General features: G+C 34.1%; 1 protein-coding gene and 4 non-coding genes across 5 annotated transcripts; all 5 read right to left on the minus strand.

Moving 5' to 3' along the window:
* Positions 1 to 24,484: 24,484 nt before the first annotated feature.
* Positions 24,485 to 24,684, minus strand: LOC133336843 (U2 spliceosomal RNA). The gene has a single exon (XR_009754561.1). It is a non-coding gene; the product is annotated as a U2 spliceosomal RNA (small nuclear RNA).
* A 16,819-nt stretch (positions 24,685 to 41,503) lies between these two features.
* LOC133336834 (GAS2-like protein pickled eggs) lies at positions 41,504 to 177,814 on the minus strand. The gene is made up of 8 exons (XM_061545112.1): positions 177,633 to 177,814; positions 91,643 to 91,839; positions 87,480 to 87,598; positions 83,476 to 83,750; positions 49,762 to 49,869; positions 45,346 to 45,533; positions 43,055 to 43,680; positions 41,504 to 42,818 (listed from the first exon to the last, which is right to left on the minus strand). Exons 1-8 carry the CDS (start codon positions 177,801 to 177,803, stop codon positions 41,590 to 41,592), a joined length of 2,913 nt encoding a protein of 970 aa, XP_061401096.1. The 5' UTR covers positions 177,804 to 177,814; the 3' UTR covers positions 41,504 to 41,589.
* LOC133336847 (small nucleolar RNA SNORA11) lies at positions 106,174 to 106,293 on the minus strand. The gene has a single exon (XR_009754565.1). It is a non-coding gene; the product is annotated as a small nucleolar RNA SNORA11 (small nucleolar RNA).
* On the minus strand, positions 106,321 to 106,441 carry LOC133336845 (small nucleolar RNA SNORA11). Its single transcript, XR_009754563.1, has one exon. It is a non-coding gene; the product is annotated as a small nucleolar RNA SNORA11 (small nucleolar RNA).
* On the minus strand, positions 106,470 to 106,589 carry LOC133336846 (small nucleolar RNA SNORA11). The gene has a single exon (XR_009754564.1). It is a non-coding gene; the product is annotated as a small nucleolar RNA SNORA11 (small nucleolar RNA).
* Positions 177,815 to 288,358: the final 110,544 nt, after the last annotated feature.

Below are 288,358 nucleotides of genomic sequence, written 5' to 3' on the forward strand. Positions count from 1 at the left end.
AAAAAAAAAAAAAAAATACTGACAGTTATATTTTCCAATCCCACGTGGATCTATACTACACGCTGAACACCACAAATACTAAAGTATTTGCACTTTTAAACGCAATGTTTCAGAAATTTCTAAAATAATAGTACTGATATATATTTCCAACGATGTGTCCAACCATACTGGAAACATATTATACTGCAGCGATTTCCAATGTAATGAATAACGGACTGTATCTTTACTAAAGATACCGACAATTTTTTCCATTGAAGATTTGTAACACGTAACACAACGGAAATTCTAAATTTCTGCAATTTTAATGAAAATCTTCCCTATAAACGCAGGTCTCTGTATAATAAATTATGAACTGTGCAAAATATTATGTTACAAATTCGTACTATAAGGGTACACAAGGACTAAAACGTACTACATATTTTACCATTAGTATAAAATTACCGAAAGTTTAAAAAACGTATTATGGTACTATTTGCATTGGTCCATCGGGAGGATCGAGAAAAAATATATAAAAATAAGTAAGTTGTACTCGATTTAGTAGGATAGAAGCATCAACGTTTCGGTTCGAAAGAAATGCGGAGTAAATTCTGAGAATTTTCTAAAAAAAATCGAAGATATAAAATCTATAATTAAAATGTTTCAAATTTATACTTAATCCAAAAGTATATTGTTTAGCTAAATTAATGTTTATTTATTTTTTAACTATAAAAATAATTGCTAACAAGGTAGCGGGCCTATGCTAGTTTCATATAAATTATGACAATTTAAATATGCACAGTTAAGAAAGTGCTCTACAATTGTATGAAAAATCTGTTGTTATCATCTTATGTAGCATGATCCATTTCGAGGTTCCTTACTTTTTTTAAAGAAATATAAAACAATGGAATGGCAAAATTAAAATAGAATTCGGTATGTTTATTACATTTGTTAGCATTTATTTTTTTGTCTATCAGATGTTAGTCGAAGATACGTCTCCGTAGAAAAAGTTCAACGGCGTGATATCAAACGATTTGTTAATTAAATTATTGAAAGATATGGTCATGAGGTTTCCATTAAGGTGTGGACGGTAGATTTTCGAAAATTAGCTGGGGCCAACACAAGACCCAATTTAAAAGATCGACAAAGAAGCACTGCCACAAATTGAATTTACGTTTTTTATACAACTAATTCATAATAGAGATCATTTTGACAGAACGGGCGAAGTCATCTGCTCTTATTGTTCGACTTCTTAAATAGGCCACGGATCAACAGTAGCCGTGAATAAATAGGCCATGGACCAACAGTAACCTTCAATGATTTTTATAGTCGTTTGGAAGGTATAGGTCATAGTTCAGTAAACAGGAAGCAGGGAACATCTGTTTTTTTTTCTCAAGTTAATTGTTACAAATCATCATATATCAATTTCAAACAAAATTAAAAATAAATTCCATAAAATTTTATGTATGCCGATTGACATATTTTCAAAAAATTAAACAAAATATCATGGCACAATTATGCAAGGTAGGTAGTCATATGTTTCCATTTTTTTCATAAATTTGCCTTTGACTGTATTCAGCTTTCAACATTTAAGGGAACCCCCCCATTCTCGATTTTAATTTTTCAAGATATTCAATGGGCTGGTAAATCAATACCAATGCTTGTTTAGGTTTGTAACTTTGCACATATATATTTGCAGATTTAAAAGAGAAGAAAATTAATTTACAAAAAAATTTTGTTATTGTTTTGTTGTTGTTTTTTGTAATTAAAGACCAATGAGCGGAGCAGTATAGTAGAACGGGGCCGGCCATATGATACCCTACACAACTTCCACGAAAATCTAACTTTCTATTCTGAGCTTGGCAATATTTCGCGATATTTGCACATTCTTGACCGATAAGAGGTCAACAAATATTACATATATTCGGTGCAGCCCTACTAATTACTTCTCCAGATTCTATTCACCATGGGATGTGTGGTGATGTTCGGCTTTCAATTGTGGCTTACAGATGAACTGGAAAAAAACACAAAAAAATTAAGTTTGCGGTCCACTTTATCCCAATATAATTATGAGATTATCGCTGAAAATTATAGGCGTTATCCTTGACCATACCTAGTCCCTCATGGAAAATTTCAAAGCGATCAGGGCTTTATTTCCGCTCTCTAGTGTGGTAATGGATTACAAAATAATATATGAATACATAAGCAGCTCTAAATATTTAAGTGTAACTCCCACACCTAAGTACATACGACAATATAATTGGTATCAATTTTAAGGTCAACCACTCCTCTTGAATATACTATCAACTTCTCGGGTCTATGTCCTTCGGGAGTTAATATATACGCCATAGAATACAAATTTTGTAATTTTTCACACAAAAGTCAGGGTCTATTTGAACCGCTAAATATTGTCCGATCTTTATCAAAACAGGCATGCTGATTCTTTGGCCCGATCCCCTACTCCATGTAAAATTTCACGATGTTCGGGCCATAATTGCGGCCTCTGGAGCGACCAGAAAAACTGACAAAAATTCAGTATTTGGTCCATTTCATCCCCTAAATATTAACCGATCTTTACCAATAGGGGTCTTCATTGGCCAGAACTCATCCTTCATGCAAAATTTCGTGAAGATTGGTCCATAACTGTGGCCTGTATCGTGTTTACAAATTATACATGTCTAGATCGACTCAGCTAGTCGAGATATGACGATCGGTATACTTAAATGTGGGTCTAGGACCAATATTTCGCGGCGTTACAAACTCTTGGGGCTGCACAAAGCTATAATACCCTGACAACATAGTTGTATAGGGTATAAAAAGTCCTTATTTTTGATGGCGGGCCTGATATTTCCTCACTGGAACATCGCAATCCGAAAATTCCAACGGTGTTAGAAAGAGTACATGTCTGGCTCTCGTATGAACTAGGATTTTTGACTTCGCTCTAAAATTAACAAAATGGCGGACCTTTGAAAAAATATTTTTGGAAAATCGCCGATTTTTGACCAAAAACCAAGTTAAAAAATAAGGAAGATCTTCACCGATTGGCTTTATCCTAGTTCATACGATAGCTATACACTCACAGAGAAACGTGTAAAAATTTAGAATCGATTGGGTTATTAGTTTTTGAGTTATCGTGTCCGCCATTCGCAAAAGAGAAAAACGCGTTTAAAGTTTGAGAAGCCCTTTAGCCGTCACTTGTTACTGATACAATAAATCGGCTATATCTTCAAGAGTTCATGAGATTTTCACATGAAATTTTGTAGGGACATTCTTGAATTAGTGTAGATTCGAATTAAATAAAAAAAATGACCCCGAGAATGGGGGGATCCCCTTAAATTAAAATATCTTCCTTCGAAATGTACGCATATACAATTTGATAGATGGTCGCATGATGCTATAATAAGGTGCATCATGGATTTGGACAACGTTATCTTTCAACGCCTATTAATAAGATCATGCAGGAAGACCAGCTGTATATCAGCTGCTTCTCAAGTTTGTTGTCAAATCCATTATTGTGAATTTTTTCACATTATGAATATGTAAACAACGTTCAAATTTTTGATATTTTAATATAGTACTCATGGCCTATAAATAAGGTCACCAAGGGAGACCAGCTGATTATCGATACCTCTCAAGTTTGCTGTCAAAATGCATTATTGTGAATTGACTTCCATTATGAAAGAAAAAACAGCTGTTTCGATTGCTATCTTGGTGACCCTATTAATAGATCTTGATAGTACTGACATCTATGATTATCTTTCAATCTTTAGAAAATTCCTAAAGTCATTCAGGACTTTTATTTGGGGGCTAGTCTATGTACCATGGTAAACCGGAAAACCAAACTAGACACTCCGATAGGTAAATTGGGATGGGACCTTGAATAAACTAAAATAAGGTGTGCCCTTTGTATGGGGGCTATGTATAAACATTGAATTATATTAAAAATGTGCCGAATTGGCTGTAATTGGGTGTTTAAGGTTCTCATTCGATAGCAAATCTTCTTACTAAAATGTTCATGGACCGAAATATCCCATTTTAAATTATTACGAGCTCAATCGTGATATAAACGTCGACTTTTATTCAATAATATTTTGAAATGTTGCAAACTGAATAACACATTTAATTTATACTCCACCATATGGTGGACGGTTTGCGGTGCTACTTCTAACAAAATCACCTAAACCATTGCATTTTTACGACAAAATTTTCCGGACCGTAAAGCTTTTCGTACTTAAAACTTATAAAATACCGTACTTAAAACTTATAAAATACCGTAGTGAGAGAGGAACCTTTATATGGGAGCTATACTAAAACATGAATCGATATATTATGCTTTCAGTACCAAACATCCTAGGATGTGTAATATTTTAAAGGCCTATCTTTAATATTGCGATCTTTAGCATGACTTCAAAAGAGAGACAATAGGATTAGACATTACCTTTAGTTTGGATGCTCTTTTAATTATGAAGCCATACATACGAGTAGTGTCTTTAATTATGTATTATCGTATGTGTGCACTGTCAGTTGTTCCAAGTCCACCGCGGGTGATGGCTTTAAATTGATTTTAATTTGGAAATATTTGCCCATAAAACCATTGGGACCATTTTTTTGTTATTTTTCCATCGTTTTTTGTGTGGACAGATCAACAAAGGTGGAGATGACGATTGTTGCAATCACCAAATAATGTTTTTGGTGACAGCTATTTGGCGTTTATTTATTTATGTTTGTGGTTGTTGTTGCTGTTGTTTTTATTGTTTTGTTGCAGTAGTGCCAGTTGGCTGTTCGTTTGTTTTATTTTTTTTGCACTGATCGTATCCGTGTTGAATTGTCGCTACAAATTGTCATGATTGTTGTTGTGGTCGACAACAGCGATGACTGTTGCCACAAACAACACCAAGAGCAGAAATTAGATATAGCCAGCAAAAAAAAAAAAAAAAACATTGTGAATACATGCTGCGACATGTAGAAGTATACTAATCCAAGTTATTGTTTGTTGTTGGGCAAGATCTCCCTCATATTGAGTTTGAGCGCTGGGGATGACGTTTTGGATAAAAAAAAACAACACAGATTGCTCCCGGCAGCCAACAAGTCTGACATCCATACAATAACCCAACATAAGTCGTTGAAGTCAAAGTTACCAAATATCCCCAAAAACTGTGAAAAAAAACCCAGTACAACAGTAACAAACGGCCGACCGACAGCGACCTCATCATCACGACTTTGTTTTAAAATTCTGTTGATTGTCCGTCTAACTGTCAGTTAGTCTTCTACATGTGGACAGTGGTATGACGTTGAATTAATGTAGTTTTTTGGCTAAGTTGAAAACAATAATCTATGGCGCCCAACGCTAAAAGATGGAATTGAGAATTCTACTTTACTTACTTAACTGCCTTGTAACAGAACGTCTGTTCCATAAGCCGATTTTAAAAAAGATTTCCAGGCGCGTCGGTCTTGTGCGCCACTCATCCAATTTGAAAGGTCATGTTCCGAGATGTTGTCGGTATCGAGGTATATAAAATCGTTCAATCCCTCTAAGCTGTAGTTTTCTAGTTTCACAGTTGGTCCGACTGGACGTCTTGTACGTTCATTTTCTCGTCCCACTTTGGCAGACTCCTTCTTAATTCGTTCGTTCGTGGCAGTTACCGCTCCCAATGTTCTACCCTTATATCGATGTCATCGGCATAGGCGAGTAACATGTGCTGTTTGGTGCACAGGGTGTCATCTTTTTTCAATTTGCATCTCGTATGTCCTTTTCCAGCTGGATGTTAAATAGGTCACACGACAAACTATCACCATTTATGAATACTCATTCGGTATTGAAGGGCTCCGAGAGGTCCTTTCCGACTTTAACTGTTGACCTTGTTATCCTGCATAGTCGTATAAATTTTGCAGGAATACCGAACGCTTTAAACACCTCTGGGCGGATTGGCTTGTCCAATGCGGCTTTGTAGCCGACGAATAGGTGGAATGTGTCGATGTATTTTTCGTGTGTCTTTTCTAGGATTGGCGCAGTGTGAAAATCTAGTCTATGGTGGAATTGCCAGGTCTGAAGCCGCATTGGTATGGACAAATAATGTCATTGACCCTTAACTTCAGTCGGTCACACAGCACGCTGGTTAGCACTTTAGATGCGATGGGAAGGATACTAAATCCACTTTAGGAGAAAAGATAATATTTGTAACGGCTATTTCCATGCTGGGCGCTTAACCTCAGCCTCAAGTCTACACTTTTATACGATAATGTGTCGATTTGGACCAAATCCGTTGAACCAAATTTGAACCAATAATCTGCGGCGCCCAACGCTAAAAGAAGGAACTGTGACATTGAGAATTGGACTTTAGGAAAGTAAAACTCCTGATAATGTCTACTTTCTCAAATTGAACTGCAATGGACTTCGATGAAAGATCAACGAGATCGCGGATTTTATGAGTCGCAGCGGAAACGAAGCTGAATAACACCAGCACCCTTCAGAGTTGTGATGGATACACCGCCAGGTCGCACGAGAGGTGGAGGTTTAGTATTCATATTGTATCATTCTGTCCAGTACAGATCTATCTCGCTTCAACTAGACTCTAGTGACCCAGACATGGAAGATGTGCTTAACGTCAACATTCCGCCATGAAGTCGCTGTGTCCCACGTTACTTGCGGACATTAGTCATCTTTTGGAAGACAAGTGGAAGTCGGGTGCTAGGATTTTGAATGGTCATCCTGAATTATGGCATTCGGTCTTAGGTAATGATCATAGGGGCATGGCGCTGGCCGTGCAAGTAGATAGAATAACGTTTTGCACGGTGAGCACTTACCCAGTAATGACATACCCACTGTCAGAGCTTATCGGACATATCCATCGTGTCTCCAGATCTGACGTAACTTGCAACCCTTCATTTCATCTCCTATTATCATATCCATCAGTAGACCACCCGACTTCATATCTTCTGAACGCCGTACTTTCCTAAACCATAAGAAAGCCAATTGGCATGAGTTCAGAAATTTCACTAATTGTCACTTCAGAGAACTGCCCAATCCTTCTGATGCTCGAGTAGAAGAAAGGAATTTCTGGGTCATCATCACTTCTACAGCCGCTTTATACCAGCGGATCATATATCCGAATTGAGACCTAACTTCCCAGCAGAGGCAGCGGGATTAGCAAATGAGCGTGATGAGTTTCGTCGTACTAACCCCAGAATCAGAGAACTGGCAACGGAAGTAAACAGGTTAAGGGGAAAACACATACGAGGATTGAGGCCTGGCAAGTTAAATTGGTTTCGTAGGAAATATCAATTTATAAAGGAATATCAGAGTCAAACTTGGATTTGGACGCCGATCTTTTTTATTATTTTAAAATGAAAGAATCCAACTGAACATGCCAATCCAGAAGTCCTATTACGTGTTTCCCCCTTTAGATGGCGAACACAAGCGGAAAAGTGGCTAGGACATTTGCAGTGTTGTAAATTGTGGGCAGATCCGAGTTTCAACCGGCAGTTTGTTGAGCATGCCGAAAGCGACATGGCGAAGAGAAGAGTATTGCACCGCACGCGATCTCTTCAACTGGTGGAGGAACCACCATAATTTACGTAGGAGGATGTTGCAAGTGCCAAGTGGTGAGGGCGAAGAAGGATACGCTCATGACTGAAATGTCGACTTCGACGTCGATTCCAACTCTAGGTACCAAATCTCCAACGCAATCGGTGGCTTGAAGAGTAAGCAAACAACATGGCAGACATCTTCATATGTCTCGGATGCGCCAACGAAGAGTGACAAGCAATGGCGTAGTTTCGACTTTTAAAATGACTTTTAATAAAAGCTTCAAAAGTGACAGCTATCGAAATAGCGGGTAATAACAGATATATTGAATTATTGTACCATCGTTGGGTGTTCGTATTTCTTCATGCTGACCACTGTGCCCCAGCGCGATGTCTGTTGCATTTTGACATACACACACAGTATGGCCGTGTTTACAGCCTATGTCACTTGAACTTTTATCACAACAAAAAGCTTTCTAGATGATCTTAGCCACAAACATGTAGTTAGTTAGCCACTGTGAATGGTAACAAACAACGGCAGCATCGAACATCCTATCTGTTGAAAGCACGTGACATGTAGTAGTTGTCGACCAATTGTTTGTTATTGTTGTTGTTGTTCATTCGAAGGACTTACTACTTTTTTGCATCACTTCACTCACCATTAGTTTGCTGGTTTATTTTGTCGATCAGTGGCGGCCAATCAATTGACAATTGCGAATTTTTGTTGTCGTTATTGCTTTACGTCCATTGATGCAATGGTTTCATTTTCATTTCCAGCTGTGTTGTTGTTATTGTTGCTGCTGCTGTCGTTGGGAGGAAATATACGAAAGCGAATTTGGAAAAAAGAAGCCATTTGTTGTTGTTGTTTTTTGTTTATTTTGGTATTGCCAATGATCTGACTAAATCGTGTGGTATCACGATCGTGGTTGTTGTTTGTTTTTATTGACAGTCTTGGGACTTAATCGACTAATTTGCATTTGTTTTTTTGTGTGGAGAGGCCAAAAAGAGCATGTTCGAGTCTTACCTTCGGCCTATCAGCCTGAACATTTGGGTGGAAGTGTGAAAATGTCTCAGCGGCATGTCACCATCCAAATCTGTCACAATGACAAAAGAAAAACAAAAGGTTGTGTAGTTCCAGGAAGAAGAAATAAATTATTTCACAAAGGGGAAGGATTTGTGCAATAATTAAGCTCAACTAATGGTATAAAACTTCTGTGCGAGAAAACTTGTGGAAAGTCTAGTCGATATTATGATATATATTTGAACATATGCCATATTTGTGGTACTTCGAAAGCTTCTAATGTACATATAAGATACTTTGGTCAGATGAGTCCAAAATCAACACATACCAGTTAGATGGAAAAGTTTGGACCAAACCATCAACAACACCAAATCCACATCATGTTACTCAAACTATAAAACATGGAGGAGGTTCTATTAAGGATGGGGCAGTGTCGGCACTCTTGTACGGATCAAAAGTATAATGAGGAAGGAAGACTCTCTTCGCATTTTACGGGAGAATTTGCCCATAGTCCTTGGCAATTGCCAGATAGGTCTGAAAATTTCATTCTCAAAAATGACAATCTCGACTTACCCATATGCTTGAAGATAGCTCTTGCTTGAAGATAGCTCTTCTTGCCCCGATAATAATATAGAAGCAAAATGGCAAATCATAAACTGCGGCAAGGCAAGACTTGGGTATTAAAGACCTAGATCAAAAAACCCGTAGTACGATCAGGAGAGTCGTAATACTACTGAGCTGAAAAACGCCGCGTATAGGGCTACCCGGAGCAAGAGAGAATTATCGGGAGACGATTAGATACGTATTTTCAAAAGAAAGAAGAAAGAACAATAAAAAAGAGAGCGTGAGCAAATCCAAATGTAAAGGAGTCGGAATGAAGTCCGGAAATTTTACCAACGAGTAAAACACCAAACCGAAGGCTTTGGCGTAGGCACATCTTCCTGTAGAGATGAAGAAGGAAACCTGGTGACAGATACAGACAGCGTGTTGAGGATCTAAAAGGAGCAATTTGAAAAGCTTCTGGTATCAAATAGTAACAGTGAAGAAGATATCCCAGAACCAATAAGAGATGACGGTATAGATTGTATACCACCTAGCCAAGATGAGGTCAGAATAGCAATTAGTCGGCTAAAGAATAACAAAGCAGCAGGTGCCGATGGATTATCAGGCGAACTATACAAGGCCGGTGGTCAGACGTTGTAAAGGAACATGCACCAAGGAATTAGCCTGCTTCCATCCAGCGTGCTGTGTGAACGATTGAAGCCAATGGCCAATGACATTATTGGACCATACCAATGCAGCTTCAGATCTGAGAAATCCACCATAGACCAGATTTTCACACTGCGCCAAATCCTGGAAAAGATCCACGAAAATACACCGAAACATTCCACCTATTCGTTGACTACAACGCCGTATTCGACAGCCCAATCCGCTCAGAGGTGTTTAAAGCCATGTCTGCGTTTGGCATTTCTGCAAAATTAATACGGCTATGCAGGATAACACAAGATCAGCAGTCAAAGTAGAAAAAAACCTCTCAGAGCACTTCAATACCGAACGAGGATTATGAAAATATGACAGTTTGTCGTGTAACCTGTTTAACGTCGTGCTGGAAATGGTCATATACCAAAGAACACATGTTACTTGCCTACGCCGACGACATTGACATAATGGGGCGAACATTGCGAACGGTAACAGCGACCTTTGAACGAATTGTAGAAGGAGTCTCCCAAAGTGGCACTGTCAGTAAATGGCGAGAAGACCAAGCTGATGGTATCAACGCGCAAGACGTCCAGTACACTCGCAACAACTATGGAACTTGAAAACTACAGCTTTGATGTAGTGAATGATTTTATATACCTCGGTACCGCCATAAGCAAAACTAATAGCATCAGCTTTGAAATCCGGAAAAGAATATTGTTGGCCAATAGATGCTGCTATGGTCTGAGTAAGCAATTCAAGAACAAGGCCACCCCTCGCCAGACCAAAATCACACTCTACAAGACGCCGATACTACCCTTGCTGTTTTATGGATCTGAAGCATGGGTACTTGCGCAAGCAGATGAGGCAGCTCTTGGAATGTTTGAGAGACAAATTCTCCAACCGATCTATGGGCCGATCTGAGTCGACGGTAAATATCGCCAAACAATGAACCAATGTACCAGCTATTCTCGGACATCGACATAGCCAGACGTATCGAGGTGCAGCGACTACGTTGCATAGGTTATGTTGTGAAAATGGATGAGGATGACTCAGCTCAAAAAACATATAAAAGCGAGCCAGCTGACGGTTCACGCAGAGGAAAACCATGAATCGGATGAAAAGATCAAGTGGGAGACAACATCTCGGAACATGGTCTTTCAAATTGGATGAGCTGCGTACAAGATTGACGCGCGCGGCTTGTGGAACAGGGGTTCTGTCACAAGCCAGCTAAGTAAGTACGTATTTTTAATTATGAATAATTTAAAGTTTGTGTAATAAACACCATAAGAAAAACACACGTGTATCATTTATATCAAATAATGGCTCGGCTTTGCACCAAACTGTAGAAATAAAACAAATGTTGCCAACCGATCTTTCGAACTTTTTTTTCAAGTATGTGGATACAGAGTCCAGGCTTCGAGGTCCAACAAGTTTTCTGTTTATATAAGCCCATTTTCATCAAATTGTATTTAATGCAACGTCTAATACAAATCGGAGAATATTTAAAAATTTATAGATCCCTTCATCGGATTTAATGAAGGTTTAATAAAAATATTACGATGTGAAATCGGTGGATCATATGAAATTCAAAATATTTTAAAGTGTACACTCTTTGTGGGAGAGGTTAAGTATGCCCATCTTCCGTCATTATATATGAGAAAGGTATCAACATCATATTTGGAGTCCTTTGAGCTGAGCGATTAAAATAATAAAAGGAGAGAAATCGTTGATTTAAAGCTGTTTTGAAAAGATTGGGTTATTCCTTGGGAGATGTATACGATAGTGATAGTTAGAAGTACCATTGGGGGTTTTGAGTGTCGGTGTTATCTCACAATACCAACTCGCTGAATATTGTAATTAGTTTTATGCCCAACATGACAGGTCTAGCTCAATGGCAAAACTGCGACCCTACAGACTAAACTAACGCCAGGGGGAAATTGTCATCAATTCATTGAATTTGACTCGTCTTTGAAGAGTCATCTTGATGATCACAAGCCTTTCTAAAGTGACCTCCAATTTAAGAGGAGTCCAAGGTACCTGCAAAAATATTTTTTAAAAAGTCCTCGATTTTCCACTGAAATTCTTTGAAAAATATTCTTTAAAAAATCCTCAAGAAGTCTTTGTAAAACATATTCTTCAAAAAGTCCACGATTTTTCCTCTGAAAGTCCTTGAAAATATTTCCTTGTCCTTGAAAAAATATTTGTTTAAAAAAAATCATCGCATATTCTTTTGAAAATCCTTGAAAAAAAATATTCAGGAAAAATTTTGTTTAAAAAAATGCCGCATATTTCTTAGAAAGTCATTGAAAAAAATTTAAAAAAAAAATCCCAAAAAAGTCCTTAAAAAAATTCCCTCATATTCCTCCGAAAGTTATTGAAAATAATATTCTGTAAAAAATTATCAGAAAGTCCTTAAAAAATATTCTTTAAAAAATCACCGTTTATACCTTTGAAAGTATTTGAAGAAATATTCTTTAACAAATCCCCGCTTATACCTTTGAAAGTCCTTGAAGAAATATTATTTAAAAAATCCACGCTTATTCCTCGGAAAGTCCTTGAAAAAATATTATTCCGCTTTTTCCGTTTTATTGATTAAAAATTAAAATATAGTATAGCAATTTTAGATTTAATGGCACTTTTATTATTGTAATAATTGATATAAAATTTAAAAAAAAAAAAACATGATCGATTATCTACATTTGTTACATAGCTAACGAAGCATCCATATCGACCAGTAAAAGTTTACGTTTTGGTCGATATTTAAACCAAATATAAATGTTGGCACATAAAATAATTGTCAACAAAATAATGACTATCATAAATGTTGAGGGGCCACCGGTGGTGTGTTGAAAATCCAAACCCTTGAGATCCATGTTTTCTTGTAGCGTTTTTAAATCGTTGACTTGTCGCTGTAGGTCATCTAATGCCGCTGTGTTATTGATCGCCAATGAATCCGTTAAAGGAGGAGCCATGTTGTAATATTTTAATTATTTATTTACTTGAATATTAAATAAATTAACGTAAAAAGTTTCTGCCAGACAACCAAGCACAAAGAGAGATGAAATGCAACTAATTTCATCAAAGTTCTTTTCCTTTTTACGTTGACACGCCCATAAGAAAATCTGCATTAATTGAAGTGTTCTTACCTAACACAAAGCAATAAAAAAATTTCAGCTAAAGTAAAGTGGTCTATTGCCACCTATGACTAGTTTATTATATTATTCGCAAATTAGTTTCACTTACCTGTAAACTAGGTAAAAAATAAGCGATAATAAAAATATGTTTAAAATCCATTAGGATGAATTTCTTATTAATATTGTTGTTGCAGAATTCATTGGGTAATTTAGGTAGTGGTGGGAAAACCAAGTGTAACTAGTCCCAGTTAAGGATGTTAGACTTGATTATATTAGATTTGTTAACAAACTTATAATAATAAATATTACAAAATGATTTGAATATGGGAATGTGGTATCCATCTTCGAACAGGTGTTTAGATCAATGACCATAAGCCCGAATTTTAAAAGGAAAAGTCTTAAGGACTGTCGTTGCCATAGCTGGAATTTAAAAATATCCTAAGGATAACGAAAAATGAATTTTTACAAGAATATTTGCTTAAGGACAACCTTATCCCGAAGCGTGAAGTTTTTAAATCCGGGGATTTTAAAAGAATATTTTCCCAAGTACGATCACAAACAAGGACTGTCGGAGCTAAAAGCGATGATTTTCAAAATAATATTTTCCTAAGGACTATCACAGCCATATGCGCGAATTTTTAAAACAATATTTTCTTAAGGACTATCAGTTTGGATTTTTTAAGGATATTTTTTTGCCATTTCAGAGAAATAAACGTGGATCATTCTATAAAAAAATCCTGAAAGGACCTTGAAAAATTTCATTAAAAATCCACTCTTATTCCTCGGAAAGTCCTTGAAAAAATATTCTTTAAAAATCCACGCAAGAAAAATCAAACGAGAAATCAAATGGATCATGTTGTGATAGACGGAAGGCATTCATCCAGTGTATTAGACGTTCGATCGATACGAGAAGCGAATATCGATTCGGACTTCTAACTTGTGGCAGCCAAGGTTCGCACCCGTCTTAATGTAGCAGCAAAGCGATCTAAAACAACACGGAAACTCGACGTCGAAAAACTGCAAACACAACAGGTAGCAGAGGCCTACTCCGCTCAACTTACCCACCTGCTTGACGAAAGCACTTCTTGTCCCGATAATAATATAAAAGCACAACGGCAAAGAATTGTCCACTCCCTACAAAATGCAGCAAATGCAACACTTGGGTACCAAAAACCACCATCAAGAATGATTCGATCAGGAGTGTCGTAATGCTACTGATGTGAAAAACGCAGCGTATAGGGCAACCCTGCAGAGAGTAACAACACTTAATGCGATGGAGACTTATTGGGAGAAAAGGAGATAGGAAAAACGTATTTTCAGAAAAAATAACAAGAAAAACGTGAGCGTCCGTGAAGTCCAGAAATTTTACCAACGAGTAAAACATAATACCGAAGGCTTTTGGTGCTGGCACATCTTCCTGTAGAGATGAAGAAGGAAACCTGGTGACAGATACAGACAACTTGTTGAGGACCTGAAAGAGGCATTTTGAAAAGCTTCTGTTATCAAATAGTGGCGGTGAAGAAGATACCCCAGAACCATTAAGATATGACGGTATAGCCAAGATGAGGTCAGAATAGCAATCAATCGGCTGAAGAGTAATAAAGCAGCAGGAGCCAATGGGTTACCAGTCGAACTATTCAAGACTGGTGGTCAGATGTTGGTAAGGAGCATGCACCAGCTTATTAGTACAATTTGGCTAGAGGAATGCATGTCCAATGATTGGAACCTCAGCATCCTGTGTCCCGTGCACAAAGAATGAGACAAGGCGATGTGTACCAACTATAAAGGAATTAGTCTTCTTCCCCTCGCATATAAAGTGCTATCCAGCGTGCTGTGTGAACGACTGAAGCCAATGGTGAATGACATTACTGGACCATACCAATGCGGCTTCAGACCTGGCCAATCAACCATTGACCAGATTTTCACTCAGAATCAAATCCTGGAAAAGACCCACGAAAAACACATCGACACATTCCACAAGGCCACATCTCGCCAGACCAAATTCCCACTCTACAAGACGCTGATACTACCCGTGCTGTTGTATGGATCTGAAACATGGGTACTTGCGCAAGCAGATGAGGTAGCTCTTGGGGTGTTTGGGAGAAAAATTCTCAGAAAGATCTACGGGCCGATCTGTGTCGACGGTGAATATCGGCGTCGAATGAACCACGAGCTTTACAATCTATATGCGGATATCAACATAGTCAGTCGTATAGAGCTGAAGCGACTACGGTGGCTAGGCCATGTTGTGCGATTGAATGAGAATGCCTCAAATTTATATGCTCAAAAGGCATATAAAAGCGAGCCTACTGATGGTTCACGTAGAAGGGGAGGGCCACGAATTAGATGGAAAGACTAAGTAGAAGACAATATCTCGGAACAATGTCTTTCAGATTGGGGGAGATGCGCACAAGACCGGCGCGCTTGGAAATCTTTTTTAAGATCGGCTTATTTAACAACCGGTCTGTAACAAGCCAGCTAAGTAAGTAAGTAAAAATCCACACTAATTTATCTGAAAGTACCTTGAAAAAATATTCCTTTAAAAATCCACACTCCATCCAAAATCCTCTGAAAGTCCTTGGAAAAATGTTCTTTGCCAAAGATTACGTCCATAAACTGTTTTATAATGGGAAAACCGAAATTGGACGAAAATAGGCGATTTTCCAAAATTCAATAATCCAGAGCCAGATATGTAGGTTTTATAATTGCGTTGGAATTTTCGAATTCAGATGTTTCAGTGATCGGCATTCGTCTTAACAAAATATTTAAAAAACATATACGTTTACACGACTCAAACTCCTTGCAAAAATTCCACGGTTATGCATTGGGAGATCAATGAGATACTATTCCTCAATGCACACCTGAAAGCCATTAAAACCTATTTAAAATATAAGGCCCCTGAAAAGAATGTTATTTAAATATCAATACATAGCAAAGACATCCCGCAAAAATTCATGAATTCTTTTAGTTCTTTAAAAAATGAAAAAGTTAATGAAAAACTATTCTTAAAAATGCAGGTCTTTATAATTTTTTTCTTTGAAAATACGGATTAAAAATTAATATTTTTCAAGGAGAAAAGTGTTATAATTGTCATTTATTCTATCAGTTTTTTGAGGAATAAAAATCCCATAAGATAAAAAAATCTAATTTTTTGGGGAAATGTTAAGGATTTTCATATCGAAACAAGGCCCACACACTCGTAATCGAAAATGTAAATTCCTTTAACGTCTATATATCACAAACGCTTCAGTCCCACACTCCTCCATTTGAGGATTAACCGACAGCTTACAAATTTGAAGAAACATTTCTTTTATCACGCTTTAATATGTCATAATAGCAAAATCAACATTATGTTAGTGTCGATTACGATGATCGCAGCTAACGTGGATCTGGTTGGTTACTTAGCACGGTTGTCTGATGACTTCATCAAGGAATTAAACACCGATCAAATGCCATCATCATCTTATCCTTAACATTTTGTGCTTCTTCTACGTCATCTTCTAGTGTGGTGCTTGTAATCTCTACACACAACGACCTCATGGCAATTTTCTGTGATAGACCCCCTCCCCCCTCTTAAACGATTGCTGACGGGCGATGAGCCGTCGATGAGAAATTTTAACAGATTATATTATTGCCTGTTGGACAGACAGACTGACTACATGAACAAGTTGAAGTTCTGTGTGGCAACGGAATATCATATCGAACCGAACATCAATACTAAAGGCAACAAATAGTTACAACAGTATTAACAACATAAAAAAGTAACAGCAACAACAACAAAAACCAGACAACATTAATTAAACCGACCAGCAATTGAGCGAAACGAATAGCAAAAAGATTGATTCGAATGAGCTGTAAAGGAGCGTAACAATTACAGTGGTTTCAGATTGAATAGGTCCAATATATATAGAGGGTTATTTGTAGATTAGATTTTTCATATTGTATATCCCAAGCATAGGGCTCTGACAATCCTAGAAAAATGACACTGAAAGCATTTGCAAACACATTTTGAAAGATTATATATTATCCAGACTTTTTCCTTAGAAAGACTTTGAACGAAATTTATGGTGTCTATGTTCTGAAGTCCTTAAAAATATTTCTTTAATATGTTCACGTTCGGTAAGTTCTACAAAATATTATGTAACAAGTGCATGTCCCTAAAATAGTCCATTTCCTCAAAGATTTTAAATAATATTCTTTAATCTGTTTAAGTTCCGTCCGTTCATCTGTCCATTATAATTTGTAAACACGATACAGACCATAGTTACGGACCAATCTTCACGAAATTTTGCATGTAGGAAGGGTTTGGCCAGTGAAGACCCCTATTGTTTTTGGTGTTTTGATATTTAGGGGATGACATGGACCAAATGTGTGAAAAATGACAAACTTTGTATTCTATGGCGTATAGTTGATAGTGTATCCAAGAGGAATGGTTGACCTTCAAAATGACTCCAATTACAGTGTCGTATGTACTCGGATGTGGGAGTTACACACAAATATTTACAGGTGCTTACGTATTCAGATATTATTTAGTTACCCATTACCTCATTAGAGGGCGGAAATATAGCGCTGATTCCTTTAAAATTTTCCATGAAGTTCCAAATATGGTCGACAACGCCTATAACTTTCGATGATGATCTGATTAAAATTTTGGGATGAAGTGTCGAATATAGGGAACATCACAACACAACCCACCGTGAAGGGAATCGGAATAAACATCCGAGTTCCGTGGTAGTTGGGTAGGGTATCGTATGGTCGGCCCCGTACGACTATACTGCTCCGCTCACTGGTTTAATTTATGGGCAATGTTTTTGAAAGACCTTGAAAAGTAATTCTTGAAACTAATTTTAATACACTCACTCGTACGCCCCTTGAAAAGAATATTCTTCAAAAAATCTATGCCCCTAAAAGTTCTTGAAAAATATTCTTTAAAAACGCAAGCCTCTGAAGGTCCATAAAAAATAAATTCGTTAAATGTACTCTTATGCCTATGAATATCCTTAAAAATTAAGGCTTTTGCCTCTAAAGGTTCTTAAAAATATTTAACAAAAATCCACCCTTATGCCTCTGATGTCTTTAAAAATATTTTTTACAAAATCCAGGCTTATGCCTCTAAAGGCCCTCGACGTTTATGACTCCGAAAGCCCGGGAAAATTTATTGTTTAGAAAATCAATGCCTATGACACCGAATGTCCTTGAAAATTATTTAAAAAAATCCACACCAATGAAATTGAATGTCCTTGAAACATTTTTCTTTTAAAAAAATACACGAATTTGACTCTGAAAGTCCTTGAAAGTGTTTTCTTTAAGAAATCTACACTTATGGTTCCGAAAGTCCTTGAAATTTTATTATGTAAAATTCCGAAAGGCCCTGAAAATTTTTTCTTTAAGAAATCTACGCCTATGGTTCCGAAAGTCCTTGAAATTTTATTATGTAAAATTCCGAAAGACCCTGAAAAATTTTTATTTAAAAAATCCACGCCTATGGCTCCGAGAGTCCTTGAAATTATATTATATAAAAAATCCGAAAGTCCTTGAAAATTGTTTCTTTAAAAAATTCACGGCTATGGCTCCGAAAGTCCTTGAAATTATCTCTATATATATAAAAATTACATGTATGTTCGTGATCGCTAAACTCAAAAACTACTGCACCGATTTGGACCAAACTGTATGTACATGCTCTATGGGGCGTTAGGAGTGTTTCTGTGTAGTTTGAAGTTTATCCGACAGATGGCGCAATATTTATTTTTGTCGGTTTTTCACCATAATCCAAAAACTACGCACCGATTTTGACCAAACATTACGTATATGCTATATGGGGCGTGAGTAGTGATTTGTGTTTAATTTTAAGTTCGTCCGACAGAGGGCGCGATAGATAGCTTCTTTGTGTTTTGCCCGATTAGAGATTGATCGGCGTGTGCCGATGTTAAGTATTCCGACACCGACTCATACATAACATTTTTTCGTGAAAAACGCGTAAGAGTCAAACGAAAAAAGAAAAACTTATCAAATTGAAGTAAAATTAATTCAAATCTATTTATAAAAATTATATAAAAATGTATAGTACCTCATCAATTCAGAATGGCGGCACCGATTTGACTCAAAATTTCTTTCAGTTGTCTGTAATTGAAGTGGGAAGGTTTTTATAAAATAACATTTTGAGAAAAATCCGCGAAAATCTTGAAAAACATATTTTGAAGGAACGGCTGGACCTATTTGCCTAGTATTATGTGGGGCATATACCATAAAGTGATACTATGCCGGCAATATACAGAGAAGTTCCTTATCCTACATGAAATACCTAATTAAAGGTAATGTATACGGTATTTTCTACTATTTTCAAAGTACATAAATTCGTACTAAATTCTATCGCAATCGGAGAAATATTTAATGAATTTAGTATAACATTTACATAAAATTAGTCGAAACAGTATATGGGAGCTATATCGAAATCTGAACCGATTTTCACGAAATTTAACATACATCACTCTAGACTCAATTCAGAACGCTCTGCAAAATTTCGTGCAAACTGAAAGAACTATAGGGGCTTTAATGCACCCTTTACACAAAATCGAACGAAAATATATGTGGGAGGTATGTGTAAATCTGAACCGATTTCAACAAATTTTAGTCTCAATCGGATAATTATTAGTCGCTTTGTTGTACTACAATTGTGTTGTAGTTACGTCCTTTTGTTTCAGAAAATAGCATGTCAAAAGGACGTAACTAACATAAAAACTTTAAAAACCAAAAAAGTTAATTTTTTTCAAGATATCGGTATAAGTGTACCAAAAGGTCCATTACAAATACCTCAACAATTTAGCTAGCTATGGAAGGTATTATTGAAAATTTTATTATATTCGGGATGTATATATAGTCGGAGATTGGTATAATTGAACACAACACACCTTTTACACGACTTATGAATCGTATGTGATAAAAAAGGAATAGTAATTATTTGAGATAAGAGTATTTAGATCAAAACTTGACCTTCTCTTGAAAAATGTTTGGTGGAATAAGTTTAATTGATAAACTGAAATACCACACATACTGATATAATTTACTATTTAACAATAACAATATTACTTAATATACATTTACGGATAAATGAAGGTTTACCGTCATGAGGAAAATATTAGCATATTTTTTGATTGTGGAAATTTGATGTAAATTTTTTGATAGTTTCTGAAATATATTTTCCATGAATTCGTTCATTTTTACTAACCCTATATTGATGCTATTCTGATAAGGCAAAACAACGTTTGCCCGGTCTGCTAGTATTATATAAATAATCCGAAAGTCCTTCAAAATTGTTTCTTCGTTGTTTCCACGGCTGTGGCCCCGAAAGTCCTTGAAATTATATTATATAAAAAATCTGAAAGTCCTTGAAATTATATTATATAAGAAATCCGAAAGTCCTTCAAATTATATTATATAAAAAATCCGAAAGTCCTCGAAAATTGTTTCTTTAAAAAATCCACGCATGTGGCTCCGAATGTCCTTGAAAATGTTTTCTTTAACCCTTTCAGTGTTTTTGTCGAATATATTCGACATTTAAAATTACTCTCTTTCTTTGCAAATTTTCCGTTATCCTATGTACCGTTACAATTGATGTCTTTGTTTTTGCTGAAAGACAGACAAAACTGTCCGAGGGTTAAAATAAGAATTGCTTTTTTTCTAAACTCTGTGCCTTCATACGATTTTAAGCACAAAATTTTAGATTTTTATTCCGACAAAAAATTTTTTTGACACTGAAAGGGTTAAAAAATCCACGCATGTGGCTCCGAATGTCCTTGAAAATGTTTTCTTTAAAAAATCCACGCCTATGGCTCCGAAAGTCCTTGGAAATGTATTATTTAAAAAATCCACGCCTATGATTCCGAAAGTCCTTGCAATACATTTGCAAGGACTTTCGGAATCATTTAAAAAATCCACGCCTATGATTTCGAAAGTCCTTGAAATGTATTATTTAAAAATCGGTTATACGTCCGAAAGTTCTTGAACAAAATATCATTTAAAAATAAATTCGAATATATCTCCTATTTCAAGGATAACTGGATATCTTCTTTCCCATGTATAAAAGTATCCCTGAAAACGAATTCAAAAATTTAAGGACGCTTATGATTTTTTGTAGCCACTGTGTGTGCACTATTATGCGGAACTTCATTATAATACATTCATAGGACAACTGATGAATCGTGCTAGGGCTATAAGCACTGGAGAAGAATTTCGGTTTTTTGCTTTGGTATGTCCTCCGCTCCGCTCCCCTCTACTCATCCCAAATTCAATCGTTTTGTCCATACATATGCCCATGAGGCGAAATTGAGACATGTTTTGTAAGGTTTGACTTCGGATTGTCTAGTTGATTATGGGAGAAGCTTTTCATTTTTTCTGGCCAGTGATGGTGGATTTTCCGCCTTAAAAATGCCAATGGTGGCAAGTTCGTTGTTGTTGCTGTTGTTGGTGTGATGGTATGCTTATACTAGGACATGTTGGCTGTTAATATTCGTCTGTTACTGCCGACATTTACAAATTAAGACATTTTCAACTTTTGGTCACACTCGCTAAAGGCACAGCGACCGACAAACACACACAGCTGAACAACCAACCAACTAAGTGAGCTGTAAATAACCAAGAAAACTGCCAAGCAGCAACCAACCAACCAGCCAAACAGCCATCCAATCCATGCTAAGTAATCATCCAAAGCAATCGGCCAACTGAACCCGCCACTGTTGTAAAGGTAATGATGTTAATTAAAATGTACAACTGTTGCTGCTGTTGTTGTTGTTGTCGCTGTACGGTTGGCTGTCTCGGCTGCTTGTTGCGCCTGTTGTTGCCTAAGATAGCCGCGTCGTTGTTGCCGTGAAACTTGATACTCCTCTTAGATCTTCATGGCAATAGCCTCCTGGATGGATGACGGGCTGGATTCATCGTCGTTGTAGTTGTTGCTGTTGGTGGTATTGCGCTGATTTTACAATGCGGATAACAAGACCACAAGCCCGATCACCCCGTTGCTTAATGCTAGCTGTCACACCAACAAAATACAAAATAATTCTTTCAATAATGACGCTACATATGGTTCAGGCCCAGGACTTCGTCATCATTGTGGGACAGTGCAGTGGCTGTGGCATGGGCATGGGCATGTAGATGTAGCATGCGGACCTATCGTAATTGTAATTTATTGTTATGCAAGTGTGTAATTAATTCGTTTATAATGTTGTAAATCACGATTGTTCAAGTACAACCAATCGGACAAAATGGACAGTCGAAGGATATGTATTGTATGTGCGATCAACGATTGCAACATATTATTCCAAGTACGTTAACATCTAGTTCTTATTAATAACAGTATTAAAGAAGTTTCATATACAAATAAAATTGTGTTCGGTTACACCGAACATGGTATACCCTTCAATAGGTGGGAGTTTTAGAACTTAGAAAGTGCATTCATCCAGTGTATTAGACGTTCGATTGATCCGAGGAGCGAATATCGATTCGGATCACTACTTTGTAGCAGCCAAGGTTCGCACTTGTCTTAATGTTGCAGCAAAGGTGCGATCTAACACAAAACGGAAACTCGACGATGAAAAGCTGCAAACACAACAGGTAGACGGGGCAAAAGGTTGTCCCGATAATAGTATAGAAGCACAATGACAAAGAATTGCCATTGGGTGCCAAAAACCACCAGCAACCCTGCAGACGGTAGAAATACGTAATGTGATGGATAATTATCGGGAGAAAAGGTGAGAGGAGAAACGTGTTTTCAGAAAAAAAGAAGAAAGAACAAGAAAGACGTGAGCGTGAGCAAGTCGAGATGGAGCCAGAATGAAGTCCGGAAATTTTATCAATGAGTAAAACACCAAACCGAAGGTTTTGGTGCAGGCACATCCTCCTGTAGGGATGAAGAAGGAAACCTGATGACAGATACAGACAGCGTGTTGAAGGTCTGGAAGGAGCATTTTGAAAAGCTTCTGGTATCAAATAGTGCTTCTGGTATCAATGACATTATTGGATCATACCAATGCGGCTTCAGACCTGGCAAATCCACCATTGACCAGATTTTCACTCTGCGCCAAATCCTGGAAAAGACCCACGAAAACACATCGACACATACCACATATTCGTCGACTATAAAGCCGCATTCGACAGCCCTATCCGTTCCCAGATGTTTAAAGCCATGTCTATGTTCAGCATTCCTACAAAATTACTACGGCTATACAGGATAACTTTAAGTGGCACAAGGTCAGCAGTTAAATCGGAAAGGACCTATCGGAGCCCTTCCATACCGGTGGCAGTTTGTCGTGTGATCTTTTTAACATCCTGCTGGAATAGGTCATACAAGACGCAAAGGTGAACAGAAATGGCACTCTGTACACCAAACATCAGATGTTACTCGCATACACCGATGACATCGATATAATGGGCAGTGTTACTCTTGGGAATTTTAAAAAAAGTTGCACAAAAGGTCGTTCCCTTGAAAAAATGTAAAAAGAAAAAATAAAATCGTCAATAAAACTGTTCCTAGAATATGTCAGATATACTTGGACCTCAAAAACGAAGTTGACGAATCAAAATAAGTTTGAATTTAGACATAAAAAGGAAAATATAACTTATTACTTAAAGTAAAGTCGCACAAAGCTTAAAAAGTTGCAAATAGAGTTACAAAGCATCAAAAAGGTTGCAAATTGCGACTTTAGTCGCACAACGGTAACCCTGATAATGGGTCGCACTTGCGAGCGGTAACAGACACCTTTCAACAAATTGAGAAGGAGTCTGCCAAAGTGGTCTGGCAGTAAACGGCGAGAAGACCAAGCTGATGGTATCAACGCGCCAGACGTCCAGTAGACTCGGACCAACCGTGGAACTTGAGAACTACAGCTTTGAGGTAGTTAAAGATTTTATATACCTTTGACACCGCCATAAATAAAACAAATGACATCCGTTTTGAAATTCGGAGATGGATTGTGATGGCCAAAAGATGCTACTATGGTCAGGGCCACCTCCCGCCAGACCAAACTCACCCGGTCTTTTCCCGTGCTGTTATATGGATCTGAAGCATGAGTACTGGCGCAAACAGATGAGACAGCTCTTGGGTTGTTTAGAAGAAAAATTATCCGAAAGATCAACGGGCCGATCTGCGTCGAAGGTGAATATCGACGTCGAATGAACCACGAGCTGTACAAATTATACGGGGACATGGACATAGCCAGTCGTATTGAGCTGCAGCGACTACGGTGTGTGAATGAATGAGATGGTTCCCGTAGAAGGGGAAGGCCACGAATTAGATGTAAATATCAAGTAGAAAACAACATCTTGGAACGTGGTATTTCAAATTGGTAGAGATGCGCACAAGACGTACGCGCTTGGAAATATTTTTTAAGCTCGGTTTATGGAACAACCGTTCTGTAACAAGCCAGCTAAGTAAGTAATTAAATTCTCAATTGTTCTACATTTATTTTAATTTTCTTGTTGATGGTTAATGTCTTTTGGAGCACCCTAGGTTGACTAGTCCTCTAAAGAATTTCCATCTTCCTTCCTCTGTTGCCTGTTAACACAACCTTGTCCTAACATTTGACGCAACACAAATCTATTATTTACTTGTCTTTAAAAACAATTAAAATTTATTAGTTTATGATAGGTCGAAAATCCCGGCGGTACTGCAATACCGGGCCAACCCGCGACAGAAGTGGAGCAAGCCCCTTAAGAACTTCCGTCAATTTCCAAAAATCAGTTTAACATTTGTTGTCCTCCGATGGAGGATCTATCAGATGTTAAGCTGATAAGAACAGATACTACACTTTGATCTTAGCCATAAGGCCGAGAAGCGATAACCAGACACTGGTTAATATGGACATTATACCTTGCAATGGATATCAAGTAAATGAGAATTATAAGATAAGGGAATGCAATAAAATAGAAATGGTTATAGTAATGTGTGTTGCATACACATTTTTAAAGGAATTAAAGGGATGATTGTTGCTGTTCGCAATCAGGTAGCCAATAGTGGTACCTACCCCTTATTTTGAGTGGTACCTACCCCTAATATTGGTACACATTGGCAAACGTTCCAAATAGACATATTAAGTCACCTGATAAATTTGTTGATCCACTTTTTTGGAATACATCTTCACTTTCTGTTAATGCAGTCGTCCACATAGATATCATTTCGATGGTTCTAGGCGCATTTGTGTCGCATTCGTCTGAAATAATATACTCGCCAAGCGCTTTCTTTCCCAAAAAATGTTCCTGCCCCAAAATCTTCTTACACAGTGTTAGCAGCTTCGCAATAAATATATTTTGATCGTTCCACCATCGACTTTCTGTGGAAGCGTCTCTTACCCGTTGGTGGAGATTTTTACGTCAATGCTTTTCTTGATGTCTAGAAAAAAATGCTACCACATGTAGCTCCGACCATAACCATTCTTACACAATACGACCTTGCCGACAACTTAATCAAAATCATAATGTACAAATATATCGTATTAATTTTAATAACTGCATCGAAATAACCACATATATTTTCCTGCGATATTTTCTCACATTTTATTCCTCTTATTATTTCAAATAATAATTACTTCCTGGTATAATATTTTACCCTTTTTCTGTTTATCGATTAACTAAATCGATAAAATCAATAGCCATCATTTAGATTTATTCAGATAACATTCTCATTCCATAACAATTAATGCAAATGTGTGTGTGTGATAGAGAGTCAACATCACATATCACCTGCTGAGTACGCATCCATACGAGAGCCCTTAAAAACTCGTTAACATAACCTTAATTGTTCACCAAAGGCTTTTTTATGTCCAAAATTTAAATGATTTTATTTTGGGTTGTTGATGAAATTTATGCCCCCTTCCTTTTGATATTGGACACCTAGTGATGAGGGTGATTAAGTTTTCGAAATGTGGTGGATTGAAGCAACAGATGACCAGCATATTTACATGGTTGTTGGGCACAGTGGCACAGAGTTTGGTTACAAATTTCTGTATTCAGAATTTAGAAGAGGTAGTGGGTATATTAAATTTGTCATTCCATTTGCAACATTTCGAAATAACCATCGGAGACCCTATATATATTTTATTTATTTTATTATATATTTTTATATTTTTTGTATTTTATTTATTTTATTATATATTATTTTTTTATTTATATACAGTGTAGTGGTACAGGTATTACAGTGTTATGTCTTTGTGCATATGTTTGTAACAGGCAAAAGAAAACGAGATAGACCCATGGTTCCTTTTGAGAATATGAATAGAATCACTTTCTGAGTCAATTTATGCATGTCCATCCGACTGTAGATGTTAAATTGTGAACAAAGTACAGGTCGCATTTTTGATTCTAATTGGATGAATTTGCACAGAAATTTAGCCCAAGGACGAACCCTATTGAAATTGGGAAAAATCGGTTCAAATTTAGATATAGTATAGAATAGTGCACCAAAGTCCCTTTATATCCATGGATTTGCACGAAATTTGGCATAGCGAACTAAATTAGGTGTAAAACGTTGTGGGTTAAATTTCGTGAAAATTGGTTCAGATTTAGATATAGCTCCCATATATATATTCCTCCGATTTTAGGTAAATAGTGCACCAAAGTCCCTGTATATCCATCGATTTGCACGAAATTTGGCATAGCGTACTAAATTAAGTCTCGAACGATGTGTGTTAAGTTTCCTAAAAAATCGGCTCAGATTTAGATATAGTTCCCATATATATTCGTCCGATTTTAGGTAAATGGTGCACCAAAGTCCCTATATATCCTTCGATTTCCACGAAATTCGGCATAGCCTACTGAATTAAGTCTAGAACGATGTGTGTTAAATTTCGTGAAAATCGGTTCAGATTTACATATAGTTCCCATATATTTTCGTCCGATTTTAGGTAAATAGTGCACCAGAGTCCGTATATATCCACCGATTCACACGAAATTTTGCATATCGTACTGAATTAAGTCTAGAGTGATGTGTGTTAAGTTTCGTAAAAATCGCTTCAGACTCAGATATAGCTCCGATATATTTTTCGTCCGATTTTATATAAATGGTGTTACAAAGTCCTTATATAACTTTCGATTTGCACGAAATTTTGCATAGCATACTGAATTATGTCTAGAACGATGATTCCTGAAAATCCGTTCAGATTTATATATAGCTCACATATATACATATATTTTCGACCTATTTTATGTAAATGGTACACCAAACTTCTAATGTTTGTCCGATTAACACGAAATTTTGCACAACATATCAATTTGAGACTTGCATGACTTTATTGTGTTTTGTTGAAATTGTGTATCCATTTTGCTATACATCGTTTTCCATAAATTTGCCCATGGTACGCAGACGACTCTAAATCTGACCTAATGTAATTAAATTTAGCATAGGTTGCAGAAAGGCATGATTATGTTCCTTCGAGGGAACATCGACATGCAATTGTTAGGGTACATATGTACAATATGCCCAAAGTGGTGAAGGGTATCATAAAGTCGGCCCAGTCCGACTTTACTACTTTCCTTACTGATTTTGTTTATAACAAATCCGTGCACTGTTGATAAAAAAGTATAGATAAAAAAATGAATAGCGTAAAATATTGAGAATATTCTAGATATGGATCCGAACAGACGTCCCTTTTCGAAGAACCATCGACATGAAATTGAAAGAACTTAAATATGTGATAAGTGAACCGACTACCATCAATCCATACTCATGCCTTTCTGCAATCTATTCTAAATTTAATTTCATTCGGGCATATTTAGAGTCGATTGCGTAACGTGGCACAAATTTATGTAAATCAATTTAAAGAAAACTCGATACATGGATGCTATGTCTGCATCTGCACCAATTTCAACAAAACGCAATAACGTCATTGTAGACTAAATACGTTGTACCAAATTTCGTGTCAATCGGATAAATATCAGTAGTTTGGTGCAAAATTTACCAAAAAATTGATAAAATAAAAGAGCCGTATCTAAATATATATCTAAATCTGAACCGATTTGCACGAATCTTAGCGCTCATTATTTCAGACTCAATTCAATAGGCTATGCCTAATTTTGTGAATCGAAAAAATATATTGTCTTTAGTGCTCCATTAACATAAAATCGGACAAAAATATATATAGCAGCCGAATCTAAATCTGAACTGATTTTCCCGAAACTTTACATAGACTATTCTATACTTAATTTTGTGTAAATCGAAAAATATATAGAGATTTTGGTGTACCATTTACATTAAATCGGAAAAAATATATATGAGAGCTATAGCTAAATCTGAACCAAATTTTCCCAATTTCAATAGGGTTCGTCCTGGGGTCAAATAAATGAGCTGTGCCAAATGTATTAGGATCATAAATGCTAACTGTACAATGTTTACATTTTAACATGGACAGACAAAAAAGCATCAATATTTAATAAAAATTAACAAAATTGGCCTCGTTGCCTCCTAAATTTCGGTATTATCGGACAATGTTTTTCAATCGAGTTCGCTGTTGTTTTGGATTCACTAGGACAGAAAAGTTCCCTATCAAAATGATTAATATTATCCCAGCTTATTATTCGGTATTTCGGATGCGTTTTTCAAAGGAGTTGGCTATAATTTGATATTTTGGGACCTTTTTCGGTGGCAAATCATCCATACAAATATTATAAATATTGACCAATCTTTGGATGTAGCATCTAAATAATCAACTTTAACAGCGATCACTGCATACTAAATAACCCGCAATTGAGGAAGAAGGAGGCACGGTATAAAATTAAAAAGTTCTATTTCTGTCTAAACAACACTTATGTTTGTGAAGGAGAACTTTTGTCAGGATGTAAAACGACTGTTTGAAAAGCAAATGATATTGCCTATATGGAGACCTCATAAAGTTACCAAATTCTCGATTTGAGTAATATTTTATGTTGATTTGGCATGTCTGTCTTCTTGTTTGGTATCTGTATTACGTGCTCTTGGATGGCAAAATACTTCTTCATAGAAAAGGTTCCAATAGGTACAATGTTTTGATATTGCCACCATATAAAGATCCGCAGATAACATAATACAGCCTGACTGACAATGTTCAGTATAGGTAAATGTATTGAAGTAGGGCCCGTCTCATTTGAGCGGAATGGGAAGCAATTTGACATTTCGGCTCATGTATTTATATATCTCCACATAAAGTTCCTGAATGCTTTGAAATGTGTTTTCCAGCAGAAAGGAAAATGTAATTTGGAATTTTGGATTCTAATTGGAATAAAGTATTAATTAAGAATATTTATTAATACAGGTCTACGTTTCAAATAGGGCTGTAACGGCCTCTCACAATTTAAAGTATTTTGAAGGTTCGCACCCAAATGGCTTCAATTTGGCATTTCGGTTTCATAAAAGAGAACATACCTGCTTGACTTTGGTGAATATATGAAAACCCTAGAAGGAAAAAATCGCCATACGTTAAAGTTCGGTGATATGGCGTGATCAATTTTTTTCTGGCGACCCTATTATACTTGAAGAGATAGCTTCATATTATATGTCTTCGGTAAAATCGAATTTTTTGTATAACATTTTGTCCTTCTAACTCGTCTTTCATTTATTGAACCGGAGTCCAAAAATCACAAGATGCGAGTATTCATCCTCGCAACATTCTACAAAAACGATATTCATACAATTTTAGGTGGGGTTCCCAAAGACGAGAAATCGATATGTTAACGTTTTATTGGTCTATTCTCAATTTTATCAGTTTCTTTTTACTAAAACCCTATATGGGCAATATTGCCAATTTTTTAATATTCCATTTTCAAAAAATCAGCTTTTTTGTTTTTGTGGCACATCAATGATTTTTGGTACACATATAGAGAAAAATGTTCTGACTCCGAAACCGTTCGCGATCAAATTTTTGGTTGATGCGCGCAAAAGTTATCGAGGTTTTAATTTTGGGTATAAGAAAAAAATCTTAAAATTACGCCGTTTATTATATTGACCAAAAACGCTGATATATATCTTCCTCCGTAAAATAAGAATATGAATATATTATAATAATCACGATAAAGTTGCACATCTTCGCGAAATATGAGAAAAATAATAAAAATATAGCAGATTACATCAATATTTTCATTATATTAATGACATACACACATCTACAAATCAATTTAAAAATATCTACATAATCTAAACACCATGATGAATCAAATGATATCAAAATCACACAAGTCCGTGTAGCGGTTTTTAAATCACAGCGACAACAAAACAAGATATTGAGGAAAAATATTTGTTTTTGGTTCGAAAGAATAATGTCATCGTATTTATTTTTTTCAATTGTATACATGAAATTTCAGAAAAAAATGTTGGGGTTATTCTGCTATTTTACCCGAATTTCGCCGAAAAATTTACATATATAATAATAATCACTTTTTGTGTATAAGTATACGCCTTTGCGGATTATATCAAGAGCCTTCCCATAAATCTTAGAATTCTATAAATAGGAATAAATCTTAAAATAAAATAATATTATGAAATATACATTTTAAATTGCGTGTAAATCGCGTAATTCTCAAAATCATTTGATGCGCATGCGGTTTCCAAGAAGTACTGAAGTTTATCTTCCAATCCATGTATATTTTGCGAAATTTCATTTGACGGCTAAGATGTGCCACACGTTACATTGAAGTACCCAAAAAATCGTAAAACGTGAATAATTTCCGAAAACTCCATATGCCATTAACGCGCATCCGATTTCGGTGTGCATCCTAAAAATATACATCGATCTATACCGATTTCAATGTGGTCCATTAAGAACCATGGATGTGCCAGCACAATCTATTTTTGAGATAAATGGCGTACATCTCTCTTTCGGCTGAAGTTTTTAAAGTTCTCTTTTCGAAAAAGATCAAAATCCGTATGAGGTCATTTATTGAAGCGGAAATGATACACAGAAAACGCAAAGAAATCCGCGATATTTTCAAAAACATTTTTTGCCAAATTTCGTGTTTTTGGAAGGCCAGTTCCCGCCGTTCTAGTAGATGGATTTTCACGAAAAAGATTTTATATCATCCTAAACATAAAAAAACGTATTGATCGCGGGTACCCATATCATTCAGTTGACAGATCTAAAAATTTGGCCCGAAAAATAGGTTTTTTAGACATTTGATTGCACAAAATTCGCACCTTCGGATGAGTATTACTCTGAAGCTGTGCATACTACATACACAAAATACATATCAAATTACGCAGAATCGCGACTACAATAATCTTGTAATCGATTTTTATAAATTCCTGTTTGCGTATTAAAGCTAGAAGTAAAATTAAAAAAAACACTCAAAATCGAGCTTCAAAATGTCAGCATCATTTAAAGGTAGATGCAGTTAAAATTTTTAAAAATGATACATAAGGGGCGTAGTCCCCATTTTGTTGGCTTCTAGTTTTCTTTTGACACGAAGACCGTGCAATTAGTGGCTTAGTCACAAATCGATAGAGAACATAAAAAAACTGGTTCACCTCAACCTGTTTTTACACATTTTTGTACATTAAAGTAGACACAGCTTCCACCTAAATAAAGTTTGGTGGTCAATATCATGAACAGTTTGCAACGACAGATCAATTAACCCAAAACTATTCACTTTGTTTCATATACTTAAGTAGTTCCCGAGTTATGATGGGGTGAACCTCCGCTTCAGCTATGTTAAAAAATTGGCAATATTGCCCATATATATGTACATATTTCAATAAATTCAGTATTCCTTATTATGTATTATGTAGAACTGTCGTATTCGTACAAATTATTTACTATAGCCAAAAATAAAATTCGATTAAAAAAGAACCGGTTTTCTATTTGTCGCACAGTGTAAATGATATAAATAACAGTAGCATCGAAATTTTAATTTATTTTTTTGTTTTTCATGGTGGATAATATAATGTTTTTTAATCGACAATTGTAATTTGATACTTTTATGTTCTACAAAATATTGGATCTAGACCCACCTTTTTGTATACCAATCGTCATATCTCGACTAGCTGCCCGTCTGACCATTAAAATTTATAAATACAATACAGGCTACAGTTATGAACCGATCGTTACGAAATGTTGCCTGTAAGACGGGTTCTGGCCAAAGAAGACCCCTATTTTTGGCAATGATTTAGAGGATAAAATGGACCAAAAACTTTATATTACTCTTTTTTTTTCTAGTACCTCCAGGGGCCACAGTTATTGCCCGAACATAACAAAATTTTACACAGAGAAAATAGTCTAACCAAGCAATAAGAATGGCTGCTTACATAAGAATCGGTGAATATTTAGCAGGTCAAATGGACACAAATTTGTGTCTGAAAAAATACAAAATTTTTATTTTATGGCGTATATATTTGCTTCCGAAGGACATATACTGGAGAAGTTGTATGTATATCAAAGACGAATGCTGGACCTTTAAATTGATACAAATATATTACTGTATGTACTCGGATTTGGGAGTTATACGTAAATATTTGCAGGTCTTTACATATTCCGATATTGTTCAGTATTACCATTACCACACTAGAGGCCGGAAATGTAGCACTGATGACAACACAAATAATTTTAGATGATGATCAGTAGGTATTTCGCTCTTTACGCCACAATTATAAGCCGAATATCAAAAAGAAGGGCTGTTTTGATACTGATCGGTTAATATTCCGCGGGTCAAATAAACCAATACCGTTCTGTAAAAATAATAAAACTAAATTCGAAAAAATGCCAGGGTGCAAATATCGCGAAATATTGCCAAGGCTCGGAATATAGATGCGCAGAAAGATAAGTTAAGAAAGAGTATCATATGGTCGGCCCCTGATCCACTCACTTGTTAGTTTTCAATATGTGGGAAATGTTCTTACAAAAATTTAAAATTATGGGTCAATCTTTGGGTATAGCCTTGGAATAAAGTCCAGTCTTCTTATACGTATTTTGATTATCTTAACCACAATGACGTGTATATCATTTCCTCTGACAATAGTTTACCATGACATAGTGATTGGGCATTTTGAATATCCATCTCATTGTGGAGAGTGTAAAAAGTTCAGCAGAACTTAACGAAGTTTTAGCTTGTTTTTCATCATCGACGCCGTACCTTCATCTTTTTATGAAGAAATTGTATTATTTATTAAAAAATAATATTAATTTGAATACTAACCAGCACGGAAAGTAGTAAAGTCGGACGGGGTCGAGTATATGATTCCCTAGACCGTTTTGGGCATATTCAACAGATGAATCCTAACAGACGTCGCATTTTTAAAGGTAAATGTAAAATGAAATTGGATCCATAAACATGTTATTCTGCAACCGATACAAAATTTTTTTATTTTTCAGATATAGAAGCTATATCGAAATCTGAACCGAAAACTTAACACACATCATTCTAGACCTAATCAATTACGCTGTGCCAAATTTCGTGCAAATCGAAAGATATATAGGGACTTTGGTGCACCATTCACATTTAATAGGACGAAAACATATATGGGAGCTATATATAAATCTGGACCGATTTGCTGGAAACTTAGCATATATCATTCTAGACCTAATTCAGTACGCTATGCCAAATTTCGTGCAAATCGAAAGATATATAGGGACTTTGGTGCCCCATTTACCTTAAATCGGACGAAAATATATAGGGGAGCTATATCTAAATCTGGACCGATTTTCACGAAACTTAGCATATATCATTCTAGACCTAATTCAGTACGCTATGCCAAATTTCGTGCAAATCAAAAGATATATAGGGACTTTGGTGCACCATTTATATTAAATCGGACCTAAATATATATGGGAGCTATATCTAAATCTGAACCGATTTTCAGGAAACTTAACACACATCATTCTAGACCTAGTTCAATACGCTGTGCCAAATTTCGTGCAAATCGAAAGATATATAGGGACTTTGGTGTCCAATTTACCTTTAATCGGACGAAACTGTATATGGGAGCTATATCTAAATCTGAACCGATTTTCTCGAAACACGGCACACATCATTCTGGACCTAATTCAGTACTCTGTGCCGAAAGATATAGAGGGACTTTTGTGCCTCTTTTACGTTAAATCGGACGAAAATATATGGGAGCTATATCTAAATCTGAACAGATTTTCCCCAATTTCAATAGGGTTCGTTCTTGGGCCAAATAAGTGACTTCTGCCAAATTTCATCTAAATCGGATCATAAATGCGACCTGTACTTTGTTTACAATTTAACATGTACAGACGGACGGACATGCATAAATCGACTCAGAAAGTGATTTTATGCATATTCTTAAAAGGAACCATGTGTCTATCTCGTTTCCTTTTGCCTGTTACAAACATATGCACAAAGACATAATAACCTGTACCACAGTGTGGTGAAGGGTATAAAAACCCTGTACCTAAACACCATAATTGAACATTTACATTGTACCGAATTTCTTTAACCCAGTGGGTTTAAATTTCCAATTCCATTGTATATATGTCAAATAAATCCTCATAGAGTTAAACCTGTAAAATGTTCAAACGCCTGTGCCTGTTTCCGAAATATATTATTTTCCACCTTTGTTTCAATTCAGATTAAAAAATACTGCGTCTCGAAACACTGTGTGCGTTGTAATGCTCTACAAAGTGTAAAAATGATTTATTACACGATGAGTGTAAATTACACCGAACAAAAATAGTAATTTGTCTAGAAATAAATAATTGAGGTTATTTTCAGCAGAAAGTAGATGATTATTGTTGAGATAGGTCTGACCATCATCTTCAATTTATTGTGCTATATAATCTTGCATTGAAAAAAAGAAGAAACCTTAAACTTGACCTTCAAAACAGTTTGGTATTATCGTGTTAGCATCTTCAGACATTAATTATTAAATTAGACAAGCTATGAACAGATATAGAAACTAATTCACAATGTGAGAAAAAAGAGCCCGTAGAGGACCACATTTCCAATTTGCCTGTCGTGACAATTGTTGTAAATATTAGGCCCAATTGAAATTGGCATATATGACCCATAAATTGAAAATTACTAAATGAGTTGGCTTACAATTTTAAAGGGTCTGTCATGTATGCTCTTGTGAATGTTGAAGTACACAGCACCATCCTTTGTTATTTTCTAAATATATTTCAATTTATAGCCCTCAAAAAATTGATCAATATTTTTGTTTCTAGTGTGTGTTCAAGTGTTATTAATAAATCACTCAATCACATCACAGAAGTATGATTCACATTTATCTCCTCTGAATCATCATCGGCATTCGCTTGTAAGTTAAACAACCTTGTCAACCATTATAAATTAATCAGATTTTGTTGTTGATTTCTTCGACACTATCTTTGAGCTTAATTATGATTAAGTTATTAAAACTGTTCGGATGTCAGATCTAAGATGATGCCATATCTCTATATAAGAGTATGTATACACATTTATAACAAACAGTCAAGTGTTGATGAGCAGTTGGTGTGATTTAATGACGGTCAATGTTCTTAATTGCTTCTCGGATTGCCCAATTTTGTTGTTGGTTTCGTTGTTTCTATTAGAAATTTTTGTTACCTTTGAATGTTGTTCGTATATAAATACCAAGGGCGATTTGATGTGAAAGACAAAACATGTCATTGTCTTAAAATAATATATATAGAATTAGAAATTGGATAATATTTTGCCAGGTTGAGGATGAATTGAAATCATTTGTTTTTATTATTCACAATTCCGTTCTGAGTTGTGAGCGAAGATGTTAATAAAATAATACGGTAGACTTAAAGCGCTTGTGACAAATGGTGGATTAGACAAAGCTCGAACTTTCAAATCTGTAACGACAAGTTTCCTCCGGTTACTGGGACATGCTCGAAAATTTATATTGACGTGATCCAAAGAACCGGAGACGTAGGATGATGAGACTGCTTCTTGAGAAGATCCGGATCAGACTTCCGCCCTCTACGGATCCTTTACTTCGCGGTCACACACACGGTTTTAGATATAGGCCTCGACGGCTTTTCACGGTTAAAACACTTTTATATAAAGGCCCGCGGCGGTTCTTTATTTCGGCTCCGTTAAAATAACTCTTCTTTAAATAAAGGACCACGACGGTTCATTTGTGTAGGTTTCATATTCGGTTGTGTAGGGTATCATATGGTCGATCCCGTCCGACTATACTGCTCCACTCACTGGTTAGTTTTCAATATGTGGAAATTGTTCTTACCAATATTTAAAATTATGGGGTCGATCTTTCACGGATCTTTATTTCAACTCGGTTGAAACCGCTATTCACAAAAGTAGTAGCAGGCCCACAACGGATCTATGTTAAAATCCCTTTGTTTGCCAATTACTACACTCACTGTTTGCTCCGCCGATGATTTCACTACGTAGCCTCAGAGACTTTCTGATCGGTTGACCGATCAGAAAACTTGAACCAATTAGTACTAGGAACCTATCAGTGCTAATCCTATCAGTGTGTCTAGATCATCTGAAAGAAGAATTCTTAAAAAGTTTTCTCGGTCAGAACACAAATTCCTTCCGGAAAACAATTCATCAACTGTTTCCCAATTAAACCAGAACCTCCAAAAATCCGCTAAAGTTACAAATATGTAGCATGGTGTTCTAGCGAAGGGTCGTCTTTAAAGGCTACGCCAATCGTGGGTACTAAACATCACTCACAACCTGTGGCTGTGGAGGGGATGAGGTCCTCAGATGAGGAGCAACCAGCCGAAAGGCCAATACAGTTGCTTGAGTCGAAGAAGGTGTCTCTTGCTGAAAGTCATGGAAATTGTCTACTAGTTACAGACACTCAGTTTAAATGTAGAGAAAATTAAGCATTGTTTGTATGGAAGCCATAAACTTATGTATATTGAAAACTTTCTAATACACCAGTAACCCCGAATATCAAATGACAGACACTTCAAGTCTTTTATTTTTATTTATCAATAATCAAATTAGAGACAAATGACAACTATACAATTCATGATATTCTACTTCCTATTACAGAATTGTAACTGCGGTATGGATTCTACCACTCTTCGGAGGGGGGAATGTGAGAGTTTGGACTTCATAACACTTTCTTGAAGAACAACGGTCGAAACAACTATGAAAATCACTTCAGCTAAACATGTACATGTTCAAAATTCCGATCCCAAATTACCCCCAGGTTCTTGGTGTCACATTCGATAGCCTGTATAAGTCGTCCGCGCATGCCACAGCTATTTGCGATAAGATCAGGAGCAAAAACAAGGTTTTCAAGTCGCTAACCGGCAGCACTTGGGGAGTTGACAAAGAAACCTTGTTAACTACATACACACCAATAGACCGTTCTGTGGTAAACTATGCGTCGCCAGTGTGGTCCGCTAACGTCAGTGCAACGCAGTGGAAAAGTCTTCAATCCTGCTAAAATGCCGCCTGAGGACTGTAACAGGGTGTCTCCTCATGACTCTAATAGACCATTTACATGAGGAGACGAAGATCTTTCCTGTGCGTCAACACAACAAGATGTTGTAGATGTTTGGGTGTAACCATCCGAATCGTTACTTAATGGATAGGCATGTCAGGAAGGATCTTCATAATCTGGAGAGAGAAGTCCAAAGGTACAAAAGGGAGCATCTACATCAACAGGCCTATCAAAATGGATTAAATTGTTTTCGCACGAATGTAGTTGAGAGGACCATTATATATATATATATAATAACCTTCAAATCTTGCCTCAATGAAGTAGATACATTATTTGTTTGGAAGATGCGATACTTATACTCCAACTTCTTCTCCAGAACTCTGGTGGTTTAACTCTTTTTTCACATACTCGACCTGAGCACAATGGATCATGAGTCTCCGAGGGAAGCGACAGCTAAAAATGTGGTGGCTGACCAACCTATATTTTGACCTAATGAGATTCATTATCAACAAATACAACGTGGCGCCCAACATTTAAATATACTAAACAATACCACAATTGGGTTTCCATGAAATTGAGGAGCATAGATGTGCGTTGTCAAACTTATATCCAATCTAAAGTGATGCTGGATATACATAAAATGTATTTTATGGTAAATTACAAAATTGTATGTAAATGTAAACAGATGTATTATATTTCTCCATATTCCAAAATATTACTACTTCGCAACTAACTCCAATAAAACAACATTTAAATATTTTTTTTTAGTTTTTTATTATTTTTTTTAAGATTTCATTTTAAAATTGTGTCACACAATAATATTGGTTTCGTCTGCTTATTTAAGACATAATAATAATTAACTGCAATTTAATTAGAATAGATTTTTATTTCGGCTGAATATTATAATTTGCTTCGTTCTTTGTTTATAAAAAATAATTGAATTGCGTTTTTATGTATTTTTAATACACATTTTGCAAATAAAAAATTAGATTAATATGTATATATACTTAATTAACAAATTACATAGATAAAAAAATAGAAATTATATATTACAAAGAAACTAAAAAAACTAGTAAACTAAAAAGAAGAAAGAGAAATGCAGAAAAAGAGAGAGAGAGAAGGTTTCTCTCTTTCTCTCTGCAACTCAACAAGGCCACGTTTATATCTTACAACATAGTATGTTCATTTGTTTGTACGATATAAACATGACCTTGAAATGTTTGCTAAAACTAATTTTAAGATATGTTACTTAAATTAAAAACAAATTGCTTTTAACATTTATTTTAATTATTTGTTTGGGGTTTGTTTTGATTTTCTGTTTTTGTTTTTTCTTTTTAATAACAATTATATTGTTGAACAAAACATGTGTTTTTTGTTTGGTTGTTTCAAATAAAGTTTAACTTTAATGCAAGAAGAAAAAGATTATGTGGTTGAAGTGTTGTTTTTTTCAAAGGGGTTAGGGAAGGTCTTCGTGGATCTTCCACCAATCCATAAAAAAATAATAATTTGCTTATAGTTTTGTTTTACATTTTCATATTTGGCTTATGTGTGTGTGTTTTTAAAAGCTTTTTTATAATAATTATTTTGTTTTTTATAAAGTTGTGCTCATTTAGAGTTGTTGGATTATATAGTTTAAAATTAATAATTGTGACAAGTATATAGTTGTTTAAAATATAACATACTTTTTCAAGTCCTTGAAAAGAGAAGCTTGTGATTTTATTTAAAGGGACGTTTTGTTATGTGTCACCCTGTTAATAATTGTCAATTAGTTAAAATACAACTCTGAGAGAGAGTTATGTTTTTTGTTGTTGTGAATTATTTATTTGCTTCTCTTTCAAAGCTCGTGTATGTGTTTGTTGTTTTCTTTGAGTATAGGAGTATTTAATAATAATAAAAAGTTGTTTTTATAAAATTGAGTATATAATTTTTTGTTATTAAAGAGAAGGATTATACATATATAATTTACTGTGTATATGTGTTGTTTGTTTTGATTATAGTTTTGAATACATTGTTTTTTATATATGTCATTAAATTAAGCACCAAAAATTAATTTTATTAATTAAGACCTAAAACCTAAGTGGGAGTAAAAAAGATAAAATAAAGAAAAAGATTATAAAAAAATATATATTTTTTTGTCTTGAGACATAGATACGTGCTTAAAAAATAAGTGTTGTTGTTGGGATATAATTGTGGGTTCTTGTCATTCTTAGTCAGTTGAAGCCTTAAAATTATAAAGTGTCTCTAGAGAAAAAAAAAACAACTTGAAATCATGCTATACTTAACTCAGCTCACAACCCTATGCTATGTTTACACTCACCAGCATAACTCATTTATGTGAAACATGTGATTTCGCGGAAAATGGTCCTTTGTAATGAGTGTTCTAACTGTAACTTATACTCAAATATAAACTATCATCATGACATTGCCGTTCATTTCGTAAAAAACCTAAATATTGTTTCTCTTATTTATTTTAATATTCTTAAAGCCTTGTGTTGTTGTAAATAATATGAAAAGACAAACTAAAAATTGCCATTTACAAAAGTTTTGCAGGATTTTTAATTCTTATCTAGCCCATTTATTGTTTACTAAATTCTACTATGTTTTTGTTTATAATTTCTATGCCATGTGAAAAAATAAATTTCTCATTTCTCTATTCTTTAGATTTAATACTACAATAGTGTTGTTGATTTTTTCTGATTTTTAAACTATAGACTTTTAATTATCTCTACATAGTAATGTATAAAAAATGCCTACATTTTATGGTGGAAGGTCAAAGGTGATGCAAATGTCCTGAGGCAGGCACAGAAAGAGAACTAAACTGAGGCAACGTTTACATTGGTGTTATTTAAAATGATATGATCTGTCAAAATGAACCATGATTTAGATGCTGATATTTATATCAACATTTAAAATATTTCGTTTACATTGCCAACTCCTTTGAATAAGTCTAGTGAGATTACTTCTTTCTATGATTCTTCTTTTTGAATTGACTATCGTTTCAACAGATGAATTTCCGTCTATTTTGACAACTTGCCTATGACACCTGCGTAGCCATCCGACACGATCACTTCCATTTGCCTTCCGTCATCATACAAGTATGCTTGCTTTTGTGGTACCTCGCTTTATAAAAAATTACTAGAAAACTATGCTTTTGTTTGTCTTTCTTTCCTTTTAAATACTATATCATCATCCGATTAAAATTCATTTTGTTTTCTGTATAAAAGTAGTAGTAATATGAATGCATGTATATATGATTATTCTTTTTCTTATATAAAAATGTTTAAATTGGTGTTTTTAAAATTGTTGTCTTTTTTTTGGAAATAAAATAAGAGGCATTATCATTTCTATGATTACAATCTTTATGACCTGATTGGGAGTTTTGTTTTCCTTTATAGAGGCTTTAATGGTAAAGTTTTCTTATAAGATTTGTTTTGTTTTTATAAAATGCTGAGGGTTTTCGTATATTTTTCCATTAAATGCAGGATAGAAAAGTTCAGATAAATATGATTAGGTTTTTTTTAATAAGGAAATGTAGTTATGGCAGTCTCTAGGTAAAACTGTGTTTATATCAGATGTGTTTTAATAAAAAATCGTAATTTTCTCGAAAAAAATTGCCAATTTTCATAAAACTATTTTTTTATAAACATAGCCTAATTTTGTTAAAATAAGTTTACATCATCACGATGAATACTGTTTTTGCTCCGCTTGTAGAGACATATTAACTTACTGATGACAATGTAAACCTAGATTAAGCTTCTAAAAAATCAAAGATCTACGTTTTTTTGATAAATTCGTTTAAAAATGTCTAAAATCCAGGATTTTTCAAAGTTGAAAAAGAAACTTAAAAACCAATTTTTTAGAGTATAAAAATTCTCTTGTCTTCTGCTAAGGTTGTGGAATTGCTATTTACATAAAAAATCGTAATCATAAACTTTTCACAACGTTTAGCTTATTTACCTCTATTTCCATTTCATTCGTGAACACAATCATTTTATTATATTTTAATATATATGCTAGATTTCTGGAGAGAGGGGAGGAAATGAATAACATTTTTCTCATCCCTCAATCGAACATTGCATTCAGTGTCTAGTAGGAGATATTTAGTTTGTTAGTTCTGTTCACACGTGGCAATATCTATCAAGCAATTTATGCAGTCTGGCCACACATTGAATTTAATGCATATATATCTGGGCATTATTTCAATATGGCCTGAGAACATTACCTTGCACACTTTATTTCCTCCTCTGCGATCACTACTATTCCCTATTGTTGTTGTTATTACTATTATTATTCAGATGATTTTGCAGATGTTGTTGATGCTGTTGTCTTAAATGCTAAGGTTTTCTAGGCAATTTCGGAATACCCACAATTCGACGAATTTGTGGTGACATTAGTTTATGTTAGTAAAGTTCAGTATGTTGGCGTACTGGCGCTGGAATCTTGGACATGCCACGTTCACGTCTTGGCGATACAATTACCGACATATCACGCGATGCATTACTTTCACATGATGAGGCAGCGGAGCTACGTTTTGATGGTGCCTTTGTGGGTGGTGAACAACTTGCCGAACGTTCCAAATTACCATTACTATGAACCCAGGCACTTGTAAAATCATCATATACTGGTTGTTTCTTTGCCGTTTGTGGTCGGGCTGCACCTGCCTGCAATTTGGTATTACTGGTCGAATATTGTAGCAACAGAGTTTTCATTTTTTCGAGAATTTGTGCATCATTTTTCGCCGAACTGGCAGCTTCCAGCAATTGTTGGGCCAATGGAGAATTGGCATGATTTTTAGTTGGTGATGTTGTCAAGGACGCTGTACAGCCTTTAACACGACGACCATTGCTATCATAAATGATGTGTGATGATCGAGTTTTTGAATTACGTTCAAAAGGTGATGCTCCTGCTGCTGCGGTGGAGCTACCAGTATTGGGTGTAAATGTATCACTTGAAAGAGTGGGACGTTTGCGACCACCTCCAGTAAGGGCATTTCTACCACTCCATGTGTTGTTAATGTTCTTGGGAGTGCTTGGGGCCGCAGGTGCTGGCGATTTACTCTTCCTAGCTTCACTAATAGCACTCACTGCAGTTGGTGGTTTTCTCATTGATCTATAGACCGGTTTGGCCCTACTCATAACTGGCAAACCTGTACGTGAATGTAAATCCTGTAGGCTACCCGTAGTATTACAGGTACTGTTATCAATGCTACGACGACGTTGTGGTGTTGCCATGGGTGAATATGGAATTTTACTTTTATTGCTAGCCAAATTCTTATTGGAAGCTGTTTTGGTCGAATCGGTAGCGTCTTCACCACCGAAAATCTTATTGGAAAAACCGGTCTTCTTGAGGCCAGTATTACTGGAGATGTCGACGGTAATCTCTTCGTCGGTAATGTAGATGCCAGATTGTTCAAATTTATTAGAGGCCACCTGAATGTTTTCGGCATTTAAAATTGCTGGCAATGATTGTGGGCCATTGTCGAGGTCATGATGATGGTGATGTTGCTGTAAATCATCATCATTTTGTGTTGTATAGCTATTGTCCATAGTTTCTGGTGTTTTTTGTGATGTATTGGTATTATCTTCACTGGGCGAAAATTGAGAATCACTTGATGTTTGATCGTGACGCACTGAAAAGAGAGTAAAGAAAAAAATATATTAAAATTATGAAAAACTGACGTAGCGGGCATGGTAAAGAGCTAAAGTAAGATAGTCTGTCAGCAACATATCATGCTTTAAATAATGTTGGGTGCCACAATTGTAGCGTTATAAAAACGACATGAAAAATTCTCAACATTCTTACGTCATTATGTACGTTCAGATGTCATTAAATTAGAAATAACTGATTTTGTTTTACAAAACTCACCATTATTTTCTGCGTCATCAATTGATGCTTGGCTATGTATGGATTCGCGCTTTTGGGCATTCGATTGGATGACACCCAAACTGCGATATCCTTCATCACTGATTTCACTTCCATTATCGCTAATATTTTCAAATTTATTACTATTTGCACTTGCGTCCGAGGCATTTGGATTACCGCCATGACCATGACCCGTCGACGAAGACGTCTGATCAAAAGAGTCGTATTGAACATGACCACTACTGCCATCATGTTCGACAGTAATGGGTAAAGATTTCGGTCCATTAGTATATGAATCCAATGAAGTTTGTTTTTTACGCATATCAATTAGGCGCCTAGGACTGGGTGACATAGAACGGCGTACAACACTGGGTGATGTCAACGATGAGGCGGAGTTATTACTGGCTGCAGCAGCAATCTCTTGATGTTGTGGTGATGTATAGAATTTACGTTGTTGTATAGTTGGACTAGGGCTACGATTTTTATTGAGACCTCCATAAACGGGTGCAAGCAAAGACGACGAAGAAGTTGAGTGATTGTTGTTGCTGCTGGCTAATGAGGTATTAACGTTGTTTACTGTGGCCGTATTGTTGTGATTGGAAATACTTTTGCGTGCTGTTGGTGGTGATCTGAAAGTTGATATGGAAAAAGGATTACAAGGGATTAGTTTAAGCGGAGTTAAATGAAAAAGGTGTAATGTGGATTTGTGCAATAAAAAGTAAGTGGAATAATGAGGTTGCTTTATGGAAAAGTCGCCATATAGTTAACATGGTTGGACAATAGCATTCGGTTCAGCAGGAAAATATAATGCTTGAAAGTAATTTAAAATAATAAATAAATATTGTAGCTCTCCGCACATTATTCTCTACTCAAGCCCATTAATTTACATTTAACACCCATTTGCAAATTAATACCAAATTATTTCCAGTTTTAGCTCAAATTCCCTTCACCACCCATCCTCTAATTTACATAAAATTCCCATTTGCTTATAAATCTATCAGATGGGGAAAATATGTCAACTAAATTAAATTCAACGCCATTTTCTCGTCACTCAGATATTTATTACCATTCTAGATTAGAATAGAAAATACCAAAGGCTTGATGAAAACCAAAAATCCGAACAAAACGTTACCACATATTATTACACGTTGATGGCTTGTCACTTTGCGACTAATTACAGGTTGTCAAATTCAAATTAAAACCCATTTGGACTATGTGAATAATATCAGATTACGGCGACACACGTTGACATGTTCCTCCAGCTAGGCGGGTTATTGTTCGAAACGCTAGCTGTTCCAGATCACAGCTATTTCAAATGTTAATTTGTCAACAGGTAAATTTCATTTTCATTCTGTCGATTTTTTCGCTTTTCTTTTCTACAATATCTGTCTTATGTGAATGGACAGGTTGTGAGAGAGCTAGACATTTATGGGTATTAGCCTTTAGCTAACTGGTTGACTGCTTGCTTGGTTTCTTAGTTAGCTCTTATTGGCAATATTTCCCTACTCAATTAGACACTCCCCAATTAATGTTCACAATCAATCGATTTATCAATCGTTTTATTGTTTTTTGTTGGTGTTGCTTTTTGCTGCACTTTATTTCAATTGATCAAGGAAGACAAATTATATTGATCACTTATTAAGATCATGATGTGTCTACCGCTTATAGCTGTCGATGTTGTTGTTGGCGTTGCTAATGATGCCTATGAAGATAAAGCCTAATGTGGTAGTGCTGACTAGAAACTAAACCATTTGTCATACTCAATTGCATTTTATTTGCAAAGAAGGCGAACGGGACGATGTCGTCCAACCTATTGTACAACGAGATGGAAATTGTAACATTCGATAACAAAACGATTATTAGAAAAAATGTGGAGGTTGGAAGAGAAGCGAGATTAGTATTATTCGTCTTTAAATGTACTTTATTTCGATGTACCGTTATTATAATTTTCGGTATTTTCAATTGAAGGAAGTTCTACTAAACTATTCACCATAGAAAGTAAATTTCTAGTTCAGGTAAAACGAGGTTAATATACAAGGGATGCACAAAATTCCTATAGTTTTATTATAAGATTAAATAGTTGGCATGCATTTTATTTTCCAATATCTTTACGCACTCAAGATTTCCCAACTCTGCAAGTTATATGCGCATAAATAAAATCTATTAATATTTTATTCGACAAATTTGCTTCATCATACTCTGTGGCATCATACTAGGAGCCTGCATACACCATCCAGATGGTTGGTTGGTATTGGAAATCATTCACGAAAAAACAAACACACGTTATAGCTTACCTTTCGAATATCACCTGAGCTTTATGCAGCTCAATGCCATTTGTTTGCTGATTGGCTCGCGGTATTAAACGTGCGGCCACCGATGAACGATGTTGTGCCTTACAACGGCAAGGATCATGTTTATCCAAATAGTGTGAGAGTGTATCCCAACCGCCGCCAACACGCACCATAACGTGTGAACGTAAGATCTGGAAAAAAAGAAGAAGGAAAGAAAATGTACAAAAACGGAAATTAAGAAAAATTACAATTTAATAAATTTGTAATAGAAATTATTATTATTTTTTTTTCATTTTCTCATCTAAACGAAATTGAATGATCATCTGTTGTAGATAGGAGTCATGCGCCACATGGTGGTGTGTTGTGGTTTCACATTACCCGGAGTTATAATAGTGAAAAACTGAGAAGTAATGGTGTATGTATGTTGTGATGCCATGTGCTGCAAGATTATTGCGTCCAGATAATTTGACAAGTAATTATACTTTAATAAATCACCATCATTGGAACGATAATGTGCAACACAGGGGGAGGCGAAAATATTTGCTGTGTATTCTTGCCAGATATTCAATTTAACTGGCGCTGGCTGTCAATTTGCCATTATATAGGGACGTGCACATCTCTGTTATCTAAGATGCTTCACAAAATGCCGATTTTCATTTCTTTTTGATTGATTGGCATTTTGTGGTGGCTGACAGTCTAGGAAAACCGGTAGTCATGAATTATTAAATTGCACACTTTGTAGGAAAAGATGTGCATTTCTGAGAATACAATATTCGCTGAGGCGAAACTAGGGAGGTTGGCATTTAATCCAAATCATTTGCCATGGAAGTGAAAGCAATAATAATATTTACTATCTATGTATTGATGTGTTTTACACGATAAGCCGCTTAATCCGCACAACAATATCAAATTTATTCAATAAATAAAAAAATTGTTTTCGTTTGGGAATTTTTGATCCCAATCAAATTGTTTGACGTTTTTTAACACCACAGATATAATCATGGCGACAATTGTAAATAAAAAATGTATATCGGTTTGAAATAATATTTATCGATAGTAAATTATCAACAAGATCATGTTATACATTTTTACGAATGTAACTGGTATGCGAAGTGTGAAAACATATGTTAGGGACTAGAAGTAGAAAAATGTTTTAATTAAAAAAAAATGGGAATACTACGAAATGAAATTCGTCAGAAAATGCAGTAAAGGTAAATCCAAGGTTGTGATTCGATTATTTGATATTTTATAACAAATTTTATATTTAGTGGATACTTGGCAAAATGGCAGAAGAAATGAGAACGGATATTGGAATGCACTCAACTGGAACTTGTCGCGCATAATGGTGAAAACAGAGCTCGAACCTGTGAAAGTTCACAATATTAATTGAGAATTCATACCCAACAAACTTTTATAGAAAAAATAAATTTATAAAAACATATATTTATAAATTTTAAAAAACATATAAAAAAAAAAATCATCAGGCGAATCTATAGATGGAGAATCCTATATGTGTCAAAAGAAATTATTCGGACTATTGTGCACACTAAAGAAGAGAGAATAATATCTACGAATTGAAAACAGATTAACGGTCATCGGCACAACGAAAGGCTACACAAACATCAGTACCGAGAAAATAACACTTGGAAATGCAACAAACTATTTTTATTGGCATGGTGTAATTTATTTACAGATATCCCAAACGGACGGCATATTCCGTTTAAGTAAAATATCAGGGAACACAAATGTCCCTAGGAGGAGGTACCACGTTTATAAGTTGTATAGCAAAGCATGCGATGGTAGTGGAAAGAACGGATTGGCTAAATAAAAATATACTCTTCAACTCTGTTTTTATTTAAATTTTATTTGTTATAGTATAAACACATAAATTTTTATTAATCATTTGAAAGCAAATCTTATTTAAAAATTTGAAATTAGGGGTTAACTATGTAAATATTTTGTAAATGGTACCAAAAACTACATCTCTGAATCTACTACATTATTACACAACCAATACTAGACGAGGATCTTGCTTCTCATAAGTAGTATCTAAGCTCAATATAAATTCAATAAAACCAGGAAAATACTATCCTCTTGTCTGCGGTTACACCCTTTTCGGTTAGAGGACGGTTCCTTTAGGAGACACTCTTGTAGGTCGATCGATGAAAAGGCACAGATTGATAGGATTGATGTTTTCATGGTTAGGTGTGGTCTCGCATTCTTAGACAGATGTCAGTTTGTTGAGAATAGCATCATTGAGGATTTAATTTGTAGTGCGGAGGGATCGGATCGGCTGTGTGCTCGGATGCACCTGCCACCCGCATCCCTCGCTAGACTGGCTTGCTCTACGGAGAGGAGGGTTTTCTGTTTTACCACAGAAGAGCCTTCTCTTCGGACTGGAGCAATTTGGTATACAATACCGCCCAGCGCACCTTAGTTAGTTTATGTTATTGTAAATATATTTAGTTTTAAGATTTCAAATTAGTTATAAGTTTTTCATAGCCCTTTTTAATTATTCTATTTTTCGGGGCATAGTTTTTAGGTGGTGTCATATGGCATAGTCTTAGTGGTTGTGTCCTCTGCTAAGCCGAGACACTTATTGTTAAGGGTAAAGTAGGTGCTGAATAAGTGCATGATAAGTTATGACGTAAGATAGGTTTAAGCCGTTTAATCTGTTGTAGATGTAAGATTTGAATTAATAAAATGGCCGTAGGCTAAAATCGTAAATCAATAAAACCAGGTACACTCGGAGTCCGGACCCCCCGACTGTAATTCGTTTAGCGAACACTAGAGGCTTAAGATCATTACCCACGCTTTCCCATGTTAATGGACTCAGATCATAAGCTGAAAGCAATTCCTAATCACGTAGTAAAATGCTAATCTTGTAAATCTTGTTGTTTCGAGTTTCTTCACTCTCCAATAAATAGCAAACGGGCTTCCGGAAAGGATATTCGACAGTTGAAAACGTTTTTTTCATTTTGGAGTCAATAGTTAACATAATGTTAGAAGAAAATAGGAATGAAAACATAAGCCATTCCGTATACATAAAGGACAGCAATGATTCAGGCATAAAATGTCACATCCTTGTTAATAATATAAGGGACATTTTTGAATATGTGGTGTCCGAACATTTTTGTTTTCACAAATGCCTATCTCTAAACAACATCTGATAACTTCATATAAAAAAAAAAACTCCCATTACATTAAATACAAGGATGTGTCACTTTCATGTCTGAATCATTGTCTGTCAATGGTCCTCTGAATTACAAAAACAAATAAAAACAAACTCCATAAAAATTACAATTCCTTGGCATTTACGATCAGGCAAACATACATTTTCAGTTGTTTATATTCATGCCGAACATTTAAGAAATTTGTTATCGTTTTCGTGCCCAAACAATCAAAAGTGCCAACATTGTCGTCGAACTAAACGACGAAAAAATTTCCATATTGGGCATGGATTTTGTATCTGGTTTTTTGTTTTTCGTCAAGCTCGCCTCTATATATGAAGAGAGTACGTTCGTTGTCAGTCGTTGTATTGTGTTAATAAAATCACTGAACCCGAGTGATCGTTGTATTGACTGCTGCTGTATTTTAATGGACACCATGTTAAGTTACGACTAGTACTCAATTACCCCCATTGGACTATGGAATTGAGTAAGTAGTAAGCAAGTCACCAGTTTTATGAGGCTATGCAAAATGTATCCTCTGCTCCTCTTGTCCAGAGGACAGTCTGTATTAAACGAATATTTTACAATAAATTAATACGGCGAACCAATGAATAGGATCTGTTTATTTTTGTTTTTTTGTTTGGGAAATTATGTCGAGTACGAATTGTTGTGCCAGCTTTATTTTACACCGAATGGTGTATGATAAAAACAGGAGAAACACTGGGGGGATATTGTCACCATTGCAACAATGCTGCAGTGGCCGATCATGATAACAATTTCGTGAGGTGTTTACGCAAAAGTAGTAATTCAGTATGCCAAAATAAATTTATATTTTTATTTGCTTATATTGAGTGTGAGTTGAGAGGAGTTTAATGTTTATTGGGACATTTGAAAACAAATGTTCATATACTCGCATATATATATATATATATATTTCTTAACACCGTGCTGTCCAATTAGGTGACAGCACAGCAACACAAAAAAAGACAAAACACTGAAATTCAAGATATTGACATCATTGACTTTACGATGGAACGCCGCCATCCAATGCTGGCTGACACGTCAATAAAACAATTGATGAATTGCAGTTGCCGAGAAGAGAAATCATCGATGGCGTTAATTTTTTTCTTTAAACAGCCGCTGACCGTTTTGCATATTTCAGGTGGGTTATTTTTAAATACATATATACATATGTCGATGTGTTTGTGTGTAGGCGAAAATTTATTATTTTTATTATTGTCATACTTACCCGTACAAATATTAAAACCTTTGTATCGCCAATGCGATATTTACCCTCGGATACACGAACCATGGGGAACTGTGATGGACAGGTACATTTTTCGACCAAATCACGAACCTGGAAAATGATGCAAAAATAAAAATTATTCAAAATTATGAATTTTATTCAAATTGTTACAAATTATTTCTTTTGAAAAAAATACATTTCAATATCTTAGCCTAGAAAACCTCTTAGACGGTATATAAAATAATTTGCTTTTCAAATTAAACTTTAAATGCTTGAACAAATATTTCTTATCTTTTACAAAAAAGTGTTTTTTAAGTATCGATTACTAGAAAACAATAATATTGAAACTGTTTTCAATTGAATCACATTTCGGGCCAACAACAAACAACATGGATTACAATGACTTCCTAGTGTGGAATATGAGGATGTTGCTAGCTGGGTGTAATACTGTGACTGGGTTATGATTGTGGTTATATCTTTAAGTGGCTATGAAGAAACATAATATTCCACAGTGGTCCAAAATGGAAACATGTACCGGGCAATTAAAAACGAATGGAAATAAAAAGGCTATGATAAACATTATTGCAAACGATATGCTGAATATAATATATTGGGTTTGGAAAGTTCGGTTAGAAACTTTGACTTTCATTGCACAATGTGGCCAGCGTATGTATATGTAAATATTTTATATAGAAGTTAATGTAATACCGAACAAGGATTCAGACAAGGTGACAGTTTGTCGTGTGATCTTTTTAACATCCTGCTGGTAAAGGTCATACGAGACGCAAAGGTGAACAGAAATGACACTCTGTACATCAAACAACACATGTTACTCGCCTACGCCGATGACATCGATATAATGGGTCGAACATTGCAAGCCACCTTTGATTGAAAAGGAGTCTGACAAAGTGGTTCTGGCAGTAAACGGCGAGAAGGCCAAGCTGATGGTATCAACGCGCAAGACGTCCAGTAGACTCGGACCAACTGTGGAACTTGAGAACTACAGCTTCGAGATAGTTAAAGACTTTATATACCTTGGTACCGCCATAAATAAAACGAATGACATCAGTTTTGAGAGGGATTGTGATGGTCAACAGATGCTACTATGGTCTAAGTAGGCAGTTTAGAAAAAAGGCCACCTCCCGCCAGACCAAACTCACACTTTTCCAGACGCTGATACTACCCGTGTTATTATATGGATCAGAAGCATGGGTACTTGCGCAAGCAAATGAGGCAGCTATTGGGGTGTTTGAAAGAAAACTTCTCCGAAAGATCTACGGGTCGATCTGCGTCGACGGTGAATATCGGCGTCGAATTTTTACGCGAACATCGACATAGTTAGTCGTATTGAGCTGCATTCGTATTGTTGTGCGGATGAATGAAAATGCCCCAGTCAAAGGGCTTATAAAAACGAGCCTACTGATGGTTCACGTAGAAGGGGAAGGCCACGAATTAGATGGAAAGACCAAGGAGAAAACAACATCTTGGAACGTGGTCTTCCAAATTGGTGGATTTGTGCACAAGACAGACACGCTTGGAAATCTTTTTTAAGTTCGGCTTATGGAACAACCGTTCTGTAACAAGCCAGCTATGTAAGTAAGTTCGTAGTTTTTAGATTTAAGTATTTAGTATTGAATTTTAAGAATCTGGCAACTTTTGTAGCATTGAGACGTGCTTATTTTTGTGTCAAATTGTACTTAACAATTTTACGATTTAACTTACATATCATGTATAGTGTCAATAAAGCGAAATCTTTACTAGGATTTATAAAACGATGGCTTAAGGAGTTTGACGCCCCTTATGTGACAAAACGTTTATTTGTTAGTATGGTTCGCCCGAAGTTAGAAAACGGATGTGTTTTATGTAGCTCGTTATACAGCTGTTATTCCAAAAAAAAACTTGAATACTTGAATTACAGTTGAACCGCTTCCCCCCTATGAAAATCGCTTAAAACTTATTGATCTTCAAAAATAAGAACGAAGACATTTAATATTTAATACTATAAGACTTTTACGTGGTTAAATTGACTCAAAATTTCTAATCCATGTCTGATCCTATACAACTATTAAAAATGCTATTCTACATATAGAACTATAGATGACAAGTAGTTGCCAGATGTTTGTAAGTAATTTAATTTATGTACCAGCTGATGTTTTACTGTAGTTGGAGTTTCCCTACGATACTAACCCTCCATAATCCGGATTATGGAGTATACGCTCTCCTACGTTATGGGAAGTTGTCGCCCTCGGTCGGTAAGGGCGGGTAAGAGTGACTTTGTAAAAAATCGAAAAAGTTAATTTTTTATTATTGGATTGTTGGGGCAATTTTTTTTGTTTTCCTAACTTTAACCTATCGATAAAATAGCCAACCGCTTCCTTCCGTAGTCAGAAACATTTCAATAATTTCCTTAAATTTCCAAACACTGTGCATAATGTTAAGGGTTTTCGAAGATTTCATGCCTCTTCGCAGCACAAATATGATTGCATTTTTTGGTTTTCCTTTTTACGTCATATTTCTTTTATTCGGTTAGGGAGCAAATGAAAGGTCAGAACTTAATGTGTGTTGGTTTTTTTTTGCTATTTTATTTTCCTAAATGGACAGACAGATTAGGATTGTTGCAAGCCCTGGCTATTTATTTATTTTTTTGTAGCTTGGTACATGATCCTCCTGCATTAACCACAGAAGCAGCCACCACCGCCGCATAACATCATCTACCATATTACACCGCATGGAACAACATTAGACATTATCACAGTGATCGTGTTTAGGTTAAGAAACAATTCATATACGGCAGAGTCATCAGTGGTGGTGGTGGCTAGATGGCTGGCTGGTTGGCGGACTTGGTCTTCGCGTACAGGCAGCATACCAAGTAAAATACTCTTTGTTTGGCGCTACCTTTTAAGACTTTTGTTGAACCTTTAAATGGCCCGTGTGTGCTATCTTCTAACCACCAAACAACTACCGAACGACTAACAGATCCAGAGACTTCCAGCCAACAACAATTTCAAGCATATAACGTGACGATCATCATGATCATCCCACAGCGAGTCCAGCAGCAAAGTCACTATGTCTGTGCTTCGCTTCGGAGTCGCTCGTTCGTTCCTTCCATCCAAAAAAACCGCCAATGCTCATAGTGTATTGCATAAATTCACGCGCTCCTTGGCAATTTGTGGTTGCTGTCGTTTGGCCGGGCGTATAGCGCGCCGTGATCTTGCACTCGCGTATGTATCATTCATTGTCTAAACAAATAATCCAACAAATAGGCCCACAAACAAGCATCTTACATGGGCCAAACAAATCTGCAGGAAATGCGAAACTTAAAAAAACACAACCAAAACAACATTAACGGCTTCTTTATAGTCTGACCTCTGTACTCCTGGGGTTCGTTTCGTTTTATTTAGTTTCCCTGGCGATGTTGGCGATGGAGAAGAAGAAGGTAGGAGTTTTTTTGTTTGGCCTATGTGTCTTTAAATCACAGTTTATGGCAGACAGACTGACTGATTGTATGCTTGTAGCTACAGATTCAAACCCAAAGGTCTGGACACACTCCACACCACCCCTCCACCTCCATTGCTCCCGCACCCGCAAACAACTGCCATAATCGTGTTTTACTACATGTTCCTTCCTCATCAACCATTGACCATTGCCAATACGCCTTAGTTCATGCTCATAGAGGAGGACGATGTACTTGGTTGTTAGAAGATCGTCACCAGGATCTTTGAAACACGCGGCTGCGGCGGCAGCCCAATAAGCCATACCCAACAAAAAAATCGTACATTGAGGAAGAAATGAAAAAACCGATACCATTTGTAGCACTTCATATCGAATGGTACCGACGAAACAAATTTCGCTCGTTTAATTTTATGTTGAAAACCATTTAAGTAACAGAAAAACAATTTCATTTTATGTTAAATCGTGTTGATGCATAATTTCTTTCGAGATATTTCTTCTTCGACTCCGCCATGGCAAAGTCGAACAAAAATTCTCTGAACTCACGCAATTTGTTGAAATTGAAAATCATTTTTGTTGTTCGAGGAAATGGCGAAACACAAATTGTGATTTTTCCTATAAAAACCAAAAAAATCGAATGACTAATCGTAACATGTTAACGGGAAATGGCGATCGTTAGAAGAAAAGCGAATATATTGGAGTTATAGAAGAAAGGTTAAGGTGATGTAGGATCAAGGTAGATACTATACGGCACTGAAGGAAGAAATCGTTAATTTTTGGAACCGAAAGAAGAAGGCAATTTTATGTACTAAAAGATGAGACAGAAACGGTGTGTTTGTCGTTGTCTGTTACTGATTTCGTCTTGATCAATATCATTCAACTCCAGATATCTAGGCTATGTCAGAAAGAATTAATTTCCTAGTATACTTTTATCGGTGGAAAGAGAGGCTGACAGCGGTCGTTGGTACCATCAAGTGTGTTTTGCGGACTGATTGGGACATCTTTTAACACACCACGAATTATGGCATTCGGTCCTAGGTAATTACCAGAGGGGAATGTCGCTGGCAAAAAAAAAAAAAAAAAATAGCTCAACATTTTGCACGGATAAGGGGAGACTGTCAAAGCTCCCCGGACATATCCATCGTGTATCCAGGTCTGACGAGTGACGTGTATTGGCAACCCATCACTTCATTATTTCATAACTTCTGAACGCCGTACTTTCCTAAACTATAGGAAAACCAATTGGCAAGGAATTTCACTAATCGTCGCTTCAGAGAACTCACAATCCTTCTGATGCTCGGGCAGCAGAAAGGAATTTCCGGGACATCATCACTGATGCAGCCTGAATTGGTACCTAACTTCCAGCAGAGGCAAGGGATTAGCAAATGAGCGAGAACTGACTATGGAAGTGAACATGTTAGTCGGCGAGGACACGCGGAAAAATGGCCAGAACATCTGAAGTGTTGTAAATTGTGGGCAACGGTTAAGTCTCTCTCTCGAACCCAGAAAGGAAGGATGATCGGACATCAGTCTCGTTTAACGGCGTTGGGGTGACAGATTCGAAGAGGTGTTGTTGTTTTAACCGGCAGTTTGTTGTACACCCCGGGGGCGACAGGACGAAGAGAAGAGTATTGCGCCGCACGCGACCTCTTCAAGTGGAGAAAGAACCACCACAATTTACGTTATACGATGTTGCAAATGCCATCAGAAGCGAAAAAACCATACAAGGCGCTTCATCTGGATATAATATCCAAAGTCCTCAACTTGTCGTTAGCCACCCTAATAGCGCCCGACGCCTGGAAAATGTGCAGGTTGGTCCTGCTACTGAAGTCAGACAACGATGTGAGCAAAGGTGAACAATGCAGGTCGATCTCGACCAGTAGCTAAGACTCTTGAGGCATTGCTACTCTCTAGCATTCGTTAATACTACTTTTTTGCTGATTACATATAACGGAAGGACCCAACCAGAACAGGCCGTCATATAGGACAGTTATGTAGCGCTGAACCTATCAGTTATACACGAAATTCAGGCGCGTAGAGTTATACAGGGAGTTCCCCAAGGAGGGTTGATATCTCCGAAACTATTTGACCACTACCTTTCTAAAATTCTCTCTTGTTGTGGTTGATTTTTTCCGCCCGACGAAAATGGAAATATTCGCCACTAAGTCAATGGCCACACTGTTTACCACATGGACAGAGGAGATGCTGGTCGTCATGTTAGCGTGTTTGCCAGTGTGTCGCACTATATCTACGGATGCGTTGAATAAGCTGCTCGGTGCAGTGTCGCTGGATCCTGAAGTTAAATTTAGGGCTATCAAGTACAAGCTTAAACGTACAATCATCAAGAAAGTGTGTATTCTGAATACATTCCGATTGGTACAGGTTCGTATCCTGGTAGTCGTTTATCCATCTTTGGCTCAGCCACCATGAGATAGACCATAAGCTAGGCGCTAACGTAAAATTATACAAATACTGCACAAACCTGTCACATGTTGAAAAGTGGAAAGACTTCTGAAGAATAACTATTGACATTTCCGAGCCACCGAAGTGGATATGGTTCTTAGTAGCCAAGATGAAATTCTCGATTATTTGTATTAATTTTAAGAACTAAATCAGCAAAGAGACGACGTTGTGAATAATCAGTGGTTTCGCTTAGGTTTAGGTATAGGTAGTCAAGGGCAAAAGTCGACTTTTAGGCTTAACTGGGGCATTTGATATCTATACCGACTTTTGGTGAATAAGCAAAGACGTTTATAATCGGGCTTCGATTTTCAATAATGAATATTAAATGGTTTATGGTAAAATTTTTAAATAAATCGAAAGTTGATCATGAAAAGTCAACTTTGCTATTTTCGCCGTGATCAGAAGTTTACTTTGACTTTTACAAAAATCGATTAATCGAATAGTCAAAAGATGGCTTACGTATCCAAGTTCATTGGAACTATTCCGAGAAAGGAACGATCGGAACTAGTTCCAGGCGTTCATTTTTCCGATCTCTTTCCATTTTTGATCTCGTTTTTCATCCATCATCAGAATGAACGATGAAGGAGAGATATTCAAAAGAACTATCTAGGAGTCTAACTTTATGGAGCAAAGGAATTATATAAAGGAACTAGTTCCTCTTTAAACTTGTAAAGTGAACTTTAAAATAAACAGCTGTTTTTCGATTTCTGGTCGACATTATTAATTGGCCTTGAGCTGATCTATCTAGATGACAATGTCTATTAATCAGGTTATCTAGGGATCTCCCAAGTATGCTGTCAGATTATTGTGAATTGACTTCCATTATGAATACGTTCCCTGTTTAACTGTTCTCCGTTTTTAGAGATTTGCAAGACCTATTATTTAGGTCCTTCAGGTATGTCAGCTGTTGCTCAAGCTGTCAGCCGTTGCTCAAGCTGTCAGCTGTTGCTCAAGTATTGTGAATTGAGATGTAAATAACATCGTTGACATTGTAAATCAGAAATAACAGTTGTTTTCGCTTTCTGAGTGATCTTAGGCATTGGTCATACGTTTTGTTCTGTTCAAGGCCTATTAATAAGATCATCCAGGGAGATCCGCTGGATATCAGCTGCTTCTCAAGTTTGACATTAGACTTGGGAAAAACGGGCGACTTTCCTTAGCTAGCCGTAGTGGCCGTATTAATAGATATTGTTTCTATTTTTATTTGGAAGAACAAATCTCTCTAGATCTCTCAAAAGAAAATTTGAGAGAACCAGATATTTAAAGTGTTTAATAGAAAATCAAAACAGAACTACTGTGTCTATTTTCGAATATCAATAATTTAACTTCTGGAAAATGTAAAATTACATCCTCCTCCTTCCGATATTTATCGGAAATTAATTATTAATTGAATATCCGATATTATCGAAAGACTTTCCTTTTCTTCTTCTTTTTATTTATTTATTATTATTTACTTTTTCAAAATATTTTGGGTGGTACTCTTGTCTGATGGTTAATTTGGCTCCCACAATTGGCAAATAAACAAAAAGGCCGACAATCTGATAGATGGACAGACAGAACGGCAGACAAACAAATAAACTCAACAGACAATAAAATGAAACTACCATTTTGATGATGGTGTTTGCATGATAATTGTGATTTATTGGCGAATATCATATTATTGTGATTTTGGTTAAGGAAGTTTTGAGTTTTATTTTGGATGCAAAAAATAAACTGCAACACAATGGCGTACAAATTATAAACAACAAACTGTGGACTGGACGATGCAGCGATGAATTTTTCTTAGAGCTCTTATCAGAAACAGAGAGAGCGTTCAGGCACCCATTGATGGTGGCGATGATGCCAGTGATTGTTGATGCAAGGATGCAAGGAGTTGTCTGGGGGTGGGGTAGGGGCTTTTGGAAGCGTAGTTAATGTGCGGGTGATCAAGCAGCTGGATAAAACGTTCAAGTGAAAATTTGTTTATGGCATTTAAATGATCATTATTAAAAGACCATTCACCGATCATTGAGATAACATTAAATCATTATGTTTACGCGCTTTGCCACAACAACAACAATTTTGAGTAGTAGGCTCTCGGGGGCCTCTGCATGTGTTGTTGTACGATACTCCAGTAGTTATTTGTTAACTCGGAGCTTTGCTTGCATTGGTTTTAAGTACCTGGCAAAGAGGCCTAAGAGGCAACTAAAATCAAAAATTTTCTTGCATGCATTCCTGCCAGATATTTAAATATTATTTTTCACTTCAAGTGCGGGTTGTTGAGGTAATTTCTGGATTTTTAGTGGGGGAAGGCATAACCACCAAAAAAATAAGGAAATGTTTTGCCATACATAGTTTAAGAGTATATTTTGATTAATAAATTTCCATGTTGTTGGCCAAGTGAACTGCAGTCATCCAGCGTGCGAGTGAGTGAGTTACTGGTGACTGGGATGGTTTTTCTTGCTGGCGGCCACCTTCTTCGATGGTTTTTTTTTTTACTGACATGGAGGAGTGTAGTTGGCGATTTGGAATTGCTGGTGTTGATGTTGTTTGAATTTCATGTTGCTGCTGTTGTTGTTGTTGGGGGGTAATTCGTGTTGAAAGTTGATAGCAATTTGCCCAATGGCAACATTTATAGATACCAAAACAAAAAAATTCAAAAAAACCAAAAAATATTTGAAAATCTAAAAATGTCTGTAACGCTTCATCGTTTGCCAGAGATCCTTGGTCGGTATTTTTCTTTAACTCAATCAAAGACATTTATAAGATGGATGATGTTTGGCGTTTTTACACCACCACCACCACGGAACACAACAACAATCACAACTCCAACATTGAAAATAATGATAATTTGTGTTGTATAAAAAAAAGGCGGTGGTGTTTGGTTTCTCATCGAAATCGATTGAATGGCAGGCAGGCTAGAAAAAAGCCCCACAGCAGCAGCCCAAAATGGACGATTTGTAGCCCCTTCAACATTGTATAGCCTATAGATCAGATGACAGGCTAACGATTTGGCAGCCACTATTCAAGCTCTCAAGTCCAGTTCAATTGTCCAAAAAATAACAACAAATCTACAATTCCAGGTATCGTTAATCAAACACCAAAAACCTAAACCGGCCCATTGGATTTTTGTCTGTTCGCACCACTTTAGCTTCAACAACCACATTATTTTGGAGCGGGGGGCAGTGTTCATACATTTTGATTTGTGTCTGGGAACAAAACCTATTTGGGGTGTTAGGTTTTCTTCCTTTTTTGTTGTTGTTGTGATTTAAAGGGAATACCAAATTTCAGTTTGTAATCTCCTTGAAGTACCAATGCCAGAAGCCAATGGAAAATTGTCTGCATGCATGACTTTAACATGTTGCGATCAAATGTGAGATCGTCATCAGCAGAGTCAGCAGCGCTAACAAGAACAATAACACCAATAAATTTACAACAAATGTAACAATGAATTTTCAATTGTTGCTGTCATTGTGGTTGTTGTTTTGTTGTTTGTTATCGAGCTTGCTGTTCAATTGTAAATTCAAATTCAACACATATATCATCCGACTGAAATCAAAAACCATGGTGAGGAAAATTGTCAGAGGAAAACAATTTTTTTTTTGTGTGGGACAGAGGCGTATTTTTTGGGAGGAGATAAATAGTGATAATTGCTCTTATACATCTCATAAGAATATTCATTTTCAATGTAAAGGCCTGAGAAATTTGGGTCGTATTAGTTGCACTAGTAATCATACGACCTATTGGACAAATAGAACTATGGGACGTATGCTTTGTATTGACAATTATACGACATATTGAACACTTTTTTATAATTTTTATTTTCAAATGTTCTTTGATGAAATTCAAAATGTTCGCAAAGCACCAAAGATAGATTGAAAGAAAGTGTATAACCTATAGAAGATTTCTTGCAAATTCAAAACAATATCCAACCGGATAGCCTATATATAATTTTGGTAATTCATGTTATGTTATATCAATAAGTAAATGGTGATGGTGATCAGAAGAATATTTTGATAAAAATGATTTTTTTCGGAATTTAAATATTAATATATGCCCCATTTTTCAAAAATGTAATACAGGCCGTATGAGTTGTGTTGATAAGTATACGGCACATTAGACCCTTACTAATTTTTACATATTCCAAGTACGTAGGCAGACTGGGCATTTCATAATTGAAATAAATAAATAATCGAATAGATTTGTAGTGGTTTCATAATCGAATACATTTTTGAAGAAAAATTTTCTTCGTCTAAAGAAATTACAGGCGTATGAGTTGTGTCGCTAATTATACGACCTCTTGAACATTTTTTCCGTTTGAAATAAAAGTTTCTGGTAAATATACTTTTCAATGAAGTATTCTGATTTTTTTAAAAATTTGGTAGGACTAACAAAATCCTATTGTTGGAGTTTTTATAAATTATTTGAGGACTACAATCATTTTGTTAATATGAATTTTTAAGAGTCATAGATATGTATTGATATATCTTTCGAAGGACTATCAAAGCGCAGATTTTAAATAATTGTTCTTACCAGCTGAGGTCATGGTTCGTGTTTTTAATAAGCCTGTATTATTAATGAATAAGTTCCTAAAAATTCCTATGAAAATAAGTTTTTTTTTTATTTTTCTCCTTAAATATTTGAAAGGATAGGGAATACCAGTGTCTATTTTTTGAGAAATATAAACAATATACTTGCTGGAAACTTAGATTTTTAAAAGATTTTTGTGAAGGACTACGTATAGCACTCCATAATTGAAGGTTGCCACTGACAGGCAGCCTTTAGGAGTCGGCATTAATAAGGTTCCTTCTATTAGTGGGCCTCCACAATGAGTCGTTCATAGCATCCGCCCTTCAGAAGTCTCCTTCTATCAGACGCTCGTTTTATCAGTGGGCTGCTTCTATCAGGATGTGTCTTGCTATCAATAGGCGTATAGAAGGCTTCTACTAAAATCAGTCTTACAGAAAGTTGGCTAATATAAAACTAATAAGTCTCCGCTTATCCGTTGGCCTATGTGGACCCCTCCTATCAGATCCCTATAGAAGGCTTCTTTAATGAGCCGGTTTATAGAAGGAATCGGCCTGTGGGAGGCTTCGTGAGCCAATCATCTACAGAAGGTTCTGTCAAGCAGTCAGTTGTGAAAGGCTTCTTCTGACAGTTTGACTATAGAAGGCTCGGTCTATCAGTCGGCCTATACAATACTATTTCTATCTGTCGGACTATAGACGACTCTTGAATCCGCAGGTCTATCTAATGCTACTTCTCTCAGTCTTCCTAGAATGGTCATAAACTCAGCGTTTTATATGGCTTTGATACGACAAAATGTGTCCATCGGAATATTGGGTGTAGACCCCAAATCCGTTTCAAACAATTTGGACTCGATTTACAAGTGTCCGTCCGTCTGTCTGACCGGCTGATTCCATCCATACACATAATAATATTTATTTTAAACTTAGTTCAAGTTCGAAGATGGGGAATATCGGTACCCTCCTTTTGGTGGTCAACATTTTGCTAAAAATTAGTTTTATAATTTCATGCGAACATTACAATACATATTATCTTTACTAAGCCAAGACTGAAGATTGGACCTATTGGTCCACACCTTCTGCTACCTCCCCCACAAAGGTTCAAAATTTTTTAAATGTATAATTCCAATAACAGGCGAATGGAATATCCTCTTTGAACCAAACATGTCACAATCCTAGATTAAATTCCCTCCTTCTGGTACCACCCCCACAAATGGACAAAAGTTGCTATATTTTTCTGGTGATCAAAATTTTTTGTAAAACGCAACGGATAATCCGAGTTGAACCAAACACCGCAAAACCTTTTATCTTTACTAAGACAAGATCAAGGCTGAAAATGGGACCCATTGATCCACTCCTTCTGGTTCCTCCCCACAAATGGTCAAATATTCACTATTTATCAGTATTTATAAATTCAACATTAGGCGAATGGAATGTTCGATTTGAACCAAAGTGTGCACAACCTAGTATCTTCTCCAAGGCTGGATCAAATTCGAAAATGGAACCCCTTGGTCAACTATTTCTGGTACCTTTCCCACAAATTCTTAATATTTTATAAATGTCTATATAGAGGGTAGTTGATAATGATAGCCAGTTCATTTCAGAAGTTTTTGGCAGAACTGTTAAAACTGCAGTTATGGACTATTAGTTAACATTTTTGGAATCATCTCGAGTCGTGGTTATTGATTTGTAGCAATATTTTGATTGATTTACGAACTCTTCCCTCTGCCCCCACCTCTACCTACTCCCCTGTCACTGTTTCGTTTTTTGTAACAAACCTTCGGAATCATTCATGAATAACAACTTGTCCGTCGTCTAACATCAACATCACCATCGTCCTCATCATCATACAGGTCATACAGTTAAGACCATTTTCGTTTGGAAATCCATCATCCAACATTGGAATACATTTTGTTTGGTGAGCTGGACGTTTGATCCGCTGCACAAACACCAGCTACAGTGTTTGGTGACCAACAAACAGAGCTTGGATTTACCAATTACTGATGAATAGGTTTTCGGTGTTTTGGTGGTTGGCCGGATGGCTGACAGACTGACTGCAGTTAAAAGCTTGTGGCAATGGTGGTGTCGTTGATGATGGTTTTGTATGGTTCGCTCGTTAAAGATTCATAGTTGGCGGTGGTGGATAAGTGGCGCTTTAACATTTTCGCACTGCCATTCAATGGTGTTTTTTGTTTTGTTTTGGCATTTCTTTTGTAAAGAAATTCCAACAACAACAAAAAACGTGGAGAAAAATGCCACATAATAATCAGTTAGAGGAGACGAGTATACTTGGTCATACCTACATATATGATGGCAATCTAATGCAGAAGAAACAACAAAAATAGTGGAGGAGATGTTGTTGCTGTTGCTGTTTGGAGTGTTGATGATACCATCAATGAAAGATCATGATGTTGAGAGTGATGGAGTTAATGGTGTTGATGCCTATTATTATGCAGCCAAGACATTGATGATGACGTTGTTTTGATGGCTAGACACCATCATCATCATCACAACAACAACCACTGATGATCACCTCACAAAAACAGTTGTTTGTTGTTGTTTTTGTTGCTGAGGAAAACTATCGTTTTCATTATGGTTGATGTTTTAAGAGTGAAGCATGTGAATATCTTTTAGTTATCTAGGAGGATCGAGTGCAAAAGACGAGTAAGGATTGAGGAGAAAGGGAAGAGTATTTTCAAGGGGGGAGGGGTGACTGATCACCATGGTCATAACTTTCATTTTCATTTGCCGTGTTAGAAGTTATGTTAAAAGTGAAACATTGAAATTCGATTACAAATGTTGGCGTTAGCTAATGCCGTTGTTGTTGCTGTTGCTTCTGCTGTTCGTAGTTTGTTGCTGTCGGTGTTTGGTGTTGGTCTTTTGCCTGCCTGTCTGCTCTTTGGGAAAAACTGTCGCTGATGGCGTGAGGAAATGTTAAAAATGTTTTTGATTATTTCAAAGGCAAAAGGCGATGATGGTGGTGATGTTTGGATGGCAATGATTACGGATACCCCATAATGATTGTTGCCGTCGTCGTCGTTCGCCGTTGTTCATAGTTGTTGTTGAGTGTTGTCTGTCTGTCTGGCTTATTATGTTACACTCCTTCGATGGTGTTTTCCAGTTTGTCTGTTGTTGCTAGTCCATCCGTTTACATACTGTTTGTATATCAGTGCAAGGTTTGCGTTTCATTTGTTGCTTGGCAAATACCTATTTGTTGGTGGGGTACTATGTTTCCTTCGCGATCAATATTCCAAATATCATTTCGATGGTGTTGGTGTTGTTTGGTCTTGACAACACATTGTCGCCACCAGGCATTGCTTGAATGATGAATTGTTTTCCTTTAGTTTAGATTTTAATTTAATTTAAAGCAATAGGAGATCGTGCAGAGTGGGTTAGTTACACGAACAGTTTAAAAAAAAGTATTAAAAGTGAATATTTTTTTCATGAACCCTTAGAGCCAGAAGGATATTTCTTAAAAGGAATGTCAGAACCAGAAAAGTGAAATAAAAGGTCAATAATATTTTTAAGTATTATCAGAAGTGAATTGGAAAAAATATATTTAAAGAACTGTGGGAGCCATTGGCGTGGGCTATTAAAATTTTTATTAATGACTTTCAGGGCCTGAGGCGGGATTTAGTTTTTTTCCAAAGAATAATATTTATACATTACTTTTTCAAAGGACTTATATATCGTTATCTCTTTAAATATTATTTTTGAAGGACTTTCGAAGCTTATATTCTGCAATAAGTATTTATGAAGCATTGTCTTGAGATCGTGATTTTTTATAGGAATACATAATTTTTGTGGGCTATCGTGGATATTTTTTCCGATTTTTAAATAGTTTGGGACTATGAGAGACATATAATTTTAAAAATATAATTATAGAAATATCCTATATTGTTACTTTTTAAATGTAGTTTCTGGCGGATTGTCTCCAGATCGGGATTTTTTTTAACAATTTTGAAACAAAAAGTTTTTAATAGAACATTTCTAAAGAAATTATTTTTTTTTGAAGGACTGTCGAAGCTCAGATTCCGCGATAAGTATTTATGAGGAATTATCTTCAGATTGTGTTTTTAAATAACTTTTGAAACACATACAATAGAACATTTTTAAAGAACGGATATTTTTGGATGGATTGTGGATTTTTTAAATATCTTAGGTCTATCGAAATCTGTTTGTATTAAATTGTTATTTGAATCAGAACCAATTGTTTTTAAAAGAACATTTTTAGAAGTTGAGGCCTAGATACCAGTAACATACGTGTAGTTTTTTTAGAATTTTTTTAGAGGACTATCAGTGGCAGAAGACTAAATTTTATAGGATTTTTTATCAATAACAGAAGCCAAGATTTTTTTGATATATTTGGAGGACTATCATTGACAGAGTTTAGAATTTCTATTGATTTTTTGAAGGACTGTATAAGATTAGAATGATTTTTTGAAGAACATTTTGGAGGACTGTCTGTGCCAGAAAAGTAAATCTCCTTGAAGGATAATAGATGACAAAATTAGAGTGGTGTATTCTTTAAGAAACATTTTCAAGTGTTAATTTTTAATGATTAAAAAAATAAGGTCTATAAGAAGTCAGTAAAGACTGTTTAAGCAAAGTCAGAGCGTGGATTTCTTAAAAAAAATTAACGGACTATTAGAATTTAAAGGTTTTAAACTATCATGACGTGGAATTTTTCGAGAATGTTTTAGTGACATAGTTTTTTTAATATTTTGAATATTAATAATATTTTGAAGATCTACTGAATAGCTTTTCAGGTCCAACAGGGCGTAGATTATGAAAAAAAAATAATTTAAGTTCTATTAGAGCGAAGATGTCTTGAAAAATATTTTTAGGGCCTATCATCATTTAAATTTACTAAAAAAATATTTTTTAAGGTCTATCAGATCGAATATATTTTTAAAATCATTTTTGTGGCCTAGCATTGCGTAGATTTTTTAAATTTATTAAAAAATATTTTTTAAGTTCTATCAGATCGTGGACATTTTTAAAATCATTTTTGAGGTCTGCCAGAGCGTAGTTTTGAAAAAATATATTTTTAAGCTCCATGAGAGTAGAGCGTATTTTTTTCAAAAAATATATTTTTAACATCTTTCAGAAGTAAGATTTTTTTAATACTTTTAAACTTATCGGAGCGAATTTGTTTAAAGTTTAACAAGTCTTTCAGAGCGTAGAAAAAGATTTTGAAATCTATCAGAGAATATTTTGAAGGGTTATCAAATTACACTTTTTTTAATATTTTAATGACCTAATACTATTTTTTAAAATATTTACTTTATTTTGCAAGATTTTTCAGAGTATAGATTTAAAAAAATATAAAATTATGGTCCTACAGTTTTTATTAGAGCTTAAATATTTGTATATTTCTAAGAATGTCGGAATGAAGACTTTTTATTATTTTGAATGTCTATTATTTTTAAAATCAGAGCGTAGAGTTTCTTAATCTTCTGATATTTGGTATTTTTAAATATTTTTTAAACAATGGCTATCTGATATTAAAATACTATAGAAGAGTTGAGTTTTTGAAAAGATATTATTGAAGGATTTTTTTTTGTTCTTTAAAATCACATTTTAATTTAAAGTAAAATTAGTGCATGTCCATCGGGATTTTTTTTAGATAATATTCTCAAATTCTATCAGAGCGTGTAGCCAATATTTCTGAAGGATTTTGAGATCATGTATTTTTTAAAGAATATATCAGAGAGAGAGAGAGAGTGGTTTGTTTAAATATTTTGAGGGACAATCACAGTGTGCATTTCTTAAGTCTGTAGGTAATGTACGAAATTTAAACACATTTGATTTGATTCCGTTTTTTATTTTTTTTAATCCCATAGAAATCTCCAAAAATAAGATTTCCAATAATTTTTTTAACCAAATAATCCAATATAAATTTGTAAAGTTATTCATATGGTTTTTGTCTCATCTATTCCACTGTGCAAACACCTTAAACTGTGATATATTCGATATTGTTTTTCCTTTAGTTTGGGCTGTAGCTTTTTTCACAATTATTTCAAAGCTAAATCACTACACTTTTCACAATTTCGCACAGAAAAACGTCGGAGGCGCAATTGCAACCAAACAGATGGCAAATACAGACAAGCAACAATATAAACTTGGCCAACAATACCAGCAAAAACAATGGCAAATAAAAAAAAACAACAAAAAAACAGCACAAAAATTGCACATTTTCCATAACCACCAATTATGAGGTAATGAGCTCAGCAAAGGCCTTTACAATATTTCATTACATTACGATGTTGTAGATGGCAATGTTGTTGTTGTTGTTGCAGTTGCTGGTTGCAATGAGTTGCACTTCCAACTTGTCAGGCGTTCATTTCAAATGAAGAGAAATCGTGGGATCGTTTAGTTTTTTTTGTTTTGGATTTTTGTTGTTATTAGGAAAATAAATAAATACATACACGTATGAACAATTTTCTAATACATTTTAATTAAGTTATGACTTATGGCCCATCTGGCATGAACATGCCAAGCCACGCATCATTACTCAAATCAAGACAAATTTATGTATTTATTATAAATACGTTTTTTTTTAGTTGAATTGAGTTGTGTGATAATGAATTTCATTAAACTTTGTGGAAAATAAGAAAATGTTAAGCCCTTTTGTTTCTGATTTGAAAACAATGGAATAAACAATAGTATGGGTCTGGGAGAAAATTATATGCCTTATGACAGCTTAATTGTAAATTGCAAATAATTACGGAAAAGCAAATTGTATGGAAGATAAAGAGGATAGTAAAAAAGAGGATCTGTTATGAACCGCAAAACAAAAACATAACATTTTTTATTAAAATAGCTTATTAACAAACTTCTGAACGGAATATCAGAATTTTGTTTTTAAGGAACTATTAGATCATACACCATTTAAACGCGATTTTCAAAATGTTGATTTTTTAAAATACTTTTTAAAGAGTATCAAAGTGTTGATGAAATAAAATGAATTTTTAAAAGTATGGATTTTGTTTTTATTGAACTTGTTAGAAATAAATTTTAAGGTCTATAAGATGGAAATGTTTTTTTTAATTGTTTCTAAGGTATGTATTTTTTCAAAGTACATTTTTATTTAAACAAGTGTCATATTTTTCAATTATGGAAAGCAACCAAACTCCAGTTGCGAGTTCAACTGGCAACGCAATTGAAATAAAACTTAACATTATGAAAATCAACTTTTCTCAGTTGCTGTCGATAATACTGTTTTGAAAATTCTACAACTAGAAATATTGTAAACAAACAAAAAAATGAATTAAATATTTCAGAAAAACTAATTATATGTGATGATAAGCTCAGTGGAACTATTTTTTGATGATGAAAATTATGTTCAAGGTGTGTCATTTATTAGAAGGTATTTAACAGATAAATCTATTAGAACTACCATCAGTTCTGTGTGTAGATGCTGGCGTTTAGAGAAATGTTCAATCAACTGCTCATATTAGCTTGAAAGACTACCAAAGGATATTGTGTACATAGATGAAGATTTAAACCCTGACCAAAAGCCTGGCGGTCAACAGAAATTCCTCCTCTCTTAAAAATGTGTGCAGCTCTGATGTTTTTGTGGAGGGAAGTTTTCAAAAGTCCCATAGCAATGACTTCAACCTTGGTATGGCTCAACCGACAATGTCGGTGGTTTTCGCCGAAGTTATCCGGCTAATAGAAGAAAAACTGTGTAAAATTTTGATTGTATCCAAATTAACGGAGGAGGAAAAAAGGAAGAATAAAACTTGTTTATTCGAAAAGTAAGTTCCAGGGTGTTGTCGGATGTATTGATGTACGTGTGTACATATCATGGACCCAAAAGAAGATGTTCGCCACTTTCTGCCATTCATTTGGAATGCGTGTTGGTGTACCATAGCAGTTAAGGTCTTCTGAAATGGCCTTCCACACATCATCGATAGTGGCTTTGGTTTGACCAAAAGTCCGCACGCCGCGTGCTACCTTTGGGTGAGCTTCCATCCGGGCAATAAGGACCTCAAATTGTTCTTTTGTAGTAATATAAACCATTATGGGAAGCCTATTAAGTTCAGTTATTATAAACAGCAACCAGAAATAAATGGTTGCCGAAAAATTCTATTTGAAGCAACTGTAGTTGACTGCAGTTGCCATCCATAATGCAAATTTGGCAAATGGCAACGCAACTAAACTATGGTTGCCATCCGTAATCGACCCATCAGTCTATGATTTGTTGAGGTCTTCGGACTTTATATAAGGTATATGTTTTTATCCAAAAAGGATTCGGATTTAATGTTGATCAAATCGGTTATTCAATTCGCTTCAAATTAAATTTACAAGTTTATGAAATATTGACCCTTTGTGGGGGAGGTACCAGAAGGAGTAGACCAATGGGTCCCATATTCTGACTTGATCTGGGCTTGGTAAGGATAATAGGTTGTGCAAAGTTTGGTTCAAATCGGACATTCCATTCGCCTGATGTTGGATTTATAAATGTAAAAAAATTTACCCATTGTGGGAAAGGTACCAGAAGTAGTGGGCCAATGGGTCTCATCTTTAAACTTGATCTAGGCTGGGTAAAGATAATAGGATGTGCAAAGTTTGGTTCAAATCGGATTGTCCGTTCGCATGACAGGACAATTTTGACAATTTTGTGGGGGAGGTACCAGAAGGAGTGGACTGATATTTCCCATTTTCGAACTTAAACTTAGTTTGGAGTAAAAAATCGGATGTAATCGGTTACTAGCTTCGGCGGTTATCGTGCGCACCAGCAAGCCAGACGGACGAACGTACGGACGGACATTTGTAAGTCGACTCCAAATAGTCTGAAACGGATTTGGTGCAAGGAAAGATGAGGTATAAAATCAATATTTTAATGAGACACAGACTTTTAGAGTCTATCAGAGCGTAGATTAAACAAATAAAGAGAATGTAGTTTTTTTAATAATAATAATATGGAAATATTAAAGTTGTAATTATTTATTTTTAACCGTATTTTCCAACCGAAGGTGCTGTAATTTGGTATTTCCGAATTCGGAGGACGATAAAGAAATTTGAAAAAAATCTGAGTGGGCAGAATTTTTTTTTTTTTTTTTTTTTGCAGAAAATGTTCAGCGTAGATCCAAGTTTCGGATACGCTTTAAATAGCCTTACCATCCTATTATTGGTATTTTGTAGGTTTTAGCCGGATATACCCCCAAAGGGTATAATGCCGCATTGCGGGAGAGTAAAAATAACATTTCATAACATTTTCAATGTGGATCCATTTGCGGGCATATTGTTGTTTTTATAAAAAAAAAACAACTATTTGTCTATTGCAACTTTAATAGTGTATTAATAAAAAAGCGAGAACTTTAATTGTTAAAATTTGGAACCGATTGGATTATTCGTTTTTGTGTTATCGTGCTCGCCATTCATAAAAAAAACTGAGAAAAACGTGTTTAAAGTTTGAGAAGCACATCTGCCGTCGTCTGATGCCGACACAATAGATCGGCTATATCTTCAAGGAATTTAAATTTTGAAGAGCCATTCTTGAATTATTGTAGGTTCGAATCAAATAGAAATCCAAAATTTAATTATTTGAACCCGAGAGTTAGGGAAGAACCCAGATCGACTTTTTTTCAAGGGTCAAGTTTTTAAAGTTATGGTGTAATGAATTGCTGGTACCACTAGAGTTCATTAAGCAAAAGGTCGTGAAAGACAGATACGCATCCCTAAGTTTAGTCTCCATGGAATTTATTATTAAACTTAATTTATAAAAATTTCGGATATCCATTAATCGATTGATTTTAAGAAATTGATCACCTAGTCAAAGTAGCCAAGGTTCTATTATGTGTTCTTATATGTATGTACCTCGCTACTGTTTATGATATCAAAAATTCAACCTAATTATTACAGTTTGTCAACTAAAACAAATGTTTAAATCATTGTATGCAACATCCACAAAAAACCCCAACAAACAAACATCATTAAAGTCTACACAGTCTAAACATCGTATGTAGGTGAGTGAGGTGATGATGAATGCATTGACCAAACGACCGACTTGCGAAGTTATGTCTATGCATGCATACAACAGATATTATGCGCTCTCTGTGCCAAAGCATAATTTAAACAACAACAAATGCAACAGCAACACAAAATTGTTGTCATTCATTGCGGCGACAAACAGCATTAGTTTTAATAGACTGCATTTAACCCCAGACAAAGCTAACCTCAATTGTCAAGAGATCATCTGGCTATTTACCTAAATACCATAAATACAAAACAAAAAATAAGACTGTGCTGAACTCTCCCACAAAAAAAGAAAGAAAAATATAAAATAAAAAATCTAAAGAAAAACGCACGATTTACTGAGATTTATGTTACGTTAATAAAGACGAGATATAAATCCCCCTTTCAACAAACTAAACGCCTAGATGTATGCAAGCCAATAGGCCAGCCAATGACTGTGCTCGCACACAAACACACACACACACTCTCAGGCTAAGTGTGCATGTAAAATTCTCATGTTTTTCTCATTATGAATAAATACGCATAAATTGGGCAAGGTGAAAATGTCAAAACATGGAAAAAATATGTGCTCTCCGACTTTGGTTGGCTGTCGGTATGTCTCTCACAACAAATACACGAGACGACAATCAACAGGGTTCTATGTCTGTATGTAGGTAAGCATATTTCTATGAATAATGAATGGATTTCCCAGGAGCAGTGAAATCCATGAAACCAGCCATTTGAAATGCAGGGAAATATACAAAACACGCATAAGGAGGAAAACATTTCGTATTTGATGTGCATGGAAAAATAGAAACAAAAACAAAGCGATGAGAAGAAGACGGAGACGAAATAAATATGAATTACTGAAATATGCAATGAATGAATGACATGTGACTGAGTATGTGTGTGTGTGTGTATGTAGAGTTGTTATGTTGTTGCTGACGACGTCTCATAGAGGGAAAAACAATCTTTAAAACACGTCGCAGAGTTTCCATGCTTGTCACGTAAATGCACTCAAAAGCCAAGTACCAGAACGTAATAACATAAAGGAAGCAACAAAATGCAACCAAAGAAACACATGACGGTGGAAAGGGGCGAATGGCTGGTAAACTGTGACAATAGGAAAGAAAACATCACAACATTATAAACAAATGCAAAACATACCGAACAACAAGAAGAAGAAGAACACAACTGATTTGTTGCAACAAAGTCAAGAGGAAGCAAAATAAAGTAGAAGTAGAAAGAAGAAGCCTAGAAATATTAAACAGCAACAATAACAACAACAAGAAAACACTCTTTTTTATTACACGTGAGTGCATAAATTATAATTATTACAACTTGAGTCGAGAGTAGTTTTTGTGACCTAATGTCACGATTTTTCTAAACTGATTCTTTTTTTCTTCGTCTTTTAATATTTTTCTCCGAGGGACTTTAATGAAGCCAAAGGCATATTAAAAAAATAGGGACAGTGGAAATTTTTGTTAAATTTGAGGGAATAAAATTAAAGGCATTTAAATATGGGGAGGTTTTATGGTTTTTGAAATTTGGATACGAAATTGATTGCAAAGAAGTATTACACAAATATTGGGAGTATTAAGCAAATATTTTAAAGAAGTTTAAAAATGAACTGAGCAAAAAGATTTTGGGGAGTGGAAAAGTCCTTAGTTGGGGTATCGAGTAGTCCAAACAAAAAACCCACAAAAAATTCGCCATACATCAAATTTTTTGAGTTATGGCGTGATGATTAGTTTGCTGTTAACTCAGAAGTTCATGAAGAACAATTAAAAAAGTGTAAGTCGGTGTTGCCGTCAGATACCCTCAGCCTATGGATTGCGGAGGTCTTCGGAATTACATAGATGTTTTATTACTCGCATTATATAAGGTATATGTCTTTATCAAAGATATTAAATCAGATAAAGATATCAAATTAAATTTACAAGTTTATAAAATATTGACCCTTTGTGGGGGAGGTAACAGAAGGAGGGGACCAATGGGTCCCTTCATCGGACTTGAACTGGGAATGGTAAAGATAATAGGTTGGGCAAAGTTTGGTTCAAATCGGACATTCCATTCCCCTGATATTGGATTTATAAATATTGACAATTATGAACCTTTGTGGGGGAGGTACCAGAAGGAGTGGACCAATGGGCTCCATCTTTAAACTTGATCTGGGCTTGGTAAAGATAATAGATTGTGCAAAGTTTGGTTCAAATCGGATATTCCATTCGCCTGATATTAGATTTATAAATATTGAATTTATAAATATTGAAAATTTCGACATTTGTGGGAAGTTAACAGAAAGAGTGGACTAATGGGTCTCATCTTCGGACTTGATCAAGGATTGGTAAAGATAATAGGTTGTGAAAAATTTTCTTCAAATCGGATATTTTTAAATATTGAAAATGTTGACCATTTCTGCAGGATGTACCAGAAGGAGGGGGCCAATGGGTTCCATCTTCAGACTTAGAGTAGAGATAACATAATGTGCAAAGTTTGTTTCAAAACGGACATTCCATTCGCCTGATTTTGGATTTATAAATATTGAAAATTTCGACCTTTTGTGGGGGAGGTAACAGAAGGAGTGGACTAATCGGTCCCATCTTCGGACTTGATCAAGGCTTGGTAAATATAATATGTTGTGCAAAATTTGCTTCAATCGCATAGTCCGCTCGCCTGATATTGGATTAATAAATATGGAAAATTTCTACCATTTGTGGGAGAGGTAACAGAAGGAGTAGACTAATCGGTCCCATCTTCGGACTTGATCAAGGCTTGTAAAAGATAATAGGTTGTGCAACATTTGCTTCAAATCGGACATTCCGTTCGCCTAATATTGGATTTTTAAATATTGAAAATTTCGACATTTGTGGGAAGTTAACAGAAAGAGTGGACTAATGGAACCCATCTTCGGACATGATCAAGGATTGGAAAAGATAATAGGTTGTGCAAAATTTGCTTCAAATCGCCTGATACTGGATTTATAAATATTGAAAATTTCGACCATTTGTGGGGGAGGTAACAGAAGGAAGGTGGACCAATGGGTCCCGTTTTCCAACTTAATCTAAGCTTGCTAATAGATAATAGGTTGCCAAAGTTTGCTTTAAATCTGATAGTCCGTCCGTAAAATTCATTACATTCTACACAACAATGTTGTCAGGGTATTATAGCTTTGTGCAGCCCCAAGAGTATACCGACCTTTACGCATACCAAGACCATATCTCGACTAGCTGAGTCGATCTAGACATGTGTGTCCGTCCGTCCGTCTGCCCATTATAATTTGCAAACACTATATAGGCCACAGTAATGGACCAATCTTTATGAAATTTTCTATGAAGGATGGGTTCTGTCCAATGAAGACCCCTATTGTAAAGATAGGTTGATATTTAGGGGATGAAATGGACCGATGCATCGTTCCAGAATCGCAAAAAAAATATTTTTTTTTGATAATTTTTCGTAGGCAGATCTGAGAATCAAAGTAAATCCAATACTAAATGACAGCAGATTCTGCAGCCAATGAAAAAAGTGATAAAAATTTCCAAAATACAGAATATTAGGGGGTACCCTTATATGGTGGCTATACCAGAACCTAGACCGATATATATCATTTGCAATACGAACCATTATAGATGTAATAGCAACGCCAGAGCAAAACTTCAAAGCTCTACCTCAAATATTGCGTGATTTCAACAAACTGGAAGGCGGACACGTATAAATCGACATAGAATTTTATTCTGATCAGAAATTTTATTCTGATTAGAATCGGAGTTTGAGTATAACTAAATATCTTTCAAACCTGCAGTTCATCTTGTTCTATGATATTTTTGTGAAGGATTATATCCTTTTTATTATTTCTTTTTCTTTATTGAACTTCTGAAAAAGAAAATTCAAACCTGTCCCACTGTACCTCCCGCAACCACACACTAACCGGCTATTAGAAGAAAACCAACCAACAAAAACAAACGCTAGCACTCAGAATATAAAATCAAAAAGCTTACCACGAATTTAAAAAAATAGTCATAAAAACACGCTGTTGCATACAAATTGTGAACTGTAAAATAAATAATAAATGGATATCAAAATGCAGCGAAGATATCTTTTCATGGAAAATTAAATTCAAACAGCAAAACAAAGCTACTGTTGATGACATCGATGGTCTGTTGAATAGTAGTAGGGATTTTTTCATAATTTTTCTTATCAGATTCCAAATAGATTGCAGGGCAATGGGGTTCCTCCAATCGATGAGCAACTAATGTGGTTATTAATATGCTTATTTGTTTTTGCGAACATCTCTCTGACATTTACATAAATGACAACAATTTGAATTTTTCGTCTTGTCATATCGTATCGTTTGTCATATTGTAAAAATTACAATTTGTCAATTAGTTAAACTATGTCGTATATGTCATAACTGACATTTCAGCTTTAAAGTGTAACTTCCACCTAATATCTTGACATTTAATCTGTCAAGATTTTCTGATAATAATTTTGTAACCGTTTTGTGTATAAATCAAAATTTAAACATCGACTGACAACAAGTGTGAACAACAAATTATCTGTCACATAAATTGTATTTGTTTAATGAGTGTTTTCGTTGTTGTTGCTGCTGTTTGTTGGCACTTAAAATATTTAAATTGTGTTTAACTAATATGGCAATTATTTTTTAACGATTAATTATCTCGAAACTGGTTATAATAGGTTTTAATTTATTTATTTTTTGTTAAAAATGTGTCATTTAAATGCCATAGGCTTGGTTTTTAAATATACGAGGTGATGAAGATAATGGATTTTTTTTTTTCAAATTATTTTTTAAATATGTGAAAACGTTTCTCGGAGATTAGGGTAAGCGTATTGGAAATGCGACATTTTTAAAATAATGAAAATTAAGTTAATTAATATTTCCTTAGCTAATAAACCTTTTTTATCGCTTTTATCGTTATTTATTGCAACATCGCGAAAAACGCCATTGATAGTTACACACTACAACATTTATTTACTATTTTAAATTTTATTACAGTTCTTAAATATAAGGCCTTTTGAGTAAGGATCGTAAGATCAAAAGTACGATGAACACTTACGAATTTCTATTTCTATTCTTGTCTTTGGGAGCTCTATCAAAAATATTGTGAGCCCCATTTTTCAACCATATTTAGAGATCAAAAAATCTAGTCTTGTTTAATGCGGTTCAATATAATAAGTAAAAAAATAATGCATGACTCGAAATAAAAGGAGGATATACTTTTTTCGTTCGATTTGACTTAGGACATGTCGCCTCAAAATAACCTGAAATAGCCACAATCAAATATGTAAAGCATTTTCTTCATGAACTTTAGAGTTATCACAAAAAAAAATCTCTACATAATCCATAAACTTGGCGTATGGCGAATTGTCCTTTAGGTTCTTAATATGCTCGCTAAGGGTTTTTCTCCTTATAATTTTCCACCCTCCCAAAATTTTTTGCACATTGTTATTGAACATCGTTAGTACAAGGGTTGATATTTATATTTCTCAAGGATCTGGGAATAATGTCAACTGAGTTCTTAGGTTTTTTTACTGTAGGTGAACTGTTATACGGTATAATGTATATGAAATTTGTTATTACGTTTGCAACACCTCGATATATCCACCGGAAACCCCACTATGTATATATTCTTGATCTGAATAAAAATCTATGTCGATTTACGCATGTCGTCTGTTTGTTGAAATCGCGATAGAAATCGCAATATTTAAGATGAAAATTTCCGCAGACATTGCTCCTAGTATGATTGGTACTACAAATGACACATATCGGTCCACTTTTTGGTGTAGCCCCCATATAACGATACCCCCTAATATTTGGTATTTTGGGGATTTTGAACACGTTTTTCTATAGATTTGACTGTAATTTGACATTTTGGGTTCTCATGGTATAGCAAATCTCCATACCAAAAATTAATATTGACCCAAGTTTCAGGGTAGCCCCCATATAACGGTAATCCCCAATACTCGGTATTTTGGCTGTGGTTTGGTACTGGCTGTGGTATTGGTATTTTGGATTCTCATTGTACAGCAAATCTCCATACCAAAAATTATTAATATTGACCAATGTTTCAGTGTAGCCTCCATAAAAGCGGTAATCCCCTACACCCTGTATTTTGGAGATTTTAAATAGGTTTTCCAACCGTATTGGCTGTAATTTGGTATTTTGGGTTATCATTGTTGAGATTTAGGGCAGTTTTCTCATTGTATAGGACATTTCCGCCCTAAAAAATTTATTATTGACCCATTTTTAATGGTAGCTCCCATATAATTTGTATTTTGGATTCTCATAGCGGTATTCCCACATCTTCGCCCGAAAAATTATTAATATTGACCATTGTCGGTATTTTGAGAATTTTGGACATGTTTTTTAATTAAACTGCCTTTAATTTGGTATTTTGTATTCTCATTGGCTGTAAAATCTCACTACCAGAAAATATCTATATTGATCTCCGTTTTATTATAGCCCCATATAACCTAAGCCCCTGTATTGGATATTTTGAGAATTTCAATTATCTTTTTCTCATGTATTTTTCGGTATGTTCAGGGTCCTATCAAAGCATAAGTTTGCTTCCAGGAACCCTATTAATTTTAGATATTTTGATTGCCATCCTCATGGTGGAGGGGAGTGCGAACATAGCATCCTTTTTTTTGTTCTATTTTCGGAATTCTCATAGTTTTCCAACACCGCCACTCTTGATATTCAAATAATAATTCAATATTTTTAAATAAATAATCAAATTCCTATTTCATAATGATGATTACACGACCTTATCCTTTTGATGACATTGATTGCCATATGTCTTCTAGAATCCTTTGAATCGTCGCCGGGCTTTTGGCTCAGACCTTTTCGTTTATGTCGCCTCAAAGGAATAAGAACACAAGGTGTAAATTCACAACATATTGGTGACCAATTGTGACTAACTTTTAAGGAGATACGTTCGTATTTTTTCTATGAAAGCACTTTATATTTTGGTAGCCTATAGTGTTGTAAAGTTGTAGTCTACAAAATATATTCGTTTTACTTCTTTAACATATCTCGATGTTAATAAAAATATTATTCCTACCCCCAATATTTATTGCTTGCAATCATATCAAGGAAAAATTGAATTCATTGAAAACCCAACTACCCGAAAAAAACATGGCACACGAACATTGACAATCTCATTGAAGTGCACTTCAGTAATTATCTGTATGTCGTTTTTTTGCCATTTTTATTGTGGCAGACAAGAAAACTAAAATTCATGTATTTTTTCATGTTTAAATGAAGTAAATTTTGAGATTCGGCTGTTTTGCCAATTGAAGCAAAAAAATAAACACAACACTCAAAATAAAATCAACAGAAATGTGTTAATTCCATGTTGCGTGCTTCAATACACTTCAACTCAAAAAAATGTTGTTTGTATGAATGTTTACGTTTTTTTCTGGTGTGTGTGTAACATTACCTTAGTCCCCACTATACAAATATAAACCGACTGTCAGAAATGAAAACATTATTACATTATTTTTTCGTAGTTTTCAGTTTTTTTTTATTCCTTCCCATTCGAATTAAACTATTCGTTCACATGTAAACTTCATTTCATTTTATGCCTCCCATTTGATTATTTTAGGTATGAACGGTGGACTTCTTGTTATGTTTTGATTTTTTGCGGGCAATCGTATAAACATTGCATAAAAACGCTTGTTGTTTTGCGAAATTTATGTAAATTTCCTATTACTAAATACTGCTACTCCAAAAAACCAAAAACAAACAGACCTTCAATGTGAATTTGCCGGACAGATTTCATAATGAGCAATAATGACGTTTTATTTTGGAGAATCATGCAAATGTCATTTAGTGTGTAGTTATTGTTAATAATGATCAAGCAACGAGTCATGAAAGTCTGGACAACAAGGTTTGGTATTTATCTTTCAGGACTTGGAAAAAAATTAATACATATCAGTCTACTTGTAACTAGATACGCGATCCCATTCGGACAAATTTTGAGCCTATTGGGCTATATCTTAATTTGAACCGATTAAAAAACATAAACACAATACACCCATTCTTGTGGTTCACACACAATATCGAAAACACTAAGGAAATAATTCTAACTTGTTTCTACAAAACTGTATTCAAATGAATTTGAGTGAATTACTACTATGCATTTCGAAATTTAAATTTTTTCTTAAGCTATATCCACAAACCGAACCCAAACCTCACCTGAATATTTTTTGTTTTTAATATGGACTTTAAAAACGTATAATAAATTATAAAACTTTTTTTTTCAAAATTCTATGAAATTATTTTTTTTGTATTATAGAGTATATTTATTTTATACTAAATTTTGAAACATTACATGCATTTTAAAATTTACACCGACCTTTCGATTCTTCTTTACAGAAACCTCATAGAACTAATGTCCCCCCACCTGAAACAAAATTCTTATTCTTAACAAGCATTGCATACTTGTTGCTACTTTTATCGTTATTCTTGTTGTCGTGAAAAAGAACTGCTCCAACAAATTATCCAAAATGCTGACATTAACTGCTTTCCATCCATGATATTGATCTATTTCTCAGAATCATTGGCTAAGTGAAATTAACATTTGTCGTACGACGACGAAACCATATATCATGAAATGAAATCATAACGAAAATAATAATTTCTCTTGGCCCAAAATGAAAAACAAACAAACGGACAGACAGACCGACCAATGACCACAACATATAAACCAACAAACGACAACCAACCGATCGACCATACAACCAACCAGCATTGCAACTGCAACACTGAACTATAACCATAAATTTTCCAACGAAAACGAATTAAAGTCACGTTTTATGGTTAGGGCGCGCGTGCCCATATTGAGAAGCTATGAAAATAAAAAAAAAATATTGGCTATTGATGGTAGAAATTTTCTTTCTCCATACACACACACAAACACCCAGCTACACATTTGACAACCGGAGGCCACAAATGAAATGTGCAACCGCAACAATGTTGGCACAATTCTTTAAAAACATATTTTCGTACATAGGGAATATCCAATAACCATTGAAACCTACTATGGGGGCCTGACTGATGTTTGGTGCGGAACCACATGAACCCACAACTAACACGGTGGCCCACATTGGCTGACTGGCTGGCTGGCTGGCAACCAAAACAAAACAAAGCAACTCAATGAGATCGCCACACTGATTATCTTGGCTGGCAAATCTGCATGGAGCAGAAATGAAGTGGTGAAATGAAATGAATTGAGCTCAAAGCCACACAACTTGGCCAAGTCAGCCCACCACCAATCGAATAGCCATGAATGTTGTTCTTGTTTTTCTTTTTGTTTAAATAAAACAGAAAAAATTGAAAACATGTAAATTGTTGTAATGGCAAAATATTATGCAGTTGTTTATTTTGCATATTAAGTTATAATTACATCTCAAGAGAGAGGGAGAGGGAGGGGATTCTTAGTCATTGTAATGGACATATAGATGTCCATTTTGGAGGAAGGAGTTTAACATGGTCTTGTCATGTTAACATTTTTGTTTTTTTAATATTTTTTAAATACAAGAATGTTATATCATTGAATGGGGTATATTTATAATTTAATTATAGCTTTGCCTCATTTCATTTGAATATTTAGTTAATAATCATTGTCCGCATATGTCCGTCTATCAAATGTTATTAACATATTCATTTGATAACTAACAACATTATTTAGTTGTTGCAATTCGTGTGTTTAATGTTTTTTTTCATTTAACTGCATGTGATATTTAAAAAAAAAATTAAAACTTAAAATAATATTGGGGGTTGGAAAAATACATACGCCAACAAGTAACCAGTAAGGAAAGTAGTAAAGTCGGACTGGGCCGACTACATGATACCCTTCACCACTATATGTTTATATGTATCCTAACAATTTCATGTCATGTCAACCTATTCTACATTTAATTTCAATCAGATTTAAGGAAATCGATTTATAGCAAACATGATACACGCGATTCAGTATGCCGCACTGTTAAAAATATAATCTCAATCAGACACCCGTTCGAAATATATATGGTACGTTGTGCAAAATTTCGTGTCAATCGGACAAACAATTTAATACGCTATGCCAAATATGGTGGAAATCGAAAGATATATAGGGATTTTGGTGCAACATTTACATTAAATCGGACGAGGTTCATCATCAGCCATTATCATTCATCATTCTAGACTTAATTTAATACGCCATGCAAATTTCGTGAAATTGAAAGATATATAGGGGATTTGGTACTCCATTTATATTAAATTGGACGAAAATATTTATGGGAGCTATATTTAAATCTGACCATATACTACTACAAAGAATTTGGTTGAAAAACGCGTTCAAAAACCCCAAAATACCGAAAATTGGGGGGTACCCTTATATGGGGGCTACCCGAAAAATGGACCTATATTTATAATTTATAGTGGAGAGATTTGCTACCTTATAAGAACTCGACGTACTAAATTACAGTCAATTCGGTCGAAAAATACGATCAGAACCCCCAAAATACCAACAATTTGGGGGTACCGTTATATGGGGACTACCAGAAAAACTAGACCTATATTTATAATTTTTAGTGGAGTAATTTGGTACCCAATAATAACCCAATGTACAAACTTTCAGAGAATTCAGTTATAAAACGAGCCCAAGAACCCCAAAATACCGAAAATTGGGGGTACCCTTATATGGGGGCTATCCCAAAAAATGGACCTATATTTATAATTTTTAGTAGGGAGATTTGCTACCTAATAAGAACTCAATGTACCATATTTAAGCGAATTCGGTCGAAAACTGCGATCAAAACCCCCAAAATACCCCCAAAATTGGGGGCACCCTTAAATTGGAGCTATCCGAAAATATGGACCCATATTTATAATTTTTAGTGAAGAGATTTGCTACCCAATAAGAACTCAAAGTACCAAATTTTAGAGAATTGAGTCAAAAAACGCGATCAAGAACCTCAAAATACCGAAAATTGGGGGGTACCCTTATATGGGTGCTATGCCTAGACGTGGACCGATTTTCTCCAATTTCAAAAGGGTTCGTTCTTGGGCCAATTAAGTGACCTGTGCCAAATTTCATCCAAATCGAATCATAAATGCGACCTGCATTTTGTTAACAAAAATACATGGACGGACGGACAGACGGTCATGCGTAAATCGACTCAGAAAGTGATTCTATGCATATTCTCAAAAGGAACCATGGGTCTATCTCGATTATTTTTGTCTGTTACAAACATATGCATAAAAACATAATACCCTGTACCACAGTGTGGTGAAGGGTATAAAAACGTCGATAAGTTCGACAGGTCAAAACTTGAGATGGAAATTGGAAGATTTTTCTACAAAATGGGAGTGCAAATTTTGGTTACAAAATACCGTGCCCAACATACCGAAATTAGGGAGATATCATTATTTGGGGGCTATCCTAAAAAGGGGACCAATATTAAACGGGATTTACATTAGAACTTTTTACCGGGTTAACCTACTCTATGAGGATATATTTGGCATGTTCACAATGGAATTGACAATTGAAACCCACTGGGTTAACGAAATCCGGTACAATGTAAACGTACTATTAATGATTTTTATTTGTCATTCTGTTTGCAACACCTCGAAATATTCACCGTATACTCCACAAAGTATATATATATATTCTTGATCTGTATAAAATTCTATGTCGATTTACGAATTTCGTCTGCCGGTCTGTTGAAATTACGATTAAGATTGCCATATTTGCACAGACATTGTTTAAAATTTAGATATATATGTAATTTCGATCGATTTTATAATAGTGTATCTCAGTCCCAATATTCATCCAATTAAGATGAAAATTTGTACAGCTTACCAAATTGAGGCTAGTATTACGTGCAAAAAGTTTAGTCGAAATCAAGATATAGATATAGCTAACATATATATATATATATATATATATATATCGATTGGATTTCAATGGTACACCAAACTTTCCTGATTTGTCCGATTGAGACAAAATTTTGCATAACGTATTGGATTAACTTTAGAATGACATGTGGTAAGTTTTGTTGAAATCGGTTCTAATTTGGATATAGCTCCCAGATATATTTTCGTCCCATTTCATGCAAATTGTGCACAAAGTAGCCAACGTTTTTCCAATTGGTATAAACATTTTGCACAGCATACTGTCCGCGGTATAGCGAATGACTTGTGTCAAGTTTGTTTTGTATAGATATCCCAACTCTGAAGTCGGTTCATATATAAGTCGTCTATTTTTAAAGATTTGGGTTTGATTTGTTTCAAAAATATTGTTAAGTGGAATTAATTTTGTTAGTGCTTGGTATCCTTACACAAGATCAAATACATATATAACGTAATATGATTTGTAAACTTTTCTAGAAAACCGAGATTTGTATCAGAACCACTTTCAAAATTAATGACTCATATAGAAGGGTCCATAAAAAGTGCCCGATCTGCATACAATCTAAATCGTAACAATTAAAATATGCGCCTTTTCCGCAGTGGTTATTAAAACAATAATAGTTAAATGTTTTGGACCTGAAGAAATTTATAAATATTAAATAAAAATGTCTTTGGAACTCTAATACCTGTCATTCTAATTTTAGGGAAACACCTAAATTTTGGACGACTTTCCATTAATATGGCCGTTCCTTGCCGTTACTATTTTTAGAAGCAAAAACTGTTTATTTGTCTTTCTTCTATCACGCATTATAAATCATATTTTGTGGTCATTAAGTAAATAGAAGTTAACAAAAAAAAAAAAAAAAAAAAAAATCGGAGTTCAAAATCAAACAAAAAATCGGCAGCAAGGTCGGTCATTTATTTTGATGGCAAACAGCAACAATAAGCAGTGCCATAAGTTTGTGTACAGACGAGCGACCATTAAATGATCGTTTTTTAGATATTTAAACAGGCCCAACAACATTCATCAAAGTAACCCCAGTGTTTGGCTTTTTGGCAGCAGTTAAAACTCCAAAATTGAGCCGGTAAAGTGGCGTTAATGTTTCGTCAAATAAATGTCTTGAAAACGGAGAAAAACAAAAACCAAGGCAGACACACTTGCTATCATTGGGTATGATAGCGGCGCAGGCAGGCTTACTCTTGCTTGGCAGTTTGCAGATTTTTCTGTCTGTAGGCCAATGTTTAAAATCACTCACAAACACATCAAGCTTTAATAACAAATCTAATAAAAATAATTTTTAAATTCAATTTAAATATGGCTTTTAATTTTTTCTTCTTCTTCTTCATTAAACATCATAAAATCTTCTTAAATAAAAATATGAAAATATTTACAAATTTGTTTGTTTGACTTACCATCTCATCGAGACTCTTCAAATCGTTTGTAATAATTTGTGGTTGTGGGCCGTACATTAACATGGGACCTTGATCGTCATCATCTTCATTTTCACTGTCACTATCGTCGAAAATGTCAGTTTCGGTACCGACAGTTTCAGTTCCCACGCCAAATTCAGTTTGTGTACCATCACATTCGGTTTGGGTGCCACAGCCAATGCCGTTGGCTTTATTGTCGGCGGCAATCTCTCGATCAATTTGTCGTTCCATTTGTACCAACATTGGAGCTAACATACCTGTTGTGATGGGGATGAACGAAAAAATAAAGACAAAAGAGCAGGAATTAGTTAATGTGTAGGGGATTTAAAGGGGGAAAAGGATTAATATTGAGATTGATAAATTTGACACCTTAAAAGGAAGGTGTTGTTTGGGGTTGAAAGGGAAATTATTTACATTTTATTCAGACAAGGGTTACGAGTAATGACCAAAAATTTTAAGAACGAATTCTTCAAATTTCATTCATTCTTCAATTTTTTTTTGTCATTACTAGATACCTTTTTCTGAATAAAATGTAATAAATATCCCTCTAATTTGGTATTTTAAATGAAATCACTTCAAAAATACTTCATCAGATTTACTTCGAAAAACATTTTGACATACAACACCGATTTTAAAATGTTGAAATTAAAAATCTACAACAACATGTTGATCCTTCGTAATGATACAGAATATATAAATAAAATTTCGGTAATAAGTTTGGAATTTTAAATACAAATAAAATAATGTTAAATTTAAATAGAATAGAATTTCTCAAAAAACTTCGAAGAATAACCTAGAGATTCATAAAAACAACTGGTTGTTGTGGTTTGGAAGTCGAAGGATTCCCACACATCAATTTGTGGATTGGCCATGAAAAGCGCGTGATATCGCATCCCTGAACATTATCCTGTATATGACGTCTATTCACTATGAGATCGATAAGGATATCGATTATAAATGTTCATAACTTATGGGCGCCATCTATACTTCATTTTATATTTTGATGTGTACCTACATTGTTAGTGCCTACTTTAGGGCATTAGAAACTAAGGTAGAATTAGTTCTGATCATAAAGTCATATCAATCAGCTGATCGAACCAAACATATGGAAATTAATGTATTCGAGTTTACAGAATATTGAATCGCAATGATCCAATAATCATGATGATAATGACTTATTGTAAGGAATGTCTTATATCCTTTAGAGGAAATTGGTACCACCTATATTTCACTTTCTATATTATTACTTATTTAAATAATGTATAAATAGTGCATTCTTAAGCTTAAAGCCTCAAAACTGCTTATAGAAATGTAATTTTTCATAGAATTATCAGTACTTTCTTCAGTTCTATAGTTCATCTTGTGTTAAGTGGCTTATGAATGGAGTATACTTTTGGGTGCTTTGGGTACAAAAACTACTCATTATTTTATTTCTCAATTGGTTTATTTTTTTGTCACCGAAAAAGTAAATCTCGACGATCCAGATTAATTCACCCTTCTATGAGGTATTACGTAACACCTTTAGACGAAATGAGTGCCATCTATACTTCATTTTCTATTTCGTTATTTATTATTCTACTTATAGAATTTTAATTTATCCTAGATGAATTTTAATTTTTTCAGATTAATTAAAAATAGTGTATACATTTAGGTTTGGTGAATGTTTTAAATTCCAATGTCCGGACAATTGCAAAATATTTTCATAAATTTTTCGCCACAGGATTATACTTTCATATTAAATAAATACGAACTATACAATATTGTACTTTATTTAAATTGTTTGTGAATAGTGTATCCTTTTGGGGTCTGTGTCAAGGTTGTTTTAACATTTTGCTTCACAGTTCCAATTTAATTTGCGTTTTGTTGCATTAGCTTATACAATAACTTAGACACCAATGACCCTGACGATATTGTTTGTAACTTCTATAAGAGTACGTAGCTTCTGCCAATTAAATTAGCGACATCTATACATCACACTATATTTGTTATATTTCAGTAACATTAATTACGAATAGTGCATAATTTTGTGTGCAAATCGATCCAAGGATTAATAACACATTTTCTGCATGTTTAAATTGTCGGGTTAGATTTGTCATCGATGTAGGATCAATGACCGATCTTATCATCCGATAAGATCATATCAGTAAATGACTGTGCTACGCAACTAAATTGAAGTAGAGATGGCGTTAATGGCATTAATCTTTACATGGATAACTGCTGTTTTAAAGTTTGTCCGTTGGTAATATTTTCAATTTTGTCCTATTATTTTAGGTAAATATTTTTTCAGTAGTGTTGGCGGTTTATTTGGGATACCATTTGTATTTGTTTTTGCAAAATAGTCAGGCTGAATCCCAGTTTGTTGTTTTTATAAAAAACAACTATTTATTAGTGGGGAATATATGGCATTGTTTGCGAGGGGTAAGGCAGGGAAGACTATAGTTTCGGATCTCGCCACTGATCCTCATCAGATCCCTTAGTTTTATTTTATTTTTTATAAATTAGTTTACGTTGAAAAGGGGGATGGTTTAGACCACCACATACCTAATATTGGGATATACATCTAAGCCTGTAAGTGGCTGTTATGCGCTCTAGAGAAGGAAGAAAGTTAAAAGTCATCTTCTGTCCGATTTAGTTTAATTTAATTTTGGAATGATTTTTAAATATGAAGTATATATTGTGTTCCTTTTATATTGCGAAAAATAAAAATATATATTTACAATTATAAGACAACCCTTAAATTATGCAGCTATTATTTAAATAGTTAACATTCAATTTCAAGATGTCAAGATGACAACCATTGAAATATAGATGGCGTTCTTATAACAAATATTAGCTTATCCGGAAACTCTGTACCAATTTTGTGTTAGGGTGGATTTTAGAGTTGCATTCAGTTGACAATTATTAGCTTCTTTTTATCATAAATTTGTATTTATCTTTTTTAAATTTTTATATTTATATCTAAATCGAAGGATAAAACGAACCTGAAAGAACACATGTATTATTTTATTTCAAATAAATATAGACTACTACATAACGATAAATTGAGTTTGTTAAAACAAATATTATGCGAAAATTCTGTAGATCTACTACTTCTCTAGGGCCTACTTCTCTAGGGCTGATTTAAGAATTAAAAAGTTGAAAATGTTCAGCCTCTTACTATAAATTTGTATGTAAGTATGGAAGAGACAACTCGTTTTATGATTTCTTATAGATTTTTTTCTTTCGTAGCTCAGCTTCATTCACTAAATTCCTGCAGTTGTAGGACAAACCTAAAAGTATGCATTATAATATAAATATTAAGTTTATACTACCACTAAAATATAGATGGAGGTAATTATAATATATAGTAGCTTATTTGAAAACTCCAAAGTTATTTTAAATCATGTTCGTCTTTTGAAATAACGAAAGAACTTGCAAGATTTAGGAGAGAACATTCAAAATTTTCACATTCAATACTACTACTCCTAGGATGGTATTTAAAATAGGATACATCGTTCGATGTTTTGGTATAGATGCAATATAAATATAACTCCCTTCGGTATTATAGGAAGTTTAAGTTTTAGATTCTCATTGGGAAAAATGTCCCTCTACAAAAAAAAATCATTATTGGCCCAAGTTACTCACTATTTTGGGCGTATTTTTAACCGAATATGTTTATAATCATTCTCATAATAAATCTCCCTACCAATATAAATATCATATAAAGCTCTAATCCCTTTATAGATATTCGGATGGTCCTAGGATCTAGTGACTAAATTTTAGCTTTACGACGTGGTCATTCGAGGACTTCGGTGGGTAAACAATGTCTTCACAAAACATTTGCAATATAAGTGCATGTGTAATATCCGGTATGTTCAAAGTCTTAGCATAATTTGCCAACATGAGTGTTTGTAGTTTATTTGAATTTCATATTTTGTGGGAATACATCTCAGCATCGGAAATTTCCTTCTCAAGGTTTATATCAATAAGATTTTTATTTGACTTACCAAATTTCGCTCCTCTCCGGGCAACTTCTAAAAGGCATAAAATGACATGTTTTTCGTTTTTTCTCATAATGAGGTCGTCTGTTTCGAATAAGAGGCACTCTATAATTTTAAGGCTTTTTCTGAAATGACAAAGTAAAAAAAAACATTATATCAACAAATAATAAAAATAACACAATAACAATGTATTCTTATCATCAAATAAATCTTACAAAAATATAATAATATTCAAGACAAACAAACAAAGAATTCGATGAATGAATGAAAAAAGTCTCAAATGAAAAGTGCAAAGAGATTTGTTTATCCCTCCAAAACAAAGATGGAAAGATGCAGATACGATTGTAAATCTTTGTGGTTTATTATTACAATTATACATTTATTGCTGTTGGTGTTGTTGTTGTAGTTTTTCTTATGGAAGGTGTTGTTATGGTTGATGTTAAGGAAGGTCTGGATGGATTTCATTTTCTTTGGGTTGTGTGGTATACGATATGATGATGTCTTTCTATGATTATCTGTCTGCTCATCAAATGGATCTCTCTAAGCATTCCTTTTCCTGGCTGCATGTCTTTCAACGCAACTGTCTGTCGGTCTGCCTGTTGCCTTGGAGTTTATTCATCCATTCATTGACTCATTATTAGTTTTGGACGCACATCAAAGAGAATCTATCCCTCGTCTGTCTGTGTGTCTGTCTGTCGGTGGTGTGTGTGATGCATTTATTATTTAACATTAATTTGCTGTGAATGAATTTTACGCGGATACGGTTTAATTTTGTTGATCTAAATTTAATTGAAATAGTTTTCAAGTTGTTGTTTTTGGGTTCTTTCGCTTTTCATTCTTCAAAGTGTATGGCAGTTCATTGGTGTTATTTTTTGTTTTGCTCTAATCTTATGAAATTGTTGTTGTGGATTATATTTGTTGTGTTTTTTATTTCATAGTTCTCTAAGTACTTTTTCATTTCGTTCTGCTTTCATTTTGTGGTTAGCTGGCAGAGTGGCTAGCAATCTAGCTGTTTGGCTGGCTGACTGTCTGTCTCTGTGTTAGCTTTGAATTCTATTGCCAAGAATTTTCTATTTTGTTTAATTCTAGTTGAAAGTGCAATGATCGGCAGGAATGCTTCCGAATTTTTTTTTTCAATGTGATTTCATGTGTGTGTGAAGTAAATGAAATGTCTTTAGTTTTGGCAAATTAACATAATTTAGTGGAGAATGTAAGGAAGATTTTAAAATGATTTTGGATTACAGGTACGAATAGAAGGGCAATCAGCAGATTTAAAAGAATTTTGGAATATACATAGAAATTATTAAAAAATATCGAATTATTAAGATCCTCAGCGTACATGTGGATACACGTAAGAAAATTTAGTTGCGGTATGAATTAGATTAACAAATTGATCTTCTGTTAATTTTGCCTACAATTTTAATCTTTTTATGTGAAAAATTTTTAATTTTTTTTGAATTTTTTTTATTATTTTATGCTTAATAAAAAATATAGAAATAATTTAAGAGGACCCACATTCCTCGATTTCCAAAAATGTAATATTGTTTTTTGATTTAATTTGAGCCTACACTAATTCGGTTTCGGGTTCCCCTTATTGTTTCTCTGTATTGTATTGTCCGATTTTTAAATTAGAATATATAAAATGCATTTGTAAAGTTCAGTTGTTTTATAAATCAATCGTATTTTATATCGCACCTAATTCTTCGATTACTAAATAAAACCCCATTAACGTTTCCTATGCGAACGTTGGTGTGAAATAAAAATATTTATGTTTGTTTTTCGAACAATAGAACTAATTGATATTTTGTAATATAAAATTTGATCATGGCTAATATAGGGCCTAAAAGAAATGTTTATATTATTGTGGAATAACGCAATATAAAGGTATGGGAAAATAAAAAAGAGATATGTTAGTATTTTAGATTTGTCTAATTACTCAAAGTAATAGTTCAGTAGAAAGAGATTCGGGGTGTGTTTTATAATTTAATTTTTTTTTAAATTATTTTTTAATAGCGCCTAAAATATATACTTCAATATTTATAACTACTTAAAAATTCAAAAATTAACATTAGGGATTTTTTTAAACGTAGTAGTTCTTTCTGAGAAATTATTTAAGTTGAGGTATATATGAATTATATATCTCCGAATCCCTTAAGAAAAATTGGTAGCACTTCCCAATTCCAGTTACTAGCTAAATACATAAAAACATAGACAGCGACTCCTTAATATGTCAATAAAGTTTTTTTTTGGTATGAAGCTCTTTAGGACAGATTTCCGGATCAACTCAAACCAAAGACATAAAAGTATAAAGATACGTTGTTATGATATCATAACAACAGAGCAAACAATATTAAACGTTTTAAGGGCTATATCTCAAGCTTATAAAATAAAAACATTTATTTTGAGTGCAGATCTCTGATTTAATTTACATTTTATACGCACATTATCGCGTATTGGTGGTTTTATTCTTAACATGCCTCTGTTATACCTGATACCCCTGGTTATTTTTTTATAAACTATTTTGTCAAAATGTATTTTGTCGAGTCTTTACGGTTTGTATGTCTTTGCTCAAACCCTTTAAACTACAATTTTATCAGTAGGTCTATTCTGTAACATTTAACAACATTCGATATTGTTTAAATTTCTTTTGTTATTGTAAAAACAATAAAACAAACAAATGAAATTGTTGTAAAATAGACAATATCGAATTTGTTAAAAAGTTACAGACTACAGGGGCAGGAATAGTGTTTTCTATTCATGAATTCAAAATTATATACTCAATGTTATACAATTTGTAATGTAGATGCCGGATCCGTAACAATACTAAAATATCGTTTTGCATATTTCTACGTTCGCTTTTTGGAAGTTTCAAGACAATTCTAGCCTCAAACCTGTATAACATATTCATCAGCCACTTATTACCTTATTATTTTATCAATGGTCACCTGTATTTGCATAAACAGCCTAAATGGCGCCCAACGGTATACATTGTGTTAATACACAACAACAAAATTATTAAAATTGAAGTGTAGATGACAATCCGTGCTGTTCCGAAAGGAACTAGTTCAAAGGAATTATTCCGCAAAATGAACGATCGGTACTAAGTCAGATGTGTTCGTTCATCTGTTTCGGGTTCCTTTTGATCCAATCGTTCAACTAGATCTTGCTGAATGAACTATTCATTGGCCGAATAACCGACGTGTACCAATGAACGCAATGAAATATAGAACTGACTGAATGACCTAATTCATTTTGCGGATCGAATTGAAAAATATCGTGTCGTTTCAGAAACGAGATTGTTGTTGTTGTCCACCTAATAAAAAAAAAATTTCATTTGTATTCGGATAATTCAGTTAGAAACTGAAATGTCGATCTTAGAGACATTGGGTACATAGTTTCTCGGTCGAATCGATGTACAGCTATGTTTACAGAATCAGAATTATCAGAAAATTTGTATTTCAGGTCATGTTTATAGAAAAACATTTTTAAACATTTTTCGAAAAATATCAAACTAAGTAGGGATCCCAAAATTTCGAGTTCATTGTTCGTAAACTTCCTTCTAGAACGCTATACAAAAAATTTCTATTTGAAACTAATAATGCAGGCCTATGTAGAGCTATTGCCCCGTAATAAATTTTCATTCTAATTGACATATCTTGGATCTGAAAAATGTCAAAAAAAACCTATATCCACGTTAGGATATAGCCTCCATATTTGATGAACGGAATATGTATCAATGAGAAAAGAATTTCGACCGAAATAGCCACGATTATGCTGCAGCATGCAGCTAAATGACACATTGGTCTTTCTTAATTTAAAGAAATTATTTAAAGTATATATATTTGTGTAGGCTAATTGTTATAAATTTATTTATTATTGTCCTGTAACAGTAATCAACAAGTAATAAAAGTTCGGGATCGTATAACACGTATAAAAATAAAACTAGGTGGTAGTGCTTCAAAATCAACTTAACAATAAACCAGTAGTTTGCATGCACTGTTATTTTTACTCAGTCAAATATTCACAGTATTAAATTTGGATATTTTTTTTTTATTTTTTTTCGATAATAATAATTCTAATATAAATTGAATCAGTTCCATATTTTTAAAACATTAAAATATTTTTTAAATATAATTTGCTATAATTTTTAAATATTTCTCAGAACTAACCTGCACCATGTTATGAAATTTGATACATTATCACGGGCAAAGAATGTACCGCTTTTAGCTCCAACCAAATAGTGTACATTGCCCATGGCCAATATTGGCCCAGCCGAGCCTGAAGTTATTGAACGCGTCATTGATTTGTTGCGTGCCTGACGTCGAGCCAAATAATCCTCAGCTGCTTGGCGTACATAGTTAGCGTGCTGCAAAGGCAAAGAGAAACAACAACAAAATGAAAAATGTAAACAACATTTCAAGAATCAACAACAAGAAAAGACAATTAAAGAGACAAAACAAACAGCGAACAACAAACATAATAACATTTTACTATATGGTACATAAGTATCAACGTTTGTAAGCCTCAAAAACAATTTAAGGAATCTGCGTAAAAAAAGAAAAACAAAAACACCCAGCAAACGCCACCATTAGATATTTTTACGGACACCACCCAAAAAACGAACCAAAAATACGGCCGTCGCAAATATTTACGCAATGTAAAATGCCTTACAAAGAAAAAAAAGAACCAAAAAACGTCAGAACCACAAATGCGTAACCATTAGATGTGTGTTATTTTGGCTAAAATGTCTATGCATTTGTGTATGTATGTGTGCGCATATGCGTTTTTGTGCCTCTAATGCTGTTGCACTTTTTAAAGGCAGGCGACATTTTGAGGCTACAACATAATTAAATTAAAATATATTTGACGAAACGTTATTTTGTTACCATTTCTGTGCTGCTGTTGTTGTTTTGCTCTTCTTTCTCTATTGGGGCTAACAGAAAACATTTGTGGTCTTATTTATTTTAAGTTTTTTTTTTGCTTAATAATAAATAACGAGTAGATATTAATTTGAAGGAATTTGTGGATATAAAAACAAGAAAAGTGAATTTTTGCCCCTAAAAGTATGCAGCATACATTCGACAACCAAAATTCCTGCAGTTCGTTGAATAACGAAGATCAGTTGCAAATCAGCTGTTTCTCAAGTTTGCTGTCAAAATCCATTATTTTGAATTGACTGTATATTATGAAAACGTAAATAAGAACAAAATGCACTTGCAAATGTCAGTAGTAAAGTATTTTCAGGATCTGAAAATGCCTAAAATTGGGCGGAACCATTTCTGTGAACGCTGTATCGAAACATGGACACGTATTGAAAATTTTCGGTGTAGAAGTTTATTATCATCATGTATATATATATCGAAAATTTCATGCAAAATGTTTTTCACTCTCCTTGAAACCGGAATGTCTTTTGTTGGAAAAATTCGCATACCTAAAAATGGGCCGAGGTACATTCACATGGGACGATGTGAAACATGGACTTGATTTGAGAAATTTCTTGTAGAAAATTTCTAATTCACCGGAAATCCATCTATGCCAAACTACAGTGAACATGAACCTTTGACCACCTACACCTCTCAAATGGTGAGGCCACTTTATACTAGTCTATGGCCATCAACAAATTTTGAAATGGTGCGGATACTTCAAGAACTCTGAATGCCATTTCGATTTTCGGTTGGAAATGGGTTTAGGATCATCAAAATATCTCAAACTGGGCGAGATTTGCATATGAAGGCTAAGGCAAAACATGGACTTACACTGAACATTTCTCAAAAAGATCTTTATAAACCACCAAGACACCGAATGGCCTTTACATGAGGGTCATGTCAGAACAAAAATCTATATCGAAAATTTTCTGCAAAGATATTTTTGACTTCCCCAGAATCCGGTTTGCCACTTTGAATAAACCTCAAAAAACCTAAAATAGGATGGAACCGATATGTTAAAGTATGGAGTATATTCGTCTGAATATAGTGAATTAATTTTTGCAAGGCCCATTCACAGTATCTCGGTTGTAATTAGGTTCATTGAGTGAATTCGTCTATACTTCTTACTCTCAGAAATTGAAGTTGGAACCACTTTTTCTCCGTTTTTTTTTAATGTATAAAAATCATGTTTACTCTATCGTGAGCGGAGCAGTATAGTCGGACGGGCCGGCCATCTGATACCCTGCACAACTGCCACGGTAATCTAACTGTCTGCGGATTTTTATTACGAGTCCGGGAAATACTTCGCTATATTTACACCCTTCTGACCGATTAGATGCCAACAGCTCTTCTTTCATACCCTGGGATATTATTCGAATTTTATTTTTTAATTTTACACAGAAAAGTCTTCCTTACACAGAAAAACATTCCTTCTTCAGGAAAATCCTTTCTTCCTTTCTTCAGGAAAATTTGTGGTGTTTGGCTTATAAGTTTGGGTCCATTTGACTTGATAAATATTGACCAGTTTCTTTTTTCAGAAGTCACTAGGAAAACAGACTAAAATAAAATTATTAGTCCATTTGATCTCCTAAATATTAACCGATTAAAAAGTTCTCTGGTCAGCCTGTATCACCCTTATTACCCACCAAGAACTCGGTATTACAAAACGTGGACCAATATGTTTAATTTTGAATACCATACATTATAGGGGTAGTAGCTTAAATATTTCGAGCTCTATAGTGATTTCAACAGATGTACAGTTAGAAGTGAATTGGCTAAATCGGCATAGAATTTTATGCTGATCAACAATTTATAATTTATGGAAGGAATATTTCGAGGTGTTATAAACGGAATGACCATATGGTGTAGAGTGTACAAAAATTTAATTATTCTCCTAAAAGTATGCAGCAAACATTGGACAACTAGGTTTAAAGAACGAATTGTGGTAATGAAAATTTTAAATTATGACATCATAAATTTTTGGAATTGGATTTTTTAATCTCTGAAATCCAAAATGTTAAATGAAAATTTAATATCAAATATTCACTTCCCATATAATAATGTGACTCTTTAACAAATTTTGTCGCTTATCATCAACAAATTCGTCACACATATTTTTTTTATTTCCTACGTTGTAAGATTTCAATTAAAAAAATATAGATTTTTTTCTTCGTAAAATCCATGATAAAACAAAATGGTTTGTCACGATTTTCTTTTTGGTTTTCATTAAGACAAAATTGGGATATTTTACAATTATTTTGTGTCTCTCAGTATTTTTTTTTTATTTGGACTCCAAGCTATTATTATCATATCGATCGATAATGCTAGAAATTACAACAAGCTTGTCATAATGAGAAAATGAAGAAGAAATGTGGCAGCCGAGGCAATGACGTTGTTGTTTATTGTTTGCATAACAATGGCAACCAACAATTAAAAAATATTGAAAAAATGAAATAGTTATTGAAAACTAGGCAAAAATTAAAAAAAGAAATATTGGTTGGATTGGTTGTTGATGCACAAAAAAACCGCCTGCACCATCATCACCACCGGTCGCCCAAAAAATTTTCTCTATGACAAAAAAGGGTTTTTGGCTTTTACTTTTTGTTGTTGTTGTTGTTGCTGCTGCTGCATTTGTCATTGTAATGCTTGGGTAGCCGCCAAATATGTGAATAATTGCCCATTTTCACACACAGACTCAACAAAGAAAAAAAGAGTTCACAATGACTTCGTTGAGTTTTGAATAGAGCGACCATTCATTGCGGTGCTTTTTTTGTTTTCAATTTTCATTTGTTTTTTATTGTTGTTGGTGTTTTTTATATGCAATGAGGCCAATTAAATGTCATGCATGCCACATTTTACATGTACACTAAACGTTTCAGACATTAATGTGTCCACTTGAATATATGTATGTCGGAGTTGTAGGCATTGCACGCATACATAGATATGTGCACACATATAAGTACCTAGTAAACATAATTGTCAGATTTCGACCAAAGTTCGATTTGTGTCGTATAAAGTCGACAGAATGTGGATAGGGATACCAAATATTGGGCCAACCTCAAAGAATGTTTCTATGTCGACATTTAAAAAAAACTACACGTCAAATTAATACATTTTCGAATTGGTAAATATGAGCAGACCCTCAAGATACCAAAAATCGGATGGTACTATTGAATGGTTAATAATGGTTTGTCAGGATGTATTCGATTCACTGGGACCACATACAACACAGAATCGGGAAGTTATACTGGTTATAACACACTGATAAACGCAAGTGCCAAATTTCAGCAAACTTGGACTAACATAGAACCTTCTGTGATCTGAAAGAGCGGAGGTGCCATTATACTACCAATATTTTTTTAAAAGATCAATTGCATGAAGCGTCAAATTATATTTTAATTGGAATATGTGGCAAAAATGTACGATATGTCTAAATCGGTAGATATTGTTTTATATGGTTTATAAAAATGTGAAATAAATGTGTTATATTCTAAAGCTCCTTATATGGATCTTCAGATGAATATTTCAATATTTTGCAAAGGAAGATTTTATTTTGGAATATAGAAAATTATCAATATATGTTTTGACATAGTCCTCATACAAAGTTCCCGCCCCTTGGTCGGTATTTAGAGGAAATAAAATCAACATGCCTGTAAATTATTATTCGGTGTTATTGGAAGAGGGGGACATAACCGCATATAAAGGTTTCGACCTGTTTTGAATGTTTTATCCGTATTTTTCAGCCAAATTGGTTTTTGGAGAATAGCACACATCTTTGCAGAAATTAACAAATATCAGACCATGTTTGGAAATAGCCTCCCTATCTTTATATGGTGAAGGGATCCCTCATGATGAAGTGTATAAAACCTCTGTTCGGTCGAACATAAGGCTGTTTTGATTTCTCCTTCCAATTTTGATAGAGAGTATAAGCAAAAAAAAAATTATTCGGCCGGGTCTATCTTCTTGGGGTCTCCTAGAAGAAAACTCATGCTATCATACGACCTTAAACATAGCGAAAAGTACGTCAGAAAAAGATGATTGAACTTCTTAAATACCTACCGTTATATGTGGCAAAAATCAAAAGGAGATCAATATTAATATTTTTGGTAGTGATATTTGACAGCCACTGAGAATACACAAACCCAAATTACAGCCGAAGTTGGTTGGAAAACGTTGGGCGCCATATTCAATTACATATTACTTTGACCCTCGAAATTAGCAAAGTCATTACAATCCCTTTTGTGATGCCCCAGACCGAATTTTTGGAATTTATTAAAAAAAATATTTTCTAAAATTAAATTTTGTAAAATTTTCGCATAGTTGGATACATGCATGTTTAGTATATTAACCCTGGAAGTATGCAATACAATCACGAAACTTTGTGTTCAATACTAAAGTAGGCAATAAAATCACTCAAATGAGGAAAATGTGTCCTCCAAAATTACTCCCTCAAATTACAAACATTTACCATCTAAACAAATGTTGGGCGCCATAATCATGTTGGCATTTATTTTAGAAAAATGGTGAAAAAATTGTTTAATGATTTTGAATATTATTTAAAAAAAAAAACATTGCCCGTTTAATAATTGTTTTTCAATCTGAAATAAAATAAAACTGATTATTTTTTTAAGACCTACTACGTAATCTGTATAACATTTCGCCTAGAGGTAGGCATTACAATAAGAAAAACATTAGAATTTAAGGGTTATAATATATTCTGAAAGTCGGCTAATGTGACTGTAAGACAAAGTTTATCAATAGTTCCTAATATCTGTTACAAGTTAAACACCACGTAATAGGTGATCCATTTTACATAACCTATCAGCCATCTTAAGTAAATTCTAGATTCTAGAATTCTTCTCATATTTATCTCAGCTAGCACTATCAAAGGGATTAGGACCATCTCTATTATGTGGTTCTCGAGCATATTATTGACAGAAAAATACTTATGTCTTCTTGCAGCTTAATTGTGTATTATATTTAACTTCAAAGTATTCTGCACAATCCGAAAAAAAACATTACATACCAAATTATTCGCTATCACTGCATAAATATATCGTACCACAAAAAAATATGATGTGGTGACTGAAAGTGAATTTATTAATAATACTTTATGTTAATATGAATAATAAAACAAGTTGGGCGCCATATTGATTTTTGCCGAAGGGAGGTTTTTTTATTAAGGGGACCCCCCATTCTCGGGGTCAATTTTTTTTTTTGATTTAATTCAAATCTACATTAATTCAAGAATGTCCCTACAAAATTTCAAGTGAAAATCTCAAGAACTCTTGAAGATATAGCCGATTTATTGTGTCAGCATCAATTGACGGCATTTTGTTAATTTTTTGAGCGATGTCAATAATCCTAGTTCATACGTGAGCCAGTCATCTACTCTTTCTAACACCGTTGGAATTTTCGGATTCCGATGTTCCAGTGATGAGTTATCACGCCGGCCATCAAAAATAAGGACTTTTCTTTAAATAACAAACATTTTTTGTAAATTATTTTTCTTCTCTTTTAAATCTTCAAATATATATGTGCATAGTTACAAACCTTAACAAGCATTGGTATATGATATACCAGCCCATTGAAAATCTTGAAAAATTAAAAGAGGGGTTCCCTTAAACAGATTTATTTAAATGTATTTAATAAAATGTCAAATTCTTCTCATAATATTCTGCATAATCGTATATTACACATTTCAAACAGATTTCCCATTATGCAAAACAGAGATGAAGAAGAATAATTTTCCAAAAATATGCGATTTTTTCTGAATCAGTCAAGTGTTTAATAATGAATCATTTTGTGGACACCTCAACAATTTAGGACAGCTGAGACATTCAGTGTATTGTCAGGCACGCACTTTAGGCGCCTAGAATTATGTTGGTGACTAGTACTGAAAGCAGAAGAAGAAGACGAAGAAAGCCACGTAATGTGGCAATAATCTTTTAATGTGGCGCCAACAACAATGATAAATGGCCGGACGGTGGCATTTTTGCGCATCATTACAACAAAAGTGAAAAAAACAAACAAAACAAAACAAAATGCAAATTTCAATATTTTCTATGCTCTATGAAAAATAACAAGGGGAGGAAGATAGAAAAGAAGAATGGACAATATTTTTTTTTTCTAAGCATACGCCGAAGGTGTTTAAAGGAAGCAACATTTTCTTTCTCTATAGATGTAGTCCTCTCTAAGTGAAAAATACTGCAATTGTTCTCTGACTATCTCATAAATTCCCATTTGATCTTTGTTTGGTGGGGATCCCACAGCATAACTTTGATCCTTAGCCGCCCGAATCTTTCTTTCGATCACCACCAAACAATTAGAAAACACTTTTCACTGTTGTTACGCCCTGACTGTGTGTGTAGCTCTGTCATGTCGACGCCGGTAATTTTTATGGCATTGCCGAGAGTGTGGCGCAAAATATTTATGTCAATTGTTCAAATGAAGTGTTTTCTGCTAAAAGCCATTAACAAATAAATTGTCCAAATAGTCAAATATCCATGTCCAAGAGCAGTCAGCAGCCATTACCCGTCCTCCTAGAGTCAAAACCGAAAAAACGAAAACATTGATTTGTTTTTGGACATCAAAAGGAGAGCCCTGCTGATCTCATCTCGATGGCACAATAAAGTGAATATTTGTGTACAATCCATGATTGCAAAACAATATGTGTAGATATGTATGTATGTAAATGGTGTTCCCATGGCCCATAGAGGATGTTAGGTTTTAGGAGAAAAGGGCAATGACTACGACAACTTCCAAAAAAAAAACTTCAAACTCAATATAAGAGTCATATTAAAATGCAATTGGGGGTTTCTTCTGTCTGGGAGAAGATGTAAACGGAGAAAAGTGTTAGTTATTGAAAATGTCTTTCTTGTAAATATTTGTATATACAGTGAGTGTTGAAAAGGGGTAAACAATTTGTTTGAGGTAGAATGATGCCAATGCAAATTTGAGTTTCAACATTTACACAACAGAAAATGTTGAAACTCAAATTTTGTAAAATCGAAGTGTTGCTTCAAAATTCCTCTTACTTTTTATATTCAATTTACATTTTTGAATTTTGCTGACTTTCTCAATGAATCAATTGTTTAATTCAAAGAAATTTAACCAGATTTTGAACACTTCTTCTAAAAGTAATCTGATCTAAACATTTTAAAAATTAATTTTTATTTTTTTATTTTAGGGGCTAGTTGTATCAAGTCAGAATTTGTCAAATTAAAACTGGGGCCCAACGGTGAAAAAGCCAAGAGCTTTTAAATCCGATTACCAGGTAAATTTTGTCAGCAGAATATAATCGGCGTTGGACTGATTCGATAGGTTGTCCGCATTGGTGCTAACATAGTATTTTTGGTTGTATAAAATGGCGCCCAACGTTTAATGATATTCTTTAGTTTTCTTTCGTTGGTATTGGAAATTGTAATACTTCACCTCATTTAGGATCTTGATTCTTCCTTATTTTTATTTTGGGATGAGCTTGAACTTTTTCTGGACTTGGTTACACTTCTTTTCCCAATAAGGTAAGTAAGACCATCGGTATTTACTTTACACCTCTTTGTGTACAAAATGGCGCCCAACGTTTACTGATACTCATTCGTTACTATTCATATGTTTGTTATAATCATAACTTCCACTTTATTTGGAAGATTATTTATGTCATTTTCAAATTCGGAGAAGAGGTCACTTAGGTCTTCAAAGGTCAACCGTAGACATAATGGCGCCCATGACATCCTTCTTGTTAGGAATTTTATCGAATTCGATAATGTCATAATGTTCGATATGGTCATAAAGAGCCAATCAAAGATCGAATTAATAAATAAGATCAGACGCATTTATCCTATCCCAAAATTACATTTTTGTTTGTAAAAAATGACACCCAATGTCTGCTGAAATTGTGTTCAGAATTATGTTCTTATAATAATTGCTGCGAAAAATATTGGAGGAATCAATGTCTGGCTCCCAATCTGAAATTAATTCAACTCTGCGATCTGGCACGCAATTTCTCGGCTTTTTAATGGGGCTGGAACTTAGTATGGGTTATAAAACGAAGGCTATGTTCTCCGAAGAATGTAGGTATTTACTGGCGCCTAACGCAAAAATAATTAATATATCTTAAGGTCTGGCGCTCAACATTGTTTGCAAATCATTTTTTAATTCAAATTTAGGAAAAATTAACTCTGTGGCCACTTTGTCAGCTGTTTCCCACTAATATCTGAAAACCAATTTGACAAATTCGCCGTTTTTTTAGCATGGGTGTAAAATTGTGGCTACGAATTTGTATATTCTCCCAAGTATTGGCTGGCGCCCAACGTAAAATGTAATTCATTAATTTCTCTTATTTGAATATATTATATTTTAATAAGGACTGGCGCCAACGTTATTTGCAGATCAAATATACCGGCACCCCAATATTAACCCAGTATTTTAAATCAAATATTGAAACTGTTATTGTCTGGCGCCCAATGTAAAAGTAAATTAAATATAAATGCAATTAATTATTTGCAATGCAATTAATTATTTGTTTCTTTTTATTCTACAATTGTTTTTATAAAGTCTGGCGCCCAACGTTGCTTGCAAACATCTGCATACCTACACCACAATATCTCCCAAGTATTCAAAACTAAAATATTCACCACATTTTACCACCTATTGTATACCCAAGACCATTACCATTTTCGAATTGTTTCCCATGAGCATCTCTTCGCCTCGACGGCCATGATCCCTTGCATTCTGCGATGCGGTATTCGGTAAAACATATGGAAAATGTAAATTTAACTACTGTCATGTAACGTGAAAACTATTTTGCATTTTGTGTTGTGTTGTGTGTGTGTGGTGTCAGTTCTAGTGTGTTAACACTTTGTACGAATTGAATTCTCTGCTTCCCCAATGGACCCCGAAACCAAATGAAAACAAAGGATATGGAGATAGATGGATGAATGTGGGGTATAGATAAATCGAAGAGACCGACAAAACTAGTACATGGAGGTTGACCACCAACCAAACAACCGACCGAACAGCCAACTAAGCAGCTAGCACAAGACAAAGACCATTAAGTGCGAACGTTGTAAGTACTCTTGAGCATTGTCAGGCCACCACCAACCACATGGGATGTTGGCTGGTGTGGCTAACAAGAACAACAAATGCAAAAAATACAGCCGACTACGACGGGTGCGCTTAAGACTTATTTGCATTGGGTGGTTGGTGGACTGTTGTTAAAGCTGTCGATTTTTACTGTCTTTGTTTTCGTGATGCTGTTGTTGGTGTTGTTGTTGCTTTAGGTGGTGTTCTGTAGCATTTTGTTGGCGCTTGAGGCGTTAAGGCCACCACCATTGTTGGCTGGAGGTTTCGAGTTTGTTGTTGTTGCTGATGCAGTTATTGTTGTTGTTGCTGCATTACCAAAACAGCAACAATCCAAAAACAATCTTCAACGTCCACTTTCTTAATTGTAGTTGATGTAGGTACTGATGTCGGTTAATTTTTTCTTGTTGTTGTTGTTGGTCTTTATTATTGTTGTTCTTGTTGTGGTTTTAAAACAAAACGACTTTCCTTTTTTATATTTGTTTCTGTTTGTTTTTTATACAAATTTACATTTTGTTCTGCGATTCTATGATGGTGGTTTCCTAAAAGGAAAAACAAAACCCCACACAGCATTCTCACACATCCACAGATGGACTTTCAAGAGGAAGTATAATTCTTAAAAGACGCTACCAGACAATTTTACACTGTAAGAATTTTTGTTTTTTCTGTCGTATAGACATCGTTTTTTTTTCCTGTGCCAAACAATAGCTGGATATCAACAATGAGATTTCATCATTGCCACCACCAACGAAGCATCTTAAAAAGCTTTCAGAATGTTGTCCATTGTTATGACTGGAAAGATAAATACTGGATAGGCTGGCTGGATGAATGTTTGTTTAATATTTGTTTTGTTATTGTTTTTCTTCTTTTTTTGTTCGTTCATCGTCTTCTTAAACTTGAAGTGTTTGCACAATTTTAAATTATTGTTGTTGTTCTTGTTGGGTTGTGGTTGTTTATGAAGTGCATTCATATCAGTGATATGTCTAATTTTTGTGAAGTTGCAAGATATATGTTGGGAAGTTCGTTCGAAGTTATGTTATAAAAAATCACTTCTGAAAACGAGATTGCGAATTATGCAGCATACTGCATATATGAGATACTCGATGTTATCATCGAAATCTGGAAAATCAGAAATAGGTAAAAAATTGATTCGTCTAGCCCAAAAACTCATACGAGGATATATCGGGAAGAATCTAGATGACATATTTTAGTTCTAATTTGGGTGAATTCAAAATCGCCAACTAAGGCCCCAATACATGAATTGATTCCGCAATCTTCTTTGGAATGCCTTTAATGAGTTCAATCCAATACAAAAAGCCAAAAAAAAAACTTGATGAATCAAAATGTTGAAATATTCTGTGATTTCAATTTTAGATTTCCTCTTCAAAAAAGCTCATTAAGTGGCGCCCAACGTAACGAGTCATATTGCATTTAACCAACGTTTTGTGATTTTGAATTTAAAACTGTCAGTATCCAGATGCAACTGTAACATTTCTGAAAACGAAATAGCAAATTTTGCAGACCCGAGATACTCGATATTATCAACGAAATCTGGAATCCCGAAAAAATTGACTCGTCTCGCCCAAAAACTCACCGAACACTATGCTCATACGCGAATAAATCTGCAAAAGGCTCTAGATTATATAGTTCAGTTGCTGCGAAGATTTAAAATCGCCAACCAAGTCTCCATTACATGAATTGATCTATGTTGATCCCGCATTCAACTTAGGAATGCCCTTAATGAGTTATTTCCACTCCCTAAAGCCACAAACTAGAAGATTCAAAATGATGGCATATTTTGTGATTCCAGTTGAAGATTGCCTCTTCATTTACCAAATCATTCTCTTGGACTTAGTGACCAGGTTCATGACAGGTTCAAGAAATCTGAACTAATCATTCATTGTGGCTGGAAATAAATTTCTGATTCTATATATTTTGTGTGCAGATATATATTTTTCCCCATTAAAATTGGATAGCCAAAATCCGTGTCATATTCTCTACAATATTTCTGAGTTTATTGCCTAATGTTGCAGGGTGCGATGAAACCCGGGATGAAATATCCAGGGTTTCAGGATATTTCAATACTACTCAAGTACGGAGAGGATATTCTTAGGCTGTGCACCACGTTTAATAAAAAAATGTATCTGACGATTCCTTTACAGGTAAGACCCCTTAAAAAGTATCTCGGATAGAAAATGGCGCCCAACGAGTGGAAATAAAATATATTTTTCTCTGGACTTTGTTTCGATGTGGCAACTCCTTTATATCAGGTGTTCAAAAAAGACGCATCCGCAATGTTTTACAATGGAAAATTAGAAATCCGTGCTTACATTGTAAAAAAATTGCACATGCGTCTTTTTTGAACACCTGTTTCTATATGAAGGAGTTGCCAGATCGATACCAAATTTAACATGTTTTCATAACAGAGATGGAAGTTTCCAGAACACTTAACTTTTTTCTGTTTATACCGCCCTTTTTGTACTAGGCTATTAACTTTCCGAACTACCCTCGTACATAGAATACCTCATGTGGGTCTTCTATAGAAGACCTCCTACGAGTCTTCTATAATGACCAATGTGGGTCTTGTATACATAGAAGATTTACTGTGGCTTTTCAATCGCCTGTGGGCCTTTCATTACTTGATCACAGAAGAACCCAAAATTCAAATTTTTTCCTGCGGGGGTCTATTGTGTAAAAAATATCTCCTTTTCCAATACATACATTCGTACATATCGCATGTCTTCTACAGACCACCACTTTTGGGACTTTTACAGATAAGACCTCTTGTGAGTCTGCTATAGACAGAGAGTAGGACTTTTGTTGGTCATGCGGGTTTAGTATATATAGGTGACCTCTGGCAGGACTACTATAGTTAGAAGAACTCAAAACTAGTTTGCTATATACCAAATTGGCGCCCAACGCGAGGAAATTAAATACAGCTATCTCTGGTTGTTTGCCTAAGTTAAATTATTTTTCATGACCTTTTCTGTAAACAAGTGGCGCCCAACGCTAGAAGTTAATATTTTTATATACTTTAATTTCTAGATTTTCTTATATTTTTGGTTTTAACACCATATCCTCGTTCCCTATTTATACTGTGAGAGTTGTGCCGCTTTAAATAATCAATGTTATGTAAACTCCTGTTGAAATTATGAAAAAATAAACATAGCTACTACAAAAAAATTAATTCCAACAATGATTAGTAAAAATTATTGTTTTAGAAAATTTACTTTCAAAATAATTATATTTCGCAATACAAAAAAGTAAAAAAAAATTACAACATATGTATATCCAGCAGTAACCTTGACATAAAGTCTACATATGTCCATGTTAATAAGTGTGCGAAAAAATATTAACCTAAACACCTTCCAATTATTTCCGTCTTTTGTATAAAAAAGAAAAAAAAAACAATTTTTGTAAACAATAAAAAGCAAAAGTGTTCGGCAACAAAAAACGGCGTTTAATTATTTTTCTGTTTTTGCCGCAACACCCTCTGTGCAACAAATGAAAACAAATCTTAATGATATTTGTTTTTTGTTTACGCAAAATCGCAAAAACCGAACCAAAACTACTTTCACATTTGCCACTAGGTTTTTGTGATGAAAGAAAAAAATACATCCCGGCATAGTTTAGGGAACCTAAACATAACGTAACATCATGTGGGTCCATAGACCTAAACGTACTGTGAAAACTGTTCATCATTTATAAAAGCAAAACAAAAATGGCAAAAAATAAGTCATAACTGAAATATTCCGCAAAAACGTTTAAATTGTTGTGATAATTGTTTAGTTTTGACAGGTGTTAACCGCAAAAATAAATAAACTGCCCAAAAAATAATAAAAGAAAATATAAAAAACGAAACACACACACTTCATGGGAGATTTGTATGATGTTTTAACATTTAATTTTAAAATAACAACAACAATAATAACATAATACTAACAACACTGACAAACAACAATCAACAACTATTTGTTTGATCTATTATGTTAGATTTTGGGGTCCGGCCGCCTTGAATTTAGTGCTGTCATGCTGTTCGTATGAAAGTTTACATGCCCGAAAAAACAAGAATCTAATCAGAAAAATGATTGGAGACAGTGGTTTCAAACAGAGAACTCGCAGATTAAAATAACGGAGTATTTTAAAAAGAAATTTTCATTTTTACGGAATTTCCTCCATGAAAGAAGTAGATTTTCTGTACAAATAGGATTGTAAAGAAGACCACAGAAAACCTCCTGTGAGTCCATACATAAAAGACCTCCGTTAGTTCTTCTACACATAGAAGGCATCCGGTGGGTCTTCTATACATAGAAGACCTTTTGTGGGTCTTCTATACACAGAAGTCCTTTTCTGGGTCTTCTATACATAGAAGAACTCCGGCGGGTCTTCTATACATAGAATACCTCTTGTGGGTCTTCTATACATAGAAGACCTCTTTTGGGTCTTCTATACATAAAAGATCTCTTGTGGGTCTTCTATACATAGCAGACCTCTTGTGGGTCTTCTATACATAGAAGACCTCATGTGGGTCTTCTATACATAGAAGACCTCTTGTGGGTCTTCTATACATAGAAGACCTCTTGTGGGTCTTCTATACATAGAAGACCTCTTGTGGGTCTTCTATACATAGAAGACCTCTTGTGGGTCTTCTATACATAGAAGACCTCTTGTGGGTCTTCTATACATAGAAGACCTCTTGTGGGTCTTCTATACATAGAAGACCTCTTGTAGGGTCTTCTATACATAGAAGACCTCTTGTAGGGTCTTCTATACATAGAAGACCTCTTGTGGGTCTTCTATACATAGAAGACCTCTTGTGGGTCTTCTATACATAGAAGACCTCTTGTGGGTCTTCTATATATAGAAGACCTCTTGTAGGGTCTTCTATACATAGAAGACCTCTTGTAGGGTCTTCTATACATAGAAGACCTCTTGTAAGGTCTTCTATACATAGAAGACCTCTTGTAGGGTCTTCTATACATAGAAGACCTCTTGTGGGTCTTCTATACATAGAAGACCTCTTGTAGGGCCTTCTATACATAGAAGACCTCTTGTAGGTCTTCTATACATAGAAGACCTCTTGTAGGGTCTTCTATACATAGAAGACCTCTTGTAGGGTCTTCTATACATAGAAGACCTCTTGTAGGGTCTTCTATACATAAAAGACCTCCGGTGGGTAATCTATACATAGAAGACATCGGGTGGGTCTTGTATACCTAGAAGACCTCTGGTGGGTTTTTTATACATAGAAGACCTTCGGTGGGTCTTCTATGCATATATGACATATCCTGTGGGACTTCTATAAAATACCTCCTACAGGTTTTCTACATAGATAACCACCTGTGGGTCTTCTATATATAGAAGATCTCTTGTGGATATTGTATCGCCTGTGGGCCTTTTATTCAATATATCCTTCTTTGGGTGCTTTATAGATAGAAGGCCCTCTGAGGATCCTTCGTTGTCAAAAGACCTTCTTAGGGGGTTTCATAGATAGAAGACTTCCTGGGGGTCTTTTGTGATAGAATATCTCTTTTTCCAATAGATAGAAAATATTCTGTGAATTTTGTGTATAGGTGACCTCTGGTAGGACTACTGTAGTTCGAAGAACTCAAATCGAGTTCCGTATGTACTAAATGGCGCCCAACACGCCCAAATAAAATATAGCTTTCTCCTAAATTAATTTATTTTCCACCTCCCTTTCTATAAACAAGTGGCGCCCAACGCTAGAAGGTCTTATTTTGATATCATTTTAATTTCGATCACTTCACTGAAAATTAAGAAAATAAACATGGAACTCTGGACTATACACAGGCAGCCTCTCGAAGGACTACTCTAGTCAGAAGAACTCAAAACGAATTTCCTAGATAAAGAATTGTGCTCAACACGGGGAAATAACATACAGTTATTTCTTGATGTTTGTATAATTTTTTTCATGATCTCTTCTATAAACCAGTGGCGCCCAACACTAGGAGGTCGTATTTTGATATCACCTTAATTTCGACCACTTCACTGGAAATTAAGGACCTCTGAAAGGACTACTATAGGTAGAAAAACTATATTAGTGCTACCTATAGCAGGTCTTGTTATTGGCTATCTATGGACAGAGGCCCTCAGATTTTATGACCAGAGGAGACAAGGGTTTACTGTGGATCTTAAATATGACCCATCTCTTGGATACCAAAAACCTTCGATATATCTTCTAAATAAATATTAGCCCTCGCATGTTTTCTATACACCTTCTTCAAAAAAATGTTTTGGTTCCACAGTCCATAACTCGCTGACAAAAATACGATATTCATCACAAACATGAATAATTTTCATACACGCTAGTATGATTTAGGTAAACAATTGGACAATTCAACGAAAATTAATTGAAAAAATAAATAACAACAAATTTGTGTTAATTTGCAAAAAAAGACCGCAACGCAAACGCTATGACATGGTTCAGTTCTGCAAAAACGTAAAACCCGAAAAGAAAACCGCTCAGCAGCTAGACAGACAGCGCAACAGTTCAAGGGTAAATCCGCACAACAATCACATAACCAGACTCAGAAACTTCCAGCTACCAACGACTACCAGTCAATATATAGGCGCGATGTATGTTACACGTCTTAATCTGGGATTAGCATGCGGATAATCTTTATTCACACTTGCTGAAGAGGGGGATTTTCGTTTGCTCATTCGCTCATTTGTTTGCATATCCGCCCGCCCATTAAGACATTTGTCGGCTTCGTTTATCGGAAACGAAAACCAAACAACACGACACATAAAATAAATTGGCGCAAAAATGAGAGTGTGAAAACGTGACTCTTGCAAAATACTTCGTGTGTCTGCGACTTTTTGAAATTCGTGTTTTCGTTGTAGAGTTGTGTGCGAATTCGAACTTCGTACAGTATGATTTGCAAGATCAAGTGAAAATGACATAACATATGTTTTGATTTTTTTGTTTTAGTTGATATTTCAGACAGCCAAGAGTTGGCATTGTCTGCCACAAAATAATAATAACAATCAATAAAAAAATCCGCAATCAGAGAGGCACAGCTCAATTGAGACTGCAATTGTTGAGCTCAATAAAATTAAATAGTTTAAAGACCTTTTTTATTATTATTGTTTTGAAATCACTTTGTTTTTATTTTGTTTACAATTTTTTTGGGGTTGAATTAATATTTGTGTTTTTTTTATTGAAATTAGGTTCAAGATCGTCTTTATTAAAAAAAAAAAACAAAACAACTAAAATCACTCATATCAGACGAAATGGGCTTGGTTTTTGTTTTTTCGAAAACAATTTTTGTTGTTTTTAAATTGATATTTGTTATGATTTCATTGGCAACATCAGTCATACGTCATTGCAACACCATCAATGAGTTGGGAAAGGAAGTCTCAATCATGTCGTTTGATCAGAATCAAATGAATGTCATGACCGATGATGTTGGGAAATATTTTATGCTGATCCAATTTGTTTTGTGGGAGTGTGAACATGAATAATTAAGAAATTCAAAATTGATGTGTTGAGATGATCTCTTGCTAAAGCCTTTTTTCAATTTCGATTTAGTTAATTAATTTTAAAAGCTACGAGCTTCTGATAGGCAGCCAAGAGCGACATTTCATTAGAGACGGCCTTATTTAAATTAAAAATTCACTACTGCACACGTATTGACATGCCTTCTTCTCCGGGTCTATTCGGGAGAAGACGGCTAGAGTATCAATTTCATACTTTCCAAACCGACGATGTCTTCTGCTACATAGGGATGGACATATACAGAATATATATTCAATTGTTTCCAGCTCCTCCTGATCCTCACATAAACGGTAATAATCCATTTCGTTAATGTCGCATTTGGAGCGATCTAATCCTGCAGTGACCTGTTATGATTACTACAATGATTATCTCTCTCTCTCCCTTACTATGAGACAGCAACGATGAAGTTCTACCGTGTGACCATCTATTGCCGGTATTTTCGCAGTAGCTCATTCGGATTTTGCCAATGAAATTGCCAATAGGAGGTTGTACAGATTCCTCAATCGGTAGATTGGACGGCTATGGGCCCCATCTAGCAAGTTCTTGGGCTATCCCATTCCCTTCTATGTTGTTATGTCCAGGAACACAACATCAATTACCTTTCTGCAGAGCAACATTGCAAACAAGAACCGCTTTTGAGTTTATAGTACACGACTTAAGGGCCTCTTGGCTATCGGAATACAATATCAGCAGTAAGTGTTTTGATTATATCAGCCTCTTTCATGATTGCTCGAATTTCTGCCTGAATAGCACTACAGAAATCGTTACGAGTTATATATATTCAATTCCTTACAGCATACACCTGCACCAATGCCTTTCTCCATCTTCGACCCGTCAGCATAAATCGAAAGACCGGTCAAAGGTAAGGGCCACTTGGCCAGGATTCCCTGCTAGGAAAATCTACTCTAATTTCTACAAAGTCATTATGGTAGGGAACATAGTCGCCGATGTGAGTGTTGCTATCTAAAAAGTCGCAATCTGTAAATGCGTTGAGGATCTAGCGTGGTCAAAGTGAAGCGACTTCCACGCGTCTGTTTTTCGTAGTCTCAGAACACATCTTGCGGCCTGAAAATTTCCCGAGAAATCAAGTGGTTGGAGATTCAAGATTACATTAAAGGCCGCTTGTGGAGTAATCCTTAGTGCTCCGGTAATCAGGACCGACGCTGATCGATGCACGCTACTTATTTTGGCCAGCAGTGTACGCTTGTTAACCCCTTGCCACCATAACATAAGTTAGTATAGGGAGTACAAACAGTTTATGATCTCGGTTTTTGGTCCCCAACGTTTACATATAGAGTGCTATTAAACCTTTCTTGAAGTTAAATAAATAGAGAAACAGTGGTTTCCCCGACGGCTGTCCTGCCAAGGAAACACCCATCCACCGAGAACCAGTTTTCCCATGACACGACCAGTGTCCCCAATTCGACATCCCCTTTTCTTTTTTACCGCATCTATACATCCCCATGGCAAGTATAACGTTCAAACTTTTTAGACTGTGAATATAAAAGTTTTTGAGAATAGTGATATAGTCCTATCATCTGATTCGACGACGAATTCAATGCTGATTTCCGCGAAAACAATCCAAACTCATCAATGAGACCCCACCAAATTTTACAATCTGGAAAATATTTTACTTTTATGCCCATGTCACTGCAGCCCATCTGACCCGATTTCATTAATTGAAATATCTTCTAAAGGCGGATTTTTCATCTCCAAACCATTGACAATATTATCGATTAAAAAGGTTTGAGCTAATATCTTAGTAGAGGGGTTTCACAATATTTCTTGCTATTTTCCATTGATTTTTATTAAAATACCAGCCCCATCACTGGAAAACTTATTTAACGTATTGTTTCTTCTGTACTAAAATTTGAAGTATATCTTTCAGAATTATGTATGTATGCATTTCATAAGAATTATGAAAATGTTCAATTTTTTTCACTGCTTAGGAAACCATATAATAAACGCAACACGCAAAAATCTATGCGTTATTTCACACATTTTAAGTGTAATGGAAAATAGAAATGTTTACATGGTTGTGTATACTGTTGCCTTAGAATTAATCAATAATTTTTTGTAGTGTTGCTGCAGACCAGGTGTTTTAACTTGGAAGTAGGTAAACCAAAGCTTACTAAGTATTATAGTGCGTATGCAGAAATATTTTCTTGTTGGTGCTGGCAAAATATGTAATGAACATTAGTTAATAGGCAATAAAGTTTTGTAAATGCAACTTAAGATACCCTATAAACGGTCTAATAATAAAAGACATAAAAAACAGAAAAAAATAAATTACAATAAAAATTTTTTCTATGTTGCGGTATTTGTAAAAAGTACCTGCTTTTTCTAAAATGTAGAAGAGCACTGCTGTCAAACTGAATTTTATTTAATGATCTATATGAACTAGGCCCTATGAATTCTTCTTGGTGAGTCATTCCATTGAACTAGTTCCTCAGTGAATCATTTAATTGAACTAGTTCCTTTGTGTACTGGACACCCAAATTCAAATCAAAAATGTTTTAATAAAACGCTTAATTTAAATTGTCAATTCTTTCGGTTATCTGTCAAACTAGTGACAAATCTCTTAATTTTCCAAAAATGTCACAATTTACTAACCCGTACTATATCTCTTTAGACTTGTCTAGGAATAGGAAGCTTCCAAATAAACAATATGCCTGAGTGGATAGCACTTCAGAATGTAACCTAATATTTACATCAGCTGATTACAAACTTCCTTATAGGGTACATTAGCTATTACCTCAAACCATCAAAAAACTAACTATTCCATGTTAAACTACCATTTACAAAAGTGTTCCTAATTTACTATATATTTCCACGAAAAAAAAACCGCAACAAGTAACAACCTTACAAACTTATGTGCAAAAATTAATAATAACTTCAAGCAAAAACAACAACTATAACATGAAGTCAAGAAACCAAACAACCAGCCGATATAAACATTGATAGGTATGAAGAAAAATATGCGGAAAAACTCACACTAGGCAGTGAGTAATTAACGCCAAAGCGCGTGCATAAGCGTGCATGAATGAATCGCCAGCTATATATATACATGTGTGGTACACATTATGAATGGGAAGAAGAAGCGTTTTGCAAACTAACCAACCGACCCACTTATTAAAATTGGGTATATAGACACAACGAATGTGCTATGAACCATATGTCAGAGATCGATAATGGAGGCATTTTTTCTTTCATAGTTGTGCTTAATAACACTAATTAAGTTTGATTTAAAAATAAAGAAATATTAAGTTTTTTTTCGATAAAAAAACAGCTGATATGTTTGGGAAGCTATAGTAAATAAAGAGTTGCTTGCACTAATTGAAACGGACTAATTTTGGTCACATTTTGCGGGATTGCTTTACCTGACGTAAGTTATTATAGAATTTATTTATTATATGTAAATAAGCTTTTGTTGATTTGCAAAATGTGTGGATCAATAAGTTTTTAGATGATTTTTTTTTTAAATTAAATATTCCCTAAACCTAGATAATAATGACAGTCGAAATGTTAAATATTTGAGGCATTGTCCGATAATTATACAATTCGTCTTGGAGGCATGCCTTCATATATCTCCCCTAGCATTCCTCAGGTCAAAGATAAAGTTCAAGTAAAATTAAAAATGTGATTCAATTGATGTCAGCATTTTAGAGCATTGGGCAATCTAATTCACGGTCTCCTAACCTCTCTGTTTCATTGTTCGTTTTGTATTTGTTTTCGCTCCCATAGGTCTGTGTTGATTCATTGCTCACAAAGTGAGCAAAAATAAAAAAATGATTTTAACTAGTTTCTATTACGTAGAATATTTAGAAGCTACAGAATTTAACTGCAGGAGGATAAGTCAAATTTCTTTTTATTATTTAACCATTTTTTTTATAAATAACCTTTGTATGGAAATAAAGGAACGAGACCGCAAAAATGAACGAGATCAGAAAAATGAACTTTAGGAACTAGAGAATTGGACCTAGTTCTTGTCGTTTCTTTATTAGAATAATTTCAATGAACTCGTTCTTTCCGGAACTACACAGAAATTCATTTACTTTCTGAGGCGATTAATTTAAAACAGATTATCTGTCCTTGTAACTTGATGTCAAAATATTTTCAAAGATCTAAAAGAACATAGTTCAGAATGTATTGAAAAATATATTATTCGACAAATCCATCAAAAAAAATTTAAGATTGCAATTTATAACTTAATGTTCTTATCTTGTTTTGTTCCAAATCACAACTTTATATGACAGCTGATTATACGAACAGCTGTTCTGAAACATAATAAATATACTTTGCATCAGCTGATGTCACCACAATATTGTAAATGGAATCATTAGGGTAGTTCGCATTGAAATATTCGTTGCAAGCAATATATCATTAGTTGTGTATGATTACTTTTCTAAAAACATTTACTCAGTAAGTTCTATTCCAAAGAGTAGGCCAGTTTTATTATCTTTTGTTATTCCAGTAATATTTTGCAAATATTCACACAAAAGGCTTGAAATTTTAATTTCTTTAAATTATTAATGAATAAAATTCATAAAATTAAAAATGTTTTTTGTTTGAAATTCATCGAACTGGATTAATGTTACTAAAAGAAATTTACCCAGTAACATTCAATAAGCCATTAGCATAGAATTCTCAAATTATCTCTATCATTCCGCTCGCTTTTACTGGACCTTGGACAGACAACATCCTTTAAAATTTGGAAACAATTGTTACTTATTATCTTTACATTTTACAACTCATTTTCTTTTTTATTTCACGAATACAAATTTGTAAAAAAAACACACCTAATGTACAAAAAGATTGCAATAAAAATGTATTGTGATAAAACAGGTGTTTGGACTCTTCTTGATATTTCTGTTTATTTAAGAATGAAAATGTTCATAATTCTTTCGTTAATTATGAGAGTATTAAGTAATGTGCCGACAAATTTATGAAGATGGTAATAAAGTTGTAAAAATACCACAGAAGCTTATACAAATATTCCCATAAAATTAAAATACTAACAAGGAACGGAAATATGTAACGGAATTTATTATTAACAAAAATTGGGAAAGGAATTTTGGTTCGAGGAGAATGTATATTTTAAAGAGGGTATTGCGATGTCAGAACCTGATATTAAATTCACATTGAACATTTCTTTAAAACTAATTGATCCGTACATTTTGCATAACCTGAAAACCCCATGTGGTATTAATGGTATTTCGTTCGACCCAACATCGGTTTATCTTCTAATATGTCTCTAATGAGCATCAGACAGTTTCCTTTTCCATCACTTTTCAAGTTGTTATTTTATTCCCTTAATATTTACCAGACACATTAGGTAATTAATTTGTCATTCAACAATTGTCCATTTCTTAATTTTCCCTAACAGATTCAATATAAATATTTACAAACAATTTAAAACGAAATTCCTCACATTCATTTACCCCCAAAGTAACAACTCTTTAAATAATTGAAGAATGCAAAACAATTTAGAACTTAACGCAAGAACGTCAAAATAACAAAATTGCATAATGTTTATAAACAATTTAGTGTTTGTAAACAAAGCAGAAAATTGACAGACACCGAGTTGGAAGAGAATGTGGCTAGCTGGCTGGCTGGTCAGACACAAAGGTCAAAATGTGTACCAAGCTAACAAGACAGCGACGACATCACTCCAATGCACCACCACCGACACGCTGTAAACAACAGCAACCGAGAAATTGAAAAATTTAATTGCTTGCTAATGGATAACAACTACAACAAATTGGTAACGAACGAACATAATTTGTGTCTGGGAGAAACAAAGTGGCGATTTTTTGCGTAATTTGTGTTTTTGTAATGAGTGAAGTATTTTTTGTTTTGGTCTAAATGTCTAGCATGAAGTAGCATTGGGCAGGTTCTAAAGTTCAATTTCTTCCGTATTAGAAATGGAACGTGTGAAGTGTACCATTACATTTTGTAAGTAACTGAAAATTAATTGAAGTACATAGTAAATACTAAAAAGATGGAAATATTTTTGAAAAATGAAAACAAAGTTAATCGAATATATAAATAATACCTAATTAATAACATATATTATGGAAGTAGTAGAATGTGTAAAACTGAATTTACAAAAATGGGAACTGTAGAAAACTTTTTGATCCATACATTTTGCATATCGTAATTTACAACACAAAATTGAAGGATGTGTTGTTTGAGGTACATTATTGGCCTGATTCAGAACTACGTTATCATTAAGGCGGAACTTGTTCGTTATCATTAAGGCAAAATAGTTATAGTAGTAACACTATGTATATTCCTGCAGATTCTGTAACAGACATTATAGGTTCGAACTACCTACATATAAATCCATTTACGTATTTTCTGTCTACTACCTTCGATCCCAAATTTAATGTCCATTAGGAATTGTGGCGATATTGTTGTCGGGCTATATTTAATTGAATCTAATTTAGTAGCTTTAATTCGTCCAAGAGATATATGAAACAAATATCCACATGTGTCATAGAATAAACTTTTCATAAGAACTTATGACTAAAGATTCGGTTGAATACTTCAAATGATAGATAGTCAGAGGCCACTGTCGTCCTCTATCCAAACTTATTTACGTTGGTGATTTTTTCTTTGTTGTATACACCTTCGCTATATTAGCAGGAGTGAAATCCAGGGATGGTCCGTTTGACGAATTTTTAGGTTTTCGACTGTCAAAAAGTTGTAAACATCGAAAACGTCATATACTTGTATAAAATGTAATAAATGTAGTAAACGTCATTTATTTCAATATTATAACCATATACAGTTATTTTCAAGAATATATATTATTTTTACGTACATCTGACTATTCCTTACTAATGCTGATAAAAAATTCTGAACTTTTTTGAGAAGAAAATTTTGACATTTTATATGGATTTGAGTAAAGCGTGCGTAATTTTCGAATTGATTAATGGGAATTTCTATCTTGTCAAAAACCTAATGGTTTTGGGGGGTTTCCGATGTTTCTGACGCATGTATTATACGTCGGAAATGTATGTCATTTACGTCACTGTTTCTGACGGACAATCTCTGGTGAAATCTCAATAACGCTTATTGTCAGTCCACTTGCCGGTTCTTGCTTGGGCTAGAACAATACAGATTATATAGCAGCGATTACCGTACCGGTTATTCCGATTTTTTCGTGTTTTATGTGGTTTTCTCGGGCCGAATATCACATCGATGTTAATGTTTTTTTAAATGCTTCCCCTGAATTGTCGCTGCCTAACTAGAATATAGGAAAACTACATTTGATAAATAATTTATCCAATGAACGATTGGAGAAAACTAAACTAGATGAACGAAAAACTGGATCTAGTACCAATCGGTCTATTTTGAAGTCCAACTATCCGCTTTTCCACCAACTACAATGACTTTTTTCCGTCTCGATACATAAAGAGGGTTCTATCCTCATTGAGAGATATGGTCAAATAATATGACAATATTCATTAACATGAATATGACAATATTCATTGTCATAGGGACAAGCCCGGTCAATGATCGCCACTTTTTAGTTATCCGTAATCTCCTGTTGAGGAAAAACTCATTGATCCATACATTTTGCATACCACCTAATAATCTTCTTTTAGTAGAAGCAATTGTAAAAGGTTGTCTGTATTAAAAATTAATAAGACACGGTTCTCATTTTATTGTCAAATGTTTATCCTTAGGTACTACTTAAACTATTCTTCCTTAGCCTAATCTCAAACACACTATACCTACCTATCAATAAACTATTTGTTCTAATTTCTAATTTGATCTGTGGTAGTTTTCCCAACGATCAAATCTTCTGTAATACAAAATTATTTGTAAAATATTTTTAACAGCAATATTATTAGTTTCCGTATTTAAAGGAAGGTATATAACTGGAATCAGGTTTTTCTATTAATATTCCATTTTCCTTTGTTATTTTTTGTTTATTCATATAATTTCTGCTCTAAATCTAAAGGTCATACATGGTGTATTGTATCGCCAAGCAATTGTGTAAAAACATTAAACAATTATGTCTTTATGTTAGTAATAGTTTCAACAATATCAGCGATATTGTTGTTACTCTATTAAACAATTAATAAGATGGTTATCATCAATGGCTATTCAATAGTTGTAGCTGTTGTTACTGGCCTCAATGACCATCTGCCAATGGTCACCCCTCGGCCCCTATGTTGTGGCGGTACACAATACATGATATTATTGTTTAAAATGGCCCATTGGGGACCAGACAAGTTTGCCAATTCATGAATAGACTTAACTTAAAAAGCTAATTCAATAAAAGCCAATTTTTTTGTTCATTGTAACATGAATATAACTCTAAAGAAACAATTCACTTGAATGAGCAAAAAGAAAAAATCGTATTTAACCAACGTCATCCTCTAGAGCCTCTGGCCTAGCAAAAATCAACTTTAAAGCAAATACATTTTTCTAGCCAAGTTTGAATATGAAAAATGCTGAAAAAATGTTTTTTGTTTACATACGTCGAGCTACAAAAAATATATATTGGAAAAAAATATTTGTGTGTTTTCTACTACTCTTTTTTTGACCACATTGAAAAAATCTTGCTTGGCAAACAAACGGCAAAGACAAACTTTTCAAAATTCAAACCGACTTGGGGAATGTGGGTGAACTTGTTAACTCGATCGAGGCCATAACCGTTAAATCGAAATAATACAACATTGAAACAAAACAACTATAAATTTTGCTCTCCTCTCCGTCTTGCCAAAACAAAAAAGCAAACCACAACAAAAAATTATGGCTAAAACAACTAAAAAGCATTTGTGGTGGTTTAGTGACTTTTGATTTCAAGAAATCGATAAATAAAATAGAGCATTATTGTTATTGTTGTGGTATTCGTATTGGTGGTACCTTTGTGCGTTTTTCTTGGCCAACAATTCTGTTTATGTATTGCCAATAGGCAATTCTTAACAATCGTACTAATCTTTTGGTCAAATCCATCCAAGTGCTTAAATTTAAAACCATCTGAGACCCATTGACCAAAAAAAGGGGGGAAATAGCGGACAACCAATGCTGGCCACCATAAAATATGTGCTAAAACCCTAAAATCGCATCTAGTTCATAAATAACACGAACTACGACACATTGTCGAACACTAAACGCAATATTGAAGTCAAAGCGGAATAAGTTTTAGTTTCGTATTTAAAGAGTGTCATGTGGACAATTATTTGACGGCTACATATATGTGGAATTCTATCGCCATGATGTTGGACACAGACGTGTGAGGTTGGTCATGTAGAGTGGGGTAAAAATTCGTAGTCCATGGAAAAAAATATTCACAATACTAAGAAATGTTTTATAAATCATAATTATTTTACAAAACTTATTGATCCATACATTTTGCATAGCATCTCTCGTCCTTTTTATACCCTCCCCCATAAGGTGGAGTTTATTTTAAATTTGTCATTCGGTTTACAGTACCTCGAAATATTCACCGGAGACTCCACAAAGTATATTTATCAGAGTTAAATTCTATGTCGATTTATGCGCGTCCTTCTGTCTGTCCGTCTGTTAATATCACGATATTTGAGATAGAGCTCTGAAATTTTGCACATACGTTCTAGTACTCCTTGTTTGGTATTGCCACTACATAACTTGCATATACCCCCCAATATACGGGATTTCGGACACGTATTTTCGTATTTTAGGTTCTCATTGAATAACATATATTCGTACCAAAAGAGTATGAAAATAGTAATTGAAGCATATACAAATCCGATTAAAAAGAAACAATATTGAACAATTTCTATGAGCGGAGATGTAGGAGAATAGTTAGACGCTTTGACAAGAAAAGATTTTTTATAAAAATTAGTTGATCCATACATTTTGCATATTATCACTTCTCATTATTTCTATACTACTTTGGAAAAGATGCAATTAGTGTGTCTCAGAGATATATAGGACGTGTATCCTGAATAAGTGTATAGTTCTGAGTTCTGTTATTGTCAAGTTTCGTTTAAAAACATCTTCCATTGTTGCGGTTTGGAAACTTATTGATCCTTACATTTTCATTATCTTCTCCCCAGGTAATTATCCATCCTCAAAATATTACTACAAGGAATATTTATCCTGACTCATAAATATGTTACTTCTTATGATTCAGAATTTATCACATTGCTTATCACGGCATATAAATGCAAAATGAAACGACAATCAACTCTGAGTACCCTTTTCACATATTATAGCTTTTTTATGCTTTACGTTTGATAATCCCTAATAACAATTCATTTTCATAAAAGTGAACACGCCTCTGCTTTAATACAGCCTTTTAGCCAATACATTAAGACTGCCAATGACTTTGAAGGCACAAAAAAAAACTTGGACAACAAAACAGCTTGAAATTGAAACTAGCCTAAAATAAACAAAAACAAAGCTAAACCAAGCGATGAGATGCTACAAAACAATACAGCAATTGTGGAGGTGGAGTGTAGAAGAAACAAAACAACAACGAAAAAATAAACTGATATTCTGCGAAATAAAAATCTGATATGATCTGACAAACAACAATGACAAGGCAACGATGCAGCAATCCAAAGGCTCATTGCAAGGCTACAGCAATGACCATTTGACAATAATGGAAAATGACCATGCAGAAGATTGAGTGTTGCTGCTCTGATGCCATTGGTGATAGTGTCGTTGTTTTTGCGCTCACCCTTAATTGTTGATGACAATCTTTGGCGGCCCATGAGAATAACAATAACAATAAATATTTTAATAATTTTGAAATTGCAGTTTTTTTATACAAAAATAAAAGCAACTACCATAAATGGAAATTGACTAAGTGGTTGAGATAGTTAACATTTTAATTTAGTATTGATACTGAAAAGGTGTCAAAGAAGTGTCATAGCACGAATATTAAAAAAAGACAAATCCAAAATTAAAACCAATATGGTAGAGATAAGATTTTGTCAGCACCATCAAAGAGCCCACAAGGTCTTGAAAATTGTAATATTATTTAAAACTCATTAGTCCATACATTTTGCATGTCACATTTTACATATTTTTAATACATTCCACAAATTAATTAGAATTTGAAATATAATATTTAGAGGAATGCTGCGTGAAGTAGCTCTTCCCATTCTTTCGAATGTCGAAGCCTAAACTAAAGAATGTCGTACTTGAGATTGCTATGAATATCTCGAAACAAAAAAATAGTTTATTAAAATTGAAAGCATTTCGGAAACTAGTCGATGTAGTAGCTAAATCCATGATTTAATGATATTTTGTGTCCTATGTGAAGCATAAGGTTATATCGAAGTTCTGTCTATAGTATTCAGGAGGAATATTCAATTGTTTAAGTACTTTTTGATCTACGTATTTTGCATGCCATAAATTGTATCAACTACATTTTAAACTCATTGATCCATACAACTTATTGATCCATACAATTTGCATACCAATTAAAAAAATCGTTATCTATAAATATTGCATGCCAGAGTAATATGTAATATTTGAGTTATCTTTGACAGACGTTTCTTCTGTCCCCGTAAATATTTGACGCCCAACATATCACTTGTAATTGGCATGCACTTTTAATTATATGCATAAAGTACTGATCTGGGATATAAGATGCACAATATAGCATGTTTGAAATGTATATCTTAAACGGAGTTTTAAAAACTTATTGATCCATACATTTTGCATATTTCAAATTTCAGCACAATCTTCGTACCCTTATTAACATTTTTCAACTCCAATTTACTAAGACTTGAGTAATAAATAATAATTCAGCTCGAACTGGACTTAAATTTTGACCTATTGGTAGGAAAAAGTCAAAATACTTAAATTTGGCTCCCAATCTATCACTCGAAATTGTCATACTCTTTTAATTTGTTGCTTACAGTACTGATCCGGGAAGAATTATCGAAGTTGACCGGCATGTTAGCAGTTGTAACATCGCCCAGGAGCTAAAAATCTACCATGAAACTGTTTTAAACCATTTGCACAAAGCTGGATTCAAAAAGAAGCTCGTTTTTTGGGTGTCCCACCAAACAGAAAAAAGGAGGGATCGAATTTCCATCTGCGAAGGCCAAACGAAATGATATAGACCCATTTCTTAAACGGATGGTGACTGGAGATGAGAAATAGATCACATACGATAACCCTGTGCAAAAACTATCGTCAAACCAGGACTAACGGTCTTGATATGTATTTGGTAGGACTGGAAGGGGATTATTTATCATGAGTGGCTTCCATATGGCCAAGCCCTAAATTCTGATCCCTACTGTCAACAACTGGACCGTTTGAAGATAGCAATTGACCCGAATTGACCAACAGGAGAGTTGTCGTGTTCCATCAGGTCAACGTTATGCCACACACATCTACAGGGACTCGCCGGAAACTTCAGGAGATTGGTTGGGAAGTTTTAATGCATCTGCCATACAGTCCGGACTTGACACCAAGCGATTATCATCTTTTTCTTGCATTTGTTGACATGTTAAATAAAGTCCTATAGTTCATATAAAAATAAAGAATTTCTTTTTCCCCAAACTAATATATCATCCAGGGAGTTATAAAAAAACTTTTGATTCATACATTTTGCATATTTAAATTTTTAACGTCGTACCATTATTAAAATTCTTTAACTCGAACATAAAATAATTCAACTGGAAAATTACCTCAATTTGGACCTATTGGTAGGAAAAGTCATAAACAGAAGGAAGGCCTTCATAAATTTGATACGATCCAAAATGTGTCTCATTGGATCAAATTCGTATCAGACAATTTAAAGACGATTTAGGAAGGTCCGTGCGCAAGATAACAAACGAAGTAAGTAACCTATTAGATTGTAACTGTTAAACATCGTTCAAAGGTGGAGATAATCCGTCAATCTCTTCTGGTGCCTTGCTCCACAAAATAATTAGCAAACACCTATTTTTAAAATCACGTCTGAAGACCATAGAAAGGGGGAAATTTCGAGTATCATACAAAAATGACATAAGGCTTTCATATAATCAAATTTAGATTAGTAAGATTATCTAATTAGTAATTCCCGTTAAGCAGATTTGATTTGATAATTGGCGCCTGAACGCTATGTTACGATTTTTTATAGAGGGTTTTCCCAAATGGCGCCCGATTTGCTTCTACCTTTACCAACCTCTTTAATACAACTTAGATTACAAATTGCTTAATTTTGCATAAGTTCTAATGTGATTAAAATAAGGTCTAATGTAAATATATTTCACACACACACCTGCTGATAGCCATCAACCACAATGGCGATGAAATTATCTATTCACTTCACATAAATGTCTTTACAGGAGATTCTCCAAATGATGTCTCACACACACAGCAAGCGAACAGCTAACAAACATTTGGACAATTCACGAAACAAAAACAAGACATTTTCGCTTGTTCGCTTTGACGGCATAGAAACGAAAAAAATGACATTTGTCAAACAACGAAATGTCAACAGACGTGACTTTTTGCAACAACAACAACAACAACAACAACAGGAAAAACCAAACTTTCTTTGCCGCATGGTCGTCGTCATGGTTGTATTTATGTATGTGGCGCGTTTTTGCTGTGCCATTTGAATAAGGAATTCTGCACATTTGACTTATTTTTTGTTGTTGCTGTTGTTTTTAACGTCTCCAAGTGGAATGAGAGAATGAATTTGTTATTTCATGTTTATTTTAAATTAATATGCAAATATTTAAAATAAGGCATTCAACAAATGCTACAATGCTGTTTACAAGACAACATGTTTTTGTTGACACGATCCTTATTTTTGCTGCAACGCTTCGTTGTTGGTCTGTTTGTTAGTTTAAGAGCGTGGGAAAGCTTTGAAATTAGCGCAAAGCGTTTGGAAATACCCTTAGTATGGAGCGTGAAAATTTTCCAATACCTTATATGTGAGGAATATTCAAATGCTTGTTACGTGTGTCATTTCACGCCTTAATATGGCCATAACATTGCCGCCGCACTAGCAGCTCTCTACCATTTTGGTAGCAAACATTTAAATGGAAAATTAAATGACGATCGGTAACCATATTCCAGCATCAGCGTCACTGACAGATTACTTGAAGCTTTCATCACATCAGAAAATGTATTTATATCCACTTTGTGCTGTTTTGTTGTTGTAATCGTGCCCACAACAAACCTCAACAACAACAACATCTGATAGCCAATCATCATGCTGGCAGAACTTACCAGAGAGATATGAATCTGATTGTGTGGTCATATTTGGCAAATTAAATTAAAATACCTGTCCGACACACCTGATGTCGTCTCATCAGCATGGCGTATGCGATGACAAACAAACCACTTGTCCGCTCGATTGTGAGTTTTTGTTTATTTTTCATTTCTGTCCCCATTTTTCCGACATACATACCTGAAAATAGAAAAAATAACACGGATATTAGAATATTATGACTGAGAATCTGTGTGAGTTATATAAAAATAAAAAGCATTGCATTTGTTAAGTTTGTTTTATGCAAATTTCTCTAGATAAGAGCTTTTCACGACACTTTATGTGATTGTCGTGAATTTATATAACCTTTTTGAATTCTTGAAAAACCTTGACAACTTTTTCCCATTAGCTTAGCTGTAATGTAAGCTCTAGCTATTTTTATTTATTACCGTAAATAAATGGATATTTACAGTTATTTATGCATGTGGGCGAGCAATTTTTAATTGAGTTAAAATTCGTTCAATAAAATTTCATTGTGGAGGCGATAACAGAGTTTTAATTAGCTGTCGATGTAGCAGTTAAGAGCATGTCATAATGGTATTTTGTAGTCATAAGACGATATTGGAGTTCTGTCTATATTTTTATTGGAGGAATAGACAAATAGATTGTTGCAGAATTTTTTGTTTAAAAATTGGAGTGATTCGGGACATGTAATGCCAATGCCATTCTAAAGAAATTTTGATAGAAACTATAGCTTAATCAAGAATTATAAATTGGAAATATGTAGAGCAGTTGGCTTAAACTCAGATCTAAGATTCAATAACTTTAGCTGGAATAAACCAGACGAAAATTAAAATAAATAAAATTCCTAAATAGTTAAACTTGATATCACCGTTTAAATACTTTTTGATCTACGCACTTTGTATACCATATAAATAAAGACCCAAAATTATTACCAAATATTCGAAATTCTGACATTATGAATAATAGAAAATCCAATCTATTTTCTATACATTTTAAAACTCATTGATCCATACATTTTGCATACCATACGAAAATCATTGTTCCATATACATACACTAAAGTCCCAATAGTCCAGATTGCGCTAATCGGTATTATCCGGTAATTCGGAGTGCATTTCTGAACTCTTTGAGAATCCTATAATCCGGATTGTGAATATGCATTACTTTCTCAAAATCATAGCAAAGTGTAGTGTACATTTAAATTTTTAATAAAAATATTGAAAGTTTCATAGAATTAAACTAATTTTAAACATTGATAATCAGGAAAATGTTGTAATCCGAGATTTTACTGTACGATGTTTACCGTAGATTCCACCACAGACTTCTACTTCTTTCCGCCGTTACTTCAAGTTCAATTAATTATCAAGTTTATTTTTCATATTGTCCTCCAAAATCCTTTGGCCATGGATTCATACAGGATGTTTACCGTAGATTCCACCATAGACGTCTGTTGTTTCCCCTAGTATTTTACGTTAAATTAATACAGTAGATATCGGATATAAGAAACTTAAAAAAAAATCCGGAGATTTTTTTCTTATATGGAATTATAGGATATAAGAAAGTATAAGCTCGGTGTTTTTGATAATCTTTCTTATATGCGATTTTTTCTTAAATGAGTTGTGCTTATATCCGATATCTACTGTAACCCAGCATATTTACATTACAGATATACAGTCGAGTGCGAAATTCGACTTTTCGATTTTTGCTTTAACTAAAAAGTCGACTTTTCGATTATTCGATTTTGTCAAACCTGTTCAAAATCTATTTTCGACCTTTACCGACTAATGTAAAATCAACTAAACGCATAATTTCAGAAAATGTTTTTCTCTTAAGCAGGATTTTCAATTAAAAGAACTTCGGATAAGCAAAACTCGTTGCGCTTAAACGAAGTTTTCAATCAATATCTGAAAAATGTGAAATTTATAAACTATATTATAAAATGAATTAAGTAAGAACTTCTTTTTTCGTAGACATTTGCTTGGATGGTTGGAAAAATGTGCGACATAATTTAGGGTTGCACATAAAAGTTATAATGAATTTAGTCGCCCTTACACAGTCTTTCTCTTACAGATTTTCAATTAATCAGTTAGTTTAAAATTTTTACTTTCAATTAACAGATTTTTTTCGATAAACCGACGTTCGCTTATCCGAATTCGACAGTATTTTTGAAGAAAACCGACTTTGCAATTTCCTCACAGATGAAAAGTCTACGTCGACTTTTAGACTTTTCTATACAAAAAGTCGATTAATCGATTAGTCCTACAATGTTATCGGCCTCCATGGTTCCAAATTGAACATTTTTGTGATGTGCCAACAAATTTTTATGGGGGTTTCTTTGACAGTCTTGAGGTTATTTGGTTCAGTATATGCTCACATTAGTCTTGAAAAGTCTATAACATCTCACAAGTTCCTTTCATTGATGTGATAACATCTTCTATCTACTCGATTAAGCCAAAGAAAGGGCTCATATCAAAATATACATTTAGGTTACAGGTCTATGTTATAATACGCTCTGATCCTACAGGATGTAGACTATATTTACAGGAAGCCTTTAAACGAATTTTTAATATTATAAAAATTTGAACATACATATATTTCTAAAAACACTCCATATAGTAGTTAGTTAACGAGGAGATAATCTGCAACAATTCTATTCTGCAGTATCTCGGTTTCAGTCAAACATATCGTAGACTTTCGCCATTAAGGTTGTCGAAAGATATTAATATTTTCGTTTAAAAGCTAAAATCCAGAAATAAATCCCGCAGAAGTCCGGTTGAGATTTGAACCTTGCCTCCATAACAACGAATATAAACAGAGAATTTTTAGGACTACGGAAATGTTATTTCAGTACCACTCAATGGATGTTTATAAGACTGTACTAAAGTCCACATTATTTGAAGCCAGCAATTTAATGAAAGAAGATAACTTGATAATATTTTTCATGGATTTCTGCGAGTTGATCCTTTCAGTATTCTACCAATGGAATTTCAGTCTCTGAAGACAAATTTGTTTGGAATTTTCCATTTATTTGTATATTTTCACATGATATTACTCATTAATTATAAAACCGACAGCTACTCATCTTGGCATAATTTTAGCTTCAACACAAACACCACAAACTGGACGGTATTTATGATAAGCTTGTGTGGTCGCGACTGACTGTTTGTTGATAGCAATTGGCATAATTCCATTTTTATGAAATACAAAAAAATATTTATAATAAATTAATTTTAATATTTCTGTTGTTGTTGTATAATAATATTGTGTTGTAAGTTCGAAAATATATGAAAGTATGTAAATATGACATAAACACTGAGATAACAAATTCGCATTTTGGCACGCCACAAAAAATGAAGCGTTACACATCATGACGCAAATGTAGAGCGTAAAGCGATGAACTAGATTGAAGATGGTACATGAGACATACATATGTAATGACAAAAAGTTTTTTTTTTGGTATTTATTTTTATGGCACAAGTAAAGTGTGACGATTAAATGCAACAGCAAAGAGAGGTGTGGGCGTTATGCGTCACTCGGTTGGAATATTGTTCATTGAAAAGTATTACAAGTCATGTTTAATAACGGGAGTATTGAAACCAAGTAGAGCCACTTAAAAAGGTGTTGCACACCTTGACCTTCTGACCTTATTTTCGAATTCTCAATTGACCTTCAATATCAGTAGCATTCTCCAATTTTAATTAGTTTACTTTGTTTTGTTTTCCGAACACATAATGAAATGTATATATTCTCATTGTAAATTTTGCAATTAATATTCAATTGTTTTGATTATTAAATCAATAATGTTGCCACAAAAAATAACTATTTCAGATTCAATAACATTGACAAGTTCTATTTGTTTTTTTTTTTCAAACTTCCAACATAAAGAATCGTTTTTTTTATTTGAACGACATTAAAATCGCACCACCACAATTGTTAAATTAATTTTTGAAATGATTGAAAGAAAAACAAACAATAACTATATTAATGAATTCATAATTGCAAAAAATATATGTGTACAGTGTGCCAAAAAATGTTTTTACAAAGTCACATCTTTTTCAGAGATGATTACATAAATATATATAAACGATTTATTTGCCCCTAGCAAACAGGAAATTTTGAAAATCAGCCAGAAAATAATATCAGAAATACTGACTTTGAAAAAATGGCCAACAATGCAGCATGTCTCTCACATACATAGCAAACAGATAAAATTAACATTTTCAATATCACCTTTATTAAATCCAATATACGCCAACGATGTTTTATATTAAATCTGGTTGATTCACACATTTTGCATAGCATTGTTTAGGAGCAATACATAATTGTTTTCAGTTCAATATTGATAATATGACACAGTCAATATTCGTTTATGAATGGACCCCACCTATCTTTAGCACCTAATGAAATTGTTACACCACTGAATGTAAAACATACCATTTTTTAATTTTAAGAACTTATTGATCCATACATTTTGCATACCTAAATTCAGAACATTACCCTTATTTCAATATATGAACGACTCCGCCTCACACCTTTCGATTTCGACAAGATGTGACCCATAGCTACTGATTATACGATGTCTTAATATAAATTTAGAAACTTATTGATCCATACATTTTGCATTACCTCATTTAGAACATACATTTCATCGTCGCTTTTCTCACTTTTTTAGTTTGGAAAGTGAATCGATATGTGGTCTGAGCGGATCATATATTAAGTTGGGGAAAAAAGAATGAAGAAAAAGATGATAATCGCTTGGTGCCAAGAATATACATTAGAAAAAAATTAATTAGATGTGTGTGAAAATATCCAACTTCTCCTGTTGCATTTAAAAATATATTATAATAGTTTTATGGGCGATTTCTAGCTTCTGGGCGATGTTACTACTACCGGTCAACTTAGATCATTTCTCCGAATTTATCGACATTTTCGACTACAGGCCTCCTGTGCGAGGTGCATCTTTAATATTAAAAATTCCTGAACGGAATCTACGAAATCAAAATTGCACATAATTCGCTCTTACAGTATCAGAACCATAAACACCAATCACAATTTTAGCCGCTTGCCTTGCATTTTCGCCTTTGTCAAAGAAAAACTGTAAAACGTACCGAAGTATCTCTTTGTTCACTTCCATTTTTAACACCCTGTAACTAACAAATGAATGCAACAAACAAAAAACAGCAAAACAATTTTTTTGAAAACAAATCAAATCCAAACTTTTAAATATCGCAATATAAGAAAAAGTTGACTTACGCCACTTTCAAAATAAACGACTCACTCTTATTTATTCATAAATTTGTCATACCATACAAAAAACCGACAAATAGTTTCGAAATAAATATTCGAAATTTTTACATGTTAGAGGGTTATTCGAATAACACAGAGTTCTTTTTCAACTAAAATATTTTTATGTTAAATATGACAAATATTTCATGACACACTGTGCTTGAATAATTCATGAAATAAATAGTTGCCAATAAACGATTTGTGTTAATTAAAAAATTATAATTAAAAATACAATGACGTAAATATTTACACATGTATTTTTAATTTAAAAACCAAAAAAAAATCGCAATCATAAGTTATAAAATTATATGGCGGCGCTTAAAAAAACTGCAAAATGTTCCCATAACCTCAAAACAACATATGCGAGCTAGTATCTTTGTCGTCTAATAATTTTCTTCACCCAGTTTCAAAAGCGATTATCAAATTGATTCATATCTGAATTTAATGGAAACTATTATTAACACATTTAATAATAGTTGTAAGAAAGTCGTGCAAAAACCAAAAAAAACCCCAAAGAGAGTCGACTAAATAAATGCATTGACGTAAGTCGTATTCATAACATATTTATTGAATGGTAAGACAATTTCAAGTGTCGACAAAATTGGAGTTGTTTTTTTGTAAATATTCGTATATTTTTTGTTGTGCAAAAAACAAAAAAACTTGTTTTACTTTTAGTATGGCAATAACGCCGCCACCGACACCACACAGTAACTTTGAAAAGCCTACACAATTGCCACTGCTGACGCCGCCATCATTGGCTTCAATGGAAGCGGCAAACAGTTGAACATGACACATGAACTTCAAAATCTTGAGACAATCAAACAAAAAATATAATTGAAACAATCATTAAAAGATTATTGGAGAATGTTGTTTTTTTGTGCAAAACAACAGCAGCAACAGCAAAAAAGGAAATAATGCCAAACTAAATTATAGTTTTTCTTCCCCACCATTATTTTTTTATTTCTTTTTGATTGGCTTTTATGATTGTTATTATTTTAGCAAAAAGGAAAAAAATCAAGTTGTGAATATTTAAAGTCATTATTCGAGTCTATCTATCGATGCTAAACGATTCTTGTCCAAAAAACGTCAAATAGTGACGCCACGGTTTTTGCACACCCATAAACCAAACGCCGACCGCTTTATCCATATCCAGTCAAAATCGATTGACAATCAAAGTGCTGATGAATCACTTGAGTGTCAAGTTCGAACAATTATGACCGCCATACTTGTCACGCTAATGACAGTTTAACTTCATATGAGTAGTAGTGTTTTGCTTTGTTTTTTATAGAAAAATTAGCAAATTGTTAAAATACAGAAAATGGCAATAAAACTATAAATAATAATTGGCAATAAAAATGATAGTTTTTTAACTAATATGGAATATTAAGTGGTAATAAAAATGTTTAATGATTGGTTGGTCTTGGCTCTGAAAATATAGATACATGTATGTATGCTAAAGAGAAGTTTTGTTTTGAAGGTTAGAATGGAGCCAGAATATTTTTTTTATCATTTGAAGGCTCTAAGAATTAATAAAGTGGAAGCATTTGAGAATGACTATGAACAGTTTGCTTAAAATCCGAGCTAAAAATAACAAAAAAAAAAAAAAAAGGTTCGATATATAATAAAACAATATATTTTTTCGAGCTTCAGGTCTTTTTTATTTTTCAGGATCAATATTTCGCAATTATTTTAAATTGCATCTTCAGGATAATCTGCAAACAATTTTGAAATTAATGACAAAATCGCTTACAAATAAACTAGTGTCAACTACTTAAAACTATGATAGACTTCACTATCGTCGTCGGATGTAAATATTGCACTGAGTTTATTTTAGTTTATTGCACGATCTCTCTTTCTGTGTAAGGTGTCTGTAACAGTAAGCTGCGTTCGAAATACTACAACCCAATCCGCTTGTTCCTGAATATTTAAGGAAATTATCAGGAGCCTTTACGCCATTAGAAGACATCATCGATAAATATAAGTCTAACATCACCTCCTAAATACTGTTTGATCAATACATTTTGCATATCATAGATACAAGGAAACATAATGTATATAATGAGTACAATTATTACAAATTCTGAAATTTTTAAGGATATAAATAAGGATGAATACCGAGTACTAATTAATATTGTAAATGCAACTATTTGAACATGTAAAAGAACAGAGAAAATTTGAAACGTTAAACACAATAACGGGGGAGGGTGATCATCAAATACGAGATAGGGCTGAGGACGCCATTTCGATGTCGCAAGATTATAGTGAAAAAAGTGCTAAAGCGAAAGCGGTGGTGGTTAACTCATTTGATATAGGGGATTTTGTAGTGATTCGGAATGTGGATACCATTATAGGGGTAAACAGGAAATTATTACCTAACTTGAAGGGATCCTATATTGTGGATGGGGTGCTGCTGAAGATCAATACGTTAGAAAAGATGTTGAGAATTGTCAAATTATGCAAATTCCTTATGAGTTAGTAGAAGAGATTAATATTGACCAATTAATATTGCAAAATGCAATAAATTAAAAGAAGATGACATTCGAGTGAAAATTGTCTGTAAAACTTATTGATCCATACATTTTGCATAACTTCCCAAGCTAAACCTCAAAAATAAATCCAGTGAAAATATCTGTCAGTTTTTTACAATGCTAGAAAATAGATTTGTGTAATTTTCGACCGAAGTAGTTCAATTGCATGATTCCGATTCCTTTTGTCATTCCTCGATCCTCCGGAGATTCTCAAAAATCACAAATATAATTCTCTTACATGCAATTATTAGCTTTGTATGAATTGTGTGTTACAAAACTTATTGATCCGTACATTTTGCATAAACTTATTGATCCATACATTTTTGGATTTTGCGCCATTTTATTCTTAAATGTCTCCGAAATCAAACATAAGCGAAAAATCAGAAAAAAAATCAATGAAAACGTTAGTAAATTTTGCAGGACACTAGGGCATGATACTTCGGAGCTTGTCAAATATCACATGCAGTTATAGCCATCGTAAGATTTATTCATACAATTTTCAAAAAAAAAAAAAAAAAAAAAAAAACTTATTGATCCATACATTTTGCTTACCTTCTTATGGTTAACTGACTCCGACATAAGCGGACACAAACTAATACTTAGAATTGAATCCAGTAAAAACCAGGGAATAAAGTTGTGTAATTTAGGACCTAACTAATTAAATTGGGCATAATTCAGATTATTTTTTTATATTTCCTCGATCCTCCACATCTTCATTGATGATCCATACATTTTGCATAACTTATCTTCCTAAACTTGAAATGAATTCCGTAAAAAGTCAGTAAGTTTTTCAGAAAGTGGACAGAACAATAGACAATACGACATGACTCAGGTTCTATTTGTCTTTCCTCGATCCTCTGGAGCTTCTGCAAAAATCACAAAACTCAATTTGCCTTGAAATTCAAGTTGACATTTTCTGTTATTCTAATTTGACATAAAGGCCAAACAAAATTCTGGTTTTTTTATTAACAAGAAATAAATTTTGCAACATTTTAATTGACAACTTTTCTGCATTTGTCCATACAACTTTATTAAAAATCAGCACGCACTTACACACACACAAACACAAAATACGACTATGCAAATTTATTTCAAAAGCCTACTCCTCCACTTTTTTGCAAATTTTATTGATTTTTTGCCGCTGCCTCCCTCCATGAATTGTTGTTTTTTGTTTTTGCTATTGAATTGAAACTTCAAGGTCTGTTAGTTTTAGCAACGAATAAAAAAAATAGAAAAAATCTTAATAATAATGAATTGTTTAATAATGATTCATAAATACATAATTTGAAATGCAGTTGGATATAGAGATGACGATTGCAATTTGCAATATGGATTTCTTTAAAATGTCGAGAATGACTTAAGCTACGACTTTTGCGATTTTTGTCTCTGACCACAAAGTCGACTTTTCGATTTTATCAAACCTGTTCAAAATCGATTTTCGGCTTTTACCGTGATAATAAACTAAGTATTTATGAATAAAATTTCAACTTGAAAATCGACTTTGCGATTTCCTTAAAAATCAGAAGTCGACTTCGACTGAATTATCAATACAAAAAGTCGATTAGTCGAAAGTCGATTTACTTATCCCTAGCCACAAGGTTGAGGGTATAATGCCCTAATAATAAGGGGGTTATCTTAAAAATATCATCGAAGAGATCCAAAAAAGTAGTTTAACGTATGTTGATGCGAAGAATTTTCCAATTTTGAAATCCCACATCAACGAAATTATGATCTCAATTGTCATTCCCAATTGCCATTTAAATTAAGAAATCCCAATTATTTGCCCATTTTTTTCGTTTTGTATTTCTGAAACTTTAGAACATTGCGTTTAACATTTCATGCAATACGGAATACAACTTCATTTTCGTTTTCTTCTTTGAGCTGGACCGTCAGTCAGTCAGCCTGAGGCTATTGTCTATCAAAAAGAAACTGTTTAAGAGAGCATAAACATTATTATTGTTTTCATTATTATTATGTTGTCGTGATGCCATTTTTATGTTATTTATTGCAATAATTCTACATTTTTTATTGTTGTTGTTGCTGTTGCTTTACAACAAATCGTTTAAATAACCATTTAACGCATTTATCTTCGAGTTTTTGTTAAGAGGAAATGTCAATAGCAGAATGGCTTGTTGTGTTGTGTCTAATTCAATGGTGAGAATCGAATCGTTTAGAATAGAACACTGAAAGTCTGTTTGTTTCAAGGTTGAAGGCTTTCAAATGAATCGTTCGTCGAGTCTATAATTATATTTTTGAACAGCATAGAATCTAAAATGATAAATGAGTTTTGAGCGAAGATTTATGATTTATGGAATGGAACTGATTTATTTCATTTATTAAATAATAATTTTTGGATTTATTACTTAATTGTATTTTAAGAGCTTTGTGAATTTTGCAATCTTATTTCGAAATAGAACAAAAAACTAATATTGCGAATATAATTTATTTTCCCGAACAATTATTCACTATAAAAGTCATTAAAAATATACCTCTTTCATTGTTACAGTTAGTCTTTAGCAAATTGGTTCAAATATAAAAATTATTATACAAAACTTATTGATCCATACATTTTGCATATCTTTTTCATAGTTACAGCTATCCTGCAGAAGAATTTTCATATATAAAAATTCATACTAAAAAACTTATTGATCCATACATTTTGCATATCTATTCCATAAACGACAAATATTAAGATTCTAAAATATTGAAACATAAAGAGAGAACATAATTCTGATTCAAACAATCTTTAAGATAATGAGCATCCGATCCATGATCCTTATAAATGACTGTATACCTCTACATGACACTAAAAGGCGCCAAAATATATTCAAATTAATATTTTATATTCTTTCTAGGAGATCATCACTATTGTCATTATATAGGGGCACTCACAATGACATGCATGATTTTGGTTTTATTTGTTTTCGTTGTGATGATGTAATTTTCAAAACCCAACAAAATCCACTTAAAAAACCAAATCCACGCATTTCACTTTGGGTGGCTTCTCCACACACACACAATCATTTCACAGTCAATTATTTTCAATACATATTTCCAATCATTATTTTCCACTTCTTTTCACATTCTCATAACAAACAACTATCGACCATATTTTTGCTTTCAGAAAGCAAATATTTTTATAGAAACGAAAAAACATAATTGAATAATTTTTTTTTAAAAACCAATATTTAAAGTGTTTTCAATAAGGCATGAAAAAACACAACACAAATCAATCTCTTGATTTCTGAATTGGGTATGGATATAGAAATACTTGAAGACATATGCTATACTCTTATGCAGTTCCGATAGGAATTTCCCGCCAAGATCTCTTGATGTATGCACCCTCCTCAAGTGTTGCTTAACATATGTATATATGAAAATGATATTGATTTGCCCAAAAGAGGCTATTGAATAAGTGCTGGACTTGACACATAATTAGATGCAATATGGTTGCATTAAATTTTTACAAAAAGAAAACATTTTTTTTTTCAAAAGAAGAAAATAATGCAATTCAATGTTTTCAATGAGAAGGCCAAGAAATCGATGAATGTAAAGTGCGTCCATCAAAATTATTGATTGATTCAAGTGAATTAGTATTGGCGTTTTGAAATAAAAATATTTCGATATTTTTACTAATTTAAGTATAAAAAATATGACCACTTGCTGGGTATAAATATGACCACTTTGGGTATACAAAATATGACCAAAGTACCTACACTTAAATATAAATAAATAAAAAACGATTTCGATATGGAAAATTGCATTCAAAATTATTTTTTCCAATAGATGGGAGAAAATATCGAATAGAACATAAGATATCGAATAGAAAGGTTTGACAGACGTAATTTATTATAGGGGTTCTAAACCCCTAAAAAATATAACATGAACCAAAGTAGCAGGTAGCCCTCAATCGTAAAATATCAGGCGATATCTAATTGCTAAGAGAGGGAGAAGCAACAAAGGGTATAAAACTAGAATTCGCAATCGTGATTTTGATCGCAACATCTGAAAATATTCTTTGGGAATTTAATGGTCATGTCCGGCTGTTCGTCTTTGGAAGACACGATTGAGCTGGAAATTTCCATTACGAAGCTATGAAATTTTGCACATTGCTAAACCTCCTAGGATCGTTGGCATTGATACTGATAAGATTAAGTATTTACAGTTGGTTCTTGGAAGGTAAAATACTGGTGGGTTCAGAGGATTAAATACCTCTCGAGACTCATTTCACATTTTATGAGATTTGTGATTTTCAAAAATTGGGATTATTTAAGGGGAAGGTACCATGAGCAGGGCAATCGGACAGTTATTCTTAATGTACAATTTATTTGAAATTTATTAGAGATCGCAGTTACAAGGTTTTCTAAGTAAGGATCGGGTAAAAGAGGAAAAGGACAAAGAAAACCATAGAATATCGGTTTCATGTCTTCAGTGGACCTATCAAAAATCTTATAAGCGACATATTGTATAGAATTTGAGGCTTAAAAATTACTATTAAAATCGGTAAGGAAAGTCCAGAAGTTGGACGACTATCTAAACCTGAACCGATTTCAAAAAATTTCGATTCAATCCGATACTCTCTTCAATATTTCATGTAAAGCGAACAAACATGGGCTCCTCGGTGCAGTAATTGCATAAAGTTGGGCGAAAATATGTAAGAGTGCTATATCCGAATCTGAATCGATTGCAAATTAAACTGAACCCTTAATGGACTTAATAGATTCAATATGCTAAAAATTAAATTTCGTCCTGAAACAGGATATGTGGTGCACCATCAACATAAAATCGGACGAAACTGTGCATGGGAGCTATATCCAAATTGAAACCTGACTTTATTCTGTACGCTGTGTAAAATTTTGTCTCAATCGGACAACTCTGAACCGATTTTAACGCAACTTCGTATACGTCTATCTGGAGTTAACTTATCAAAAATATTGGATAAAAATATCGAACAAAATATTGGGATTTAGTCTCAATGGGAACCAATAAGGAAAGTAGTAAAGTCGGATTGGGCCGACTTTGGGTATGTTGTACATATCTATCCTTACAATAGCATGTCACTGTTCCCTTGAAGGATCATGCTGATGCCTTTCTGCAACCTATGATATTTTTAATTTCATTTGGGCAGATTTAGAGTCGTCTGCGTACCATGGGACAAATTTATGGAAAACGATTTATAGCAAAATTGATACACGCTATTCAGTACGCCGCACTGTTAAAATTTTAATTTCAATCAGACACCCGTTCGAAATACATATGGAAGCTATGGTTGCATCTGCACCAATTTCAACGAAGTGCAATAACGTCATTCAAGTCTCAATTTGATACATTGTGCAAAATTTCGTGTAATCGAACAAACATTAGGAGTTTGGTGCACCATTTATGTAAAATCGGACGAATACATATCCATATGTTGGACCCATATCGAATTTCGTGCAAATCGAAAATATATATGGGAGGTATATCTACATTTCCCGAATTGCCACTTTTCCCGAAACTTGCCACTCATAATTTTAGACTCAATTCAGTATGCTATGTCAAATTTCGTGCAAAGCGGAGGATATAAAGAGACTTTGGTGCAACATATAGATAAAATCGGATGAAAATATATATGTGAGCAATATCTAAACCTGAAGCTATTTTCCCGAAACTTATCACTCATCATTTCAGACTCAATTCAATACGATATGCCAAATTTCATGCAATTCGAAGGATATATAGAGACTTTGGTGCACTATTTACCTAAAATCGGACGAAAATATATATGGGAGCTATATCTAAATCTGAACCGATTTTCACGAAACATAACACACATCTATCTAGAATTAATTTAGTACGATATGCCAAGTTTGGTGCAAATCGAAAGATATATAGGTAATTTGGTGCACCATTTACCTTAAATCGGACGAAAATATATATGGGAGCTATATCTAATTCTGAACCGATTTTCATCATATTTTACACACATCTCTCTGCACTTAATTTAGTATGATATGCCAAATTTGGTGCAAATCGAAAGATATATAGGTACTTTGGTGCACCATTTACCCTTAATTGGACGAAAATATATATGGGAGCTATATCTAAATTTGAACCGATTTTTCCTAATTTCAATAGGGTTTGTCCTTGGGCCAATGAGATGAGCTGTGCCAAATTTCATCCAATTTGGATAACTGCGACCCGTACTTTGTTTACAATTTAACACGGACAGACGGACGGACATGCATAAATCGACTCAGAAAGTGATTCTATGCATATTCTCAAAAGGAACCATGGGTATTTTTCTTTTCCTTTTGCCTGTTACAAACATATGCGCAAATACATAATACCCTGTGTGGTGAAGGGTATAAAAGTATTGGGGTCCTTCACACAAAATCGGACGAAAATATATATGGGTGCTATATCTAAATCTGAACCGAACTTAGCACGAAACTCAAAAAACGCAGAAAAAGTAAATCATCGAAGATATAATCAAAGGTCAGAGGTTTATTATTTTTTTAGCCCTTAAAAACTTGAAAAATTGTCATAAGACCATTTGTTCACAATAAGAAGGCATTTCTTATAAAAAAGTGAAAGATTTTTCAGGATGTTTTTCTTATAGAAATGTTAACCCTGGACGAATTTTGCTACAAAAACTCAACTTACGCCACTTTCCATTGATTGTAGCAAAACGATGGAACGTTGTATTTCTCCCTCATTTTCAAGATACCATTACGAACCAAGATTGACATGACATCTGAAGAAAACCATAAAATCTAAGGAAACCCTGAACAAGTGCAGAACAGAAAACAACAACAACATGCAATGTAATTAATGAAATATGTAGAAATTGTGAAAAGAAAAACAGTCAACTCTATTAACATATGACTTGGCAATGACATTTAAGTGTCAAAGATCTCAATGACCGAAGAAAGATTTTTCCAGAATCCTACCACAAATTTCCCGCCTAATTGCCATAAAATCTATGAACATGATGACACAAATGTTAGATGTTTTCCTTCTTTTCAATTAAAAGAAAAATGTGTAAAAAACAGAATATTAAAGAACATGTGAAATATGATGGGGAACATTTCATTTTTATCTTCTTACTGTGCGTTGACAATTTCCCATTGCCACAACATGTGACTCTGTACGGGGAGTCTGTGGCACATTTGTTTACAATGGAAACGCATGTGTTTTATTGCATGTGGCAGGCAGGCATGCCGCAGCAGTTGCATCCCAACAGACAGTGTCAATGAACTTGACTTTTCCATGCATTTCTGGCATTCTGTAAAATAATAATAAAAACAACAACAACAAGTACAAGAAAAAAATGGGGAGACCTTATGCACGCACTTGGTTTATTTTTAGTTCTGCTTATTTCCCCCACAAACATTATCAGGAGGAATGCTGTGAGTTGCTTCCCTCTCTGTAGCTGTGCCCTGCGATCCAGCCTTTGGCATTGGGAAAATGTCAGAAATCATGGAATCTATCATAATTTATGAATGCTATCAAAATTGTTTGTGAGAGTTCAATGGCCGGTTTCTTTGGTGAAGAAGATACTGGGAGGGGGAGGAGGAGCCATTTTTTTTATCTTAAATTTGGATAATTTGATCAAAGGAAAGTTATGCCATAAATGTCTCGTAATAATTTTTGTTTTCAAATTTCATTAATTTCTCTTGACATTAATTGATAATGACAATGATGATGTCTGCCCGTAATCAAATATTAATTTTCGTTAATATTGTCATAAAGTTTTATTTCGTTGTTGTTGTTGTTGCGGTTGTTAAAAATTCCTTAGTGCCTTCGTTAAGCAATTAACCTTTTTTCGATGAAAATCATTTAAGGTGTGTCGTCAACACATAAAAATCTACGTTAATAAACGTTTACAACCACAAAAATCTATAATTCCACCTTCGAAATTACAATTTATTTGAAGATCAGATGGCAAATTGTTAATGTCTGTCTGTCTTTCTGTTTGCCCGTACTATAGTAAATATTCCATAATTGTTTAAAGTAAATCATAAAATTTAATGACACAATTGTAAATGCTACGATGGGGAAAAATTGGCATACACTCAGAAAAAATTGGCAATTGGAGTTTGGAGTTTGTTTGGCAATGATATAAAGAGTAATTAATTATGTAATTTAACGGCACGAAATATCTGACCGATACTTATCGTTATATCTCGATTAGCTGAGTCAATCTAGAAATGTGTGTACGTCCGTCCGCCCTTCTGTAAACACGCTACTGGCCACAGTTATGGGCCAAACGTCACAAAATTTGGAATGTAGGTTTGGTTCGGAACAAAGAAGACACCTATTGATTTTATCGTTTAATATTTAGGGGATGACCAACAACTTTATTTTTGTGTTTCTCTGGTAGCTCTAGAGGCTGCAATTATAACCCGAACATCACGAAATTTTAAATGCAGGAATGAATATGACCAAGGAACAAGAATGAATCTTTTTGATAATCGGCCAATATTTAGGTGGACAAATGGACCCAAACTTTTGTGTGAAATATGGTACATTTTGCATTCTATAGCGTAGGGGAGAGGGGGGCACCTTTGAACACTTTTTGCTTTCAAGCCTTATAAATTTTTTTATTTTATAATTTTTGGTTTCGTATAAATATTAACTAATAGGTACATATGTAACCTTTAAAATGAATATACATATGACATACTATAAGCTTGATAAATATATTTTATTACTGTTTTAATGGACGAAGTCAAAGTGTTCAAAACTGCACCCCCCCCCCCCCCCCCCCCCCCCGGGGGGCAGCTTTGAACAAGGGTTGTCATTTTTGAACGACATAGTTTTTTACAGTGGTTATGTTTGAATATGTATGTATTTTATTCATACATATCAGAAATGCATTTATTCATTAAAAAATGTATAAAAAATTTTCAAAATTTTAAAAAATTAGATCAAAATTTATTAAGGGTACCCCCCCATTCTCGGGGTCAAAATTTTTGTTGATATAATTCGAATCTACACTGATTAAAGAATGTCTCTCCAAAATTTCAAGTGAAAATCTCAAGAACTCTTGAAGATATAGCCGATTTATTGTGTCAGCATCAAGTGACTGCTAAAGGGCTTCTCAAACTTTAAACGCGTTTTTCTCTAAACATTTTTTTGCGAATGGCGGGCACGATAACTCAAAAGCTAATAATCCAATCGGGTCCAAATTTTGCAACGTTTCTCTGGGAGTGTATAGCTCTCGTATGAACTAGGATAAAGCCAATCGGTGAAGATCTTCCTTATTTTTTAACTTGGTTTTTGGTAAAAAATCGGCGATTTTGCAAAATTATTTTTTCAAAAGTCCACCATTTTGTTAATTTTAGAGCGAAGTCATTAATCCTAGTTCATACGAGAGCCAGACATGTACTCTTTCTAACACCGTTGGAATTTTCGAATTCTGATGTTTCTGTGCGGAGTTATCATGCCCGCCATCAAAAATAAGGACTTTTCTTTAATTACAAAAAACAACAACAAGACAACAACAAAAATTTTTGGTATATTATTTTTCTTCTCTTTTAAATCTTCACATATATATGTGCAAAGTTACAAACCTTAACAAACATTGGTATTGATTTACCAGCCTATTAAAAATCTTGAAAAATTGAAATCGAGAATGGGTGGGGTTCCCTTAAAACATAAAATTACTTAAAAACAAAAATTAATATGGTGAAAAATACAGTTAATTTCGTAATCTTATTAGTCCATTTGAAATTTTGAGAAATCGAAGCCAAAATTTAAAAACTCCGTTTTTTACTCGAGTTTAATGGGCATGTTCAAAGGTGCCCCACCCATGGCATTTTACGGAAATTTATAATAACTTTTTTTGTAATAAATATATATGAAAGAAATTACATTAGTTATGTTTGAAATGATTGTTGGAATGCAAAAAATTTGTTTGACGAAAGAAAACTATCACAGAATTATTCCTGCGCCCTTACAACCAAATGAATAAAAGTTTACAATGACACTGCGAAAACATGGCCACCCATGTACATTTTGTCGACAACTCAAAAAGATAGCCAAAGTGGTTTACGCAGATAGAGAACAAGATTGCCATATACAAAAATGTAGTTGTGGGTCGGAAAAATTTTAAACCAAGATTTTATGAGCGCTGTTCAAAGGTGTCCCACGTTCAAAGGTGCCCCCTCTCCCCTATATATTTCTCCTGAGGGCATAGTCCGGAGAAGTTGACTGCATATCCAAGAGAAGTATTTTACCTTTAAATTGATACCAGTTGTATGTCCTCGGATGTGGGAGTTATACTTAAATATATAAAGGTGTCGACGTTTTTTTGATTTGATTACCACAGTAGAAAGCGAAAATATCGCGCGGATCGCTATGTAAGTTTACAGGAAGTTCACGTTACTGTAAAGGACGACACCTAACCAATTTCGGTGATGATCAAATGATAGACGCCACTATTGTAAGCCGAGCATCTTACCAACTATTTAGAATGGCTGTTTTAAAAATGATCGATCAATTTAGAGGGTCAAATGAACCCCTTTTGAAAAATAACAAATTTTACTCCGGGAAAACATGATTCAGGTATAGAAGCCGGGGTAAGAAAATGATATGTTGATCCTTTTCGATTAGGAGGGTGCAAATATCGCCCGGGCTCGGAGTGCAGTCCTGCAGAAAACTAGAGTTCAGTTGTAGTTTTGTAGGATATCGTATGGTCGGTCCCGCACGACTATACTGCTCCGCTTACTGGTTTTCTTATGAAAAAGTCATTGGAAATTAATTTTCTTATAGACTTTTATTTTAGAGAATTGTATGAGAGTTTTATTACTCCCTACACCACAATGAACATAAAATGAGATCCATTTTTAAGATCATCTACCATATAAAGGTCTCAACGCATTTTAAATATTCTAGCCACATTTTCCGATCAAAACCTCTAAAACTGCGAAAAATTTGTAATTTTTTTTGATATTAATTTTCAGGGGGTTGAATGTTTAAAGTGACACTTTTTCGGAGATCCCGTCAAATTTTTTAGTCACTAATATAATCGCCACCATTAATGGCGTTTTCGAAGTTACTGGTCGTAATTTTTAAGGTATATAACTGTAGTTCTCCGAATATCAAAATCCTCTCTCTTTAAAATTCATTATGTCGTATTCTAAATAGGATCTCATCGATGAAAACTATCACGGCCGGTTCATGTTTTGTCATAACCCCCACATCACCTATTAAAGTAATCTTTAAAGATCCTATTCATATTTGAAAATTGAAGTGATTGGGATTTGATTATTCGTGATCTAAGAGCATAAGAAAGATGGTTAATTTTAACATACTAAAAGTAAGCGGGACCTGTGTATGTACTAAAAACCTTGACCTATTCTGGGATGAAATAGTTTATTCTCCACGAATCCGGATTGTCAAATTAAAACCATTTCGATAGAAAATGTGGCTATAATATCCAAAACACAGAACATGTGGCGGATCCTCCTTTATATTGGGGCTATTTAAAAACAGAGAGAGAACAGAGGAGATTTTTAACCCTACTAGAATTTGGTATTCCAAATTACAGTTACTTCTGTGGGAAAATACCGAAAATGGGGCAGAGCTTTTATGTCAAACTCGTCTTAAAAGATTTAAAGTTCTTCTCTTTCTTAATAGTCCCCCAACGAAAACAAATTCTTGTGACACCCTGGCCCACGCTGAAACTATCCCAGCTTCAAAGTCGTCTCAAATCTTGGAGTTGAACGAAAATGCTGGGTGACTTTTGTATGGAGGCTATGTATAAATGTATCCTATTTTGCAAAACAAAAATAAAATTTCTTTATAAAAATGGTTCTCACCCTTCAAGATTCTGAGATGCCGAATTACAGAAATTTTGAATACGCCAAAACGCATTTAATACATTTTTTATATTTTAAAATTTTCTTTCTAACCTAAGTAGATAATTTTATATTTTCATGTAGGTATCGAAATTGAAAATTTGCAATTTTTATTCTAGGTCCACTCACAGCAAGTTTCACTTTTTACTTTATCATGGTGAAGGGTGTAAAAAGTTCGTTCCGGTAAATTTTAACGACAGTTATCGAAGTTGATCGAAAAAAAACCGACGATGCGACAAAAATATATCTCATAATCTGAATCTGAAAACCCAAAAATATCATCACAATCTGACCCAAATTTAGTTTTGGAAACTATTTACTCGACCTAATTTTTTGTGAGTGTAAAACATGTAACAATGTTTAGTTTAGTCTGTCCGATCAACTGTCATGATAAAGTTATTGACAATAAGTTATGGCCAAAGCATGACTACAAACTACATGACGAAAAAAATCCTTTATATGTTGTTTGTGTTGTTGTTGCTGCTGCTGATGTTGTTGTGATCATGATTATCATAAAGTTGTCATACACACCTGTTGTTTAATTATGATGACAATTGTCAGTGTTAAGAGTCAAATGGAACAACAGCAGCAACAACAAGAGAAACATAAAACAAACATAACTTACAAAAACTGCAAAGAAAAAAAAAATACAATTGCACGACAAACAAATGAACTGCAACACCATGGAACAAACAAGCAAAAAACAACAAAACAAACACCACTATGCCCCCAGGCACTGGTGTATGTTGCATTGCAACAACAACAACACCAATAAACTTTAAAAGTTCACAAAGAGATTTGTAATTATTGTGTCAAGTTACAAATTAGCATAACTTGTCCAACTATTGAAGCATTTTATTAACAAGCTGGAAGAAATATTCGGCAAAAAACAACAACATCAACAAGTAACAACATCATGCAACACGTTCGCAACAAAAGCTACATGCAAACAAAACAGTTAAAACCAACACCCCAACATGCCCATCGAACATGTTAAATGTTTAAACAAACATCATAGCAAAGCGATGTGGAGGAGGGAGCACAGCTACAAAAAGGATGCTAAACAAACAGTAACAGTTATTGCCAAAGAAGAAGAAGAAGGTGCACCTTGCTTTGGACTTGCTGTAAACTTTTATTCCACTGCAATGGCACAACCAACCAGACAAAATGAGAGAAATGAAAAAAAGTTAAAACATCGTCAAATTAACTTTACAAAGGAGTTACAACATGATTTTTATGTTTTAACCGATAAAAAAAACAGCAACAACGGCGACATAAACAAACATTGAACAAATATTGGTTATTGGGTCTTTATGTTGTGCAGCATTACATTACAGCAAGCATGAGTTGGCACAGTGTTATGGGGAGGTTTGTTGAGTCATGCTTTGTAATATCACTATTCAGGGGCTGTAAGTTTGAATTTTGGGCTTTCAGATCGTAAATCGTAAATGCAGGTAAATAATCAAATACAACTGCCCAACCTTAAGTCTTTGTAATTTGGTGTTTGTGTTTCTCAAAGGATAAAAAACCTCCTCCAACCGAAATAGGATTGGAAGTAGAATTTCGCACTATAGGTTCCCACCTCCTTATAGACAATATTTAACACTGGGACTTATATTAACTATTCTCTGTTGGGAGAAGAGATCCCAAAATGACAAATTCTACTTCCAAAGCTACTTTGAAGGACATATTCGCATTTTTCAACCTTAATGGCTGTAATTTTATATTTTGGTTTCATAGAGGAGAAAATAATTCCTGACAGAATATTTTCAATGTTGATCCAAGTTTTGACACAATCTTATCCGTATTTGCAAACCACAGTTTTTGTAATTACAGACAATATTTAATATAAGTCCCATTTTAGATATTTTTAAGGACACAGTCGCATGGCTGCAATTCGATATTTGGATTTATAAATTTCCTGATAGAACATCTTCAATGACGATCCAAATTTTGACACAATCCCACAAAATTATCCCAACCGTATTTTCAAACCTCAGTTTCTGTGGTTTGGGGTTTGGGGATCTCAGAGAATAGAAAATTTAGAACAAAAGGCTATGTTCCGTCATAGCCCCAATATAAGAGTTCCGACCGATTTAACGCAATTTAAAGGCCATGACTGCTTCTTTCAATCGACATGTCCGCCATTTTCGAAGTGGCTGGAAATTTGGATTTCATAGAGGAGAAAATACCTCATAGCAGAATATTTTAAATTTAGGACCTGTTTTGGCAAAATCACCAAAATAATAAACGATACGGAGTGGAAGAACATTCAAACCTGTCAGAATTCGTCCTGAGAACTGCCTCCTTATAACACCAATGGACTATTTGCATGAGGAGGCAATGGTCTTACAGTGACAGCCTTAACCTCATTTTTCAATCGAAGTAACTTGAATTTGGCATTTAGTGTTTTCAGAGGCTACATGACACTTTTACATACAAAATTTAATACATGTAGGTCTATGTTTTAGATATTAGAATGTAATTTGACATTTCAGATTTACAGAGGAGAAAATACGCCTTCGTTGAAAAGTTATAGAATCATAAGTCCACAGGCCCGGAAATATATTTTGAATGTTTTAGTGATATTTTCTAACCGAAGCGAATGCAATTTACAATTCTGTGTTTTTTTTGGCCACGAGGAATATAGAAAATCTTTAATATTGGTCTATGCTTTAACATAGAAAGATTCAGTCCCGTAGAAACGTTGCGTCCCTTTTTCGTTATTTTGGAGGTATAAGTCGAATACGCCCACCGAAGTGATAGTAATCTGGCATTCAGTGTACTTGGTAGCTGAAAAGCATTTTTGCGGAATATATTTGAAAAGGGTCCATGCTTCGACATATATCTTATATATAGAGGTCTAAGAGTTGAAAACAGCTGTAGACCACATGAAGTTTAAATATTTTTCATTTTGGAGGATATAGCCGAATATTCCCACCGAAGTAGCTGTAATCTGACATTCTGTGTTCTTAGTAGCTGAAAATCATTTTTGCAGAAAATATTTGAAATGAGACCCTATGTTAGTTAAATATTCTTCATAATCTTCTGCGCATCTATCTGTGGAAATCAGAAATAAGATAGATGTTTTAAATCTGGCACTGGCATTGCTACTACTCCCAGGATATTTGATAATGCAAATATATACGTTTTCGTATATTATATAACGATATTCAAACTGTGTTTTTATGAGTTTGGGTACGTTTAAAAATTGTGAATATGGTTCCACTTTTTTATAGTAGCCCCCATATAAAGGTGACTTTAAAATTTTATTAATTTTCCTAGCAAAAATTTTCAAAAATGGTCCATGTTTCCAATTAGCCCCCATTATTATATATTTTTTTTGTACATGCATTTGAATCGAATTGCTACTAATTTGATATTTTGGGTCCTCATTTTTTGCTATTAAATTTTACTGCCAAAAATTAGAAATTTCGGATTACGATTCGGTGTAACCCCCAATTGTGGGTTTTTTGATGATTTCCAACATAAAAGTCCCGATCGATATAAAAAGTTGGGCCCGGTCGACTTTTCCTATTTATGCGCGTAGCATATATTTAATTTATGATTGCTGAGGAACCACTGTCCACAGTTCACTCCATTATGTATGTTATTAAAATATTATTATTAAATAAAAAAAATACCCTTCCGAAAAAACTGCTAAAAACAACATTGTTAAAAACTCCAACCCGAAACAACAAAAAAGAAAACAACATTACATTCGACACCATTGTCGGTTGACCTGTCATTGTTATTGCTGTTGTTGTTGGGTGATAATCATTATGTTGCCGATGAGCGAGGCAAGAGGCAACGTGACAATCGATTTTGTTGCTGGTAGTGATGCTGCTGCCGATGATGATGACAAAAGCTAATCAGGATGATAATCAGCACGAGTGCAATTAACGAAAAAATCGACATAAAGAAGCTGGTTGGTCGATTGGTTGGTTGGCTGCAACACCAAACATTTAAATGGTTGTTTATGTAAACAACTTAATACCAGCCAGCAAGTATTAAGTTGAAGTTTTTCTCAACTTTTTTTTTTGAAGATTCATCCTATGGTGTTTTTGTTCGAAACGAAGAAAACAATCTACCCAACTTGGTGAGTTTAATTAATTGTCACTGGAAATAATCGAAGAGTACACGCAAAAAAAAGGCAATAAAACAGCAGCATCAGCTACAAAAAAAAAAAAAAAAATGTAATCAAACAGCAGCGAACAGCTACAAACACAAAAAAAAATAAATAATTAAATTGCCAAACAGACGCTCACACAAAATCATTCAATTAATTATGGCAACAATTTATTATTACTTGTTGTCTTGCTGTTTGTCTGTCTGTCCATCCGTTGGTCTTCTCTTGTCTGCTGCTGTTGCTGGTAGCATGCAACCTTAATCATTTAACCAAGAGTTGGGACTGTTTATATATTTTGTTGTTTAATTATTTGTTGTTGTTGCATTTTGATGTTGTTAATGAAGTGGTTTTTTGGAATTTCCTTTCATCTGACCTCTCCCACATGCGGTAGGGAAAGAGGGGAGGGTGGGAGGATTATATGAGTGATATCATCATCTTTATAATTTTGATTATTACCACCAGAAAAAAACACAAACACAAATATTTTATATCTTTTCGGGTTTAGTGAAATATTTTGAAATATTATTTATTAAAATTTTCAAATTCTTTGAAGAGAACTATTATTATGACAGTCAATTCTAATTTTAAAATATGAATTTATTAAGAGATTTGTGTTTTTGTAGTGGTGGTGACGATGCTAAGAAACGATGAATCATATGAATAATTTTTTTATGTTATAAGAGGATTGGAAATGACTAAAATTTTGAAACAAAGAATTTTGTGGTGAAATCATTCAAAGGTCGACAGTTTCCCCAAGGGAAATTCTACTACAGTGCAGTGTAGTGTATCCGCACATTCAGATTGAAATCACAAAATTTCTTCGATACGATTAAATTAGTCTTCTGATGTTATAAACGAATGTCGCGCCGGATCGAAATTCGCTATAACTATATACCAAAAATCTGGTATATGCCATAAAATGGACCTCCATTGCCAAAGAAACTACAAAGCCATTTTTAGTCAAATTGGTTGGAATACTATTCGAATAAAACCTTTAAAGTGCCCATAATTAATTGTGCGCCACAATTAATTATGGGCCTGATGAAATTGTCCTTAACAGAAAATACATTAAAAATGCAACATAAAATGAATTGGATGCTTAATAGGGGATATACTAGAATAGTGGATGTATACCCCCTGAAATTCTCGATTTTATTTTTTAAAGATTTTCAATGGGCTGGTAAATCAATACCAATGCTTGTTAAGTTTTGTAATTTTGCACATATATATTTGAAGATTTAAAAAGAGAAGAAAAATAATTTACAAAAAAATTGTGTAATTGTTTTGTTGTTGTTTTTTTTTTTGTAATTAAAGAGAATTCCTTATTTTTGATGGCGGGCATGATAACTCCTCCTCACTATTGACTTCGCTTTAAAATTAACAAAATAGCGGACCTTTGAAAAAATATTTTTTGGAAAATCGTCGATTTTTTGACCAAAAACTATGTTTAAAAATAAGGAAGATCTTCACCGATTGACTTTATCCTAGTTCATACGATAGCTATACACTCACAGAGAAACGTGTAAAAATTTGGAATAGATTGGCTTATTAGTTTTTGAGTTATCGTGCCCGCCATTCGCAAAAGAGAAAAACGCGTTTAAAGTTTGAGAAGCCCTTCAGCCGTCACTTGATGCTGACACAATAAATCGGCTATAACTTCAAGAGTTCTAGAGATTTTCACTTGAAATTTTGTAGGGACATTCTTTAGATCAAGAATATATATTTAATGGGGTCTCAAAAAATATTTCAAGGCATTGCATACGGAATGACATATTTTATATACACTCTCCTTTATGGTGGTGCAATCCGACCTCCCTTACATCTTACCCTTCAAACCTTATCACAATTCAAATGCAATTATTTAAAATTACTTGACTATAATTTTCAAATCCCCAGAAAGACACTTCTTTATAAAAAACAAATTGAAACAAGGAAATTAATTCTGACTAAAGACCTTTCGGCAGTCTTTGAACAGTGTGTGTGTGTGTTTGTGTTCGATTAATCGATTGCAACAACCTTGCAACCATTATATCCTTTTGCTGTGCACTTCTATGAATAGCCAAACACCACAATGTGAGGTCTTGTTTGGTCGCCTTGATGTGTCACAGGAATTAATTCTAGAATTTAGTATTGAATGTTTTTTTGGTTCCCCAGAGAGTGCAGAATATTGTCCTCGCTGTCCACTTCATTTGGTCAACATGACAATGGCAAAACAATGTTGTTGTCATTGTTTTCGTCTCTTGCGCTGTGGGTGATCTTATGAATGATGGCAGTGATTATCATAGGACAAGATGCCAAGGATGTCTCCCAATAATTTAGAGGTGGCTAAAAGGTGGTCTTGATAATTCAAAGAAATTGATAAATGTTGTTAAATGAGGAACGCCCCAGAGGAAATTATTGATATTTTGTTAAAAAACATATCAATAATTTGAAAATTTTTAATAAAAAAATTGTAGAAATTTGATTCAAATGATTGATTTGTCACCAATTGTTTTGACATGCTATTGTTGTGGCAGAAAGGGACATGGCGCAGTTTTTGGTTAATTAGAAATCGGGAAAGTCTTCACGAAAATGATTTCCTTATTTTGAGGGATTTCTTTGATCGAACTTAGTGAATTTAAAATTTATTGTGGTTTGATATGCAGTTCTGGCACATAGAAGGTTAAGGGTTTAGACCTATACCTAGCACACTGTACATCGGATCACAATTTTAATGGATTTTTTTTCTGTCTACTGAAAATTGCGGGTGCAGCTAAGTGATGGATGAATCTGATCATGTACCAATAGGGAAAATGCCTAACAATTCAGATTTCAAAACATATAAATTTAAACGTGTTTAAAATACCCGATATTTGGGGGCTTAAGTTCTTGGGGTCTATATCTAAATGTGGACTAATATAATTTTTGTTGTTATGGATATTTGGTACCCAATGATATATTCAAATTACAGCCAAATCAGTTGCAAAATGTATACAAAATCCTAAAAATATCAAAAGTTATATAGGGGCTATACCTTATAATGCACCGACATTGACAATATTAAATTACCACCAAATCATTTGGAAAATGTATGCATAATACACCTAAAGGTGGATCAATATCGATTATTTAAGATACGGAGATTTTTGTCACCTAATCATAGTCCTAAAAATCAAATTATAGTCATTTCGAGAGTCTTAGCATAGCTAAGATCAGGATGGTCCAAAGGCCTCAATTCCTATTAAGCTTGAATTGATGGCTCGATATCAAACATATGTCCATCATGTAAACTAAGACCACACGACACACTGCTCCTATTCGACTACCGAACTGTTGCACCAAAGCTTACTCATCTGTCACCGAACTCCCTACAATTGTTGGGTGACATCTTACGGCATGTAAGATGTTGGGTTCTACCCTTTCAGCGATTGTTCCATTGTAGAAAGCTTGCAAATATTAGTTGGGCAGAGGCTAAGGTATGCGGATGACCTGTCTCGAAAAGTTTTGCTGTTCTATCGAAGGTTTCAGTAGCACGGGTGTCAGGGCCCCTAGGTCTGCAGATCTAGTCTGGCAGTTGGTGCTGGCCCTTCGGCTCGGTGTGGAGTTAGATTACAACTGGGTGCCTGACCCATAGAAAGGCAGGAGTTTAAGATGGGCTCCGATCTTCACCCAAGGAGGTGAACACGTCGATTGGTACCTCCATATTTGGTGTGGGGGTGTTGGTTACTTACATTTTTGTAATCGAATTTGAAGCATGGATCACACATATTTGCTTTTCTGAATTATCGGTTTGTATAAAATTTTATATATAGGACCACGTTTTGATATAGGCCCCCTATTTAGTAGTACCGGTTCCTTTGGATATTTGAACGAATTCTTGTATATGTTAGTGTGGGCCCAGATTCTTTTGTAGCTTCCATATATCAGTATCGTCCGATTTTAGATCTATTCGGAAGATTTAGAAACATCGAATCGAATGGAAAAGGAACACTGGGAAAACAAATTGTTGTAGGTAAATTTTTCTATAGCCCCTATATAGGGATATCAGTCAATTTTGGATATATTTTTATATATTACTGCGGAATATTGGCGATAATATATCGGTATACCAATCATCTATATTCAGACTCATCACAACATAGTTTCTACCTATTATGACCGAAATTTAACTTTGACTTACTTTTTCTACCAATGTGGTAGTAATTTTCCACTTGGTGGACACTGGACAAATATTCAAAATCTGATGTAGGTAATTTTTTTTTTCTGTAGCCCCATATGGGGATACCAGTCAATTTTGAATATATTTAGGGTTTGAGATACGCTTTCTGCAGAATATTGGCGATACTCCATGTAGCTATTTTTTTGGAATACCTGTCATCTATGTTATATCAACACCTTTGAACGAAGTAGACTCATCAAAATATATTTTTGACCAATTATGATCTACATTTTACGTTGACTTAATTTTTCCACAAATTTGGAAGTTATTTGCCATTCCCGTGGACATTGAACAAATATTAAAAATCTGACCAAGTGGAATTAAACACATTATTTTGCATGTTTCATTATGCAGAACTCTTCAATTTTAATCTATAGCGCCAGTGGGGTTTCCTTTTACCATTGACCTCCAGCTATCATATGTGTATGGTGATGACTACGTTGGCGCCACGAATACCAGACTATTTTGTCAGCTACTAAGTATTATCGGAACTTATGAGAAAAACAAAGAAGAAAACACGCACTCACACACATTGAATCATTGTACCCTGTGAAATTCTCTGACATATGCAACTTGTGTGTGCGGCTATGTGCCATCAGTTCTGTGCTGGTGACTTTCGTTGTTGTTTTTGTTGTTCGGTTTTTTATTTGGTGGTTCGCACAAAGCGTAAAATGTTAATTAAAAAGTTGAAAATGTTGTTGCGGGAGCATCACGACCAGAACGCACACTTTTTGCAAACAACAAAATGGGTGGAGTAAAGGATTGGAGCAGCTTGTTCTTGTTGTTGATAATTGAAGACACATTCCTTTGTCGGAATTGGTAACAAGCATAGCATGAAATGCAGTTTGCAATGAAGCAAATAAATATTTGCGTTGCTTCGTTAACCTGAGCATACATTGTTGTCGATAATACAGAAAAAACTATGTTGTGTTTTAAAAATCTACGCCTATTTTGTAGAAAGTGTAACAAAGAAGTTGCATGTTTGTTGAAGAAATTTGCATAGTACTCATATTTTCCTGGTTCCATCGGTGTTTGATTACAAGGAACGTGATCGTTACATGCCTATTGGTATGAGTAACAGTCCCTCTAAAAAAAAAATAAAACAATCCGCACATACTAATCACCTAACTAGCTGCCGCCTTAGGCTTAGGAAAATCCATTTGATTTTTCCCCTAATATTTTTTTAACAAATTTTTAATTGCACCGGTAGTTTGTTTAACACTTCATTTAGCCGACTTGTTACATGACATTAACAACAGACCATCAGTGCAACAAGCAGCTAACAACAACAACAACCACGGCGGCGACGTCATGCGTCACATGGCAGCAAATCATAATTCATCATCACATCATCATCGTTGTCGTCTTTAAGCACGCTACCGTGTGACAAAATACCCACCACTGAAATCTTTGCAAGTGAGCTCCGGCAAGCAAGCAGGCTGGCAAATTTGCTGAACGTGCAATTTTTCATAACCATTTTGCCTGCTCGCAATGAAATGCATTATTATTTTATTTTTTGTTTGCTTTGGGAGCATTCAAACTGAAATGTCATGCATTTCAACAATTTCCGCACAATTTCTCTTTCCGGTTACAAGCATTTTTTTTTCTTCGGCCAGAAACTTGGAAATTTTTGAAAATTGAAATTTGTTTGAAAATCCATGTCTATGACAAAATCATGGCTTATCATTTGTGGCAGTTTTCACTCCATTTGTTACCCTTGTCGTCTGGGTGAAGTTTAGACAATTGGTGTACACTGTTTCATGTGGGGAGAAATTTAAAATTTCACAAACCTGGTTCGCAAAAGTTGGAAATACATACCTGAAAAATAAGAAGAAACCAAAATAAATTAATATTTTAATTAAGATTAATTTACTCATTAAAAACTAAAAAATGGGTTCATCAATTTTGAATAAATCTGCAGAAAACAAATTTGAATATTTCAATATATGAAAATGTGTTCACACTTTTTGAGGGAGTTATGTAGGAGTTTCTCCAGGTGGCTGATATGGGAAGGTGGATGTTCATACTTGTCCTAGCGGACCAAAACTGAACGAAGGTCTTCCGCTAAAACAAAAAAGGTACATAAAGGATAAAGATAAGGCCCAGAGCCTAAATAACTGTGTACCGAAGGCAGTCGTTAATCTGATCACGTTGTCATCCTGCTTCGTTATCGATCCTGCGATATCTCTAACAGGTCGAGGGAATCGCTACAAGAATCAACAGGGAACAGTAATCTCGATCCAATCTTTCAAGCCAGGCCGGGGCTTAAACTTCAATTCCGAGTCTGAACACGAGGGTAAACTAAATCGACTTAGAATGCCGAGAGTAAAAGATGGTAAAAGAAACGAACAAAGACCTTGCTATGTTTATGGCAAGAACCTGCTTACTTCATTCAGGTGTGAGTATCTTGCTATTTGTAGTCGAGGGGATCGTTGCAAGAATCGCCAGGGAACAACAATCTCGACCCAACCTTACGAGTCACGCCGCGCTTAAACTAAAATTCCGAGTCTTAAAATCATGCTAGTGATATCGGATCTTTTGGGTAAGACTTTATGTATCTGTTAGTATGGACCCAGATTCTATCATAATTTTAGACAGATTTGGAAGATTTAGATACATCGAATAAAATTTTGGATATTCATTTTCAATCGCACAAAAAAGGGAACAGCAATCTCGACCTAACCTTTCGAGTAAGGCCGGGTCTTAAACTCAAATTCCTTGCCTGAACACGAGGGTAATACTAAATCGACTAAGAATGTGCGGGAGGAGCGAAGATGGTGCAAGAAGTGAGCACCGACACTACTAAGTTCACGACAAGAATGAAGCCAATATCTGGCGCACAAAGGTGGAAATTTGCCAGGATGAACCCAAGAAATAAAAGCTCATGATGCTCAGAAGGATAAATCTGACCTTTCCTCGACATCCATGGCAGCGGTGAAGATAAAGCTGAGACTACCCTAAGGTGAATGAGACAGTCACGAGAATCCATTGACGGAGGGCGGCGAAGCTATCACTAATACCCAGAAGACGAGTGGTATACTAGAATCTTATACAGTAAGGACCAGGAATCCCAAACGGGCTAACCTGGCGTTTACGAAAGAGGATTAGGGTGGAAACAATTGACATGGAGTCGCCATTTTATGTAAGGGTTTCCAAGTGATCAACGACAATACTACGTCCGATAAACTAAAAAAAAGAAGGTGGTGTAAGCGAAGCGAGTAATGAGATCATGGAGCACCTGCAGCATGGAGGGAACTCCATCGATTCGGACAGCTGAGATTTCAAGGGGAATTTTCTAATGGTAGAATTAAAGTCCTCAAACTTTAGCTGGTAAGAAAAAGAGGCATTGCTTGACTACAAAAGGCAACGGTCTTCGTTAGAGCTTCAGGCAGTGGGTATGGCCTGAAATGCCATATACAGGTCTGTGAAAAACTGGGTAAATGGTAGTGGTGCTTCAGAAGAGGTTCATAAGATTGTATAGGTGCTGAATCACGAATCTATGTGTACGAGCCCTTGAAAAAACAATCAGAATCGGCTCTCTGGATCTTCAAAGTCGAGTCCAATCCAACGAAAGTTGTTCGTGGAAGCATTTCCTAGTAAATTGTCGTCTATATCTTTGGTAAACTTAGTCAAGTGGTGACTGTTCTGTTTGAACAAAGTCCGACGGGCAATTCTATGTGGTACACCACTTTTATCCACGAACATCAAGAAAATATTCATGTCGATTTTCGTCTCCAGCTTTGTAGAAGAAGATTTCAAGGCCTATGTTTGGTAGGTGTCTAAATCGAGGTGGAAAAAGTGATTCGATTAATTTGAGGGGAATGAAAAATTGCAGAAAATATGTTGGTGTCTAGAAGTTATTTGTTGGGCGCCATTTGTTGCTGCAGGGTTTGCTAATTTAGTGATGGATATATTAATTTTGTTATTCCGTTTGTAGCTCTTAAAAATAATAATTATAGGCATAATATATTTTTTTATCAGGATAAAATTCTAACGATTTACCCTTGCAATAAACTTAGCTGCAATCTTCCGAAATAATTAAAATAGAGCACTAACATGTCTGAGGTCAAGTGTCTTCTGCATTCAAGTGTCTGTCTACAATCAAAACAAGTCTGAAGATGATGTTCAAGTTTAGCACAGTCCTCTTTCAAATTTCGGAATTGTTAATACAGTTCTTAGTCGGAAGGAAATATTTCCGAAACAAATTTAGGTATTTTCAATGTGATAGGTATAGTCCACAAAATAAGTTTTTTTAATTGGTTAGAAATTCTCATTACCTTTAATATATTGGCTTCTAAAGGACTACCAATTAGGTATTTTGTCCATATAACGATTTCCACAAATTTTAGGTATTTTAAGAGATTTGAGATCGAATAAAAAATTCTGTCATATGTGTCTCCAATTTAGTAGCCCAGATGGTTTCAAATAAGTGAGGAAAATATTGTCGGTGTAGGTCAAATTTTGTTATATCCCCTAAAAAGCGATTTCGCCATGGTTGTCTAATGTGAAATTAAATACACCTTAAAATTATTTCTCCGCTTAATTTGAATAAAATGAAAATCTAATTTGAAATGGTGTAATAGCAAAATTTCGTGTTATCATTTGCTTATGAACTTTATCACTGTTTCACGTTAGTCCGCCAATTCTCATTAGCAAAGTGCCAAAGTGTTGATTGGTCGTTCGTTTCGTCTTTCTTCTTTTTTATGGTTCACATTGAAGTGGAGGAAAAGAAGAAAAAACGAAACGAAAACAGAAAATGCATGTTTCCTTGAATTGATAAAAAACAAGTGCAGCAGCACATTTTGTAGCTGCTGTACAGCATACCGCAGCAACTTTACCATGGTGGTGGCCAGCATTGGACCCTGTCCGTTTTTCGTTTTTGTTATCAATCAGTTTTCGAAATTAATTAAGTGCACCGGAGAAAATTGAAATTGATAAACTACAAGTTGTACAATTTTACAATTTGTTGATGTGGATGTTGCTGCTGCCGTTTGGTTGCTCCCGTTCGGTAATGCTATAACATTATCGTTATTGCCGCTTTTTTCGTTTTTTGTTCATTGCAGTCTGTAAGCTATCACCTGGGCAATTTACATGTTGACAGTTTTGTTGATAATTTGTTATTGGTTTTTTATTTGTTTCTCTGGAATGCAATTAATAAATTTTATTTGTCGACCACACATAATTGGACGCTTTTCGTTTGGAGGTGCAGTTTTTTGGGGGCCAAGTGGAATGTATTTTTAATACGGAACAAAAGTTATGGGCAAGGAAATTTGAAATATTTTCAAACTTCCAACAAATAAAGGTCTACTAAGTCAATATTCCTTGCCATTAAACTCATGTCCTGTAAAAGCTGTGAGCACATAAGTTCAGTTCGTTACTACTACTAGGAATTTTGGAATTTAAAACTAAATATAGCGGTCCTCTGTTTGGTCTAGCCTTCATAATTGGTTCCATTTTAGGTATGTTAGAGATTTTAGACGCATTTTCCAACTGAAGTGGCTTTAATATTACATTTCCACTTGTTATTGGGTAAAAAGTTTCTTTTGAAACTGTTCTCAGTTTTGGTTCCTGTTCTGCCATAGCCCCCATATGAAGGTATGGTGATGTTGCTAGGAAGATTTTTCAACCGAAGGGGCTGTAACTTAACATACTGTTTTTTTTTTTTTTGTGAAAACAAAATCAACGCAAAAAATGTTCGAAGAGATCCATGTTTGGAAATTCTCACCCATTTTCGGTATTTTCAAAGTTTTAGCCGCATTTTCCACCGAAGTGACAGTTATTTTGCATTTTCCTCGCAGCAACATTTCCATAGAAGTCTACATTTTATTCTGGGTTTTTATAGATGGACAACATATTCGAAGAAATTTTTCGAATACGTCCATGTTTAGACGTAGCAACCCATATAAACAGCCAGCCTCATTTTCGGTATTTCGAAGGGTTTACTACCAATGTGGATGAAATTTGGTATAGTCTCATATACCCCCTTATTTTTCGTATTTTCAAAGTTTTAATCGCATTTTCAAACCGAAGTTCCAGTAATTTGTCATTACGGGGTCTTGGAACGTAAACATATTCTTCGAATTGCAGGTTCATGCTTTGGTGAAGCCCCATATGATGGCCCAACTATATTATAGGTATTTTGATGATCCTAGCAGCATGCTGGAAATCTTAAGCTGATTTCCCAAATGAAGTAATCTTAATTCGGCATTCTCTCCTCTTAGTGATTACAAAAAAAAAATATATATATATATGGGCAATATTGCCAATTTTTTAACATAGCTGAAGCGGAGGTTCACTCCTTTATAACTCGGGAACTACTTAAGTATATGAAAAAAAGTGAATAGTTTTGGGTTAATTGATCTGTCGTTGCAAACTGTTCATGATATTGACCTCCAAACTTTATTTTGGGGGAAGCTGTGTCTACTTTAATGTAAAAAAATGTGTAAAAACAGGTTGAGGCGAACCAGTTTTTTTATGTTCTCTATCGATTTGTGACTAAGCCACTCATTGCACGGTCTTCGTGTCAAAATAAAACTAGAAGCCAACAAAATGGGGACTACGCCACTTATGTATCATTTTTCAACATTTTAACTGTATCTACCTTTAAATGATGCTGACATTTTGAAGCTCGATTTTGAGTGTTTTTTTAATTTGACTTCTAGCTTTAATACGCAAACAGGAATTTATAAAAATCGATTATAAGATTATTATAGTCGCGAATCTGCGTAATTTGATATGTATTTTGTGTATGTAGTATGCACAGCTTCAGAGTAATACTCATCCGAAGGTGCGAATTTTGTGCGATCAAATTTCTAAAAAACCTATTTTTCGGGCCAAATTTTTAGATCTGTCAACTGAATGATATGGGTACCCGCGATCAATAAAGTTTTTTACGTTTCGGATGATATAAAATCTTCTTCGTGAAAATCCATCTACTAGAACGGCGGGAACTGGCCTTCCAAAAACACGAAATATGGCAAAAAATGTTTTTGAAAATATCGCGGATTTATTTGCGTTTTCTGTGTATCATTTCCGCTTCAATAAATGACCTCATACGGATTTTGATCTTTTTCGAAAAGAGAACTTTAAAAACTTCAGCCGAAAGAGAGATGTACGCAATTTATCTCAAAAATAGATTGTGCTGGCACATCCATGGTTCTTAATGGACCACATTGAAATGGTATAGATCGGTGTATTTTTTTAGGGTGCACACCGAAATCGGATGCGCGTTAATGGCATATGGAGTTTTCGGAAATTATTCGCGTTTTACGATTTTTTGGGTACTTCAATGTAACGTGTGGCACATCTTAGCCGTCAAATGAAATTTCGCAAAATATATATGGATTGGAAGATAAACTTCAGTACTTATTGGAAACCGCATGCGCATCAAATGATTTTGAAAATTACGCGATTTACACGCAATTTGAAATGTATATTTCATAATATTATTTTATTTTAAGATTTATTCCTATTTATAGAATTCTAAGATTTATCGGAAGGGTCTTGATATAATTCGCAAGGCGTATACTTATACACAAAAATTGATTATTATTATATACATATGTCAATTTTTCGGCGAAATTCGGGTAAAATAGTAGAATACCCCAACATTTTTTTCTGAAAGTTCTTGTATACAATTAAAAAAATAAATATGATGACATTATTTTTTCGAACCAAAAACAAACATTTTTCCTCAATATCTTGTTTTGTTGTCGCTGTGATTTACAAACCGCTACACAGACTTGTGTGATTTTGATATCATTTGATTCATCATGGTGTTTAGATTATGTAGATATTTTTAAATTAATTTTTAGGTGTGTGTATGTTATTAATATAATGAAAATATTGATGTAATCTGCTATTTTTTTTTATTTTTCTCATATTTCGCGAAGATGTGCAACTTTATCGCGATTATTATAATATATTCATATTCTTATTTTACTGAGGAAGATCTATATCAACGTTTTTGGTCAATATAATAAACGGCGTAATTTTAAGATTTTTTTCTTATTCCCAAAATTAAAACCTCTATAACTTTTGCGCGCATCAACCAATAATTTGATCGCGAACGGTTTCGGAGTCAGAACATTTTTCTCTATATGTGTACCAAAAATCATTGATGTGCCACAAAAACAAAAAAGCTGATTTTTTGAAAATGGAATATTAAAAAATTGGCAATATTGCCCATATATATATATATTTCAAAGTTTAAAGCACCATGTTATGTCATAGCCGCCTATAAACGTCCTGCCCTGAATTCGGAATGATGAAGGTCTTATCGGGATTCTCCAACCTGATTTCGAAATTTAATTTGGCATTTCGGTTTTCCAACGGATTAAAATTCATTCTTGCCGACAATTTGGACAGATTTTCGGCATTTTGAATACGCAACTAATGCTAGAGTTTATATCCCTCCTATAAAAGTCCCGCTTTGAATTCGGTATGATGGAGATCTTAAGCGCATTTCCCAACTGAAGTGGTCGTAATTCGGCATTCCCTCTTCTTAGTGTATACAAAACATTTCTGATACACATTTCAAACATAGCCCCCATATAAACGTCCTGCTCTGTATTCGGTTCGATGGAGGTCTTAACCTGATTTTCCAATCTGATTGTCGGAAGTTTGGTATTTTGTTTTCACAAAGAATTAAAAATCTTCCTCCTGCAACTCCACGATTCCAAAAAGATCTGAGTCTAATTCGACAAAAACTGTTGTCATTATAGTTGGGTAATATGATCCGAAACGATCCAAGTCTCAATGGACCAACTTATTTCTCAGTACTCATGGCTTAATAACGTTTTGAGCGCAGATTAATGACAATGTGCGGAATGTCTTCCCAAAATGTGACACAGTTCTGCACAATACGCTGCAACTTCTTAATTTCCCTGTCATACATGTTCAACTTTTACTGACCTGAGGTTACGTCCTTTACGGTGTGTGAATTTTTGACCAAAAACCACACATTAATTGTGCCACGGTCATCATTCTCAAAATGAAATGACAATGCTATACCGGAATTGAGGAGATGAAATTACATAATTATTTTGTTTTCAAAGAATTTTATGAAGCCTCGCCGTTTATACCCTGCTTCATTTCCCTAATATCATCCTCAGGTCTTTACTGGCTTCATAGAAACTACGTTCCACCCTAAACTATTCGCCTGTTTATCTATTTCCTTCGCATAAAAGTTTGAAGGACATTTATCGTAATCAAACAAAAGTATCCTTGCAAACATGAAAATAAATCTCATTTTAGTTTATTTAGCAAATTCCTCAAAACTTTTCCCACTTGAGAGATAGAGAGCAGGGAAATTTTTGTCGAGTTGACATTTATAGCTTGTTATTCTTTAGACACACACACACATACACTCTTATGAATATAATTCATCAAAAAGTCTATTTCATTATTTACATAGCAATATTTGTACTCTATGGACAAACAAACAAAATGGGAATTGTTTGCCAACAAAAACAACAGAAGTTTGGTAACAATTCTGCCCAATTTGCAAATGTTTATGTCATTCGCCTTGTGAGGGTGGTTGCTGTTGTTGGTTTGTTTGACAACAAAAATGTCACTTTGCACAAATATTTGTGACACATCACAAATAAACACAAGGATGTTGACAAAGGCGAAGATAAGATGATGATGGCTATGATGTTGAGATGTTCCACAGATATACCCTCTAGAATTGGTTGGGGAATATCAACCCCAAATAAAGGGTTGTTTCTGGCTTTCTTAAGTTGATTTTTTTATAAAATATAGAGGGGATAATAAATAAATGGCAATACTTGGTGGTTGATGTAACAATGATATCTTGAAGAACACTTTATGCTCTCCCCACCCAGAACAAAACCAAAATAATTTTATTTTTTATACTTCCATATTAAATGGAGCAAAAAGAAAAATGAAGAACATAATTTTATTGCTGTCCTAAATAACTTTGCAAAAGTATATTAAGGATATTTCTTTTTTTACTTATCCTTTAAGCCATAATTTTCATTTGGCTTGCTGCCAAACATAATGCCACGGTATTATGTTGTCACAAAAATACTTGTTTCTAAGGATAATATCCTTACAAATAAAAATAACAAAATAAAAGCAAACAGCAACAAATATAAAGTATATTAAAAATAATATATATTAAAAGCATAAATGCACTGTCCAAAAAATATATCGTGTTTATTTGGTTTTGTAGAGAGGAAAGAAAAACGGTTTGTTGTGAATTTCCTTGAACACATCCTTTGGTCTAGTTGTTTGTTTGTACACAGAAAAAGTCCTTAGACGTCGCCTGTCATATTCATATTCACCAACAAGTTTAGTTGTTTTGATTTTTCCGCTCATAAAAATATGAAAATGAAGACAAATCTTCAGTTTGACGTTTTAGATTTTTTTCTAAATGTAGACCAGATGGCCGGGTTACACTGGTTGGCAGTTTTTCGAGGGAGTGAAAAAATAAGGTAAGGGTAACAAGTTAAAAATATCATTACGTTTGACTGGTCCCAAGGTTTTAAAAAGAGGGCCAGGAATGCCACAAAAAATATACAGTCACTTCGGTGAAGACATTCTTCAAAAAACGTAAAAATACCGAAAATGAGGCGGGACTATGTTAAAAGATGGTCCCTTATATACAAAATTATGCAAATATATTTTACACGTTTTATAAACCCTTTATGCGAAATTACTCTCATATCGGTACCGAATTTCGCTAAGATATTAAAAACCTAAATGTGCGGAATCTTTATATTTCTGCTATGGCAACACATGGATTTATATTCAAAAATTGTAGAAAGAAGTTCATTATTCACCCCGTATTTCGAAGGCCAATGGCAGCCATTTAGATGGAAATACTAAAAACTTGGGTCGGACCTTTATAAGGAGTCTTTGTCAAAACATTAACTCTTAACAAAAAATTTCTGTAAATATTTTTTTAAACCTCTATGAACGCGGAATGTAAATTTACAGCCAGTACGGTGGCGAAATTCGTCTAAACCCTTCAAAATACCACAAAAAGTTGTTTTGGCGCAGTTTGACCACATGAACCTCTGTTGAAATATTTATTCTTTGCCGAAATAAAATTCACCGAAAAATTTGTTGAGAACTTTAAATGGGATCTATGTCAAAAGATATTACCCTCCAAGAACCCGCAATACGAACTTACAGCACCTTCGTTGCTGGCTATTTTATAATATGGATCAATATTTTCTGCGAAGAAATTTTACAGCCACTTCACTTGAAAAATGCTTCGAAATGGGGCGGAACCTTTATATGAGGGTCTAAACATAGATCAATATTTAAAACTTTCACCGAAAAAGTTTCTTGTCCACCAACTCTGTATGTCAAATTATAGCCACTTCGGGTGGAAAAATACATCTAGCACCATGAACATCACGACAATGTTAAAATTTGGGCCTCTACTGACAAATTTCAGTATGAAAGTTTTTCACACTTCGCATTATCAAATTAGAACCCCTTTGACTCAACTCACTTCTCTGTAATCGAAACTAACCGGGCCTTCGGATGGAAGTCGAGTTTCTCCGTGCACTCTGGAAACTCACTGGGAAATTCCGACCTTCGTCAGTTTTATATAAATCTCCCATCACCTGAAGACTATAATGAGGGGCTCCGATTCACTAGTTCATTGGGACTCTGACTTCACTTCATGGGTTGGACGTGTCAACCTAAAATGTCGCCAATAACATTGCATATCCTTGGAACTATATGGCGTCGTTAGAGTTGTGACGTTTTGATAACGATAGGTATACTACGCATCTAAAAAAGACTAGTGAAGAACACTTTGTATACGATCACGTTGTGAGTCACCATGTCTCTGTTTACATGAGGAACAGCACAACCAAATATTTTTTTTTGTAAAATGTCGATAATAGGTAAAAAATACCTTAAATCGGGAGGTACGGTTATATCAGAACATGATCCCAGAGATCTTTACCTATCAGAAGTTGTTTTTATATGAAAAATATGTGAGCTAAATTTGGTCAAGTGGATCGGCAGTAAAAAAGTTTATGTGGTTAAATACTCAACAGTGAGGGTACAATTATATGAGGGTTAGCAGAAAACGTGGCCGTACACCGAAAATTTTTGCATCTGTATTTGGTACACACTGAGATGGATCCAGAGAACCCTTTTTCCAAATCTGTGGTTAGTTGATTTGATATAAAAAAACAGTCATCATCCGAATAAGGCTCGGATATTTTCAGAATGGTGAAAGTGTATACTTTACAAGGCCGTATCATCCTTCTTCAGGAATTTATAAGGAATTCTACTCTTGACCAAATATAGAGCGCTTTTGGGCTTTGTTAATAAATGGGGACGTCTTGCTTTTGTTAAATATACCGTATGATAGTATTCTATATACCGTATGATAGTATTCTATATACAAAACCTCTTCTGATTGTGTTCTGTGGACAGAAAGCCTTTCGGAGATCTTCTATGGACTTAAGAAATTCTAAAGACACCGCATAGACAGAAGGCAAAGGATTTCAAAATCCAAAGATCTTGTGAAAGTTCTCTATAAACCAAAGACCTTTTGAAGGTCTTTCACATACAGAAGACTTTGTAACATTCCCAGCATTTGCATCCAAACAAAATTTCTTATCGTTTTTTTTCAAGGACTTTATTTTCTAAAATCCTTTGAAAACTTGTTTCCTAAACCTGTCCATTGTTTTCTGTTCTAATTTAAAAAAAAAAAAATCTCAAATAATATCCTTCGAAATTGTATTCTCTTGTTCTCGATCCTTGTAAACCAGTGTTTTTGGTATATCCGTTTGTTATGTTAGTCAAATATAACTACTTCTAACTATTTTTAGTATTTTTTTCGTTTTGAGTTTTCTTTTGGTGCCTTTAGGCTTGTCATAGTTTGGTTTGTACTTCCTGCTTGTTAGCCTTGTTAAGTGGGCTATGCACTAATAAACCTCAATTTTTAGACTGACAAGTCAGAACACTCCGACGCTCGCTCGCTCGTTCGTTCTTTGAACAAAAATACCATATTTATGAGGTTATGAGTATGTGTGTGTGTGGATGGGTTTTTTTCAACAGGACATCATCACAGAATGTAGCCACCATAGCAAAAAACAAAAACAAGGTTTAGAAAACATATTGTCGTCACATACACCTGAGGCTTGGCGTCCTTGTGCCTGTCACTTTTGGGGTTGTGTATTTTGTTTTGCAACTGCGATAATGGGGTTTACTGCAAAAGTTAAATAAGGATATGTGAACTAAAATAAAAGTGAGGTCTTGTTGTCGTCCTTGCTGTAAATTTGTTGGTGGGTAAAGCCCATTTATAAAAAACGAAAAAAAATACTGCTAAGTGACTATGAGCTATAAGTTTATCTGCTGGATTCTGTTACAAATGTGTATACATTACGTTTAATGGTACTTAAAAGTGCAAAAGTGGAAATGAAATCTCATTGCATTGCCTGTTTCAAATGTACTGCAGTATACCAAGGCCGTTTATTCCCGGCATTCTTTCAGCTACCTTTGCACCACGTCCATGATAATTTGTTGTCATTTATGGTTGATGATGAGGTGGCTTTTATCCGCTCGCCTATTTTTTTTTTCTGGCAAAGTGTGACATAATGGAAATTTCATTTACTAGAGATATATCCTCCAACCCTAGCATGGAATTACTGCATAAATGCAATAACCTGCAGTGCTGTTATTTTTTCCCCTCTATTCAAAGTGAAAATTGAATATACTATCTAAAACATATCCTATTCAATGAGCTTAGCTGAACACCACCGCGTTAGACTAGTGGCACTAAGTATCAGCATGAGCCAAAGCCAACAGGGCTCTCTTGGTGGTGTCTTAGGCGATAACCTTCCCAGCAAAACAATGTTGCAAACAAACACCTATGGCATGGATGCCGGCTGTCACATAAGTTCAAGTCTGGTAGTCAGTTAGTCAGTCATCAGTCTGTTTTGTTTTTCTGTAGTTTCATTTAAATATTACCATACCCCGTTGGCAGAATAATAATCATCATCGTTGTCACCATCTTTACAGCAGTTCCACCATCCATGGCATCTTCAACAACATTGTTGCTCGCTTCAAAAAACACTTATCTTCCACTGCTGCCATACCAGAAAACGGCGTTGAGCTATGGACTCAGCGAGTTGGAAAATATCCTTGGAAATATGCAATTGAATGAATTTTGATTTCCTCGCCGTTTTGCTTTTTTTTAAGTATTCGAACGTTGCTTTAGAACCCCGCACGCGAATTTTGTGGGAGATGGATGAATTATTGCTTTGAATGTTCTTTTTTTTCTTTTTGTTAGTGGAGGGTAAGCCACTATCATCGTCCTCGTCATCCTCAGCTTTAAATGCATGAATGCGTTAAAAGCATACGATTTGAGAAATTAATGGTACACAAAAGGGTGCTGCGATTTGGTATGAGAAAGTTTAGTATTTTTCTGGAGTTATATGAATATAAAGTCCTCGGTGGGAAGAAAACTCTCTAAAAAATGTCCTATGTAGATAATACGTTCTGAAGTTCCTATTTAACAGACGATCTTTTGAAGATCTTCCGTTATATAGGAGTTCAGAAGACATCCTTGAACTGTTCTATAAGTCGACAATTTTCGGGATTTTTTTTTTTAAATTATTACAAAAAGCAGAAGTTCTTCCGAATGTCTTCTGTAGCAATTAGACTTTATTTAGTGCCTTTCACAGACAGAAAGTTATTCTAGATTTTCTACAGTCCTTTAATTGACAAAAGACCTCCTGAAGGATCTTTATGTAGAAACGACCTCCTAAAGGTTTTTTTAAAAAGAGGGGATCTATTTTAGGCCTTCTATGGACAGAAGACCTATAGAAAATCTATTATACACCTATCGCTCATTTGCTGCAAGACAGGCCTAAATATTCTCGAGTGATTCTTTTGTAACTCTTGAGTTAATGATGCAGAATTGTTCGCTATATCAGAATTCATATTATGTAAAGAATACAGATGCAAATTTCTGCTGCACTTTGATTGAGATGCTGAAGAAGTTCCGCTGTCCCTTGTAAGGTGGGAGTAAATTGAAATCTTAAAATGGATTTCCGTTTTTTATTTATGCCGATCTTGCAATGATCGATATGACCTTCTGGAGCTTTCCAAGTGGTATAAGACCTTGTAAAGGTATTCTATGAACAGAATATCCGCCATAGAAAGAATTCCTGTTTTCCAGACAAAGAAGACCGTCTGATGGTATTCTATATACAAAAACCCTTCTGATTGTCTTCCATAGGCAGAAAGCCTTTCGAAGATCTCCTATGGACACAAGGAATTCTAATGGCTTCCCATAGATAGAAGGCATTGCAAAGGACTTCAAAATCCAAAGACCTTGTGAAGGTTCTCAATATACATATGACGTTTTGGAGGTCTTCCATAGAAAGGAGATATTGAAGCAAATGAGCGATATGATCTTCTGGAGGTATTCAAATGGTAGAAGACCATCTGAAGGTATTCTATGGACAGAAGACCTTCTCAATGTCTTCTACACCCAGAATATCTGCCATACACATAAGACCTTCCATGGACATAAGAAGTTTTAAAGGCCTCCCATAGACAGTGGGCATTTCAAACGAACTTTAAAATCCAAAGACTTTGTGAAGGTTCCCTGTAGACAGAAGATATTTGAAGGTATTCCATAGACAGGTGACATTGTGAAGGACTTCAATAGAAGATTCTGAAAAGCTTCTGACAGGAGACCGTCTGATATATATTTATAAACATAAGACCTTCTGAAGGATCTGTAGGACTTGTATAGAAAGAAATCCATCTGAAAGACTTTTTTATGTGATTTTCATTTTGTTCGGGTCGAGGTCGTTTTTAATAAAACAAATTTTGCTTTATTTAGTGTCTTCGTCTTCGACGATCATCATCAGGGAGTTGTTTTATATTATTTTATTCACAAACAGTATTCTACTCGTAACACCTTCATTTCTTCACAAGAGTCATCTAACAGAAAGACTTTTATAAACAGAGACTTTTTGTAGGTTTTTAATACAGAAGGCTTTTCTAGACAGAATATCTTCAGGAATTTATCTATGAACTGAACACCTTCTGAAGATCTTCTATAGATTGAAGTCCATCAAATTACCTTCTTTAAAACGAAGATATTCTAAATGTCTTAAATAGATCGTCTGAAGGAATCCTATAGAGCGTTCTCCAGAAACAGAAGCCCCTCTAAAGATCCGCTATGGACAGAAAACTTTCTGAAGAGCATCTATGGATAGAGGACATTCCGAAAGACTTCTATAGACATAGTAACATCGAAAGGTATGGAGGTCTTCTATGAACAGAAGATCTATAGTAGGGTTTCTAAATATCTTCAAAACAACTGACAAATTTTGGAAGGTCTTTTGTACATTTAAAGTCTGTTAAGATTCCTTCTCAAAAGCTCTTAAAAGCTTTTAGACTTCCGAAGGTGATCTTCATACCTTCTGACAGTCTTCTGTGGACGAATGACGTTCTAATGTTGGGCAGATTACAGGAAGGCTTTTCTAGGCAGAAAATCATGACAGAATAGCTTCTGGAATTTTTCTATGGGCGGAACACTTTCTGAAGGTCTTCTATAGACCATCTAATGATCTTCTTTAAAAATAAAATCTTCTAAAGGTTTTAGAGAGATATTTTAAAGGTATTCAATAGACCGTCTTGCAGGAGCAGAAGGCCTTCTGAAGATCCGCTTTGGGCAAAAGACTTTTTGAAGAGCATCTATGGACAGTAGACGTTCCGAAAGTATTCTATAGAGTAACTTCGAAAAGTATGGAGGTCTTCTATACCCTTCTTCCAGAAACAGACAATTTTGAAAGCTTTCAAAAACATCTGACCGTCTTCTGAGAACTGAAGACGTTCCAATATTTTTTGTGGACAGAAGATTATGTGAAGGTTTTTAATAGACATATGACATATGTATAGAATATTTTCTGAAGGTATTCTGTGGTTAAAATTCTGGAGGTATTCTATAGATCGAACACTTTTTGATTGTCTTCTCTTCTCTTTAAATATCTAAAAAATATCTCTCCTGGTATACATTTAAGGTTTTCCACTGTTTCTAGACTTTCGCTATGTATTCCATAGCTTTTCATCACTCTCCTTCTGTATAACCACAAATAAAATACGACATCACATAATATGATTTATATAAACATGTTTATGGAAATAAATAAATCATATCTGTGTCGTTGTTGTTGTAGTTGATGATATTAACGTGCAACAATCTTTGGATGCATACGTAACGCATATGGATGCATTCATGTACTTTACAGATTCCTGAGCATTGATGATAGTGGATGGATGGAGGATGACAAGTGTTGATGCTGCTACTGCTTGCTAGGTTGTTGATATTCCTTACACATCAGTGATTGCACATTTTGTCAAGCAGGCATGCTGCTTGGCTGCCTGTTTGGTTTCCTTTGTTGGTTCCACAACAGTCACAGTTACAATTAGTTTCCCCTGGCCTTCCCATGCTCCCGCTTACGTCCTGTGACATTATTTACATGCCATTGTTTACTTGATGTTGTGACAATTTTTTCCCATTTTTTTCTCTTACTCACTGAGATACAAATGATTACAAGTGCATATACAAATGTATGCACACATGAGTACCGATATATATGTATGTATGTCGGACTGTATGCACAATGTGTGAATGCATTATAATTTGTTTTAGTTCATTGATATCTGTTGCATTATTGTTGGTTGTTGTTGTCTCCTCATCAACATCATCTTCATAGCAATCATCATCATCTGGGAGATGGAAAACCACAACAACAACAATGATGCATTTCTGTTGCTGAAAATAGCTTTTTGTGTTGTTGTTGTTTTTTTTTCATTGTCTTTATTTTTTATTTTGCCAATAAATAGGGCGGTGGTAGGAGAATTCACTGTTAGAGACAATGTCATTGCCTCTTTTGCCTGCCAGCCAAGGAACAAAGGAATTTTTATTTACTGTTGTTGCTGTCGTTGTTGTTAGTTTTAATTATTTCCTGTGAACAATAATATTACTCGAGTTCTTTTTTTTTGTGCGGTATAGAAACTAATTAAAGTCTAATGGATTCGTTTTTAATGGAACGCAAACCAATTGTCTATGGTTGAAGAAGAAATTCAAGAGAAACCCTTTATGGGTTTATTGAGTGAAAAAGGCGAAGAATTAAAGAAGGCGAAGAAAATATGAAAAAATAGCTTTTGCTTTAAGAGGAAATGGGCATTTTTAAAGAGAGAAATTCAAGGATATAAAAATTAAACTTTGTCTCATATAAGTGGAACTTTATTATGCTTGACATTCCGTTCCATTCAGAATTTAATGGAAGAAAATCAATATCAACCTGATCACCATATGATATCATTAGATTCGCTGAAATGAAGAAATAATGGAGCTATAAAAAGCATTGGTAGACCTTTTTATTTTAGTCTGAAAGGATGCTGCTTGCTGAATGCTAATAATACAGGCAACATTATGTGAGAATTACCGTGTTGGAATTTAATTCAGGTTTTCGTGTGGTCTAAATATATTATTAGTTTGAACCCAATATCTTGTAAGGTCTACTTTGGACAAAAAAACGTTTCAATGCTCATTTACTAACACTTCCTAAAAATCGTCACTAGACACTATGTATTCTATAAACAGAATATCTTCTGAACATTCTCTAAGGCCAAAAGACATTCTTAAGATTTTCTAAAGGACGTCTATAGACAGATCACTATGGTCTATATACAGAAGTCTTTATAATACTTATAATACTCTCAGCACAGAAGACATTTCTGGCGATCTTCTGCGGACTGACGGCAAGAAAAATGCTACTCATAGTTTACTTTTGCCACGTTGTACATCACTTAGAATGCAATTCGAAATTCTTATTATCATGAGAAAGGCACTATTTTTTTCTCAAATATGTAAACATTTCATTTGTATCAAAATAATTTTCTTACTTCGCCAATTTTCTTAAAACACCACTCTGGCGTTTCCACGACACGTTTCTACGTTCCGAAACGACCCGACTCTTACTCGGCCAACTTATGTCACCTCAGCCCATTGTGCAAAAGAAATAGGACTGCTACAGCAACAACTACCACAATTGACTGTTCGGTTGTGTTTTGGTATCGCCCTCCGCCCATTCCCTCACTTGTTTGACTACTGTTTCTCTTGCTAACAACGAAAGTGTGGTGAGAACTTTCGATTATGGTTAGTTTTGCATTCTATTGTTTCTTCATATCAGACACCGATCTCTGCATTGGTGTTATAAAATTCGCATATCTATTTTCCAAATGTTTTCGATATAAATATCTAAGAAGTGTTAATACTTGTTGCTCCTATCAACACCAAATGTATCACATTTTATATGACTCTTCTAATGACGCAAAACAAGAACATAAGAAAAAGAAACGAGACAAGACATAACAAACAAGAAAATATAAAACCAAAATAGAATAATCAAATCGACGAAGAGTTTGTCAGGGTGCGCAAAAATTCGCTCGCGAATGATTCACAATACATTCTTTTCGTTTTGTGCTCATATTAAGAATGAATTTATGGCGATAAATTCTTTAACAAAGGAGCATTCGCCAAAGAATGTTCGCACACACATAACAAACGAGTGAAAGCACACAACATCGTACGTTTCGTTTGATGGTTGAAATTCTTTCTGGCATTCTCTCACGAATGTTTTATGATATCTTTGTTTGTTGTCGTTTTTAACAGTGCTCGCGAGCATTCGCGAACATTTGTTTTTAGAGTTTTTCAAAAGAATGTTCTTCAGCAACAAATCTTCTGAAAGAATGAAGAGAAAACCTTGCAGCGAAATTTTTTTGTTCGTGAATTATTCTATGAACAGTAGTATTTAATGTCTTATGAAGGTATTCCACTTTGTATAATATACATAAGAATTTCTGACACTCTTCTATAGACAGAAGACCTACTGAAGTGGGTATAAACTTGTTATAGGAACACATTGTAGCCCTTTTAATATTTTTGAATGGTATGCGACTTGTAAATGTCCTGAGAAGGACGACACCAGGCTATATAGAGAAAATCTACTTAAAGCTTTTTAGAGAGAAAATAAATGAATAGAAGAATAAAATTTAGAGTAAATTTGTATGCCCGTCTGTATGTTTATCTATAAGGTCAACATTCAAATAATAATAAGGTCAACATTCCAAAAATTTTGTACAAAACCAAGTGGAAAATCAGAAAAATTATTTTTTTTAAACATTTATTAATTACAAATATTGATATATAGGCTTCTCTCCTATGTACCTTCTCACAAAATTATATAATTTAAATTTCAAAAGGAGCCTCCGAAATAATGTAGACGTTGTAGACGATTTTATTTCAAGTTTTGAAATTCAAAAACTTTAATACAAATGAAATGTTCAAATGTTTAATTCTAAAGTTTCTTACCCCCAACTTGTGAGATGAGAATTTTAACAAGACATTTTATTGACATTTTTTCTACACAAAAAATCAAATAAAAACTTGCCACTGTGTACTGCGATTGGTTACGGGATATTTGGTTATATAAATATAACATGTTGCTGTCTAGTTAATAAAAAAATCCCATAACACATTCAATGGAATACAAAAGTAGCCATAAAAAGTAACAGAAGACAAGTCAACTCGAAGAACCAGGAAGTTAACTTTATTATTGTTGTTGAACAAATTTTGATGTATTGAATGTTTATTTAAGAATTTGTGGGTTTTTATTTTCGATATGAATCCAGAAACTTTCAAATAACATATGGTCAACAGAAGTCAACTTAGAATTTGGAAAAATCCAAGCTATAGCTAAGCGATTATTTATTTAAAAAATTAACATAACATTGGAACATTGAAAAAAGTAAACACAAAGGGTGGTGTTAGAAGAACAACGGTAAATAAAACTGCATTAAAAATCTTCGTTTTATAATTTCCTTATTTTCATTAATTTCGAATGGAATATTAGAAAACATTTTTTGTTGTTATTATTATTTTTTCTTTTATTCTATGTCATGGTAATGCAAGATGTAATAGCTTATGCAACCATAGCCACCATCAAATTCTTCATAAATTTCATTGCCGCTTGCTGATTAGAAGGCACAGATTTTTTTCTGAAATCACTATTTATGAGAAAAGTTCACAAGTTCTTGGGAAGTAATGTGCATTGAAATGTCTATTTAATGCACTTGAATTATACGAGGTTTGTTTAAGAAGTTTCGCTAAATTTTGAATTTGCGCGGAATAGTTTTTTTGATTTACTGAGCTGCATTGTGCTGGTAGTAGTAGTTTTTGTTTGAGAGTATGTTTCAGAGATATTTTGTTTGGATGCGTTTAGTTGCTGAAATTGGTAAATTTTGAAAACTTTTAATTAGGGTCAAAACACTGACGGTGTTCTAATTGTTTCTATGTAGAGAAGATCATCGAGATTTTGTGATGGTCTTCTTCTGAAGTTCTTCTGTGATTGTAAACCATTGTAATACTTTTCAGATGGTCTTCTCTAGGCAGGAGATCTTCAGAATTTCTTCTATGGTCAAAAGGTCTTCTGGAGTTGTTATTTGGACAGAAAATCTTTTGAATTTCGTCTATGAAGAGAAGACCTTCTGAGGAACTACTGTGAGCGGAAGTCATTCTATGGGCAGAACGAGGTATTCCATATACAGAAGACTTTCTGAAACTTTTCTTCAGACAGAAGACCTTCTGAAGAGCGTAAATTTGTTATAGCATCCTGTATGAGGAACTAAAAAATAGTTTAAAAAAATTAGGTCTTCAAGCTCAGGGATGTAGTGCAAGATATCAGGATTTTGGAAGAACAAAATTAGATTTTTGTAACACGAATATTGACAAAACATTAATGGTGCCACCAAATTCTCCCGATCGATAGCTTTGAATTCCCAAATATGAAGATACCCCTACGATCGTATTGAGGAGATTAATAAGATCACAAAAAATACTTTAAAAAGTACTTCCCGATTTCTTTTTAACAAATTCGTACCTTGTGATTGTCCGGATAAAGCTGTGGCTGTGAAACCATTCCAGTCTTAATTATTATCCTATGCTCATTTTGGTAAATCCTACCAAACGCCGCGGCGGATGTACAATCGGTAGCTAATAAAAAAGCGGATCTAAATTTCTTTCAGACTGTTTCTAATCAAGGGGTTACCATTTGGTTCAATGTAAAAATATTTACATTTTCTATCAATCGCGCTCAGCTAAATCCAACCTAAGTAGTCCGTTGGAAAAAACTTCTAAGTCAACTTCTCTGAACTAAATGATCAGGACCTTCAGTTCAGAGAGATTATGGTGTTTGCTTGAAGTCTTCAGAGAAATTCGAGTAAGACCAGGCGAACCACCCGCACAATTGCAGTTCACACACATCGGCTCAAACCAACGAAGCTTTGGCCGGATAAACCCTGGAATATATGAGTCTAATGTAAGGACAACAAACCATTGATTTCCGTTTGTTCCCGCACATAAGATCAAATGCTTTGCCAAATATTCTAGTCGTCAGAAGATGATGTTGAAGCATTCAAAAGCTATGCATTCCTTTTACGATTTTCTCCAAAACCCTTGAACCTAGATTCGGCTTATTTTTATTCTCGCTTATTTTTTATTCCCGTCACTTTAGGATCTATACCCAAATAATCCTACAGCATTACAATAAGAAACTTCTTAGGTGCAATATACATATCATTGATTACATTTAAATCATTTGGTTAAATGTTATACATAGTCAATATATAAATGGCGCCCAACGTCAATGTGACATATTATCAGACAATGTGACAAATTATCAGAACTCTAGGCAACATGAGTAGCCTAACTAACAAAGATCTGTAATTTAAAATAATCTGTAATATCATATCTCGTTTCCAAAACCCTACTTCTTTGAAGCAATAAGGGGCCTCAGTCATGCCATTAAAGCGTACAAATTTGTTCAGTGTATAAAATGTAAAAGGTGCCCAACCTGGACTTATTTTTTATTGGAATCAAATTTATTTTTTAATGTTCAATCAAAATAGAAATAAAAGTCTAAAAGAATAACCTGTCTGAAAGTTCCTGGTCAGAATAGAATCCCAAAATTGAGGTTGTTTTACAATGATCGGAAATAAAAAATACAATTTAATTATGTTAAGGACTATAAGGAATTCTAAGGCTAATATTACAATAAAGTTACTTTCTTAAGATTTGCTATAAAGTTTTTCTATAGCAAATAAATGGCGCCCAACGATTATTATTATCCCTCTTTAAATCAATCAAATTTAATTTCACAATATTATTTCTACTTATAAAACTAATGGCGCACATCGATTATTTCTGTTAATCTCTATCATATTTTGAAGAATTAAAAAAAATTTACATCATCCTCTATCTTTCTCTAAAAATTAAAAACCTTTCGAAACTCCCAAAATTCTCTCGCATCCCGTGCTATAATTTTACAGCATTTGTTCCGTGCCTCATATTCGATTTATGTGACTCCGCTGTATGTTCTTTTGCTTCTGCAACTTCTTTCGCAGAGATAATATTTGACTACCGAACATAAATAAATGGCCATTCATTCAGTCATTGATGCCATGCCTGACCATTTAGTCAAGCGTGTACAACAATCATAAACTTTAATAAACTTCACTGCCACCACTATCGGCGAATGCCAAGCTCAGCGGTTTGCAGTTGCCTTGGAAATTCTCTACCACATGCAGATGTTGGTTGCTGTTGCACTAGCAGCAGTCAGCCAGCCATGCTGTCAGACATCCAACATCAATGGAGTCTGTGCTTTGGTGTGAATACTGCTAAATAAACATTGTTTGTTGTACACAGCAAACATAACAGAGTGCATCTGTTGGGAACAACAACAACAACTTCAGCAACAAAAAGTTATTATTTGATGGAAAAGAAAAATCTGTGGGTTGTATCAATATGCGAATGCATCAATGGTGGGGTTTGGAGCGGGATGGTTACTCTTTAGTGCACTCGGTATGCCTTTAGGCTTTGCCTTCTGTTTGTAAGTTACCTAGGTGGCATAAACATAATTCTCTTCTGGCACATTGGATGATGTACCAAAGGCATCTAAAAACCCCCCTCTACCCGAAGATAATAGTTTGAAGTCAATTCAATTATGCTATTTATGTGTGTAAGCATTAAAAATACAGAAGCTGCAGTTGCGGCATTTACAGTAGCCAAGTTAACTAAAAACTACAACATATGTTTACATACACAATGCAATGCAACAGTGCGCCAGATGCTTGCTTGCTGCACATCAATGGGCGGTGGTGGTATGGAAAAACAACAACAAGATGAAGATGGGTTGTGTGTTTTTCTTCACAATTTCCCTTTACTGCATTGGGAGTGAATCTCTTTGTCGATATGCAACATATGGTCCATGGAGACGCAAGAAAATAAAAACAAGACACAACACAACAAACTTTAGTTATGCCGACATTAAAGTTAGCATCGTGGAGCTTCTTCATTTTTCATTGTGCGACGTTATCATCATGCGTCGTCTCCTCTGGCTAACATGTGTTATTTGTTTTGCCATCAAGTATTTTCCTATTGCTGGTAGTAGTAGATCCAATAATTTGTTTTGTTATTTTCTTCCTCTTTCCCATATCATAGCAGTTGCTCCCGTCAGATATCGCTTCATAATAATAATTTTTTTTTTTTTTTTCAAAAACAAACAAACAAACAAACAAAATAACATTAAAAGGCGTAAATTTTATTTATTACCATGCAAATGCATTTTGTAATTACTCTTCGCTCACTACATTGGACTGGACAACTGGTGGCCCATGGCCATTAAGCCTTGTGTGCAGTTACGACTTCATTGAATTGTGAATGCGTATTAAAATGGTTGTTTTATAGTCGACAAATCGACTCGATAATTCAATTGTTTTGTTTCGAATGGAGAAGGTGAATGTTAATGTTATGTGGAAACGTTATTGCATTACAGTTTTTTTAATGTTGCAAGAATGAGCTGAGGGTGATAATTTAATGACTGCAGAGTTAAGTTCTGTTTTCTATGAACTTGGAAATGGATGCAAAAATCAGAATCGGAGGCAGGATATTACAACAGAAAATTCTCGGAAAACAAGAGATTTAATGTTCAAGTCAAATTTTCATAAATGCGTTTTCAACATATAATGGCGGCCAACGTGGGGTAATTTATTAACCACATACAATTTTTTCTATAAAATATAATTTTTTTTTCATAAGGAAAACAGTCCTGCCTGCAAGCCTAAATTTTGTTTATAAATAATCTGTAATGAGTGCCTGACAAAATAGTAACAACCCAATCTCCAAACTTCTGGTCAGAACTGAATGAAGATTTTACATAATTCATTATTGAATTCTGCATTTTACAAAGGGCCTGCATATTTTTTCTATGAAAACAGTTATAAGGGCCTGAAAATTTTTTTTCCTGAGGGCCTCATTATTTTTTTATAGAAACAATTGTCCTGATTTCCTGAAAATTTTTTATAGAAAAAATTAGTCCTTAGGGCCTGTTGTTCTATAGAAAAAATAAGTTCTATGTGCTATTTCTACATAGAAACAATAGTCCTAATGGCTTGAAAATTTCGTTTCTATATAAAAAATAAGTCCTGAGGTTCAGACAAAACATGACATGTAGAAAAAAATCAGTCCTCAGGGCCGGAAAATTATTTTTCTATAGATAAAATCAATTCTCAGGGCCTGACATGTTTTCTATAGATAAAACTAGACCTAAGGGCTTGGCAAATTTTTTTCTATAGAAAAAAAGTCAATACTGAGGGCCTGACAAAATTTGTTTCTATAGAATAAATGCCAGTCGTAATGGCCTGACAATTTGTTTTCTGTCGCAAAAAAAGTTAGTCTTTAGGACCTGACAACATCAACCTAGTTGGCTTTAATTTCATATTTTGGGTTCTCCCTACCAATAATCTGCGAATGGCCCTAGGCGCATTATCCAATGTACATGTCTACCTATGTTGAAGAGATTTTTTTATCATTACGAAGTGGTTGTAATATGGCATTCCGGGACCTTAGTGGATAAAGAACATTTTCACATGACATTTTTAATATAAGTTCATGGTCCCCATACAACGGTCCTGCTTCGGTATATTCAGAGTCCCATTTTAGTGTTTGTATTTTGGTATTATGATTTCTCCTGACAGAAATTTACATAGTCCTCACATAAAAGTCTCGATCGATATTAGGTATTTCGAAGGTTCACCTTATGCTGCAGGCTATAATAAGTACGATCCAGCGGAATTAATATATCCGAATTTGAATAAGATAATGTTGCTTTAGTCAGCATTATTGGCATCATTCTCTAAAGACATACCGACCTTTAGAATTAATGTTTTTAATTTTGATTGATTTATAACAACACAATGGCGCCCAACGAAAGAATTACATATTTCAGATATTGCAAGTAGAGATAAAGCCATTTATCTAAATGGCGTTAGGAGGTATTCTTGTTTTTTTATGTAGAGTATATATCATTTTTTTTAACTTACCTTGCACAATGCTACACCTGTGTCCAAACGATCCATAAAGTTTTCTGCATTTATTGCCAATTCGGGATATAATGTGTTCATCCATTCGGCCAAATCTTCCTTCATGGCTTCCAAGTATTCTTCACTCGACTTGAAGGGTCGATATGGCCTTGCTTCGAGGAGCATCGCCATTTTTTCTGTCGTTTTTTGTTTGTTTTTCTCTACTAAAAATTAAAAATTTCTTTGCGTTCTCGGGGGGTTTTAACGTTATTACTTCGTTAGATTAGTTCCGGACGTGTCTTTTTCGTAGGCGTGGGTTTTTTCATTCAAATTATAATTCGTAAACGAAATATTTTCTTCTGGAGCGGGAGTGGTGGGGGAAATAGTGAAAATAATTTCCAATTTATTTATTATTGTTTCGACCAAACATAATTCTTTATTAAATCCAACTGACTCGCTTCTATAGCCATAACGAGCCAGAAGATAAGAGAGAGAGGGGTTTCTGTGGTGTTAACAAGCGGCAATTAATTTTAATAACGCCTGCGTTGATGATTCGTTGTTAGGATCTGTAAATAGAGAAGAAGATTGGAAATGAATATATATAAAAATTAATGGGTGGGGGTGGTGTTTGTAAATGTAAAACGGAATACAATTGTGTTTTATGTTTTTTTGATATTCACAATGAACTGGGGAATATCGATGTAAATAAGAGTTCCTTATCAGTGACATCTAGTTGACTTTTGAATAAAAAAATACATATAAATGAAATAAAGTATGTCGGGGTTTTTATTACTTTTAATAAATCTCTTGGGTGCAATGTGCAGCCATTTGATGTCTTCATTTATGAAGGAAAACGTACTGGAAAAAATGTGTCCGTCTGAACTAGCCTTACATGTGTATATTTTGAGTTATTTTCTAATCCACAATTGTTAGAGTGAACAATTATTTAAAATGGCGCCCAACAGGGCCACTTATGTTATACAAAATTTAAATATTTGTCACTGAGTGAAAAGATTTCACTCCAATTGGAAACCATTTCCAGTAAATATGTAATTTTTAAATACCATAATTAGAAATTCGGATTCAACTTCGATTTGCGGCGCCCAACGAGAGGCTGCTACTTTTTAAATTGGTAATTTGTAAAATAGATGAGTAGACTTGGCACATATGTATGTCTAATTTGGGACCTAAATTATCTCATTCCTTGCCATGTTGATCATCCTAAGATTAATATTGAAATTTTTAGCACGAAACTGGCGCCCAATGAAAAATTAAAGAGGAATTAAAAAAATTAAAGAAGGAACATCAGAACGATCATAATCGTGAGGCAATAAAAACGATTTTTGATTAATCACAAATAAAACTGATTTTGTGATTATCTTCCATCTGGTGAATATGAAAATATTCACCACCATAGGCTTGCCCCTGAACATAATATTCGAAGGAGTATCAATGTTCGAAGGAGCACCAAGTACCCCAAACTATTGGGTGTAATGTTCGGCAGCATTTTCAAATCCTTCACGAAAAGCTTTGGTATTTGCGGCATTTAGGGTGCAGACAATGAGACCTTGTAGACCTCGTATAAACCAATAAGCCGGTGAGTGGTTAGCTATGTGGCGCCAATGTAGTTTGCTAATGTAAGTGATACACAGTGGAAAACTATTCAGACCTGCCAGAATACTGCCATGAAACTTGCAACAGGGTCTTCTCATGACACCAGCGGACCATCTTCATGAGGAGACGAAAAAGAAGTCGACGCAGTAAATATTATATTAAGTACATCTTCATGATCAAGAGAAAGCGAGAGAGGTTCCAAGCTATAAGCGTGAACCTCTAGATCAACAGGCTAATCAAGCAGGCCTGAAAAGCATTCATACAGATTCTGTCGCTGAGATGTATCAACTGAGAAGAATCAGCTGCCTAGACAAAAACTAACAGTCTTTAAATCAGGATAGTGCAACCGCTTATATTCCTACTGGACACGTATTAACTCATGCGCACCATGTGAATTAGGACCACATGACTCATTGCACGTATTCAACTATCCAGCTAAGCCTAATCACATTTCTCTGAATTCTCCATAGACGCAGAAAATTCGACGGAATAATTATCTGGGAAATATATCAAACTATGGAACTATATGGACAATTTTCTACGACGAAGACGTAATATAGGGCGCGATTTTTTATTGGGGCTATGGGTTTATATATAGAGCGGGATGATTATATGGTCGCTGCGTCGAAATAAATACCTTTATTGACAATTTCGTGTACTTCGTGTTCTTGTAGTGTGATAATCTTCTTTCTTAGCAAATTGAGCCAAAAATTATAAAACTATGAGAATAAGGTATGGAGGCTAAATTAAAATACGGACCGATATGAAACACTTTTCTATGTGATTTCAACACATAGACTTCGAGGAATATTTCAAACGTAATGGCATATTTAAATGCATTTCTAACAAAATGACAAAATGATGACTTTAGTTTGATATTTGTAAATCAGGAACATGGGTTGAGTCATATTTTTTGTTCTGGACGTTTTCTCCTTTGTTTCGGTATGTCTCGTGTGAAAGTGATATTTTTGCCAGACAACTCCCAAAAAAATAACTTACTCAACTTTCCATTTGAAATTTAATTAATTTCCTTTGTTTGATGTCTAACTTTAAATTGCATTGAAATAACTTTTCTCTCTTTTTTATTAAGGATTACAAAAAAATGTCAATGAATCATTCCAATTGCGTGATTATTGCCGCTTATTTCATGTTCAATGTCAGTTAGAACAATGTAAATTATTCATCAGAGCCTTCAAAACATTTGTGCAGACACAAGAAGAAAAATCGAAGAAATAACATTCCCATTTAAGCGAAAGTTTTCTGTCTTAAGTTTTATCACGAAAAAATAAAAAAATCTAAGGACTACAACACCACCCTCATAGCAAAGATAAAATTTAAAGGTCGCAGACACTTCCCCAACTCCCTTTCCATGAAAAAGAAATTTAAAGTCAATATATATAAATCCATAAAGACAGCAATCGTCATCATAAAACTTTCCAATGGATGAGCATTATCATTCACACCAGAAATGCTTCAAACTTGTGCCAAGAGGATTCAATAAGGATAATGTTATGTATGTGTCTGCTAACTATTCGTCAATCGATTTTTATTCATTTCCTTTTGTTTTTTCCACCGAACAGTAGGGAAGGACAAAAAGAGAAAAAAATCAATGCATACAGACAGCCAGCCAGACAGGAGGTTCTGAGGTTCTGACTGTTTGTATCTTGGAGTTTACATCCTTTCGCTGCCATTATGTCTGATTGACACAAGTTAAAAATGCCATCATAATGTTACTCAAACCCATCATCAAATGGTATCCTGGCAGGACAAATTCATTGTTACGTTTAATGTTCACTTTAAAGGATTGTCATGAAATTTTATTGTTATCCCTCTCCATTTCTCTGTCGTTCCAGAAAACTCTCCTTATCTAACAATTTGCCTCTCTGAAGCATAAAAGTTAATGTCAAGAGCAGCGGCAGCAGAAACGCATTCAAGTGGCATTATGTTAAAGTTAATCTTTTACTCAAATGGGTTTGAATGGCGCTTTTCTGTTGCCACAGCACAATGAACATCAGCGCCAGCGCTGAATATTGCCAGCAACAGACAATATACATTGACGTTTGAAGTGTTGTCATTGTCAACAATGAAATCTCAGTATCAGAAAAGTCATTGACAGTTAAGTGATCCATTTAGAATGATTTAAAACTTTGTCGCCATTCTGGCATTCATTTGTTGAACTTTAATGGGGGGTTCACATGCAATGGAATTTTAAAAACCAAAAGAGAAATATCTTTGTATAATAAAATTCAGTAGGTATTCATTAAAATATATCATAAGAGGATTTATGATGATTGTTCAACGTAAAAAGGGTTCAAACTGTTGATATTTATATATGGCGCCCGACGTTGGGCTTCACAAATTTTTTGTGGTTCGGGAGAGAGAATAAAGAATGAAGAGTATAAAAATACAAGCGTTTTGAATAAGAATAAGACTACTTTTACAAAATCAAATTAATGAAGAATAATCTGTAAATAAAAAAAAAACAAAATGGCGCCCAATGTTGACCATTTCACTCTGCGTTTAAGAATTCATAGGAGGCTAAAATAAATTTGCAGACAAGTTGGAAAATGCTTTTTTGTATAGTTAAAAATAAATGTCAAACCAAACAGGAAATAGGAGCTTTTTACAAATTCGGGAGAGGAAAGATTTTAAAGCTATAGTTTTTTTTTTAAACAATAAAGAATACGAGTCTGTAAATAAAAAATCAAAATGGCGCCCAATGTTGACCATTTGCTAGACAAGTTGGAAAATGCTTCTTTGTATAGTTATGGGGCCTGAGATTTGTTCAATAAACGTAAAAAACAATTTACAAAATCGAGAGGTTTTTTTTAAACAATTTAAATGTAACATTCTTCGTCATTCTCCATACATCAACAGACAACACCCTTAAGTCATTTAAATTTATTTGCCTCTTCCAAAAAATTCAGTTGCAAATATACATTACCAGTATATTACAAAAAAAATGTGTGAAATCAGATAAATTCCTTTTGGAAATTTTAAATTAAAAAGTTAATCTTTTACTCAAATGGGTTTGAATGGCGCTTTTCTGTTGCCACAGCACAATGAACATCAGCGCCAGCGCTGAATATTGCCAGCAACAGACAATATACATTGACGTTTGAAGTGTTGTCATTGTCAACAATGAAATCTCAGTATCAGAAAAGTCATTGACAGTTAAGTGATCCATTTAGAATGATTTAAAACTTTGTCGCCATTCTGGCATTCATTTGTTGAACTTTAATGGGGGGTTCACATGCAATGGAATTTTAAAAACCAAAAGAGAAATATCTTTGTATAATAAAATTCAGTAGGTATTCATTAAAATATATCATAAGAGGATTTATGATGATTGTTCAACGTAAAAAGGGTTCAAACTGTTGATATTTATATATGGCGCCCGACGTTGGGCTTCACAAATTTTTTGTGGTTCGGGAGAGAGAATAAAGAATGAAGAGTATAAAAATACAAGCGTTTTGAATAAGAATAAGACTACTTTTACAAAATCAAATTAATGAAGAATAATCTGTAAATAAAAAAAAAACAAAATGGCGCCCAATGTTGACCATTTCACTCTGCGTTTAAGAATTCATAGGAGGCTAAAATAAATTTGCAGACAAGTTGGAAAATGCTTTTTTGTATAGTTAAGCTTTGTCAGTCAATAAATGTCAAACCAAACAGGAAATAGGAGCTTCTTTTTACAAATCGATCGGGAGAGGAAAGATTTTAAAGCTATAGTTTTTTTTTTAAACAATAAAGAATACGAGTCTGTAAATAAAAAATCAAAATGGCGCCCAATGTTGACCATTTGCTAGACAAGTTGGAAAATGCTTCTTTGTATAGTTATGGGGCCCAATATGAGATTTGTCAGTCAATAAACGTCAAACGGAACCGGAAATAGGAGCTTCTTTTTACAAATCGATCGAGAGGTTTTTTTTAAACAATTTAAATGTGACATTCTTCGTCATTCTACGTATTTCAACAGACAACACCCTTAAGTCGTCATGTAAATTTCTTCGCCTCTTTCAAAAAAAAAAAAAAAAAAAAATCAGTTGCAAATATACATTGCCAGTATATTACAAAAAAAATGTGTGAAATCAGATAAATTCCTTTTGGAAATTTTAAATTAAAAAGTTAATCTTTTACTCAAATGGGTTTGAATGGCGCTTTTCTGTTGCCACAGCACAATGAACATCAGCGCCAGCGCTGAATATTGCCAGCAACAGACAATATACATTGACGTTTGAAGTGTTGTCATTGTCAACAATGAAATCTCAGTATCAGAAAAGTCATTGACAGTTAAGTGATCCATTTAGAATGATTTAAAACTTTGTCGCCATTCTGGCATTCATTTGTTGAACTTTAATGGGGGGTTCACATGCAATGGAATTTTAAAAACCAAAAGAGAAATATCTTTGTATAATAAAATTCAGTAGGTATTCATTAAAATATATCATAAGAGGATTTATGATGATTGTTCAACGTAAAAAGGGTTCAAACTGTTGATATTTATATATGGCGCCCGACGTTGGGCTTCACAAATTTTTTGTGGTTCGGGAGAGAGAATAAAGAATGAAGAGTATAAAAATACAAGCGTTTTGAATAAGAATAAGACTACTTTTACAAAATCAAATTAATGAAGAATAATCTGTAAATAAAAAAAAACAAAATGGCGCCCAATGTTGACCATTTCACTCTGCGTTTAAGAATTCATAGGAGGCTAAAATAAATTTGCAGACAAGTTGGAAAATGCTTTTTTGTATAGTTAAGCTTTGTCAGTCAATAAATGTCAAACCAAACAGGAAATAGGAGCTTCTTTTTACAAATCGATCGGGAGAGGAAAGATTTTAAAGCTATAGTTTTTTTTTTAAACAATAAAGAATACGAGTCTGTAAATAAAAAATCAAAATGGCGCCCAATGTTGACCATTTGCTAGACAAGTTGGAAAATGCTTCTTTGTATAGTTATGGGGCCCAATATGAGATTTGTCAGTCAATAAACGTCAAACGGAACCGGAAATAGGAGCTTCTTTTTACAAATCGATCGAGAGGTTTTTTTTAAACAATTTAAATGTGACATTCTTCGTCATTCTACGTATTTCAACAGACAACACCCTTAAGTCGTCATGTAAATTTCTTCGCCTCTTTCAAAAAAAAAAAAAAAAAAAAAATCAGTTGCAAATATACATTACCAGTATATTACAAAAAAAATTGTGTGAAATCAGATAAATTCCTTTTGGAAATTTTAAATTAAAAAACCACGAACCAACACAATATATTCCTCATTGCAAAACAAACAAAAATAAAATAAAATTGAAACAAAGGGGAGGCAAATCGATTGTTGCAAGTGAAATGTTTAATTAATTCCGCAATTGTTGTTCGCCAAGTCGTATAGATATTTGTATATGGTTGTAATCCATACACCCAATAAATAACAAACACGAGTTTTATGCTTACGTACCAACAAAGTTTTTTTTCTTTTTATTTCGAGCAATTCAATTGAAAGTGTATGGGGCAGGCAGTAGGGGTATTCAGGTTTAGAAATATAAAATAATTGCATTGCATCATGGAAGGTTCCATCTGCGTACAACTGGCGTTGAAAATTATACCACAACCGCTGAAGAAGCCAATATAGGCTTACCACATTCGGATTTTATAGAAGAGTGGATTCTGTAGTACGATAAGGCCCAACAAACGCCTAGAAATTCCTGGACATAAATTTCTGGACATCCAAAATTATTGATATATGGAACATGGGTTTTTGGATGTAAAACTTTGAATTTGTATTGAATTTTAGAAGAGTAGAATAGCAAAATATGGGATTTCGAAAAGAATTTTTTTTTATAAAATCTTACAACAAAAATGGCGCCAACAAAGATTTGTATTATTTCAAATACTTGATATTGCCTTAATTTTTGGTTAATTATTTGGGTTATGGTGTTTTGTACAGAACTGATTGTTCTACTAATTTTCACAGTAATAGGTCGAATTTTATGGGAAGTGGGGTTTTGAATAAAGAAACTTTTTTTATTTTATAAGGGCCCGTTCAAGTATTACGTAATCAGATTATTTATCCCTCCTCCCCCTTGTCATCAAAAGAAAGCATAGCTCTTAAACCAAAATAAGCAAAATTGATCCCCCCTATAGTGCCTACGTAATACTTGCACGGCCCTTACTAAAAAAAAATGATTGGTTATATTAAAGCTCTGACTTCAAGTCTAATTTCATGGGAAGTGAATTTTATGAAACAAGAACCAACTTTTTTTTTTAATTTCACATTAATATCAACAAATTAAAGTCCCTGGAATAAAATGTAGGCTTTTATTGCAGAGTTTAGCAGAATTATATGTGACTAGTGACTTGGAATACACTCGTTGAATATTATGATTTATATTAAATATTAAATAACACAACTGTTAAATGGCGCCCAACGAGGGTCTGCAGTATTACGTATATGAAATTTTGAATAACAGAGTATTTAGAGTGGGAATTGAACGTAGAGGGTAGAATTTCAGCTTCGTACATAGAATCCTATCGTAACGAACTAGTTAAAACAATTGGAACTATGTCCGTCTACTTCGTTCACCCTTTTTTTAAAAAAAGGATTCCGTTTGCTCCAATCCTGAACTGATGTGTACCAATGAACAATTGCACTAAGTGAATGACACGGTTCTTCTATGACCGATACAGTAACTAGATAATTCGCCATAATGTGGAGTGTATATTAAATTTGTCATTCCGTTCGCAACACCTCGAAATATTCACCGGAGACCCCACAAAGTATATATATTTTAATTTTATAAAGGTATCCCCCAATATTCGGTATTTTGTGGATTTGGGCTCTTTTTCAAGCTAGTTGATTGTAATTTCGTATTTTGGGTCCTCATTGTATAACACATATCCGAAGCAAAAGTTTTGAATATTGGCCTAAGTTTTTTTGTATTCTCATTCTCCTTACCAAATATTATTAATATTGACCCAAGTTTCAGGGTAGCCCCCATATAACGGTACCCGGAGATTTGGAACCGATTTTTCAAAAAATGGGCTTAATTTGGTTTTTTGGGTTCTGATTTTATAGCACATCTCTGTACTAAAATTATTAAAAATGACCTCAAATTTCGCATAGATAATCACCCGTTCAACGATGTCTCAATCCTTTGTCTTAGTAAATTCTCTGTTTTTTACCAAATATTTCATCTTTTGACTGAATATTTCAACTGACAGCCATTGATATATCTTTCTGTACTCTCTAAAGGAAATTTTCACCTTAAATCTCTATCAATATTAAAATTTGACTTTTATGATACCATGAATACCCCTAATTCTCCATCTACATTGCTCACGTATATTTTATGTTAACATAAAATACCAAAAAATTTACATACGATCAAGACAAATAAATGTTACTGTTGTTTCGTGGTGCTGCTGATATGTGTAACTCCGGCAATTGAACGAACACCCCAGTTTCAATTTTTTCCCCAATTGAAGATAAAGAAATTTCGAACGAAAAAAAAAACTTCAACTAACCACCAGAAAAATAAACTACAGTTAACAGATTTGTATGGCAAATTGTCTCTCTTTGCTGAAAACAAAAACCCAAACAGAAGAAAATAAAAGAAACTGTTTGCCTTTAATTAAGATCACGTTTGTTCCCGAACGAATGATACGATCCACACAAAAAATTGCACCAACAAAAAACTAGCAGACATTTCATTATTCCTGGCAAACAATTTGTATCTTTGTTTCAGTTGTTGTTGTTGCTGCTGTTATTTCATTAATTATTTTGCGGGTGTTGTTGTTAATTTCTACTGAAAAAAATCAGCGGCATTCTTTTTGAATTTGCGTTTTGGTTGATAAGCGAAAACGAAGAAGTGTTATATAATTGGTATGTGTACATAGGCATACTACATATTCCATGGAAAAATAGTGGTAGAATTAGTTTGTGATTAAATTTGTAACGCGTGGAAATAAAAAAACATGAATCGGCATTCCGTAGACATCCTACGGATATAAGAAAATAATTGTACCTAATTTGATCTGTATATTCGTTCGTTTCTCCAGTATAATTTGTAATCAATCACAATTAATAAATATAAAATTCCGATTTTTTGATCATTTCAAATAAGAAACAAATGGCGCCCAACAAGGGTCTGTAATATTTACTAGAAATAAAAAAATTATGGACTCATAATATTTTTATTCGAATTTTATGGGAAGTGGAGTTTTAAATAAAAAACTTTTTTTTTTAATTTTACAAGGGCGATATGGCGCCCAACTTATGCTGGAAATTATTAATCTAATTCTAGAAGAATTTTAGACGAATTTTATGAAAATTGGGTTTTTAATAAAGAGCAAGATTTTTTCTAAAATTCCACAGAGATGAAATGGCACCCAACGAAGTGTAGGGTTTCGAAAGTTCTACCGCTTCCATACATTTTCTAAAATTTATAAAAAAAAACCTGTTGAAGGGTACCTGAAATTCGTTTCTGCCATACTGAAAGCCATCACATTTCTCCCTATTTTGCATTACAAATTGTTACGGCCGCTAACAGATACATCTGCTTATAATTGTGGTTTAGGCTTCTGCTTTTTTATGTTTTATGTTTTTTTATGTTTTTATGTTTTCCTCACTAAATGGTTAATGTTGTTGCCAATAAAAAATGAAAGAGCTGTTGCTGGCGTTAAATGGCCGAAGAGATTATTTTTAATGTGTACGTTTTGTTTTTGTTTGTTTGAAATACAACATCTATTTAAGTAAATGTAAATGATTAAATATTTTTAGTTTGATGTATGATTTAAAATTTCATTTTGGCATTTTTTTTTTGGCAAAATTTAGCCAAATGTGCGTAAAAGAGTTATGTGAGAAAACAAATATTTATTATTATATTTGGCAATACATATTTATGTTGGTGCGTTCCAGAGTAGAGCTCGAAGGTAACCATTTTTTATAGCCAATTACACGGACCACCACCACATGTTTAAATTTTATCTATGATTTAATCTGATCAATGCGGCATTGAATTTGGGATTGCTAGTTGGGGTTTTTATAGCTCTATTAAAGAGGGTGTGTGTAGGACTATATTTCAAATCAAATAAAACCACATACCATGTTTATCTATTTTTAGTTTTTTATTTTATTTTGTGTGAATCTATCGATGATTACTTAATTTATTTGCCAGATAATGACATAATTTCGTGGTGGTTAACTAGGTATTTATGAGGGCATCTTTAAAGATATGCAGACATTTATTGCGGTTTGGGGGATTTTTTTAAGTAGAAAGATTATTTATTATCTTGTCTTTAAATAATCGAACATTAATATATAATTGGGTACTGAATTTATCACGTATGGAACCTTCCAAAACTTCCAGATGAAATCAAATGGTAATGAGAGAAAAAAAAATGTAGTGCGATTTGATAAATTATTTCGAGAAAGCAGTAAGGACATAGGACATGAAAGTTCGTCATATTCTACTATAAAAATAATACACTAGAATACTATATAACAAATATAAACAATGTTAACTTCGGCCATGCCAAACTTTTTATATCCTCCACCATGAGGATGACATTCAAAGTATCTAAAATCAACGGGGGCTCATAGAGAAAACTCATGATTTAAAGATGATTTAAATTCTCAAAATACCTAATAGTGAGTTAACCGTTATATGGGGCTATAGCAAAACGGGAATCGATACTGATGAGAATCGATACCAATGAGAATAGAAAAATACCAAATTACAGCTAATTTGATTGAGAAACATGCCCAAAATCTCTAAAATACCCAATATTGTGGGGTACTGTTATATGGGGGCTACCCTGAAACTTGGGTCAATAATAATATTTTTTTGTAGGGAGATGTGCTACAGAAAGTGAACCACACATACCAAATTACAGCCAATTCGATTGAGAAACGTGACGCTATCCAAACTCACAAAAAACACTGAATTATTAGGGGTATCCTAATATGAAAGCTACCCTGAAACTTGGGTCAACATTAATAAGTTTTGGTAGCGAGATTTGACACCGTTATATGGGGCTACCCTAAAACTTGAATCGATAATAATATTTTTTGTAGGGAGATGTGCTATGCAATGAGAACTCTAAATACCAAATTACATCCAATCCGGTTGAGAAACGTGACCCAATCCAAAATCATAAAAATACCGAATATTTAGCGGTATCATCATATGAGGGCTACCCTGATACTTTTGTTAAAATTAATAATTTTTGGTAGTGTGATTTGACATCCACTAAGAATACAAAATACCAAATTATAGCCAAGTCGATTCAGCAGAAACGTGTCCAAAATCTCCAAAGTACCGAATATTCGGGGGTACCTTTATATGGGAGCTACATGGAAACTTCGGTCAATATTAATAATTTTTGCAATAAGAACCCAAAATACGAAATTGCAGCCAATTCGGTTGAAAAATGTGACCCAAAATACCGAATATTATGGGGTACCTTTATATGGTGGTCAGCCTGAAACTTCGGTCAATATTAACAATTTTTGGTACGAAATTTTGTTATACAATGGGAACCCTAAATACCAAATTACAGCCAATTCGGCTGAAAAATGTGCCAAAATCTCTCAAATACCGAATTTTCGGAGGTATCGCTATATGGGGGCTACCCGGAATCTTGGGCCAATATTAATAAGATTTTCTACGGATATGAAGTATGCAATGCGAACTCAAACTACCAAATTTCAACCAATTCGGTTGAAAAACATGTCCCAAATCCCCTATAATACCGAATATTGGGAGCTACGTTATATGAGGGCTACCCTGAAACTTGGGTCAATATTAGTAATTTTTGGTACAGATATGTGTTATACAATATGAACCCAAAATACCAAATTACAAATTACCCAAAATGTCATACAGTTTAGGGGCTACACCCAAACGTGGACCGAGGTCCGTGAACATCTCGGAAGTACTAGCAATGTCTGTGCAAAATTTTAGAGCTCTATCTTAAATAGTACGATCTCTATCGTGCTTTCAAAAAAAGGACAGACAGAAACAAACGTATAAATCGACATAGAATTTTATTCTGATCAAGAATATATATTCTGGGATCTCCAGTGAATATTTCGAGGTGTTGCAAACGTACTGACAAATTTAATATACAATCTACCTTATGATGGAGGGTATAAAAAAATAAAGTTTCCTTCTTCGCCGATTTTAATATCTATATGGAAATCAATAGTAAACAGATTGAGACTAAGATATGATAGAGGGGCTAAAAATAGAAGACACGTGTATCGGCATTTTGAAAGTTTATGTTGGGAGGTAAGCTAAAAAGGCGTGACACTATTTCCAAGACATTTGAAAATATTCGGAATGGGATTTCCACGCATTTTAGGTATATGGTGGCTTTGGCAATAATACTGATATACATGTGTGGAATATTTTTGTCGAATACAGTAACCCTCAGTCGACTCTATGAAGGGGTCTTTTCGGCCTCCTTTTCCAGAAATGATTGAAAACTTATTTGAAACGGGGTTATAGCAGGTCAGAACATCCTACAAAAATCTTAAAAATGAGAAAACTCATTTTAGGGTTAAGATTGATCTTATTCAGAGTTTGTACCAATTTTTCGCACTAGATGCTATAAAGGACAAAAATAATATCGATAAAATTTTAATATAAGTCACTGAACAAGAGATATAGGTATACATGATATATATACCGAATAAGTAGACATCATTTTAGGACAATAGCATTTTTTTCATAGAAATTTTTCAGTCCGTTTTAACAAATTGTATGAAAGTATAGTGGAAATCATTTTTTCGCACCTAATGTCAAAGAATAAAATATTCTACGCCAAATTTCAATATGAGTCTCAAAACAAACTATATATTTTAATTCAACCATTTTTTATATATATATATATATATATATATTTTTTAAAGGGAAGAAATATTTCGAAATATTTTGCAACATTTCAAAACACTGTGCTGTTAGTTTTTGCAAAAACCAAACAACACCATATCACACAGATTATATGCAAAACAAGGGATTATAATTCCTTAATTAATAAAAAAATTGTGCAGACCTCCCAACCAATAAAGCCGGATTAAAAACAAAATACAACCGGTGTAAATCATTTGCATAAATGACAATTAATTGGTGAATGAGTAAACCAAAAAAATCATGTTCGTTTTTTATTATTTTATTATAAGGGAAGACAAGAAGGTTTAATGCAAAATATTCCACATAAATATTCAACAAAAACAACAACATTAAAACTTATATTTAAGGTTAGAGACCACTAAAAATCTATAAATCATTTGAAACATTTATACAATAATTTAAAGGGAATTTTTTTTTTCTGATTTTGAAAAGTTTGTCCATTCAAATTGAAACAAATGGTGCTAGTTCCAATCTGCAATATATGTATTTGCCTTTTTTGTGGTTTTAGATAAATGTTTGAAAATTCAAGGAATTTCAATTTTTTTTTGTCTTAATCCATTGATGGATGCCAAACAACCATCTTTGCATTCAAACACATTCCATGTTCATCTTTGTTTTTCGAAAGAAAAAAAAATCAAAAGCCATAACCGCAATATCATGTCATGAATTAGAGGTGTGTACGAAAATTAATACAAAGGTTTTGGCTTTGAGCCATAAATACCACCAACGACTGAACGGGCGACCGACCACCGCCAACCATTCATTGATTTGTTGTTAACACACATAGCTTGGCCACTTTTGGCTAAAAACAAAAAATTTTAAATTTATGACCATAGATAGATCTAACAACGCTCAACATTGGATACCAACATCTATCTACGCGGGGAGATAATGATCATCAAACCAAATTTGCTGTTCCTTCACTGAATTCAGCAGAAAATTAATTGAGTTAATTATGTCGAATACATAGAAATTCGTGGAATGTTTAAGGCAAATTTGGCCAGCCAGCATGGCAGCTAAAAACCCCAATCTTTTTGGCATGACCACCGAATATCAAAGGATACCCGGTTTGATGTGTATTTCTGTCTGCCTCTCCGATTGTTTGCCATAATAAATTATGATAACATCAACCACATAGATGAAGTGTGTATCAAATAATTTGAATTAATATCTAAAAATGAACTCATTAACAATATTTACATTTAATAATAAATATGTAAATTTCAGTTTAGCTTCCATAATTTTTTTGGGTGGGGATTTTTGGGGAATGGTTGATCGATAGCTTCCCCACATGTTTTGGATATCTTACAAAAAAATATTATTAACTAATTATAATTAAAATGAATTAATTTTCTCATTTAATGAATACGATAACAATATTCCCATAATGAACAAAAGAAACTTTGTAACCTTGTTTACGACCTTTATGTGACATGGGAAGATATGCCTACCTACCTGCCTGTCTGCCTACCGTGTACACATTGATGTAAAACTTTTAACAAATTGTAAAAAAATATTTTAAATCTCCGCTCATTTTTGGTGGCCATTTAGGGTCTTTTAGTAAAAATTATTTTTTTTGTAAGAAATATGTTAATGAGAATTTGATAACAGGGATTTGATGAAATGTGGAAATAGTTTAACTCCCCTTTTGTTAGAAAATAGTAATGTTTACAAACATGTTCTTGTCTATAATTAAAACAATTTGGTATAAATGGATCATTAATCATAGGAACAAATTAAAAAAAAATATATCAATATTTCAAAATAAGTTTTTAATGGAATCAAGACATGCTACAAGTGGTAAAAGTGAAAACATTGTAACAGGAGGATCCACAAAAAAGTTTGGAATTAATGGAACAAGTTCTCGAACATTATTGTATAAAAGCAGAAGGCTTAAAAGGTCGAGCTACTCAATCTGAACCCAGAATAAGAATATTCGAATTCTATATTTACTAACTACTACCTTGATATTTTGCACGACGTGTTTTAATTCAGTCGATGACGCCAATTTAAGTGACGTTTGCTAATTTTTGTTTAAATCGGCTTAAAATTAGGTATAGTCCCCATATATATTTTCGACCGATTTCATCTAAACGTTGTACCCAAGTCCTACAAAAGGCGTAGATTTTTTAAATACATTTTTCCAAGTCCTACATAAGGCGTAGATGTTTTAAAAAAATTTTTTCTAGGTCCTACATAAGACATAGATTTTTAAAATGATTTTTCCCTAGGTCTACATAAGGCGTAGATTTATTCAATCATTTTTTCCAAGTCCTACATAAGGCATATATTTATTAAATAATTTTGCCCAAGTTATACATAAGGCGTAGATTTTTTAAATAATTTTTTCCAAAGCCTACATAAGGTGTAGATATTTTAAATAATTTTTTTCAAGTTCTACATACGGCGTAGATTTTTTAAATAATTTTTTCCAAGACCTACAAAAGGCGTAGATTTTTTAAATAATTTTTTTCAAGTTCTACATACGGCGTAGATTTTTTAAATAATTTTTTCCAAAGCCTACATAAGATGTAGATTTTTTAATTAACTTTTCCAAGGCCTACATAAGGCGTAGATTTTTAAATAATTTTTCCAAGGCGTCGATTTTTTAAATAATTTTACCAAGGCCTACATAAGGCGTAGATTTTTTAAATAATTTTACCAAGGCCTACATAATGCGTAGATTTTTTAAATAATTTTTCCAAGGCCTACATAAGGCGTAGATTTTTTAAATAATTTTTTCCAAGACCTACAAAAGGCGTAGATTTTTTAAATAATTTTTCCAAGGCCTACATACGGCGTAGATTTTTTAAATAATTTTTTCCAAAGCCTACATAAGATGTAGATTTTTTTAATTAACTTTTCCAAGGCCTACATAAGGCGTAGATTTTTTAAATAATTTTTCCAAGGCCTACATAAGGCGTAGATTTTTTAAATAATTTTACCAAGGCCTACATAAGGCGTAGATTTTTTAAATAATTTTTCCAAGACCTTCAAAAGGCGTAGATTTTTTAAATAATTTTTTCCAAGACCTACAAAAGGCGTAGATTTTTTAAATAATTTTTTTCCAAGACCTACAAAAGGCGTAGATTTTTTAAATAATTTTTTTCCAAGACCTTCAAAAGGCGTAGATTTTTTAAATAATTTTTTCCAAGACCTTCAAAAGGCGTAGATTTTTTAAATAATTTTTTCCAAGACCTACAAAAGGCGTAGATTTTTTAAAATCATATTTTCCAAGTCCTACATAAGGCGTAGATTTTTTAAAATCATATTTTCCAAGTCCTACATAAGGCGTAGATTTTTTAAAATCATATTTTCCAAGTCCTACATAAGGCGTAGATTTTTTAAAATCATATTTTCCAAGTCCTACATAAGGCGTAGATTTTTTTAAATCATATTTTCCAAGTCCTACATAAGGCGTAGATTTTTTAAAATCATATTTTCCAAGTCCTACATAAGGCGTAGATTTTTTAAAATCATATTTTCCAAGTCCTACATAAGGCGTAGATTTTTTAAATATTTTTTTTCCAAGTCCTACAAAAGGTAGAGATTTTTAAATAATTTTTTTCCAAGTCCTACATAAGGCGTAGATTTTTTAAAATCATTTTCTCCACGCTTTGACATAACATCCATGTAAAGGTCCATACCTATTTTAGGTATTTTCATGGTCAACCGATGTGGCTGAAAATTGCCATTCAAGGTGGAGAAAAAACGTCTTCAATATAGGTCAATGAGTTTTCATAGTATTTTGGTATGGTACTTTGAATTTACTACAGAGTCTTCAGATGATAAAAAGATCTTTGCACCGCCCTTTTTCGATTTTTTAAGGATTCTAGCCGAATTTTCCCAATATAAATGTCTTCATTATACCCTTAGCCTTATGGCTAATACGAGGAAGATAAAAATTTGCCTCATATTGATTGTAGACCCCATGTTTTAGACAATTTGGAATCGATTTACAAATGTTCACCGTCCGTCCGTCTGTCTGTTTGGCCGGCTAGTGCGCACTATAAGTTTTGAAGGGATAACCGATGTCATCCAAAGTTGCTCATCATTATATTTGTTCCAAACTTAATTCAAGTTCTAAGGTAAAGAATATCGGTCCACTCCTTCCGCAACCTAACCCCATTTGATCAACATTAAATTCGCAACTTCTTTGACAAAAACATATACCTTATATAAGGGGAATAATTAAACCTGTGTGTAATTCCGAAGACCTCCGCTGAGGGTATGTATCTGTCGATAGTACCGACTGACATTTTGTACTTGTTTTTTTATGTAGTTTTTTTTTTTTTTTTTGAGGAACAAAACGCCTGGTAGAAAATGTACAATATCGTTCCATGTTTTGACATAGCCATAAAAGGTTTCCGATCGATTTTAGGTTTAGCTTTTTCGAATGTCCACCTCACAATAGAGGCTCGTCCTTATCAACGATACTACTTGCTTTTAATTCGGTTTCTTAAATAAATATATTCAATGTTGTTTCCATACCTCAAAATCGATTGGAGCCTTACATGAGGGTACATATATGCCTCAGACCGATTTTATGTAGTGCGAAACCCCACCTCATGATATTGACTCCATAATCTTTTTCAAAAGAAAATATTTTTATCCGTTCTATTCTCTTCACACAGTGTCCTCAGGATCCTATGTCGTGCCCGAAATCTTTATTTAGTATGTCTATCGTTGAGTCATACTGTGAGAAGTTGTATTACTTTTGTTGTTGTTGTTTTTGTGGTAAAAAAAAACGTTGTTTCAGTTCGCTTTACTTTTTTCCTCTTTGGTTTAATTCTCCTCTACTTTTGGCTAAAAACCCGCCATAATAACTGTCAAATAAAGAAGCTTGTCGGTGAGCTTAAGCTGTCATGTTGTTGCCAAAAACAAAATTTTGCAATATTTGCAAGAAGTAGGGAGGACAACAACAACAGCAACCAACCTAAATATACTTGAACAAATCATTAATCAAAGAAAAACGAAATACTTTAGTTTTTTTTTTTCTTAATGTTTGATATCGAACATAAAATAAACAAAAACAACAGTGGAGTGTGGATAAAATATTTGATTTTTATAACCACTCGGCACACGGTTCAGATTTTGATAAAGCTCCCATATATGTCGTCTGAATGGCGTATATTTAATTCACAGTTTACAATCAGATTCCTAGGAGCAGCTCTGGTATATATCCAAAGTGGTGTAGGGTATCACATATTCGACCTTGATTCTGATCCTTTTCTTACTTGCTTATTTGTGTTATGATTGATCAGATCTACTTTCTTGTTGTTCGTCATTTCCCTGCCGGACTGTATGATCAACAATCAAATTAATTTGAAATAAACCGTTTCATTGTGCAACAGAGCACACAAAAAAGACACTATCCTCAATTGGCTGTCTTTGTGTGGCAAAGAATTGGTTACAAGTACGACTAGAATTAAAACTGCAATTTGTTACGGCTATGGCAATATTTTAAATGTTTTTTGTCTTTGTCGTGTTGACCACAAGCGACTACAGCCAATGATGACGAATTTAATGAAGGTAAGCGCCCCTTTCAAATCAAAAATACAATCCAAGCAAAAAACCAACAAAAAATACAATATCAAATTTGATTCAATAACATTTAGCGGTTTGCTAATTTTGGATCGTGGGTGTTATAGGATTTATTTTGATTTATTGTCTGGTCATTGTCTTTCATTCATTAGTCAATTTCCGCAAATCATTAGCAAGGCAAAAAAGTGATCTCCCATCAAAAGCATGTATTTCTCAAGTAGCTGAATAAAATGGACAAAAGTGTTGCGCTTAAGCCTTCACAAATTAAATTGTGGGAGCGACTTGTGTTGTTTTTGTTTTTTGTATTCTACAAAACAAAAACAAACCGCAAAAAGCATCACTGCTCCAAATGGCTAACTAACTGACTGCCTGACTCGATTTGGAACTAGTCTAATTGTAACCGGGTTCATTAACCGTCTCAACCACAATTACCCCAGCCGTTCAAAGTTTTGAAGGTCAAATTGCAATTTTTATTTTGCTTGGCTTAGCTGCTGCAATCATATTCGAAGCGTCAATAATTTGTATTACCCTTCTCCTCTTTCCCCATCTTCCTTTTTTCTGCATCATTTGCTTGATTCATAGAAATCTAGCAGCAACACCAACTGAACCAGTCAGCCAGCTACCCAGCCATGTATAGCTAACCTTAGATTACCTTTGAACACATATTAGATGTTGTTATGATTTTGTTTCTGTTTTTTTTACCTTTCCGTTTCATTCGTTTTCGTCTCCAAGATTTGTTGTTGTGTTCTTTCCTAAACAAAAGTTCATCATCTCATCTTTGGTGTATGCGCCTTAAAAGATTAAACGCGATCGACCTACAAGTGGGTCAAGTACTTGAAAGCTTTAGTTTTTTTGTTTGTTTTTGCCGTGGGCCTAGGTTTGTTGTTGTCGTTTTTATTATGACTTTATTGTTTCTTCTAGATGACTTCTTGATTGGAAATATTACTTCACAGAGTATAAAGGTTATGTTTCCTTTGCCGTAATAAGGCGAAATGAGCAAAGTGAGATTGGCAGAAATAGGGAAATAGGGTTACAAGAATTAGTTTTTTTCTTTGGGCCAAATCAGTTTCAAACAATTTGAAATCGATTTAAGCGTGTCCGTCCGTCTGTCTGGCCGGCTGGTGAGCACGGTAACTCTCAAAGGGAGTAACCGGTTTCAACCGAACTTTGGACATTGTAATATTTCTTCCAAACTTAGTATGTGTTCAAAAATGCGGAATATCGGTCCACACTTTCTGGTACTTCCCCCAAAATGGTCTAAATTGTGCAAAAAATTAATTTTAAAATATCATGCGAACGAACTATCCGATTTGAATCAAACTTTGTACAACTAATTATCTTTACCAGGCCAAAATCAGGTCAGAACCTGTTGCCCCACTACTCCTGGTACCTACCCAACAAATTGTAAATATTTTAAATATTAGCCGAAAGGAATGCCCGTTGTGAAACAAACATTGCACATTCTATTATCTTTACCTAGCCTAGGTAAAAATGGGTCCGTTCGTCCACTTTTTCTTGTACCTCTCCTACAAATTGTCAAAAATGTTAATATTTATAAATCTCATATCAGGCGAACGGAATGTACAATTTGAATCAAATTTTGCACAACCTATTATCTTTCTCAAGTCTGGATTCAGTCTGCAGATGGAGATCATAAAAATAAAAAAAATTTGATAATTTTTTGTCGGGGAAGTACCAGAAGGAAATGTGAAATTTTGCACACCATTGATCAACTCTTTCTGGTACTTCCCCCACAAAGGGTCAATATTTTATAAACTTGTAAATTTAATTTGATGCGAATTGAATAGCCAACAGCAACATTAACTGCGAACATTGAATTCGATACCTCTTTAATGAAAAAATATATACCGTATATAAAGCGAATAATAAAACCTGTGTGTAATTCCGAAGACCTCCGAAGGCTTTTTTACTTGTTGATTGTATCAAAATGTATATTAGCCTTTGGATCAGGGTACACAAATAAACTAATCGGATGGTTCATTTTATCTGCAAGTAACGTTGGATATATATTAAAATGTTCTGACAGTATATTTTCTGATATTCCGATATACAGAAAAATGCGAAAAGTACCTGAAATATGGCAGATCCAGGACTATGGTATCTGAAAAGGCATCTAGGACCTTCATAACGCCGCAAATGAGGAGTGGCTGTGTAAAAATATTTATTTATATAACTAAATTCTGAAAATGTTTAAATGTTCTGCTCCAAGGGCCTATTTCCAACAATATTCTTCTGTAAACAGAAACATAGTAGATTGCAAACATTACGGTTATAAATTAATGCAATTACCTTTAAAATACCTAAGATGGGGTCTGACCTTTATATAGAGGTTATCTTCAACCATGGACCAACACAATTTTCTGGTCATATTATGAAAATCGAACATTTCTAGCCACTTCGTTTGAAAAATGCAGCTAAATTTTATGACGTCTTCGATGAATATTTCGGGGGACAACGAAGGAAAGAAAAATCAGTTTTTTCCAGCCACTTCATTTGAAAAATGCAGCTAAATTTTGTGAGGTCTTCGATAAATATTTCGGGGGATAACGAAGGAAAAATAATAACGAGTTTTTCGCAAGGTGTCAGTTTTCGGTTATTAAGTAGTACCTTGGTTATCAAGTAGTTTGTTTTATTTCAAAGTTTTAGTGTTTTTGATCCGCCCTCGTATACAATTTATTATATGTATATATTCAAGAAATGGTTACACCTTGCGGATATAAGTAGTGCGTTCATATATCTATGCATGTTTGGTGGAGGTTAGGTTGTAATGCATTACTGTATGAACGACACTCATACTATGTGATGATGTTGACCTTTGAAGTTTTCCTTTCAAAAGTATTGAACTACCTTGTGTATACATACACAAATGCCAGGATGCAATGGCCTCATTAGCAAAATCACTTCAACATAAAGAAGGGAGAAAACGCAATACCAGCAGCTTGGTTTTTCTTTACGGATAGGCTGGAGAATAGAGAGAAATTGTGGGCAATGGAAAAGTTTGTATTAAAATACTCTAATTTTTATTTTGGAAATCATGGAATTTTTATAATAAAACTCTGGAGTTATGTGAGGAAATTCAACCTTTTGTATATCTCTATAAACTCCTTCTTATGTTTTTATAAGTCCGCTCCTTCGCAAGTTGTTCTTTTTTGCATAGGAAAATTTATAACCACCGCCATGAAACAACATCAACACCAAGAAACTATTTTCTATGACCATTAACGGGTCGCAGTAAATTAAAAGCAAATCCACTCCATTTAAACACGGACAAGTAAACACAATTTGTTAATTACAATTAATTCCGACAGTTTTAACTAACGATTTGAAAAGTAATGACAACGAAAATAAAAATAAATATACCATAACAACGACAAAAAACAACAACAACTGAAACTATCGCGAAGTAGTCTATAAACAATTTATTTAGCAAGCGCATTGTAACTATAGGGGGTTTTGTGCGATAATTAGAGACACTGAGAGAAATATAACTTTAAAGATAAAGATACGATATTTTATCTGTGTCCCCATACAAAGGCCTCTCCATGTTTAATTTTTTGAAGGCATTAGCATTTTAGTATTTTCGTTTCAAAGAGTGGAGGCTTTAAAACCAAAGTTGTATTTTTTCACTCTCTTTAATATGAAACCAGTATTCTAGTTTAATGAATTGCAAAAGGCAGGGGTCAAGCAGACCTTCTAATAAGATCCAAAAAGGTAGATTGCAATCTAAGTTTGGGGCACTAGCTATGGAACATACTGCTTCAGAACGACTACACTTCTTCTTCGGACTACACTACACTTAAATAAAACCCACACATAAATAAACCTCACTGTTCTTGATGTGATTCCTGAAGAATGTGTTGTAAAGGGTAGTAATGTTCGGGAAAACATCGACCTGCGGCTGGTTAATGTTTAGGGAATCCCTTTGAAACGTTGAGCAAGTGTCGTATATTGTGATGTCAATGAGGGATGCTTCCAAATAAGGGATCGACTGCTATATTTCGATATAGCGAAAACAGCCGATGCAAGTTATTCAAAGTCATGAACGAATTCTTGAAAACAGCCATTACCAAGGATATCCTGATAAGGAGATCCATTTAGCTGGACTCTTCGATGGTGGATAATATAGAACATACTTCATACCGCCGAAATCCTCGCTAAATATTAGGTTCACCGAACATTTATACCCAAAGACGACCATTTATCATCCGAATAATATATCGTATCCATAGGGCCATTGTTGGTGTAAAAGGATAGGTTTATGGGTTTGATGTAAAAATTAAATTTAAATCATATCATTGAAGGCTGGCGTGTATATCAATCCCGAAAAATGTGACCACTTCGGTCAAATGTAAATGAGATATGGTCAACGGTTCTTACAGTCTAGCGATAAGTAAATCGACTTTGAACTAATCGATAAATCGACTTTTTGTGTTAAAAAGTCAAAGACGACTTTTGATCTTTGAGGAAATCGCAAAGTCGACTTTTCAAGATCGACTTGCGATTTTCTTCATAAATTCTTGGTTTATTATCACAAAGCCCTACCTGCCCAAAAATTAAGTATTTCAGATCTTTTTTATCTGTAGCCTACAATTTAAATAAAATTCGAGTCGATTTCACATTATTCGGCAAAAATCAAAAATCAATTTTGAACAGGATTGACAGAATGGAAAGTCGACTTTTTAGTCAAAGGCAAACATCGAAAAATCTACTTTTTGCTCTGGGGCAAAATTCGAAAAGTCCACTTCCGCTCCACTACATATACCTATTTCGGTCAGTACAGAATATTACGAATACGAAAATGGGATATATCGGCCCACGATTCACGCCAATAAATCGGTAACTATTTATCGGTACCACCCCTAAATTTTCGTATTTTGAAATTTCAAGCCACAAATTTCAAATCGAATCGAAAAAAATGCAATGTAGGACCATGTCTTGACATAGTTTCCTCATAAAGATTCCGCAAAACTTTTACATATTTTGTTCAGTTCTAGTGCAATTTTCCTACCGATGGGGATCTAAAGATGGGCATATTGAGTTTTTCATATGTTATAAGACCTATTACAGAAAATTTTCAATGTAGATACAAAATTTCCAATGCGCATTTATGAACTCATTATATGTATTTAACACGTTTTTGTCACAGTGTATATACACCACTTGTTTTTTTGTTTTTGCTTTTTATATCACTTAAATGCAAGAAAAAAGGTAATTGGATGCATAACTTTTATGGCCTGTGGGTTGCAAAGAGCAGCACTTAGTAATGTTGCCTGGTTTGTTGTTTTAGTTTTTTGTTGCCGCTGTTGTTGTTGTTGTTCGTATTCTTGTTATTGAATGCTAATTTTTCTCAACTCAACTATTTTGCCTTGGCTTGTGGCTTTAGTTTTTTTACTGGCAAATAAACATTCATACAAAAAACAAAACAAGTATGTAGATATGTATGTAGCGTGTAATGACGTCAAAGAACACTCTTGGCAATGCGTAATTTAACAGTAACTGCAAATGTGTGTTCAAACTTCATTCAAGTCCAAGATTGGTGGACAATCATGGGTTATATGGACAAGTTTGTCCACCCAAGTTTTGGCCTTTTGGAAAAAAGAAAAAACCTAGGAAGGTGGCTGTTATACCCACAGTTATTATATAGACAAGATTGGTGTTGTTTATTACTATTCTATGGTGGATTTGTTGCGCATGTGCAAAGGTTTGATGGTGTTGCTGTCTTTTTTTCTTCTTCTTATTTTTTCTTGTTCATTTTGTCAATTGCGCGTAATGTACGATTTTGTCCATTTTAATTGTACGATTTACGATTAATTTGTGTATTCAAGTGCGAATACATAAAAAGTTGGAGTTATGTTCATTTTGTTGTCTTGTTCTTCTTGGAATTTGTTTAATGTTCTTGGTGTGTGTATGTGTGTGCAATTGAACATAACAAATCTATTCAATATGTTTGCCGTAGTATTCGAACATGTTGTCGCTGAATTTATTTTTTATTTTTTTCCAAACCATGTCAAAGTCTTACAACACATGGTACGTACCCCCAATTCAATCGATGAAGAACCAAGCCATACTTGCATATAGCTTGAGTATGTTTTCCAGTTCTCAGCATGGTCCGGGTTTTTGGTGTGACAAAATTCTAGCAAGATCACATAGAAAAACACAGACACACAACAACTTAACTGATTATTGGTAATAACAAATGTTCCAGCAGCATGCCACCAATATCAACATCACCCCCTTCACAGAGTGAGGGCGGTGTGGTGTAACAACAGTTGACAATTTAAAAAAAAAATAACATAAAAACACTCAAGAATTTTAATGGAGAACCAATGAAAAAAAACACAAAATTTTTCATACAAATGTTAATAATTAATGTTTTTTGTTTTTTTGGTGACCAATTCGGTTGTGGGAGGGGGGCTCCCACCACCCAAGACTACGCGGTCAATTGGCAATACATACATTGTATATCCATGGATTTTGTTTATTTAATTTATTAATTACTCGTTTATTTTTTGTGTCGAATTCGTTAATGTTTGTAATTTAACAAAACAAACGAGCAGACATCATTTGAATGAGAATAAGTGACATCGGATCCAACCATTTGCGGCGAACAAATCCAACCATAAACATGTGTTATTCGTGTTGCTGTTGAATGATTCGACTGTTAATGTTTTGTTTTACATTGTTGGCGATGTAAATTTATTGTCAAGATGCCATGGAATGTGGTATGAAATAATTAATTATTATTTTGGTAAGAATGAAATATTTGAAGTTATTGCTTAAGGAGTGTTAAAAAGAGATAAAGAAACGAAAAATTTGTTGCATTAGAATGCTTGAGTAATGTGAGAGGATTTATTTAAGTGAATATAGAAAAAAATATGCACGAAATGGTATGTAGGGTATATTAATTTTATCATACCGTTTGCAACACTTAGAAATTATAATTCTAGACCTAGATTTTCCAATAACAGATGGAAAATTAATGTTTTATTCTTATTAATTTAATTTTAGAAATAACGTAATTTCTCTAATTATACATTTTCTCGAATTATACATTTTTTATACATTTTCATTGCGGTGCTGAAATTCTATACACTATGCTGCCTGCAGTTAAGTCAATTTCGTTATCCATGTACAGGCAACTACTAGATTATGGTATTTTCCTTTGGCTATACTTAAATATTTTAGATCATCGGTTAAGGGTATAGCCCTTATAAATCAGTACGACAAATTTTCGGTACTTTAAAGATTTTGAACACGTTTTTTCAGATCTATTCAGGTAATTCTATGTCGATTTAGCAATGCCGTTCTAATATTTGACATTTTGCGAAACATTGCTACTACTTCTAAGATGTTTGATATTGAAAATGGCATACATCGGTACACGATATAATGATACCGCCTCATTATAACCTACGTAGTTATGTAGTCAGGGTATTATAGCTTTGTGCACCCCAAGAGTTTGAAATATTGGCCCTAGACTACCCTTTAAGTATATCGATCGGCATATCTCGACTAGCTGAGTAGATCTACACATGTGTGTCCATCTGTACATTATAAGTTGTAAACATGATACATGCCAGTTATGGGGTGGTTAATATTTAGGGGATGAAATAGACAAAAACTTTATTTTTTCTGATTTTCTGGTCGCTACAGAGGCCGCAATTAAATGGAGAAGGGGGGTCGGGCCAAAAAAATGAGCATGGACCCTGAGTTTTGTGTGAAAAATTACAAAATTCGTATTCAATAGCGTATATATTTACCAATGAAGGACAAATACCGGATAAGTTGATAGCATATCCAAGAGGAGTAGTTGACAATTAAATTGATACCAATTATATTATACTCGGATATGGGAGTAACACAGGGCGATGGGAGATAATAATATTGGGATGAAGTGGAACGAAAACTTAATTTTTTGTGTTTTTTTTTCGAGTCTATCTATAGCCCACAATTGAAGGCCGAACATCACAACACAACCCACGATGAAAGGAATCTAGACAAGTAATTAGAAGGGCTGTAGAGAATATAGTAATAGTAATATTTGTTAACCTAGTCGACCAAGAGGGTACAAATATAGCGAAATATTGCCCAAGCACAGAATAAAGAACCACACAATGTTAGATTTTCATGTAAGTTGTGTAGGGTATCATATGGTCGGCCCCGTCCGAATATACTGTTCCGCTCACTGGTTTATATTGAAGATCCAGCAGCAGTTTCCAACATAATTGATTCCATGCTTTACTGGATGAAGGATTCCATGCTTTATTGGCAGAATATTTTTAATGTGGGCCAAAATGTTGTCTCCATACAAAAGTACCGAACATGAGGTGTTCGGTAGGTTAAATGTCTTTACCGAATTTTTAACCCGTTTGTCGGTAATTTTGTATTTCGCGAGTTCAGAGGACAAAATTCTTCAGATAAACTATTTACAATGGCATCACCCGCATATAAATGGCCCGCCCCTATTTGAAGTATTTATACCCTTCACCACACTGTGGTACAGGGTATTATGTCTTTGTGCATATGTTTGTAACAGGCAAAAGGAAACGAGATAGACACATGGTTCCTTTTGAGAATATGTATAGAATCACTTTTTAAGTCGATTTATGCATGTCCGTCCGTCCGTCTGTCTTTCTGTGCATGTTAAATTGTAAACATTGCGACCTGTAGCAATTATTATCCGATTTGGTTGAAATTTGGCACAGCTCACTCATTTGGCCCAAGGACAAACCCTATTGAAATTGGGAAAAATCGGTTAAGATTTAGATATAGCTCCCATATATATATATATATATATATATTTAACCGATTTAATGTAAACGGTCCCTATATATCTTTCGATTTGCACGAAATTTGGTACAGCCTAATCATTTAAGTCTAGAATGATGTCTGCCAAGTTTCGTGAAAATCGGTCCAGATTTAGATATAGCTCCCATATATAATTTCGTCCGATTTAATGTAAATGTTGCACCAAAGTCCCTATGATTTGCCCGAAATTTGGTATAGCGTAATGAATTAGGTCTAGAATTATGTGTGTTAGTTTCGTGAAACTTAACTAAAAGTTTCTCTGATTGCCACACAATTTGGTACAATGAACTGTAGTTAATATAAGTTAATCTCTGGTAAGTCTCATTGAAATCGGTTCAGATTTTGATATAGCCTCTACAAGTATATTTTCGTCTGATTTTACACATAATTGACAGAAATTTTTCACAACGTACTGACGTTAGTATAACCTAGAAGTTAGATATAAATGCTTCGTCAAGGTGGGTCCAATCGGCACAAAATTTTGCACTTCGTACTGAAGATACTATAACATAACTAGTGCAAGTTTAGTTGAAATCGGTTTAGATTAAGATATAGCTCCTATATATTGTTTCGTCAGATTTTAAGTAAAAGGCGCACCAAAGAACCAAAAGTTGGGCCGTTTGCTACAAACTTTTGCACAATGTACTGAATTTAGTATAGGGCTTAGTACACGGTACCGGTAATAAGAATCGGTTCAGATTTAGATATAGCACCCATATATAGTCTCGACCGATTTTAAGTAAATTGTTCACCAAAGACTCAAAGGTAGACCGATTGACACAAAATTTTCCACAATGTACTGAAGTTAATATAACCCATTAAGTAGGGGAGAGGGGGGCACCTTTGAACACTTTTTGCTTTCAAGCCTTATAAATTTTTTTATTTTATAATTTTTGGTTTCTTATAAATTTTAACTAATAGGTACATATGTAACCTTTAAAATGAATATACATATGACATACTATAAGCTTGAGAAATATATTTTATTACTGTTTTAATGGACGAACTCATAGTGTTCAAAACTGCCCCCCCAGGGGGGCAGCTTTGAACAGGGGTTGGCATTTTTAAACGACATGGTTTTTTGTAGTGTTTATGTTCAAATATGTATGTATTTTATTCATACACATCAGAAATGCATTATTTCATTAAAAAAAATATTTAAAAAATTTCAAAATTTAAAAAATATTTAGATCAAAATTTATTAAAAAATAAAATAACTTAAAAACAAAAATTAATATGGTGAAAAATACAGTTAATTTCGTAATCTTATTAGCCCATTTGATATTTTGAGAAATCGAAGCCAAAAGTTAAAAACTTCTTTTTTTACTCGAGTTTAATGGGCATGTTCAAAGGTGCCCCACCCATGGCATTTTACGGAAATTTAAAATAACTTTTTTTGTAATAAATATATGTGAATGAAATTACATTAGTTATGTTTGAAATGATTGTTGGAATGCAAAAAAATTGTTTGGCGAAAGAAAACTATCACAGAATTCTTCCTGCGCCCTTACAACCAAATGAATAAAAATTTACGATTACACTGAGAAAACATGGTCACCCATGCACAATTTTTCGACAACTGAAAAAGCAAGCCAAAGTGGTTTACGCATATAGAGAACAAGATTGCCATATACAAAAATTTGGTTACGGGTCGGAAAAATATTAAACCAAGATTTTATGAGCGCTGTTCAAAGGTGCCCCACGTTCAAAGGTGCCCCCCTCTCCCCTACATAATGCTTATAACGTAACCTGTGACAAGTTTCAATGAAATCGGTTTAGATTTCTATATATATATATATGTATAATACTTTCCTTACTGGTTTTAAAATGTCCTCATGGGGACATATATAAACGATATTTATAATTTTTTTATTTGTAAATTATGTCATGAATAACCCAGAGCAACTCCAAAAACTAATAATCTAATATATAAATATGGTCCAACTATGTCATAGCATTTACATTAAAACAAAAAACAAAATAAGTTAACAACATATTTCAATGACAATGAATCAAATTCTGCAGTAATAAGTCCATAGTTGAATTTGAAACTAAATTCTGAAGTAATAAGCCCAAAATAAAATTGTTTATTGCCTCCAGATAAAAATACTTGTACATATAAGCTACATACCTCGTTTTTTATCTAAATATTTTCTGAATGGACACATAAAAGAGATTAGATATGTACCTGAAATAAAAAAGACAAAAAATAATCATATTAGTTCAATGAATATTTCAAGTTCAGTGTTATGAAAAAAACAAACAAAAAATACACTGACTCCCACAATAAATACATATAAAGAAGTGATAATGTAATCTAATACAATTGTTGGCTGAAGTCATAGAGAAAAAATAACCAACAAAATGAGTTAAACATTTTTTACAATTCTAATTTTTTATTATTTTTGCTTGGTATTACAAAAAAATTAAATCCGAACTCTGTTTGAATTTGACTTTGACATTATGCCGCCATTGTCATTTTAATGCTTCTTACCGCCACCACCAGACAGCACCATAACTGTCAAAGGCGATTTGAATGAATTCTTTCTAAAATTCGAAAAAAATAATACAAAAAATCAAACCTGTCAGATTATAAACTGAACGAGTTATTATAAGACAGATAGTATTACTTCGGCATCCATCGAATGTAAATATGATTGCTGGGTATGTGTATATGGTGGATTGACATTCGCGAGACACAAATGTATTTACGTTAACATTAAATTTTTGTTATTTCTTCTTTTTTTGCCAATCTTTTGTAAAAAGCTTTTAATAAAAATCAAAAGAATGCCAAGTGCAGACAAACAGTTAACAAAAAATACAATTTCATTCAACTTCGTTTGTTATTTGTCCAAGGGGGTTGTTTCTTTTGTTAGAGAAACTATGGCTACTGGCAAATATGTAAGAAGCTGTCGATGATGGCGTAAAAAAAGAAACACCTTACTTCATCACATCTAAAATATAAAATTTAATTACAATTTGATTGATGACAAGCTACGCAACATATAGCAAAAATATGAAATTTAATAAATCATTAATTTCTTAGAAAGAAATCGAAACGTACTCGTACTAGCTAGCAATGCCTTGGGCCATTAAAGGTGGATATGTTTTTGATTTGTTTGATTTTTTTTTTTTTTTTTTTTTTTTTTTGAGAAAGTGAGCAAGTCAACTCCCCTCTAAAAAAATTAAATTCAAAGAAATACCGGATTCACCAATGTTATCAGATATTGATTAGGCGTAACACAGAATTTCTCCCCTGTTTTGAAGTCAGTAATAAACAAAAACAAAAGCTTTAAATAAAATATTTATGTTTCATTTTCACTTTTCACACAATATTTTTGAACTACCATATCCGGATGTATGCTTGATCAATATATTCTTCTTTGTCTTTTGCCAAAGTTCAATTATGAAATTGTTCATAATTTCAGCCAGGTAGCTTAGGTACGGTCAATTACTTCGAGCTACCACCCTAAACACTTCAAACATTTGTCGTGATCTAAGTCCCTTTGTTTCCATAGTATGAAGTTGTCAGCAACTTGGTTTGATATTCTTAGCAATAAATTTGAATATGAGTAATGGTGGTGATGAGTGACCAAACTGAATTTATAAGGGCTTGACATGCCACTCCTTGAAGTAGCAAATTGTTACACGCACACATACATACATACCCACCAAGTAAGTTTTGCTTAGGAAATGAGCTATGTCGTGGAAATTATACCATAACATTATTATTAACCACTTATTATCCATGGATAATGGAGTAAGGTTGGTGGCAAAAATTCCCTGGTAAGTTGGTGGCTAAGTAAATGTCAAGGAAATAAAATATCAAAGAGTGGCATACTAGGAAACACACAAAGTAAGTATGTGTTGATGTACTGGGCAGAATTTGGAACCTATGGTCACCTACATGAAGGAAGTGTGGTTTCCAAGGCATATTTAAACAAGTTAAGTTCGACCGGGCACAACTTTTTATAGTTTCCACTATGAGGTTGACATTTAAAAGACATACAATTTGTGGGGGAATTCAGGGGAAAACTAATCTATAAACACTTAGGTTGGGTCAGGATTTTGAACATATTGGAAAAATTTTCTGAAATCTTAAAAATTCCAAATTGCTGGGTTACTTTTACCAGTACCGATACTGATAATTTTCGGCGACGAGAATCCAAAATATAAATTACAGCCCATTTGGTTGTCCTCCTCAACTACCGACTTTTGGAAGGTTCCATTATATGGTGACTATACCAAATCGACCAATATATCCCTTTTATTATACCAATCCTAGAAGAAAAAGCAATTTATGTACATTGTACATTGTGGGTAAAAATTTTCTATGGGTATACCAATATATTCATCCATATACACATTATTCTGCGAGGACGTCTCTAGAATTCGAAATGCAAAATTCGAGCCACTGTCGTTAAAAACTTTAACATAATTAAGGTCCTTTATATGCATGTTTAAAAATGAATATATATTGCATTTGCTGGTAGGATGTATTTAATCCTTTGAGACCTCGAAAATCCACTAGAACCATCAAAATACCAAAAATGAAAGTTATACCAAAATATGGATCTAAATTAAAAATTTATTTTGTCTCAAATCCCAATACCATTATATGGAGTATATTTTATTATAAAAATTAAAATATATATATATATATATATATATATAACCTTGTGGTATGTCCTTTTATATAAAAGCTATAAATGCACCAAACTTTTTTTCGGGGGAGTGTCCCACACTTAAAAGTTCGATGGTAATGCGGATCTACTATTATTATTAAAAGCTTTAGCTTCAGTTGGTCTACATGAACCTGAAACATTCTTCTGAACCATGATCCCAAATGTTGGGCGCCATATTCAATTTTCTTTCCGAATTTAAATATTTTGTTCGTAACAGATTGTTCAGGCATTGTTTAGTTTGTGGTCTATGGTCTATGGAGACCTGAAACACAATTCTAAACTAATCCTCCGAGAACTCGAAATTCCACTAGGACCTTCAAAATGCCCAAAGTGAGGGTAATACCAAAACATGGATCTAAATTGAAAATTTATTATGAGAATCACTTCATCCGATGCCTCAAAATCACAATACCCTGTACTATATGAACCTGAAACATTCTTATGAAGCATGATTCCAAATACTGGGCGCCATATTAAATTTCCTTTCAGATTTTAATTAAATTTGGGGGTAAGATAATGTTTAGGTATATTTGTTGTCTCTAAATAGTTCCGTTATGCAGTTACAATCTACTTTGTGGACTTTGGAGACCTGAGTCACAATTCTAGCCTATTGTTTGGAGTCGTAAAAGAAACGGAAGGCGCATAGTTATCAAGTTACAGGAAGTCTAGCATACTTCTTGTAAAATTCGGGCATAAAAATTTAAAATATTTCAGATGCAGTTAAGGTACTTCCTTTCCGTTCCCGTTCCGTTTCCAATTCCGTAAATAATCCAAATTTTTTAATCGATTCTCATATTCTCCAGTTCTGTTTCCGTTTAAGTTTTTTAATTTATGGTCTTAAACCTAGCATTCAAAGACATAATCCCTATGTTTAGGCGCCATATTATATACTTTTTTAATATTATTCAAGACAACCTGTTTTCTTGCCGAAATAATCCGTTTTCGCATTTGGATTAACAGAAATCTATCGTTGGGCGCCATATATTAATTTTCCCCAAAAACGGTAAATTTGCCAGGTAAAAAAGTTTGTTATTTTTAGCATTGGTAATAAGAATTTAAAGAAATAATTTCTTTTTTATTTTTGTAAAAAACTCTAAATTTTCATTCGAAAATGTTTTTGTGTGTTGTGCCTGATATCCTTAAGTTTCGAGGTCTAATTGAAAATCGTGAATTTACAATTCTCAACTTAAAATTTATTGATGAAGTACCCATTCATTGGCTGTAAGATTTTTATTATTTCCTGTGTCGAATTTGTTTTTCTGCCCTTCCCTTAAACTAGCATATATGTTGGTCGCCACATTCATTATTTTAATTATTTACGAAGTTTAAATAATTTTTAGTCGCGTTTTTCTTTTCTTTGGCGAGATTTAGTTAATCGATTTTGTGCAGCTTGTGATGATATTGGATTCAGTCTTCGACAGTCAAGATCTGCTGCAGGGGATCATTCCGTTCAGTTTATGAACTGATCTACATAAAAACAAAGTTCATGAGTTCCTTTCAGTGAATCTACAGTTGAACAATTCGTTTTGAATTAAACAACTCTGCTGTAGAATTACAGACTAATCAAGAATTAATCATTTATTAATAATCATTAAATCAATCAATAAATTCCTTCAGATTTCTAAGAATGTTTCACAATATAAAAATTTCCTCCTAAGCTTTCCTTAATGTTTCCTATACATAGTGTGCACTTGCTCACATTCAGAATAGTGGTGGCCAGGTGTTTATCTGCATTTCTTACTAAAAAAATCTATAACTCTACACAGTAGATCAATATCCAAAAATTCCCATGTCAAATAGTTGATTTATTGGCCAGAAACTCTGATTTATTTTTGTAGGGAAATAAAAAAAACATACACCATAACCTTCAATTGAATTTACTTCATTGATTTCAAGACACATTTGCAACAGATCATAAAGTAAAGTGGCCACGTTATGCTGGCAATAAACTGTAACATATCAATTATAAAACGATTTCATTTAAATCAAATAGACTTGTCGAAACGAACAGCGGACCGTGTCCCCCACCACACCACACCACATCAATATTATTGATGATTGTCGCCATTGGAACACCTGAGAACGTTACGTACGTTCTTAAGATACACAAATATATTCTGTCTTATCTACATTTTATTTCGCCTTACTTTCCTTAGAGGTAACCTCCCTCTCCTCATCTATTGCATATTTGAAACACATCTAGAAACGTAGCAGCTAGATAAAGTTACAAAAACAATAAACCCTTTACCATATGAATATGCGAAAGCGAAAAACTTGTTTATATCGTAATTGAAAAAATGTTATAAAATATTGATCCGATAAGAACATGGCAAGCCAAACGATACAACACACGTGTTATAAAAGCACTACACCAACACCATCACACGAAATATTCCAAACGCTATACAGCCAACTATAATTCCAGCCATACTTCACCACTTCACTACTTCAGTGGCTGTCAATAAATGAATTCATAAGCATTTGTGAATTGTGTGGAACTGTGGACAAATAATACTTCATCAATTTGAATCGTATCGAATTAAATCAAATATTGAAATGCTACAAAACAAATATGGACATGAACGTACAAATAGAAAAAAAAACAACGACAATCGAATAGATGACAACACAATTCTACGTTACAATATTTACATCATACACAAAAACAAAATGTGAAATGAATTATTTATTGCAAACAAAAGAGAAAGAAGAAAAAAATAAAATAATCGATTTTGACAAATGTTCCAATGGAAAGAAGAAGAAAAATTTACAACCATGGCGACAAGAAAATATTCGTTGACCATCCACCATGGATTCTCCACATTTGCCACCGTAGTCGAAGAGACACTGACTAGAGCCCTGGTGTTGTAACACAGAAAACAGAAGTGTCAACAAACAGCAACATAAACAATACAAATGGATGATAATGATCACCGCCGTTAGTCAATAAATGCCCCATGGCGAATAAAAAAAAGGATCTGCATGGGTGGCCAAGCGATCACTCACTCACTCACTGCAATGTGTAATGGTCAAGAGAGAGAGTGTAGTAGCCTAACCTCAAATTAATAGAATAGGAAAACAAATCGTTTAGAAAACTTTGGCATGATAACGAAGTTAGACGCCCAATATTGTGCAGATATGCGTACTTCTTAAACGACCACGAGTCCAAAGTACACAATTAGCTGTTGAGGTAATTGTTGGCAAATTAAGGAAACATTGTTTAAATGTCAGAAGTTCGTTCAAACGAGACTAGAGCATTGACATATTTTGTGTTCTATTCTTTGTGTGTTCTTTTTGAAAATAAAAGATAAAGAAAATTATATAAAAAGTATCAATAAGGAATTTAGACTGTATTCGATGGTTGATCTTACGCGGCAGTATATTAGGATTTAGATGTTAAGAATGAATTTTGAAATTTGTTAAAATAGGATTTCTGTGTTTGATTTTTAGTAGTGTTGGCGGGTTATTTGTATTTCGTTTTCGCGAAATAGTGAGGCTAAATCCCAGTTTGTTGTTTTTATAAAAAAAACTTTTTGTTAGTGGGGAATGTATGGCAAAACAACGTTGAGCGCCATATATGAGTTTTTCAAAATCGACAAAATTTGTCAGGTGAATATTTATTTTTCATTTGTAGCAATGATATAGAATATATCGCTACGAGATTAAATCATAATTTTGGAAAAAAATATTATACAGAAATTTCTTTAAAATTTAACCGAAAAATCGATTCGGTAAAAAACATTCAATGTTGGGCGCCAGTTTTGATTCAAAATCGTAAAATTAATGACAGCATTGAAGAGAATTACTGTGTCTGGTTAGATATTATGAAATTCGGTAGATAATAGAATAGACTCATCTATATAACATTTTTATAAAAATGTTACAATAATTTCGCATGATCGAAAAGTTAGGCGCCATATTTTTTTTTGCCAACAATAGTGAAAAAATTTAAATCATGGTCGCATAATTGGGCGCCACAATCTATTTCTTCTTCCGGATTGTTTAATTTCAATTGCATGGAATACTCCAAAAGCTTAAAATTAGCAGAGTATGAAAATGAACTGAAATGAACTATTGTAAATTGATCGCCATTCGGCGGCAAGGTAACAATTTGCATGGTGTTTACGTCCTATACAGATTTGCCCACCAAAGTGACTATATTCGATAATTACGTATTGGCCGTAATTTGTCATTACCGTACCTTTGTGGATAAACAACTTCTTCAGACAACATTTTCGATATAAGTCCATGTTGAACTCATTGAAGACTTCATTGTTTATACAGTCGGAATCGTTGATGACATCATTTTTAATGACATTTCGGTTATAACGACGGTATCCAAAATTCTTTCAAAAGTTCTGCGATTCGACTGTACATCCAATTGATATGCAAATAAAATGAAGAAGCCATCGCAGCTTTAGGATTAAAATCTATGAACGAGTGGATCGATTCAGGACACAATAAGCCTCACAAAAATATAGTCAAAGCTATAAGCGGATCCGCAATCTAAACAAAAATATAGTAAAAGCTGTAAGCGGATCCACAATCTAAACAAATGTCCATTGATGACTGTTTATACACAGAGGGCTCTGCTAGCAAAAGCAAACCGGGGGCTGAAGTTCAATTTACGGAGATTCAAACGATAATGAAGCGATAATTTTATTTCTGAAGCGCACAACATGCCTTGATTTGCTAAAGTGTCCTGGAGTCAACCACCTTTCATTCCAACCTAATATTACTAATGTTGGGCGCCACTAGATTCATCTATGGGCCCTGGCACAGAGAATTAAAAAAAAACAGTGAGTGGAGCAGTATAGTCGGACGGGGCCGACCATATGATACCCTACACAACTTCCACAAAAGTCAAACTTTCTGTGGTTTTATGTTCTGAGCTTAGGCAATATTTTGCGATATTTCCACCCTCTTGATGGGCTAGAGGTCAACAAATATTACTAATATTCAGTATTGCCTTTCTAATTACTTGTCCAGATTCCCTTGTCCAGATTTCCGCCCTCTAGTGTGGTAATGAGTTGCCAAATAATATCTGAATACGTAGGCACATGTAAATATTTATGTGTAACTCCCACATCCGAGTACATACGACAATATAATTGGTATCCTCTTCGATATACTATCAACATTTTGGGTCTATGTCCATCAGGAGTAAATATATACGGTATAGAATACAAATTTTGTCATTTTTCACATAAAAGTCAGGGTCCATTTGACCCGCTAAATATTGACTGATCTTTATCAAAACAGGCATGCTTATTCTTTGGCCATATCCCCTTCTCCCTGTAAAAATTCGCGAGGTTTAGGCCATAATTGCGGCCTCTGGAGCGACCAGAAAAACGGACAAAAATTTAGTATTTGGTCCATTTTATCCCCTAAACTTTAGCCAATTTTTACTAAAAACAATAGGGGTCTTCATTGGCCAGAACCCATCCTACATGCAAAATTTCGTGAAGATTGGTTCATAACTGTGGTCTGTATAATGTTTACAAATTATAATGGAGAGACGGACGGACGGACACACATGTCTAGATCGACTCAGCTAGTCGAGATATGACGATCGGTATACTTAAAGGTGGGTCTAGGACCAATATTTCGCGGCGTTACAAACTTTTGAAGCTGCACAAAGCTATAATACCCTGACAACATAGTTGTGTAGGGTATAAAAACCTTAAAAGTCAAATATGTTATTTATGGTTATCATCATCATATTAATCCCTAAAATGAAGTTTCCAAATATATATTTATTAAGATTAATAGATTTTGAAACAACAAAATTTTGTTTGTCATTTCAATCGCTTTAAAGTCATATTTTTTACATGTTGTAAAGAAAATATACAATGAAAAATATATTTTTAATTATTCGCAAGTCATCGACTTATTCCTTAAAGAATAAAGATCGAACAAAGTCTAAATTATGTATTCATGGTATTATCATTAATTAAGTTCGTCTGAATATCAATAAATTTTGTTAATTCAGGCTTAATCCATTGTAATACTATGCAAAAATATCACATCACAGTTACCTATTCCTTTTATCGAAGTTGTGATATAAATGACCTATTGTCAAGAATATTTGCAGAACTGGTTCTAAAATGGAATCATATTTTTTATTTAATAATTTGTTGAAAACAAAATACAATAAATCATTGTTCATCGCATCTATTTCTATGGAATTTTAATCTGACCTTATTTTTTGTGTGTCTGTGTCTTTGCACCTTTTGACAAATCTTCACATTTTTGTTAAACCAATTAACAGTTGTGTTTAATAATTTGTAAACTTTTAAATCAAATCTCCAATAGAAATAAACAACTGCGTATTAACAATAAAAAACAATAACAAACAGTTAACAAAAAATCATAAATAAAAAATTCAATAAGTTAAAAAAAAAAAAACAAGACAAAACAAGTTCTTTATCTTCCAAAAGAGGGGATTTATTTTGAGGTTGGGTTATGCGGTGTTTCTACAAAATAAAAAAAAAAATAATTTTTTTTTATTATACCAATTAATGTAAATGTGATCATTAAAAAAGCCACCTGTTGTTGTTGCTGTGTTGGGTTTTTTTTTTGGTGTTTAACAAATTATTGTAATTCGGTAGTAATTGGCCTTTTGCTAACTTGTGGAACAAGCGTGCGCCCAAAGCCAAAATTGAGTATTGAAATCGGTTTCGTTGTTTATTTTTGTTTTGCCGTACTTAATGTTCAACAATAAAACACTGTAATTTTTATATAAAACGGCAATTGCGGTAGTGGAGATATTTAAAAGCACTTGCCATAATATAATTATTGTTTATTCTGTTTTGTTTTGTTTATTTTTGAAATACATCTGGAGGCATATCATTCTTTTAATTGTGGATATTTAGTTATTCTTCCTTAGAACGGAGTTCTACATAATCATTGTTTCGCTTAAACAGTGACTTATTAGTTTCAAAAAAAATGGCGCCCAACATGTTAGGAGTTTCAATGTTTAATATATCGATTTAGTGCAATCTACCTCACGTCCATGGAATAAGATTCTTCCAAGCGCAGTTTACTGTAGTCGGCGGCATTAAAAAACGCGAATTTTTTCCTGAAGAAACTGATGTAAAAGGTACCTATTGATGGTACTAATGAAATTTTTACAGGGAAATACCCTGACTTTTGATACCATACAAAATATCACATTTTAACTATGAAAATCTCTACAAAAACAGCTGAAAAATATGAAGAGGGGAACCAAAATGATGTTCAACAAAAAGGAGATCAGCACACTGACAGGTATTCTCACAGGACATCTTAGCTAGCAGTCACATCTACACGAGATTGGGTGCGTTCGAAGCAACAGGTGTGGAGCATGTGGGGATACTATTCCCAACATAAATAGCGTGAACGGAAAAGACTGAAGGACTTCACTAAGAACACAGAATTCTTTAAAGAATAGGAAAACTAATTTATAGAGCGCATAACAAGCCTTGACTTGTTTAAGTGTATGTCATATTATGGGCATACGGCGGCGTAAACCACTGCGCTTCTCAGCATAACCTATAATCTACTGATATATCCTAATATCACAAATTTTACCAGAATATCAGCCTATTCGATATTTTCTAACATAATCCTTGAAATCGATCATGTGAACCATATGAATGGATTGATGTCTCTCACTAAAAAAATATTGTGCGAAATTCAAATTATGATACGTACCAGCAAATCTTACTCCTTAACAGAAAGGAAATAGACAGACTGATAGATGCTGTCATGGGATACCTCAGCTGGAAAAAACAGGCGCAGATCATGCGGTAAGGCAACAAAACATTTTCTATGCCACTGTCAAGCTTTTGTAAGCCAATTTCTAACCCAATTTTAGGAAAATTACAATATTCAAGACCTAAATGGCATGTGGGTGTGTAAATGGAAATGACTGGAGGACTGCACTATGACCACAGAAATCCTAGAAGTAAGGGGGTTTTAACGGAAAAGACTGAAGGACTTCACTAAGAACACATAATTCATAAAACTATAGGAAGACTAATCTCTAGAGAGCACAACAGGTCTTGACATGCTTAAGAGTATATCCGATTATTAGAGAAATATGGCGGCGTAAATCACTCCGCGATTCAACTTAACCTAACATCTAATGATATATCCTAATATCACAAATCCTTAAAAGGTGTACGATTTTATATGCCTGTTGTGAACTTGACATAATAACAGCCTATTCGATATTCCGGACAAAATCCTTGAAATCGGTCGTGTGAATGTCGTACGACTGGATTGCTGTCTCTTTTGTCAGAAACCCTCTAATTAGCTTGAGTTACAAGACATATCGGCGTCTGTGTCCAATTTTCTTTGAAAATTCTCGGGGAATTTTATTACGATTTTACACTTCCGATATGAATATGACACATATATTCAATTAATGCAATCTATTTGCAAAAAAAGTAAACACACACACAAAGAAAAAGTGGCGCCCAACATATAAATTTGGATTTTCATGTAGAATGTGAAATTCAATGCAAATACAAATTGTTCTCGGTATTGTGTGGTTATTATCAAGCCAAAGCAAGGTTCATAAAGACGCCAATCTTTAAAAAGGTGTCACTTGGCGATATCGTCTTAACTGTCACTAGAAAAGAAAGCCGATGATGGCTTATCGTCAAGGTTATACAAAGACGCCCAATAGGTAATATTATTTGGAGCTTTATATTCGCCCACTACCAATTTTTTAGATGGTCAGGCATTTACATTTTTTATTTTCCCCTTAAGTTGCAATTAATCTTTAATTGCATTAACAGTGGCGTCCAACGTTCCCTCTTTTTTGGAATTCTTACATATGAGAATACCTATCATTGTAAATTAGCAAGAGGATGTCCCAAATTTTTTGTTGACACAGTCTGTCTATGGTAGTTTTTCATTGAAATCAGAATGGCGCCCAACACATGATTTGATACGGAAGCTTTGGTCGCCAATTTCCCCATTATTTGCAATTTTTGAATTCAAACTATTTTGTAATATTGCTTAGGTAGTTTTTTACTAGAATTTAATTATTCTCAGTTCTGAAGTGGTGTCACGGATATATTCAGAAGATATCCAAACTGCAATTTTCACCATATATCATAAAGTAGTCACATACATTTATGTAATATTACTTGAACCCCATAGTTTAGGTAAATTTGGGTCTATTTTCAATATCATTAGAAGTCAATACAAAAACAAAAATATTTGTTTAAAAAAAATATTTCTTTTAAAATGCTTCGCTTTTTTCAATTTACTTTGCAAACATCATTAGCCGCCCAATATACAGCAATGATGTCAAAAAAAGATGAAGCAAAAAAACGTGCACAGAGAAGTAAACACCAACGAAACAGAAAAAAAAATCCTAACACAAATACTGAAAACGAAATTTTAACTTGAAACACAAAAATCTTTTCGAAACAGCACAAAAAATAAGTAATACAAGTTCAAGGTTAATGTTATTTTGTATTGTTGTGTGTGTGTGTGTTTTTTTCTTGACTTTTTAACCAGACTCGTGTAGTTGAGTGTGCGCACACAGCATTTGATAATGTCAAGAGGTAGAGGTGAGTGTTTGTATACATAAAGCCAGGCTTGCAACGAGGTTGAGATGAACAGTTTGGGGGAAACAGAAGACATTGGGAAGTTAATATATAAAATGTAATAGAACACAAAGACATATGATATCAAGCGTAAATCTATGTTATGCGGTTTGAATCTCTAATACATGTAAGGGTTTTAACACAATTTAAAGAAGAAGAAACGTTGGGCGCCACTTTTGTTAATTCTATAAAAACATTAATAATTAAAGTATTTAGTTAAGGAACGATGGGGGCTGTGCGACGGGAAACTTTCAAACTGGATCCTCAGATATTTGCTCTTAGATCACCGCATTGTGAGAGGCTTTAACTCCTTCTAAGAGCATATTTACTTCAATGTTATATTTTCCCAGATGCTTAATGTATAAATATATCTGTAACATGTTTCGTATAATCTCACCAAAATATTTAGACTGCGTCGGGCGCCATATTCCCTTTCGTGTTATTTTTCCTAAAAAAAAACTAACAATTTGAGGAATATGGAATAGGACTTCCAACTTCAACTCATAATACCACCCAAATTCCGAACACTTTTTAATCGTTCAGGTGTATCATTTTATACAAAATGCACGGATATCTAAAGTGTTCAAGTGGTGTTAGTATATTTCATGTTAAATCTGAGGATATTGTTACCCATGCCCGCTCGGTGTGTGTTTGCAAAGACGGCAAAGATGCCAAAATCAAACAGCAAGAGTTAAATTTAAAAGCACAAAGTTTTGCTTTTGTGGACCGATTCATACAAAATCTAAAATAAGATTCAAGCAACAGCAGAGCAGCACATTCAAGCCGGTACCCGGCAACAAAAAAGCACATGAACCACAAATAAAAAGACACATTTGCCGGCATCAAAATAAAATAAACAAACACACACACACTCAATGAATAAATATAGCAACAAACTAAGCCAACACTGAGCTAAATAGCCCCAGGCGTCTGACGTTTTCTTTAGTTTAGTTTTTTGTGTTTTTTTTCATTTTGGATAAATGTGGCACACTCAAATCTGAGCCAACCAGCCAGCCCAAAATTATCGTCATACCCGGATGGGTAATAAAGCCAAAGTGAACAGGCGCTCAGCACGCAAAACCGGCAACAAGTGCAGTTTTGTTTTTGTCTTCGTTTTGTTTTTCAAACATCCCAAATAAAAATCTCCATCATTATTATCAGCATCATTATGAGGATTTTGCTGCTGGTGATATGGTTTGTTGTTGTTGTTGCTAAGCATACGATGAAAAAAAAGTTAGTCAACGTTTTGCCGCCTTTTTTGTGGTTAGATCGTTTTCTACTCTTTCGCTTCTTCTTCTTCCTTTTTAAGGAAACAATTGAGCAAAAATATGGTTTAACGCTTCATTTAGGAAAGTTAATCTGCCTCGGGCTGGTTACTGTTTGCTGTCGATCCATGCTGTTTAAATTTCTGTAAAGTATAGCTTTTTTCCTGTGTGAAGCTTAGAATTTATGTTTTACGCTTATTAAGAATTCCCATAAAAAGCGGTCAAGCTTATTAACCTTGCCACACGGCAGAGAGTGGTGGTGTTGGCGATTTTGTGGAAGCCAGAGGCAAGTGTATTACTTTTAAGTTTGTGATGGGTTCAATAGAAGAACGAAAAGAACATTCAACTCAGGAAGTGAGTTTCAAGAAAGTGCGTGAATGAATTTTAAGACGAATCGTACATTTAAATTTGAGACAAATTTATGTTTGTAATATGCAAAATTTTACTATATTACCTTAAGCTATTGGGCGCCACTGGTGTAATTGTCTACCAAGAAGCCCATAGTCACTATATTGCCTCATTTGGGCGCCATTGCTTTTGTTGCGCTTGAAAAATGTGTTCGAACCGATAGGTTATAAAAATTCATTGGGAATCACTAATTAATATTATAAATATTGCCAACTCAGATTATAAAAATAACACAAATTATTTTCATGTTGGGCACCAAGATTACAAAAATAACACAAATTATTTTCATGTTGGGCACCAAGTAGGCAATATAAACATGGGTGACTCCGTGGGTCTAGAAACAACTGTTCAATGTTGATCGACTTTTGGAGATCGATATTGAATAAAACTATAAAAATAATCATATAATATTGAATATATGTCTATTTAAAAACACGATATTATTTATTGCTGTTGGGCGTTGTTCTGATAATTAAAAAAGACTTTGAGACCGATAGAACCAATAGAAGATGATTTTATTTATTTATGTTAGATGATGTTATTTATTTATACGCCTGAAAAGTGTCATTGGATATTTTACAAGAAAATATCAATCTCCGTAAAATTGCCCACGTTGGGCGCCATTAAAGCCACGAAACATCATGGTAATAATGGGATATGCTTGCTATTTTCAAAATCAGGTGTGCCAAATTTAAAGTCTCTATCCCGTTACTAACATTTTATATAGGATTTCGACAGTTGAGCTCGGGTATATTTTTTTCAGAAACAAACCATAAAAATCTTCCTAGAATTTATAAAAAATTCTTTATATTTTGTCCAAGTTTTGAGCAAATAAAAAATATTGTTAACGTTGGCGCCATTCTTATAATAAAATGCTTTACTAATTAAAAGTTCATGATTTCAATATATGAATTGCGAAAGTATTGTTACCACCCTGTCCCTATATGTTTCGAGTTGTAGAAAGTTCTCAGATATGTTCGTATCGACGTACCATTTGTTACAGCCCTCATATAACGTTACTGGTCCATTTTCGATTTTCAACCGAAGGGGTTGTAATTTAGCATTCTGGGTTCTGGAAATTATATTTAAAGGTCCAGGCTTTGCTACAGATACACAAATATAAATACACGGCCTATTTTTAAGTACTTCTCTGCTCTAGTCGCCCATATGAAGGTATCTCCTCATTTTCCGTGTGTCAGGGACCTAGCCGAATTTTCTAACCTGAATTTTTATTTCAAGTGGTAAAAAACCTTCTGACCGAAAATTCACCATATAAGGTTTCCGAGCAATTTGAGGTTACCCCCTCTTAGATTGGAGGAGGTATAAAAAGTTCGTCGAATTTAATAGTTTCGTTGAAATTTCTCAAAGAGAATAAATAAATTCATGGGTGGTATTTTAGATAGTTACATCGCTCCAATAATCCTTAATCTCTCACATACAAAAGTGCAATCTAATTGTGTGTTCACCCAGTCCGGGTGGTGAAGGTTTTATAGACTTAAATACTCACAAACTTCCCTCAGTACTACAGAGGGATTCTTTTGTCTAGGTTTGAATTCATATGAATGTTGACAATTACACAACAGTGGAATCTCTAAGACTTTTAAATTACTATATTGAAATTCGCATGGCTCCATTACAAAAATTTTCAGTGTTTACGTTGGGCGCCATTTACATTATGAAAATAAGAAATTCTATTCTTAACTAAATTTGGTTTAGTATATTTAACCAACTCATATTTACCAACCTTAAAATATAAAATTTTCAGTGTTAAAGTTGGGCGCCATTTACACCATGGGAAGAAGAAATCCTATTCTTGTCGAAATTTAGTTCAGTAATGCCCATTTTTAGAATTTTTACCTAATTATAAGGTCCTAATGTCAAATCGGTAATAGCTTCACTTTAGTTAGTTATTTATTGTGCAAAATCATTCTATCAAGCAAAGAACAGATTTTCTAAAATTTCTGTCTAACAAAATATTAGACTCTATTTGTAGCGTTTTAATTTTAAGAAAAAAAAGTCTATTCAATTTTCGATTCAATTTTCAATACCAGCCATTAGAAGTAACCAAATATTCCTGCAATGTGATACATAACAACATTTGAGATCTTATCTCCAAAGTCAAACACATAACCATGACATGATTTTGCACTGTCATACCCATGGTTGTGAATTAGAGAAACCCCCGACTTAAAGCTCTGCAGAAAGAAATCCTCTATCGTAAATCAAAAATGGCATACAATAATTGTAATAATTAATAATAATAATTAATTCCCACGAGATAGTGATATCAAAAAAACACGAAGTAGCTAACCAGCCTATCACACAACCTGACTGACGGTAACAAACAAACATTTACAAACATGGTCATGCATAGGCTAGCCACTTCAACCATACAGCAGCATATTCCTTTTGGCTATATCTGCCGAAGATCTTTAATTTCAAAACAAACAAAAAATGATCTGTTTATGGTTTGTCTAAAGACGCCTGTCCCGTCCGACTATCTTTGCACGGCACGGCAGGTCTCTTTCTTTCAGTTCGCCATTGCCGCCGTTCCCGTTTATATGTGTCTGTGTCCATTTGGCGATCTGGTGTGGTGTCTCCTCTTCTTTCATCTGTTGTTGTTCATGGCACATATGAGCACGGTCCATTTACGGTATGACAATGACAAAGACGGCCACTACTGGTGCAAAATGATAATACCCCAGTGCGATGCAATGCGTCTAACTTTCCATTGTCAAGTGTAACGGTTGAAGGCTGCCGATTGGGTGGGGCTGGGACAGAGGCTGGGACATTGTGATATGTGCTGTCTGTATAACCACTAACCTCACTCTCTATTGACTGTTTGGCCTAATGCGTAAAGCGATCTGTGGCTGGCATTCTTGTAGATTACATTGCCATGCTGCCACAGCAACAAATCTAATTATGTTGGCAATGCAAGACGACTACGACGACAACACCTATTTAACGAATGTTTAACGAATTATTGTAGATCACTTCTGATGTCGTGTATCTCACATTGCAATCTGACCAGATAGGCTTACATTATAAGATGATATGATAGTCATGGTGACATGCTTAGAATCACTATGTCTGCTTACATTAAAACTAAGGTGAGATGTAGTGGGGAGATGTTCCGGGGCAGCACCAACCATTTATAGCTAATTTAGATATTTGTAGAATAAGACTAAAGACGAATAAAGCTGCAAAAGAATAATGTTAAACCATTGTAACCGCAACGAAGTATGTGTGTTATGTGTTATGGTTTTCATTTCAAAATTGTCGCATAACATACTTACTGGTTCTGGTACTACAACCACCACCACTGATATCCGTAGTTACCACATTTATGTATATGTCTAAAAATGGGAATGATAGCTAGTGCGGAGCAGACAACTTTTACTATTTGCCAAATGGCGCCCAACAGAGAAGATTTTGTCAAACAACAATGAATGTGAAATGGGATTTTAAAATGTTTTATATTTTTAATTGGAAGGCTGAAATGTAATTCATAGCTGAAAGAGTAGCCTACAATAATTTCAAATGGCGCCCAATGGCAAAAATTAATAGGTAGTTTTATTCAAATTTCATCAATTAAATTAATCATAATTTTCTTATCTTTGCAAAATATGCTCGGGCTATAAAATCTAAGAATATTTTGAATCGAAAATTTTAAGAAAGTACACCATATGTAAACTACACCAATTTTCATAATTTTTACAGTGGTTTTCGAACCTCTTACAGTTAAGAATTATCTACCTCCCAAAAGACATAATTTTTAAGTTTTTGAAAATGTTTACGTATTGAAGGTGTAAAACTCCCACTGTATGGGTCATTCATTATATTTCCGGGTATGTATCATTATTTTTCTGGCGCCCAACGTGCAACAAGGCAAGCTTTTATTGCTCTATTAATATGTTCCAGAAAATGGCGCCCAACGTGTAAAATGCAATAAAATATAGGTTTATGCCAACAACGTGACATTTACAAGCAATAGAAAATTGTCTTCCAAAAATTTCTACCGCATACTTCCCCCTACACAAACTATCAATTTATGTTGCTGCAATTCTTTAGCTATGATGCTGATGTGATTACGACTGCTTGACAAAAGAAGCACAAAAATAAATGAATTAGAATCACCTTGTAAAGAGACCCCTACTGTATATTCATGTTCATTTAAACGTTTGAATTATACTTGTTATAGATATTTAATCTTTCTGCTGGCAGTGAAGAAGAAAGAGGTGCAGATTGAAATATTTTATTAACAAAAATATTTGAAACGTCTTAGATGTAGATATTATTCATGCATTGTTGCTAACTAAGCATACTAGCTGTGATGTAGTTTAATTCTTGAAAGAACAATACAAAAACTAGTTTGAAATTTTCAGAGATACACTGAGAAAAAAATCTTTATTGTTGAAGACGGGAAAGAGAGGTTAATCTGTAATTCTATGTTCATGAGTATAAGAAATATTCTGAACCATTTTCCAACCGGGAGTTTTTTTTTGAAAAAGAAAGGGATTTGTTTGGACCAAACAAATCATGCAGGGAATTTCCAAGCCTATAAGGACGGTTATCCAAAAACGAAGAGCACGATATGTATTGAGAATAACATATTCTAATGGATGCCACAGATAGATTGATGTGGGCTTTAATAACTTATATTTTAATGACTTCTTATCGTAGTCCTAACTGCGTGTCCATCAAAATTCGAATCCACTTACAGATGAGGTTTACAAACAGAAATACTTAACATTTATGTCTTCCCTTAAAAATATAATACATTTATGTTGATACATGATAGACCCATTTCTTAAACGGATGGTGACCGGATGAGAAATGGATCACATACGATAACCCTGTGTGAAAACGAACGGTGGCCAAACCAGGACTAACGGCCAGGTAGGTTCTGCTATGCATTTGGTGGGACTGGAAGCAGATTATTTATTATGAGTTGCTTCCATATGGCCAAATGCCAAATTCTGATCTCTACTGTCAACAACTGGACCGTTTGAGAGGTGTCGTTCCACCAGGACAACGCTAGGCTACACACAACTACAGTGGCTCCCCAGCAACTTCGGGAGCTTGATTGGAAAGTTTTAGGACTTGTCACCAAGCGATTATCATCTTTTTCTTGCATTGCACAATTTCTTTAATGATAACAAATTGATATCCAGTGAGGATAGTGAAAATCGACTACTAGGGTTTTTTGCAAATAGAGAGCAGGACTTCTATGAGGGAGGCATTATGAAGTTACCTTTAAACAACTCATACAACAAAATGGCCAAAATCGGACACTCCGAAGCATGTTAAATAAAGTCCTATAGTTAATCTTTTTCCCCAACATAATACCCTAATTGGCGTTAGATAAATCTTTCCTTCCTATCTCCCACCACCTAAAGTTAGAAGTACCCACTGGAACTAAAGGAAGATATATGGAAAAAAATTACATTTTTCTATGAGAAATATCATTACATCTGGAATTTCATCCAAGTCCTTAGACTTTCGACTGGATATTTGTGTCTACAATATATCCATGATACCATTATTAATCTGCACAGATTTTAATCTGCCTCCTCAGGTCTAGAAATGGAGAACTTGCCGTGTTGGCGGGACTTCTCTGAGACAAAATCAGGTCAATAGACTTAATAAGTTAATCAGCTAGAACATTTGGTAAATTACACCAATCATCTATCAGTTGGGCGCCACATTTGCTAATATAGTATAACTTTTATCAAAATGGGAAGGGAAAGTGGAAATGAAGGCATTTAAAAATGAATAAGGCGAATCCTTTTAAATCTACATCACATTGCAAACGGAATTCACAATCGACTTCCTTGCGAAATTTAAAACAAATGTCGCTTGGTCCTTATAAGACCCCATAATGTATGCTAAAATATATTAAACCCAAATAGGTGGCATAAATCTGTTAAATAAATTGTGTAAATAATAGCAATTAGTCAGCCGTTGGGCGCCATTTTATGAGGCACGTACTCGGGCGATTTTACTGAAACTGGTGTCTACAGGGAACAAATCGAATTGGGTACAATGTAAGAGATAAAGTCAAATTGATAAAAATATTCCGACTGCCAAATTTTATTTCGATTTTAATTTAAAAAAGTTTTTAAACTAAATTATAAAACCCATCAAAACGACTCGGAAATGATTCTTAAAGCCAACTTAACTTTTACCCCAAAATCCTTACCACAAAAAAGCCAAGCTTCAAAAAATTGCTCCTAATTCCCTTATCTAATAAGATATTTAATATAACTTCCTCGATTCGACTTAGTTGCCAACTAGTTACAATAATAAGATGACATCTGATGTCTAACCCATCTATATTTAGTGGAAACGGGTGCAGGGAGGTATATCGCATGTAAGTATGTGCATTTTACGATGTTACGTTTCCATTTAGCTTATTTATGTGTGCTCTGCAAAATACAACCAAAAATGCTATTTGTTGTTGTTGTTGTTGTTGGATGGAAGTCATTTGATATCGTGCAATTGTGTCACGCCTCTATGGCTTAAGGCTGCTGCACTACTACACGTACTCTACTGGTATTTAAGATGGTTGGTATGGGGTTAGGTGGATAGATGGTTGGAAATTGGTTGCCATATGAATGGATGTATGTTAGTTGGAGTGTCGATGATGCTGCTGCTGCCATTGTTGTTGTTGTAGTTATTATTCTTGTGTGTTTAGTATTTTTGTACTTGACAGCGAACAACATTGCGAGTTTAGGCCAATTGAACAATACAACTCCGAGACATAATAGCCAAGTGACTTTGAATATATGTGTCTGGTCTGACTGACTGTCAGCCTGTCTGACTATCTGTGCGTGTGCATGACTGTCGTATTGTAACATATGACTGCCACTTTATGGCCTTTAATTTAAAAGTTTCACCTACAAAATATGACGAACAAAAACAGCAACGAGAATATTTTGCTTGTTGTTGTAAATAAACATTCTTAACAAAGGATGCTACAGAATTATATTTCCAGAGCAGCAGCAGCAGCAACAACAACAACATCGGCAGTAGAACATAAGAAAATGTCACGCTTTAACACATCTCTTTAAAAAAGAAATAAGAACAACAACAACAGCGGCTAAGATGCTGCACATGATGCTGTGGCGTATTTCTGTCATAATGATGAAGGTGACAATGCTGGCTGTGGTGGCATCTTTGTCTTTTAAATGCTTGGTTGGTTGGCTGCCTGGTTATATGGCCACTTGAGAAATAAGGTCTTTTTTCCTATTGTTATACGCTTGTCATTTCCTCTGTTACAGTTTTGTTTTTTTCTTCTTCTTCGACTTCTTGAGCTTTACTTATTGTTGTTGTTTTTGTATTGTTTGTATTATCGCATCGCAAGTATCCACCAGTGACTGACTGCCTGACTTTAAGATAATTAGCAGATAAAGTTTGTTAAACATGAATATACCATGGGTAACAACAACTAAACTGGTTGTCAGATAGAAAAAGGAGGAAGCATTCGGTTGAGTTTAGGAAGTTATTTTAAATCAATGATGCGTAGTCCTGTTGAATAAAACGTCCTCGTCTGTATAAATGAGACGCTTACCTTAACAGCATTCCTCCTTATAATTATAAGGACTTAAAATCGAATCCGAAGACACATAGAGTTTTGGAAAATAAGGAAAGGACACGTCCTTATCTGACATGTCTGATTTAACTCAAAAGGAAATCGTAACCAGATATTGGGATTTATTTTTTAAATTTTGAAATAATTTCTTTTAATCACATTTTTGCAAATTTATTTGTAAAGTTGTGATTGTTATTCAATTTTTTTTCAATTATTTTTTTTTAAAAAAATTAAAATTTTTTTTTTGCAAAAAAAGTATTTGTACCCGTCAATGTTATGCCCCCCCGCTATTCCGCCAATGTTATGTCAACTATTTTAATGTAAAATATATACATGAAAAATGCCTTCGGCTGCATATGCAAATGATGATTAACGTTATTTAGTTAATTATAGAGTGTGGACCGCGCCATGGCCTGACCATGTCTCTGCGATGATGGTAATTATACATTTTATGATAATGGTTATAATCAGTGGAGCGTGCGCCTTAATGCCTGTGAGGAATGTGTCACCTCCATTAATTGTGAGCGGTCTTGTGTGTTGGAAATTTATTTCTTTGCTTTTTTTTTTGGCGCTAAATATCAAATTTTCAAAAACTAGAAATTCATTCAACAAACAATTTCATAATATTACCAAATTTGGAAGTATTTCCATTAAAAAAATAAATAAATAGCAAGTAAGTACACTGGACAGATATCAAATTACATGTTTACATCAAAAGTTACAAGGTGAAATAAGAATTAATAGGGTCAGCAATTTTTTTTTTTTTGTTTTTTGGTGCAACATACAGTTGACTCCAAGTAAATGGAATGTGAACTAAAAATATAAACCAATATTAAATTCTAATATTTAAGGGGTCCTGAAATAAAATTAGATTTAGCTATCTGTTAAATATTATCACACCATAAATTCTAGTTATTCATTGCTTGTCATAGTTATTAAAAGTATGAGAATCACTGATTGGGCGCCAATTGTACTAGCAAAGAATTATATGTATAAGCTTTGTAAATAGGTTAGATCGAGCTTAAAAAATTTACCGATTATTCCTTGTATGACCATTTTTTATTTTTTTCTTTTTTTTTTGTAGCAGAACCGAGAATTGCTCTCCCACATGGGGAAGTAATTATTCGTAAAGTCGGTGATTTTTTATCCTTAAGTTTTTCTAATTCTACAAATAACAAATAATGGTGAATTTCATTTGTCCTCAAATGTCGATCAGCAATTGATCATTAAGCAGGCCAGTACAGAGGACCTGCCAAATTAATAGACCGCCAATTAAAAGGTTTTTATTTTAAAGACGTCCTTGCGAAATTGCAAGACATTATGTCCTTTGGCTAGGGCAAGTGTTTTCTCCACAAAGATTTTGAAGGAATATACCTTACTAACCTCAGGGTTCCGCTGAACATATTTACAATTTATTTAAAGAATCAGAACCCTTAACAGAACTTCTATGTTCAGACTCGTGACGATTTCATGGTTTATCCCAGAGACTTTGGCTTAAATGTCGGTGGACTTTCGTACGTCAGCAAACAATTCGAAATATGCAAATCCAAATTTACTACTGTTTTATCGAAGTCTCAAATCCTTTAACCACTGTTTCACCATGATCAACTGTTGAGAACGGACATCTTGTGTTAAAATCAAAAAATGTGCGAAGCTATAGAGCATGAAGACATCGAAGAGAGCTAAAGTGAATCCCATTGACAATTGGGAATTTGCAATAATTTCCTTTAATTCAAGACAGAAATGTTATGTGAGGAGTTGATAAACAAGACCATTTCCGTAACCTTTTAGAAATAATCTGTCTTCAAGTCCACATAAAGAGGAATTGTCGGATTTTAATTGCTTGTGCTTTTTGACCTATTCTTCAGGGCATCGATATTATGATCACATGATCATTTATGACTCTCATTTAGGTATGTCATTTTGTGGGCCTCTTATAGCAGAGGCAGGTTCTATTTAAATAATTGAATTTGCCGAAACTTAGCTTTGTTCTTAGTTTTGGGAAATCAATATACGTATATATTACGGTGTCCGTGCTCTTCTACCACAAACTGAGATTCAAGTAGTCGATCTCCAACCTTCCATCTTCCACTAAAAACGTCCATTTTTTCAGCAACAATCAACATCTTTGGCTCCTGGCAATTCCATTGCATTTGTAACCATTGATATAGGTCCATGTTTCCATAATAAAATGGAAAATTTCGAATTTGGCAAATTAAAAAAAAAAATTGAAACTTTGATCGACCGTGGTTTCCATAGGTAATTTGTCATTTATCCGGGCTAAAAAGAATGTTTTCATATGAAATCTTCAATTCAGCTAAGCATAGGAAATCTTCTATTTAGCCTGGCTGAATAGAGGTTTCCATAGGAAATCTTCTATTTAGCCTGGCTGAATAGAGGTTTCCATAGGAAATCTTCTATTTAGCCTGGCTGAATAGAGGTTTCCATAGGAAATCTTCTATTTAGCCTGGCTGAATAGAGGTTTCCACAGGAAATCTTCTATTTAGCCTGGCTGAATAGAGTTTTCCATAGGAAATCTTCTATTTAGCCTGGCTGAATAGAGGTATCCATAGGAAATCTTCTATTTAGCCTGGCTGAATAGAGGTATTTATACGAAATCTTCTATTTAACCTGGCTGAATAGAGGTATCCATAGGAAATCTTCTATTTAACCTGACTGAATAGCGGTTTCTTTCGAAATGTTCTATTTAGCCTGGCTGAATAGAGGTTTCCATAGGACATCTTATATTTATCCAGGTTGAATAGAGGTTTCCCTACGAAAGCTTCTATTTAGCCTGGCTGAATAAAGTCTTCGCTAGGAAATCCTCTAGTTAGCCTTAAATTTTGAGGCCTTTCTGAGGGTAGAGAAGAGAAAAATTGGATTGATAAATTTAACCCTGTCTTTTGTTATAATTGTAGAACAAGGAAGAGAATTCGTGGTAACCACTTGCGGAGTATTGTTTGACATTCTCAATCATTTTAGAATAAACTCCTCTCAACAAATGATATCCCATAAATTGTCTCTTTTTCCTACCTTTTGAATAGAACTCAGCACCTCTTAATCATATAAATTATTACCTGCAAAGAAGAGAAGACAAAAATTATTAATTATTATTTATGAAATTAAAAAAACCGCAAACAGAACTATCTAAATAACATAATTCACTTAAATAAATAAAATAATGACAACAAACAACAAATTCATATTAAACAGCCACTTCCTGTGTTGTGTGTGTGCTTAACTACGATCTCTCAAAAGAGAAAGGGAGAGAGAGAGAATGACAAATGCCCCCCAAAGTATCCAAAGCCACATGAACGTTTAACGTCCGCACACGTTCGAACGTGATGAACGTACACTTCCTTTTTATGCGCCCATTCCACCATTACCTCCATTCCGTCACCCATTGGAACTAACAACTAATCTAAGTGTAGAACACGTTTCACGGTCACTTTGCTATAAATCTCAATTGCGGTGATGAAAGAGTTAAGAGAACCAAAACAACAACAGCAACAAAAACGCTCTAAACGTATTGACAATTATTTAACCGGTAAATGTCATCATTAATCACATTAAAGATTTTTTGAACAAACAAAAACAACAACGCTCGAGAGCGAGATTTATGTGTAACAACACATGGCATATCGATTCGATTGCGTGTGGATCGAAGGAATGCCATCAATGCCATGCATGACAAAGAAGAAGAAGCAGAAGATGAAGACAATTTCAAGAATTCCAGAATATTATGTTACACAGATCGCACGCTTTACATAATACCGAATAGCAACAACATTGTTACAACAGCAGTAACTTGGAACAATTTATCTAAGCGCGGAGAAGAGTTATGAAGCGGTTAAATATTGTTACAACGTCAGAGACAGCAGCAGCAGCTATGCCAGCAACAGCAACGATAACTTAGACTAGACAACTAAACTAACTATGTATGTACGAGTATGTCGGCATGATGTGTCTGTGGTATAACCTCAGCATTATTTTTGTGAATGAAACCTACTCATGCCGGAAATCAGCCAGAACGTGTTTATACCACAATGTTTTGTTCAGAAGTTTTCTACACACATGATTTACATTATTGCTGTGTTCATAGGCTGGTCAGTAATGTATAAAATGGATGTAAGCAAGTTTTCTATAGGAAAATAGGTTTGCGGGCAGGCTGAATTTAGGATTCAAGAAGGAAAACATTATTTTGAGATTGACTGAATAAAGGTTTTCGTAGGAAGTTTTATATTCATCCTGGCTGAATAGAGGTTGCAATAGGAAATCTTTCGTTGCAGGTCACAACAGCGGAGCCACATGAAATAAGTCTTCTATTTAGCCTGGCTGAATAGAGGTTTCTATAAGAAATCTTCCGTTTAGCCTGGCTGAATAGAGGTTTCCCTAGGAATACTTCTATTTTCTGAACTGAATCTAATTTTTTGTGATTGTTGTGACTTGCATTCATTCAACAATGAGTTGGGGGTGGGTAATCATTCAATAAAACGCATGAATGAAAATTGTTTGTTTTTGCTTGCACATCAAAAACAATACAGTTTTAGGCACTGTGAACAAGTACACTGAGAAAAAATTAAATAGCTCGAATTACTTCAGAGTGGGAACAACTTATAAGATAAACTGATTCAAATTATCCTTCATGCTAGGTGGTACCACTAAGGGTACGTTATTAGTCTTTAAAAATTGAAAGAACGATACCAAATATTGTTCGGAATTGTTGGTTTCTTTGGCAGAGGCCTTTGAATGATTTTGATTGGTCCTTACACTGTCGAAATATTTGTTATCGAAACTTCTTCAGTCCTAAATTTCACCTCTTCTGTTTGTTTTTATTAAATTCTTCTTTGTTGTTAGCCAAAAACTGAATTAGTTTTTAAGCCATTGTTTTTCTAAAGACAATGGCAACCAACCGGGTTGCGGTGGCGGTGGTCGCATTATTTTCTGTTATTGTTTGGTTAAATTTGTTTATTAGGTCTGCAGGTCACGTGTCTGGTGCGAATAACAGCGACAATAACAACAACAATAACAATTAACAACATTGGCTAAATAGAATATAAAAACCCCAAAATGAAGGCAACAAAAACAACAACAATATCAGGTTAAATAGACAATGTGGCATGTTATAGTAGCGGCATTTAGCTTTGATGCTATTGCAACGCTTTTGTCATTGTTGTTGTTGGTGGTGGTGGTGCTGCAGCATTGTCTTTTATTGTTGCATTGTCTCTTGTTAGTTTGTATTCTTAACAACCGCCTTCTTATCAATTGCTTTAAGAAATACGAACAGACAGACTTGAAGAGAGGGACAGACAAACAAAAAATTGTCATTCACACCACTTTTTTCTTGAACAATTGCCGATTGCTGGTTGGTGCGACCCATAAGTGTGGCTATTAACAATGTTGGCCAGTTTGTGTTGCTGTCGTTGTTCTTTCCCACCACCATTTAACACTCAACAAATTGTTAACAAAACGGACTTAATAAATAATGTCGGCTAGAAACTAACTGACAATCAAATTAAAATGGATCGATTTGATTGGGATTAACGATTTTCGGTAATGAGATACTGAACGGAAAATGTATTTTATTGGTATCGGAAAAAATTAACAGACAGACAGTAGTTAGTGGGAAATTTTTTAAAGAAAATTGGAATTGGATTTTCTATAAGAAACCTTATTTTAGCCTTACTCAGCCAGGCTAAAAGAAGGGTTTTTATATAAAATCGTTAATAAAGCCTGTATGAATCAGGTTTTCTATAACAAATCTTTAATTCAGCCTGGCTGAATAAGGTTTCTATAGAAAATTTTCAATTCACCCTGGCTGAATATGGTTTCCTATAGGAAATCTTCAATTCAGCCTGGCTGAATAAGGTTTTCTTTGGGGAATATTCAATTCAGCTTGGCTGAATGAGGTTATCTTTAGGAAATCTTCAGGTTAAATAAAGTTTTCTATAAGAAATCTCAAATTCAGTCTGGCAGAATAAGCTTTTCCATAATAAATCTTAAATTCAGCCTGGCAGAATAAGGTTTTCTATATGAAAATCTTCAATTCAGTCTGGCTGAATAAGGTTCTCTATAGGAAATATTAAATTCAGCGTGGCTGAATAATGTTTTCTATAGGAAATATTAAATTCAGCGTGGCTGAATAATGTTTTCTATAAGAAATCTTCAATTGAGTCTGGCTGAATAAAGTTTTCTATAGGAAATCTTCAATTCAGTCTGGCTGAATAAGAGTTTTTATATGAAATCTTCAATTCAGTCTGGCTGAATAAGCTTTACTATAGGAAATTCTCAATTCCACCTGGTTGATTACGGCTTTCTATAGGAAACCATCCAAACAGCCTTGCAGAAAAATTGTTTGCATAGAATATTTTCAAATCAGGCTGACAAGCGAGGTTTTCTATAGGAAAACTTCAATTCATCATGGCTTAACAATGTTATATATAGAAAACCCTCAATTAAGGCTGGATTATACGGTTTTCTATAGGAAAACATCAATTCAGCCTGGCAGAATTAGGGATTCTATAGAAAAACTTCAAATTAGTCTGGTTAGGATTTCTATAAGAAAAATTCTTTACAACCTAGGTGAATAAAGTTTTTCATAGAAATGTATGTTAATCAGCTTGGCTGAGTATGGATTTTTTAACAGAAAATTAACAGAAAAAAATATTTTTTCTATACAGATATAGTGAAATTTATTAAAAAAACACGAACCTCCGAATGCCGTTGAATATAAATGGCATGAATGTGTGTTTGGAATGGAGAACATTGAGTAGGCATGATATGATTAAATGTTTTCAGCTAAGCAAAACCTACTCATTGTTCCGACATACATATGTCACCAGTTGTCCACTGAATTACATATAAAAACAACAACCACAAATTTACAAAAACAAAAAATGTAATTTATTTAATCTAGTTAACCCTTAAAAGGGGAGTACACCAATCTGCTGTGGTTTTTTATCGCTTATTTGCCCCATGCAATCCTTGCAGGCCGGCTGTCGAACTTTTAATCAAAATTGTGTTTGTACGACGTACATATGTGTTTATACAGCCCTCATGCAATTCTGATTCTGTAAAATCAGAATAACAAAACAAAAACATTCAAATTAAGTGTTGTTGTTTTAATTTTTTTGAAACCCAAACCCGAACGCACTGCAATCAAACGAACGACCGACCTACCAACACTCAAAGGCAATAAAAAAAAAATAACAACAAAATTTATAAGATTTCCGGCTTACTTAAAGTAAACCAACAACAACAAAAATATTAAGGCTGATTATAGCATAACAACAACAACATGCTAATAAATAAATTGTTTATTATAATGTTTAATATTTTTACAGTTGTTGTTGTTTTTGTTATTGCAGTAGTTGACTGCATATTATGCATTTATTGTGCAACAATAAAGCTTCCCCCCAAAAACGAATCCAAATTAACAGTCACACATACGAACATACATACCAGCTATAGAAATTTATGCGACAACCATAAATAATTTTCTCATAAAAACAAATTTTGAGAATACAGTGGAACATGGTTGCGATGTAGTTTTTAATTTTTATTATTTTTTTTCTTTGCGAAGTATCAGCAACTGGTGTCCATAAAATATGTGATTGGCATTTGTTATTGTTTGTCTTTTCTTATATCAGGTTCCACTGTATGTGATTTATTTTTATGTTTTTGTAGTTGTTGTGTTGCCTTCCTTAGTTATTCCACTTCATTCACGATGTCATACAATTTTTGTTAGTTCCGTTCAAAAAAAAAAGAAAAATTTGAAGTGTTCTTATGTTAGCTGTGACAAAGTCAGACAAAGAGTCTGCCTGTCTGTACTTCAGCTGTGGTAGTGGGGTTCTGCAGTTATGAGGAGAGCCAAGGGGGTTGTATAGTATTGTCGTGTATTTAATTTATAAGATTTATATAGTATTTGGTTTGTGGACATTGTCGGATATTATATTTGGTGTTGTTTGAATTTGATATTTATTCATGTTTTTTTTCGTTTTTTGGCTTATGGGTAGGGGGTGATATTGATTTCTTGGGGGCAAAGGCAGTTGGTTATGCAATGATAAACAAAAACAATATTCAATATCGTGATGGGTAATTTGACATTTTAAAGCTTTAACTTTAAATCAAGTGACGTGTTGTTTTTTTTGCGGAGAATTATAATTGTGCAGTGGTGGCCAAGAGGTAATATGGCATGAAGGTTGACACTATGAGAGGAATGGGAATTGAATTGGAGTGATGGAGGAATTAAATCAAATAATATTATTCTTTAATATTATATATAGAGATTTTTTGTGTATGAAGAAATTTGATAAAGAAAAAGTTAGCTTTTCACAAGAAACCCCCTTAAAACGAGATGCAGTGGGCCGATTGACACAAAATAATAATCCTTCAAATTTTAATACAAAAATGCAAAAAATCATAATATTTTCGATATCATAGTTTTCTACCAAATATGTTTCAATGGACTGATGTTTGTGTGAGGAAGAGAGGTCCCGACTTACTGTTTGGCTGATACGAGATTAATACTCTGAAATTATTCTTCGGAATAGAAGCCTTAAAATTCCTTGATTTGTCAGAAATCAATCAAGGTTAAGCGATAAAATTTACATTAATAGGCCACCGTTTCTTTCAAGTAGAATGAACCTCCGATTGAACTACTAAATGTTTAGCGTATTTCATCATTTAACCTAACCTATGTCCAAAGGTGGGGTCTGTCAGTTTTTTCTAGTGCAACAGAGGTAAGGTCATGTAAATGTCTGTTCGTTCTATCTAATAAAAAAATGTTACTTATTACAATCAAATAAAACCATAAGTATGTTTGGCAGGTCCGAATTTTTAAATTATCCACCATGTGGCGAGGTTTTAAACTATCTAAAATTGGTCGGGACCCTTATGTTTGAGCTACGTCAAAACATGCAATTATTAATTCCGCACCAGAGGGATTATTATCTTACATATAGTTAATCTGATTAGAAAATACGGCTAGGACCTTAAAACCCCCCAAATGGGATACGCCCTTTATACGAGGCGTATACCAAAAAATTGTACCTACATTTTTGTGGATCAGTTTTTTAACTCATTAAGAACACGGAGTGGTAAGGCTGTATTTTGGCGATTGTGAAGGCTATGTCAAAACATGGACAACAACTGAAAAATAAATGTTAGTGATCAAATAAGCAGCCACGCAACGGGCAACGCTAGGCCACACACATCTACAGTGACTCACCAGAATTTTCGGGAGCTTGTTTGGGAAGTTTTAATGCATCCGCCAATAGTCCGGACTTGAGACTAAGCGATTATCGTATTTTTCTTGCATTGCAAGATTTATTTAATGATAAAAATTGGTATCCAGAGAGGATTGTGAAAATCGAATACTAGAGTTTTTTGCAAATAGAGAGCAGGACTTCTATGAGGGAGGCAATATGAAGTTACCCTTAAATGGCAACAAATCATACAACAAAACGGTGCATATTTGGCCCAAATCGGACATTCCGAAGCATGTTAAATAAAGTCCTATAGTTCAAATAAAAATAATGGATTTCTTTTTCCCCAACCTAATATTTTTATATGAGCATATATTGACAAACTTCTGGAAATACTTTATTCAACCTTCAAGAACCCTAAATGCAAAATTACAGCCACTTCCGCCTTAAACCATAAAAATAGAGGAAAAGGCACGGAACCATTATATGGTAGCTGAATTAGAGCCACTTCGTTTGAAAAATACAAATATACCCTAAAAAAAGTACCAGAAATAGGCTGGTACCTTATATGGGGACTATAACACTGAAAACTCTATCTAAGATTTTACAATCTCTATCATAATTACGACAGGCGGGCAGTCGGACATGGTTAAATCGACATAGAATTTTAATCATTATGAGATCTTCGACGACTATTTTGAAACGTTGCAAAATGAATGAAAAATGTATGTTGAATGGTATAAAAATCCATCATGCAACTAACCCACACTCTTTTGTTTTCTTCCGTCATCTAACCAACCATTGAATATATGACTTTATGATGCCACATTACTATACAAGTTCCTTCCACTGCTGCGATTATTATCCATGACTATATTTTATTTATAGTTGTCGCTGAATGAATAAAACGAAAAATAAAATTGCCTTAAGTTGTTCCTTTCAGCTGTTTAATATTCTCACAAAGTTCTGAACTAAAGAGGAAGGCACAAACAACAACAATAACAACAAAAAACCACAACTGAAACCGCTAACAAATTTATGGGAAATTTGAGATGTGAACACTTTAAACATTTAAATTTATTACCAATTTATTTTATTAATTTACTGGCGCCATAAATTAAAAAAATGTGGAAAAAAGCACACCAGCGAACTGGAGGAATAAAAAACTTATCAATCCACTTAAATCTCAAATGCATATCTTGATACAATGTAATGGAATATTTAGACATATCAATGGGATTTGAGTTTTGGCAAGTGGAATAATAAATTATTATCAAAAAAATGGAAATTGAAGAGCTTTTTTGCTTTTAATTGTCAATATCTGGATTTTTTGTTTCATTCTTTTTTTTAATACAGAACGTAAATATTGGCAGGAGTTACAACAATCTTAAGTAAAAAATTAAATATAATTTTTTTCTTTGAGTTCTGTCTGTAAGGGCGATTTAATGATCAATGATTTTATGCCTGATTGCAAAAACTTCGATCATTAGCCTCGACTCGAAAGAAAAACTTTTTGATAGCCTTCTTTCTTCTATTTAGGTTTCTATAGTATCCACATGCGAGGGTGTCGGATGGTAAAAATATTTGCCATACATTTTGTATCCCCTTTCACCCCTTTATCTGCTCGAATTCTGAAAAGCTTTCATTAGGTGGCATAAAAATGAGAGCCTACTCTACTAAATTCTTCATGTTTACTATCGATGTACATCCCGGAACCCCATATCTCTATTATATATTCCGACAACGTTCTAACAACCCACATTAGCCACGCCCCTTTTGTAATTAATTATCGGCTTGTGAAACAAATATATTTCGCGCGCAAAAAAATATTGCATTTTAATTAGGGAAATTAATCAAGAAGCTTAGGCTAGACTTGTTTATAAGTTGTTGTTGCTTTTGTTGTTGTGTGAATAATTTAACAATTAAAAGATAGACAAATGCTCATAAATATCTTTACACATATACACGCGCACACACACACGCTGGCATAGACATAAAAGTAATATGCGGCAGCTCAATTTATTTTAATTGAATAGCATTTGCGCATGATTGCAATTGTATTTGCACAAAGAATACTTAATTGAATGCAATGAAAAAACAACAACAAAAAGATAAAGAAGTTGAAGATGAATTATAGTAATTACACAGGGCTACAATGTAATGACAAAGAGGAGAGTGGGCTAGTTATAGAACTAATTCGTATAGTCAATTCATGTACAAGATTTTTTTCTTATTTGCATCTATGTTAAATTTTTCAGAAATTTTGCATGTCGGGATATAAAAAGTATCAAAGACTAGATAATTGACTGATCTGAAGATGATGAATGTTTAGCTGAAAAGCAATAACAAAAAAAGCTGGAAAATATATTTATAATAAAATGCGAACGAGGTAACCAATATGATACAACCAAATAGGTTTATCAACCTGTAGGATTCTCAATGATGGGGTCTGTCTGTGTACAGTGTTAGGACGACATTGCAAGTACTCTTTGTACCTATTAATTTATTTTTCATATTACTAAGAATTAAGGAATATCGTAACGGGTCCTTATCTCTATAAGAGAGCTCTGTCAAAATAAGGACTTAAATTGTAAATGTTGCTACCAGGAGAATCTTTATCCTACTTACATGTTTTTAGGCTGTTTGGAAAATTCGGCTAGGACTTTAAACATACAGAAAAGGATGTGCGACTTTTTTATGAGTGCAATGTACAAAAATGGGTTTGCATTTTTTAGGACATAGAATACAGAAAATGTGATTGGAACAATGAAAATGCCTAAAATTAGGCAATGGCGATATGAGGGGCTATACTTATCCGAAAAGTCAAAATAAATAAATTCAATGAACTCAAGAGGACTACCAGAAACTGGGAGAATCTATAGAACTCTATTACACGATTTTTCTACATCGAGTTAAGTTCAGACGCCCCAACCTTTTTATGTCATGTGGTGGAATTCAAAATACCTTCAATCCATAGGGACTTTTTTTCGGGGATATATCAAATATGTAAATTGTTTGTCGCGTGGGGCTTTTATCCTCCGGGAAAGTGAAACAGGTGCAAGATCATATATGGGTTATATCAAAACAATATAAATGTTCTACAAATGGGTATTTTGTGCTCCGTAAACCCGAAGTGTTCGCTTTTAGGCATTCGGCTTGGAAAATATGGCTAGAAACCTCTAAAAACCTAAAATGAGGCGGGGTATTAAAAACGTGGACCTCTATGCTTGCGATTAAGATTTTAGACTACCAAGAATTTCAGGCGCTTCGGATGGAAATAAGTCTCATATCATAAGAATATCTAAAATGGGCGGAATCTTTACATATAGAATTATGTCAAAACATGATCCTATATTTTAAATTAACTGCGAAGAAGTTTGTCACTCTTCCAGGACACAGGATGGGACGGAACTCTTATATAGACCAAAAAATGGAGGTATATTGAACATTTCTTGCATAGGTGCTATTTAACCTTCATGAATCCAGCATGGCAAATTACAGCCTAGGTGGGACATTTATATTGAAATTATGTAAAAACATGGACCTGTATCAAAAAATAGTTTTGTGAAATGGGACGAAGCTCTTATATAGCCCAAATATGGATGTATGTTGACATTTCTTGCAAAGGTGTCCTTGCAACCTCCAAGACCATCATATAGAGATTTTGTCAGAACATGGACCTGTATTTAAAAATAGTGTTGTGAAAAAAGTTCATGCTTCATGCGGCGTTACCATTATATGAGGGTATGTCAAAACAAGGTCCTAATTGAAAAATGTTTGCAGAGCTGTTATACAACCTCCAAGTAGTCAGATAATAAATAAATTACAGCCTTTGAGACGGAACGCTTATATAGTTGTAATGCCTCGACGAGCGCCAATCTATTTCAAAGGCCTATCTTAAATTATACGATCTCTATTGTGATTTCAACCGATAGAAAGAGATACAGATCGTTGGACGGATATATAAACAGGATCTTTGCCTTAGGTTTAATGAATTTATAACCACGTTGCTTCGTCGAAATATTGGGTTGGAACCCATGCATCTTTGCACCAAAATGGTTTCAGACAATTTGGAGTCGATTTTGAAATATTTCTAGCAGGGTGCAACTGAAAAAAACCTACATGTGACGAAGATGTATTGAGGGTCTATTATTATGGATAACCTATTGCAGATTTTGTAGTAATAGAAGCATTTGAATATCTCTATTGGGAGCCATCTACTTTTTATACAAGACTTCTTGAAGGCATTCCATCTATACAATAGGCAATGTCTTCTATTTGAAATAGACAAACTGAAGGAGGGTCTTTCTGGCAGACCGTAAAAAACTTTTTCACAAAAAAATGTGAATAATGCTTTGGTATAGCCTCCATAAAACTATAACTTCTCAATTTCGATATTTTTAATCAAATTTCCATGGTAAAATATATATCAATCAATAAATTCAATTCAAAGATTGGGTATATGGGCCCACTCATTCTAGTACCTCCCCACGAAATGGTTACAATTTTGCTGAAAAATAAATTTATATTTGATCCAATTTTAGTCAAACTTTGAATATCGCAATAGTTTCAACAATCCTATAGCATGTCCGAAGATAGCCTATTGGTAAACTCCTCTGGTAGCTCCCACAAAAACGGTCAACAGTTTGAAAATCTCGAAGTTTACTGAGAATTAGAATTGACTCACACTTTGTACATCGGGCTGGTTGCAGCAGGATTTCTATAGAATAACTCCTATTCCCTCAAGATGAAACAGTATTTCACTATCCAAACTTCAATTCAGGCTAGCTAAAAGGAATTTCCATACGAAAACTTAAAGCCAAGCTGGCTTTAAGTAAATAAATTTTCAATTCAACACTACAGAAAATGTTCAATATGGCTGAATCAAGTTTTGTATATAAAATCCTCATTTCAGCCTAGCTGAATCAGATTTTTAATGAAAAATTAAATTCAGTCTGGTCGAATTTTTCTTTTCATATAGGAAAACTTCAATTCAGCTTGGCCGAATATAGGTTTATGTAGGAAATATTATGAAAAGTTAAATCCAGTCTGGTGGAATTTTACTTTTCATATAGAAAACTTCAATTCAGCCAGGCTGATGAGGGGTTTCTTTAGGTCGAATTTTACTTTTCATATAGAAAACTTCAATTCAGCCAGGCTGAAGAGGGGTTTCTTTAGTAAATTTTCCTGAGGAAAAAGATTTTGTATAGGAAATCTTCAATTCAGCTTGGCTGAAAAGGAAGTTTATTAGCAAATTTGCAATTATGGTTTTGCATAAGAAAACTTCAATTTATCCTAGCAGAAAGAGGGGTTCTTCAATTAAACTTCAATGCAGTCTGGCCAAATAAGTTTTCTTTAGGGAAATCTTTAATTCAGTCGGTCTTAATACGGGTTTATATAGAAAAACTTGTATTACCTGGTTGAAGATATTTTTTCTATAAAAACCCGTCATATGAAATGTATCCCCAACGGGGAGGATAGCCGTCATATATAACACTCGGTTTTTCTGAGTCCAGCATTCCTAAATATAGAACATTTCATTTTTCGTGATAATTATGTCATAAAACAAAAAATAAATTTCATGCCTCCACATTGTAAGATAGTGCTTTCCGCATGGAAACCAAACTTCTCCCAATGATAAATAAAACAACAACAACAAAGACCTTAATGACAACAGCAAAACAAAAAAACGACAAAAAATATGGCAAAGTGGTAATTGTAAGCTAGTAATTGTAAGCTAGTAATATGCAAATACACATACCCTTTATTCATTTACAACTTACCCCTCCTCCCTCTGCCTTTGCCACCTACCAACCATCGTGGTATTCTTGCCAAACAAAGGAAATACAAATCCGCAAATGGCAATAGACTTTATTGAACTATAACTCATTACAAATAGCCCCCACCCCGTGTAATCGGAATGTGTGTGTGTGTAAAGTTTGTTGTAATAATCAATGTAAGATTGGTACGAACGTCGTATGGAGGGACAGACGTACCTTATGTCGCGACAATTTTTGTAATTTTACTTTCAACGTCAAAACTCCTTAAAAGGGTAGCCGGCTACCCAACCCGGCCAATCAAGCGACCAAATTGAGCGGTAATAAACAAAAACAACAATAGCAACAAAAAATGAAATTGTTTCTTGTGGCGATTGGGGGGCAAGGCAGGCCGACATAGGGAGACAACCACAACTGTAACCACAAAATGTTGAGTGGAACTTCAAGTCTTGGCTGGAGCTAAAGCCGTACACGACTACTCCCCTGACTCGTTGGCTGATTCTGTGTGAGTGACAGTGTCTTTTACACAGTAGCGTATAAATTAAAAGTCAAATAACGCCCTCGCACTTGGCCAAACGCCGACATATTCGTAATGAAATTGTTGCTGGCAAAAAAACGAAAACAACAAATGTTGTTTTTAAAAGCTTTTGTTGTTGTTGTTGCTTTGGTTGTTCTTTTAAGAATTGGGGGATTTCGTACAAAAGCTACGTTTGGAGTTGTTAATGGCAAATTTATAATGTTATCATGTGGTCGGATGGCAAAGCCGACTGACGGACTGGCTGGCGCACTGTCTTGACTGACGAACTGAGTGCCTGTAAACTGATGGTGTTACAAGTATTTCTTGGCCATAAAACAAGAACTATGTTGTAACAACTTTATAACAACATTTGTGTTTTTTGTTATTATTGTTATTGCTGCGACTGCTGCTGCAGCCGCTATAACTTTGTAATATTTATGCAAACTATTCTGCATACAACGTCTGTCGTCTATCGCTGTTATATCTCGTTGACAAAACCATAAGACCGACCAAGCGTCTCTAAAAAAGCACTTAATGGAAAAACATGTAGTTCACCACAAAGGCTAGCCAGCTATCTGACTCGCTGGCTTGCATGGCAAATCAAGCTCTATAGTCCAAAAAAAATAAATAAAAACAAATACTATGTAAGTCTCCCTCTCAGATACCAGAAGAAGCTGAAGAACAGACAAAAAATACGCCGTACCAAAGGCGGCTTAAATCAAAAAGATCAGTTTTTAAACATACTTAAGAAACAACTACAAAATAACATTAAAATAAGGAAAGACAAGTCTTAGTAAAGAATTGTTATTGTTGTTGCAGTTGTTGTTATTATTATTGTGGTAGAGAGTGTAAATAAAAACGCAAGTACTTCTAAGTTGCAATGTCTGTCCATCATTATGTGACGACGACTGAGGCAAAAAACGACATTGGCAAAAAATCGTTAAAGCAATGCGCGCCTGCGCAGTTTTTTTTTTTCAACATTGCCATACAATCTTGGCGATCACCAACACCACCTATCATGTTGCCCCGCCATCACCCCATATAAATACATTAATGGAGATTTTTTTACAATTGGATTCTAACAACCACGGTTAGTTTTTCAGGTATATTCTATTTCTATGATATTTGGTATAAATATTGGCGCCGAATTTCCAAGGCCTTAAAAATTAAATTCTGAAATTGCCATTTTAAGAGTCTGATTTTTGTGGGTCTTGATGATCTTAAAACTTTGTAAAATCTTATAATGTAGTGCTATTGAAGTAAATTTCTCCGCCTTGGTTTAATTTTTATGGCATCTCGATTTATAAAAGCTCTTTTGAAGGTCTTAATCTAAAGTAAATTAATATTTCAAGACCCTAATAAAATAGAAACCTTGAGGTCCATATATAGAAGGCCCTGTTTGGTTATTTGGCCAATAAATGGTCTCTTGAGTATCTTGAGAACCATATATAGAAGGCTTTGTTTGATTATTTGACCAATAAAAGGTCACTTGAGGACCTTCTGCTTGTTTCAAGAATCCCCAAAAACAAAACAAAAAACAATTTTAGGAATCTTGGTTCAATTTTTATGTAGAAGCCCCTTTAAGGGTCTCTAACAAAACCCTAAACCCCAATATGACATCAAGGTATAAACAAGGGACAGAAAACCTCTTTAGGTTATTTTATTAAAAAAAATCCTTTTAAGGATATTTTCTATAGTCTAAATAGATCTTTAAAATTTTATCAACTAATAGCCTTAAAAGGCTTCTATCGTCTAAAAACGCATTTAAGGATTTCTACAGTATATCAAATGGTATTTAAAGACTTGAATTGTCTAGAAACGCCTTTAAAGGCTTCTATGGTCAAAAAAGGTCCTCAAAGGCTTCTATCGTTCGTCCAAAAAAGGTCTTTAATGGGTTCTACAGTCGATAAAAGGCCATTAACGGGTTATATCGTTGAAAAACGATATAACCCGTTCTATCGTCTTGGCTTCTATCGTCGTTTCTATTCACAGTGTCAATAATTTAACAGTTCGAGTTATTGGTGAGTAAACACTTCTTGGCAGGTCAACGTTTTAGTATAGCTCCCATAAATATAACGGCCCCATTCTCGGTTTTTGCCATATTTTGCAACCTAGGTGGGGTTTATGTTAGCATTTCGGACGACTATCAATATTCAGGTTTTGGTTTAGCACTTATATAAAAAACCTGCCTCATTTGTTTGGTATTTTGAAAGTCCACATTTTACAACAGATGAGGATGCAATTTTGCATTAAGGGTTCTTGATGGATAAAACAGTTCTTCGCAGAAAATGTTCTATAGTTTCACATTTTGAAATGGACCCAATGTAACACCATTCACCCATTTCGGAATTTTTCAAACGAAGTGGTAGTGATTTTGTCGCCCGATTGTTAATCAGCTTTTTAGGTTCTTTGTGACAGACAATTTATAATGTAGGTCCATATTTTTGGTATAGTCCCCAAATAAGGTTCGCGACCGATTTTTGTTATCATGAATGTCAATCTCAAGATGAAGGGTAGAAATAGTTCCGCGAACTATTTATTTATAGTTTCTTTCCTGATCATTTTCTGTCTATAAAACTTATTCTGAAGTCTCTGTGAAACTTTTTCTGAAGTCTCTGGATTTTCTATTATTTAGAAGACATTTTAGTGTTGTCTATGTATAGAAACCTATTGGAGATTTTGTTATATGTAGAAGACCATTCAATCAATGTATTGAAGACTGTTTGCGAGTCTCAATCGGCACAATATCTCTAGAGTTTTCCCTGGTTTAAAAATATTTTAATGGTATTATTGATGGTAGGTCTTCTTGTTTTTAAATACTCTATGTGGTGCAATCGAGTTAGGGGTATCGGAGAAATTTATAGAAATATAATTTTCTAGATTTCTATGACCCCTGTCTGTATAGACTAATGTATTTACATTTTATTAATTATCAGACCTTGCTAAAAGTATCTTGATCTGTTAAAACCTAGTATTAATTTTCAAATCGAAAACGCTACACTCCTCAAAAATCAGGCCTATTGTTCTTGACATCCTTAACTTCTCTCCAGTTTGTCCCTGTAAAATAGCCATCACCACCAATAATCCAAACGCTTAGCGGTAAAAAAAATAGCAGCAACAACAACAAAAAAATTTACACGATTTGAAATTAACATTAAATAGACAACAAAGTTAATTTGTTAGTTGGTCAAAAGTGACCAACCGCAACTATATATGGTAACTGGAGATCTGCAACAATGTAACATAATATGGTCATGTGAGAGATCTTTTGGAAGACAATATCGATGATGAAGAGCAGGAGTTGAAAAACACAAATGCTGATATGGAATTAATTTGACTCATTATAGAAAACTACAACAAAAAATGGCAAGGAGAAGAAAAAAACAGAAAATAGTCAGGCACAAACATCTTTTAGAAGGCTTAATAAAAATAGGCCTACGATGAATAGATCATGTTGCCTAAGATGATCATTTTTTTAAGAAATAGTGAAATATCATAGTTCTTTACAATTAGAACGATTACTATTTACTATGAAAATTTTGAAACTCTTTCCATTTGCTTCCTATTTTGTATTACAACCCGTGACAATTTTTTTATATTAACAAATATTTTTCCAATTCATTTTGTTTCATTTAAAATATTTGCAATTCTTTTTCCTCTCCTCATTTTTGCAAATGATTATTCATTGATGTGATTTTGGTGATAAATTCATGGTCATCAAGTTCGACGACAACGTCTGTGAACCAACCAACCAACCGACAAACAAACCAATCAACATCAGTCAACAACACTATAAACGAATATACCGGCATTAGCTGCTAAAAGCCATACTCTGGACGGACGCTGCAACGTTCCGTTCCATACCGTACTGATGGATGGATTGACAAGACCATTTTGGTGTCGATACAGTCGTGACAGTTTTATTGAATAATTTTATTTTTTTTTTCAATTTGGCAATTGCCAAAAATCAAATGGAACGAATGAGCAAAAAAGGGAACAATAAAGGCGAAGAGAGGTGATCAAGATAAATGCAAAATTAATAAAGAATGATTTTTTTAAATAAAATATTAAAATTGTGTTTTAATATAATAAAAAAAAAAACTCAAATGCTCTGAAAACATTATTTTGAGAATTTTTTTAGGTGAGTAATCAGGAACATTAAAGGAATATTCACCGTGCACCGAGATTTTCGGGGGAGGATAATATGAAATCAAATGGCAAATTGGCCATAGGTTTTTGACAGCCTTAAGCAGAGGGTATAACGAGCACCCCACACCCCCTCAATTATGCAACGCTTTTCGACATTTGTTGAGAATATTCTTAGGCATATTTGGTCGTAATTACAAATGTCGTTATTTATAAAAAATACCGTCGAAATCGTTTATAACACCAGTATCCAAAAATTCTGCCTTTCACTTGATATGTTTTGCCAAAGAAACAGGAGACAATTTTTCTGTTTGTTTATGCGACAAACAACTAGTTTGGGAATAAAGATATCTGGCCAATAAAGATATCTATTGTTTTTGGTAATGATTGGTTAGGGGATGAAATGGTTCAAATATTTAATTTTTGTCTGGGTTTCTGGTCGCTCCAGAGGCCGCAATTACATGGAGAATGGGAATGGATAAGCATGCCTGTTTTTGATGAAGATCGGTCAATATTTTTATCGGGTCAAATGGACCCTGACTTTTGTGTCAACAATTACAAAATTTGTATTCCATGCCGTATATATTTACTCCTGAAGGACATAGACTCAAGAAGTTGATAGTATATCCAAGAGAAGTGGTTGACCTTTAAATTGATACCAATTATATTGTCGTATGTACTCGAATGTGGGAGTTACACTTAAATATTTATTCAGATATTATTTAGTAACCCATTAACATTAGAGGGAAAAATAAAGCGCTGATCGCTTTAAAATTTTCCGAGATTCCAGTTATGGTCAAGGACAACGCGTATAATCGTTGATGATCACATAAAAAATTTGGGATGAATTGGATCGAAAACTTTGTGTTTTTCGAGTCGATCTATATGCCACAAGCCGAACATCACAACAAAACCCACGTTGAAGGGAATCTGGAAAAGTAATTAGAAGGGCTGTACTGAATATTGGGAATATTCGGAAAATATGTCAGTGTAAGGAGGAGGTGCTGTTGATCTGTAATCGGTCAATAGGGTTCAAATATCACGAAATATTTCCCAGGCTTGAAATAAACATCCACTGAAAGTTAGAGTTCCTTAGTAGTTGTGTAGGGTATCGTATGGTACTGTTACAGTATCGGAACCATAAACACCATTCATAATTTTAGCCGCTTGGCTTGCATTTTCACCTTTGTCAAAGAAAAACTGTAAAATGTACCGAATTTTCTCTTTGTTCACTTCCATTTTTAACACCCTGTAACTTTCAACTGAATGCACCAAACAAAAAACAGCTACATATTTTTTTTCACCCTTCCAACGAGCATAAATCTGAAATTGTTTGATCGATACTTTACTAGAAATCCATCAGTACAGCCATCTGCCGAAAAAATGCCCCTCTAGCCCCCTTTTAGGTAATCATGTTTTTCTCGACTCTTTTTCGGTATATTCAAGGTCCTATCATGAGTTTTCACCTAGAATACCCCATTAATTTGTATAAAAAGTTCGGCCAGGACGAACTTAACTTCGTTTTAACATGTTTAAGATAGTCTTACATTTCTGTTATTTTCAATGTCTAAATCAATTTCTTTTGGGGTTTCTCATTATGAACATGAGCTCAAATTGATCTACCTTGGACCTTAAACTAGTCATTCTTAAAGGGTCTATTTTCGTCGTATTTAATAATGGCTTCATCTGAGCATCAGAGAGGTAAATCCTAATATGTTTTTTTTAAAAAAAATTATTATTTGTTGTTTTTTTAACAACATCCAAAATTTGCTGCCCAAAAACAACAACAACTTGTAGTAATTTTTGTGATTCATCATTTGATTCAGTGCTTCCTACCGCTTTTTTTGTCGCCATAGCTGCTGCTCACGTCAACTATGTACATAAATACGAATATGTATGTCTCTCTATAATTGAGCGTAGTTGGGAATTGATGAATGTATGACTGTTTTATTTCATTTCAATTTAGCTTATACGCCTAATAATAGAGGTATGGGCGGTTAATTTTGGGAAATTGACAACAACATTTAAAAAAATATATATTTTTTCCAGATGACAACCAGATGGATATTCCCAAAAGGACTTCTCACTAAGTGTGGAGGGCTTAACCAAATAAAATAAAGTTCCTCAGAGAGTTCCGGGTATGGATAACAAGGTAGCCTCATACAGACATATGATTCCAATTTTTAATTTTATGGAATTTATTTTTTATATTATTTGAAATTGATAGATGGGTAAAAAATTAAAAAGGGTTGCCATTATCAATTTCTCAAATGATACAACCTTCCATAATTATACCATGGGAGAGCACGAAAAAGATGCAGGTGATTATCAACTATTGAGGCATTTTTCATGGATCGGAGGTTCCGAATTCATTAATATATGCAATTAATACTTTTATCAAAAATGAAACAAAATTCGGTCCTTCTGAAATTCATTGCTTTCTTCTTTCCCATCCCCTCCTTCAAAAATTTACTTCTTTCAATACACAGTACAATTTTTGGTCTTACTAAACCTTCCTTATTTCACGATCCTCATATTTTATTCATTTACAGCAGCCAGCCAGTACTACCATTTTTGTATTTCAATTCTATTACGAATTTCTATACAACAGCAACAACAAACAAACAGCAAAATCCATTTATTTGCAAAGATATCTTTTAAAGCGGTTTTAAATACAACCACGCATACAGTCATTCACTACTCACTCACTCAGTCAGTCACTTAGTAATTTTTGTACTGCTGCTGCTGATTGATTTTTTTTTCGTATATTTTCGTTAAGTAGAAAACCTTAAACGGAAGTTGTTTTTTTCTACAATTGTTGTTGTTGTGGTTGATAAAGTGACTTTTGTTTATTTCTTTCCGATTTAGCTGCAGCGCTACTACCACACAGCATCAGCAGCACTAACTGTAAGTGTCGTTGATGTTTTGTTGTTGTTGTTGGTTTTTTCGATTTTTTCAAGAACTTAAAAATCAGTAATTCGCCAACAAAGGCAACTTGATTCGTTCGAAAACAGCTGTTGCTTGGGCTGATTAGAGAACTGGTTTGACATATTATGAATAATGTGTGTGTGTGTGTTTTGCGATTTTTTCTTTCCCGATTCAATATCCGAATTGAATAGCGTGGATTATTGGGGGTCATAATGGACAGTAAGATGACCATCGGAAAAGAAATGTATCAAAGGGTGTTCCTGAAGGGGGCGTATTTGGTATGCTTCAAGATATTGTAATGAAGATTCCTATCTTTGACAAAATGCCGCGATACATAAAATCAAGCTCGACAACAGGCCTTCCTACAGAGAAGATGCACCAGACCTAGAAGCAGCATCGTTTACTTAAAAACTTTACTCGCGAAGACAACTGTAAAGTCCTTCTTAACATCAGTTTTAACTTAGGACACTAAGGTGGACTTTAAATAGACACAGCACAATAAAAAAACGAACCTCGGCTGAATTTCCCTAAGACTCCCTCAAGTCAAAAAAAGTCATAGAAGCCATAGTCTCGACAGTCATGGAAACACCAAAGACATGGATAGCTGTGGAGAGACTTAGGGCTACTAAGGAATCGCAACTGTAGTCCAAATAACGACAGAATTCTGAATGGAATAAAGACATCAAAAACCGCCGAAGGAATAACCTCGTCATCAGTCTCTGATCAGACATGACCCAAGAAACCTCAAACAATATTTTAACTCGGAAAATGCGACTATCATTGCAACAGTTTTCTTTTCGTCAAAGAATTGCCCAACATTAACCTCCATCGGACCTCCCGAATGAAACCCCCACAGGAAATAGAGCTATCCTTCAAGCGGAAATATAATAAGGTAACGAAGTTTACCCTGGGTATGACCTCTTATCTTCTCTTAAATCCTCTTATCTTCTCTTAAAATCCTGATTCGATAATCCTGATCCGATCCAAAACGAATTCCTCATTTGATCGTCAGAAATTTATTAGACATTTTAAGAGAGGTAAAACAATCGATTTTAACCAATTTATACACCCATTATTATTATTAAAAGCACATATTAAATCCTGACTCCTGTTGAATCTCTCGAGTGTTGGTAAGAATCTACATTGTGGGCCCGCACTATTTTCCTATTACGTTCAAATCATACAACCAGCCATTGAAGCAGTCATCTTCCCATAATAACCCTATTATCAACATTAATTTACCCTGCCCATCTGTCACACATATCGATCGATCGATTCATCTCATCTGGCATTTCTGGGTAACACCTCTTCATTGTTCGCCGTTGTTGTTATTTTCGTAATTATTGATTTGCATAAATTGATCGCAATCGATCAACAAAAACACCAAAACGACAGAAGAAGGTTCTTGTTAACATTCCGGTTACAGATGATTGACGTTAGTCGTCATCATCATCATCAGCGTAGCCCGCATTGATGGACATTGGGGAATGTTGGAGCTCCACTCCACTCCAAAACAGCAAATATGAATACTGGCTTCTTAATTGTCTACCTCTTAAGATTGACGCACTTGTTTGCGATCAAAGCGTTTTGTTCAATCGTTTGGTCGGTGGTATTCATCTATCCCGTCGTCTTCGTTTTGTTGTGTGTGTGTTTTTTTTAATTCCAGTAATCATGTATGGAGGTATGTTCACTACTAAAGTGATAAGTTTGACATAAAAATGAAAATGTTGATAATAACGTGATAATTATACCTGATGCCGTCCGACCATCTATCCATCCATCCAACTGACCAACCAACCGTTCATCTATCCTTCACAATTTTTGTTGCGTTTTGAAGAGCAGTAAATGTTTTGCCAGGCCACTTCCAAATCGTGTAACATATATTTGTCTGTCCAGATGGCTGGTTGGTTGTCTGCCTGACGGTTCGCCTCTTTATGCTATGTGATGATCTTCATCGGCAAATTTTCTCCCCATGGCTGAATACTTATCAAGATTTGTTTTGTCTGTTTTTTTTTGCGTTCGATTCAGTGGAAACCATAAATGGTGGGGACGAGCCGATATTAGGCACTACCTGTTGTTTATATGCAAATGCGGTATTTAAGCTAGATTTTTTTGTTTTAATAAATAGGAAAAAATTTCACCAATGATGACAGGTGAATATTAAATATTGAATTCGACAAAAATTGTATGGGATTTTAATCATGACCTAAAAAAATTGCATAATTTTTTTTGCAAGAAGGTTTTGGAAGATTATTTGATATATTTTAAAATATTGGTTCTATAAAAACCTATATTATCTGCAACGAGAATCATCCCAGAGGCATTTGAAGATCCATTCAAGGATCTAAATACACAAACAAAATTTTATAAAGAACACATTTTTTAACATTATACGAATTCATTTACAAATAAGGATATATATTTAGATACAGTGTATAAAAATATCGTTTCACGACTTCGATCCTTTTTTTAATACATCTGAATAGTTTAGAACTTTGTAAATGAGAATTTTGGAGAACATTCTGATATATCTCACAGATCGTTAATGTGAACTCTCCCTTTTCTCGTATAAAGAACAATTTTTTCTTTCTTCGAACGAAGGGACAAGAAATTTTAGTTCCTGACTCGAGGCACTGTGAATACAAAAATTATCTCGATTAGCTTTATGTGTTATCTAATTTTTGACAAATTTTATTAATAATAAATTAAAATTCAAATTGGCGCCCAATGGAGACAAATAATTTTTGGACTTCTTCATATATTAGTGTTGCTAAAAATATACATTGTGGACCCGCACTATTTTCGTTATACGTTCAACTAATAATCCTATTATCAACATTAATCTGTCAAACATATCGATCGATTGATCTCAGACAAATAAATTTTCTTTATTTCAAATGTGTTTAATAAAAAGTTATAAGACCTCTAATTGTGATATTATCCAAGTTTCCTTAATTAAATAGTTTCCAAATAAAATGGAAACGCCCAACAGAGGAAACACACAATTTACTTATATAAATTCAATCCCTTAGAAATTAGGGTATTAAAGAGACAGGTTCTATAGAGTGCCACTGAATATATGCCAAGTCATTCGACCGAATCTCGACAGTATATTCTCATTTTTAACAGTTCGAGTACAAATTGAAATCAAAGTGGCGCCCAATTGAAAGCCTTTTATTAAAATTTAAGATTTATCAGTTTATGTAATGGGTCTCAATTGTGGCAAATCTTTAACGAAAAGAAAAAAAAGTTATTAATAATAATTGAACCCCAAATTAGTGCCCAACTGATGAAAACAAATCAATTTTTAATTTGCGAAATACAAATAGATAACGACGAAACAAAAAATGGCGCCCAACGGACTAATTTGATAAAAATGTAAGTCAGGAATGTTTTATTTCAGTTCAAATGCAGGAAAATGAAATATTTTATCTTAATAGGAATTATTCCCGGAATAAGTTGTCCACAAGGGTATACTACATGGGTAACTTAAACACGAACTTCGAAAAATTTTCCAGCAAATTATTTAATATTGTTAGGATTTCTTTAAGGGGACCCATTCTCGGGGTCAATTGATTAAATTCGAATATACACTAATTCAAGAATGTCCCTACAAAATTGCAAGTGAAAATCTCAAGAACTCTTGAAGATATAGCCGATTTATTGTGTCAGCATCAAGTGACGGTTAAAGGGCTTCTCAAACTTTAAACGCGTTATTCTCTTTTGCGAATGGCGGACACGATAACTCAAAAACTAATAACCCAATCGATTCCAAATTTTTACACGTTTCTCTGTGAGTGTATAGCTATCGTATGAGCTAGGATAAAGTCAATCGGTGAAGATCTTCCTTATTTTTTAACTTGGTTTTTGGTCAAAAATCGGCGATTTTCCAAAAATATTTTTTCAAAGGTCCATCATTTTGTTAATTTTAGAGCTAAGTCAATAATCCTAGTTCATACGAGAGCCAGACAAGTATTCTTTCTAACACCGTTGGAATTTTCGGATTCCGATGTTCCAGTGAGGAGTTATCATGCCCGCCATAAAAAATAAGGACTTTTCTTTAATTACAAAAAACAACAACAAAACAATAACAACAATTTTTTGTAAATTATTTTTCTTCTCTTTTAAATCTTCAATTATATATGTGCAAAGTTACAAACCTTAATAAGCATTGGTATTGATTTACCAGCCGATTGAAAATCTTGAAAAATTAAAATCGAGAATGGGGGGTTCCCTTAAAGACAGACATATTAATAAGGAATAATAGCTTCCAAAAAATCCTACTGAATGCTTTTTCACCAAAATTAATCTTCAGTAATTAATATTAGGGCCATAATTATGATCTGACTCTAAGGTAACAGGGATCAATGCCTTTGCAGAAGTGATTTGTACTTAAACAGTAGCTAACATAAATTCGATCATGAAATCATAGCAACTGAAACAATTTTAGATATTTAATATGCAAACTTAATGTGGCGCCCAGCAGCAAATTGTGAACGCAATAAAGTAACTGATAATTTTGAGTTTGTTGAATAATTTGGGTTTTATTTTGCGATTGTCAAGTTTTACTTCCTTACGATCTGATTCCAAATTGGCATGAAATGCTTAATAAATTTGGCAAATTATTCGTATTTTTCCATATATAATAAAAAAACCAATTTAGGACAAGTGATGAGAATTCTCAAAAGATTTTGATTTCACAAGTAAAATATTATTCGTGGTGCGCAAACGATTTTTCTTGAAATTTTATTTTGTTGCAATTCGAATAAAATTTTTAAAACTGTGGTAATGGAACTAAAGTTTACCCAGCACAAAACTTTCCTAAGACTCAAGTCCTTAGTGTTTTTTCGAACAGGAAAAACTTCAAATAGAAGACTTACCACCCACTCCTTTCAAATTGTAAATAATCCAATGCTTTTTAAGAATTATTTATACTTAAAATTATGATCACACACACTTTTTTATTTCCGGAATATTTTTCTTCTACATTATTGATTATTACTGTCAAGTAAAAACAATTTGCCATAAATATTTTGCAGCTATTAAACTTTCAAAGACAATGTGGCGCCCAACGTTATTTGTATATTCCTTGGTTAATTTTTCCTATTGGAATTATCTAAACACAAGAGTAATCACACACACATATTTAGATTTGTTTTTTTTATCCATGGAGACGATATTTTGTTAGATTTTACATTTGATTTTTTGTCTAATGACACACACACACTGGAATATTCTTTATTTCCGGATATATTTTATCCTTATAAGTTATACATTTTTTGGCAATTTCAACTTTCATTTTATTTAATTTGCCATTTGGTAGTTTTCCTACTCTTTTTTACATGGTAATGCTAGAAGCCAATATTACAAAAACAAATATTCCAAAGGCGATGTTATAAATTGGCATCAGGAAATACAATTCACAAATTTACACAATTTGATATTCCAAACCAAAAAAAAGATGACCATAAATTTATTTAAAAAACAAAAAGACACACAAGGCGTTTATGGCCACACACAGACACACTCCGGCAACTGAGTAACCATCATCATCATCCGGTGTAACAAACAAATTTGAAATTCGTAGCTCTCCACAAAATCAATGAATTCTTAATGACACACCACGAACAAGAAGAAGAAGAAAAAAATAACCGAGAAAAACGATTGCAAAATATTTACGCATTTATTATTACAGGCTTGGAGAGATGGTCGAACGAACACATGTGAACCCAATATTCAACAGAGATGATGACAACACCACACACACGCACACACATTATTTCCACACACAACACAATCGAACTGTCAACGAACTTACTTTACTGAAATATATTGAAAAACATAGAGAGAGGTAGAAGGTTTTCCAAAAGCTTGCTGAGAGAGTTCGATTTGTTTTTTTTCCTATTGTTTGTTTATGTTTTTATTTTTCGCGTTTAGCCAAACGATCGATATTTTTGTGTTTCTCGCTATTATGGCCCATGTAAATATGATGCCACCGCAATATGAAGACGTTGGGTTGACAACGCCGCTACATATGCTTACGCGTTCGTATAACAATACCAACTGCTGGCACCAACTCATTCATTCACCCATTGAAGCCACAAATTCATTCAGTTTTTTTTGTCGTTTGTATTATTGATCACTCTTTAAGAAACCTTAGCCAAGCAACCCAATCATATAGTCAACAAACTATCATCATACATGAAGCAACAGAGAGAAGGAGGAGGAGGGTCGAACCAACCAACTGACTGACTGACGGACAAACATCGCGTCATCAATAAACCTCGTATTAGTTAGCCTACGCACGTGCGGTTCGCTCATGTCCATACGTTTGGCTGGCTACGTTACGAGCTATGGATGGATACGCATGTACAACAACAAATGAAATGGTTGTAGTTCGCAGCATAATATTTGGTCAGCCAAAAAAATGAACAATACAAACAACAACAACAAAACAAAAACTCTGCAAGAAGTTCTGTTAAGATATTAAATAATATCTCTGTTTTTGTTTGTAATCGTCATGGGCATTAGGGGTATTCACTATTTGTGGAGAGGGAATATCAAACCATTTCTCATTGTTTTTCTTTTTGTGAATATCAATTCCATAATAAATATTTTATTTATTGTGCGAAAAAACCCATAGTTCAATAACTTTTGTGTGTATGAATCTGTGGTTTCATTTGGATTTTGAATTTTGTAATCGGATTCGTAATGTAAAACCTTATCGCAAAACTTTCCCAGCATACGATCATATGTCATGTATGTGATCATACATGTGGTGTAGACAAACTGTAATGATGTGTTAATATCATGTTGTTGTATAAGGGGGGAGGTTCATTGTTCGCAATACATGTATATGTATTACATAGGTATTTGGCGCCCGAATGTGAAATAAAATCCAAATATGCAAACATAAGTATTTTAAAAGCAATTTGAATTTTTCATACGCCATGAAACACAATTTCAATTTTATTCGATATTTGAGGGTGGCGCCCAACATAATATAGAGGATTTTCCATGTGGCGCCCAATCGTAAAACAATGGGATTTGTCAGTAGTAAGGTAAATAATACAAAAAATATAATAAATGGCGCCCAAAATGATAAATTAAAAATATTTTATATATATAAATATATGATAAATTAAAGAATTATATATTAATATAGAAGACCAATATCAATATCAGTTCACTTCATCATATTTTTCCCAAACCTAGATAAGGTCCACAGATGGCACTTATCCGTACACTAAATTAAGTATTTTTTAATTGTCCGTTATATTAGTGGTATACATTAAAAAATAATATGGCTCCCAATGGTAAATTAAAACCAGTAAGAAAAGTTCATAAGTCGAACGGGCCGACTACATGATACCTTTCACTAATTAGGGAACATACAAGAGATGCTAATATATACAATATCCTGCAGATAGAACAAACGTATCATCTTTAGAGGACCTTTGTAAAGAATCGGGCGAAATTAAATGTATGATATACGTAGATATTTGAACCTATTAAAAAATCCCATGCACATACCATTCAGAAATCTATGAAAAATTCATGTCAATCGGTGAGACTTGGATTCTTTGATATACAATTTGTATAAAGCCGAGCGATATATATTTGTATGTAAATTTGGACCTAATTGATTTTATCTCGTATATATGGAAGAGACGTAGGCTCCTTTGTGAATCATTTACATAAAATCAAACAAAACACTTATATAAGGGATATGTCTAAATCTAAACCGATTTTTGCAACTTTAATACACATCACTCTAAAGTCACCTCTTCCAAACAAAGCTCTTCGGGGCACCATTAACATAAAATCGGACGAAAATATATTTGGAGCTTTATCTAAATCTGAACCGATTTCAACAAAACTTCACAGACATTAAACTGGACTTAATTAAGTACCCTTTGCAAAACTTTCCCCGGAATCGGACACTTGTTGGGAGTGGAGTTTGGTGCACCATTTAAATGATACTATATATGGTAGCTATATCTAAATCTGATCCGATTTCAACAAAATACACATACATCAATATGGACCTATTTCAGTACGCTGTGCAAAATTTTGTGTCGATCGGAAAAATATCGGACGAAAATATATATGGCAGCTGTATATAAATCTGAACCGATTTTCTCCAATATCGGTTCGTCCTTGAGCCAAATAAGTTACTTGTGCCAAATTTCATCCAAATCGGATCATAAATTCGACCTGCACTTTGTTCACAAGAATACATGGACAGACGGACGGACATGCATAAATCGACTCCGAAAGTAATTCAATGCATATTTTCAAAAGGAACAATGCGTCTATCTCGTTTTCTTTTGCCTGTGTGGTGAAGAGTATAAAAATTACCTATCTGGGAAAGATTTTTTCGGTTCAGGTCGCATTTTAATAAAAATGTCAAAAAGAGCGGAAATATTCCAATGTTAATAGAATTAAGTGAAAAACTATTTGGCGCCCAACGGAAATATTAATTTGACTACAAATATCCAACTTATAACATTTTATTTATATGTTTCGTTGGAGTTCAAATGCAATGAATGGGAATAAAATATCATGCAGAAATTAAGTAGCGCCCAATGTAAGATTAAAAAAATTATATTAGGATACGCTGCGAAAAATATCTGACAATAGGTTCGTCTTGGATGTTATACGCTGCGAGATCACAAGGAATTTCGAAAGTTTGAAAAATGACACTTGCACAAAATGGCGCCCAACGTTACATTTTTAAGAAAAGTGCACTCGTTAGTTTGTGTTTGTTAAGATCTATTGGGATTATGGAATATAAATAGAGTAATATATTATGACGGTAAATTCAATGCTCAAAATTAATATGGAAAAATATTGGAAATCAGTTGAAGAAAACTTCTATATCACTAGTTCGATAGAAGTCTACTGTTGTATTTCTTTTGAAAAATAGCAAATTGTCCTCAAAGTGACGCCCGACAGAATACAAATAACCATCACTCTATTTTAGGTATTTTGAGGTTGTCAGTGTTTCTATCCACTGCGAACCTAAAAAAGTACAACCTTATATCTAACTTAGGCCTAGACTTTCGTATTACATATCCTCCATTTCTACAGTGAATACCCCTAATATATTGGCCCTTAAAGGTCAAGTCATTTAAAAACAAGGCTTTTTTCCCATTGACTCTTTTAAGACATTGTTTGGCAAGCAAAATCAAAATAGAAAAACAAAAAACACCAAAGCGCATCTGCCCACAGTGGTAGGGCTTAAATGAGTGTTACACAATTAAACATCAATAAAAATTAAGAAACAAAACACCCATCCAGAAACAAAAAAAAGAAGATTCATTTATTGAACTGAATGTGCGTGAGCCGAGACAGGGTTTTTTTTCTGGGGTAGACGTGAATAAGAATTTCAATTAATAAATGGCCGATCATAAACCGAAATATTTTCCCCCCAATTTGACAAATATTATTTAACAAACAATATATGACTGTTAATCAAGTGGGCCTTTTAGCAATAAAATCTGATTGACCAAATAATTCATTTAAAAGACATGGCTGGAGGAAAATAAAAAACAAAAACAAAAGAAACACAACAACGGCAGCAGTCACCAACAAAATAATAAAATTTGGTTTATATTTGTCAAATACAAGTCGAAAGCAACGGCGGGCGTTGTTTGGCTATAATTTTAGCCAATTTAACGACCAAAAGAACCGCTATGCCTATAATCAAAACTTTAAATCATTTTGCTTTCAAATAAAAAATCTGTATTCAATGCAGAAGAGTGACAGCGGAGAGTGACCACAAAACATCCAACAATGCTGCTGATGATGATCATCATCATCTTCTTCATTCTCACTCGGCCATATAATTAAGCCTCTGAATTAATGTAGATGAATGCGAATGCCAACAAAACTCAAAAAAAAAAATATTCAACGCAATTGATTTCAAATGCATGTCATGCCGCCAAGTGTCTAACCAATCTTGTCTGGCATTTGATTGAAAAACGAAATTAAATTACTTTTAGATATTTGTCTTCTTCTTCGTTTTGAATGAAATATTTCGTTTTTTTTTTCAAACGCTTTAAAAGCTGGACACGCAAGATGCTTAATAATATCTGTCTCTGTCTACTTGAAAATTCAAACATTCACCCGGAAAGAAAATAAATTTCACATTTATGTATATATGTGATGATGATGAAGATCACTTTGTGTGTTACCTTTCATTTTGGAATTTAAATTTTAATGGTAGCATCATAACACCACCATCATAACACCGCAAAATGCCCTTTGGTTATACATATCAAAAGTGATTGAATGTCAAAAATCTGTAATCAGGGATTTCTTTTCGGTTATTTTTCGAATATATTATATTCCCAATCGCCGCAACAGCACCCTAAGCTTTATTAATGGCTTTGGTAAAAACAGAGGCGTTGGCACCCTAGGTGTGTAATTAAAAATTTCAAATGTCATTTTGAAAATCAAAAACAAAACAAAAAACGACATGATACCATTTCGAAAAATTTGCTACATATTAGATTGTTCGACTGATAGACATGTCAAATAGACAATAATGAAATTGAGTTTTTATTTTCATGGCAAAAGAAATGTTTTTATCTAATTTCCAAAATCTTTTGAAACAACCTTGAAGTTTTTTGTTTCTGTTTTTTTTTGCACAATATTTCATAACTGGGATTAATTTTACACAAATTTTAATTAAATTTTTTTGGCAAAAGATTGATTATAAAAAAGAGATTGAAATTAAAAAAAAAGATTTACACGTGCCATATTAAATGTCATATTTCCCATTCAAATGGAGTATACGCATAGAGACATATAAGGACAGCTTGATCCGGAAACTGTATTATAAATGATTAAATATAAAACAAGGTCAAATTTTAAATACAAAAATGTTAGAAATCTCTGGAAGCTAAAAAAATCTCAATATAATAAATATCTTAATTAAATTAAATATCGATTACCTTAGATTTATCAATATGGTTTGTAGAACGTAATTTTAAAGATCAAAATCTTACCTGAAAAAAGAAGAAAATTGAAATATTTTAATAAAATTTGTTGTAAAAATTAAATAAATATTTAAATAAAAATATATCGCATAAAAATAAAACTTGAAAATTTGAGAAATTAATTTGAACAGTAAAATAATAGATAGTAATCAGTAATGAAAGTAGTAAAGTCGGACGGGGCCGACTATATGATGCCCTTCACCACTTTGGGTATATTCAACAGATGAATCCTAAAAGACGTCGCAGGACCAGTAAAATGAAATTGGATCCATAAACATGTCATTCTGCAACCAATACTAAATTTTTCATTTGGTCAGATATATAAGCTATATCTAAACCTGAACCGATTTCAGGAAACGATGTGCCAAATTTCGTGCAATTCGAAGGATATATAGGGACCTTGGTGCACCATTTACATTTAATAGGACGAAAATATATATATGGGAGCTATATCTAAATCTGAACCAATTTTCAGGAAACTTACCACACATCATTATAGACCTAATTCATTGCGCTGTGCCAAATTTTGTGCAAATCAAAAGATATATAGGGACTTTGGTGAACCATTTACATTAAATCGGACGAAAATATATATGGGAGCTATATCTAAATCTGAACCGATTTTCAGGAAAAATATATATGGGAGCTATATCTAAATCTGAACCCATTTTTTCCAATTTCAATAGAGTTCATCCTTGGGCCCAATAAGTGACCTATGCCAAATTTCATCTCAATCAGATCATAAATGTGACCTGTACTGTGTTTACAAAAATACATGGACGGACGGATGGACATGCATAAATCGACTCAGAAAGTGATTCTAGTGATTCTCAAAAGGAACCCTGTGTTTATCTCGTTTCTTTTTGATTGTTACAAACATATGCACAAAGACATAACACAGTGTACCACAGTGTGGTGAAGGGTATAAAAAGGTCATTAAGTTCATCCGGGCAGAACTTTTCATAGCCTTCACCATGAGCTGGACACTCAAAATAGCAAAACATCGAACGGAACTATTATATGGGGGCTTTGCCGTGGTAAACTGCTGTCAGAAGAAAACGAAATACAAAATTACAATCATTCAGGTAGAAAAAATGAGCTGGGTCCCTGAACATACTGAAAAAAATATACCGAAAATCCTCATACATAATACGGAAAATTGGAGATACAATTATATGAGCCCCATATCAAAATATTGAAATTATCCCGATATCTCTTGTTAAGTTCATATACTAAACTTTGATGGATACTATTTGTGTCCTGTATATCATCCTGCTAAAATGACATCTAGTGGGAAAAATGTGTACAAACTCGTAATAAGATCGGTTGTAACCCTAAAATGAGTATTCATATTTTTTTAAGATTGTTGACGTTTAGGACAATTTTTTTGAGTTTTGGCCCATTATGAGACTTATACAATTTTTGTAGAATATTCTGATCTGCTAAACCACGTTTCAAATTATTTTTCAATCATTTCTGGAAAAGGGGACCGAAAAGAACCCTTTCAGAGAGTCAATTGAGGGTTAACGTATTAGACAAAAATATTCCTTACATTTTTATCAGTAATTTTGAAAAAGACACGATATACCTAAAATGCAAGTGTTTCAAGAAATCTTAATCCGAATATTTTCAATTCTCTTGGAAATGGGGAATATTGACACGCCATTTTAGGATACCTTCCGACGTAAACTTTAAAATACCGATGCACAGTGTAATTATTGACTGATCCATTTGAACTACATGCAAATTTTCGTGACGATTGATGCATAGCCGCGGTCTGAACTTTACTCGCCTCAGCTCAGCTACCAGGAGCATCTAGAACCAATAAATCGTTGCGTTATAAATTTTTTTGGGCAACTCAACCTCCTGATACCTTCACCACATAGTTCTATAAGGTATACATTATATGGAAATAATTTCGTTTCAAACACACACACTCACAAAACTGGTAGCTAGGTTTAACACTTAATAGACGACATGTGTCATCTGCCAACAAAGTTACCGCTACTTGTTTGACATTGACACCTAACATGTCACACTTAATTTGTCACCTTAAAACATGATGTCACCTGATAGCTGCTGCCCAAAGGGGATTTTATTTTTATTCAACAACTATTTTACACAACCAAAATACAACTCCCATTCCAATCGGTGACATAAAATCTAATCAGTTTTTTTTAAGCTTAGAATGACCTTAACGCCAGTTAATATCTGATACTTTGTTTAAGTCCATTGTAATATTCTTGTTTTATGATGATTTCCTTTTTGCCTACTTCTTCTGCTAAGAGTTTGGGGGAGATATGGCTTTGAAAATTTAAAACCTTTGGAAATTAAAAAAAATATATATACAAAAACAAAAACTAATTTAAATTTAAATAGGCTTAGCAATTTTATGCGACAATGAGGAAGTTAATCAGCTTAGCCATTTGCGAAGTTTTTTTTTCTTTTTGCGAGCAACAATTGTTATCTTTGTTGTTTTCATTCTTTGTGACAAACTAAAAAAGTCTCTTTTGGACAATTCTTTGTGCCACTTAATAGACCATGAATATAAATTACCACAAAAGATGGCGTCATATGTGATAAGACCCATGTTTAGCTGGCGTTACATGCCCACAGCTATGATGACTGGTGTTAATTTGAGGTTAATTCGCCAACAATGGCAGGGGATTAAACATTGTCAAACAGCAAATCTAATTTTTCAAACACCAAGAGCAAGGGGGGATTAATGGTTAATTCTTGGGTTTTATAAAATTTTAAAGAAGTTTATGTTTTATTATTAATAGGAGAAAACATAAAGAGTAGGCTCTAATATGTTCACTGCTATGCTTGATTATGTTGGAGGATATATATAAGGTTTATGAGAGCCTCCCATGGCAGATAAATATAAAGAAACTAATTAATACATAATATATTTCTTAAAATTTGAATAAGTTAAATTTATACCCTCCACCATGAGGTGTAAATTCGTGAAACCTTAAAATGACAGGAGCATTAAAATGGGGTTATGCGCTTTTTATATTGCCTGTGAGGAGGTTTCTCATCCTCTAAGAAAATGAAATACCCAATTCAAATATTAGATACTGAGATTGGAAAATTCGGCAAATACCTTCATAGTACGGAAATCGGGACAAGATCATCATATAGGACCTATGTCGGAACTTGGAGCAATATTTCAAATGTCCTGTGACGATTGTTTATCCGCCAAGGACCCAGAATGACAACATTCAGCCACTTCGATTGAAAAATGGACCTAGGACCATTAAATACCTATTATATGGGTGATAATTTTCCAAGGGGGGTCTATATTAAAATATGGACCTATGTCGAATAATGGATCAATATTTGAAATTTTCTGTGACGATTTTTTATCCGCCAAGGAACCGGAATGACAACTTTCAGGCAGTTCAATTGAAAAATGCACCATGAGAATATTTCATGCGGCGGTATCAAAATATGAACGTACATCGAAACGCTTTTAGCGAATCAATTTTTTACAAAATTGGCCAAATTGGAAAATTCTGCTAAATCCTTAATAATACCAAAAATCAGACGGTACCGCTACTACTGCTCCTAAGATTTTTATACCCTCAATCTTATGGTTAATGAGGGTATATACACTTTGAAACGGCGAAAATGTGTCTCATTGAAATATTGGTTTTAATCCTTAATTTTCGATAATCAGACCAAATCCGTTATACCTAAAAGTGAATTGACGTTTCCTATTTTCAATACTACTGCTCCTAAGATTTTTATACCCTCAGTCTTGAGGTTAATGAAGTAACCGATTACATCCAAACTTTGCACATCTTAATATTTCTTCCAAGCTAAGATCAAGTTCGAAGATGGACAATATCGGGCCACTCCTTCTATTACCTCCCCACAAAATGGTCAAAATTGTGCTGAAAATAATTTTTATAATGCGGACCGACTATCTGATTTGAACCAAACTTTGCACAATCTTTACCAAGCCTATATCAAGTCCGAAAATGGGACCTATTGGTCCACTCCTTCAGCTACCTCCCTTTATAAACTTGCAAATTTAATTTGAAGCAAATTGAAGACCTATTTGATTGACATTATAAAATAATAATAAAACCTGTGTGTAATTCCGAAAACCTCCGCAAATCATAGGCTGAAGGATTCACATTATAAAATAATAATAAAACCTGTGTCTAATTCCGAAGACCTCCGCAAATCATATGCTGGGGGTATAAGAGTATATCTGTCGGTAACGCCGACTGACGCTTTTTTCACTTGTTATACAATGAAAGGAGATTTTTGCAGAAGATAGTCAAGAAGAATCAATATATCATAAAGAATATTTTCACAAAAAAATAGTCCCAGATTCCAATAGTGCCAAAATTGCGAAAGCTGCATAGCTCAGGAGATGTTATTGGGACACATGTCGGTAGGATCGCTGTAATGTGATCCTGAGCCCTTATCCTGAATCTTGTTAGTTTTTTAGCGTTTTCAAAATTATGTTCAAAGGATCCAGCAACAATATAAACCCCCTTTGCAGGTATATCGAGTGGCTTATGCGAAGTTAATGAGATTTTTTTCTTTGTTTTCTTTTGGTCTCCGACTAATCTTCATTTTTCACTTAGCCCCTATAGCTGTCATTGCCATAATCATCAGCAGCAGACAAAAGTAGGAGCACAGCTGTATTGCCGGTAGCGGTGCCAGTTTTAACGCTGAATATGGGACTGTCATTTTGTTGGTGTTGTGGTTGTTGTTGTCGGTAATGTTTAGGTCATTTAATGCGAATAATGCGTGAGACTTTGCTTTTGTTTGCATTTATTTTGCCATCGTCGTCTTCTTCTTCTTCCTCATCGTCAACGATTTCCCCAAGAATTCCCCAGTTTATTATTATCCATCCTTATCCATTTGACCATTATTTATCTTTGGTCACTTTAATGGTTGATAATATTTATTCATTCTGTGTGTGAGAGGCTGTGTGTGTCACACACACACACACAACAGCAGAATCCCGTCAATGTTTATTTCTTTTCTCTCATCACTGATTTCTTGTTTTTTTTCTGTTTCCAAAGATTTCCAACTTTCAAATGTGCTAGTCGTTTTATGGTCATTGACGTCTGGATTGGTTACATTTTTTGTTTTGGCTTTTTTGCCGAAGTCTTGAATTTTTTGATTTTTAATTGAAAGTGTGTCTTGATTTGCCAATGACGACGAAGATCAAATATGCCAACGATGTTGACAATGGAAATTTGTCAATGTCTGGTGATTGAAGTTTTTGTGTTGTTTTTGTATGTCCGACAAAAGCGAAGTTTGAGATTTGCAATAATAATAACAAAGGCGTTAAGAGGGATAATTTGTATAGTAGAAAATGGAAATCTCCACTTAGTAAACTAAATACTGTGTTATTTATAGACCGAAGAAAATTGAATTTCAATAAAAACACTACTTCAAATATTTATATAGATTTGTGACGAATTAATTTCACCGTTATGGGTTCACCGATCGATGACCACACAGTGGCTGTATTGATATTTTGAAATCGATATCTATTTGTTCACAGTTAGATTTTTAAATAGTTTTATTGCCACCTTTATTTTTTGTTAGTTGTATTGGAGATACAAAACGGTTATAAAAAGAAGTATAAACAAACACGTCATAAATTTTCCGATTATAACCGGAAAAATTTACTATCATTAAAAGATAGAAATCTATTTGTAGATGAAGAAAAGATAGTGGCTTTTGTTTGGATGGATTATTTTTTAATGGACATAATTTAGAAATGAGTGAGTTTTTCGTTTACAAGAAGATCCATTTATATGATCTATAAAGAAAATTTTCTAGAGTGTTTTAAATTAGTTTTTATTTGCGGTCACTTAGTCAAACAATGACACATGGAAGTGAGTCTATCGTATCTCACCCTATAAAACAAAAAAATAAATATAAGATATCTCTATAGATCATCAAAGGTGACAAGTAGCGGTACTTACAAATAATTAAAACGTAGTTACGTTCGCTCAAATCCAACTTTTTTATGCTATTACTATGAGGTGGATATCTAAAATACCCAAAATCAACCAGGACATTTATATGGGGGGATATACTATATAGAAGATTGCTACCAGGAGAAAAGTAAAATACGAAACTACAGACACTGAGGTAGGCAAATTGGACTAGAACCGTGAACATACCGAAAATTACTGTTGAAAAACATCTCCGAAATCCTCACTATACCAAAAATTGGACCTACCTCTACAAAAAGAAGGTCGAATATTGATTATCTTTGGTAGGGAGATTTGACCCCGAACGATAGTCCAATATTATCAAATTGAAGATATTTCATATGAAAACGTATTCAAAATTGCGGAAATGGCGAATAATGGAGGGGGTCTACCCTAAGTGCAAAATTGATAATTTTTGGTTGGTAAAGTAGCATAGAATGCCATTGCCTGCCGCCAACTGACATTTCTATTGAAAAATTTGCCACTTTTTTAGTATTAAAATAATCCAAAATGTTTAACGTACAACCATGTGTTGTGTTGTTTACAATGACTCGAAAACCCAATTTGAAAAAAAAATGAATTAACTCGGGAATTCTGACGTGGATTGTTACCAATTTTTGATCCTAGTGAAAATCCAATTTCAATAGGCGTACCATTGGCCAACTTATTTCGATAGGTGAAATATTGGTGAAGCTATTTCAATAGGTGAGCCACTGATGAACATATTTCGATAGGTAAGCCATTGGTGAACCTATTTCAATAGGGGAACCATTGGTGAACCTATTTTGATTGGTGTGCTCAATAGAAAATCTGAATTATGAACCTATTTCAATAGATTAGCTAATGTTCAGAGGTGTTTAAAGCCATGTCTACGTTCGGCATTCCTGCAAAATTAATACGGCTATGCAGGATAACTTTAAGTGGCACAAAATCAGCAGTTAAAGTAGGAAAGGACCTATCGGAGCCCTTCAATACCGAACGAGGATTCAGACAAGGTAACAGTTTGTCGTGTGATCTTTTTAACATCCTACTGGAAAAGGTCATACGAGACGCAAAGGTGAACAGAAATGGCACTCTGTACACCAAACAACAAATGTTACTCGCCTACGCCGATGACATCGATATAATGGGTCGAACATTGCGAACGGTAACAGCCACCTTTGAACAAATGGAAAAGGAGTCTGCTAAAAGTCGGTCTGGCAGTAAACGGCGAGAAGACCAAGGTGATGATATCAACGCGCAAGACGTCCAGTAGACTTGGACCAACTGTGGAATTTGAGAACTACAGCTTCGATGTAGTTAAAGACTTTATATACCTTGGTACCGCCATAAATAAAACGAATGACATCAGTTTTGAAATTCGGAGAAGGATTGTGATGGCCAACCGATGCTACTATGGTCTGAGCAAACAACTCAAAAGCAAGGCCACCTCCCGCCAGACCAAACTCACACTTTACAAGACGCAGATACTACCCGTGCTATTATATGTATCAGAAGCATGGGTACTTGCGCAAGCAGATGAGGCAGCTCTTGGGGTGTTTGAAAGAAAAATTCTCCGAAAGATCTAAGGGCCGATCTGCGTCGACGGTGAATATCGGCGTCGAATGAACCACGAGCTTTACAATTTATACGCGGACATCGACATAGTCAGTCGGATTGAGCTGCAGCGACTACGGTGGCTGGGCCATGTTGTGCGGATGAATGAGAATGCCCCAACTCAAAAGGCATATAAAAACGAGCCTACTGATGGTTCCCGTAGAAGGGGAAGGCCACGAATTAGATGGAAAGACCAAGTAGAAAACAACATCTTGGAACGTGGTCTTCCAAACTGGTGGATTTGCGCACAAGACCGACGCGCTTGGAAATCGTTTTTAAGCTCGGCTTATGGAACAACCGTTCTGTAATAAGCCAGCTAAGTAAGTAAGTAAGCTAATGTTGAACCTATTTCTATGGGGTGTCATTGAAATTGTCCGACAAATATATCTCCTCACCACAATGAGGGATATTTCGGAATATCTACAATCAGTCGGGATATTTATATGGATGATATGCCATTGTAATTACAGTTACTCAGATTACAAAATTCAATTGGGCGGGATTTTTATGTGATTGTAGCTACGTGAAAACATATACCTGTATTGAAAATATCTGTCAATGTGTTTTTTTCAGCTTCAGGAACCCATAATGCCAAATTACAGCCACTTTGGTTTGAGAATGCAACTAAATTTTTGAAAATCCATAAACATGAGCAATAGCGTTATAAGTGGAATATATCGTTACAAAAATTTGTATCTCTATTGCAAATTCTCGGCAAAAAGGGGTTTAAATATTTAGTACCCTGAATGACAAATTGCGCCCTCTTTGAATGGAAAATGTGGTTAAGCCGTCAATTTTTCGAATATGGAAGAGGTACGCTGCTATAGGGGCTGTGCCAAAACATATTCTGATATATCACGTTTGCAATACCATTGATCATTGATTTCATGTATGTGCAAAATTTCAAAGTTCTATCGTGATTTGAACAGTCAGACAGACGGACATGACTAAATCTACATTGATTTTGTTTTTCTTTATGGTATCTCTGACGCATTTATGGAATAACAAATTTAAATACTAATGAATAAACCACACATAGACTCCCATTTTCTATTTTGGTATCCAATTAAAATTTGAAAATAATTTTTCTTCTTCTTTATCTTCTTTGTCTTTGCCATACATTTCAAAAGGTAAATTATGTTTTCCTCTCGACAAAGAAAACAGAACTGCTTTTGGAGCTAATAAAACACAAAGTGTTGATTGATTTATTAACCAAAGAATTTTCATTTAATTACCTTCAAGTTGGAATGAATGAAGAAGAAGAGGTGAACTCTCTTCTTGGTGTTTGTCTAAATATTTACATTAATGGAAAAATTTGAAATTTTTGAATTGAAAAAAAAAACACTGAAAAAATATTAATTCTGTTTCAATAAAATTCGTTGTAAAGGGACTTGAAAAAATATAAATCGGTTAAAAAAATGAGAGTTATATTTTTTCGATAGGGGTTTTATAGTGACTGATCTTTTTGGGTCTATTGCTACTGCCGGGGCGCATTTTTAAAATGAAAAAATATTTTGCTTTTCATGAATCATGATACAAAAAAAAAATCACACGTACTTTCTCAAAGTATCGAAAGTTTACGAATTATGTCCTGCATATCCTAGGGTGTATGAGCGAGCGCCTTTACAGACTTACAGATATGACTTCATTTTCTGTTCTCTAAAATGTTTAAATAAATATTTCAAATTTTTATAGAACATTTCCAAACCTTTCCTGTTGTATAAAAATTTGAAATGATTACTTTTTTATACAAATTTTGATTCGATTTTTTACCTCCAATCTTCATACGAAATATTTTCTTTAATAAAATTAAAAATATTTCTATTTTAATTTCTAATTTTCTCTCAGTGCACAAATGTGTAATAAATCTTGAAATGCTTTCTCCTTGGGCAACATTGTATAGACTGGGCGACTAAAATACGGCGACACAAACCACAGCATAAAACCACCAAAATAATGCATTCGATGACTGGGTATATCTGCACAAATCATAACCCAACAGATTCTTAATACGAAATCAAAATAGAATCTCTTGCCAGCCAGCCATCCCAAACAGCCACCTAGTCAATGAATTATTTTCAAGAGGTGGGACATCATTAACGATGTGATTTGCATGTAACACCACAATGAAGATGAAATTAATGGGAAATTATTTGTGTATGTGTGTGTGCATCACTTTCTGGGGGATTAGAGTTGGCGATATGCACGTGCATGCAATTGCCTGTGGATGACATTTTTCATGGGAAGACCCTTTAGGACCATTGCGTATACCCTTGTTATGATTATATTAGGAAAAAAATACACATCTTCATTTATTGTCATTGTAATATGAAAATAATCATCTTATTGAGAATTACAAGATATTAACATTATTATTATTTTCCACTCTCTCTCCTCTACTTCTCACCCTCCCCAATCACCGTAATTCCATATGAATGTAATGCATGATTTGTAACTGTCAAAAGTAATTTAAATTGAAAATAATTTAACATAATTGACATTTCAAAAAAATTTTGTGTGCAAGAGAAAGAGAGAAAGTGAGAGTGAAGAGGGTGTAACAGCAGTTGTGGAATCCAGCAAATCTCAGAATGGGCCACTATCTCTGGTTAAATGAAAAAAAATAATAATGGTGGTTAGCAGACAATTTGTGTTTCTTTCCTTTTGATGAGCAGGGTGTTTTTCCGTCACTCCATAGACATACAAACTGCAGTTGGGTGTGTGTTATAGGGGTTCCCCTTTATTGCAGTCCCGCATGAGTAGGAATTTATTTTTTTCTTCTAATTTAATTTGGTTTTATTGTCAAGAATGTAATAATCTTCCTTGGTGTACAGCTTAATTTATTCCCATACGGGTTCAATATCCACAAAAAAAAGAAGTTCCCTTGAAGGGTACTTTGAGAAAAAAAACCTTGAAGTGATTTAATAAAAATACGAATACCAACGTAGAACAAAAAAATCTATTACAAATTTCTCCTCCCCCTTTTCCGCTTCTGCATTTCAATTCCAATTTCGTGACATTAATTGACTGTTAAGTGATTTCAATTTACAGCCTATTCGGTAATCAATAAACTGTGAATATTTTTAATTGAAATGTGGAAATAGTTGCAGAGAATTTGATGCCTATGATCGAGAAGTATTTTGTAGCAATTAATTTATAGAAAAAATTACAAAAATTCGGGCCAAATGAAATTTAATTTAATAACTAGTGTCAAATCGCTTATAAATATGGTCAAGGGACCGGCGGAACTAGTTGCAAATAAAAAATATGTTTTTATTATTGCACAGTAGTGGTCCCAACATTTGGTAAAGGATCCAACAAAGTATTTTCTATTCAAAAAGATAGAGTTGGGTAGTTCCGCAATGAACTAGTTCAGCGGAACTATTCAGATAAAGGAACGATAGGAACTATGTTCACGTCTGTAGTTCATTTTTCTAATTTCGTTCCTTTCACTAATCCCATTCCTTTATTCACGCATTCGTTCACCTTCTTTTTCAGAATAGAAAAATATGCTTGTCAATTTATTATTGTGTAAATAATAAAATTATTTATAAAACTAAAGCAGATAAATTAATTAAATTAAATTAGCAAGTTAGTTCACTGATCGATCCGCTCAGTGAACTAACTTGCCAAACTCTAGAAAAAAGTTCAGCAATGGCCTGATTTGAAAAAGTGTGATTTAATGGTTGGCGCTTTTAGATTCCTTCCTTTTCCCTAAATATATTTTCCAAATTTCTTATCTCCTAATTTCGTTCGACCGGAAACAATACCCTTCAACAACACACGTCAAACTCAGTTACTAAAAGTAAACCTAAAAAATTAATTTTTCATGTAACTCTTATCTCTCTGCTGGTAACCCAAATGTTTTTTTGTCAAATGAAAATTGTGTCATTTGCTGTTATCACAAAAATCCCCACCAAAGCAGAACCCAAAACAGTCATGTCGCATTAGAAGAATTACTTATGTCAACAATAATAACAACTAGTACATGGTGGGTGATTCCAAAGAAAAATGACCAGATGTAAAAAAGAAAAAAGCACACAAAAAACAAAAAATCAATATTGAGTCAGACTTGGCAGTTTGTCAGGCATGTCATTCACACACATTTAGTCATTCAGATGTTGGAATTAGGTATTATATATTTGCCATATTTGTTTTAGAGAACCGAACACAACACACACTTTTGTTTTGAATAGTCACCTCAGGCATTGCTTGGAAAATGAAAAATTGCAAATCTTGCAAAATTGACCCCATACCCTCTCAACAATTCCATTCCATGGCCATATCATATAATATTGATCGGCAGTATGCCTCTTCTTCTTGACTTTGGCCAGTGCCAGCAAAATACACTCAGGTACATAATTGCCGCTACACCTAAGAATGTTAGTTATGTGAGCATTACAAGGAAATAAATACAACGACACATTATGCGAGACTTAACAAATCATTGCTTTTGAAACCATTGAACGATTATGAATAATTGGATATAATGGTGAGGGGAGGGGTGGAGGAGAAGGAATGACAGATGTGACAATTAGTTAAACGGTAAATGTACTAGAGGTAAGAAATGTATTATATAGTGTTCATAATATGGGATGCGGCACAGTGGTTCAGATGGGAACATACGAAAAGTGAACATAATGATAAACTAATTACAATAGCTGAAACATTTGACAACCTCTTTTTTGGGCGTGACTTATATGTGAATTCAATGTCGAGCCTATTTCAATAGGTGAGCCGTTGGTGAACCTATTTCAGTAGGTGAGCCATTTGTGAACCCGGTGGTGAACTCATTTCTGTAGGTGAGCCAATAGTGAACTTATTTCAATAGGATGAATAAATTTCGAAAGCTGAGAAATTAGTTAACCAATTTCATTAGGTGAGCCATTGGAGAACCCATTTCAATAGGTGAACCATTGATGAATCTATTTCGAAATATGAGCCAGAGGAGAAACTATTTCAATAAGTGAGACAAATGGTGAACCTATTTCAATAGGTGAGCAAGTGGTGATCCCATTTCAATAGGATGACTAAACATATTTTTATATTTGAGCAATGGGTGAGCCAATGCAAACCCTTTTCAGTAGAGGGCTAAATGCTGCAACTATTTCAATTGTGAGCTATAGATGGAGAAATTTCAATCGCTGAGCCATTAGTGAATCTATTCCAATACGTGAACCATAGATGATATATGGTTCACTGGTTCACAGATACTTCAATATATGGTTCACTGGTTCACAGACTACTTTCTATGTATCTCAAATGATTTCTCTTCATAGATATCATTCTAAAGAATAATTTCTTCTCAATGGAAAACTTTGTCTATATAGAACAAAAAAAAAAATAAAATTTCTAGACTGAGTAGAATCCTCAGCCCATTGTTGACCAGAACCCATGATACTGTTAAGAAAACACCAAATTGACACATATTTTCCCCCCCAAATACACTGGATTACACTCGAGCAAAAAACAAAGTTCAATAACAAACAAAAGTCTTGTAAAAATATTTACCCACCCAGAAATGAAAGAAGATAATAGTGATGTTGATCGACCAACAGTCAACATTGCCATCAACACCATCAGCAACAAATGTGTCCGGAATGGCGACCGACCGATCGACCTCTTTGTCAGTTGCTTTTTTGTTTGCATTGCTGGTGGGATGTGTTTACACAGTTTGTTCACATATCGTTCTAGAGCGTCGCGGTAAATATCAGCCCGGCACACACATCGAATCGGCATTCAATAAAAGTCGGCAAGAGACAAGCATCTAAATGGGAATGGCTCTGTAAACACACTCGACAAACATACAGACAAATTTTGAAGATAAGATTGTAAATAACCTGGATTCAGTGTTTTTTTATGGTGTGTTCTAAACGGTTTTGTGGTGGTTGTTGATGGTGGCTTAAGATGGTGTTACCGATGATGACAGATTTTCACACACTTACCACGGTATTGAGTAGCACACACAATGTGAGGAGGTCTAACACCTTTTTCTTGTGTGTGCGGCACATTCTGCCGGTTGCTTATCGTGGCAGACGGACAGACATAATCGACCAATTGTTGCTACTGCCGTTACCGCTTTTAGTTTATTTTTGGGATTATTTTAGGCGCCAAGGGTTTCAACTGGTCGTTTGCTTGTTATGACGGGTAATCATGGCACAAGGTGCCAAGTATGTCCGATCATAAATTCAGCTGGTATAGGAAATACATTTGTGGTCTCATGTGTGATTTGTGTTATATGGTTTTTATTATTGTTGTAAGAATAATTGCTTGTTATCCTGTTTTGTCGACTAGAATTGGCCTCCCTAATCCCGGTTTGTAATTTTCTTTTATTTGCTGAGTGTAAAAATAGATGTCACTGGCTTCTGTATTGTGTTTTTTTAGTCTATGGCTATTCTTCCGTGTTTATCATTTTCTACGCCTTTACATTTATGTTTATTGACACATTCACTTTCTTTAAATACCCGGGTATTATGTGGGAAACCATATGGCTGGGAAAATATTCCAGAAAAGCCCTGGAGAGGCTTAAGATAGGGAAGTTGATTTGTGGTAATATTTAAGAATGGTGAACCTATTTCAATGGGTGAGCAGATTAGGGACCAATTTCAATAGGTGAGCTATTTCGATAGCTGAGCCAATGGTGAACCTATTTTATTTCGCTATTTTAGTATTTTTCAAGTAGGTTCACCGCTGAACTCCGTGAATCTATATTAATAGATGAGACCACTAGTGAATCTCCTATTATTTGTGGAAATCTCTGAAATAATTCCATATTTTACCTTATATCCAATTTAAATTTTAAATTACCTGTAAAGAAATAAAAAATATAAAATTAATTTTTATTGTACAAAGTATTTTAGGATATAGTAAAAAATAAATTCAAAATATTTTCTAATTTTTTAAAAATTATTTGGAAATCTCCCCCTACTAAAAATATGATTTCACCAACAAAATTCTTCCGAAATTTCCCAATGAGTCATAAGAAATTAATTCGAATTAATAATGAATGAGTGTATGTACGCATATACGAATGACATGGTTTATTTTGATCATAAAACTGAACAACGAAAAAAAAACTTAAAAACAATTACACATAATCAAGTCATAACAAATAGAAAATGGTCATACACTTATCTCGAAGTGAATGAATGAATGAGTAAAAATGAATGGCATGGCTGGCATCTAAAGAAGCAAACTCAACAACTATATTGTAGATGGTTATCTATCGCAATATCAGCAAAAACAACATTTCTATTTGTCTTCAGCAAAAAATATATAATTTTTGAGGTTTTGTGAAATCAGCAACAGTAGCCACTGGGCGTAACAGAAACATCACCGTCAGCATCATCATCACGAAAAAAAGAATCACAAAATTGTGTGGCGTCATCAATTGCAGTAGGTCAGGATTTTTATCTGTTGTCATGTCTTCTTGATTTGATTTCGACTACAAAAAAAAAGTTTCGTCATGATCCATTTTTTCGCTTCAGCGTTCTTCGTCATATTTTTTTTTTTTGCCAATTTGCCCACTATAAATTTGGTTCATTAAGAAATGACAAATAAAAGTGAGCACATTTTTTTCAAACAACAAAATTTAAGATAAAAAAAACAATTTTGAAATCTTGCAATTTTATTGTTATTTAATTCCATGTCAAAACAAATAGGAGATTTGAAGATCAGAACAGAAGATTTATATTAATAGGGTACGTTCTTTCTATTTTGAATGGAACTGGAGTAGGGGGATATTTTTTATTTGAATATTATTGCTGCAAGTGGTGGTGTTATTTGTCAAAAACATATGTTCATGTTCAGTTATATGTGTTGTGATGAGGTATTTCAAATTGTGAACCTATTTCAATACGTGAGCAAATTGTGAACCTATTTCATAGGTGAGCAAATCGTGAACCTCTATTTCAAAAGGTGATCAAATTGTGAACCTATTTCAATAGGTGAGCCAATGGTAAACCTATTTCAATAGGTGAGCAAATTGTGAACCTATTTCAATAGGTGAGCCAATGGTGAACCTATTTCAATAGGTGAGCCAATGGTGAACCTATTTCAATAGGTGAGCCAATGGTGAACCTATTTCAATAGGTGAGCCAATGGTGAACCTATTTCAATAGGTGAGCCAATGGTGAACCTATTTCAATAGTTGAGCCAATGGTGAACTTATTTCAATAGGTGAGCAAATTGTGAAGCTTTTTCAATAGGTGAGCCAATGGTAAACCTATAATATTAGAAACATAAGGAAGTTAAGGTCTTGTGGATAAATATGATATGTGGATAAATAATTCCAGGCCTAATCTAATTTTATGGAAAATATCTATCCCTTAGGCGTTAATTTTTCTCAGATACTAAGAAGACAGATGTCTTTGAGGAATGAGGGTGATTTTTCCTATAAAGAAATCTCAGCTCTTCAGATGTATTTTTCATTAATTTTATGTATTTCTATTTAGAAAATATATTTTATTATTTTTATACCCTACACAATTATGTTGTCAGGGTATTATAGCTTTGTTAAGCCCCACGAGTTTGTAAGGCAGCGAAATAGTGGTCATAGACCCACCTTTAAGTATATCGATCATATCTCGACCAGCTGAGTCGATCTAGACATGTGTGTCCGTCCGTCTGTCCATTATAATTTGTTAACACGATACAGGCACAGTTATGAAATTTTTGCATGTGGGATGTGTTCTGGCCAATGAATACCCCTATTGTTTTTGGTAAAGATCAGTTAATATTTAGGGGATGAAATGGATCAAATATTAAAGATCGGTTAATATTTAGCGGATCAAATGGACCCTGACTTTTTTGTGAAAAATCACAAAATTTGTATTCTATGGCATATATATTTAGCCCTGAAGGACATAGACCCCAGAAGTTGATAGCAAATTTAAGAGGAGTCTGGGTTGTCAATTAAATTGATACCAATTATATTGTCGCATGTACTGGGATGTGGGAGTTACACTTAAATATTTACAGGTGCTTACGTATTCAGATATTATTTAGTAACCCATTACCATACTGCAGGGCGGAAATAAATATATGATCGCTTTAAAATGTTCCAAATGTTCGCTTTAAAGGTTCCAGTTATGGTCAAGGACAACGCCTATAATTTTCGGTGATGATCAAATAATAATTTTGGGATGAAGTGGATCGAAAACATATTTTTTGTGTTTTTTTTCGAGTCGATCTATAGGCCACAATTATAAGCCGAACATCACAACACAACCCACGGCGAAGGGAATATGGACAAGTAATTAGAAGTATTTGTAAAAAGTAAAAGGAAAATATGTCAGTGTAAAGAAGAGGTGCTGTTGACCTCTAATAAGGCAAGAGGGTGCGACTACCACGAAATATTGCGCAGGCTCGGAATAAAAATTAGCAGAATGTTAGAGTTCCGTGGTAGTTGTGTAGGGTATCGTATGGTCGGTCCCGCCCGACTATACAGCTCCGCTCACTGTTTTTTTTTACTGTCATTATAAGGACGTCCATTACAAATATATCGGAAAATATTGCAGAAATTTGAAGAATATTTTCAGTGAAGAAAATACTTCAATCAGGTCCTTTGGCATTGATTAATCTTCAAAATAAGTGAACGTTGAAGATTTAATTTCTCCCCTATGCCAAATCTTCCCCCAATCTTCAATCATCTGTTATTTTGAATATCCAATTTTTATTTGTTTTCAATTTTAGTTCGAACAATAAAAATTGCTTTGTTTTTTTATTCGATTTCAATTCAGCACTGTGAATTGTTGTCATATCGTCTGGGTTGTCAATTATTTATTTTTAATCAATTACACTGCTGTGACACTACCATCACAGAGACAGACAGACACAAAAAATCAACAGACAGATATAAGTTGACATAGACATGAATCTGGACAGACAGACGACAGACATATGCAGCCAAATTGTCATTTATTGAAATCTACAGCGACAATTCACTCAGTTCAGTTCAATTCAGTTGAGTGGCCGTAATTCCCACTTGTAAATCGAAAAATAAATAGACAAAAAATAATAATTTGAAACCGCATGTCGGCGAACAAGCCTCACTCACTCATTGGCATTACATTAATGGCCAAAATTCAAATTGGCGTCAATGTCATTTCAAAATAAAAAAGGGAAATAATAACAACAATTCTAATAATAATAATAATAATTTTAATACTAAAACAACAACAATTCAATCACAGACCTGGGTGACAAATTTAACTCCCCACACTAAAAAAAACGAATGTTGAAAATATGATATTGAAAAGAACCGGTTGCAGAGATACCGTCACTTTGCCAAATATAAACCAGTAAGGAAAGTAGTAAAGTCGGACGGGGCCGACTATATGATACCCTTCACCACTATGAGTATATTAAACAGGGCTAATAACATGAAATTGGATGAAATAAAATATGTGATATTTATCTAAATGTGAATCGACTTAGATCTATTCATAAACATGTCATTCGTTTGTTACAATGGGGCAAAAGTATGTAAATCGACTTCAAAAAAATATCAATAGGTCATCCGTTGGGCTATGTCTGTACTTCTAGAAAACGCAACTACGTAATTCTATGCTCAATTTTGTTGTCGTTGTGCAAAATTTGATGCCAATCTGACTAACGTGAGGAATTTGATGCCCAATTTACTTAAAATCGGGTGAAAATATATATGGAAGCTATATCCAAATATGAACCGATTTCAACGAAACTAATCACAGGTTAGGTTACACTAATTTCAGTAAGTTTTGTTCCTATCAGCCATATATTGGTCCCTTGGTGCGTCAATTTCTTAAAATCAATCTATAATATATGGAAGCTCTATCTAAATGTCAACCGATTTTCACAAAAACTTGGCACACATCATTCTGTACTAAATTCAGTACGCCAAATTTCGTGCAAATCGAAAGATATATAGGGACTTTGGGGCACCATTTACATGAAATCGGACGAAACTATATATGGGAGCTATATCTAAATCTGGACCGATTTTCACGAAACTTGCCAGACATCATTCTAGACCCAAATGATTAGGCTGTACTAAATTTCGTGCAAATCGAAAGATATATAGGGACTTTGGGGCACCATTTACATAAAATCGGACGAAACTATATATGGGAGCTATATCTAAATCGGGGCCGATTTTCTCGAAACTTGGCAGACATCACTCTAGGCTTAATTCAGTACGTTATGCAGAATTTCGTGCAAATCAAAAGATATATAGGGACTTTGGAGCACCATTTACATGAAATCGGACGAAACTATATATGGGAGCTATATCTAAATCTGGACCGATTTTCACGATACTTGGCAGATATCATTCTAGGCCTAATTGATTAGGCTGTACTAAATTTCGTGCAAATCGAAAGATATATAGGGACCGTTTCCATTAAATCGGACGAAAATATATATGGGAGCTATATCTAAATCTGAACCGATTTTTCCTAATTTCAATAGGGTTCGTCCTTGGGCCAATCAAATGAACTGTGCCAATTTTCATCCATATCGGATCATAAATGCGACCTGTACTTTGCTCACAAAAATACATGGACAGACAGACAGACAGACAGACGGACAGACAGACGGACAGACAGACGGACAGACAGACGGACGGACATGCATAAATCGACTTAAAAAGTGATTCTATGCATATTCTCAAAAGGAACCATGGGTCTATCTCGTTTCCTCTTGCCTGTTACAAACATATGCACAAAGACATAATACCCTGTACCACAGTGTGGTGAAGGGTATAAAAAACTTGACTTCATTCAGTTAATTTTTCTAAGAGACTTTGGGGTTCATAAACAAATTATTTTGGTTAATTATTGCTGGCCGCTACTGACTTCTCTCTTCTTCAACTCCTCGTTTTCAGTTCCGTTTCATTTAATTTTTAGGCTCATAATTTATGATTCAATTGTGGTGTGTGTGTGTTGTGTGTATTAAATTCGTTACGTTTATTTAATTATTATAGTTTTCCTCTCTTGGTGGTTACGAAAACTTCTTGCGTAACAAGTGCCACCGATCATCATGAGAATCGTAAAAGGAAACCAACAAACTCCCCTCCTAATACAAATAATTTAATTTTAATGGCAAATCGTTTAGCTAAGCCTCTTTAATAATTTTTGTAAAGTTCCAATGCTCAACTATGAGAGGGGTGGGAATAGGCTGGCATCTTCAATTATTAAATGCTTAATTTTAAAGCTCGTTTTGTTATTAATCAGCTAAAACAAATGGCTTCCATAAGACATACATACACATATATCTTTGTGTGTTTTATAGCAAACAGTCAGTTTCCGTTTACACATCTGATGAACACATGATAACGATGACGATATGTTTTTTTGGTTTCTATCTTTCGAAATATTTTTTTGTTTGTCCGACATTATCATGCCAGCATAACTAGGCGTAGAATTAAATTTTTCACATTTAATTTACAATTTATTATTAAGACAATTTGGCATTAACATGTTTTTTATTGGGGTAATTATGCAAAAAAATGTTGTCGAAAATATGTAGCGTCGTATTTGTTACAAAAATATATATTCGATAATGGGGCCCAATTCAAATTTTGTAATTTGTAATCACTTTCTAAGAATGTTGTGATCACTTTCTAAGGGAAAAACAACTCTGCGGATTGGTAAGATTTTATATCTGATCCTCAGAATATGGACTCAAAAAATAATATATTTTTTTTAATTCATATTATTTGTGAGGTATTATTTGGTTAGATCTTTATAATATAACATTAAAAAATTGTCCTCAACATTATATTTTATCTACACATATTTGTGCGGACAGAAGAAAAAAATATGTGACGGGTCTGGCGTAACTCTCAGGGTAAGGAGATGTAGTTTAAAAAAAAAGTATCTTTAAATGTAATTTCAATAATGAATGACTTTTCTCAGCTCTTGAAAATTGAATGCCCAGACCTCCTTAATAATTACTTTACAACTTTTAGAATATCATTTCAGGCCCCTTTATATTGAACTTAGGACAAATGTATGATTTTGTCCACAGCTTCTAAGTGTTGGGTTCTCATTGAACTATTAGGTTCATTGGTAATAATTCCTAGAGAATATTGGAGGTCGAGAAAAGACATTTTCCGCATATTCCGGGCATGTTATTTCAAGTCTTCAGCATATGTATATTTTTTCTATATAAATTCCTTAAAATATAATATGTATTCTCTTTCAATGTAGAAATTCTATGGCTAAGGGTACGAGGTGTATTTTTTTTAGTTTTGTATAAAGGTGTTCAAAATCTCAAGAAAAAATCTCAGGCCATATCAGGAGGATGTTTCTACAAAAAAAAACTAAGGCCTGTTGATTCGCTACCAAAAAAACTTCGGTCATGACAATTTTTATTTTCAGAAAATTATCATTGAAGCAAAAAGTATTAAAATATATAAAATGTTTAAACAAAACCAGTAAGGAAAGTTCAAAAGTCGGGCGGGCCGACTATATGATACCCTTCACCACTATGGGTAAATACAAGAGGCGCTGATATATACAATATCCTGTAGAAAGAACAGACATATCACCCTTACTTTTTTCCAAAACTTAACACACATTATTCCACGATTAATTCAGTACGTTGTCCCAATTTCGTGCAAATCGAAAGATATAAATGGACATTGGTGCTCCATTTACCATAAATCGGACCGACATATATATGGGAGCTATATCTAAATCTGGAACGATTTTCACGAAACTTAGCACACATCATTCTAGGCTTAATTCAGTACGTTGTGCCAACTATCGTGTAAATACAAAGATTTTTAGGGACTTTAGTGCACCATTTACCTTAAATCGGACCGACATATATATGGGAGCTATATCTAAACCTTAACCGATTTTCACGAAACTTAGCACACATCATTCTAGACCTAATTCAGTAGGCTATACCAAATTTCGTGTAAATCGAAAGATATATTGGGGCTTTGGCACACCATTTACCTAAAATCGAGCGGAACTACATATGGGAGCTATATCAAAATCTGAACCGATTTTCACAAATCTTAGCACAAGTCATTCTAGACTTAATGCAATACCCTATGCAAAAATTCGTGCATATCAAATGATTTTCAGGGACTTTGGTGCACCATTTAACTAAAATCGGCCGAAACTATATATGGGAGCTAAATCAAAATGGATTTTCACGAAACTTAGCACACATCATTCTAGACCTAATTCCGTGGGGTATACCAAATTTCGTGCAAATCGAAAAATGTATAGGGACTTTGGTACACCATTAACCTAAAATCGGGCGATACTATATGTGGGTGCTATATCAAAATCTGAACCGATTTTCACGAATCTTAGCACAAGTCATTCTAGACTTAACTCAATACGCTATGCCAAAATTCGTGCAAATCAAATCATTTTCAGGGACTTTGGTGCACCATTTACCTAAAATCGGCCCAAACTATATATGGGAGCTATATCTAAATCTGAACCGATTTCCACGAAACTTAGCACACATCATTCTAGACCTAATTCAGTAGGCTATATGGAATTTCGAGCAAATCGAAAGATACATAGGGACTTTGGTACACCATTTACCTTAAATCGGACGAAAATATATGTGGGAGCTATATCTAAATCTGAACCGATTTTTCCCAATTTCAATAGGGTTCGTCCTTGGGCCAAATAAGTGAGCTGTGCCAAATTTCATCCAAATCGGATCATAAATGCGACCTGTACTTTGTTAACAAAAATACATGGACGGACGAACAGACGGACATGCGTAAATCGACTCGGAAACTGATTCTATGCATATTCTCAAAAGGAACCATGGATCTATCTCGATTCCTTTTGCCTGTTACAAACATATGCACAAAGACATAATACCCTGTACCACAGTGTGTTGAAGCGTATAGCTATAAAGTTTGAAAACAAAAACCCCATATAACGGTTCCGCATCGATCCAACCAAAATGGCTGTAATTTGGCTTAGGGCGTCATACCCGCATTTCCCATCGAAGAATAAAACATCTTCATATTGATTTTTTATTTTTCAACCGATGTGATATTAATTTATCATTTCGATTTTTTAAAATAATCTTTCAATATAGGCTCCCCGAAATTTTTCCTGGTCCCTGTAACAAAGCTTAACAAATCCTCAGTGAACAAAAGTATTAAATTATAACACAGATTCTGTGAACTATTTCGCATACAAAGAACTTTAGAAATTTATCTACAGGCCAGACTAATTCTTTTTCCCAGATACTGAGCATGTGATTTTTTCAAAAATGCAAAAACAAAAAGTTCTCAAGTGTGCGGGTTCTTTTATAGATAATGAGGTGTGCGACTTGAAACTTATTCAACAAATAATTACATAACTCAGGACTGCCTTGTCCAGGATTGAAAATCTTATTTGATAACAGAAATAGCTTCAGGTCTATATAGCCTATTATATATATATATATATATATATATATATTTAAGATTGATGGCGAAGTTTTATTTTGCACGACAGCTGCTCAATATCTGGTAGTCTGGTATTTTTTTCTAAAAATTGTTCAGTCAGTTTTCCCATTAAAAATATTGTTTAATGGAGATTTATTAAATTCTCAATAACTATACTATGTAAAGATAAACTTCCTTTGGCCTGGTTTGTCAGAAGCTAAAACGTCCTGCGAAAACTTTTCTGCGAAGTCAAGGCTTATTTATGATCTCCTTCTTCGGCCTTCTTTAGATTTTCCATTAAATTCTTTTTTAAAACATTTTTGTATTACATATAATAGAAGTGCTTGTGTGAGGTGTGAGAACTTTTCCCCTTCTACAATAACAGATCGCTCCCCCAAAATTATGCAGCTCTTTTATTTAAATGTTCACAGTTATTGAAAATAAAATATAGTGCCCCAAGATGTTTGACATGCAAGCCAGTCAGCCAGCCCCAAACATACCAGAACATGTTATAGAATTTATTGCAATATACCGCAATGTTTTACAATTTAGAACAGTGAGTTGTAATTTTTTTAGTTGTTGCTGTTGTTGTAAGTAAAAAAAGAAAAACCCCATTAAATAGATATTCAACCCGACATTGCATGTCAACTGTTTTTTCCTTCGAATTCCATATTGTAACTACACATGGTACACAGTCCAAGCTGAGGTATCCATCCATCCACAAGCCTATGCAGAGGATAGTGCCATGTAGTTGGGCTAGGTTTAATACAAAAAAACCCCGACATAGGTGGTGATGGTATTTGCAGGTATGAATATGTGCAACAGCAACAAAAAAATTCAAATATCTAGAAGTTTTGGTAACAAAATATCCACAGGCCCAGTATGAAAATGTCATAAACAACATGAAAAACAACAACGACGACGAAAAACAAAAGTGAGTCATTTCAAATTTTTTTTTCATTTGGATGGATGTCGGCACGGTGACTAAATGGCGTCGGCTCATAAAATTGTAGAACCTACTATGACACCATTAATTTGGCTGATGGGGCGGTTGGGGGTAGTGGTAAGGTGGGGTGGTGTAATGGTTGGCTGGCTGGCGCACAACCCCAACAAGCACTTCAATCAACCCAAGTAATGACCTCCTTTTTGCTCCTTGCCCTAACCAATGTTATGAGTTTGGTCGACGACGACGAGTCATGCCTAACAACGTCAAAACAATAACAAGAACCACAATAACAACAACAACTGAAATTGTAATAGTTTTCCCATTTGTTGGAATATGATATTTATAACAGTTTTCATTACAAACAAAAATATTCTGTCAATGATTGCTGTTGGTGTTGTTGTTGCTGGGGTTGGGTTTTAGGTCTTTTGGGTTCTGTTTTGCTTTTTTTTCATTAAAATATTGCTGACAAATCCTTTGAGATTAGCTGGGCGAACTTTGGACTTTGTGCCGAACCTTAATCACATGGCCTATGAATCACACACACTCAAACACACTTAACATTGTTAACAACTGGAGGACGAAGGACAAATTGGTTGTTGTGTGATTAGAAATTAACAAAATACACGCTTGACTGACTTCACAATACCTTGATTAATGAAGGTTAAATGTTTTGGTATAAAATCTCAAGGTTAGGTGGGAAATTTGCAAACAAAAAAGAAAAATAAAACGATAGGAAAATCGGGAAATTGAACGAACATTTTTATTATTATAGAAATCTTTAATATTACATAGACTTAGGCGGAAGCCTGTCTTAATTTTTCCCATATAATAAATGTTCTCAGACTAGCCAAGCCGGTTTAGAAACACCACAAAAATCCGGCCCATATTTTTTTTAAATTAACCATAGTAAACCCGAATTTTTTTATAAATATTTCTTGTACATATTAATATATTTTCAGTAGATCTGAGGTTATATTCTTCTATGTGGAAAGAAAACGTACTCTATATGAAAATCGAATTTGTTAGGAGATCCTTGGTTAGATTTTTTATACAAAAAAATATTCTATATAAAAATCAGGTCGAATAGTTTTTCAATAAAAAGATTTCCTCAGAGATCTGGGAAAAAGATATGATTTGTTCTATAGACAAGTGTCGTGAGTAGAACTTAGATTTGTTTAAATAAAAAAATTGCTATAAGGTGAAATTCGATTTTTTCCAGAGAAACTATCATAAGAAATCGATTCCGCCATGGAAGAGAATTTCTAAAAATAGCAGGCTCAGTTTACCTAGGATATAAAATAGATACAACATTGGTTTCTAGACTGTTCCCCAAAGGTAATGGGCCCTTCTTTAGGGGAACTAAAAAGGCGTTATGTTCGACTTGTGAAATTTTAATATCCTCAACCATAAGAGGCACATAAAATCGGTGGAATCTGATTTATATTTTTCTGCACAGAAGTTCTATATTAAAAATTGTTTTCAAATATTTGTCCACACTTCCAGATCCCAGATTGGGAAACTACTATCCCATTGGTTGGGATATCCGACTTTTAAAATATCAAAAATTGGGATCTATCGTTACATAGGTTGTTATACAAAATGGTGGGAGATATTGAAAAATTTCTGTGAAAATATTTTTTTACCTATCCTTTGATTGTAAAAAGCGTTTGGGACAATAAAAATACTTAAAATTGGGCCGAACCTGTCAAAGCATGAATCTACCTTGAACATTTTCAGCGGCGTAGTTTTTTAAAGGCCTAGTATCATTAAATACTGAGGCGGAAGCTCAAATGCGAAG

Source organism: Musca vetustissima, unplaced genomic scaffold (genome assembly GCF_032173495.1).
Source record: "Musca vetustissima isolate MV318-11 ecotype Yass unplaced genomic scaffold, APGP_CSIRO_Mvet_v1 utg6369, whole genome shotgun sequence".
Classification (NCBI taxonomy): domain Eukaryota; kingdom Metazoa; phylum Arthropoda; class Insecta; order Diptera; family Muscidae; genus Musca; species Musca vetustissima.

Coding starts and splice junctions, on each gene's coding strand:
- LOC133336834 (XM_061545112.1), bottom strand. CDS start 177,803: ATGGCGATGCTCCTCGAAGCAAGGCCATATCGACCCTTCAAGTCGAGT. Junction 83,751..87,479: donor CCGGAGAGGAGCGAAATTTG/GTAAGTCAAATA, acceptor CCATCACAACAG/GTATGTTAGCTCCAATGTTG. Junction 49,870..83,475: donor TGAAGAGTCTCGATGAGATG/GTAAGTCAAACA, acceptor ATCATTTTCCAG/GTTCGTGATTTGGTCGAAAA.